Raw genomic sequence first — 281,460 nt, forward strand, 5'->3', positions numbered from 1 at the left:
TTCCCCCCTTTTTTTGGGATATTTTGGCAGGCCAATAACGTGTCGGAATAAGGGGAACCAATCTCCTCTGACAATAGGACCTTGAAAAGGTAAAAAATATTCTCAAGATTTCGTATTATCTTATTGACTTTCTTCGTAAAATTATTATGGTACATAATACGTACCAAATATAATTTTTTTTGAATATAGTATTATTTTAATACCAAATATAGTTCATTTCACATTTGGTATAAATAAAATACCTGAATTTATGTCGGGTCGTAAATTTGGTACATATATCATACCGTTCCCTAAAATCTGGTACGGAATGGTACAACTGAAGTACCAACCTAAGTTTTTAGTATCATATGTTAACTTCTTTGTTACATATCTAAAGTATGGTACATATATAGTACCAATATCTATATTGGTACACATACAGTATATTCTTTTTTTTACCAGTTAATCAATGGTACTTGTTACGTCCAAATGTAGTATATTTTGTCTTTCATAAATCGATACATTTCCATTTATGAATACATTTTCATCTTCAAGTTAATACTCTTTGAATTTCGACTTTAATTTCAATGAAGAACCAAACTTCAAATACATTTTCAATCAGTTGAAAATTGGGAGTATTGGGGTTCTCTATAAGTTGGTACTCCCTTATCTCCATCTCCCCTTATCTTTCTCTCTGATTTTGTTCTGGTTTCTTTCTCTCTCCTGTTGAAGCAACAGAGGAACGCTTGCCTTCGAAGGAATTTCGTGGAAATATTTCCCTCCAACTTTTCGCGAAAATCTTTCCTGCAATTTGGCGAAATTTTCCCACCATGATTTCCCCCCTCAAATTTCAGCACATCCCGTTCCCCGTTACGGTGCAAAAGTACCATTCCAGCTCATTTTGGACACTTCTCCTTTAAATTTTAAGCAGTTTATATTTTTATAATGGTACTTGTGTCCATTTTGGACGCAAGCCATTATGGGCTGAGAAACCCTCATATATAGGATACAATAGTTAGGGTTTGACTGAACCCTAGAATATTCCGGAAATACTAATGGGGGTATAATGGGCATTCATATTATATTTCATAACACTCCCCTTGGATGTCCATTATACAAAAATAAAATTTCTCTCTTAAAATAAAATATTGCCTAATACGCGAACGATGCTGCCTCATTAAAAACCTTACCAGGAAAACCCAGTGGGAAAAAACCATGGTTAAGGGAAAAAGAGTGCAGCGCGCATCTACTCCCCCTCATGATTACATAACTTGAGATCTTTGATACGACGCAATCCAATCTGGTAAACTAATTTCTTGAAAGTAGCAGTTGGAAGCGCCTTGGTAAATAGGTCTGCCAAATTTTCACTTGAACGAATCTGCAGAACCTGTACATCACCATTCTTTGATGTATCCATCCTTGAGCTGTGCAATGCATGCTGCATTATCTTCATACATAACTGTTGGAGCTTCTTTCCCTGTGGATATGCCACAATCTTCTCGTATATGTTGAATTACAGACCTTAACCATACACATTCACGACTAGCTTCGTGGATAGCTAAAATTTCTGCATGGTTAGAAGAAGTAGCTGCAATAGTTTGCTTCATGGAACGCCAAGAAATATTCTGTATTTTCAAACGTTCACTTGTATGCACTAGGTGAGTATTTATATCACCAGACTTTTGACAATAATACCTGAAATAAATATATTTTATTGTACATAATATTACAAAATGTATCCTTAAATATTGGACAAATATAAACCTTCTTCTGGAGGTTATAAGTAGTAGTAATCATCAATGTTGATCAAAATTTCTCTAGTCATACTTTCATGATAATACATGATAAATAATAATATCACTGTCCAACTAAGGGTATAATGTAATTTATGGTTCTTCTGGACCATAAAATAAACTCAATGTAAGGACATTACATACTCTTATCTTAAAATTTTGAATCAACTCATATTTGTACAAGAATTCTTCCGTAAATAAACTAATATGTATATTTCATAATTCTCAAGTACTCAAACTACTGGTTGAAACGACAGTTCAAAAACACTCTTCAAGAGTTTAGATAATATTTGATCAATGTTATGACATTCATATGTAAAACTTAAAGGGCTAGATGTGTAAGAACATCATGTATAAGTTTTTCAGGAACTCTTCTTATTGCATGATTCATAACATGCTATTAAATCAATATTATATATATATATACTTCTTTCGCAACTATTCGCCCATTGGAGTAAGAAACTCCTCTTATAATATTCATAAAGTTGCAAATCCGTCTTACTATTCTTTGGATGCATATTCATATATGACATCATAATAATTTTGAAACATATATAACTTGATAAATGAAAATCAATCATGATAAAACACAAAACAAACTAAATGTATGATGAATGATGCATTTACATATTAACTACACATGTATACGAATAAGACTCAAAATGCAAAACACTGTACAGTGTGGATATTTTAAATCCATATCTTGTTGGACTTCAGGTCCATGAGCTCATTTGATCATTATAATGATGTCTACATCGAAATAGACATAAATTTACAATCCCCTATTCAATCCATTATTTCTCGCATATGCATTATATTTCGGTTCCATCATATACCGGTATCATCAAAATTCTTCAACATATACTTCGCATGCTATTCATCAATGATATCTGAATAATGATTCAATAGGTACCATTCATCTTTTCTCACGGGCCATCTATTATAGTTCAGATATCGATACCACTTCAAGGGTATTTCATACACTATATATTAGTGTTTTCTTTATTTTCAATAATATCATCAACTGCATTATCTTGCCCTTTTCATATAAATAAATATATATATCTCATCATTATGTTGGAACCGTATATATAATCTACACTTCGGGTGTAGAGATTTAAATAAATATTGGCAAGATATATATTTCTCAACACTTACTATATTAACATCGAGCCCTATGACTATCATACACATTTATGCCTTTGAACATGTAACAATTTAACACAATCAAGTCATAGATATTTATGTCCAAACATACTTCGAGGACATAAAGGTGGCATGTACACTTACTCATATGGGGATCAATTTATTATCTTTCAATTTTGCCAACTTATTCTTGCTCGTCTCCCCCTAAGTTGGGAAAATGTTTTCAATATGTTATGGGGCATAAATAATACACTTTTCAACGTGTATTTTGATAAATATTACATACTTTTGTTCTCTTCTGGAGATCAACATTGATTATGGGGAGTAGATATAATATGCAGTTGTTTTCTTTATATTTTCTCTTTTCGTGTTGATGTATGATTGCCCCGATCAAGAGATTTATGATGCTTATTTATGATACTTAAATCAATCACAAAATACTTGTAAACTTATTGGTGATCTTCAAGTCACCTACTATCATTCTGGTGAACTTCAGGTCAGTTACTATCATGGTGAACTTCAAATCACCTATCATTATACAAATTTTCAAAATCATTAATATCTCTTGTATTTATTTTCTCAATCGATTCATTTTAACTATTCGATTGAAATACAACTCAACCTCATCATTTTGTCCTGCCTTTGGATATATACAACATATGAGGGAGTGTCAGCACATAAAATTTTATTTGATAAGAATTTTCAAATTCTCATAACGGGTGTTCTTAAACCCGGATGGCCTGAATTGTCACATCATGTGCATATAATATCATATAAAATATTTCATTCGATAACTGCTGGTTATCTTCTCAAAGTGATCACTGTAATTATAGAATACTATAATTTGAACATATTGTGATGTGATATAACGGCACAAACTGGTGTCTCAATTATAACGGCAAGACAATCTAAACAAAACTTATGGAAGATAGCTTGTACTCTTCAAGAGTATCCATTACAACTTTGGTACATATCACAAAAGTATACATCTTCATAATGTAGTATATTACTCATGCTCATAGAGCGAGTCAATAAGACATGATCAAGTATTTGTACCAAGTTTAACATATTGCATTATAATCCTGATCATATACTACTAAATTTATTATGTTGAGAGCTATTTCCCACTAATCCTTGCATGTATTCATGTATAAATTTGGTATGGAGAGCGCTACAATGTTTACTAGACTATATATTTTCATACACCATGTATATCTACAATTTATTCCTTTTTGATGGGTGCTAATAAATCTCAACAAGATGCTTTGGTGTAATGGGTCAAACATTTGTTCCTTTTCCTCTGCAACCAACCAAAAATATAAAATTTGTATTTTCTCATCATTAACTTTCACATGCTTTTCATCATTTACAATCTCACTTCTGGTGTGTATATGTGTATTTTGAAATTACATTCGTACTCATTTATTCACCCATGATTATACTATATTTTACTTTCACATCCTCGATCATGACTGTTGACATTATCTTCACTATCTGTAGTCATACAATTTCTCATTCACTTCTGGGAATGGTTTATCTAATTGAACGTGATCATAGTACTTTTCTTCAGGATTTCATTATTTGTCTCATCCACCAAAAAGATAATATATAACTATTTAAAAACACTCTTAAATCTCTCTAAAAAATATCGTGTCTGCAGGACCACGCTAGTTTCATGAAAGAAATGTAGGATATCTTGACAACAAGATTTATAAACTATAATAGTTTTCTGGGTCATATTTTCTTTAGGGAAGAGCAAGACCACATATTTAAGTTCTTCAATATTATCTAGTAAATTCTATTATAAATTCTACTTGTTTTAGTAGACCAATACCTTTTTTCTCCATAGCGGTAACATAAATTGGTCAAGTATCATTTTTATCTTGTTTGTTGACATCTTTGTCCCACTTCTGGTGGGGATATGAGTTATTTAGAGAACGATCTCGGCCTCAAACTCGACCATATTCGTATCCACGCCCACGTCCATGACCACGTCCTCAACCACTTTTGTTGTGTGGTATTTTCTTTCCCATTATGGGATGTCACATTCGCTTAAGGGAATGTAGCAGGACCAGTTGGACGTGAACACAAGGACACAAGATATAAGTTCAAAATATTTCTTAATATCTTTTCACTGTATTGTGTCTGCAGGACAACTTATTTTAGTGAAAGTTAGAATAGGGTTTTCTCTATCATTTTTTTTGCATCAATGATTTTCTCCCCACATAATTTCAACTGTGAAAAAATTATGAACATAGCCGAGTTCTATTCATTTACAGACTTAAAGTCTTGTAGTCTTAAAAGTAACCAATCATAACAATTTTTGGGTAATATCACAGTTTTCTGGTGGTCATACATTTCCTTTAGATTACTCCAAAGGACTTGTGGATCTTTTACGACCAAATACTAAATACTAAGACCCTAATGGAGGTGATGACGAAGAAAAATCATAGCCTTTGCCTTGTTTTGACTTCCAGATTTATTTACTTCTTTTGATTGTATAACCAAATTATTTTGCACCTAGGTGAATTTCGATATCTAACACTCAAGACAAATAATTCTTTCCAATAATATCAAGAGCCGCAAATTCAAATTTTGTAAGATTCGACATAATTCACACTACAATTGAATATTGTAAATTAGGACTCAGATAATAAACATATTCATATCAAATTGTAATTCAATATCGTAGTTCAAGAAATATAACAATATGTTTTAATCGCACGAACAAAGGAAATCAAGTCCAATATTAAACAAAGTGACGAGACCCTCGTATGAGAAATCAAGTCTATCATACATAATGATTATCTACGGAATAACATCCTGTTTATCCCACAAAAGTAATCTGAAAGTCTAAAAATAAATTTAATGCTAAAGAATTTCCAATGATAAATTGGTACGAATTTCTATTTACAAAATTCAGACTTGGGGACATTAATCTCAATTTGTATAATGAAAGAGACTAATGAATTGACAACAATACAAAAAAAAAATGCGAATATCATTACGGCAGTATAAGTTTTTTTGACAATTGCAGTAGTATAAGTTTTCGACAATTGCGGCAAACGGATTATCGGTCCAATCGATTAACTCCAAACAAAAAAAAATACATTATACAAAAGTAATCACATTGCCGCATATACCCTATAACAATATCAAATTTTCAGTAATAAGATTAGTGGGTATAATAACATTTACCTCAACGATGGATGCCTTCCTTTCTTTCTGATCTGCTCAGTCGGTTAGGGTTGGTGCTGATAACGTGTTATGAATAAACAGGAGAGATAATAGAGAGAATAGGGTTGTATCTATTATTCCATATAATACTGGGTATATATAGGATACAATAGTTAGGGTTTGACTGAACCCTAGAATATTCCGGAAATACTAATGGGGGTATAATGGGCATCTATATTATATTTCATAACAGTAGATTATTTTATTCTTTTTCATGCATCATATTATTAGATTTTGATTTTTATTACATATTTTTTTTTTAAAACAATATTAGTAAAAAATTTAAATTCAATCTTTATCATTCTCATCCATCACTTGAGTAGCGATACCCACTTAATACTCGTTTTATGTGTCTCGGCTAATATCTCTTATCAACTGTGATTCTTTTCATAATTGTGTAATAATATTCTTTTTAGTGTGTTATCAGTGATATAAATTAAGTTTTCAATAAATGTAAATATATGACTTGCATGTGATATTAGTTGTCAAAAGGGTTGATGGTAACCATATATATTTGTCAAGATTATATTTTTCTAATACAGGCAAAAAATCTATCAAATATGTCTTAATATTTTGATTTTATAGGCTTTGAAGTTTTGGAAATATGTATAATATACTTAATTACACTAATTAGAAAATAACAAATCATACTACGTACAGTCGTACAATACAAATATTTATATATATAAAAAAGGAAAATTTGATATTGACAGTCCCAACTATGGTCACTTCACTTTTAAAGGTCCCAACTTTTGATTATTCTAGAGTGGTCTCAACTTTAAGGTGTGTTTTCCCAGAATGGTCATTTAGTTTATTAAACTGTTAATTAAGTAGATTTAAGCATATCATACTATTCTATTTACTTCATTTAATTAAAAAATATGGTTATTGCACGAGAGATATGAGTCTTAATTAAGTTATTTAGCACTTAATTTTAACTAAGGGACCATTTTTGGAAAGGACTCTCTATAGTTGGGACCACTATGAGATAATCAAAAGTTGAGACCTTTTAAAGTAAATCGGCCATAGTTGGGACTGATAATATCAATTTTTCCTATAAAAAAACATACTTCCTCCGTTTCATAATCATGTTTCAGTATCTTTTTTTCATGTTGCCAATGCACATTTTATATCATTTTTATCTCTAGTTAATAGTTATACATTAGTGAAATTATAAATTGACTAATACACGGTGTAATATTTGTAATTAGTGATAATTTGTAAGATCCTATGGTGCTAAATTTGACTATTGTACAGTAAATATTAACATATACCATAATAGACTATAAAAATGTACGGGTCGAGATCGTAAGTCTTTTATTTGGCTCGATAACAATACATTTTATTTGGAATGACATTTAAGGTATTTATTGGACCATGGAATAAAAATGAGATATCTTAATCAGTAATAGTGAATAGTATAATATTACTCTTGAATAACAACGGAGAAATCTAATTAACCTTATATAATGACATTATAAATCGTGTATCAAAATCTTGAACTATATATAGTACATTATCATAAAGATTAATTTTAATACTTAGTGCTTTGTAGTTATTAGTTAAGTACTCCCTCCAAAATGGAGAGGCGAATGATTCTCATTTGTCAAAAGAGAGTCGAATGTATTGTTTGCTTAATTTGAAGGAAATATATATTTTAATACTCCTCTAATATTTTATACCTCATATGTTTTAGAAGGTGAACTTGAAAACTGCACAAATATCATATACGGAGTAAGTTTCATCTCTAAAATAGAAATTGCTGGCAAAATAAAATATGTGATATTTTAATTATTCTTATTTTAAGTTTAACTTATTTATATTAAAAGAGAGGTCAATCAATGAGTGATATTTATCATCACCACATTGATTTTCTCTCTTTTAGTATAATAATATATAGATAGATTGAATTGTTGTTTTGTAAATATGTATGCTTTATTTTATTTACAAATGATCATATTTGATGCTCTATTTTATTCCCGAATGATCATATTTGGACGCTCTATATTATTTTCGACGTATTTGATTTTTTTAATTTTTTTGACAGGAAAGAACAATATCATTAATAATCAGTCATATGGCATCTACAATGATAAAATAGATATGCATACCACAGATTCAAAGAAAATACATAACTGTTACAATCAAAACAATTACTATTTTGCATCCTAGGGTACATCTCGTACTCCACCGCTTGTAGCTTGACGCGAGCAGCGATTTTCGATGATTTCACATCTTTCCCAGTAGAGCCCTCCGCAATCTGCGCACGAATTGTTCTGAATGACGAGTTTATGATAAACCCTAAACCTTTATGAATCCAAATCTTCTTCCCAATTATTGAAACCGTAAAAAAAATCTTATCCATGAATGAGAATCAAGAACCTAGAAACTATAGGAAAAACCCAAATAAATTGGGAACAACCCAAGAATAAATTGGGAACAAATTAACGAAAAAGAAACCAAAACAAGACAAAACATGAAGAGAAAACAATGAAAAGCAAGAAAAAAAGGGTAGGAAATATTCTAATCACAAATTCTTATTTATAAGTGGTGTAGAATATTTATTGTACACCGGAGTAAAAGTTGACTCAAAATGCATAAAATGTACTGTTCCGGTGTTGTAAAGATGGAAACAATGGGCTTCGAATGAAGGCCCTTTCGTATGTGTTGAAGATCTTGCTTGCTTGAATGAGTCGAGTCCGAATTCACCTGCACAAGAGCAAAGTCACTAGCCTCGGGGGTGTTTCCGAGGAAAGCCCCTCCGATGCCTAAGTAAGAACGATGCTCGGATTCTAGAGAGAAGTTCTCTAGAAGAGTAGTCTTAAGGCGATAAATTGGACGTACCTTGAGGTGTGAGCCTTGGTGGCCTATTTATAGTGTTTGCATAATAAATGCCCATAGGTCATTTATTGCTATTGGGCCTTGGGCCTTAATGGATGGCTGAATAGCCATAGTGGTAAGGTTTGATGCTGTTGTTTAGAGCCATTGGGCTTTGGACTTAGTGGCCCAATTGAATATCAATTGGGAGCCCAAACAACATGCCCCCCAGACCCGGTCCATTTAGAATTAAATGGGTGGGTTTCCAGTTGTCAGAAGTCCAAAAGTTCCCTCTTTTTTTTTGAAAAGGGATGATTTGCATTGATGACAAGTGTTGGGACTTGTATTGTGTCGTGGAGATCGTGGGTTTGAAAAGAAGTTGATGCGCCTCTTTTTTTCTATAAATACTGGGCGCTTAGCTCTCTTCAAACTTTTACTTTCTCTCTCTTTCAAACACATTTCCTCTCTTTTTCTGGCGATCGCAGTTTTCGAGTTTCTTCAGATCTACGGAATTCGGTTAGTTCTGGACTTCGGGAACTTGTGTCGTTCGCTTTGTCGGCGAATTCCGCTTCGGAAAAAGGTAACTTGTTTCTGAATTTTCCTTACTTTTTCGCTCTTTCCTCTACTCCTCAATCTAAACCCTAGACCGAGAATTCGCGACCATGGCAAAGAATAAAGGAAAAAGTAAGTTCGTCGTTGGTTCTTCTAGTGAGAGGGAGGATGTGCCCTCGGGAAGGGTACAGAAGAATTCAAGGGGTGGACCCTCGGAGAGGCCGGTGGAGAAACGTTCGACTGGTTGGGATGCTTCCAAAGATGGTGCTGTTGGCGGGCCTGGTGTGTATGAACGTGCTACTTCTGGTAAGAAAGCTGGTTCTTCGGGTGTACGCCGTCCTTACCCTGAGTTTCTAGTTCATTGGACTGAAGCTGATCCGAAGGGCAAGTATGCCCCGATCTTGCATGAGACCACCAAGATCGATGGTCCGTTGGAGAAATCGGTCAGTGGTGACTGGTTGGTGGAGGCGAAGCTGGGGAACTACCATCGGAGGGCCGAGGAGCTATACGGAATCCAGCACGCCTTGGGGTACTGATGTGAGCTTCCCGATTAGGAGCGTCCTCGGGTGACTCATCCGCCGAGGGGGTTCATCTCTGTGTACACTCATCACTTGGAGAACGGTCTCCGTTTTCCCTTGGATCCATTCATTTCCGAGCTCCTGGTGTCGTACAACATCAGTTTGGCCCAACTTACACCCAAATCTATGAGGCACATCATCGGATTTAGATGGGTGTGCGACTTCGTTAACTTTCCCTGCTCTGTCGCCGTTTTTCGGGATCTCCACGATCTGTCTTTCAACCATGCTTCCAAGGGTGATGGGTGTTAGGTTATGATTCATATGACAGTTCATAAATCATGCGGAAAAACCATAAAGCCAGGAAACATATTATTTACACATAATCATTTAGCATAGTTTAGATGCATACTCTTTGTTGCGTGCCTTCCCTAGCTGCGCCCGAACCGAACAAGAACAAGTCTTTAGGACTCCAAGTGTCGTCCCTCCGTAGATAGTCCACAGCACGTCCGGATCCGCCTTAAGATTGACCAACTAGAATCGCCCTTAAGGTTCTAATATTTTCGGTTAGGTAGGCAAGAATATTGGCTGATTTTTCTGCTTAAAAATCTTAGTTTTGAATACTTAAAACTTGTGTATAAATAATGACCCCTAGGCCTTTATTTATAGAGTTATGGAAAAGGAATCGTAATCCTTGTAGGATACGAATTAATTGAAATTAGAATCCTACATGAATTCTATTTAATTAATTTATCCAATTAGGAATAGAAATTTAATCATACACTGACTCTTGTAGATTTAGGAATCACGCATGAGCACAAACTCACACACACACGGCAGCCACAAGGGCTGCCCATGCGCGTGCGAGCAGCAGCCCACGCAGCGCGGCCCACGCATCCGTGGCCTTGGCGCGCGCTGGGCCTGCCTTGCGGTAGGCCTGGGCGCTGCCTTGGCTGGGCTTGTGGCGCGCGTGCTTGCTGGGCGATGGCCCGGCTTCGTGCTGGGCCTTCGTCCGGCAGGCCTCGTCCGATGCTAATTCGTACGATACGCTTCCGATTAAATTTCCAGTTCCGGAATTTATTTCCGATACGAACAATATTTAATATTTCCGATTCCGGAATTAATTTCCGTTTCGAACAAATATTTAATATTTCCGTTTCCGGAATTATTTTCCGATTCCGGTAATATTTCCGATTCTGACAATATTTCCGTTTCCGGCAATATTTCCGATTCTGGTAATATTTCCATTTCCAATAATATTTTCCGATACGTACCATGTTTCCGTTTCCGGCAACATCTACGACTTGGATAATATTCATATTTCCGATACGATCCATATTTCCGTTTCCGGCAATATCATCGTTTCCGGAGTATTCATTTCTTGCCTGTGACGATCTTAGCTCCCACTGAAACCAAGATCCGTCGGTTCCGAATATTCATAGATGGAGTATTTAATGCCTTTAAATACTTGATCCGTTTACGTACTATTTGTGTGACCCTACGGGTTCAGTCAAGAGTAAGCTGTGGATTAATATCATTAATTCCACTTGAACTGAAGCGGCCTCTAGCTAGGCATTCAGCTCACTTGATCTCACTGAATTATTAACTTGTTAATTAATACTGAACCGCATTTATTAGACTTAACATAGAATGCATACTTGGACCAAGGGCATTATTTCCTTCAGTCTCCCACTTGTCCTTAGGGACAAGTGTGCATTTCCTAATTCCTTTGTCGCTCGATGCTTGCTCTTGAACATAAGGTAAGAGTTGTCATCCTTATTATGTCCAGAGGTGTTCCTCGGTTTCAGAGTTCAACTGATCAAATAAACAGATAATCATAGCCTATGATTCATCCGAGCACGGCCATGCATTTCACAGTTTCTAGCTCTCCGAGTGGCCTTGTACAACTTTTAAGCATCTCTTCCCGATTTATGGGAGGACAATCCCAATCTTGCGATCTTGAGATTAGACTTCGTTTGATAGGTGATTACCTGAGCGTTGCCTTTATAGCCTCCTTTTACGGTGCGACGGTTGGTCAACGTCAAAGCAACCAGTTCTCAAACAAGTAATCTCAAATCACTCAGGTATTGAGGATTTAGTGTCTAATAATTTAATGAAATTTACTTATGACAGACTTTCATCTCTTACAGTAAAGTTTCATAGGTCTTGTCCGATACTAGTCTTCCCAAAGTAAGTATCTATGCAAATGATTATGACATTGCCATGTCCACATAGTTCAAGAAACAGAACTACTAGTCATCTTGCATTCTAATCGTCTAACGTTTTCTATGCGTCCAATTTTATAGAAAACTCCGATTAGGGACCATTTTCAACCTTTGACATTCAAGTTCACTTGATAGACATTTCTTAGTCACAGGACTGGTCCTGACAGTCTATCTTGAATATATCGTCAAGTTGAAGGGACTCATCATTTAATAAACCACAAATTAAATGGAAAAATGAATTCCTTTCATTTATTGTGAATGATTAACCAATAATGTTTTACAAAGATTTAAACTCTAAAACTTTAAAACATTAAACAGAGACATCAAAGCCATTCTCCAATATGCTTGATTCCCATAGCTGCAGTGTGCGAGTTGTGCTTCGCTTGCGGCAGAGGTTTAGTTAATGGATCTGATATGTTGTCATCAGTTCCAATTTTGCTTATCTCGACTTCTTTTCTTTCAACGAACTCTCGTAGAAGGTGAAATCTACGAAGTACATGCTTGACTCTCTGGTGGTGTCTAGGCTCTTTTGCCTGTGCAATAGCTCCGTTATTATCACAATACAGGGCTATTGGTCCTTTAATGGAGGAGACTACACCAAGTTCTCCTATGAACTTCCTTAGCCATATAGCTTCCTTTGCTGCTTCATGTGCAGCAATGTACTCCGCTTCAGTTGTAGAATCCGCAATGGTGCTTTGCTTAGCACTTTTCCAGCTTACTGCTCCTCCGTTGAGGCAGAAGACAAACCCAGACTGTGATCTGAAATCATCTTTGTCGGTTTGGAAACTTGCGTCCGTATAGCCTTTAACAATTAATTCATCATCTCCACCATAGACCAGGAAGTCATCTTTGTGCCTTTTCAGGTACTTCAGAATATTCTTGGCAGCAGTCCAATGCGCCTCTCCTGGGTCTGACTGGTATCTGCTCGTAGCACTGAGTGCGTACGCAACATCCGGGCGTGTACATATCATAGCATACATTATTGAACCAATCAATGATGCATATGGAATCCCATTCATTCGTCTACGCTCATCAAGTGTTTTTGGGCACTGAGTCTTGCTTAGAGTCATTCCATGAGACATGGGTAGGTAGCCTCGCTTGGAGTCCGCCATCTTGAACCTATCAAGCACCTTATTGATATAAGTGCTTTGACTAAGTCCAATCATCTTTTTAGATCTATCTCTGTAAATCTTGATGCCCAATATGTACTGTGCTTCTCCTAGATCCTTCATCGAAAAACATTTCCCAAGCCAAATCTTGACAGAGTTCAACATAGGAATGTCATTTCCGATAAGCAATATGTCGTCGACATATAATACTAGGAAAGCAATTTTGCTCCCACTGACCTTCTTGTATACACAAGATTCGTCCGCGTTCTTGATGAAACCAAAGTCACTGACTGCTTCATCAAAACGTATATTCCAGCTCCTGGATGCCTGCTTCAATCCGTAGATTGACTTCTTTAGCTTGCATACCTTTTTAGCATTCTTTGGATCCTCAAAACCTTCAGGCTGTGTCATAAACACAGTTTCTGTTAAAACGCCGTTTAAGAAAGCAGTTTTGACATCCATCTGCCATATTTCGTAATCGTAATATGCAGCGATTGCTAACATTATTCGAATAGACTTTAGCATTGCAACTGGTGAAAAGGTTTCATCGTAATCCACACCGTGGACTTGCCTGTAACCTTTTGCAACCAATCTAGCTTTGAAAACTTCAAGTTTCCCATCCTTGTCCTTTTTCAGTTTGAAAACCCATTTGCTTCCAATGGCTTGGTAGCCATCTGGCAAATCGACCAAATCCCATACTTGGTTTTCAGACATGGAGTCTAATTCAGATTGCATGGCTTCTTGCCATTGCTTGGAGCTAGGGCTCGTCATAGCTTGCTTGTAAGTCGCAGGTTCATCACTTTCAAGTAATAGAACGTCATAGCTCTCGTTCGTCAAAATACCTAAGTACCTTTCCGGTTGAGATCTATATCTTTGCGATCTACGCGGAGTAACATTTCTAGATTGACCATGATTCTCACCAGATTCTTCTAAAGATCTCTGAGTTTCATCCTGAATGTCATCTTGAGCATTCTCTAGAGTTTGTTGTTCGACTCGAATTTCTTCGAGGTCTACTTTTCTCCCACTTGTCATTTTGGAAATGTGATCCTTCTCCAAAAAGACACCATCTCGAGCAACAAACACTTTGTTCTCAGATGTATTGTAGAAGTAATACCCCTTTGTTTCCTTTGGATAGCCCACAAGGATACATTTGTCAGATTGTGGATGAAGTTTGTCTGAAATTAATCGTTTGACTTATACTTCACATCCCCAAATCTTAAGAAAAGACACATTTGGAGGCTTTCCAAACCATAATTCGTATGGAGTCTTTTCGACAGCTTTAGACGGAGCTCTATTTATAGTGAGTGCAGCTGTATTTAGTGCATGTCCCCAAAATTCTAATGGAAGTTCGGCCTGACCCATCATTGACCTGACCATGTCTAGCAAGGTTCTGTTCCTCCGTTCTGACACACCGTTCCATTGTGGTGTTCCAGGAGGAGTCAATTCTGATAGAATTCCACATTCTTTCAGATGGTCATCAAATTCATAGCTCAGATATTCACCGCCTCTATCAGACCGCAGTGCCTTGATCTTCTTGCCTAATTGATTCTCTACTTCACTCTGAAATTCCTTGAATTTGTCAAAGGATTCAGACTTATGCTTCATTAGGTAGACATAACCATACCTACTGAAGTCATCAGTGAAAGTGATAAAGTAGCTGAAACCACCTCTAGCATTTGTACTCATTGGTCCACATACATCTGTATGGATTAAACCCAATAGTTCATTTGCTCTTTCTCCAACTTTAGAGAAAGGTTGCTTTGTCATTTTGCCAAGTAAACATGATTCGCATTTACCATAATCCTCTAAGTCAAATGGTTCTAGAATTCCTTCCCTTTGAAGTCTTTCTAAGCGTTTCAAGTTTATATGGCCTAATCGACAATGCCACAGATAGGTGAGATCTGAATCATCCTTTTTGGCCTTTTTTTATGTTATATACTTGTTTGTCGTGATCTAATAAATAAAGTCCATTGACTAATCTAGCAGATCCATAAAACATCTCTTTAAAATAAAACGAACAACTATTGTCTTTTATTATAAAGGAAAATCCCTTAGCATCTAAGCAAGAAACTGAAATGATGTTTTTAGTAAGACTTGGAACATGGAAACATTCTTCCAGTTCCAAAACTAGCCCGGAGGGCAACGACAAATAGTAAGTTCCTACAGCTAATGCAGCAATCCGTGCTCCATTTCCCACTCGTAGGTCGACTTCACCCTTGCTTAACTTTCTACTTCTTCTTAGTCCCTGTGGATTGGAACATAAGTGTGAGCCACAACCTGTATCTAATACCCAAGAAGTTGAATTAGCAAGTATACAGTCTATAACGAAAATACCTGAAGATGGAACGACTGTTCCGTTCTTCTGATCTTCCTTTAGCTTCAAGCAATCTCTCTTCCAATGCCCCTTCTTCTTGCAGTAGAAGCATTCGGATTCAGAAGTGGGTTGACTGACCTTTCTCTTTGCAGATTTGGCGCCAGTTTGCTTAGTTGGGCTGGCCTTGTTGCCACCTTTCTTAGCATTCCTCTTCTTTCCAGATTTCTTGAACTTGCCCCCACGCACCATAAGCACATCCTGCTTATCACTTTTGAGCGTCTTTTCAGCGGTCTTCAGCATACCGTGAAGCTCAGTGAGCGTTTTGTCCAGACTATTCATACTGTAGTTCAGTTTGAACTGATCATACCCGCTATGAAGAGAATGGAGGATGGTGTCTATAGCCATTTCCTGAGAAAATTGCTGATCCAGCCGACTCATATTCTCAATGAGTCCAATCATTTTGAGAACATGTGGACTTACGGGCTCGCCTTTCTTAAGCTTGGTCTCAAGAATTTGCCTATGAGTCTCGAATCTTTCGACTCGAGCCAGATCTTGGAACATGTTCTTCAACTCACTGATGATTGTGAAAGCATCTGAGTTGATGAACGTTTTCTGCAGATCCGCACTCATGGTGGCAAGCATTAGACATTTCACATCCTTGTTGGCATCAATCCAACGATTGAGGGCAGCCTGAGTGACCCCGTCGCCTGGAGCTTCGGGCATCGCCTCATCTAGGACATACTCCTTTTCTTCCTGCATAAGAACTATTTGCAAGTTCCTTTGCCAGTCAAGGAAGTTTTTCCCGTTCAACTTCTCCTTTTCGAGAATTGATCGAATGTTGAATGAATTGTTGTTTGCCATATTAAAAACTACAATTGAAAAGAATAAACAAATAAATAACCATTCACAGTTTCTCTTAATAAACTTAAATTCTAGCATACATGCATAATTCAATGTTTATTAAGCATTTTATTCAAATTATGTGTTCCGGCAGGTGTGAATAAAATGATTCCAAGATCCTAAAATCATTGAAGAACTAAGCACAGTTTGTCGACTTAATCCTAGAACATCTTAGGTAAGCAAAAGCCTTTTGCTAATAGTCTAGAAACTATTCTTGGTTGATAGGTACGTCTAAGAACTTATTAGGTAAACCTATCGAATTTGCCACGACATAAAAGGACTCCTTACTTATATCGTTGAGTTTCACCAAAACTAACATGTACTCACAATTATTTGTGTACCTTGCCCCTTTAGGACCAATAAGTAACACCTCGCTGAGCGAAAACTATTACTAGATTGATGTAAAGGATATCCAAGCAAGTGTATATTTTGGCATGGCACCTTTTAACTCAATTTTTAAGTTTGGAACTTAAGGCTCTTACTATGTTGGTTAGATTTTAAGTGAACTAAAATCCTTAATCATGCAACATAATCAAGCTTTTGATCTCATGCATTTTAAGACATATTTAAAGCAATAAATAACTTAAAACATGCATAAGATATTTGTGATCTAGTATGGCCCGACTTCATCTTGAAGCTTTGACTTCAAAGTCCGTCTTGAAAATCTCCGTGGGAGGCACCATTTTCTTCAAATAGGATAAGCTATAACTAATTACAACTATTTGATGGTTCGCAGACCATATTTGAATTGAAAAATAACTTTGGTACTTTAGACCAATTACATTCAAATTAATGGTACGCAGACCATATTTTCTATCCTATTTGGGCCATACTAGTCACTTCATAACCTGCAAAACAGTACATATACAATATATACCATTCACCCATTCATTATCATGAATGGCCCACATAGCTGGTTAGTAAAACACATTATGCATCACGTAAACATTTGCAGCAATTAATCAAGGGCACCAATAATCTACCAATTATTCAGTCCTTATTAATTCTAATCAAGTTGTTTTAACCTTAAGGATTTGTAGACCTAATCAAGAGTTTATGACTAAAAAGCGCTCCCACTTAAACCAATAAATTCATATGCTTTACCAATTTTAAACATAAAAATGTATTTCTAGTCCAACTGGAAACATACAAATTTAATTAAAATTTAAAGCTCATATAAATTTATAATTGAATCCAAAATTTAATTTAATTTCAGTCGTATTTAAATTAATTCATGATTTTAATTTTAGTAAAATAATTAGAATAAATAACATTTATTATAATTATAATATTCAAAATTAAAATCCAAGAAAATAATTCAAATTATTAATTTTAAAATTAATTAAAATTACGTGAACTGAAATTTTCAAATTAAACATTCAAAACGATCTAATCGTAACGCAAACACCCTACGCGTTGCACGCCCATGGACCGTACGCACACAGCCATTGCTGGCCATGTGCGCGCAGCCCATGCGCTCGTCGCATAGCTGCTGCTTCCCTATCGCAAGCCTCCGCACGCATTGGTGCTCGCTGCGCGCGCCAACGCTCATCGCACGCGAGCTATCGCTCGCAGTGCGCGCGCGCGACATCGCTCGCTGGGCGCGCGACATCGCTCGCTGGGCGCGCGAGCCATCGCTCGCTGGGCGCGCGACATCGCTCGCTGGGCGCGCGACATCGCTCGCTGTGCGCGCGAGCCATCGCTCGCTGGGCGCGCGACATCGCTCGCTGGGCGCGCGACATCGCGCGCTGTGCGCGCGAGTAATGCTGGGCGCAGCGCTCGTGGCACGCGAGCTTGCGCTCGCTGCGCGCGAGGCTGCACGCTCTTGTGCGAGGCAGCGCGCGTTGTGGCGCAGCTCGCTTGCTGCCCACACGCGACTGCCTTGGCTCGCCCTTCGCCCATGCCCATTCGTTCATTGCTCGTGGCACACGACACAAGGCAGGGCTGCTGCCTTGTGCTCGTGCACTACGCCCTTGCTCATTGCATTCGTGCCGCACGGGCGACGAGCTCCCTTGCTCGTCGTCGCATGCCCGCATTATACAACACCCCTTAAGGGTAACACGAAGCGTCCATTGCTTCGTGCGTGCAAGTTATATGAACGAATCGCATAAAAAATTTAAAATTTATATTTAAAATTAATGACAAATTAATAAATATTATTAATTTCATAATTTTAGGGCGAAAAAATCGAAAATTTATTATCCAATTGATTTCCGATTGTTATGGATTCAAGTCTAGGTCATAGAAATTTAAAATTTATCGTAAATTTACAATTTTTATGGTGGTTTTTAATCATAGGTTTCTAATTAAATTACAATTAATTATGAAAATCAAATTAATTCTAAATTATTCTTATTTTCAACAAATTAATCATAATTACAAATTAGATTGCATAATTAACAAGACTAGGCATTCAAACTTGTTAAACATATGCAGTAGGTCAATCAAAAATTCAAGATTTATCAACAAGAATCGCAAATATTTAATTTAACATCTTAAATTTACGAAATTTTGCATTCGAAAAACTAAAACCTTCGAAAAGTCATAGTTAGGCTTCGAATTTGAGAATTCTGGGTTCGGCAGAAAATTACTATTTTTTGTCAAAATTTTAGAATGCCTTTTACATGCGGAATTGACACAAAAATCACTCAATTCGGATGAGTAACGAAGAAACTGCCGAAAAACTGCGTACGTATAATTAAATAAACGCAATTTGCAATTAATTAACAATTACGAAAATTAATCACCCCTTTTAATTCTTGCAAATTTGTAATATTTAACCATGTTCATGCAATTTAGATTATGAAAATAATAAGGGGCTCGTGATACCACTGTTAGGTTATGATTCATATGACAGTTCATAAATCATGCGGAAAAACCATAAAGCCAGGAAACATATTATTTACACATAATCATTTAGCATAGTTTAGATGCATACTCTTTGTTGCGTGCCTTCCCTAGCTGCGCCCGAACCGAACAAGAACAAGTCTTTAGGACTCCAAGTGTCGTCCCTCCGTAGATAGTCCACAGCACGTCCGGATCCGCCTTAAGATTGACCAACTAGAATCGCCCTTAAGGTTCTAATATTTTCGGTTAGGTAGGCAAGAATATTGGCTGATTTTTCTGCTTAAAAATCTTAGTTTTGAATACTTAAAACTTGTGTATAAATAATGACCCCTAGGCCTTTATTTATAGAGTTATGGAAAAGGAATCGTAATCCTTGTAGGATACGAATTAATTGAAATTAGAATCCTACATGAATTCTATTTAATTAATTTATCCAATTAGGAATAGAAATTTAATCATACACTGACTCTTGTAGATTTAGGAATCACGCATGAGCACAAACTCACACACACACGGCAGCCACAAGGGCTGCCCATGCGCGTGCGAGCAGCAGCCCACGCAGCGCGGCCCACGCATCCGTGGCCTTGGCGCGCGCTGGGCCTGCCTTGCGGTAGGCCTGGGCGCTGCCTTGGCTGGGCTTGTGGCGCGCGTGCTTGCTGGGCGATGGCCCGGCTTCGTGCTGGGCCTTCGTCCGGCAGGCCTCGTCCGATGCTAATTCGTACGATACGCTTCCGATTAAATTTCCAGTTCCGGAATTTATTTCCGATACGAACAATATTTAATATTTCCGATTCCGGAATTAATTTCCGTTTCGGACAAATATTTAATATTTCCGTTTCCGGAATTATTTTCCGATTCCGGTAATATTTCCGATTCTGACAATATTTCCGTTTCCGGCAATATTTCCGATTCTGGTAATATTTCCATTTCCAATAATATTTTCCGATACGTACCATGTTTCCGTTTCCGGCAACATCTACGACTTGGATAATATTCATATTTCCGATACGATCCATATTTCCGTTTCCGGCAATATCATCGTTTCCGGAGTATTCATTTCTTGCCTGTGACGATCTTAGCTCCCACTGAAACCAAGATCCGTCGGTTCCGAATATTCATAGATGGAGTATTTAATGCCTTTAAATACTTGATCCGTTTACGTACTATTTGTGTGACCCTACGGGTTCAGTCAAGAGTAAGCTGTGGATTAATATCATTAATTCCACTTGAACTGAAGCGGCCTCTAGCTAGGCATTCAGCTCACTTGATCTCACTGAATTATTAACTTGTTAATTAATACTGAACCGCATTTATTAGACTTAACATAGAATGCATACTTGGACCAAGGGCATTATTTCCTTCAATGGGTATGGTTGGTGGACCATCATCAACAAAAAGTCCCGAAGGAGAGGGGAGCCGAACTATATTACGGCATACCCTTACCTTAGTTCTGACCATAATTGGAAGACGGAGTGGTTGCTTGTTCGCGTGCCGACGGATCCGAAGCACCCCAATTTTTATCGCCCTCCAAAGTGGTTTGTGACTCCTGATCCTGATATGTGGGGCGTGGCTGCTCCGGATCGGAACCATCACCACTACGTGGATCTCCTCCAGTGGTTCTTGGCTCGGGAGGATAATTATAAACTGCCGTCTAGCTGGCTCCCGAACCTCAACTACATCTTGCGGGAGGACATTCTTGCTGTCGCCGGTCTCAGCAGGATTTTTGACAGGGGTAGGTGTCTTTCGGCTGGGACCGTGTTTCAGTGAGTTTGTCCTCCTCTTTCTTCCCTTGTTTTACTGACTCGTTTTTGTGCTTTGTTTTTGCAGAGTACGGCTTTAGCTGCCTTGATCCTGCGATTTTGGGCATCTCTTTGGATCTGAAGACTATTCACGACTCGGCTCCTGATTACAAGTTCGGGAAAGAGAATCCTCGTAATCCTCGCTTGAAGGATTACGTGTTGTCTCCTTCGGGTGTTGCCCGGATATCCGAAGTTCGAGCTGATCCGTGGGATTCTGCCTCCTCTCCCGAAGTTGTTCCAGTGAAGGTCGTGCTTCCTGTTTTGAGGACAACTTCAGATCCGGTGAGTGTTTCTATAGGCTCGGTTTTTGTTTGTCTTTTCTTTCTCTTTGGTTGGCCGTCGGCTAACGTCTTGGTCCTAGACCATCTTTCTAGGGTCCTGGCACTACAAGAAAGCGCTTGATTACCGACCAAAATTACCGACCGCCACAAAAGTGGTTGGTAAAACTAAATTTATCGACCAAATTAAAAGCAGTCGGTAAATTACCGACCGATGATGAAGCGGTCGTTATTTTATAAATTTATCGACTGCTTTTTTAGCAGTCGACAAATTAGCGACTGCTTTTCCATGAGTTCCGACTAACTAATAGTCAGTAAAAATCCGATTAGTTCAAAAAAATATTTAAAATTTTACCAACCGCTTGTTTAATTATTCCGGCCGGTTTAGCGGTCGTTAAAATTATAAAAAAAAATTATAGCAACTACGACCAACTGAACTCCTCATTGTACATTGTAGAAAGAAAAAAGGAACAGAGCTTAGAATTGGGGAAAAGTCGACCACCGAATTGGGTGAAGCCAACAATCCTGACCGACGCCGCCAGCCCCAACCCCATCCCCACCGCCGCCAGCCCCAACCCACCGCCGCTGTCACTCTTCCTCGCGAGTCATCGGCCACCGATTTGGGCGAAGCCAACAGCCCTCGCCGAAGCCGCCAGCCCCACCCCCACGCCCACCGCCGCCAGCCCTACCCCACCGCAGCTGTCACTCTTTCTCGCGAGTCGTCGCACACCCAATTAACCAGGTAATCTTTGTTCCTTTTGATTTATTGATTTTGGTTCAATGTGTTCAAACCCTAACTTTTTAGAATCTGGTCTATTTGTAGATTTATGGCTTTGGGTAATTTGTATAATTTGATTATTTGTAAAAAGCTTAGAATGAAGATAGATAGGTAGAGTAGAATGTTAGAATGAACTTGTTTTGGTGAAAGAAGTTGTACAAGTTTGATTTTGCTTAATGTCATACAAGTTTGATGATTGTGTATAACTGCATGATTTTGCATAACCAAGGGTTAGTTTACTGTTAAAAAAGCTTTAATTCCTTAACTATTATCCCGCCAGTCTCTTGCTTGGAACATTGTTTTAGCTCAATATCTTCTTTCTTTAGGGGTTTTGGCTGCATGGTTGTGTGATCCAATACTTCCAAGTTAATTATTTGACATCGAGGCCAACTACATATACGGATATACCACTCCTTCCATTTCAAGTCACAAGAGTGAGTAAAACTATATACATACAAGTATTAATATATGGTTCATTAGTTGTTAAGTTGACAATCTAACACGGAACATACTCCTTATTTAACTTTACTGGTATGATAAAATAATTAACCTGTGTTATCTGTTAAAGCCCTAAACAATTTGAAAGTATGTTAATAAAACAATCCCAAACAATAACAATCATCCAAAAACATTCTCAAGTAAGTAAAAACACCTACGCTACGATTCGTTTAAACAAAGAAAAATGATTTTCCATGCAAAACATCTAAGAGAAAATAATTATGTCAAACAAGTATTCCAGCTGGTTTCAATCAAATAATACAATAAAGAATGAAGTTGGTATTTTATCGATATGGATATTTTTCAACTCCTTTCTTTTGAATTTCCTACAAGAACTTACATCAATGCCCCGGGCTAGAGATAGAGAGATCTATCTAGTATCAACACATACACTATAACGCTTTAGAATGAACTTGTTTTGGTGAAAGAAGTTGTTTATAATTTCATTCTTTGTGTGCTTAATTGATGTATGCTTGTAGATCCTGGAGTTGTTGGTCTTAATTTGTCATGATATAATGATTTAATTTTCCAAACCCTAATTTTGTTGTTTATATCAAATGTAGTTGTTTGTTGTTTGTTATTAGATGTCATATCGAGGAGAAAATTCAACCATCCGCAATCGTTTAGGTGCACGTGGTGGTCGTGAAGGTGGCCTTGGAGGTGGCCATGGAAGTGGCCATGGAGGTGGTCGTGGAGGTGGCCTTGGAGCTGGTTCACGGGTCACCCAACACACACATGATACCTTTGATGATGATGAAACTCAAGGTCCAGACTCTCAAGAGTTGGTTCCTGATTCACAAGAATATGAAGAATCTGAGAATACTGGAGTGATTTGGATGGCACCGGGTGAACTTTGGTAAGACTTAGAGTTACATTTAAATTATTTTATCTCATGTAAGGAATTTGTAAACTAACATTACTTGTGTTTTTTCCTATTTCCCTATCTAAGGTTTGATCATAGTTCCATTTCCCGGGATATTACTAACGTCATCCAGCAATATTTCAAGAGTCCTTGGACGTGTTACACCCAAGTTGACAAGGATACAAAAGAGCATTGGTTCACCTTGTTCAAGGTTTATTCATTTTTATATCATTTAATGTATCACTTTTAATTTATCAACTTGTTATAATTGTAACATAACAAAAGATCCTTTCTTTTATTTTCTTTTGTGTAGAGAACCTATAAATGGTTGCCTGAGTTTGATTACCTTGCTGTGCATGATTACCATGCAAATGCATTCAAACGAGTCAGGGACATGCATTACCAGGTCACAAAAAGAATGAGTGGGAGGAAGCCAGTTTGGATGCCTGATGAAGTGCATGCAGAAATGATGAAGTTTGTGGATGTTGATGATGAATTCAAGAAAAGATCTGAGCGGGCCAAGAAAAATAGGAGAGGGGGTTCATTGACCAACAAGGTCGAACCCTCACATTTCCAAGGTTCCATTTCAACAACTGAGGCTGCAAAGAAGATGGTAACTTAATGATTTAACTTAAATTAATTTACATTGTTACTACTTTAAATACTTACACATTACTTATATATTTAGGCAAAGGAAAATGGAGGTAAAATGCCTACAGCCGGTGAATTGTACTTGAAGACGCACACGAAGGAGGTGCCGGGTAAAGGGAAAGTCCTTTGTAGTAGCAAAGCAAAGCAAATCAAGGTAACTTACTATATTGTTATTTAATTCTTTTAAGTAAACTATTTAAACATTTGTAGCTTAAATAGATTGGAATATGTCGTAGAAAGTTAATAAAACTATGGGATTGGGCGAGAAAATCTATGGGATTGGGCGAGAAAGTTAATAAAGTTGGGCGAGAAAATGCCATTTTAGGCAAAATATGACCTATGGAATTGTGTTTTTCTTGACGATTTATTGATTTTATGGCTCATTTGGAATTGTGCTCTGGCTTTTTAATTTGTTGATTTATTGTGTTTTTTCTTGATGATTTATTGATTTTATGGAATTGTGTTTTTTCTTGATGATTTATTGATTTTATGATTTCTGTTTGGTATTCTAATTAAGTTTGGGTACTATTGTCTATCGTCTTTGTTGTGGTCTTGCGGATATGAAATTTATGCTTCAAATTGATAGCGACAAAGATCGATGATGTATTGGTGTGTGGATGAGAATGTCTTACAGATCTAGTTACAGTACCGATTCTTTGATCAATAGATCTGTAAGCTGCTACTAATCAATTCTAAGATCAACATATTTAGTTTCTTATAACTTAGGATACATGTTCTAAATTAGAGATTAATTTCATCTAGTTCAGCAATGTTTGACTTAAAATTCAAGATTTGAGATGATAAATATGTTACTCTCTCCAACACTAAACATGGCAGAACTAAATATGTTACTTACTATATTGATAAATATGTCATTTTCGAAATTTTCTTTTGGTTTAAAATATCATTGTTCTGCTGTTCCATGGCAGAACTTTGAAAACCTTTTCCTAGCTACTGTTATTACTATGATTAATGCAATTACAGTGTTCTTCTCGGAACATTTATCTTCCAATAAGAGTTACATAGGGTATACACTGGTCATTTTATTATATGTCCTCCTTAATACATGTATGGATGTGCACAACTCTCTTTTGTTACTTGCTGAATGAGGATTTTTCATCTATTGCTATCTTTAACATTAAGTTGGGTTAATATATTTCAATTTTTGTAGGAAGCATACGAAAAGAATGTTGCTGAATGCCGTGAAAAAGGCATTAATAAAGATCCCAATCAAATCTACTTTGAGACAGTAGGTGGGAGAAAAAAGGGAAAAGTTCCTGGTCTAGGGAGTGGAGCAGCTCTATATTATGAACCATCTACTAGAAGGGGTGGTAGTTCTTCTAGCTCATACACTCCATCTATGTATTCTCAACTCTCAGCCCGTTTAGAAGAAACTCAACAACAGCTGTCTCAAAAATCCATTGAGTTTGAAACAACAAAAGCTGAGATGATAAAAGCTATGGATGATGAGAGACTCCAGAGGCAAAGGGAGAGAGAAGAAGAGCGAAAGGAGAGAGAACAAGAGCGACTAGAGCGTCAGAGGGACGTCGCCGAGTTGAAAAGGACAATGGAGTCCTATGAGAGGATGTTCAGTCAGTGTTCTGGTTTTCCTTTCTCGCAGTCGCAGGACCCTCGAGATCCCAGTGGCGGCGGGAAACCTTTGTGCTAGGTAGTTAGTATTTATTTATGAGTTTGAACTAATTGTGCTAGGTACTTAGTATTTATGTATGTATGAGTTTGAACTAATTGTGCTAGGTACTTAGTATTTATGTATGTATGAGTTTGAACGGATTGCAACATGTTTAACAGGTTTGAACTAATTGCAATATGTTTAACAGGTTGGAACATCAACATGAGTTTTGTTGGTTGAGTTTGAACAGGGTTGTCATACGATTGTACAGGTCATAAGACAATTGTTCCTGCATACTATTTGCATACTAATTCAACGACCACTACAGACAGGTTAACGACCGCAAATAAGTTTGGGGAAATAAAAAAATCCAAATTAACGACCGAAATAACAGTCGTTAATTTTACGACGGACAAAGCCGTCGTTAATTTTACGACTGTTAAGTCGGTCGTTAATCTGGCGACTGTTTAAGCAGACGTTAATTTAACGGCAGCTAAAACGGTCGGTAAATCAGCGACAGATATAACAGTCGTAAAATTAACGGCTGCTTAAACAGTCGCCAAATTAACGACTGCTATGTCAGTCGATAATTTAACGACTACTGGAGCGATCGTTAATTTAACGACTGCTAAACAGACGTTAAAGCAGACGCTAAAATTTTGCGACCGTTTACCAGTCGAAGTTCTTCCAATTACCGACCAAGTGAAAGCTGACCGATGTTTGGCGACCGTTGGCCGTCGCCAAAACATTTAGCGACCGTTTTTCGTGTTTTAACGACCACTTTAGGCGGTCGAAAATTAGGTTATTTCTTGCTGTGTGGGACTGACGATGTGCCGCGTGCCGTTCCTTCGGTTTCATCTCCGGCTCGGATAGATATCTCTTTATCTAGGAACCGGGTACTTCACCTTTTTTTCTTTATTTCCTCTTTTGTCTTCCTCTAAATTTATTGACCCTTGGTCTCCCTTTTTAGGATCAAAGGAAAAGGAAGGGTAGCACTCTTCTGAGGTCTTCCGCGCATCCGAAGAAGGCGAAGGTTTCTCAGTTTTCGGAGAAGGTATTTTCTCTGACTTGGGGGTTTTCTTGTAGTCCGTCTTTCCTTTTTCGAAGCTGATCTTTGAACGCTTGTTTTGTAGGAAACGGTTTCGGAAGACATGCCTCCTCCCAAGAATCTTCTTCACTTCATGCCCTTGCCAGGGCAGAAGTTAAAGAGTGTGGTGGTTGCGGAACCGCCGCCCGTGGATCAACCGTTGGCCGAGGAAGATACCATCCCCTCTCCGCTGAAGCCGTCTACTGCTTTAGGGATCGAGATCCAGGATATCACCAAGGTGATGGAGGCGATTGAAGCCGACTTTGTTCCTGGCTCGGATGTCCCTATCGTGGCCGAGGAGAAGAAGGAATCTGCTGACGTTTCTCTCGAAAGATAGAGAAGTCCAGATAAGGAGATGGTGGATCTCACAGGCCCCAATGTTGAGGTTCCCGAGGCTGAGAAGGATGTTCCTTCTGCTGAGGAGGAGCAGCCCGAACAGGGTCTGACGAGGAAGAGGCGCCACTCGACTTTGGGTTCTACTTCGACCTCGGCCCTGGATAGATTGATCCATGCTGACCCTTGCTCGGATGTTCCGCTGAAACGGATCCCCGAGGAAGTAAGGGAGGCGATGGCTCGATATGCTAGGGCTCCGGTTTTGGGAGAGAATCCCATGGCTCACGTGGGATCTTTGGTGGGTCCCGAAGCTGCTCGGGAGAATCTTCTTCGGGCCAACCCGCAGTGGAGGGTTCCTGGAGCTGAAGAGAGGAACCCGGCTATGATGGCCCAGTACTACCTGAATGAGGCAAGTGTTGGATTTTCTCTTTGAGTTGTGTTTTTGTTTTATGTTTTTCCTACTTTTGCTCTTCTTTCCTTCGCTCCCAGGATGTTTTCTGGTCCTCGTTCGCTTCCGAGTGCAGCTCGGTTGAGGAGAGACAACTGAGGAGATATCAGGAGGCTTATGCTTGTGATATTCCTATCTTGGACCAGAAGGCTGGGCAGCTCTTCTCCGAGCTTGTGGAAGTCAAGCAGCTGTACCTTCAGTACAGTCGTGAGGCTAGAGCTTCTGCTGAGCAGATCGGGGCCGAAGTTGGAAAGCTCACCTTCCAAGTCGAAGAGGATGCTGAAAAAATAGCTTCCTTCGACAAGGAGAGGAAAGATATGGCCGCCAAGTTTGCGAGCGAACTTGAAGAAAAAGACAGACTTCTCAAGGAGATGACGTCTAAATTTGAGGCGGCCGATAAGCAGAGCCAGGATGCGGAGGCGAGGCTTCATCAGTTTGTCAAGCATCGGGAGATGATTCAGAACCAAGCTGACAAGGTGCCTGTTCTCCAGCTGAAGATCCGAGAGAAGGATGCGGCCATTCGGAAGTTGGAGCAAGAGCGAGTTGACCTCTACACTGCTGATCAGTGTAGAGAGCAGTATTGGAATGGCATCCTGGGTGCTCGGCGCATGTTTGCGAAACATATGCCTCATTTCCCTTGGAATGAGAAAGTTCCTCTCTGGATGCGGGCCCAGGATCACTTGGTGGAGTGCCAGGCTGATCGAGACGAAGCTGAAGCTGAACGCCAAGCTGCTCTCGCAGAGGCTCGGGCCCAGAAGGCGAATTCCGAAGGTGACACTACTGCTGGGGGTTCTTCGAAGGATGCTCCCCTAGGGGCTGCTCCTGAGACTCCCAAGAGTTAGGGATTCGGGCAGTCGTCTTCTTCAGAGTCGGTCGGTTCCAGTTGAGGACTTCCGAATGTGTGCTTGCCTTTCCCCCTTTTGCCTCGGCGCTGCGTTGTACTTGTTTCTTTTTGCTTTTTAGTACTTCGGTAGGCCGGTATTATCTGTTGATGGCTGCCGATTTTAACTGTTTCATTTTCTTTTCAATTTTTGAGGGTCCTCGGGTGTGTCCCGAGTTGGTTTGATGTATTTGTACTTCCCCCGAATATTGAATAAAAAATGAATGTTCGTTACTTGGCTGTCTCTTTTCATTTTTTTTTGTGCTTTCCGAAGTTTTAAGTCTGCCTTTGAACTTGTAACTCTCGAGCTTTTCTTTGTGGACTTGCTGAGGGATCCTTTGACCTGTAGATCTACTAAGAGACTCTTCAGTTTTGCGAGTTCTTCAAATCCGTAGATCTGCTAAGAGACTCTTTAATTTTGCGAGTTCTTCAAATCCGTAGATCTGCTAAGAGACTCTTTAATTTTGCGAGTTCTTCAAATCCGTAGATCTGCTAAGAGACTCTTTAATTTTGCGAGTTTTTCAAATCCGTAGATCTGCTAAGAGACTCTTTAATTTGCGAGTTCTTCAAATCCGTAGATCTGCTAAGAGACTCTTTAATTTCCAGACTCTTCAAATCCGTCGATCTGCTCAGAGGTCTGAATTGTTCTTCCGATCTCTTGTGGTTCGGAAACCTGGGCAAGAGATCGCTAGTCTGCCTCTTAGTTATGACTTTGGCGATCCGTGGATCTGAGCCGAAGTTTTATAACTTGATTCGAGCGACTGTTTGTTGTGAACAAGGTTTATCTGGGTATCGCGAATCCGAGGATTCTGGACGATTCCCCGAAGTGTATGATTTGGTCATTTCTTGCATTTTATCAAGGAATGGGCAAAGTCAACCTGCTTTTAGTCTCGGATTGATCAGATCCGAGGCTGCATGTATATATAAAGGGACAATGAATTTGAAATATAGAGATAGGTTTAATGAAACACATGGTGCCAAACGGCTTTCCTCTTCTCATTAAACAACTTACTTGGTTTACAGACAGAGATCATACAAAATATTTCTTGAGAACATCGGTATTCCAATGGTTCTTCAAGATTGTTCCATCTAACTGTTTCAGCATAAACGTACCTGGCCTTTTTTCGGAATGGATGATGTATGGTCCTTCCCAGGTGGCTGAGAGTTTGCCATGGATCCGTCCTTTCTGAACCGAGGCGGCGTTTCTGAGTACTAGATCACCGACTTTTAGGGGTCTGGCGTTGACTCTTCGATTGTAATGCTTGTTGACCCTCTGCAAATAAGCTGCGTTGATTGTCCTCGCATCGTTCCGGGCTTCGTCTAGTAGGTCGAGAGCTTCAGACAGAAGTTGGTTGTTGCTTTCTCCTTGGAGTCCATCATACCTGTTGTATGCCTGGATCCTCAAGCTTTCTGTTCCGATTTCCACAGGGATGACAGCTTCGGATCCATATACAAGGTGGAACGGTGTTTGCCCGGTAGCTTCTTTCTCGGTGGTCCGAAGGGACCATAGCGTTCCGGGTAGCTCTTCTAACCACTTGTTTTTGTCATCCTCGACTCTTTTCTTGAGTGCGTTGAGGATGAGTTTGTTAGCAGCTTCGGCTTTCCCGTTGCTTTGTGGGTGGCAAACTGCCGAGTAAGCTAGGTGTATGCCGAACTGTTTGCACCACTTTTGTAGCGGGGTGTTGTCGAACTGTTTCCCGTGGTCGAAGACCATCAGTCTTGGTATGCCGAACCTTGTGATGATGTTCTGCCATATGAACTTGCGGACCTGAGGTTCGGTGATGGAGGAGACAGCTTCAGCTTCGATCCATTTGCTAAAATAGTCGACTCCTACAATCAACCACTTCTTCTGGTTCGTAGCTGAGGGGAAGGGACCAATGATGTCTAACCCCCACTGTGCGAATGGTAAGGGATACAGTGTTGATTGTAAGGTTTTAGCTGGTTGATGGATAGCTGGTGCGAACTTTTGGCATTTCTCGCATTTCCTTGCCATCTGCTTTGCCTCGGAAACCATAGTGGGCCACCAGTATCCGGCCCGAAGGGCTTTGTGTGCCAATGTCCTGCCTCCGATGTGGTTTCCGCATATCCCGAGGTGGATTTCTCTTAGGATATAGTCAGCGTCTGTTGGACCCACACATTTTAGCAGCGGAGCGGAGAATGATTTCCTCATGAGCTCTCCTTCGGCGTTGATGATGAACCACTTGTTGAATCTTTTCAGCTTTCTCGCCTGTAGCTTATCTTCGGGAAGTTCTCCCCTTTCTTTGTATGCAATTACTGCGTCCATCCAGCTAGGTTCGGTACGTAAACTGCATACTGTGGGGAGTAGCAAATCAATGCTTCTCTCTTGGTGAACTTCCACGTGGATCGACCTGTTTAGGTCGATGAGTGTTGAGCTAGCGAGTTTTGACAGTGCGTCTGCTTGCGTGTTTTGTCCTCGGGGGATGAGAATGACTTCAAAGGATCTTAACTTTGACGTTAAGGATTTAATTTTTGCTAAGTAAGCTGTCATGCTGGGCCACTTGGCCTCATACTCCCCTCGGATCTGGTTGGCTACAAGCTGGGAATCATTTTTGAGGCAAACATGCCCGGCCTCCAGGGATAAGCAAAGCTCTATCCCTGCGATTGCGGCCTCATATTCGGCCTCGTTGTTAGTTGCTTTGAATCCGAACTTCAATGCATACTCTATGCTTTTCCCCGTTGGGGGGATTAGTACAACTCCTGCTCCTGAGCCGTTTACTGTGGAAGATCCGTCAGTGAAGACCTCCCAAGTGCTTTTCGTATCATCCAGCATTTCCTGGTATGAGCACTCGGCCAAGAAATCTGCCAACGCCTGTGCTTTGATGGCGGTCCTCGGCTGATATTTGATGTCGAACTCTGATAGGTCGAAGGCCCAGGCAGCCAATCTTCCTGACCTCTCTATTTTGTCGAGTACTTTCTCGAGTGGTTGGTCGGTTAGTACTGTGATCTGGTGGGAGTCGAAGTATGGCCTCAGTTTTCGTGCAGCTACCACCACTGCATATGCAACTTTCTCGATGAGCGGGTACCGAGTTTCGGCCCCTGTGAGTGTTCGGCTGGTGAAGTAGATTGGCTGTTGCTTCTTCTCTTCTTCCCGAAGAAGCACTGCGCTGACGGTTCCAGGGCTGACTGCGACATATAGGTACAGCGTTTCTCCCTCCTTTGGTCTGGCTAGTGTCGGCAGTTGAACTAGGTGGGCTCTGAGTTGCTGAAAAGCCTCTTTTTGCTCCTGCTCCCATATCAGTTCGGGATCCACCTTCCTCGGGACCCCCTTTTTCTTGACTGGTTCTGCTTCTCCCCCGGGGAGGCTCTTTGGTTTTAGTGCTTTGAAGAAAGGGGCTCCCTTGTCCGAGGCTTTTGATATGAACCTTGTTAGTGCGGCTAACCTGCCGGTTAGCCTCTGCACGTCTCTCTTGGTCCTCGGCTCGGGTAAATCCAACGCTGCTTGGACTTTGTCCGGGTTCGCATCGATTCCTCTTTCGCTCACCATGAATCCGAGGAACTTCCCTGACTTCACCCCGAAGACACATTTTTTTGGGTTCAGCTTCATGCTGTATTTCCTCAGATTTCCGAAGGTCTCTGCCAAGTCTTTGACATGGTCTTCCTCCTTAATGCTTTTTACGATGGAGTCATCCACATAGACCTCGACGTTCCTCCCTTTCTGGTCGGCGAAGACGTGATCAACTAGCCTCTGGTAGGTAGCGCCGGCATTTTTCAAGCCGAAGGGCATCATTTTGTAGTTGAACACTCCTGCGCTCGTGATGAATGCTGTCTTTGCCCTGTCGTCGGGGTGCATGAACACTTGATGGTAGCCTGAAAAGGCATCCATGAAGCTGAGCAGTGCATGGCCGCTGGTGGAGTCAACCAATTGATCTATCCTTGGCAGGGGATAGCAGTCTTTGGGGCAGGCTCGGTTCAGATCTGTGAAATCCACGCACATTCGCCAAGAGCCGTTCGCTTTCTTGACCATCACCACGTTGGCCAACCATTTTGGGTACATGCATGGCTCGATGAATCCGGCTTCCTGCAACTTTTTCACCTCTTCGGCGATGGCTCTGTTTTTCTCCGAGGAGTAATTCCTCTTCTTTTGTTTGATTGGCCGAGCTTCAGCGTTGACGTCCAGCTTGTGACAAATCAGCTTCGGATTTATCCCTAGCATATCTGCTGCTGACCATGCAAAAATGTCTTTGTGATCCCTGAGCAGTTGGATCAAATCGATTCGGAGACCCGAGCTTAGGCCCTTGCCTATTCGGACGCTCCTGTCTGAACCTTCTTCGAGGAAGATATCCTCCATTTCCTGATCTGGTTCGGGAGATAGGGTTTCGGGGCGGGCATCGACCTCTGCGGGAGATAAGCTGCTCGTGCCTGCTTTTCTCCTTTTTGCCTCGCTCTCCTCTCCTGGAGCATCTTTCTCCGCCTCCGAACCGTCTCCTAATTTAGGCTTTCGGACGGCGGTGTGGCAGGTTCTTCTTGCAACCTCTTGATCACCTCTAATTCGTTCGGCGAATCCTGCGTCCGAGACGTATATCATCAGCTGATGGTATGTGGAGGGGACTGCCTGCATCTTGTGAATCATGGTTCTTCCCATGATTACGTTGTATACGGAGTCGTAGTCCATCACCAAAAATTCGTCCCGAAGGGTTTTTGCTGCTTGGCCTTCGCCCACTGTGACTGGCAGGGTGATCTTTCCTCGAGGGATAGCTGCGGATCCGTTGAATCCGATCAGGGGGTAACTGACTTTCGTCAATGCTTCCTCTGACTCTTCGAGGATCAGTTGCACGAAGCAGTTTCTGAAGATGATGTTGACGGCACTTCCTCCGTCGACCAACACTCGGTGTACGTTGTGGTTATTGAGGTCCATGGAAATGACTAGAGGATCGTCATGTTTGTACTGGACTCCGAAGCAATCATCGGCAGTGAAGGTCATGTTCGGGGGGTGTGGTTGGTTGTCTCCCACTGCGCTGAAGTTGACTCGATGGGTGAGAGCTCTTAGGTGTTTCTTGCTGGCCTGGCCAGACTTCTGTCCCCCGAACACCACTAGGATGTCATTCTTCTTGTGCCCTGTTGCTTCGTAGACCCTTTTCTGGGGTTGCTCGTGTTGTTTGCCACTTGCGGCCTTTTCTTTTTCCTCCCTTCGGTCTAACAAGTATTGTTTCAGGTAACCTCGGCGAACGAGGTCCTCAATGTTGTCTTTCAGCGAGTTGCATTCTTCGGTGTGGTGACCGAAGTCATCATGAAACTCGCACCATTTGTTCTTGTTTCTCCGAGCTGGGTTGGACTTGAGCTTCCCAAGTAGTTTCCACTTTTCATCATTTCTGTTGAGGCTAAAGATTTCTTTTCGGGGCAGAGTCAGTGGAGTGTAGTTAGTGTATTTGGGTTGAAGTTCACCCCTTCTCCCGTCTTTCTTCGGGCTCATCTCTCTAACTCCTACTTTCTCCTTCCCTTTCCTTGAGCCGCCCTCGGGCTTGCTCTGGGCATTTTTTGTGTCTCTCGGATCCGACGATCCTTTCAACCTTGCAGCGGCTTTGTTGAACTCTTCGGTTCTGATGAACGCATCAGCCAATTGGAGCACGTCGGCTATTTTGGAGGGGTTTTTCATCGAGAGCTTGTCACGGAATTTCCCTTCCTGGAGCGCGTGCTTCAAGGCGAAGATGGCCACGTCTGGCTGCAAGTTTGGTATGTTTGTTGATTCCTTCATGAATCTGGCCATGAACTCTCTTAGACTTTCGTCTCTTTCTTGTTGGATTGAGGTCAGTTCTGCTGTGGTTCGCTCGGGGCGATTGTTGCTCACGAACTGTGTGCAGAATCTCTTTTTCAGCTTCTTCCAGCTTTTGATCGATCCCTTCGGCAGCGATCTAAACCACTCTCCCGCCACTCCGGTTAGCGTGGTTGGGAAATATTTACACCAACATGCTTCGGAGTAGGGGCTCAAGAACATTTGCTGTTCGTAGGAGATGACATGATCCCTCGGATCTGTGATTCCGCTATATGTCAGGTGTGCTGGCAGTCTCACCTTCGGTATTTCTTCCATGATCAGCTCGTCCGAGAAAGGGGATGGCAGTCATGATTCTTTTCCCGAGTCTAGCCCTGATGCCTTCGTTCGCCGAGGTTCTGTGATTAGAACGTTCGGTCGTACGATGGGGGCTAGGGGTTCGATCATGCCTCCTGTCTCTTCTTCTTTCTCGGCTACTGACCTCGGGTCGTTCGCCAGATCTGCTTGATTCGCCTACCCCGAGTCTCGTATGGATCGAGGGTCTTAACCTTGAGTAGACCGAGGGCCTCAACCTGCTGAGCACCGAGCTTCGGATCCGAGAGTTATGAGTAGTCGATTCGCTTTGGAGAGCTGTTGGAGTAGGCGATGGTCTTGCAAACCAATCTGGTTGTTGTTGTGCCCTTTTTTGGGTGTCCCACGTGCTTTCCATCCATCTCGACGTCAGGTGTGTTCCTGTCAAGGGAAGGAGCTCTCGTTCGGGTCTGCACACTTCTACACTGGGCGGCTCGTTCAGCCTTCGCCTGGTCCTCCTCTCTTCTCTGCGGTCTTTTGCCAATCCTTGCTGCTTCTCATTGAAGAGGAAGTTTTGCATGATGGTCATGGCCGCAGTGAGCTCTTCCCTAGTTGGAATCGGAGGTCCTGCGTTTGTGGCGGTCGTAGCTCTGCTTGGCTGTGACCTCGCCACCGATTGAGGGTGCTCCTCTTCGTCAGATTCCGAATCTGACCGCACTATCATATCGTCATCATTGTTTTTGATAACATCATTAACCATTTTGCAGAAAGAGGTGGTTAATGTCTTTCAAAGGCTTTGAAGTGTTCTTCCCCACAGACGGCGCCAAATTGTTCCGGTGTTGTAAAGATGGAAACAATGGGCTTCGAATGAAGGCCCTTTCGTATGTGTTGAAGATCTTGCTTTCTTGAATGAGTCGAGTCCGAATTCACCTGCACAAGAGCAAAGTCACTAGCCTCGGGGGTGTTTCCGAGGAAAGCCCCTCCGATGCCTAAGTAAGAACGATGCTCGGATTCTAGAGAGAAGTTCTCTAGAAGAGTAGTCTTAAGGCGATAAATTGGACGTACCTTGAGATGTGAGCCTTGGTGGCCTATTTATAGTGTTTGCATAATAAATGCCCATAGGTCATTTATTGCTATTGGGCCTTGGGCCTTAATGGATGGCTGAATAGCCATAGTGGTAAGGTTTGATGCTGTTGTTTAGAGCCATTGGGCTTTGGACTTAGTGGCCCAATTGAATATCAATTGGGAGCCCAAACATGTACATTTATATATGTAAAAGTTATCTATTTTTTAATGATGATTTTTTTCATTTGAATAAAAATTATTTCTTCAAAATCACTAATAATGTACAAATGAATCATTTAATCCTTTAAAATGTTTATCTATCAATTTTTATTTTTATAATATAAAAGGTACAAAAAACTACATAAAAGTTATCTTGGTGTACAGTAGATTTATTATACACTTTGTGCGCGCAAGACCTTTTGTAGTCTAATTTCCGAAGAAATTAGACTGATTCCGGCCTAAACGACCAAAAAAACTAAAACCCTAAAAGATGAGAGAGAAGAGAGAAAAATGAGTCCCGCTCGCAATCTGGTCGATGTTGCTTATTAGTTGTTAACTGATTCGAATTCGGAAAGTGTTGCTTATTAGTTGTTAACTAAGGATTGATAGGTACGGTTATCTATACTATATATTAAAAGGCGTCTATAAGAAAGTATACGTGACACGTGGCGATCTGCTTATGGGTCGTTCGATCTATGTAATCTTCATATACATATAAAAAAATGTCAAACATGGCTTGCGTAAGGTTTGAACCCTTGACCATGAGTTCAAACAATAAAACTTTTACCACTAAGCTATTACATGTTTCATGTAATCATTGTAAAAAAAAATTATATAAGTAAATGTGAAGGTTATTAAGGTAGTAATTCGGGGCGCCCGGGCCCAAAAACTAGTTTTGTATCAAATGAAGTGATAACGCATACTTGTTCTGATTTTTTTTTCCGGATGATCGATTAATGCTTATGACTAATTGTTAACCGATTCCAACTTGATAGATATTTCAAAATAGTACTTTCCCCGTTTCAAAAAAAATTGCAAAACTTTGACTAACACGTTTTGGCAAGATACAACTTTGACCATGATTATCTCTAATTATCTTTTTCTAAAAAATCTTAAAATTTAATATTATGAGATTATATAATGAAATCAATTCAATGTCATTTTACTTGATAATATTTGATTAATAAATCCTAACACTTATAAAATCTTGAACTTCTATTCCTATTCACCCAATAATGTAATTACCTAAATATCCTCAATTTCCTTTTATGTGTTTTTTTGTCTTATTCTTATCAACAGTGTACGTAATGTCTATTTTCACCCTTCATTTTGTATTTGTTTTTTTCTCTGAAATGCCCCCTTTCATTTTCGACCTAAGCACGTTCCTAATGTTCCACGTGGAATGTTACAATAACAATTCGGGAGAGCTTAATGTTGCATGTGGAATGTTAAGATATCAATGACACCTTTTGTAAACGTATTTATAATCGCATATATCAATTACGAGTAAATCGAGCTTTAGCTTTGTTTTCCTAGCGTTCGCCATTAATTTGTAAATGTCCTTTTACGAAAAAATTCAACAAAATAAATTTTATATTTCCTTGGGGGATCGTGCACGCTAGCGCACGGTCCAACAACGAGTAATAATTTGATTAAGAAAAGAACGATAAATCCCTAGTTAGTAAAAATATATAGTCAAAGTTGGTACGTGTATGAATAGTGGTAGAACTCAAAGTGTTTCCATTTTTTTTGAAAACGGATGAAGTATCGATTAGGGTTCTGTATGAAATGAAATGATAACATAATCTATATACTCTACTAAAACACAGGGCGCTCAGTCTGGAGCTGACAAGTGTCTATGTGTACAAAAACTAACTTTTTTTATATATTTACATTATTAGATACGTTAGAATATAGTTAACAATCTAATATAGAATATTCAGATAATATTTAAACATAATCTACAATAGAATATTAAGATCTGATTGTTTCAAATATAGAATAAGATTAAATTACCAATATATTGTTATTCTTAAACATTCATATACTATGTTAAATATTCTATCTCTTATTTACCAAACATAAAATTATTCTATCTCTGCTATTTTTCCTAAAACTAAAATTCAGATTACTTTATATGTTACTCGATTAAATAAAAAAATGAATAATTATTACGAAATAACAAACATACGGAGTACTCTATTTGCTAGGACATGCGACTGTATCAATTATTTTGAAACAAATGAAGTATGTTTATTTATTTACAAGGACCAACATATTATCTAACCCAATTTACATTTTTGTTAAATCAATATATACTTTTAATTAAATCAGACATACTTCATATTCCTACTTCCGCTCCCGAATGATCTTTACGTTAACTATTTGCACCATAATTAAATGTTATATACTATGTAATATTATATCTCTTATTTACCAAAAATAAAATTAAAAAATCTATATATATTATATTAAAAGAGAGAAAATTAATGTGGTGATGACAAATGCAACTCATTGAATGACCTCTCTTATAGATATATAATAAATTAAAATAAAATACTTGATTCTATAATTATTTTGTTAACATTTACCTCAAAAACATATTTGATTCTCTTTTCTTGAAAATAAAAAAAGATTTCATTTTATACATAGGGAATATAGTTTTAAATTATATATATTTTCTATATTTGTTATAAAAAAAACCAATATAAGATTATCTTTTTTATAAAAAATTAATCCATTATACGGAGTACGTTGTATATTTTTATAAAAATTCAAGAGTAGTCTACTATTTGTATTTCGTACTTGCATAATTCGAACAAAAATAAATTAGAAAATCATTTAAATACGAATAAGAGTTTATAAAGAAATTACATTAGTACTATATAATATTTTAACAGCTAAATGCGATAATTATAAAAAGTTATTGATCGTACTATTTATACGTAGTATATTTAGCAGCTAAATGAGATAACCATTATTGATTATACTATTTTGTACGTAGTATATTTAGCAACTAAAATAGATAATTATCACCGCCATTGATAGTTATATTTTACTGCTTTAAAAAAATTATGTAACTTCTTTAAACATGAGCAAAATTTATGTAATCTAATCTAATTTATCTACGTAATTCCTGAATATTTTAGATGCAACTATTTGAATTTTACACTATACCTCTACTTTTTCTGTTTTTGGTGATTATTAATAATTTATGATGAACATAGTCAAGTACTACTCCGTTGTATTTTGTTGGATTTGTCTAAATACTTATATAATACTACCATTTTTTTAAATAATTTTTACTAATTGATAATTTAAGATATGAATATCTGACAATGCTGCTCCGATTTACCTCTTTTATAAAATTGTTAACTAATATAAAATAATTTACCTAAAATTATTTTTGATAAAATAATTAATATACTTTGTATATATTTTACCTAAAATCTTCCAATTACTTGTGGTAATAATCGATTATAATACGAATTACTTATTTACCCATGTCAATAAATTTCTTAATTTAAATATATACTCCGTACTATACTAAAAGAGAGGCACTCAATTTTTTTAATTCAAAAATAAATTAGAAATCTTATTTTTCATTGCCTGAAAATATTTTAGCAAAAAATAATCCTCAATTTCTCCATTAAATATTTTAAATCACAATTAAAATAATAAAATATGTGAAGCGGGTTCAATGAACATTTGTATGTCTTCACCCTGTTTAGACGGAAATATATAAGTAGTGATTCGACGAGTGAAGGACATTAATTTATAGAGATAAATTTATTTCCTCTGGTGATGTGGTGGGTTTGGTTTTGGTTTTGAGTTTTAGCAAACATAATTTCTCTCTTTTATATATACTCCACAAAGTACAATCAATTATTTATTTATCTATTTATTATTTTGACCACATGCAATTGCACAGAAAAAAGTTTAAATATCGGTTAAGGTTTTTATGGGTCGGGTTGAACAGGTAAAACTGGGTTACGTCAGGTTTAAGTTTATATCGGTTAAGGTTTTTATTGGTTTATTCATACAATGTGGGTAAATCAATAGCGACATGAAATGGGTGGAGGATTGTACTTCGGTTCCAAATTATAAAATCACAATTTTCAATACATTTATAAATCATAATATTTAGGTCTTAATTAGGGGGGGCAAAGGAAATAACTAACTTCTAAAAGTGTTAAGAATTAAGATCGGTAGCAAGGTTAAACGGGTTATGGGTTATAAAGGATTCGAATTAAACGGGTTATGAGTTTTAAACTATTCGGATTAAGCGAGTTACGAGTTAAAACAATTTGGGTTGTAAACGGGTTTTCCTCGGGTTCAAACGGTTTGATTGAAACAGATTGAGTCATTAACAATTGAATTTTTGATCCATTCGGCTTGGGTTAAAATGAGTCGGTTGCTGCGGAACGGTTTGTTACCAGGTTTAGTATCTTAATTGGGTTAATATTTTCCGGTCGGTTTAGGTTGAATATAATCGGGTTCGGTTTTGGGTTCCAGCTCGCGGGTTATTAATGGTTCGAATTTATAAACGATTGGACCAACCCAACGGGTTCAACGGTTCAGGTAGAAAATTAACATTTCTCATAGTATATGATGATGACTGAGTTTTATACCTAACATGAAATTATGGGTGATGCATGAAAAGGAATAAAAGAAAAGGAATAAAACAATCTACGTATTTTTCTACGTTTCTTTTCAAAATTAATTTACCTTTGCACTTAAAGTTCAAATATGTACACAGGTACTATACTAGTTGATTGTTTATTTCGCAGACCCACTCTGTTTTTTTGGTCTTTGAATGATCATATTGATGTTTATGAGTAAATTGTTATACTCATGTTCTAAATTAGGTTTTACATTTCCATCTGTCCCACATTAGGTTTAGACTTATATATTTGGAAAGACCTCACAATTATAAAAGAAAAAAAACAAAAAAAACCCAACCAAAATAACAAAAAATAACCCATAAATTCAGAAAAAAACGAGAATTCCTCGTCGTTGCCACTGTTCTTCGTTATCATTATCCCAAAACCCCTTACCTCGCCAACTACCACCAACCGGAATTTTGATCCCCACTTCGTTAAGAAAATCCTTGATGTCATTGCTTCTTCTTATCCCTTCTCAATATTGATGTTGTTTCACTGCTAGAGTTAAACCAAATCCAATTAGAAAGTAAAAACCCAACAATCAAATTCAATAGTTGAACCAAATTCAAGTTGGAAAGAGGAGGCCGATGGAGGGAGCTGAGGGGAAATCGACATAGACAAAAAGAGGAGGAACAGCAGGCGGTGCTGGGGAAGGAGAAGCCTTTGGCATAATTCTTAAATGATTTTTTTGTTGTTGTTGAAATGAGTAGAAATAAAGTGAACTAAAGATAGCCTAAAGTTTAACGAAATGGTGAAGTAATATGGGAAGTTAATGAATATAATTGTTTTCTCTTACCGTTACAGGGACTTATAAAAGTAAACATCTAACAATGAAAAACATTTTGAAGATGAGCTAACTTTCATTTTACGAGTTTACTAATAATTTATTGGCCTAGTGGTTATGATTGAGGATATGTGTCGTCAGGTTAAGTTCGAATTTCTTCTCCCCCCATTTATTATTTATATTACCCTTGTAGCCAAAAAAAATAAAATAAAATTACATTATGAGTTGGGCCTATCAATATTAACCTTGTGTTTGCTTAAGTTTTTGTGAAATGGGTTGAGCTAGCTAACAAACATCTCGGTTTATTTAAATTAATTAAAGTAAGAAGATTGTGAAACAAGACTTTAATTAAATAGGGACGAGAATTTTGCAAATGAGACATTTAAATAGGGTTTTGGATCCTCTAGAGTTCTAAAATAACTCTATAAGGTAGAGTTTGAGCATATCAATCATTAAATGAAAAATCAATGGTTGATATATTATCTTTCCAAAATTCCCTCTATTTTTTCTCATCAATATGAGCCATTGATTTTAAAATGTATGGTTTAGATACAACTCTACTTTGTAGAGTTTTATTAAAACTCTAGAGGATCCGGACTCTTTAAATAGGGACTGAGAGAGTACTATTATCATTAGCATTATGGGCGGCAACAATTAATTTTCAACCCGAACAGTTAAACTTGTTGGGTTGGCCCGATCGTTTCGAACTCGAACCATACAATCCGAAGGGGTAGGGGAACCCCAAACCCGATTTGATCCTATTATATTTAACCCGAACCCGAATCGACCCAAAACTACTAACCCGATTAAGATCTGAAATCCCGATAACAAACCGTTCCACAACAACCTGATTCGTTTCAAACTGAATCTAACAGGTATGAAACTCGTTAATGTCCCAACCCATTTTAATCTAAATCGTTTCAACCTGAGGAAAATCCGTTTAATCCTAACCTTGTACAACCCGAACTGTTTCAACCGTAACCAGTTTAATCCGAACAATTTTCAACCCTAAACCGTTTAATTCGAACCGTTTACAACCCGTAACACGTCTAATCCCGCTACTGATCTTAAACTCTTAACATTTATAAAAGTTAGTTATTTTCCGTGCCCCTAATTAAGGCCTCATTATTATAACTTATAAACGTATTGGAAATTATGATATTAGTAATAACCTGATAATGTGATTTTATAATTTGGAACCGAATTGACCTGACCCGAAATAATGAAGTACCACCTACCCATTTCATCCCGCTACCCATTAATCCATATTGTATGAAATTTGAAACTAACCCGATAAGAGACGAAAGGATAATAACCCGAACTGATATGAATCTAAACCCGATGTAGCCCGGCTAAACCTGTTCAACCCAACCCATTTCGTATTGTTATCCGATGAACCCGATCCAATATGATCCAAACATGTTACAATCCGGTAAACTTGTTTACAACTCAATGTGTTCTAACCCAACCTGATTGTAATCTGGGCTGACATGAACCCAATCCGATATGAACATGTGCTTAATCAATCTGAATCGGACTGACTCGTTAATTTTTGAACTCAACCCGGTCTAACTTGTTAGAAAAATGAATTCATTTCAACTCGAACCGATGATCCCGACCCAAACCCGATCCATTTGTCCGAATTGACACCCCTCCGTCCATAGATAGGATAATTTGTGGGCCGGATTGATTAAGCTAAAATCTGATAAGCCATCCAACCAAATGGGTTACATGGAAAGTTCCAAATAGTTTAACCAAATTAAAGTTTATTATAGACATCTAATTGGCTGGGCTTTATGTTGTACGGAAAGTTTACTTTTTTTTAGCACAAAGCCTTTGACATAGAACAGTTGTTGGGCTTTGGTCAATGTTGTGTTTGCTCTAAAACCTAAATTATAGGAGTACGACAAGAAAATGATTTTAGCAAGTCATCATGGTGTGTGGCTAAACCAATTCAATAAATTGTGTATATTAACCACATAAACTATTGTGGATCGTTTTTAAACTCTTGTTGGGAGACTCACCCACCATAAGCGAGGTATGCGACACGGATCGGATCCTGATGTAGTCGAAGTTAAGCTCCGATTAACCGAGTGTGCTATGCGTAACAAAAAAAAGAGTTGTGAGAAGAGTACAAACGGCTTGTTAGTTAATTTAAACAACTAAAAATTACATAAATAAAACATAGGGAGTACTTTAAGTTAAATTCAAGGACAAAACTTGGGTAATTGGAAAAAAAAAGAGTTAAGTTCTAGGTCAATAAGTGATATCGAAGTTCAATGAAGCTAATCCGTAGAATAAGTTTACAGAAGTTAAGTTCATAAAGGAACTTACCCGCCTTGTTGCTAAATAACATGACACTTGTAATTAAATATTATATATAGGTAATTCGGGTTAAGTACCACATTATCTTTTCTATATGAGTTTTTACATTTTACAATTTTAACAAGATTATCTTTCTTATAATTTACCATTGGGGCAAAATATGGATAAGTTGTCCGGCTAGGTTTTCGAGATAATTAGATAGTGAAAGTGAACTATATATTTGTACTCCGTATTACGGAGTACTAAATAAAATAGAAATGTAACATTGTAACCTACTACACATAACAAAAAACCGAACCAACCAAAACAAAAATCAGCGACAACCACAAAAGAAAAGGGTCGACTCAACATTTTAAAGCTAGTAATATTTGTGTAACCGAAAATGATAAAGGTCGCAACATGCGACCTTTAAGCCGTGTCACAATGATGACATGGCATGCTTATGTGTCATGATTTAAATTGGAAACTAAAATATTTAACTTATATAATCTATTATATATGTTTCAAAAAAAGGTAGGAAAATCTTAATATTCTGATTTGTTTCCTTCTTTACATCGATTACCTAATTTATATATTTTTATAGTAAAAATATTGCATTGATAGTAAAATATTTATGATGACGCATAGCATACGTGGCGCTTATATGTACCAATTAAACTGCGACATGTAAGATTGCGACAACTAAATGTTGTCGCAACTTGCGACCTTTATCATCACCCTTGTGTAACTGCGAAATTGAAATAAATTTTGTCTTGATATTCCAAATTCTACACCATGAAAGAAAATCACTCGAGGGGAGAAGAAGGGAAGAACAAAGTAATTAGCTAAGTTTAGCTATGTACATACAAATCACATGAACAAAAGACATACTTTAATAGTTAAGTTAGAATTTGAGATAGTTAATTATATGAAATATTATGTATAGGAACTTAACAGGTCTATATTCATTTCAATCTGGTCTGACATGATCTCAATCCGATATAAACTTGTGTTTAATTAATCTGAATCGACCTGACTCGTTAATTTTCTAACTCAACGGATTTATACTTAATGGAGTACTCCATATCTCCATATAAATAGTGCCACTAGTCAGTAATATATAATACGTGTGTGAAAATGCGGATGGGAGAAATACCAGCACGTAGCCCACTACAATCTACGTACAGAGTTACACTGTTACGGTATTAAAGTGATGCATATAGTATACTTAGCGTGAAATTTATATTGCATGCATATATTGCGCCGAAGTTGATGCGTAATGGTCAACTTGGTTGTTCCACGATTGAAAATAGTGGCTCGGAGTTGGATTTAATTGACCATTCTACTTTGGAGTATCCACTTTTACATATGGACTAGTGGACTACCAATGAGTATTAAGATCATGTACATTAATTGACTTTTCAAAAGAACTCTTGGCAGGGGCGGAATTAGAGGAGGCTGGCGGGGGCCATGCCTCCCCCTTATGATATGTTCAAGTATAAAATATGCACTATATAAGCACTTGACTGTTGGAGTTTGTTCCTCCAAAAAAGGAATGCTTCAAAAGAATGAAAACCCAATTGTCCCACATTGATAAAAAACCCACATACTACCTTCTTTATATATTGCACTACCCTTTAATCATTTGTTTAAGAGTGCTTGAGAGTGGCATGGGTGGTCACAACACACACACGCGCGCGCGCGCCGGGCCGGGCTCGGGCGAGGGCCGTGGGCCTTGGGCCTTGGGCCTTGGGCCTTGGTACTTGGGTTTTGTGGACCGGGTTATTCTTTTTGGTCAAGGACAGTTTGATTAAGTCAGGAGACTTAATCAACCCACTAACTCTGGAAACTGCTCCATTAACCCCACTAGCCGTTTTATGACTGTTGGAGTTCCCCATTACTCCGGTAACTGCTCCACTAGCCGTTTATGGCTGTTACAGTTTCCCAAAAACTCTCTATAAATTCATCATCTCTTTCCACAGAAAACACACAGAAAGTTTAGTTCTTCTCCTCTTCTCCGAAATAAAAACACAAAACCTCCATTGTTCTGGGCATTGCTTAAGGGTGTTCTCAATCTAGCTCTTCGTCGTACACCGAAGGATTGGAGTCGTGTATCCCTGGGGGTCGGTTGCTACGAGTCCGCGTGTACTTAGCGGGGCAAATTCGACTTTAGGGCAGTGATTGGTGTCACGCCACGACATTGTTACAGATAAGCTTGTTCTAATTATTGTTCTTATTAGTCATAGTTCCTACAATCTAAAGTCGAATTTTTATTTTCCTTTCGTGAATTATGGCTGGTAATATTCCTACTGCTGTACCCCTTTCCTCATCCATGCTTTCCCATGCTTTCATTCCTGATATGTCGAAAATGCAACATTTTGATGGGAAAAACTATAGGATGTGGTCTGATAAAATGGAATTTTTCTTGGGACAAATTGGGGTAGATTATACTCTCCTTATTGATGTAGCCCCTGTTGATTCTATTAGGGATTTCGATAAGGATAATAAGACCTGTCGTGGTATGTTGTTGCATTATATGACTACTTCCCTTTACATGATTCATAGTAAGTCAAAGAATGCAAAGGATATTTGGGATGCTTTGAAATCTAAGTATGGTACTGATGATTTTGGGACTAAGAAGTATGCTTGTTCTCGTTGGTTAAATTTTCGTATGACTGATGATAAGCCTGTTTTAGATCAAGTACATGAGTATGAGAATCTATGTGCTGATATTATTGCTGAAGGAATGAAGTTTTGTGATCAGTTTCAAGCCAATTGTCTTCTTGAAAAACTACCTCCTTCCTGGCAGAATTATGTTCACTCCATGAAGCATAAACAGAAGGATTTCACCCTCCAAGAGTTGGTTTCTGGGATCAAGATAGAAGAGTAGAATCGCATCCAAACCAAAGGGAAATCTCAGGATCATTCCTCTTCTACTGCTAACCTTGTTGAATCTAAAAATGCAGGTTATAATAAAGGTTCGAAAGGCAAAGGTTCTAATCAACTTCATGGGACCAGACAAGCCAACAACAACTTCAAGGGAAATAGGCAATTCAAGGGAAACTGCTTCACTTGTGGTAAGTTCGGGCATATTGCAAAAGATTGCAGACAAAGGCATGGACCAAACAACAAAGCAAAGGAGAATAAAGCTCAAGCCAATCTTGTTGAGGATGAAATCATTGCTGCTGTGGTGTCGGAAGTAAACTTGGTGAGCAACGTAACAGAATGGGTGCTTGATACCGGTGCAACTCGTCATATTTGTTCTAGCAAGGAGATGTTCAAGGAGTACGAAAAAGTTTCTGAAGGAGAATGTGTCTTCATGGGCAACTCAAGCACTGTGAGTGTTCTTGGCAAAGGAAAGGTTTTTCTGAAATTAACTTCCGGAAAAACCATTGCTTTGCAAAATGTCTTACATGTACCTGATATTCGCAGAAACCTCATTTCTGGTGCATTATTGAACAAAGCTGGCATCAAATTAACTTTTGAATCTGATAAACTTGTACTCACCAGAAATGGGGATTTTGTGGGAAAGGGATTTTGTAATGGGGGTTTGTTTGTGCTTGATGTTGTTTCTGATAATAAAACTCCTACTGCTTCTGTTTATATTGCTGAGTCTGTTTCTTTATGGCATTCTAGACTAGGTCATGTGAATGTTGCATCTGTTAAACGACTTAAACAACTTAGTTTAATTCCTGACTTTAGCAATACTTCTTTCGATAAGTGTGAAGTATGTGTGGAGGCTAAACACCCTAAGAAAGCGTTTAACAAAAGTGTATCTCGTACTTCTTCTTTACTTGAGTTAGTTCATAGTGACTTAGGTGACTTTAAGAATTCAATGAGTAGAGGAGGTAAGCATTACTATATTACTTTTGTTGATGATTTTTCCCGATTTACTAAGGTTTATTTGTTGAGTACTAAAGATGAGGCTGAAGAAAAGTTTCTTATCTATAAGGCTGAAGTTGAAAACCAATTAAACCTTAAGATTAAAAGGCTGAGATCAGATAGAGGTGGAGAGTATGATAGCAATCCCCTTAAGAAATTTTGTGAAACTAATGGTATTATTCATGAGACTACAGCTCCTTATACCCCCGAACAAAATGGAATAGCTGAGCGGAAAAATAGAACCCTTAAGGATATGATGAATGCTATGCTTATTAGTTCGGGTATGCCTACTAACATGTGGGGTGAGGCCATTCTTTCTGCTTGCTATGTGCTTAATCGTGTTCCCCATAAAAAACTAGATAAAACCCCTTTTGAGCTATGGAGAGGTTTTAAACCAAACCTGAGTTACCTTAAAGTGTGGGGGTGTCTAGGAAAAATAGGACTTCCTGATTTCCAAAGGAGTAAGATTGGGCCTAAGACTGTTGATGGGATTTTTATTGGTTATGCTTCTAACAGTGCTGCATATAGACTCATTCTTAAGGATGCATCTGGTTTTGGTCCAATTCGTGAGTCAAGGGATGTTGAATTTTTTGAGCATATTTTTCCTATGAAATTGAATGTGCAAGCAAGTTTACCTGTTCCATCTCCATCTTCTTCTGTTGTGCATCATGACATTGCATCATCTAATGTAGAACCCAGAAGGAGTAAGAGAGCTAGAACTGAGTCTAGTTTTGGTCCTGATTTCATAACTGCATTTCTTATTGAAAATGAGTTTCTGAATGAGCATGAGATAGATGCATTTATTTTAGAAGAAAATCCTAGGACCTATGGGGAGGCTATGAGGTCTGTTGACTCTAGTTTCTGGTTAGAGGCCATAAATAGTGAGATAGAGTCTATCATGAGTAACAATACTTGGGTTTTGACTGAACTTCCTAGGGGTTGTAAAGCTTTAGGAAGTAAGTGGATTTTTACAAAGAAAGAGGATACTAATGGAAATTTGATCAAGTTTAAAGCTAGATTAGTAGTTGGTGGTCATCATCAAAAGAAAGGTCTAGATTTCTTTGATACCTATTCTCCTGTGACAAAGGTTGCTACCATTAGAGCTTTAATTGCACTTGCATCTATTCATGATCTTATTGTGCATCAAATGGATGTGAAAACTGCTTTTTTGAATGGTGATTTGAAAGAGGAGATTTACATGAAGCAACCAGAGGGATGTATTGCTCCTGGACAGGAAAACAAGGTATGTAAACTCATTAGATCGTTATACGGTCTAAAACAAGCACCTAAGCAATGGTATGACAAGTTTCATCAAACTATTATTTCTGATGGTTTTTGTGTTAATGATTCTGATGCTTGTGTGTATTCTAAACTTGACAAGTTTGGTTGTGTGATCATATGTCTATATGTGGATGATATGTTAATTTTTGGAACCAATATAGATGTTGTTAATGCAACTAAGGCCTTCTTAAATTCTTGTTTTGAAATGAAGGATTTGGGAGAGGCGGATGTTATTCTTGGCATAAAAATTATTAGAACTTCATATGGGCTGTCTTTAAACCAATCTCATTATGTTGAGAAAATTTTAAAGAAATTTAATCAATTTGATTGTACACCTGCGAAAACCCCATATGATTCTAATATTACTTTGAAGAAAAATAAAGGTGATAGTGTGTCTCAGGAACAATATGCCAAGATCATTGGAAGTGTGATGTTTTTAATGAATTATACTAGACCAGATATTGCATATGTTGTTAGTAGATTGAGTAGGTATACTCATAGTCCTAATCGTGATCATTGGAATGCTTTAATAAGACTATTGAGGTACTTGAAAGGCACTATCAATTGGGGTTTGCACTATCATAGGACACCATGTGTTTTAGAAGGATATTGCGATGCTAATTGGGTGTCAGATAATGATGAGATTCATTCTACTAGTGGCTATGTTTTCACTCTTGCTAGTGGTGCTATTTCATGGAAATCATCTAAACAAACTTGTATTGCTAAATCTACAATGGAATCTGAGTTTATTGCTTTAGAATTGGCAGGTCAAGAAGCCGAGTGGCTAAGGAGCCTGCTAGCTGACATACCATTGTGGGGGAAGCCAACTCCATCAGTGTCCATGCATTGTGACTCACAAGCTGCAATTGGGGTAGCGAACAATCAATCCTATAATGGAAAAAGGAGGCACATTCGCGTGAGGCATGCAATTGTTAGAGATCTGATCAGAAATAATGTGATATCACTTGAGTATGTAAAGTCGGAGAGGAATATTGCAGATCCTCTCACCAAAGGCCTTTGTAAGAAAATGGTGCATGAGTCAGCACAAGGAATGGGTTTAAAGCCTATTGAGGAGTGAATTGTGATGGATACCCATCTTGGAGAAATCTAAGTTCAATGGGTCAAACTAAGTCACAAAAGAACTCGCGTTTTGTATACTACTGCCATTCCTATTAATAAAGTGATGTAGTATTTTGTCTTACTGTCAAATGAGTAAGGATGAGCCAAAGCTCTTAATAAGTTCATAGCCTATTGAGGTGGTTTATGACAGTATAAACCTGATGAACTTACCTATGTGAATGTGGGGGCTACGCCCAACCCCCTATGAGGTCCCTTGGCTTAGGACCTCTAGAGCGTTCATGAAATACCAGGAACTTGTGGGGCACTGACTATTAAAGTTCGCGAGAACACTACTTGTTTTGAGAAAAGTTTGGTGCGCTGTTGTGTTACTACAATCCCCATGCAGGGTTCAAGGATAAATCCACCTTATATGGCTGTATGACATACTAGTATGCACTAGGTATCAATTCAAGTCCACAAGACATTGATACTTGCAAAACTAAGTATCCCTTGCCCAGAACATCTTTCATTACCAAAGCCGTCCTTCTTTTGAATCATGTGGGGGAATGTTGGAGTTTGTTCCTCCAAAAAAGGAATGCTTCAAAAGAATGAAAACCCAATTGTCCCACATTGATAAAAAACCCACATACTACCTTCTTTATATATTGCACTACCCTTTAATCATTTGTTTAAGAGTGCTTGAGAGTGGCATGGGTGGTCACAACACACACACGCGCGCGCGCGCGCCGGGCCGGGCTCGGGCGAGGGCCGTGGGCCTTGGGCCTTGGGCCTTGGGCCTTGGCGAATGCGGTTCGCGGGCGTGGGGTGGGTTTTGTGGACCGGGTTATTCTTTTTGGTCAAGGACAGTTTGATTAAGTCAGGAGACTTAATCAACCCACTAACTCTGGAAACTGCTCCATTAACCCCACTAGCCGTTTTATGACTGTTGGAGTTCCCCATTACTCCGGTAACTGCTCCACTAGCCGTTTATGGCTGTTACAGTTTCCCAAAAACTCTCTATAAATTCATCATCTCTTTCCACATAAAACACACAGAAAGTTTAGTTCTTCTCCTCTTCTCCGAAATAAAAACACAAAACCTCCATTGTTCTGGGCATTGCTTAAGGGTGTTCTCAATCTAGCTCTTCGTCGTACACCGAAGGATTGGAGTCGTGTATCCCTGGGGGTCGGTTGCTACGAGTCCGCGTGTACTTAGCGGGGCAAATTCGACTTTAGGGCAGTGATTGGTGTCACGCCACGACATTGTTACAGATAAGCTTGTTCTAATTATTGTTCTTATTAGTCATAGTTTCTACATTGACTAGTATAGCTCAAGTGGTTGTTTTCCTTTAAAATTGGAGGTGTAATGAGGTACAAGGTTCAATTCTTAGTTCCCTTCAATTTTATACTTAGTTTTCTTATTTTATTTTTGTTTTTCAATGTTATAAAAATTATATGTTAAAATTTGTACCCCTATGTATAATTTCTGGTTCCGCCACTGAATCTTGGAGGGCTCTCCACTCTGGTACTCTCTCTCTAGTCTCTACCACTATCTCTGTACAAGACACTATCAATAATTCATTCTTAAAAACATCAAACAGTGGTTGGTTCCTCAAGTGAGCTCTTCAATCTCTCTTTTACCAATTGGTGGTCCATAATTAATTGTCATTTTAACCAAATTTAACACTTTTTAAAGTTACTCCCCACTTTTTAACAAGAATCAAATTTTGGAGGTGTCTTGGGCAAGATCAGTTACCGTGAAGTAGCTCTACATGAAAAGTTACTCAAGAGCCCCTCAAGAACTCATCAAGAACCTCAATGTTGGCCAGAAGATAATTATTATTAGAGTTAGAGTTACTTGGAGAGCCATTCCAAGCAGTGGCGGAACCAGAAATTGAAGTTTGGGGGGGCCAAAGGTTAACGTACGATCGAATATATTATCTTTGTCTAAAAAATAATACGAATGAAAAAATTTATTGCACATAATATTTCAAAGGTTGAAGTAATATTCCTTCGATTTTCTTTAATTTTATTCAAAGCAGTAGAAAATAAATTAAGGATATTGATATTTTTACTGATAAGAGAATAGAGATAGAAATTAACAGATTTATAAAATATCATAGAGTCCCACAATATAGAGAAACACAAAAATTGTTCTAAATACATTAAACACATTGTACATTTAAGTATAACATATTTGTGAATTTTAGATACGAGGTATTGAATATATGAACTTCTACCCAATAAATTTAACTAAGATGTACGTATATTTTCTAAAAAAGCTGTAATACGGTTGTATAAGTAAGGTAATAGCACTATTATAACCCCTCAAATATAAAAAGTACAAGTGAAAAAGAAAAAAAAAATGAAAAAAAAGGCTGCTAGCAGGCTTCGAACCCAAGAGCATTGGATAATTCCCATCACATTCAAACCAGCTACGCTACTTATAACATGTGGTCTATAACTGCAAATTTTATATTTATCCTAAATCATAGGGGGGCCATGGCCCCCGCCAGCCCCCCCTTAGTTCCCCTCCTGATTCCAAGAGCCCGAATGTACATGCCGTAATGATTAAGATCGAGGGTCTGTACACAATAGGTGTCCGGTTTGAATTTCTTCCCCTAATTATAATTTGTTATTGCTCTTGTAATTATTCACCTTAACACTGAGATTAGGGTTAATGTGTATCCATCACAACTACTTCTATAACTTTTTTTGAGTGAAAATCTTTATTTTACATTTTTTTACGGATCCATATTTATTTTTGGAAATAAAGGTGAATAGCATTAATGGAGTATTAGTTCTTGTCATGAAAATATGGAGAATTTAGTTACTCATGGCCTCATGTGTGATGCTTATGAAGAGGAAATAAAATATGTGGACCACTTAAAAAAAATTGTAAGATGTACAGAGCAGCTGTTTAGCTTCATTTTGTATGAAATTTGCCGCGCTTTATTCAGCTTTACGGTAGCAATGGTTGATGGAGCAAGCTTCGAAAGTTGATATTCTACCTGTTTCTAAAATATTTTCACATTTTACTTTTTCACAGTCTATAAGATGCGACTTAAACCATAAATATCTCAAACACTTCACGTGTAAAAATTATAAAAAGTATGTTGATATTCTAAAAATATATAGGTATATATATTGAAACAAAACCCCACATGCATGCCTATATTATTTTTATAGACAAATGAGAATTTATGGTCAAATTTCAAAGTTTGACCAAATTGCAATGAGACAATCTTTTAGCAAAGACTATGGGATCCTCCGAGTGTAACACCCTTGTTGTGGAAACCTAGGTAGCTACAACTCCCCTATTATCATGGATAACAAAGCCTAGGGTTGTATGTAGAAAACAAACTTTTTTTAGCACCATCGAAATTCAGTTCATGGAAATCGAGGAGGGCAAGACCACAACACTTTTTTACAGATTTAATGTTTTTGTTTTTTCTGGGAATTCAAAGATTGGTCGCGAAAAAAGATGGTTACTAATAGGCATATTATATAATTTAATGTAATAGAGATACTCAGTGTACTACCAGTCTACCACGAAGTGTTACTGTACAGTAACACTTCGTGGTAAACTGGTAGTACACTGAGTATCTCTATTACATGTGTAGCTAATTAGCTATCATGGTTGTTTCAAACCAAACTAGGAGTTTTTCATTTATATGACAAGGTCACAAGGTAGATTAAGTTACTGTCAGTGAACTTATATGAGTGTATTATAAAGTAAGATTTGTATTGTTTTAAAAAAAAAATGTAGTTACTCGTAAATCACTCATGTTGGTTTTTTTGTTCGCCTCACTTGTAATCTTGTCACTATATACAATTAAAGAAAAAAAAAAAATCACTTTTGGCACCTCGAAGAGTTGAGGTTTGACATAATTTCATTTTGGTGCCCGAAGCCTTTTTTTGAACTCTGATGCCCTATCGTTTAGAAATCCCATTTCGGCGCCCTACGTAACTGCGCTATACAAATATTCACATGTCTAAATTTCTTGATATATGAAAAATAACATACGGAGTACCATATAAATAGGGGTAAAAATAATGAACTTACTTATTATGTGAAGAAAAAAGTTGCAGAAAAATAATAAGCTTACTCAATATATATTTGAGGAAAATGTTGAATATAATAAGTTTATTAAAATTGTAATGGAATTTTCTCACTTTACCAATATAACTCATGTGTAGTTTTCTTAAAATATAAATTTTGATAATAAGCAACATCATAAACAAAGGGAACGATAACGGAATTACAAAACCAAAGGCATCAAAGTGAGTAAAAAATATATCTTAGGCACTACAATGGAATAATGGAATTACGAAATAACATGTATGGCGCCAAAATGAAGAAATCAATAAACCTTGGGACACCAAAATGAAATTACTGAAATCACACGACATCAAAGTGGAATTATGTCAAACCTCAGAGCAAGTGTAAATGTTTTGGGAAAAGGAAGATTACGTGGCAGTCAAATTGATTGTTAAACGAACTATGTCATGTCGGATTAGTGTTCGAGTTGGCGGTAAATGGGTTGAAAAATCCTTGGCCCAAACCTAACCCATTTATTAAATGTGTGGAAATCACTTGACCAAATCCCGAAGTATAAACTAAAATTGATATATCTTATAAATTAAACTTTGGGGAAAAAATTATCACACAATTTAACTTTTTAAAACTGAAGCAAATTAAAAGGCGGACAAGTAAAAACAAATTGTACCGCCAAATTGGCAAGTTAGGCGGAAAAATAAAAACATTGTACATACCTCCATGTTAGCTAGTAAGACGGGAAGACACATTATGCTGTAGTAAATTTCAAAATATTTTACTTTGATTATTTTAATATATAGGTTATGTTTGTCGGGTTCCGGTTCACGCTCAACCCATTTATATAAATGGATTTACTCATCTCGATTTCGGGTTAAAAATCTAATCACTTAATTTCGTGCGGGGTTCATGTCTATCCAATTCATTAAAAGAGTTAAAAAGTTCTTGATCTAAACCCCCTTATTTCGTGCAGTGTCCGTGTCAGCTTTTATCAGTCCTCTAAGTCAATTATCATTAACCATTAGCAAGAGAAAAACAAGAAAGGCATTATTACATGAGATAAGAATATGAGATGGTAGATCACCGTCAGCACAATTTGGCAAATTGGTACACTCTAATGTCTATAGCTAGCTCTTTCTTAGATCAACCACTCCATGTGCATGCTCTACCTGTTTGGTCAAATACCCCCAATTTCGTAAAATTGTACGTACTGCAGCAGCTAAGAAACTTGCATTATTGGGGCCAATCCCCCCCAACATTATTTATTATTATTTTCATAAATTAAGATCTTCTTCATACCAATCACAACTCATCATCATATTCATGTGAACCAATTATATTAGTTAATTATTAAATGCCAACTTTTTATATTATTATTCATTATAAAGTGTTAACATAATTAAACACCTAAGAATTACTCTTTACTAGTTTCATTAACCACTTTCCCCGTCTCTTTCTCCTTATATATGTCCCCTTGTTTTAACAACTTATAATTCTTAGTAGTATGTCATTTCCTTTGTTTTTGCTTCTTTGCTGTCATTTTCTTTGTTTTAGTCTAACCATCGATCTTAACCACTAAAGCAAGACAATATTAGTGATAAATTAACAAACGTGTACATGCTTAGCATAACTGATTTGTACTCGATACAATTTTTGTATAAGTGATTATATCATGACTAAAACTGCATGACTTGATTTATTAGATTATGTAAATAATTGTGATTTTATTATGTAAATATTCAGGTGTATATTACTTAGGATATTTACCTTATTTTTTACATTGATAATTATCCTGTGTATGAAATATACAAAATAAGGTAAATATCCTAAGAAATATACCCAAAAATATTAACAGAATAAAATCATGATCATTTACATATTCTAAAATCCAACCTAGAAAAAAGATGAGTACGTGATAGTTGTATGGGTCACTTATTGATTACTTTAGCATACTTACTTACGGATTATGAACTTGAATATGACTCGGCTTAAATAAACCCGAAATCAATAAAATGACTCATCACCCGAATGACCTATTTTTACTTAACCCAATTCTATCTAAAAGACCTGATTTTCACTTATTAACTTATTCCGAATATTTGACTATATCAACTAATTAATCCATCCAAATCCCAAATTTTAAGGGATTTATAAAATTTGGGATTGCATTTATTTATCCAAGATTTTTCTGATTGGTTGGTTGCTGAGGAGTTAGTAATTTCAATCACATTTTCTCTCCCCTCCATCAGTCCATCCTCTTCAGTCTTCACTCACAGCCACCAGTTGACAATATTCATTGAAATCTCAATTACTGTGCTGTAGTCTTTTGTTCTTTCCCCACAGTTGATTGTTTGATTATTGTGCCCTGTATTTAAGTACAATAATAATATCAGCTTCCCATACCAAGTACATTTTTCCTATGAGCAAATCTCATCATCTATAACCCCAACCCCAAAAGTTCTGGGTACCCAGAACTTCTTTTTCCGAGAATTTTTCTGGGTCATCATTCAATTTTCGAATCCAGATTTGATTAAAAATCATGAAAAATGGGAAATTTGGGTGTTTTTTCTTGCTGTTTCTGGGTTGTTTTCGTTCTGCATTTGCAAATCAAAACAACGATAGAATAACATGGTTGCCAGGGCAACCAGATAATGTGGAATTTGCACAATATTCTGGTTATGTTACAGTAGATAAATCAGCTGGTAAAGCATTGTTTTACTGGTTAACCGAGTCACCTTCAAATCCTGAGTCAAAACCATTGCTATTATGGCTTAACGGTGGCCCTGGTTGTTCTTCTATTGCTTATGGTTCTGCTGAAGAAATCGGTCCTTTTCATATCCGAAATGATGGCAAAAGTCTTTACTTAAATCCATATTCTTGGAATAAGGGTAAATTTTCACCACAATTTTTGGTTAATAATAACTTAATATATTATAATGTTGTTTATTCATATGTTTAGTGAATGATTTGATTTCGTTATTGAAACTGTTGGTGCAGAGGCAAATCTGCTTTTCCTCGAGTCTCCAGTTGGTGTTGGGTTCTCATACTCAAACAGATCATCTGATTTGTACACTCTTGGTGATAGTAGAACAGGTAATCTTTCGATATTGTTGCGAATTTCGAGTTAAAACAAAACATATATTTTCGAAAACTGTGTGAAAAGTCTTTATTGACACGACTAGTATAACTGATTTTAAGCGTACTTGAATAAAAACTGAAAACTGACAGTGATACCGAACAATTAAATTCTGTTTAAGGTGGGTTTTTGGAAATCTAGTAACTTTTCTGCCTATACTTGACTATAGAGGTACCATCTGAAGAATGTACTTACATACTTCGTATTTTGATTTAGTAGTTTTATAGATTGTATAGATTATGATTAATTTTTTCCTGGTAACAATTTGCAGCTAAAGATGCCTATAAATTTCTTGTTAGATGGTTCAATAGGTTCCCCCAGTACAAGCACAGAGAGTTCTACATTGCTGGGGAGAGTTATGCAGGTGCTAATCTTCAATCTGATCCATAATTATGCTAATCAATCACTGATAAATAAACTTTCTGATCATTTTCTTGAACTTTTGTTTAGGACATTATGTTCCTCAATTGTCCCAACTTATTTACAGAAGAAACAAAGGAATTGCAGAACCAGAAATAAACTTCAAGGGATTTATGGTACATTATGCACTCTTCTATTCTTTAAGCTTTGTTTTTCTGGTAGAAATTTGAATCAAATTTTTTGTTACAAGAATATAGTACTTCATCTGTTTCAAAATAGTTAGGTCATGTTTGGACATTGTTATGTGTGACAGGTGGGAAATGCAGTTACAGATGATCATTATGATTACATAGGTACATTTGAGTATTGGTGGACCCATGGATTGATATCAGATTCAACATACAAGAGACTTAAGACATCTTGTTCTGGTTCATCTCAGCATCCTTCGATTACATGCAATACAGCTTTAGCAGATGCTGATTCTGAGTTTGGAAACATTGATCCATACAGTATATATACGCGTCCTTGCAACTCAACTGCATCACTTAAGCGCAGTCTAAGGGGTCATTATGTAAGTGAAAAATCATGCATTTTCAATAATGCATTTTATGTTTTTAATCGAAAATTAGAGTGATTTGGATTGCTGTTTGATTAATGCTTATGATTGTAGTGAATGTCATACCATGTTTTTTTGGTAATATCAAAATCAAGAAAACAAAGTTATGCAAGGCCATAGAATTTCTGGTTGTAAGGTCCCATTGGCTTCCTTAATACAATAGCATGCTTTCCAGCTGGTTAACTGAAGAAGTTTCTATTTGTTGGCTGTATGTTGTTTTTCAAGCCTTTACAACACCAGACTTGTATGACTTTTATCATTTGGGTTCTTTGAATCTCCTTTTTTTTTATCCCTTTAATTTCTGTCTCCCACTTTACCTTAGACAAGTTGTGCACATGTAGGCATCAAACGGGTTGTTCAGATCGGGTTTAGTTTGGGCCCATTTGGTTGGGTTTTATTGAGTTCAGTTTCATCTTTATTCAAGTTGAGTAGATTCAAGTCAATTTATGTAATTCTATGGTCAAATTGGCTTGGGTCCAAATCTAGTCAAGTGATTTTGAGTACTCCGATGTAGTGTTAGGTAGTTGAGTACGTGTCAATTTTGCCAGGTCTAGACTAATCAAGGATTATTGTCAGTCAAATACTGGAAAAAATTCCTGTGATTTGAGCTCCTTGTCATTGTCAATGTTGTACTTATGGGATTTTTGACACTGCAGAGTGCAGATTTACCTAAAAGTACAGCAATGTCAATTCAGAATGTTTTTTTTTTGTCTATAAACTTCCAATTACAGGGTTTTCTGTACTGAATGTTGGTTTCTTTGATCAGCCATGGATGGTGAGAGGATACGATCCGTGCACAGAGAGGTACTCAAACGAGTACTTCAATCGCCCTGAAGTTCAACTCGCTATGCATGCTAATACGACTAAACTGTCTTATCCATGGAGCACCTGCAGGTAAAAGCTCAAAATTTTCGTGTTAATATTCTGATCCTACGTACTTCTGCTTATTATATGCAGCATTTTTAATCAACGCTTCATCTTTTACAGTGACATAGTTGGAACATACTGGTCTGATTCTCCAGAGTCTATGCTTCCAATTTATCGAGAACTTATAGCAGCTGGCTTGAGAATATGGGTCTTCAGGTATTCTTTTCTTCTGCAATCTTGTTCTCTTTCTGTATTCAAGCCTTAAGGGTGCGTTCTATTCACCTGATTTTCACTTATTTTTCCTGAACTTATCTGAACTTATCAAAACTTATAAACTGTATTTGGTCAACCCTTATTTTTCCTGAATTTATCTGAACTTATATTTCCTAAAATAAGTGGAAATAAGGTGAACAGAAAACTTGCTTAATTGGTTCATCTTACTTCTGTTATCATTTCTTTGCTTTCCTTCCATATTCTCCAATCTGTTTCACAGTTTTTCTTTTCTTTTTCACTGATCCTGTATACTCATGTATGATCAAATTCACTGATCCTGTATGTACTGATATGTGCAGCGGCGACACTGATTCTGTAGTGCCTGTAACAGCAACTCGATATTCCATCGATGCACTGAGACTCCCTACTGTGGCCAATTGGTACCCTTGGTATGACAATGGAAGGGTAAGTTTGTCTTTTTCATATGATAGCCAATTTATCTATCTGGTCCATTGAGGTCCACCATAGGCGTACAGTGTGACGCAATGACATAGACAGAATTCGATTTCAGGTCTTGTTGACGCCCGTTTGTGTTTTTGACAGGTTGGTGGATGGAGCCAAGTATACAAAGGTCTAACACTTGTAACAATTAAAGGAGCAGGACATGAAGTACCACTTCATAAACCTAGACAAGCTTTTATTCTTTTAAACCATTTCTTGAAAAACAGATCAATGCCACCCCAAAGCCTCTAAATTTCTTATTTTTATACACAAAATTATTTATTAATATTATTATAGGATTTGCTTATTTATTGGGGCACTTGAAAAGAGAAGCAATAAATCAGCAGAAAGTTCACCAGGGATGAGTAGTTTTCCCTGGAGTGCCCCCCCCTATTCTTGCTTGATAGCAGGATTTTAGGTCATAGTTTTACATTTTTAGTTTTGAGATCAATTCTTATTGATTATTTCTTTGAAGAAAATGTATCATAATATTTTTTTTTGGCATTAGTGACTAATATTTGTATGAAAAATCTCATTCATATTTATATGAAAATGTCCTTGTTTAATTTTTTAGTTTGAGCAATAAAAATCTTTGCTTCGATTTGTCCTAGCTTTGGCACTAACGTACATGGATTAGTGGATGCCAACAGCAGCTTGATTAGTTGAAGTTTTTAGTGTGGTCCTTAAAAAACATGTGATAGAATCCCATATAAGAGCAACATTAGCGCCAAGTCTTAAGACTTGAATTTTGCTGACATGTCATATGACTCAGCTAGTCTTAAGATTAGATATATCAGTATGTAGCATTGAAGTGGGTTAAGGCTTTGTTCTGTTCGGCTTATTTTGACTTATTTCAGACAAAATAAGCTCAAACAAATCAGTTAAGTTCAGATAAGTTTAGATAATATAAGTTCAACAAAAATAAGTTTTTTCAGACATTTTCACACACAAATAAGTTTATTTCAGACAAAATAAGTTTTTTTCACATAAAATAAGTTCAGATAAGTTCGGTTTTTTCCAGGTAAAATAAATTGTAAAGTTCAAATAATATAAGTTCAGTCAAAATAAGTTCAATAGAACGAATCCTAAACTTAACAAAATCTTAAATCGAGTCTTGAAAAACTAAGACTCATCTTAAAACTCAATGTGTGAGGTAAATAAAAAAATAAAAGATGTTATATTATTTGAGATGTTTTAAATGAATTTGAGGGATGAAGAGCTAAATCTGGATGATTATGAAGAAGTCTTAACAAAATTTAATTAATTAAATATTAGTAAAAAACTGACATGACATATGAGAAAAATCTTAATATAAGAGTATAAGACCCTCTTAATATTACTCTAAATCAGTATTTAATGATGAAGTATTTCATAAGAATAAAGTCACATGGTATGTGAAATCAAAATTCTCCTTGAGTCCTTCACTACTTGTACAAGAACAAATCTAAAACATTAAAGCAACTTTTACTTGAAAACACTCAATTGCAAATATACTCAAGAACCACTGTGAAACCATGTGATTTATGTAGCTACTACATCCGTTTCAAAAAAATCTTTACAGTTATTATTTGCACGGACTACAATGCAATATTTAACTACTAATATATCCAATTGCGTATGTAAAAAAATTATAAAAATTTGATATTCTGAAAATATATATCCCGAGCGAAAATGATAAAGGTCGCAACATGCGACCTTTAATCCGTGTCACAATGATGACATGGCATGCGTATGTGTCATGATTTAAATTGAAAATTAAAATATTTAAACTTATATTATCTATTATACATTTATAAAAAAAGGTAGGAAAATCTTAATATTCTAATTTGTTTCCTTATTCATATCGACTACCTTATTTACATATTTTCATAGTAGAAATATTGCATTGATAGTAAAAATATTATAATGACTGTATCCTACGTGGCGCCTATATGTACCAATTAAACCGCGACACGTAAGATTGCGGCAACTAAACGTTGTCGCAACTTGCGACCTTTATAATCGTCCTATCCGGAGACCAATATAACAAGATCTTACATGTAACGTTTTGATGTATATAATGGTGAGAATTTACGGTCAAAGTTTTTATACTTTGGACACATTTTCCAAAGCGTAAAGAACTTTCTGAAACGGAGGTAGTACATAGTATGAGATATGTAACCATGAAAATTATCTTTCAGTTGAATGGAAGGCTATGGAAGTTAACATTATAAGGAATAGCTATTTTGATATTAAAGTTTGTTTTATACATAAATTTGAGATTGTTCTTGAGTATCCATCATATTTTGTGAATTTAACAATTTTCATTATTTAATACAAAAGGTCTTGCGCGCACAAGGTGTACAATAAATTTATTGTACACCAAGATAACTTTTATGCAGTTTTTTGTAACTTTAACCTATTTTTCTGTAACTTTTATATTATATAATTAAAAAGTTGATAGATAAACATTTTAAAGGGTTAAATGATTAATTTATACATTATTAGTGATTTTGAAGAAATTTTTTTTATTCAAATGAAAAAATTTATCACTAAAAAATAGATAACTTTTACATATATAAATATAACTTTTAAGCATTTTGAGTCAACTTTTACTCCGGTGTACAATATTTATTATACACCCATTATAAATAAGAATTTGTGTATTTAATATACCGACACCTCATGCATGGCGACTCAAAAACTCTACCAAACAGTAGAGACTAATTCAAAAAAAACTCACTGCACTCGTGAAGTGCAGAATTTATTGAAAATAACAACTTAACATAAAATTAAAGCAATTGAAGCAAAGTGTTTTAAAAAATGAATAAGAAAATTCCACATTTTCAATAAACTCGAACATTTAATTTCTCACACTTTTACATTGGTAGTAAAATTTCACCAATTTTCAATGTCGGATTTTAGATAAAAGTGAAAACATTATGAATAAACGTACTCCGTAATTTACATTTTTTAAATAAAAAATAAAAAGAATCTCAATCTCATTAATTAGTCATTAAATCGTGTGCATAATACAAACGTAAAGAACCAAAAGTACGGATGGATTATAATTTATGGATTAGTTAAAAAAAAATCATGCACAAGTAGCTAGAATTTCTAATCAAAGATATGTTAATTCACTCATAGCGGTGGATTAATAATTCGTGACCAAATCATATCTTAAATAAATTAATCCTTACTTATTAAGCCTAATTCCGTACTAATTTCAAGGTGGCCATTTAAAAAAAAAATACAAATACTTCGTCCGTACCAAGATAATTATACCACTTTAATCTGGCACTTAATTTCATAAGTCAACTTAAGATCGAGCAGTTTAATATCCACCTAAAATACCTAAAATTTTACTTCCTCCGTCCCTAAATAATTGCACCGGTTTAACCGGTGCGAAATTTAAAATAATTGAATTGATTTATTAATTCAATGGATGATACTCCCTCCGTTTCTTTTTGTTTGTTACGTTTGGACTTTTGCACGTTTATTAACGTATAATAAAGATTTTTTTTCTTTTTTATTAAAAAAATCAACCAAAGTAAAACCTCAATCCACTAATAATTATACCAACCAATAAGATTGTTTTATTTATCAATTGAACCAATAATGGAAAAGCACAAAGATTGCTAACTTAACATACTTAGGAAATTGCAAAGATATTTAATGAGTTGAAAAAATTGGACCAATTAAAATTAAAAGATGGCACAAAAAATGATAGTATAATAAGTTTATAAAAGGAAAGATTCTCCCACGTAACAAACATTGTGAAACACCCTAAAAAGAATACGTAACAAACAAAAAGAAACGGAGGGAGTAGTTGACAGTGGGGTATTTTTTTAATATAGTTAGTGAGAAATGTGTAAGGGGTAGTAGGGGTGTGAATTTTTAAACGAGTTTATGTAGAAAGTAAGGGTGTAGGTGGGTTAGTAGGTAAGTGTGAGAAATAATATAATATTGGTAAAAAAAAATTCTATTTATAAAAGTGATGCGAGTATTAAGGGACGATTCGAAAAGAAAAGCGGTGCGAGTATTAAGGGACGGAGGGAATATATCAATAATAATATACTATGAATATATTGCCATACATAAAATGTAACGCACACATCGTGTACATTTAAATCTAATTATATACGAAGTATTAGTTAATTTTCAAGTAGTTTGATATTACCCTAAGATATCTGAAAAGCTCTTACTCTTCCAAGTACTCTTATTAATATTTCAATCGTTGTCATCCATGTTTTTTTTAACTACGAAGCACGAATTGCGTACATTTAGTCAATGTAGAATTGTAGAGTGATAAAATAATGGAAGGTTGCTTATTCAAGTTTGACACTTGCAATTTGCAAATATGAAACCAATCATGAAGGCTTTGGTCAAGAATAGATTTAACAATTGCCAAAAAAAAAAAGAAAAAAAAAGAAAAAAAAAGAAGAGAATAGATTTAACAGTGGGCCCAGTCACTTATCTAATCCCGAGTCCAAACAGAAGTTCTTCATTGCTATTAAATCATTAATTGTGTAATGATATTGTATTTTAATAAATTAATGAAAAAACATGTAAGAAAATGGAGGGAGAGACAAAATTAAATAGGGGATCCACAAAATGGGGCGTTTCATAGGGATGAATGATGTTTAGTTGTTATATCTTCTACTTCAAGCATCCTTCTTGGCTCTTGCTGTTATTGTGTTACTATGCACGTCAAGTTTTAAGTACTCGTTGAAGTACACCGAGTAGATAGATAAAGACTTAACATTTAACTTTCTTTGACTTTTAAGGTCATAGGATCAAACACTGGTAAATGCAGCTCGGGAATAATGATGACACTAGGTTGGTTAGATAGGTTCACCCACTAGCCTCGTGCCCATCGTTTTTAGGCTTAGTAGGTTATGTACGTTAATCAAATTGCGGCATAGAGCACATCTTTGGATCGTATCATATTCGAGTATATCATCTGTTGAAACCCAATAATGTTACAACGCGATTTATGAGTTGTCCCACGTTGGAGAAATCAAGAGGGGAGAACGTATTAACTTATACGTTTGGATAGTGACTCCCACTATTAGTGGCGTATCCAGGATTTTTTAGGTGCTGTGTCACCATCGATCACAAATTCACAATGCACAATATATATTAAAAAAAGTAAAAGTAAAGTTCGTCCCGAAAGTAATAAATATTCATATTGCAATCAAATACCTACAAAATTATTACAATTATTATGTACGTGTTTCATGTTGGTGGTGGAATAAATAACTCAATTTTAGGTGTTTAAATAACCGGTCTGTTAGGTTTTAAATTAAACTTTAAAGATGCGGGGTGCCTTATTAAAAAACTTAATAAACCAAATATTTTAGGAGACGGGTCTATGAGGTTTAATAAACAATTTGGTAGCTACTTATGGTCTCTAATGTGCGGTGCAGTTTTTATTATTTGTATTACCTAAGAGACCAGTTCTCGGTCGGTCTCTTAGATCTCTGGCTTACTTTTTTTTCTTCAAAATTTTGCTGGGTCACGTGACCCACCAGAACCTATGTAGTTTCGTCACTGCCAATTATTACCAAATACTTTTAATTTAGAATATTTAAAAGAATGAACTTATATACTTGATCACAACTTATCTAAACTGAATTTACACCTAGTTGACGCGAGGACATCCATGATCAATCCAAAAGTCTAATCTTCTGTACACATTTTCTTCTTTGTACTCCGTATAATTTATAAAACGTCCGGTTTCGTCATAAATCGAAGTACAAGATTGCCTTCTTTTCATGAGTTTGTCCCATCACAATTTGTACTCTTATATTCATTGAAATTAAACCCAATTCTTTTGAGCAATCACTGGGGAAAAAAAAATATAGAAATGATAATAAATTTGGTCAATTACATAAATACCCCAAGTGGTCATTAAACTATGTAAACCGTCCAAATTAATTAGTTTATGGTTCCCATTAATCAAGACACAAACTATAAATATAAGATCACAACACATAACTTGCATGTGAAGAAGGCTTATTTGCCTTTATATGACAATCACTCTCTTAATCATTTAACTTATGCCTAAACCCTCATTTAAGATCCAAAAATAAACACAACCAAAATGGTAATTACTAGAGCACAATGTAAGTGCTCTATACTCCTCCACGTCTCAATTTTTATGATCTTGATATTTTCCGGGGAGACGATAGGAGCACGTAGTCACGTGAACCACCATAGGAGCCGCCGAGAAAGAGATAAGGTCACCGGGCTACCGGGTCTACCGGTAGGCAAGGTGAACTTCAATCAATATTCAGGCTACGTAACGGTGGACACAAGGACAAGTAGGTCCCTTTTTTATTGGCTAATTGAGTCACCACCACCATTAAGTAGTACTAAACCCAATTTGAAACCACTTGTATTGTGGCTTAATGGTGGGCCTGGTTGCTCATCTGTGGCTTATGGGGCTTCAGAAGAGGTGGGCCCATTTAGGGTCCAGCCTGATGGGAAGACACTTGCTTTGAGCCCATATGCTTGGAACAAAGGTATGTATTATTAACTGTATGAGCATATATGTTTTGTCATTTTGTTTGTTTGTTTGTTTGGTCAATTCTTTTGTAATTTTTATTGTCTTTTTGCTCTTTAAACGTGAAATTGGATGTTTGTTGATCATTTAGCTATTCACTAATTTGAGTGGTTGGGTAGGGTTTTGTTGTTTCACACAAATGGGCACTTCTTTGTCTATTTGTATAATTGTGTGGAAATGAGAATGTTGCAAGTTGAGTTTTTTAGGATATAGAATGTGCCTTGAATCAATATGTCCCCTATGAATGATTTGACACGGGAGTCTTGCAGTATTTAGTATGTTTTTGTTTAGAAGTTCCGTATAAATTTCCTATGTCACTAATATGTCAGAATTCTGTAATTTGTTTTCCTCGAGATAAACAAAACTTCTGCTGTTTTCATGCAGATGCAACTATCATAATGTTGAAGCATATTTGTTTTTATTTTTGGTGCGAATGAGTCACAAGGGCAATATAAATTACAAATGGGGACAAGGGGATTTGAACCTGAGACCTATTGTACACAGACCCTCAGTCTTAACCAAGACATCATTGGGATGTTGAAGCACGTTTGTGTTTCTTTATTAATCTCTTTTACATATGTTGTAATGTTTGATAATGTAGATCCATGGTTAGGAAAGAAAGAAAGAATCCGTGATAGCGAAGTGCAATAATTGTACTTAGATGAACAAAATCAAGCAATTAAGTTATGAATTGAAGAAGTCGTTTATAATTCAAGTCAAGATTTTAGATATTTCAAGTGAACGGAATTGTAGTGATAATAACTCGCTAACAACTTTGAAACAATTATTGTGTTGTATTCTTACACTTCCAATAAGTCAATGGGAGCGGCGAGGTGACATGTTGTGATGATGTGAGCAACAACGCCATTTCGTTAAAAATATGTACTATTTCTTTAAAAAATAGTGTCATTTCATTAAACAAAAAGAGTACAATTTTGTTAAAAAAATGTACCATTTCATTGTATATTTTTGTTGTTATATTTTTAAAAAAACATGATAACATTGAATTTTTACTACCTCTAAGTCAATGTGATAGACCAAGTCTTGTCATATCATCACATATACTCAATTTTGAGTAGATATAGTGACACATAGATAATCAGTGAGTCAAAATTTGTGTTTTCAACAATGACTTTGTAAAAAGTTAGTGTACTTTTAATTTAAATCAAGTTTAACTACACCAATGCTAAATGAAGGATTTTTTTTTTTCCATTCTACTTTTCTTGTAGAGGCCAATTTGCTATTCCTTGACTCACCAGCGGGAGTTGGATTCTCTTATTCAAATTCTTCAATTGATCTACAACAAATTGGTGATAAGAGAACAGGTACAAACAACACGACCAATCTTAAATATTGTAGTTAGTTACTAAAGTAGTTTCTCACATGTTCAGCTCGAGATACTTACGCATTCTTAACAAGATGGTTCAAAAGGTTTCCCGAGTATAAACACAGACCATTCTACATCGCTGGAGAAAGTTATGCAGGCCATTACATTCCCGAAATCTCTTTAATCTTAACGCGCCTAAACAAAGGAGTAAAGAATCCCATCATCAACTTCAAAGGCTTCTTGGTAAGTAATTAATTAATTAAATTAATCGCGGTTTTATACATACACATTACACACACGAACATATGATTATAATTGTTTTTACAACAAAAAAATGCAGTTAGGGAATCCAGTGATCGATAATTACCTAGACAATAAAGGATCATTTGAGTATTGGTTCAATCATGGGTTGATCTCAGATGGAACATACAAGAAATTGAATGAATTCTGCTTAGATGACTCAATACTTTTCCCAATGGGTGAATGTAATGGCGCACTTTTCAAGGCATACTTGGAGTTTGGAGATATCAATCCCTATGATATTTATGGCCCTGTTTGCTCTGATCTCGACAACATCCACCATAACTTCAACAATTTCCCTCTTGTAAGTTTTATTTATTTATTTATTATTCCATCTACACTTTTCAATATTTTCATTTTAACAAATTGTACATTGATAGAGAAATGAAGCAACTACTTCATAATAGTAATACCAACGTGATAAACTGATAATAATGTTAGCCTACTCCCAAGATACTTGAGCTCGGCTTGGTCAAAACTCGATCATAGGAATGCGTTAAACTTATCTGATCTGATCTGGTCTGGTCTGAATTTTCTAATTTCCTATATCTCGTCTAAGCTAATCTTGTTTGGTTTGATTTTCCCAATCTTGCTGGTTTAAGTTTTCTAGTATGATATGTCATGAATGTTTTTGTACGAGTGTTTTTTACTTTTTTGGTCTAATCTTTTCTTATTTGGTTTAGTATTATCCTATCCGATTTTAATAAAAATAAATAATATGATAAAAAGAATAAGGTGAACATTACATAGCCTAAGACAATTACTTTTTTATGTATACTACCTACCTCTTGAGAAATTGACAAATATTTTGGACAAAACCATGCAGCCATACAAATACAAGGGGAATGATGATGATTGTGTAGTCGCATACACAACAAAGTATATGAACAGACCAGATGTACAAAAAGCTCTTCATGCTAACATCACTGGTTCTATTCCTCTTCCTTGGGCAGCTTGCAGGTTTGCATACTACAACTAATTAATTCATAGTAATTTTGAATTTTATGTACAACTTTGTTCTTTTCACCTTTTAAAGAAAATGAGACATCAGGATAAAATTACGGAGAAACAAACTCAATTAAGCGTCAATAAGTTCATACAAATAAATTTTAAGGTGAAAGGAAGGAAACCTAGTTAACACTGACATTTATTGCAACTAGTATCATTACATGGTACTAGCAATACCAATCAGGTCTTGGCTGAATGACTAAAACTGAAGGCCTGTGTACGATATGATTCATGTTCGAATCCCCCATCCCCTTTTGTAATTTGTGTTCAATTCTTATGTAAGATTACATTGACATTGGAATTTATGTAGATGGTTTCTTTCATGACAATTAGATGGTAGTTTTTATACATTGAATCTTGGTGCAAGTGCATATATTTTTCCATGAAAATGAATTTAGGTGTTCTGATTTTCTTCATATACAGTGAAATTGTTCGAGGCAGTTGGACCGACTCTCCGAAATCTATGCTTCCTATCTTCAAGGAACTCATAGCTGCTGGTGTTCAGATTTGGGTATTCAGGTGATCTGTTATTTTTACACATGACCACATTGGTTTCAGTTAGTTTTGTTATAATCAGTTCAGGTCTCTTGTCAAACTTATTACACTACTCTAATCAATAAATATTTAGTCATTTAAAATTCTGGTTAATTTTGGTTGGACTTAAAATTGGAGCATGTAGTTCCTGGTACAGTTTAGGTTAGGATCAGGTACGGATCAGTTTTACCGTATCAGAATATCAGAATTCACCCTTCATATTACCAGAATGCAGTTCACTGATTCTTAAAATCTCTCCTTACAGTGGGGATACAGACGCGATTTTACCACTAACTTCAACAAGATACTCCATCAATGCCCTTAATCTCAGTACAATTACAGAATGGTATTCCTGGTATGACAGTGAAAAGGTCAGTCACAACAATTTCAAGTTTTCAAATTTCTTAATAAACAGCAATAAAATGTGCATGTTATTATTTCTGTTAGTGTTAATCTAAGTTTCTGATATGTTTTGTTTTTGTTTCTTTCTCTTTGGTGGAGAAATAGGTTGGTGGATGGAGCCAAGTATATGATGGACTAACCTATGTAACAGTCAGGGGTGCAGGACATGAGGTTCCGCTGACTCGCCCTCGACTTGCATTGCTTCTTTTTCAACAATTCTTAAGGAATCAACCCATGCCCCAGATAACACTTACAGATTAAACTTCATTGCACCACAAAATTTGCAAAAAATCTTTAAATTAAATTACTGCATGATAGAAATCATTCATCATTTTTATTATATTTGAGCATTGTATGATCTTAATAGGTAAAGAAACCAAGTCATTTGTGAAGAAATGAATCAGGTCTTCATATATATCCTGTTACTGTCAAAAAAAAAGAATATTTGTTCCTCAAATAATAATACAACTTATGATATTGTTCTTTGTACAACAAAAAGTTACTGTAAATTAATCTCATTTGCTAAAGTAAAGTCTGGGAGTATAAACTATAAAGTTGAATCATGATGGCTATATCTCATCATTAAAGAGTATATATAGTTAATCAAAAGTACTCAAAATCAATGTAGGTAGAATCATTAGAAGTACTCTGATTACTATCACTTCCAGTAGAAGTCTCAGTAACCTTCTTCTCCTTTTCTTTCTCCTTCTCCATACAAGGGGGAGTAGTTTCCTTATTAGCAAACCTCGAAAAATCAACAGGTTCAGGTATATGAGGAGGTGCAGCACATCTAACAAGAGCCCAATTCACTCCTTCAAAAAAAGGGTGTTGCTTAATCTCAGTAGCACCTCTTTTATAAGCAATCCTCTTCATAGGCTCCTTAATCAAAAGTCCCCGAATAAGGTCCCGGGCCACCATACTCACATTCGGGTTATCCGGAAACCTTAAGGGCTGCCCTACAACGTTGAAGAGGGTGGCCCGGTTTCCTTGCCCTTTGAAAGGGGTTGTACCATGTAAAAGCTCATACAGGAAAATGCCAAAAGTCCACCAGTCCACAGCACTACCATGACCTTCTCCGCGGATGATTTCAGGGGCGAGGTACTCGTGTGTGCCAACAAATGACATTGATCGGACATTTGTTGGCTCTGCCATTAGTTCAGGGAGGGACCCGTTTACAAATAATCCGAAGTCTGATTTTGATTTTCTGTTCTTTTTACTGGGGAGTATGCGGGGGAAGAAGCTTGAGGGTTGCATGCATCCCTGAACTGCTAATTCCTCGTCTAGGATACCAGCACTACCAGTAGAAGTACCATTTGGGGTAGTGGCTGAGGAGGATTTGACTAAGGTTGGGTTGACTGAACATCGAAGGGAAAGGTCAAAGTCTGAGAGCATTATGTGACCTTCTTCTCTTACTAGCACATTCTCTGGTTTTAGGTCTCTGTATACTATCCCAAGCATGTGTAGGTATTCCAGTGCTAATAGTATTTCTGATGCATAAAACCTGCATTTTTCAACATGATATGTTTCCATAACTTTCGCAATTTAAGTCTAGGATGTATGTATGTGATAAAATGAAAGGAAATTTGGTGAAACACTATCTTTAAGTTTGGTGGTTTTGTGAATTGCTCACTTTGTCCCTTATTGTTTGCCCCATGAAGCAAATGTGTTTTTAGTAAGAAATGGGTGAGTGGAATTGAGAAGAGACAAAAATGGTGGGCCAAATGTATTTTTATGTGAGAGTAAACTTTTGGTCCCATGAACATTAGTAAATGAACAATCTTTTAGGGACGGATATAAATAGCAAATGTGACAAACAAATAGGGACAGAGGGAGTACTACCTTATAAGTTTGGTTTGTTTGATTAACACCATCTTTTGACTTTTATTGTTAATGTTTTCCGTCTTTGAACCCCACTACAACGATTATTTAATATGGCAAACTAACAGAGATATTTAAAAGAATAGAAGAAACGAAGAAGAACATAACGGTAAACGTCAAACCAACCGAACTTATAAGGTAGTTAAATTTAAAAAAGGTATTTAAAAGATACAAAATCACAAACCCACCAAACTTAAAGGTATTGTTTCATAAAATTTCCTAAATGAAATTGAGCGAGAAATTAACACAACAATTTCATATAACAAAATGTTTCAAAAACATATATTAGATGATAACTGATAAGAAGGGAAAGTGTAACTGACCTGGCAGCTTCCTCAGTGAAAAACTTGTTAGGCTGCTTCTGTCTAAGGGTATGAAGATTACCACCACTGCAAAACTCCATAACCAAGCAGTAAAACTTATCAGTCTCAAAATGTGTGTACAAAGTTGGCAAGAAAGGATGATCAAGCAAACCAAGAATCTCCCTCTCAGTTTGAGCCCTAAGCAACTTGTTCCTACTAGCAAGTGAAGCCTTATCCATAACTTTCATAGCAAAATGAGTAAAAGTCCCTCTTAAATCAACAAGATAAACACTACCAATATCTCCATAACCAAGCCTCTTAAGAAGTCTAAAATGGCTAAGTCCTAAAGGAGACTCTTTTGCATTCGCCGCGTTTATAGCCTCCCATCTCACATCTCCTCCTGTATGAGGCTTAAAGGGTGCTGAACTTGTACTCTCTATGCTGTCACTTCTGTTTTGCTGGTAATAATGGTGGTGGTGGTTGTTATTACTGTTATTATGGTTATTATTGTTGTTGTTGATGTTCATCCCTTCTCCCCGTTTGTGAGTTGTAATATCATGATTGGAGACCTGCCTAGGGGAGGGATATGGGCGTTGTTGGTTACTACCCATCGGGCTATTTGACCCGGACTTCCATATTGGTTCAAGCTGCTGTTGTTTTCTGTGGTCAGGTGGTTTGTTCTGAGCAGGAATTGTGGTTTTAGGCATTGGTTCACCAGGTGAACTATGGCCCGAATCCATGCTGGTTTTGGATCCCCATTCTGGACTTATCCTTTTTGATTCATATGAATCATCTTCTGATGATGGATAGCTCATCTGTAATTACATTCACAAAATTAATTTTACATGAAAATTTCCTTCTGAATTCTGATGATGATCTTATAAGATCTGTTTGTCTATTTTCTGTTGGTTGGTTTTCAATGAACAAGAAATAGAAAATAAAATCTAATAGCAAAGATGAAAACTTTAACAAATGTAAATATTTCCTTGGAAAATTCTCTACCTAATGTTAATCTCCTGTTATCAAATTATAAAAACCATACATTATACAGATAAATCATTGTTGTAACAAATCGGTTAAAATTAGAAAGTTGTTATGCATTATTCGAGATTTGACAGGTATATGTAACAGATATGATGAACTAATTTTGGAACTTGTAATAAGCTACAATGACGTACATAAATAGACTTGTACCAAAAAAATACCATAAGACTATTTTGGTAATGGTAAATTAAAGAGCCTAACCTCAGAAATATCAGCCTTTTCCACAGGCTTAAACGACGTTAATGGCGCGACACAACAACGCTGGTTGAATTCCTGGTTAGGTTTTTGTGGAAACCACATTAATAGCAGTGTTTGCAATATGATTACCAAAGAATAAACCCAAATCGATCAACAAAGTTCTAAGACAATTTTATTTGCTAATCTTTATTTTTTTTGGTAATAAAATGTAACATTTGGCAATCAAATTGACCTATAGTTTTGAATAAATTGATGTGAGATCATAATCTCTAAATGAATTAGGACGTGAGTAGCCAGAGAGAAGGGAAATTGTGCTGTGCACGTAGATTGCATCAAAACGGCCAAATATCTACTTTTGACCAAATCTTTTTTTTTTTCCTTTTGTTTTTTTTTTTTTTGGTGTACCTTTTGACCAAATCTTTTTCCTTTTCCTTTTGTTATTATAACTAACTCTATGTTATATTGTGGGTTTGACACGAGTCCAAATATATACTGAAAATCTTTATAGTTGAGATTCTAAATTTTTATGAATTACAAAGTCACAAATCACAATAGCCAACCATAAGATGGGTAATAATAAGATGAAAGACAATTATACATGCGAAGGAACAAATAATGTGTTTTAGTCAATTAATCGTTATTAAAAAGTCTAACTTTGAGCCGATAACCTAAGGATTGCAACCAAAATACTTGTTCTTAGGATAAAATACCACAAATCTACAAAATCTTATTTTCTTCTTATTTCCTTAAAAAATGATTGCATGTTTGCATACTTACTAAAATTTTACTTAACATAAATTTCCTTTTCAATTGTCGTTGGATTTCATGTCAATTTGATGAAAATGACTTGATTTTGCACGCTCTAAACCACATAAGAGAAGCCACAATATAACTGAGAAAAATTTACGTAATATAAATTTCCAACCTACACCAATTCTAGCGTACATTCAAATATAGCATATAATTTAAAGCCTTAAAGGCACAATCATATTTGTGTTGCATGTCAACACATAATGCACATTTACATTGACTGTACTATTTGACATGTATGTTTAAGTCAAATGTTATGTTACTAGCCACCCCGAACCCAAAAAATTGTTCATGGTTAAATAATATATTTGGCAAACACGATCGAGTGCCCAGTCTAGCCTAGCATAGTAGCATACACTACAATAAAATTAAAAAAACAAAAACAAAATTAAAGGTAAGAAAAACGTACCAATTACACAATCCAAAAGCACAACCCAAATCTCACAAAGTCATCATATAATTATAAACCGAATAACTAACATCAACCCATCTATAATAGACGCAAAACATTTAAATAATAAAAAACAAACAAACAATATATTAAAAAAATTGGTTTCGATGAAATTTTCTAGTTTATTTGGAAGAAATTTAGAAGAAAAGGAGAGAAAGAGGAAAATAAGAAAAAGAAAAAATTGAGAAAAGAAAAGAATGAAAAGAGAGAGGGAAAAGGACGTGGTGGGAGGAAAATAGGGAGTGGGGGAGAATGAAACAGTCTCTACTCCCATAATTAAAACCACCATTGGATTCCCGTTTAAAGCTCCCAAATCGTGGTTATAGGAATTTTTATTAATTTTTAGATTTTGTGGGATTTTTACCTCTATTTTTAAATTCATTCATTTTGATTATGACTTTATGAGCATATTATTAGGCATGAAATTGGAAATGGAATTGTATATTGTTAGTAATTACTCATTATAATTATTTTGTTACTTGCCGAGAGATTTTTGAAATGATACTTGAATTGCAGTTTTTAGTTATTCAACTTGGTGTAGAAAGACAAATTTGTCATATGTTGGGAGATTGATCGTTCAGTAAATTGTAGGGTAGATATGTAAAAGATTAGGGTTGCTTCTTAGGTGTTCTTCGATCACAAACTTACCTGTGTAAGATGTCGCCTTGTTGAGTATAGAAATCACATGATTGAGTGTCATTTCTCCTTCTCAATTTTTCTTAAAAGACATTGATCATTGGTGTATATGTCGATGTCAAAAAAGTTAACTCCGCGCTTTAATTTTAGTTAAGATTACACTTAGATAATAAGTGATCTTCCTTGATTAATTTTAATTGTTTTTTTTTTTTGGGGGGCAACATATTACTTGACTTAAAAAAATAAAAAAAATTTGATCCTCTATTTAGAGCAACTCCAATGGTGAGCTACAAGAGGTTGTGGCTAACTTTGCCACATCAAATTTCTAACTAGAATTGATTAAAACTACAAATTATCACATTGGTGGGCTATAATTTTTAATTTAAATTATTTATTTATTTGAACTATATTTTTTTTGAGCTACGTAGCCCAAAATAGCTACAAGGTTTTAACAGCGGCTTATGTCATTGTTGTACCAATGGTGGGCTACCTGCTCACATGCTCATTTTTTTTGTGAGCAGGTCCATTTTGTAACCGTTGGAGTTGCTCTTATTGGTGGACAAATTGGTGATTTTAAGGATAGAACAAACAGAACAATATACTGTGAAGAATGTGCAAGATTTGTTTCTACTAGAATAAAATACCATTCAAGTTAAAGTAACCCAAAATTTGATAGATTTACCAATGAGTTTCAACTTACATTTGATCCAATTTTTTGCAAGAAATTAGTCTAGCGCCAGAGCTTGAAAGATCATCTTTCTTTTGGTCGATAATGTAGCAATACAGTATCTCTATATTTTGACGTTAGCATCATACTCTGTTACGGTAATAACTTAAGTATGTACTTGTGTAAATTGCAAGCATTACATGATTGCGGTCTCCTTTAGAAAAAAGGATTTCATGACGAATAGTGAGCAAGAGTGCGAAGAAAGTTGTGTTTCGATAAATAACATAAATGTCTGAAACAAAGCACATTTTTTCTTTCATGCAAGCATTTAGCCTGCATAAAATGAAATGAAGAAAATCTAATCTAGAAATCCCTAAAAAACTGAGCTTCCATTTGGTGGAACGAATCTAGCACTCATTTTTAGTGTTATATAATTTCAGACACAAATGAGTGAGAGTACATACAGAGGTACATAGTTCTTTCTACCTCTCTTTGAGTTCCTGTTCGAACTGTAACAGCTTTTCACGCAATGGTTGCAAGAATGACTTCAAATCCTGGGTAATACTGTATTTTTCTTTGTGTGGCATATCACTGCCTCCATTTATATTAACAGTAACCTGCAAGCATATATGACGTTGAAGTGACGTCAGAAAATGCCAATAAATCCATCTGAAATGCTCAATGGAGAATACAAACATTCTAATGCAGAAACAGCCAGTAGAAAAGGAAAAAGAAACCCGCCTTACAGGAGAGCCAGAAGACACCTGATGCTTTATCAATTTCATGGTTCCTAAAGCGGAGAGGTTGTGTTGAAGAAGACAGGAGAATGGAAAAAAAAAAAGAGAGATATATGCAGAAGCAAAGCACAAAGGATTTGTGGTGTATTCTTTACCAATAACAACTGAAGTCATTTAGAGTTTCAGACAGCATTCAAAGACAAAATCCACTTGAACAGAATCGGTTCGATACTTCCTATTTGAATTCGTTTGAATAATCTTGTCATGGAAATATTAAGGAACTTTTTTCAGATAACATGGAATGGAAATCACCCAAGGAAGGTGCAATCCTCTTATTGCCTTCTATTACCCCAATCCCAGTGAAGAATTAGTGAACCAGTGGCCATCTATGTAGCATAGCGTACTTACGCTTCAAATGAGTATACAAGAAGATTGAAGGACAGCTCCAAGATAACATCATTGTCATGCAAGAAAAAGGTCAGTATAAGAAGATATCAACGCTTACTTTCATTGAAAGGGAAAAGGTTTTAAAAAGCAAAAGAAATGGAATACTAGTCTAAAATTGATGGCGGATTGCATTTGCAATCCCGCCAGGCAAAGTCTTAAGAAATTCTTAAAGGATAAGGGGAGCAACAGCAACTTCAACTGGTGTAGAAGAGCGCTCCAAGAGATTGCTACATCAAAAATCATACATCTGCAACTTTTTAGGTATTAACTGAAATCTAACGATCCCATATTAAAGTATTTTTTTGAAGTATCTTGGTGATAGGTGATAGTCCCGGACTACAATATGAATTTCACAACCAATTAGGTAGCAAGTTCTTAGAATAGAAGAACCCTGGTACGTTAGGCATTTAGGCCCCAGAATTCTATCCAACTTTCCTTAAAATGACCCTCATCGGTTCCATACTTCCCGGGCCCTACTTCCATCAGACCCCATCCACCAAAACAAATCAAAACTTTACATCACAAGATGCTCAGTTCAATCATATGTCTTAGCTCTACCCCGGGATTTAGTAAAACTATCATCATATTATGACAACAGAGCCCAAAAGAACCACCAATTACATCACATAAACAGGCAACTTTCAGGATCTGGTAAAGATAGTAAAATACAATTTTGAAGAACTTCAACCACAGATTAATAATACTGACGTACCTCCAAGTCATCTAGTTCACCATATGAAAACTCTGCGATTTCCAGATACCCCTTTACCTTCTTATTCTCTCCACCAACCAACCATTCACCTGCAAAAAGTTGTCATGTGATAATCTAACCAAAGAATAAGCCAATTGCCTAACAGGTATACAGTACATGTAAATAATAAATACCAACCTTTGACATCAATGGTTAACTCGTAAGTATAGCAAACACGTTTCTTGTTACGAACAGTCACCAAATAGGCCTGCACAATATATTTTAGACCAAACATCAAGTTCGTGTTGCCAACAAAAGTATCCACATAAATTATACTTCGTATTAACCACATCATAACCCATCTGCATATGGCCTTGTTCCCAAACTTTATACTAAAAAAGTTGAAACATGATGATATCCTATGCTTCCTGATTCCTGTCTGCCTTTAGTCACTTACGCTAAGGTAGAAATGAAAAGAACACCAGTCACATGATACTAGAAGAAGGGCACTTGGAGAATCAGCTTGTAAAACTGATTTCACTTAGGACTTTAAAGAAGTAACGGAGACAGTCAGACAGTACTAATTACACAATTGAGTAAAGGAATCAAATTTTCAACAATAACTTTGATTTAACATTTGAGGAAACAGGTGTAATCTTTGTATCTAAAAAAATAAAATCCAAATCCATACACATGGGTAGTTGAAGACAATCATATGATTCATATCTAAAGTAATGCATTCTGTTCAAGGATCCATTAATGAAGAAAGTGAAGCAGTTAAAGAACAACTAATTTCACAAGTACTTGAATCTCACAGCTGCAAAAGGCCCTTTATAAGAGAGTTCCCCATATTGGTCATATTGGTATGGAATTTCAAATTCAAGTTTTACACCGACTTTGAAGTTGACCCGAATCTTGAAACAGGTGTCATATTCGCGTTCAAAGCCATGTTTATTCTGGACCCAAATTTTACTCCAAAATTGACAAAAATAAAAATCAAAAATAGAAGTTACAATTTACAATCAGATGCAGTCCCACTAGTCCCCTACTTCCATCTTCATTTATATCATATTGTTAAGTATGAAGTCCAATAATACATTTATTTTTAGAAACGTGTATTTAACAATAATATCAAAAGTAATTTATGTCCTGAACCCAAGAGTTATTACCAATAATAAGTCCAGAGTTTGAGAGTAAGAAGCCCTCTAAGGCTCTAAGATCAAATATATTTTGAAGACATTAACACGTGAAAATAACAATAGACTCATCTTCAACAGGCTCTGGATTTTGTTCTAATTAACTAAATCAATAGTAATGAAGAAAGGTTATATGAGAGTAAGCAAGACTCACATCGCCTGAACATTTTGATACTTCAGCTAATTCTGCTTTGCCATTAGTAAACTCCAGAGAGCCAACGGATCCGAGCAACTCCTGCATTTGGACATAGGGAGGAGCAGTGAGCAACTAAAATGCTACTACTAAACCCATACAACTGGATGTCAATTGTCAAAGTCAAACCAACGGTCACCATAATCATTTAGGTATCATACTGAGAGCCAAGAGCAGAAAAAAAAATTCCTAGAAAAGGGACGAAGGGTATATAAAAAGCTTTACTAGCCAAATAGCCAACCTAACACCCCACCACTTAACAAGAAAATAAAAGAGAGGAAATTAGAAGAAAGGGAAGAGAGCAGAAAACATAATAAGATGCAAGGAAATTGCTCTCCCATCTTTACATGGAAAGAGTACACATTTGACACATGAGAATGAACTTAATTATTCCTTTCGCGAAAGAGATACGTAACTAACGTAACAAAAGAAATGTATTAAGCCAATATACATGTATTATTTTCTATTATTAAATGAACTACATGATGTTTGGTTGGGTTTTTATAATAGGGTGCAGACTGATACTAGGTGCTTCAAATTTCCACTCAAATCTCGTCTTATTTTATATCCGTGCCTGTTGTTATACTGCCTAATACCTGGTTTGTTATGGTGATTTCATACTAGCAGACAAAGTCGTAATTCACTACCTCATATTTGTCAAACTAGTTCAAAAGTGCATTAACATCATATGTACCATGTGTCAGTTCACATGTTCCAAACCGTGTTTCATGAGGGCTAATACCCCCGCCCTCAATTCAAGTTCTCAACTTCCTAATTCATAAAGCACATTCCTAACTTGAAACAAACATCTTTTTTTGGTTCTACTACAAGGAGTTCTCACCGCCTTCGGCGAGTGGACTAATCTCCCGCGGGTGTTTGCATGGGTACCTCGATGAGCAGCATCCCTCCCAATTGAGTTTTTTCCATTCCCAAGGCTTGAACCCGAGACCTTGGTTAAGGAGCAAGAGGCCTTTAACTACTCATGCCAACCTCAATTGGTTACTTGAAACAAACATCTAACAGTATGCAGTTCTTGAACCGGGAATTCACTCAATTCTAACTTGGTGAATCAAAAGTATAAAGACACTCACTGTAAAAACACCCGAGTACTCAAAGGAGGTGGAGCTAAACATACAATTTTATCAAAGCCATTATATAAAATTTTGTCTACAACCCAAAAGAAATTTCATCTAAATTCATGCTAAACACAAGTGTCAACTAAACATGCTTGCATATTGTTCACACAATGGATATAAGAGAGGGGAAAGCGGAAGAGACAATGTAGACTTGGACTAAGTTCTTTTTTCTTATCAGCATCGAACCACATACCCACCCATAAACAATAAATGCAAAAACTTAATAATGTGAATGGCGAGACCAAACCTTAATCCTTTCAGTTGCCCATCTGTTAAGGTTCTTCTCCTCCCATGTTCCAGCCTAAAACAAGGACAGGAAACCGGAGTTAGCAAAATTCAACCAACTCAAAGTAACTATGATGCTAATGCAGTGAAAAACGACAACAAATATAACAAAATTGAAAGATTCTGACAGAAAATCTTTGTCTATCTATGATAGGGTTCTGTATGAAGCATGAATGAGCAAGGCCAACAATTTGAACTATCTCACCAGAAAGACCAACAAGACTACATTTTTATACAAAAGCAACATCAAATTAACATCCCTTGAGAAGCCATAATCTTTAGATACCCCTCAACAACTCGACTATTTGTGGAGTACCTCCAAGCTTAGTTTAAAAAAACGCGCCTAGGCGCAAGGCTCACCTAGGCTCAGCCTTCGGCGCCTTGAGCTCTACAGACTCACTGATGTCAACCAAGCGCGCGCTTTCGTGCGCCTTAGGTAAGGCGTAAGGCATAGCGCCTTGTGCGCCTTCAGTCTTCAGGCGCAACAGGATGACGTGGATCTTTTATTAACTTTTTTTTCCTTTTTTAATGAAATAAAGACACCCCATGTGACCTGCCAACGATCCTATCTCTACAATCTAAGCCTTTTGGGTAGTGGCAGTAGCATAATATGAGTTAATTTTCAAATTTCGAGCTTGTAATTGCCATATAAGGTTCTAATTCTGCACTCCATCGACGGGATCACGCGATGCTTATGAAGCGGCAAGAAAATATGGCACTCCGATAGTATTATGTTGTTTTGATTATAAATTGTGTCAATTTTGTTCTATATCGAATTTTAAGGTTTATTAGAAAATTATGTGCGCCTAGTATCCAAAAGGAGCGCGTCTGAGCCTTGCGCCTAGGCTCCATGACCCTTGTGCGCCTTAATGCGCCTTGAGCCTTTTTAAACTAAGCCTCCAAGTGTACATCCATAACAATTTGTCATTCAAGAGGTGTTTAGCACCCATCACAAACATACAAGGGCATAATTAACTCAACAAAAAAGTCGATGTATAACATAAAAACCAGAAAGTTCAAGCCAAGCAAATCATTGAGCATGCATCACCACTTGCTGCATTTGTAGCATATCAATCATAAATCGTGAAAAATTAAAAAGCATACACACTCCGTTTCACAATACATTCGATTTTTGAGGTCAAAATCCACAAATTTTGTTAGTCACTGATATATACTAATAAATAAAATAACATTATCGCATGATATCTTGATAGACTTATTGTGTATATAATCATCGTATAAAACTATCAACCTTTTGCAATAAACTTTGTATATTAATACACGAACGATAAAAGAGATTGATGGTCAAAGTGTTACCGTATTCCAAACGGAACCAAGCGTAGGGGCATGAGACGTCTGGTTGGACACATCCTGAGCGGAAAGCATCTTTGGAACAGGCAAAGGCACCGCCTCCGACGTGGACTCCCTGACCCAATAAGTGTAGGAAGATGTTTGCTTCTCCGACACGGCTTCTCCTTCCATTACTGCGCTCTCTGGACAAATTGAAAACCCTAATTTGAAAATCAGAGGAATGCAGATCGGATTTGGGGAATCGAAACCGCAGATCTGAGGGAGGATGAGAGAGAAAATGAAGGGATGTTGTTAAGGAGGGGTTGGAGGAAGTTCGGGAAGGTTCAGGGATATTGGGGGCGAAGAAGACTAGAAGAGGAGAGGGTGTGTGCGGTAGTGACGTAGTATTCTCTGGAACCTTCTCACTCCTGTTTGTTTGGGGAAGATGACAGTCAAGGTCAACTCAACCAGATCTTCCTTTTTCCTTTGTTGACAATTCAATGTATATCCTTCCTCCGTTCCGGAATTATTGCACCATGTTGACTTTTACACTATTCCCGTTGTGTCTTTGACCATCTTTTGTAAAATATACGTAAAACAAATGTAATCGTGTAAGAGCTTATTAGATTAGTATCGATATATACTTTCTAAATATAATTTTTTTATAATTTTTACTTATACATAATTCGAGAGATAACGAGTCAAAGTCATGCATTGGGAAGTGTGAAGTCAACATGGTGCAATAATTCCGGAACGGAGGAAGTATTATTTTTTTTGGCAAATTTATTAAAAATGACCTTTAATAACCCAAATTTTGCGAGAAAAGACCTTATATAATTTTTTTTTGTCAAAAAACACCTTGATGTAAATTTTTTTCTGAGAAAGGACCTTATATAAAAAAAATTGTGAAATCACACATTAATATAATTTCTTTTTGCGAAAGACAATCAAAAGTAAATTTCCGGCATTGACTGAGCTTTTCTGGGCATTGACTTACACGTGAGAGCACGTGTGGCTTTATTTTGCTCACACCCAATTTTCCTCCAAAATTCTAAGCTTTAAAACCTAAAGTTGAAAAAAAAACCCGAAATAAAATCAAGTTTGAAAATTCAAGAGTCGGGAAAATCAGTGTCTTTAGCCAACGTAAGCCACAAGTGTTGCTCACGTGCAAGTTAATGGCCGGAAAAGCTCAGTCAATGCCGGAAACTTTCCTTAGGTCCTTTCTCGCAAAAAAAATTAGTTTAAGGTGTGTTTTCACAAAAAAAATTATATAAGGTCCTTTCTCGCAAAATTTGAGTTATAAAAGGTCCTTTTTGGCAAATTTGCCTTTTTTTGGCAAATTTATAAAACTTAAAAAAAAAAGAAAAAAAAATTGTGTAACACAATTCTCTTTTTTTTTTTTTGTTTTTTTTTTTTTGTTTTTTTTTTGTTTTTTTTTTTATAAATATAATTATAGAGAATTATCAAAGTATTATCGCCCGTGTAAAAACGTAACGGCTTATTCAGAATTTTGCAAGTACGACAAGTTGTCCAATTTAACAAACCCAAGTCACTTAGCAAATCAAAATAAATACAAGCTCTCTAATCCCGATCTCAATGATGCGTCATCTTCAAACCTGTAGATGGGTGCGCAACACTAGCTTATTGATCCTTAGAGACTGCTCACCAAAAATGGGTCATCACAAGATCAATCAGGCATAGCCATGATCAACACACACAAACAAAGCACGTAATCAGCAAAGCTGAGTACTACATACTAAATCAATGCATAAACATTCATAGCATGATACTAATAAAGCATAAGTAAGGACGACCCAAACATATTAACTTGAAAACCACATTTGACCAAACTAGACCTTTGTATCATTAATATGATTTTAATTGAAATAGTCAATGGACCGAGTTGTCTACTAGAAGCCTTCACTAAGGAAGACGAGGTACGGGCGCGACTCCGTTACCCCAATGACATGCGATATCAAGGAACTTTTGAATTAAATAGAATCGGTGATCAATCTGGCCCAGAAAAAGCCATAGGCGACCCATGACCCCAACTCCTGATTGTCCGTCACTTCAGACGTGCAAAGTCTAAAGCTATTGCTACTCAGTTTCACTTTACATGATTTACCAATTAATACTTTATTATCACTCATCAATCACATAAATCATACAATCAACAAGTATTCACAACTGTTTTTATCTTAAAATTAAATAAGTGATCACAAAGCTGTCAATCAAGAATTTATTCCAATCAACTTACAAAACAAGGTCCTCGTCCCTCATAAAGTAGTGAAATACTAAAGGGGAACAACGATCAATTGATCTAAACCAATATATATGAAATTATATAAAGTTCTCAACTGACATGCTTGCATCAATCATCCATGCTAACATGTTAAAATTCTCATAATAAACTCTGTGTTCAATTACATGTTCATCCAACGACATTAAACATGTAAATTTCAACACAACCAAGTTCGTGGACATATTCAATCCTGGTCTCAGTAATAGCACACATTCACAAACACACAGGTATCTACGTACCTTGTGTAAACAAACTGATAGGCCACTTTAACACTTTCAAAAGCCGACTACAGAGAATTTTCCGCCAAACGAGGGAGGGAGCAAGGCTGCCGGCAGGCAAGGCACGGCGACAGCAGGAAATGTGGTCGCGGGCTGGGCAAGACGACTAGCGGGTACATCCGGCGGTGGTGGCGCGACTAGTGGTGTAGCTTGCGAAAGAAGAAAGCAAAGAAGAGGGAACCAAGAAGAACGCTGGCCGGAGGCAGCAGCGATGGCGTGCGCACGGGTGGTCGGTGGCGCGACGCGAGATGGTGGCGTGACCGACGGTGGCCGGAGGAGGGAGGAACTGACCAGACGGCGGAGGAAGCCAGCGTCGGCGGTCGGGTGATGGTTGGCCGACGGAGGTGGCGGCGCAACAAGGAGGAGATTTAGTTACTGTTTCACGTGAAAGGAAGGAAGAGCGGGTTTGGGAGTTTTTGAGAGTTTTTGTTTCTTATTCTGTTTCACGTGAAGAGCAAGGAGCTGGTTGAGATTTCACGTGAAGTTGAAACATGGGTATGGAATTATGGGTTTATTTATTTTCGGCTTTGCCAATTTGGGCTAGGATTAGAATTGAGATTTAGAGTTTGAATCCAAAACCGATTATGATTGTTTTCCAAATTCAAACGTGTTTTCGTGTTTTCAATTCAATTCAAAATAAAATTCTAAAATTATTTTTGATTGCATAAATCGTTAAAATATTTAGAAATGTAATAAAATAAATATACGTTAATTAGATATTTATTTCTAAAATTCGTAAATTCTATTTAAATATAATTAACTATACGTTAAAATATATTAATAAAATTTATATTTTGTATTCTAAATTTTGTGAGAAAAAACCTTATAATTTTTTTTTTTGTGAAATCACACGTTAATGTATGTGGCTCACGTATATGTCAATGGCCGAAAAAGCTCAGTCAATGCCGAAAACTTCTATGTGTTTGTCTTTCGTAAAAAATATATTTACATTAATATATATATATATATATATATATATATATATATATATATATATATATATATATATATATAAGGTCCTTTCTCGATAAATTGGATTATAAAAAGTCCTTTTTGGCAAATTTGTCATGTTTTTTACAAAGAGTATTAAAAAAACGATTACAACCTAAACTAGGAAACTAAAACAAAGCGAATACAACATACAAACCATATTAGCTATGAGTCTATGACTTGGTCTTTAACAACCTGCATATGTCACCATCAGAGAAATAACAAAAGTGAGCGAGAATGGTGAAGTACCTTGCATCGGAAATGAATAAGGAGCCTAGCGGTGAAACCAATAGACCACGATTGTTTTAGTTAATGTATAGTTCACCTGAGTTTGTAAGGAGTATTCGTATAAGCCTCTATATATATATGGTTCATCCGGACTAATATTTTTTTTTTCGGAAAAGAACTTCCATAAAAAGTATGTAAGATCAAATCAAATTAGATTAGTAAAAGTAAAAGTAAGTCCATATCGGATAAGAGAGTAGATTAGGATACTTATTATTATGGGTGATGTAGGAATTCAAAACATCATAATGGAATAAACCCCATGTAGTTTGGTGAGCATATACACGGTGAAGCGTTATATTTAGATGGTGTTTGGTTCAAATTTGGAATCACATACGAGGTTAAATATTAAATTTGTGCGTTTAGAATGAGTTACACGGCACACCCACAGAGTACTTACATACCAATATTTAGATTTTTTTTTTCTCAGTCTCCTTTTCCTCCTTCCTCGGTGAAAAATTGTTGCTTCTCCAACACTCCAACAAAACGTTGTTTTTCTCCAAGAAAAGCAATTCATGCTTCTTTTAACTAGTGTTTCTTAAACGTGTGCGTGCAAGGTAGTAATTTTTTGGATAAAAAAAATGCAGTGCAATCATAAAAGCCAAATTTATTTGGCCGATCGAATAGGAACAATCATTACCATCTTAAATTCTTAATATTAGGACTACATGCCTTTATGAAATACGGAGTATAGCACAACCAACCAATCTTAGGTTTATAAGAAAAGAAAAAAACAAACAACAAATCCAAACTCTCTAACCCAAACCCGAACCTGAACCCAAACCTAAACCCTCATTCCCAATCTTCTACATGCGTCGCTTCCTCCTTCCCAAACTCCATATTCTCAAAGTATTTGGTAAATCCACTCACTACTTCCCCACCGCTGCCGCAATGACAAGACCCTGATTTCCAGCGGATGAGAATACCGTGTTGAGCAACAACGACAACGACATGACGCGAATCACATCCTCCGACGTCGACTTTTTCTCTTGAGCTTTCCCCCCTAATTTTACTTCTAATTGTCGCCCCTATTCCTAAAAAATTTAATTAATTTTGGATTTGTTTGGAGTCCGTCTACCAAATTAATATGAGTTTGAGAGTAATATTCAACAAATGGCTCATTTCATATTTGACTTAGCCGAGAAAAGTAATAAAAAATTCGTATTAGCTTAGAGATGTTTTACATAGACTCTTCACTTGTATATTCAACCCTTTAACTCCGATTTATTGTTTTCATCGTTTGTTGCATTTTTTTCCCTTGGTATTTGTCACTGCTATGCTCTTGCCCGCATGACTAAGGTTTTTTTTGTGTTTGTTGTTGATTATTGGATTATTTTTTAGGTCCCCCCCCCCCCCCCCCCGGTTTCTTGATAACATCTATATGTCATTGACAAAATGAATGGACAATCTATATTTTTGTGAAATTGGTGATATTATTATTCATTTGAAAATTATAACATTTGAGTAAACGGAATCAGGTATGCCATTAATAAACGTATTGATGATGCATTTGTATTCTCTATAACTTACTATTGGGAGAGAGGGAGGGTAGACAAAATTAGGAGACTAAACAAAAGTGGCAAGAGAAGTGTCTAAACAAATGGCTTAATTGTAATTGGAGTGTTTAAGGGCAAATATGTCAATACACTATTCCTAAGAGAATTTTAATTTTTTTAAAGAAGGATTTAAGGGGTAAGGTAGTCAAGTCACTATTCGAAAGAGGAACTTCTTGCTTTTTGGTTTAGGATTACCATCAAGATTCACATTTTAACCTTTAATTGTTAACTTTGTCCAAAAAAGATCATGATATGAAACTTTAAAGGGCGAATAGGTTATAGTGTCTAATTGATGATAATTACATTATGTAAATATAGTTATGTGTTCTTTTTTTATGTCGGGGGATGCTAAACGCAGCCTAATTTTACTTGACGTAATTATTTTTACTTGCATTTTTTCATTCTAAAATAAAACCCTAACCTCATTTTTATTATTTTCTTAACCTTTTTGACACTCCTCCGTATTTATTTAAGAGATACACTTGGTCAGGCACGGTTATTAAGAAAAATAATTGAATGAAATAAAGTAATAAAACAAGTGGGGTTGAGTAGATATTTTAATAAGTAAAATAAGTGGGGACCATGTCATTTTAGGGGATGGAGAGTGGGGGTGGGGTGTAAATAGATTATTTAATTAGATGGTGGGGTTGCTAAGTTACCAAAAATAGCAAGTGTATCTCTTAAATAAATACGGCCGGAAAAGACAAGTGTATCTCTTAAAAAAATACGGAGGGAGTATTATTTTTATTTTTTGACAGAGATTTTTTGATATGTTCAAATAATTTTTTTAATGTCACGTGTATATAATCAAATTAGAATATACTCCGTATTATTTATTTTTTGTTGCAATGTACGAATTTTTTTGACTTGGATGCCATTGGAATTGAGGTAATTTTCGTTTTTTATTGAGCATTTTTCACACAATTTGTATGAAATATACACTTCTATTTTTTTGCAGATTGAACAAAATATAATTAACTATTTAGTACATGTTGAACAAAATATAATTAATCATTTCGTACAGAATGAACATAACAACACTAAGTATCATGTACAAATTAAGTAACATCATTGCTTCATGTAAATTTGCATGAAAAATAAGTAGATGTAATAATGTGTTTAAAGAAATTTATTATATTGCTATAACCATAATGTATTTTTTTTAAGTTACTATTCACCAGCAAAACTAACCTTTGATGATTGTAAATACTCAGTATAAAGGGAAACCTATCACTTGATAAATTTTCATTGTTGTTTGTAACTTGTAACCTAGGTACGTTGCACGGAAACGTAAAATGGAAACGGATACAGGGAAACGGAGAAACGAGAAATTCTCAAATATTAGGAAACGGGGAAACGGTTAAAAATATATATTTTTAATATTTTTTCTTTTTTTTAGCATCAAACTTGACCAACTTAAAATTCTCACTAATTTCTTCTTTCTTAAACAAAAAAAAAAAAATTTAATCTAAAATAAGCTAAAAAGATATCCGTAAAATAGAAATGTGAAAGTATCTTAGGACGCATATTTTAAAGAAAAATTGAATTTTTTTTTTCAAAAAAATCAGAGTCACAGTCTCACAGACTCACCAGTCACCGTGATTTAATAAAAATCAGTCACATATTCACCATCACTGACCATCGTTAAAAACTTGAAAAAATCAGATTTAAATGTTAAAAATAAAAAAGTTAATTTGTCCATCCAAACCCTTCCACCTGTTACAAGAAGGTCCACACCCTCTTTCTTTTTGTACTTTCTTCTTCCTTCTTTCATTTTCTTATTTTTACAGAGAACTAACCATTTTCATGGTTTCTGCACCTCCCCTTTTCTTTTTCAACTACATTTGCAACAAGAGGAAAACAAACAACCTTGCATATTTAGAGTTTTTAATAAGGGAAACGTCTTTTATTCTTCGAAAAGACGTTTCTTGTGCGTTTCTTGGGGCTTCAGAAGTGCGAAACGTTTCTACAGAAAGGGAAACGTTTTTTACTCGTTTCGAAACGCGTTTCGAAACGTTTCTGAAACGGATGTATCTCGAAAAATGGCGTTTCCGTGCATCATAGCTTGTAACTAGTGAAAAATACAAGATGACTGTGTCGTGTAATCTCCTGTGCACTTGTCTAGATAGGCCCAACCCACTAGTTACTTGTCGCACCAGACCAACTTTAAAAAAAGGGTGGCCCCTTACGTGCCTAAACCTTTTTCAATTCAAGTTAGTTTGTTTTCTCGTGCCGGTTGTGTCGTACTTTTTCTTGAAAATTACGGGCCAAGCACGACCCACAACTTTGTCCCCGTGCCGTACGATTTTTTTTTTATGCGAGAAAGTCTATGTCAAAAGTGGCTTGTATCCAAAATGGACGCAAATGACTCTTATTGATACTCATTAGTTTGGAATTAATGTGGCATTGGTCTACCATTAAACTAGACCTGATCAAACGGCGGGTCGGGCCGGGTTCGGGCATAAAAAATCAGCCCGCTATGCAGGGCCGGGCCGGGCCAAGGTTCGGGCCAAAATTTCATGCCCAAACCCGCTATTTTCGGGTCGGGCCAAATTTATAACTAAAAAGTGTATTTTTGTGTTTCCCAAACCTAGGGATGTCAGTGGGGCGGGTTTTATAGGAGACCCGCCCCGCATCCGCCCCAAGTAGGCGGGGATGGGGGGAGGTTTGGTGGGTGATAGGGCGGGGATGGGTACAAAAGTTGTACCCGCCATGGGTGATGGGGCGGGTGTGGATTTTATGTTGGACCCGCCCCATCCCCGCCCCGCCCCACCCCATCCCCGCCCGCCCCATTTCATATGCGCCAATCCGACTCGGGTATTGTCCTTTTACCTCGGTTAGTGAACAAATTGATGTGACTTGCGTGGATTGAGATTGATTACTTCAAACTTAATTAAAGACAATTATGATGTATTAGAAGATAATTTTTTTTGGATTTGTTTGTGCTGGAGTACTTATTTTCCATTATATTTGCTATATTCAATTATCAGGTATTTTTTTGATATTCTTTTTCATTATAAAAAAAACTAGGCGGGTATGGGGCGGGGATGGGGCGGGGATGAGACGGGGATGGATACCCAGGCGGGTGCTGGGGCGGGGATGGATTTTAGGTTGTACCCGGTGGGGCGGGGATGAGGATGGATTTTGTACCCGCCATGGGTGATGGGGCGGGGATGGGGATGACATTTATTGATGGGGATGGGGATGGAGGCACCAACATCCGCATCCGCCCCGCCCCATTGACATCCCTACCCAAACCCGCCTAAAAAAATAAAATTTCCGGGCCGGGGTCGGGCTCGGAAACCGGGCCTGAAAATTCTGCTCAAACCCGGAAAAATTTCGGGCGGGCCGGGCCGGGTCGGGCCGACGGGCCGGGTTTGTCTTGATCAGGTCTACATTAAACTACTAAGTTATACCAATACGAGTCACTTGCGTGATTTGTATGTCAATATTATTTGGCTTTTATTGGTACTAAAAAATTAATTATATTAGATGACTTATGCCCAATTTGTTCACAAACCATTTAACGTTCATTTTTTTTTTTCCCACGTTGTAGGTCTTTGCCTTGTGCTGGCCCGGTCCAACGCCAATGTTATTGATTTGAACCCAATTAAAAATGGAGTGAAAAGAACGCCAACTCGGTGAACTGCATATGGTGATCGAATTCCTGGCAACACACACTATAAACTCTCAATTCGTCCGGCAATCCTCTCTATCTGTTCGAGTGTTGCAGCAAAAGAGAAGTATTCCTCAAATATGCCGCTAAAGCCAGAACCTTGCAGAAATTTTCTGCGTGGACAGTAAGCTACAATTTCTTTCTCCTCTACCTTTCCTTTTTTTTTCTTTGTTTTGAATAATTATTTTCTGCGCTGAAGTTTGAACTTCAATGGTAATGCTAAAACTTCTGCTTATTTCTTCAATACCCTTTAATTTATCGGGTGTATGCTATTGTGGGTGTCCTTTGATTTCATTATTTTGTGTAATTTTCGTGTTTTTGCAATTGGGTTTTCGTGGGATTGGTATTTGGGAAATTTTTGTTCTCAATTTGACATTTAAGTAAGAAGAAAATTACTTATTATTCAGTTAACTGTGAAATTTTGTGTTATATACATCATTGTTAGTGTTAATTTGGTAGAGAATTCGTTGATATATGGAAGAATTTGGAGAAAACTAAGAACAGCACTGTAGCAAAGTTACTTTCTAGAAACAGAATGTAATTTCTGCTAAGATGACGAGTTTTACTGAATAGTTCAGCAGTTCCAAAGAATGAATTGGCTTATGATTGATCCCAATGTGATTTTTTACGAGTTTGGTGGAAAAAAACGAAAGGAAAGAATATAAGGAACTTTCCGATTTATGGTTTTAGTGATTGTACAAGAATTCGTAGGAAAAGTAGTGATAGGGAAGAATTTACATAAGAATTCTGATTACGTAAAGTCGTAAAGTTCCTTCATTGTCACTAAGTTCCCCACAATTAGTTGGTCGGAAAAAAATCCTTTCAGTTCCTGGTAACTCATCCAAACAAATGAAATGCTATTTCTTCCCCCTTCTCATCCCTTTACCCCTTCATCTCATTTTAATTAAAAGTTAATAGAGGTCGATGCATAACCATAATGAGATGAATAAGCAAAGAGAAATGCAGTGGTACTTTTGTTATTTTCTTTTTCCATTCCCTTTTTATTATTTTGTGGGGATGTGGGGTAACAAGAAGTTGTTGAATTGCTACTTTTTGCCGGTATTTGTGGGTTAAGTTTGTAAGATCTAGCAAACATCAACAATGACTAAATCCTTCGTTTTTAATGATCCCGTTAAACACCTTTCTGGCTTTCTCCAAAATAATTGTAAATGTTATTAGTGTTATCTTTATTCAATGTTTTACCTGATCACCAACTTCTTCTCATTACTTGACTTTTCAGTGCTATGAACAAGTCTGCTAGCAGTTTAAGTTATTAACTGCAATTTCCAAAGCATTAAGTGTTTTGTTTGGGGATTGAGAGAATAAATTGAAGATTTCAGTTGTTTGGCCCATATCATGTTACTTTTTTAATGTGACAGTTCATTACTTTTTAGTTATTTATTTACCAAGTATGGACCCCATCATTTTCATTTGATTTGGTAAATAGTTTTACACTCCTCCTTTTACACAATTAGGGTCCTTGGGAGAATAGGCTTGCTTGTTAGAAGTTAGGAAGACTTGGGCTTCCTTGGATTGGGGTTAGACGAATTAAGTTGTGATGGTGTGAGGAGGAGGGAGGACTGGGAGAATTAGTACCCTTATTTTGTGAACTTATTACCTTTTTTGATTGATATGGATGAGCACCATGGATTGATAAATGCTGCAAAGTTTAAGATAGGCTTCCCTTGCAAACCATAAGTTAATATTTGTGAACCCTTAATTTTAGATTAGAGGTCAGACTGGTTCCTCTTGTAGTTCTCTTGATATCCCTTACTCTTATTTGATCCAAGTCTACTTTGTAGAAAAGGAAAGGGTGGTTCATTGAATTTCCTTATTGCCTTATTTTTCCACCATTATTTCTGCATTGGAAAGACTATGAGGCGTCTATATGTGGCATGTTATTACAATAATTTTGCGAATTTGGGATTGAAGTACTGAGAATAAGGAGCTCGTATGAAAGATCTCTGCAAATTCATAGATAAGTCTATGCATGCAACATTAGCGTAACAAAAGGATTTCGTATTTTATTTTCTGCTGCTTGGAGATTAGCTGGCTAATTTTTGGTTTTTTGATAATGACAATGTTCATATTTCTTTCAGTTGCCGTTTTGGTGATAAATGTAACTTTCCGCACGTCACTCAGCAGCAGCCAAAGCCCAATGCTTTTGGCTTTGGCTCGCAGACTGCCACACAATCCCAACAGCAGAAGCCCAATCCTTTTGGTTTTGGTGTCCAGAACTCGACCAGTGGAGCTCCTAATTCTGGAGGATTTGGGCAATCTAATTCACAAAAGGTTCTTGTCCCTACTTATCTGAATTTCTGTGTTCGCTTATTGTGTGCTTGTCTTCTGCATGTACAGTTGGTCTGAACTTGTTGTGATTTCTATTTAGTTTATTTTAATTTTTTTTTTAAATTTTTAAAATAGAGTTTCTGGCTACTCCGTACCATTTATGAAGAGCTTCAAGTTTTTGTTTGCTGATTTTAATTCATATGAATTCACAGCCTTTTGAGAATAAATGGGTCCGCCCAGAGAAGCCCCAGAATCAGTCTCAGGCTGCTAGTCACAAGTGAGCTTCAAGTTTTTTTTCTTTCTCTTTATGTCCTTTACTGTAAAGTTAGAGGGACAACTTTCTAGTTTGTTAGCTCTAGAATTTTGTCTTTGCTTATGATGTGGGAATGTGATATGTCGATAGCTGCACAGATCCTGATTCTTGCAAACGCCAAATCGCGGACGATTTTCAGCATGAGAGTCCACTTTGGAAGCTAACTTGTTATGGACATAATAAACAGTAAGTCTTTCTTGGTAACTATAGTCGGTGGATTTTGTTTACCAGGTTTGTTTTTCTTAGCCTGTGGTTTTGTTTGTCGAGAAGGCAGGAATTGCTCTTATTTAATTATTTTCATTACTATGAGAACAACGTAAGTGGTTGAGTTCTCCAGTTCACCATGATTCTATTGAACCAATAAATAAATTTTTTATGTAGTTATTAGGAAAGATTGTTTTAAGCCTGTCACATAAATTTCTTATTGTATGGTTCCTTAATCCTTATGCTACATGTATGACTGTATTGACATATATCTGCTGATAGATTTTGTATTAGAGCAAGAAGGGCTACCAAGAGGGTTTTCTGAGTGATTAAGGAAATTAAAATTTTAAAATTTGACCTTCCTCGGATCCTACTGTGCAATCTATTGTGTAAAGTGTCACCCGCTTCTTTAGAGGGTTCAGTGAAGGAAGAGCATGTCGTTTATACAATACAAAGACTTCGAAAGAATGATCTTATAGAAGCTGTTCTTGCCTAATTACACTTGTGAGATCATATTGGATTTGGTGTTCAAATGCTGTTGAATTTCCACCCTCTTACAAAAGGTTTATCTTATTTCAAAAATATATTCATGTTCATGGGATAACTTACGCCTCTAGACATTTTTAAACTGAACCAAGGTTTCCTGCTAAATATGTTGACCCCGTGGATCCTTGGTTATTCTTCTTCTGTTCAATGAATGGATGGAAACAAAAATCAAGCTTGGTATGAGTACATGTGAATGAAAGTTAACGCCTTAACGGCAAGGAAAATCTTTTCAGTATCCAGCTTCTATTAGTAACACAATCAAACTGCCAAACTGGTGGTTTGAGATAGTGAGATTTATATAACCTCACATGCAAATTGTAGACAAGTGGTTCCTGCCTTCCTGGTGAACCCTAGAATAAACTGTTGACTGTCTGAATACTTCCCAAACTATGTACGGAGTATTACTTACTCTGTCTTGAAAAGATGACGATTTTTTTTTTAATTTTGTCAGTATATCCTTCCAAATTATAGTTAAAATTACCTCAGAATATAGCTGCAACTGCACTGTAATTTTGCATAGCAAGATATAAATGAGAGCGAAACCGTACAAACATGTCCCTTTTTTTTCACTCCCTAAATGATTTTAATGTGTTGGGGGAAACGGGAGTATATCGGAAGGTGATATTCCTCTCAAAGAAAAATAGGTGATTACTATCCATTGATATCTTTCTATCTGTGTTAATAATTTTGGAACATTTGGTTGCTCTGAAACTTTTTCGTACCAGTATTCCAAGGAAAGGAGTTCTGAAAATGTTTCTCTTGCAGTTTGCCATGTGATATTTCCGGTGATATTAGCTATGAAGAATTGCGGGCAGTTGCATATGATGATGCAAAACGTGGCACTAGTTTGCCGTCAATTGTAAGCCTTTTACCTTCACTGCTAAAAGAACAAATGTTGCACTAGTTTGCTGTTATTTGAAATTATTGTCCCAAGGGTCTTAGATGATCACCATTTATCACATACTTGTTGCATATTCTAAAATTTCCCTTCCTAAATCCTAGTGCTTGCAAGATACATACAATACTCGTGACGAACTTTTCCTTGTTTATGTTGATTAACAAAATAATTTACACGTGACATAGCTGTATACAGTAGTTTGTCTAAAGTCTGATTAAGTTTTGAATTTTGATCTACTGAGATGAAAACTGTATCTATTGATGCTGATGGGAGTGTACAAATCTTTTTAAGTAAGATTATAGTAGCCTTTTTAATATATTTGATTATCTGCATTGTCAGAAATATAATATTTTTTGGAAAAATTTATATTATTGGTCCCAACTGTGGCCGATTTACTTTAAAGGTTCAACTTTTGATTATCTTAGAGCGGTCCCAACTCCCAACTATAGCGAGTCCTTTCCAAAAATTGTCCCTTAGTTAAAATTAAGTGGTATAACTTAATTAGGACTCATAACTCTCATGCAATAATCATATTTTTTAATTAAATGAAGTTAATGGAATAGTATGATATGCTTAAATCAACTTATTTAACAGTTTAATTAAGCTAAAGGACCATTTTGGGAAAACACACTCAAAGTTGGGACCGCTCTAGGATAATCGAAAGTTAAGACCTTTTAAAGTGAAGTGACCATATTCGGGATTGTCAGTATCAATTTTTCCTTTTTTTAACAGAGAAATTTTTTGGTAGCCTTTTGTGGTAACTCTTTGTTTCATGATCTTTTTCCTGCCAAAGTAGGTCTTCTTTTGGGTCAAAATCTTACTGATTCTCATTGGTTTGGTTCTGTGTATGAGTCTTCAATATTTAGCTGCATGGAAACTCTTTGTTTCTTGGCCTTTTTTATTGAGTTAGTTTGTGATGCATTTGTTCTGTCAGCCAAGGACTGTTGTTTAAGTCTAGAATTAGTAGCTTCATTGTTTCCTTCTGAGATTCAGACATCTGGGTTCTGGCCTTCTGGGTGACATTCTGTACTTTGAGTTTGTTCAGATTTTTTACTACGACCATGGTTAAACTCTTTTTTTGCAGGTTGAAAGAGAGAGGGGTTTAGTGAATTCTAAGAAGATTGAATTTCAAAACTTGCTTAATAATCCTTACACAAAGCACACAGTTCCTGCTCAGTCCAACCAAAGTCCATTTCCTGCAGCGGTTGCCAGCTCACCATCACCGACACCTCAAAATAACGGCTTCTCTTCATTTGCAGCTTCAAATCAACAGAATCCACCACCTAACCTGTCATTTGGTGTAAGGCAAGTGTCTTATTTTTTTATTTTATTGCTAAAATTTAAGGGATGGTTTAAAATTTTGATGGCTTCAACCAGTAGAACACTACTTCCTCCACTTTTTTTTTGTTAGTTGCAACCAAGTGAACTTTTGCACTATTCACATACTCCCTTATGACCATCTTAGGTGATTTATAGGCCAGTTAAAACAGTCTTGTTGGATCTTATTAGATCCATCTGATTGTATATTTTCAAATATCTAGTTTTTATAACTTCTATTTGTGAATAATTAAAGATATTTATGGTCTAAGTAGTGCGTTGACAAGCGTGAAAGTCAAATGGTTGCAACTAAAAAAGAATGGAGGAAGTATATCACTATCTTAGGCTTGGGCATGTAGTTCCAGGTAGTTGTGTGAAGTATGTACATTAAGCTCATTCGTACCAGGACAATGAATATAAACAGTAACCTAAGAGAGGCTTAAAAGAACATGTTTATGCCAAACAAAGTGTTACCCTTTAAACTAGTAGTAGTACCATCTAATATGTGAATTTTGGAGCGTAAGATGAAAATTTCTCTCTACAAAGTTTCTAAACTTCTACTATCTGCTAACAATTAACCTGATTTGGTCGACCATTCACTTATTGCAGGCCTTCTACTCCATCAAATAGTAGTGGTTTTGGGCAATTCCAAGGTCCTGGTCAATTTACGACAAATACTGTTCCTTCAGGTTCGCAAGTGCACCTTTGAACTCTCAATGCATCTAGCATGTACTATCCTCTGTTTTTTTGCCGTTTTATATACTTCGTATTTAAGTACTACTGTACTAGACTCCTACATGAGATGATGAGAATGGATACTTGGACACTTCAAGAGAAAACATGCACATATTTCTGATATACTTCGTATGTGCATGTCCAAGGACTGTACATGTATATTGGATAATTTAGCATACAAGTACCATACATGGTATCCTTTCATCAGTAGTGTCTCCTCCATACATCTCATCTCGCAACATGGAGATAAATTATTTAACTAGGTTCTCCAATCTGTAGGTCCCTTTAGCACTCCAGTTCCTGCACAAACAGGGGGAAATCTGCCTGCTTCCAACAATAGTGGCTTTGGCAATAGTGGCTTCGGCAATAATGGATTGAAAAGTGGTATTCCTCCATACATCTCCGTATCTTGCAACATGGAGATGAATTGTTTAACTAACTTCTACCGTCTCTAGGTTCCTTTGGCACTCAAGTTCCTGCACAAACAGGGGGAAATTTTGCGCCAAACATAGGTGGCTTCGGTAACAGTGCCATGAGTGGTCAAGGTAGTCTATTCCCTGCACAAACTGGGGGGAATACCTTCACTCCAAATTCATTAGGCTTTGGCAATGTTGGGATGACTAGTCAAGTCCCAGTGCAAATAGGTGGAACACCATTTACTTCTAACGTAGGAGGCTTTGGTAATAGCGGCATGAGTAGTCAAGGCAGCCAACCACCTTCAACTTCACTTGGTGGTGCTAATGGTGGTCAACAAACGATGTAAGTTTATGGGTTAAAAGTTAAAACATCAATTATTGGCATTTTTACATATCACAAATAATACACTTAAATTAATATGTTTTCTGTTATTGAGTGATGAAGTCTATGTAATTTGCTTTCTCTTCCAACCTGTTCTGATAGAACAGGACCCTGTATCTGCAGTTCCGGACCCTCCTTTATGTTTAAGCCTTAGATTTTGTGTTATATGCCAATGGCCGTATTGGCACTGCTTTGTTACTGATCCTCTTGTTTGCAGAGGCAGCAATCCTCAAGAGATATCAGCTACAGATACAGGCATTTGGTTGAAAGAGGAGTGGAAACTTGGAGAGGTAAAACCTGATATCACCATTTGTTTTGATCCTTGAACTGAAAATCTTATATTATAGTAGCAGTTGTAGTTTTATTCATGTAAGCTGGCAAAAGTATCCTTATGCTTGTCAAGTGGATCAAGTGGGATATGAAGTTGTAAATTTGTTGACGCTATTACAAGAAAATTCCCAATGCACTGTTTTGATTCTTGTGAGAAGCATCTGTTATTTTTGGATATTGTTCGTAGGATCATAGGAAAGATGGATGCCCTCTGTCTGGAATTAATAGTTATGTACTCTGTATATAGGATGATGGAAAAAGTTATTGTTTTTCCGATAATAGTAATAGTGCATGATTGGATTCCTTACATTCAACTTGCTAAAAATTAAGTGACAGTGGAGAGGATATATTAATAACTCAATTATTTTAATGGGTTAGTAGGTAAAATCATATCAGATTGTTAATCATGGGAGGTTGGGACAATATAGCAACTATTTCGGGAGAGTATCTTGCTGAAAAGTGTTATTAACCTTGAACGTTGCCTCTCTGTATCTTGCAATATTATGAATTATTTGGTTTCAGATTCTTAAGCACAGGATCCTTTTATCATGTATAACCAACCCTTTTAACTTCCTTCTCTACAGATTCCAGAGCAACCACCTCCGGCAGCTTATGTTAAATAGAGTATTTCATGTCTTAGAGTGGTATTCGGACCCAACTTTGCCAGTACCAGAGAGGAGACTTGCCAATGATCGTTGCTGTCTAAAGCAAAAGCTGTTATGATGTTGAGTTCAGTTCATAGACTGTATTCTTTTGTTTATCTGAATGTAGTCGTGAACATTTTGTTTTCCACATGGATTGGTAGATTAGTGTCTTAACACACACATAGGGAGTACATGTGAATAGATTTTAGGGAACTGACATCAACTTATATGAGGATTCGGCCTTTTGTATGGTCGGTGATAGTATCATATTACAATGTTAATGTAGATTGATAGAACTGAGTGCTTTCCTCTTTTGGTTTCTCATAGACTTGTGGGTTTTTCCCAGGAAGTTAAACTTGTTAATTGTTATCCCCTCTTCTCTTTTGGCTCTTTGTTTAAAGATGGTTGCAAAAGTTAATCTTATATACACTTGTATATTAGCTAGCAGGCTTCTCACTTGTACTTGGCTTGTCTTCAGTAACAGTTTTGGTTTTGGACTATTTGTGTCCGGATCGTATTTGATTGTGAGGCATTCGGTTCTATTTACCTCGGTTTTGGATTATTTATATTCGGATCATATTTTGGTGGCAAGATAAATTCAGTTAAGCTTCAACCATTAAAGTAATGACAGCAATTGAAGAGCAAGATCAAGCGATTTTTGTATTAAAAGAATCAGAGAAACAACTTGAATGATATTGATATGAATATAGAAAATATATTGAACAAGTCAAGATCACATAATTGCATTAACAGTCAGTGTCACAAGGAAACCAAATATAGCTCCTGCTATAACTTCAACCTCAGTGTGACCAATTGATTCTTTCAGAGGTTTATAAGAAGTAGTTCTCTGTATTTCTTTCTCTTTCTCAGCTGTACTGTTCTGCAGCCTAGTTCCAAGTAATTGAGTGGCGGTTGTCTGCTCTTTTGAGTTTCCCACGGATAACTTTTCTGATTCAGAATCTATGTTATTGTCACGGTCTTTAGTTACAGACTTCATCTGGTCCTCTAGCAGTAGCTTGTTAAGCGTTCTTGCATGAATACCAACTTCTCTTCTTACTCCCTGATGACAAAAATATACAGTATCAAATTAGAAAAAGTGGTCATCGACTCTAAGCTGTTTATAATATAAGTACATACTTCGTATGAAATAACCCAGAAATATTAAACAGCAAGGAAATGTACATCATTTGCTGGTAACTACTCCTTATATGATAATCAGCCAAGTATTATACACACACCATCAGTTATCCCTGTCTACAGCAAGGTATCCATAGCAAAGAAAGATTACAGGAATGGTAGAATACCTGTGCATCATACATAATAAGGCCTGCGTAAACAACACTCATTCCAAATATTGAATCAGAAAAGCCCCTGTATTTGAAAAATAAGAATAAAACATGTCAACAATCACAAAACAAGTAACAAAGCAATTGCAAAACAAGAGATTTTATAAAAGTCAACCTCTCAAGTGCCAGAGATGTTGCAGCAGCTACAACTGCCTGTCAATTGGAAAAACAGAAGACCTAAGAAATGCAAAAACATCAGCTTACAAATATATGAATTCCAGTTGAAGACTTCAAGTGTAAATATACAGACATGCTACTGCTAGAACACAAGGATATTATTTTAAAATAAACCTTACATTTTTCTCAGATGCATGAATAAAAATGCCACAACAATGCAAGGTTTATACAGCAAACACTTTCACTTGCTTAGTAAATCTAAGCATTCCAAAAGAAATGTTTGTGAACTTGTATGAGGTCTTACAATTCAACATTAAACACCGACATAGGCAACATTATCATCTTGACAAAAACCTGGTATGCTAATTTTAATGTTTTATAGAGCAGATGATTTGACACAAGAGAGTAAACATTGCATAACAATAGTTCATTTGTATGTCTATTATTTTTCAAACTTGATAATTTCAGAAAGAAAACATTAAAATTCTTGTCAGTTAAAGCGTGTGCTCACAGAGGAATGAGTAGAAGGAAATCCACCAGCTTGAACAACAGCTCTTATATCAAAACTTTTGCCATAAAACAAAACTGATGTAAATGGCTTTGCTAATTGCCCAACTGCTGCTGATACTCCTGCTGCAATCAAAACCTACCCAATAAACAACCTTAACAATTAGCATTAACAACTTTCAATTCAATTTATACTCCAAATGGAAATACATACAAAAAATCGAAACCCGTTACCTTGTTTTGGGTAATTGTAACAATTTCATCAAATCCAATGTGAAGTTGACAAGTAAATTTAGAGAGAGAAGAAGAAGAGTTCAGAGGAAAATGAAAGTGACACGGATTATGTTTTTTCTTGTTTAATTTGAAAAAAGAAATGGGTGTTCTTGGATTTGAGGTATTGGGGAGAGAGCAGCAATTTACTGCCATTGTTGAACACACAAAATCCTACCAAGTATAAAATTTCACCCAGAAATGGTTATCATAGCTGCGTTGCTTGTGAGTTTATGATTACATGTGGGCTTTCTAGCCTTTGTTAGCAACGAGTGGTGCATACTGGTGCGTTAAAAGGAAACCTAAACTTTTATTAATCAATTAAGATGTATTTGAACTTATTAGAACGGATTAAATCTAATTCATACTTCGTATATAAGACTTGATCAAATATAATTAGAATTTTGATAGGACTTGATTTATAACTTATTTGAACTTATTAGACTTTTTGATCTTACATAATTTTTTTAAGGCGAACGTACCAATAATAAAAAATGCTACAAATCTACTACCCCTCCCTACTGTGCAGAATGCCAGAATGACTACACTACCCCTCCTCTTCTTCCACTTTTCTCTCATTCCTTAGAGCATGAAGCATTGGTGAGTTTGTGGATACTCACAAGTCACAACACTATCTCTCATCTTTGTGAGTAAGCTCACCATTGTAGATGGCGACTCTTATCTTGCCCATGGGATGGAGCTCTAGTGACTGCCGAGTCACTGACATCCTCGGCCCACGAGCCATGTTCTAATGGAAAAGCAAGCAGAATTTCTTGTGATCCAAGTAGAAAGTGACACTTGTCACCTACTTTTGGCTTTTTTGCCATTTGAGAGTGGTGAGTAACCTCACTATTATAGAACAATAAAAGAGGTGAGTCATGGTTGTTGGCAACCTCACCATTGCACATGCTCTTATACACCCACCTTCGGCCACCTCACCAGCGACCACCCTACCACAAGTCAGATTTCGACCACCAGGGCAAAATCCGGTCCACCAAATGCAAATCATGATGTTACTAAGACTAAATTCGATTAAACATGACTCGATCCGAAATCGACCTGTACTAAAATGGAAAAATAAATTGACATGATCCGACCGAACACCAACCGACTTGAACCCGGGTGACAAAGTGACCCGACCCAATCCATACCCAACCCGAGTACACGTTTTGATAGTTGTAGCTGAAGTACCTTTTAACTTATGTCTCACTAAGTTAATTTTGTGTTTAAAATCACCCATATTTACTGTGAAAAATGACTATGCTACCCCTCACCAGTGACCACCCCACCACCGACCACCCCACCGGTCAAATTTCGGCCACCACATGCAAAAAATGATGTCATTTAAGACTAATTTTTGTTATTGAAACTAATTTACCAAATACCATGATACATCCTAAAATATTTGTGGTACCACCCAGAGTTTCTGATGTTTCTATAGTACGTCCGATAATTTCTGGTGGTACCAATTTTTATTTTTATTTTCTCGTACCACTATGTTATGTTACCTCTCCGAATTTGAAACATGTTGTATGAATTTATCTATACACTATTAAATTCCATTTGTATTAGAAATTTTGAAGATTCATAACAAACAATTGAAACAGAAGGATGATTAGTATATAAAAAAACTAAAAAACCATATTTATTACCGAATTTAAGATAATTAGACATAAGTCCATGCAATACACTTTTGTTTCATGTCACCTTGTCTCTCTTTGGATGAATGAATAAACTTTAGTAAAGATCTCAATTATCATACTTAATTAAATACAAAATTTATTTAAATTATTAAAACTCTTAATTAAAGTATATTATATCTTCCATTTTTATTGAAACCTCTAAAAATATAATATATTTATTTAAATAGAACTAGTGATCCTCACTCATGAACCATGGACTCTTATTAGGCCTTTGAATGTTCCTAAGAGCCTTCCAAACAGCACTGTTGCACTTGATACCAGACCCAAATGTTAATTGCCAAACCCTATCACCTCTTTTCATCTTTTGATTAGCTTCCAAATAAGCTAACTCATACCAAACACTACTACTAGAAGTGTTACCAAATCTCTCCAATGTTTTCCTTGATGCTTCCATGTATTCCTCTGTTAGCTCCAAGTTCTTCTCGAATTCATCGAGAACTTTCTTGCTCGTGGCAATGATGCAGAAATGATCGAATGCTTGTTTGAAGTTCGGAATGTAAGGCCTATTTGTTGAGTTTTTGTTAAGGAGCAAAGTTGTGAAGAATTGAATTTGTTCAGTGAATGGCAAGACTAATGGACCAAGTGTAGTGATGTTAGCTTTAACAGCATGTCCTCCAACTTCTAAGACATGTTTGCTTACTGAGATGTTTAGGTTTCCTTGTGCATCCTCTTTTAGGTATATGCTCTTGAAGCTCTTATCATCCATGCCTTTATGGGTGCGAACCACCTAAACAACAAACATTTCAAGGAGAAAAAGGAACAAATTCACCCGAGTCACAATTATTGTTACATTAAAGATCTAAGTATCTAACCAACGCGTGCTTAAAATATAGAAAAACATTCACAATATATAACCATCTAAAAGATGTTCATATAAAGCATGTACTACTATGAAAGAGTATTTTTAAGTGTTTCAGATGGACGTCAAACTTCTTAGGGGACGTTGGGTTCGCAAACTGATATGGAGTTGGAATCAGGAATGATATCAAGGTGATATATGGATTTGGAACTTGATTCTTAATACCATGTGTTTGGTTCAATTTGGGGATGCGTAATTTTGCTTTTATTTGATACTTGAAGTAAAGGTATGAGCCATACCCATCTCTCCCCTAGGTTTCTAAACCCCATACCTCGGGGTTTGAGGTATGGATTTGAAACTCTTAAAATTTTCAAACAAACACATGGTATTGTAATCACTAAAATAAAACACATTTTTACAGATTAAAAACACATGTTTACATACAAAAACACATTCGCTATAAAAGCACATATTATTAAGTATCACATAATCACTAAAATAAAAAGAACTTTTCTGGAAAAAAATGTATGTGATTTTAAACTATAAAAATGTGTTTTAAAATTGTATAATTATGTTTTTTAAATTGAAAAAATGTGTTTTAAACTCGGTTGCATGTAGAGCTACATACAATCGGGTGCATCTTCTGTTCATGTTGAAAGACTAAAGTCCTTGTATTTTGTTAGAGTGAAAAATGTACCTGTTTCAACTCATACTTGGCCTTCCAACGATCAAGACGACGATTAGAGAGCAGCATAGCAGCACCTCCCATCCTACGGAAGCAATTTGGAAGCACCATGTCTAAGTCTTTTCCTGTATACCAAGAATGGCTAACAATCTCAGTGCTAACCACGAGTGCATATGATCCAGGATATACATTCAAGAGGTCTTGAGCCAAATCAATGGCCACGGTTCCAGCTGCGCAACCCATACCACCAAGATTGAAGCTTTGAACACTGTGTTTAAGCTTATAATGGTTAATAACCATAGCAGAAAGAGATGGTGTTGTGTTAAGTGTAGCACAGTTGACAATCAAGATTGATATGTCTTTTGCCTTTATTTTTGTACATGCTAAGAGATCATCAACAGCTCCGAAAATGACGGTTGCTGCTTCTTCTCTTGAGTCCTTGAGTGATCTCTTGAATCCAGGTTCAAATATTGTTTTAGGTAAACATGTCTCATCTCCAATGCCAGAATATTTCAGGGCTTTTTCTTGAAACCCTAATGTTTTTTCATCAAAATTACCTGATTTTCTAGCCAAGTTGATGAAATCTTCCTTTGAAACCTGCCATCAAAGTTACATTAAGTTTCATGATTAGTATATGATTCTCAAACATCATAGCATGAAAAAAAAAGAATAACTAACTACTGAATGTTTGTGCTATTTACCTTGAGCTCGTTTGGTGGTGAATAACAAGCGAAATCGATTAAGTATGTAGGTCTTGGAAGAAGGAACCTATAGATGAACACAATCAAGTATACAAGTCCTATGAATAAAATGGGGCTTGAAAAATCATAGCCAAGTTCATAGTCATCCCATATGAGCTTTCCTAAATGGGCACCGATAATTAAGGCTAAAATAGGCGCGATTACAATGTATAAGCCATGGCTTAAGTATTGGTAACCAAGCTTTACATATTTAAGATTGACAGAGTTGAGAAAACTGGGCAAACCTCGTTGAACCCTGATTGAAAAATTAAGGGACCCTGTATTCACAATATCTGTGGAGAAATTCTCCATATTACTTGACATGCTAAGCTTTACCCTAGTTAATCAGGAAAAGTTAACGAAACTCGACTACGTATTATGTATGTATGTATGTAAGTTGATGAGCTATGAGAGTATGGGTGGTTAGAAAGACTAATTGTAATACAGCATAAATTAACTTACATGTTAAACAAGAAATGAATGACATAATTGGGTGAATTAGGTTGAAACATTTAAATATTGAAACAAATGACGTTTAGAAAACAGTAACAAAAAGGAGAAAGGAAGTTGATAACAAACAAAAGGGGCTTATATGCATGCAAGCGCATGAGAAGCAGGTTTTTGTACCCATATTTTAGAGCTCTGAACGTGTACAACTTCCTCTTCTTTGGATCTCATTGTAATTTCCATTTACTATAGACTAAAACAAAATCAACAAGTGCAAAAATTCCTTTACAAATAATTTTATTCACTGCTGCTCTACAAAATTCAGTATAAACAAACTGGTTTCTACAACTGCTGCTGATATTAACTTTCCCCAGAAAAAATCAGTTAATCTTAGGCTTTGCTCGCTTTGGTTTTAGAACCAACCAAAGGATAAAGAAGACGACCAAGAAAGCTGGAATGGTTGTCATGTCAAACACCACCTCTACATTCCGATCTCTTGTGCAGTGAATTGGATGAAGGAGCGCTATAGTAGAATTCACTTTTTCCGCAAAACTACAAGAATCAAAGTAAATTTTAGAAACCATTCTTACCAAGACAGACAAAGAAGAAACGAACATCATTATGAAGTGAACTGGGAAAGAATTTTGCACCATAAACTTAATCATATTCAGGAAAACATGGGATCAAAGACCTTTGTATCTAGTTGCCATGATCAGAATTCATCAAGAAAATAGAAGATTAGTGCATTATACCCAACACAAGCAGCCATTGAGAGAAGTCACAAGAATCTTACTAATTATCTAGCAAGCATAGCAGGGCAGTAATGGGGCAATGTTACTGTATTAAGTTTGCTAATCATGCCTCATTAGTTAAGCTAAAATATCTGGCCACTGAGCTCATAAAATATACAAAGTTGGTTCCAAGTTCAATAAAGATTACAATAAGAATGACTGGTGGTACACTGGTACTACCAATACATAACGAAAGACATATTTAGGGTCCATTATCATGCAGAGATACAGTTCTAAGCAACCTAAATGTTTTACTCGATTTATTTCACAAACAGCACATCATGTAACTACTATTGTCCAACAGATCAGTGAAAGAATCCACTATAAACATGAAGAAAGGAAGCACATTGATAAAATCTGCATATACATAAATTTTCCAGGTATAAAACATGCAGATCGCTTCAGATATGAGAAAGGATGCACAAGTAGGTTTTATTTTATAAATTATTGAAACTTGCTTAGGCAGGGATCTCATAGGATAAGTTATGAAGGATATTTGACAAAATTTTTCAATGACCTTTAGGATAAAGGGTGATTTTAATGAGATTCATGCATCATATACAAGTCTTTGTGTCAAAATTGAGCACGAGCTTAGAAAATAGAAACAAATTCAAGGTCTATTAGAAGTAACAGCGCCAAGATAGTACATCTTAATGTATGCACCCTAGATATGTATTAACATTATGTCCTACTCCACTTCCAATAATCAATTTTTCTGCTTTGCCTTACCCCCGTGATGCATCATCCAGGTTGTACAGAAGCCTTAACGCATCGACGTAACGCAACTCTCCAGTAACAGTAGCAATCTGCAAGAATATTTGGTCAGCAGAAGCTTAAATTTTAAAGGACTACGTTAAGGATTGATGAATATGAGAGAAGCTTCAGTGACTCACTCTTTTCCACAAGCCAACAGCAAAATTGTACTTGTTCACTAGCTCACGTTCCTGGGAATGAAAAAGCTTGAACGATTTTTGAGCTGGTTTCAGTCAAGTTCACACCAAGATAGACTATCCATCAGGTCAAATATAGACCTTAAACCACAAAGTACAGATACCAACAGTTGGCAAGTCAATCAAAGAGTTGCATTAACAAGTCTCTGTCTTGTTTATCAAACCAAGAGGTAAACAAGATGGATTGTATCACATAAGTACACAACATTTAACATTTGGCATGCTCCCAATTTTACAGTATACAAACACAAGCTCATAATAATGCAACTACATAATTTCATTAAAAACCCACACAACCCCAAAGCTCATATACGATCATAAAAAGCAAGAATAAGCAGTTTTTGGCTATTGGCATACTAATGATCATAATTAAGATAGTTTCAGAATTTCTACATAATCATTGCTCAGAGTAAGCACAAATGAACTATAGGAACTTGCAAACACTGGATTGGATCAATAGAATATTCAACAAGTCGCAATCATACTACTTAGCTCAAGCCACATGTTCTCTTCAACTTATTACAAATATTAATAACAAATTCAGTAAAAAAGTTTGATAAGTTTTACTATGTAAAAAAAGTAAATAAAAGTTATATTCAATAAATATCAATAACTTCATATAACATTAATAATAGTGACTTGGAATCAGTTTTATTCAGTAACAATCAGTTTGTAAAAATCAGTTTCAACAAGTCCAAAACAGCTATAATCAGTAAAGGTAGTTTTAGTTCATTGAAAAACAGATGAAGGGAACAAGGCTTAAGTGGTAGGCTGCATACAAAGAACAGAATCTCCACTTCAGGTTTTTCCCGAATGGCGAGCTAATTTGTAATCCCAGTTGATGCTTTAAAATAGACAACTAAGAAATCCAGTAACTGGAATCCTACCACTGGTGAGTTGACTATTGTCAATGTCTATTCACCTTAAGGTGGGAAATTCATAATTAGTTCATTAGCTGGTACAACTTCAATAATATTTTCACTTCATAATTAGCTGGTACAACTTCAATAATATTTTCACTTCATAATTAGTTCATTAGTTGACTATTGTCAATGTCTATCGATTCAGCTCAATGGCAACATCCGTCTAAAATAGTTTCACTTCACGTAAAATCACTGGTCAGCAAAATAGACAACCTAAAATGGACCACAGAAAGAGTGACATGGGAAAAAACATCTGGTCTTCTGCGTAAATGGACATCATTAGCATAAAGCAGTGACTGCTGCAATAAGTTTGAGTACGACTTGATAAACCTAAACACCTGCTTTTTTGGTGTGTCCTGAATACCTGATACCAAATTCATAGGTTTTTCTCATTCATAGCAGAAAAAAATAGTGGACGATTAATTGACAGAAGAAGACAAGGATACTTGTCTGCTCCAAAGCCAGACGGTGAATAGCTGAATTCACAAGCTGGATAGATTCTTCAAGACTTGTGATAATATAGCTCCTGGCTATGGTATCAGAGTGAAATTGAGAGATTCTCCAGCCTTGAGAAGTGATTGAAAGAGGGTTGCAGCCCATGGACCATAACCAATCCTATGCACAAGAGATACAACTTAAGAAAAGTGCAGAACAATGCATTTAATATACCAAAACCTACAGAGATTTAACATGCTACCCATAATGTATCATCAAGAGAACAAGAACTCAAAATGTGACTTCATAGCGTAAGGCCAATTAGCTGGACCAGAACACATCTCTATCAGTTACAACTCTTGTTTTGAAGGCTTATCTTGTTGCTTCAAAGTCAATAGAGTACACATAATAGGTCAAGTGCTGGTTGTTCATATATACACATAAAGGTATATACATGTATATGTTCTACTCACTTTCCGTTCCGATCCCTGTTTTTTTTGTTCTACTCACTTCTACTTAATTCTATGGCAAACCCACTTTACCATCTTACCCCGGAATATTTACACCTTTCCACTCATTTTCTCTTACATTATCTACCTTTTTACCCCATCTCTCGTACTTTATCCACCTTTCTTTAGGGTTATTAACTTCCGTTATCCTAAATATATGGTTAAATTATAGCAAACATTTAAATTATTCAAATGAAACATCAAATATGGTGAAAATAACAGCCAGCAACACCGTGGTAAAAGTAGCCTCCAGCATACCTCGGTAGCAGTTTCATGGGCATGACTGTAGGCGAGATGATGAGGAAGCAAACCAGCCAGATGTTCAGAAGCAGCAGCAATCGCAGCTTTAATGGGCCTCCTGAGACAATGAGCACAAAGAAGGTAGAAAGTGACTTAATAGAATAAGCAGAAGTAGGTATATGTATATATTTCTAGAGTATTAACTAAGATGAGTTGTATACTTGTATCTCATTGACACATTAAAATTGGGGTGGGAGCAGAGTGAGTAGTAGCAAATTTCCACAAGAAGCTAATGCTTGCAAAAAGGAATTCTCAATGCTCCTTCAAACTATTGATGCTCTACAATCCGCTTGCATTAAGAAACCTGGTATTTTTACAGCTTTGACCACATACCATAATGGGTATAATTATGTATTCCTAAGATCAGCGAACAAAGGCAAACTTCACAAATCCATAAAAAAAAAGGGGCATTGCAACTTTCAAATCTGGCTTAATGGAGGGACATATCTTCTTATACTATAACCACCGACACTGAAAATATATCATTAGTAAGAGCCTTTCAGCTTTTGTTCAAAGTTCCTCAACCTTCTAACAAGAAATCCACTACCCAAATTTTCACTAGAAAGGCTTCCAAAACAAATCCTACCAATCTTTTGCATTGTCACACATCCTTAGTATCATCATCACCAGCTCCAATGACAAAAACCAAAATAAAGATAAATAAATGAGATCTATGTTACTCAAGACTCAGGGAACTCATGCCATACATGGGTATATTTGTCTCTGAGTCACCAGCTACTCTATAAATAGCTTTTATGATTTTGGTCTAAGAACCATAGAACAAGACCAACTAAGAAGCCTACACGACATGTAGAATATTTTTGCAGCAATATACAAACTTACCTAATCAATAATTCTACCAATTCTGAGCTTCGAGAAAGATCATTGTCATTACCCCATTGCCTCAAAGAGGCTCCCGCAAGAAGCAGGATAAGGGGGGGGCGGGGGGGTTCAGACGTAAATTGAAGGATGAAAACCAAGATATAATCCCCAATCCCTTCATCCCCTGCCTCACAAGAAAGGATAATGCCTCCTATTTTCTTGCTTTAAAATGTTCTTGAGAGGACGTCAAACGAAATAACATTGACAAACAAAAGCTCATTCCAAACTTCCGAAGTCACTTTAGATTAAAAGTTCTTATTTAAAAAGTCTGGATAGATCAACCAATATCGGACATAGAGCCATAGAGGTCATAGACACAGCATAACTAAACTTCAACCGTCTACAAGCCTCGGATAAGAGTCATAAGACAAAGTAATCGAAAAAATGTGGAAAAGGAGGGCTGGAGGTAGGGAGCATATTCGATAAGGGAACCAAAGAGAGTTTCACACAAAATATTGAAACACACTTTCAAATATTTGGTATTTAGCGGAAAAAACCACCTCAATCATTAACAAGCCACCTACAAGTACTTCACTTAGTAAGATCACCACATGGCAAAATGTCAGCAAAATAAAATAATTTGACAAATATGCCCCTAGATTAGATGTACTTTTGCCACAGTGAACAACTTCAAGTTACATCATATTTGACCGGGTGAAATAAACTTAGGAAAACAAAACAGTATCTTAAATGAAAAAGAGCATGTCAATTTGGTCAGCTTCCACTGACAAAAACAGAAGAACAACAACCAAGCCTTAGTCCCAAAATGATTAGGGTCGGCCGGTCGGCTAACATAAACCGTTATAAGGAACCGTATGCGGAACATAAAGTAAGAGAAATAAAAGAAATATAAAAGGTTATGTTAAAGAGAGTAGACCCGAGGCACGAAAAAGAGGGAACACGAAACAAGATAGGTCGGTTTGAAGAAAAGGCAAAAATGTGTTATGAAAAAGAAAAAAAAAAAGAAGGGAAGGAAAACGAGAGAAGTTTGCAAAGAAAATAGAAAAAAGAGAAAGAGATGGAAAAGAAGTCATGTTGAGTTGTCTGCATGTTTTAGGATAAAAACTGATCAAACAAGATCATCTTTTAGGAGAAACTTTAATGTGGGGACATTAATAGGTGGTTTGGTCAAATGAACTTTTCAACATGGTGGTTTCTCAAAATCACGAACAGACCAGACACATGTGTGCATTCAGCTTGAACCATCACAATAGATCTTCTGGAATATGTATTGTCCCTACCTGGTCGATTATTCCTCTGGAACTTTGCATTCACACCCTTTTTTTATTGGCACTGTAGCATGTAGTGCTCCACTCCAGCAAATTCAAGTGGTTCAAAGTATTCAAACATGCCCAGTTGAACCAGTTCACGTTGTAATAAACCTTAGAGGCTTAGAACTAAAAGGAATATGGTAAGGGTGGTCAACTTGATATTAAACCAGTTCATTTACCCCTAAAGACTCTGTTGGCATAGCCTCCCTTCAATCTGTGACTAGCGTCCCTAGGCCCTAGCATCAAGGTCACTACAATTTCATGTTGCTGAATCAAAAGTCCAAAAGCAGAACAACCATATTCGTGTTGTATCTCAGGCTCATCATGGCTAGACCAACTTGCTTGTTAGGTCATAGACCCATGATTTTCTACACTTGTACAAAGCTAGCTTAGGTATACATCACATATAACAATCTTCATGATGATGTTCAACCTAGGTTCCTTACAATTGTCAAGGAAAATAACTATTTTAAGGACAGTAAAGAAAATTTGAAAGCACACCTGAGATCCTTACCTTAAATCCCAAAGTATTGAATGTCCGTTGCATTGGAAATGGCTTTCCCATGAAGGGGTTTCCGACTGAACAACAATGATCATATCAGAAAGTGCTTTTGCCTGATAATATTTGTCAACCAGCAGGGGATCACCATTAATAAACCAGAAAATCGGGACCTCTAATGTCAACCTGCTATTCGCATGCATTCCTGCATCAGCGAAATATGTTTTTAAATTGGATGACTAATAAAAAATGATTTAAAATGGAAAAAGAAAATTGGCACAGCTGACAACCATTCATCAAAGCACTTGTATAATCCAAAGCTATATCTCAAGGAGTCAATAACTACTATACAGCGAATGAGGCCCTTATGAATGTGGTGCTCCACTAATGGCTACGAGCCAACGAGCATAACTGAAAGCAGAGGATGCTTCACTATAGAAACATATTACAGTCCCAAATAGTCTGAGATATGGGTAGCAGCCGTAGCACCTATCTCGAGACAGCATGCTTGACTGATAATTCTATGTAATAGCCCAACTCTAGTGTAAGAACATCAAATCACCTTTTAGTGCATTTTGATCGTTGATCCTCTGCAATTGATGTTGAAGAATAGAGGAATCAAGATAGTTGGAGACAGTTTTTCTATAGGTTCCGTTGACAAATAACATTGGCACGGCAGCTGCTCGTCGAGCCACAGAAAAAGCCATAGCCATAGCAGGATCGTCTGAAAGGGGCAACCTATAGGCAGCATAAACACATTAGTCTATTATGAAATGCCAGCTCAGATAGCGAGACAATGAACTATCATGAGTTCCTGACATTGTGACTGAATTGTGAAAATCAGACAGACTGACTGGTTCAGCTGGAAGAACAGAACAATCACTCCTTGCTTAGGAAATGAAAGGTTAAATGATTGTTACGAGCAACAGTTATACGCAACTTGTTCTAAACTTTTACACATGCAAAGTTTAAATGAAAGATGCAGTTTACCAGAACATTTTCAAGTAACTAATTACTCCATCTAGAAAACTGTCAATTTCCAATAGCTTTTACTCTGTATTTATATTGGACCCACTATATTCAAATATTTCATTGACAGAGCAACTGTAAAGGTAGGAAAGTAAGGGTATTAACGAGTTAACAATACAGGTCATATTCAACTCCAAGAGAAAGGTAATAACTTTATTGTTTCATTTCAGCAAATATGCACACATCTAACAATATGTGCTATTGTCTTCTAAAGAATAAAAGAATGAGCATAACCCTTGTTTAGTATATAAGCGTCCCTTTAACACAAATAATCATTCATCATTATCATTACCCCATTTCCTCAAAGAGGCTCCCGCAAGAAGCGGGGTAAGGGGGGGTCGGGTGTAAGCAACCTTACCCCTGCAAAAGAGAGGTTGTTTCCAATTGACCCAAAAGCGATAACGGGACAACAACGGGATTTAAGAACCATTTTGATTTAAGGAAGCAAAGAGGATTTAAGAGCCATTTTGATTTAGTCCATTACATCCCCACAGCCAAAAGAACAAATGAATCTTTGGCTCCATCGGAAATATACATCTTCCTGAATGTATATTTAAAGAAAATAGATAACCGAATTCTCATATTTACGGGGACTTAAATTGCTATTCAAGAGCAAACAAGGCTTTAACCTTGAACTATGGAGAACTAAGAGGTAAACTGGCAGTTCAAAGCAAGGCTCCTCAAACTATGTGACACTTTGTTACTTTGACTCATCAATTAGCCTTACGTATCTGAGTGAGAGTCTCCACACTACAAAAAGGGCATGGAATCCTAACCCGAGCCAAAACTTCAAACCATACACTTGAATCAATGTAGAGAAAAATGTACCAAGATAAGGAAGGAGGGAAAGTTAGGGACATGTCCTCACAAATGGGATTGAATTCAAATTTTTGCCAAAAGCCAAAAGTCAACCTGAAATATGCATACTTTTATAGTACAGAGTAGTACGTATTTTTGGGTGAAAAGTTCATGCTAAGAATCTTATAAAATCATACTGTCCGAGTAACATAGGGTCAACCACATATTTGTTTCCTTTGATATGAGAAGCGAGGGCACAAGAACCAATTTGTAAATTGTTTTACTTGAGGAATGGTGAAAATACTTCACTACTAAGGTTTAAAAACAAAACAAAAAAAACAATGCCAAGAATTTCAGACAAAAAGTTACACATCATTGCCAACAAGTTCATGGCCAAAACGGTTGGTCAAAGGGATAAATCACACCCAACATAAAAAATACAGTACAAAGTACAATAATTTACAGGGAAAAACAGCCCAATTCCCCCGGCTTTGCAATCCGCTAGAAGATCTATACTTACACTTTCAAATGACCCATGACATAGATAGGAGAAAGTTTTGTGCAAGACCGTCTTATACTCATAAGATCATAACTATTAACACAAAACCTATAACTTAGGATGGCTATTTGACAAATAAGATTTAGCTTTCTAATTTAAAGTATAATAACTATCTAATACGAAGCACTACGTATATGCTTTAACACAAATAATGTGGATATAAATTTTCTTTTGGTTGTAGTCAGGATCAGCCTTAATTGGTAACACCCCCCAGTCCCCCACCCCCCAACCATGATCCAAAAGATGAATTTCGTACCGTGGTACGTGGAACATGGTACATCAACACCTTTTCACTGGCTACATAATACTAGGTAGCGAATTATGCTTCAGTACCCGTTCCACATAAAATAGTGTACCGTGTTTCAGGTGACAACCCTCTTTCACCTAGCAGGAATCATCCACATGTACACACGCCAGTGAACCTAAATTAGAGCTGTATGTAATCTTCTATAGGAGGTGACAACAAAAAATAGAGAAAGACATCCCCTAAAAAAGGGAAAGAAGTAAATGCTTAAGGGAATTAACCCGGTGAGTCTCAGGCTAAAGAAAACATCTTTTATTATCTAGTCTCCTGGGACTCCTGCTATTTCGTTGACCTAATGACCTTCAGATCAGGCAATCACGAAAAAGTGCTATACTGTACAACTAAAGGAAATAAACATGTATTTCGGGGCATCCCAAAAGAATATATTGACAACGTAATGGAGGGAGTAGCAAAGACACTTACATATGCTGGCTGAACATCACCTTCTGAGAAGGTAATAACAAAGACGATAGCCCATCCATTATAGCCTTTAGATCCACAGGCAAATTCTTAATATTCTTCAATTTCTGCAACAGCAGTGATCACATTATTTTTTTTGGGTTTTGGGATGGCCCAAAAACTATATGGAAAATGGAGCTCTGCATAGTGTATACTGATGAAGTTGAGAATGGAAACAAAATGCATAATGAAGTTAAATAAAAAAATTAAACAAATAGAGATACGCAAAGACCTTCCTAGCAAATACTACTCTTTTAAAAGTTTAGGGCACCTATATTCTTCTACATCGAGATTTTACAATCAATTTCTCTCGTGTATACTGGTAAAGTTTATCAAAAAACTGTGGAAGCTCTTTCTGATACAAATAAAAAATAAAATTTATACAGTATGACTAATTATTCTGAGAAACCAACGAAGTTCTATCTCAAAAAAGCAGGCACCTTATATTTTAAGGTGGATAGAGTATTATCAAGGACATGAAATTAAAGAGGTAATGCAACAGTTAATAACAAACAAAACTCAGGAGGTCAGAAATTAATATACATGCACACGTACACATACGAGGGGAGGGGGAACAAAAGACAGACATCAGATAGAGGGAAAGGAATAGTGGGGGCTGGCAGAAAAGGGTGAGAATATAATACATCTTGAGTGATGAAAAATAACTGATAAGATATCTGCTCATAGAAATGGAAACGTCCGTCAGCCACAGAAGGGGCAATGATATGCCTCATCGATCCCCATAAGTTGGAACCTAAGTGTGCTAGAAAGGTATCACGCGCGACAGTGTAATTTTTGAATTCCTGCAATAAAAGCACTATTATGTTTGAGTACACGATTCCTTTGTAAGCAATGAAATTCTTGTCTTAACAAACAACTTTACATGTTACATGCCTTTACGGTTTGGTGCAGGTTATTTTTATTAATAAGACCAGTTCAGGAAAATACCACATCGACATCACTGAATAGATTCCAATTCTCCATTCTCTTTAGAGCATCTATCGCCTTCCTCTTGCGACTTTCATCATCTTCTTCACCTTCCATAGTCTGGAGCTCATTCGTAAGTTCCTCCATTCTCTCGTCAAGTTCTGCAGTACCAGTTTCAAAATTGTAATACATCAATAAATTTTTCTCAGGAATTTCAGTTGTTGTTATACCCACAAAATTCTTTTTCCCAGGCAGAAAAGAGCCAGCAAGTCGACATAAACAAAGAATAAACAGGAGTTTCAACAGCTAAGACAGTTACCTTCACAGAGGGCAAGCTTAACTCTCCTTCCTTTGCAATGTTTAAAAGAAAACAGCTCATAGATATCAATTTCTGCTAGAAGAATGTCAATAGCTTCATGTTCCCTCTGCAATAATTCAGAAATATTCATTGAGAAGGTTGACAGTAAATCTAAGTAAGTGATAATTTTCTACCAAGCAATGAACTACAATGTTCCGACTCCCCAACCTATAAACCAACAAGCAAAAGAACATAAGTTGGTTCCCTGGAAAGTGGAAACCATTGCGTGGTAGTTCATTTAGGACAAGTTTCAGTAAGGCCGTAAAGGGTCACATTACCATAGATTGTAAATGGACTTCACATCCTCCAGACTATCAGAGGATACCTTTAAAAATATCAAACCATCTAAACAGGATGATGGAAAGATAAATAAGACATTCCTACAATGGACTAAAGAGCTTATCGCTTATGCCTATTGCCAGTAAAATTTAACTCTGTTTCACCTAAGTAACTGGATTTTCCATTAAATCTTTTTTCAGGGGGGGGGGGGGGGGGGGGGGGGGTGAACGGACTAACAGGATTATTCCACTGCACAGGAAAATAATCTCAGATAGCATCCAATTGGTAAGGCAACGGGTTGAAGTTTGCAGTCATCTGTCAAGACCAAATTGTGCAGGTAACACTAGACGAGTAGATGCACATTAGAATTGTAATCAGACATTCGGACAGGGTGAGCAACATCATGCTCTGATTGCCTCTTGCAGTCAAGCCATACTTACGTCCCCAAACACAGCAAATCTTTCTTGAATTGCCTCTTGCAGACGATCTTCAGCTTCCTCTTCCGAAATTTCTGAAAGCACAAATTTCAAAACAATGTTGAAATAACGCTACTCAAAGAAGCATATGAACATGTAACAGACCAAATACTCTGCACTTCCGATTTGCCTGCTTAAACATCAAAATGACTAAAGAATATCAATTGGAGTGCGTGGACAGGAAGTTGTGGATAGGCAATGTAACAGTCCAAATAGTCAGCACTTCCATTCACTGTGTTTCTAAACTAATACTTCACTTCTTTCAATAGGAATATTTTTTTTTTATCAAAAACTTTGGAAAAATTTAATGTCCTCAGAAAGAAACTCAAAACAAATTACAGGTCAGCTCAATTCCTTTGTAGCTTCCCTATAAAATAATTTGGGAAATCAAGCTGGATAAGAACACCATAAAAAAATATACCATTTCTTTCCAAGCTACCACACCACAGAATTGCCATCATTACATTTCGCAGAAGAACCTTCTTCTCTTTTTCCCAACCAAACCACACAAATCAATTAGGTAACCACTCCTAATATTAAAAGAGCACACCCAAGTTTCTAAACCCGATACTCCCTCCACTCTTTATTACTTTCATGCTTTAGGCTTTTGCAAAAAAAAGTAAGGGTTGTTAAAGTTGGATTTGTTTCTCTCTCGTACTAATAATAATCCTAAGATTCCTAAATCAATGCAATGAACTATTTCCAACCTCCCTTGTCTACTAGCTTCTCTCTGGCAAATAGGTGTGAGGAGGTTGGAATAGGCAGGGCTTTCATTGGGACTCTAATGAGAGGGAGAGCAAAGCTTTTTCCTTCTGAGTAAATGCACCCCGAAACATCAATTACTTAGCAACAAGTGAAAAACACTAAGATAACAAGTAAGAAAATTAGAAGGAGTTTATAGTTCTTACAAGGTGCAAGACCAAAGATTGAAAACAAGCATAGGATAGCTAAAATGGCAAGAGATAGACCACCATATCCTAGGCTGATAAATAACCACTATTCACGCTACAGTGAAAGTGTATCTACAAGTTAAAATCCCCATAAGCCAAACGATCAGACTTTCTAGCAAAATAAGGGAATCACCTACAGAGATCATATGTAAAACCTACAACTGAAAATGCAATGATGATCTCATCCAAGTCATAACAAACATGGTAAAAACATGAAAACAAAGTAATCATACTACTTGTCTACTTGACGTCCAAAATAAAAGGCAAGGGAGGAGAAGCAAAAGTTGGTGGCAGGACCTGCAACGGCACCAATTGTTTTTGTTACGTTCGGCAAACTTTCCTCTGTTCGAACACCTTGCCCTCCGACAGCGGGACCCCAAGTAAAAGGGCCAGCACTAAGATCAATAAATGCCCACCTGAAAAGATCATGTTATTTCAGTTCAGCAAAAGTTCAATTGATTATCCTGTGAAAATAAAAAGTGGGTGAGCTTTGAACCTGTCTTTCCCTATCCATGTATCAGTTAGACATTCTGCATGAAGGTTGCCGAGGTCCCCAGATTTAATCTCTTTCTGGAACGCAAGCTTTAGATCTCCGCTTTTCCCATTCAGTACCTCCAGACCAAGAATAATAAGAAGAAAATCAATATATCATCTACGACTTTTAGAGGCCAACATCATTTCTTTTCATGATATCTTTAGAAACTAAACAAAGAACTACCTGCGAAACTTTGCTCTCAATAATGTAATCTACATCCTTTCCTTGATATAGATTTTCAATACTATCTAGAGCTTCTGAACATCTATTGGACCACTCAACCTGCAAAGAAAAACAAACACAACCCCAGCCAGAATAACATTAAAAATTGCCATTAGACTCATCGCATCTTACTCCTAAGTCTCCTAACCTTCCTCATTTAACCCTTCTCCCATCAGGTATGCATCCAAACACGATAAGTTAACTACCGTAAAGTTGATCATATTTGATTTTCCAGCAGTTCAGTGCATGTGTCAAATAAACCTACAATTATCTACACGTGCATAAAAGTGCCTTTGACAAACCCACCCATATCACTGGCCACGCCTATCCCAAGATTCCCAACAATCATGACATGTGCACACAATGCACACACATATGGTTACATGAACTTGCATCCAGACATGCAACCCAGCAATACTATTTCAAATAACCAAGTGGAGTTAAAGAACAAGTTTAGTGAGGCTCAGCACAAAAAGTCTGAACATTTTCCACTACATGAACAATAATTTTCCAATAAACCTTAAACCTAAACATTGCTTTATTTCTATCATTTCACATAGATTTGTCTTTCTTTTTCTTTCCTTACAAGGGGGACTGGACATGTATGGAAAATCTGGTTTTAGAAGAAAAGCAGAAGATAAAGCACTAAATTCGCTATAATATTACTGCAAACATGACATATATAGGAATAAGAGATGAATGAAAATGGATATGTAATTTTTATTTATTTATCAAATATTGCCTATTAACTGAAAGAAAATGCAAATAGAAATATGGAAAATATGCCAAACAATTAAAACACAAACCGTATCAGTTTCTTCAGTTATTGTCCATGCAAACTTAGCCATTGGATGCTTTTCATATAGAGGTCTCTGAATCTTCTCAATAGCTGAAAAAATTGACCCAAAAAGATATCATTATTAACATAAAACTGAGTAAGGTAATGGTCTTGTCAGCACTTACTAACACATAAAATTGTGAGAGGAAGTTCGAATACCAAGAGTACTCTCAGGAACTGTTCTTGATTCACTTAATATAGCTTGCAAGCTCTTATTCTGCACCAATCACACCATCATATTATAAACAATATTTGCACCCGGAAGATATAGATCAACAACACTAAAGTAGTTGCACCTCATTTACAGCAACAAAAACCAGAAAGGTTGTCTTGCAACAAGAGGTCACCAAAAGGAAATAAGAATGACATGGTTTTCCCCAAAACATTTTACCAAGATGGGTCATGAAAAAGGCTAAAACAATAGTTCAAAACTATACTTGTCCAATTAAAAAAAAAACAATTCATAAAGAGAGAACAAAGCACCTGTCTTAGAAAGTCTATCTCTGACTCAGACAATCCTCTCCTGCAATCCAATTACGAGCCCAGTTAAAATGAAAGGAAACATATTGACATAGCCATGGGACCAAGCTCCCAGCTTTAGGTGAAATGGCAGTCATGGTACTGATCTTTCAGATTTTTAGATGTAACGACAAACCTGTAGCCATATTTAGTTATGTTAGTATTATGCTTCGGGTTCAAAACGAAAATGTTATACGCATTTCCAAGTTGCAAATACTCAACGAGGCTATCAAAAATCCCTTCCATCATATCCAAGTCCACTTGCCACAAAGAATCTTTACTTTCCCTGTGGGAGAAGAACATAAAATAGATAAAATAAAGGAGTTTCCATTAGAAGCAAGTATGATAAAATAAAATAAATAGACAAATACATAAATAAAAAAATAAAAAAATTGAGAGACAAAACAAATGATGGCTTTGTTTTAGGCAGACAGAAATTATTGTACTCTAAGGCCTTGAGTTCATATTCTTTAGAATTTCAGCAAACAAGTTTCAAACAAGCGGTATAACTTTGGATTACAATTATCGAAAATCAAATGTTTCATCTAAACTGTCATTTGCTTCTTGTTTGCAACTCCCCAGGCCCCAAATTAAAGAAATGTTGTGACAAACTTTTAATTTCTTTTTTGAGCTAGTAAAACTATATCCTCAAATATGCCTCTTAATAGAATTAACGTTTGGCGTACATGTTTATAAAAAACACACAAGTGTAAAGGGAAAAGTTTTCTAGTTCAAGGGACTTTAGTACCATTGTAAAAAATGAAGGAGAACATTATTTTCTGAGAGGGGTATGAATTAGTTGAAACTAATTGCCTCTTGAATCAAGGTACAAACTTGCATACTATGATACTAGTAGTTCAGTTTCAAGTAAAAACTAATTTAGAGGCTGCATTTGACTCGTAGAAACTAATTTACTGTTGGCTCTGTTATAAAGAGAAAAACTGAACCAGATTGCAAACTGCATTCTTGTTGTCCTCCATTCAGTCCTCTACTTAATTATTTGAATTCAAATCTTCCACTAACTAGTTTGATTTGGCTTGATCTAGGCCGGCTCAACTAGAGAAAACCAAACAACTTATAACTGTACTTTTTCCTTCCCCTTTTCATGATTCCATTTTGACCTAAGAAACGTGGGTAAACTTACAACCGAGACTAAAAAGTAACTATTATCTTGACTTGGATATGGAAAAGCAAAACCCACTTTCAGCATCATAGGTCTACAACGTGTCAGCGTCCAGACTTGAATATGAGGCCAACTTTGACACGCATTTATGTGTATACCCCAAACTTTTACTCCCTCCGTTCCATTATGATGTTCCAATTTAGAATTTTGACACTATTCACAATTGAAAATAATCTTATAAATTACTTCCAATGCATAAGAAAAAACATATTCATGTAGTATCTTGTTTGATTCGTCTCAACGAGTACTTTAATAATATCAAAATTTTATAATTTTTGCTAATGTACAATTAGAGATATAAATGATACAAAATGCGCGTTGGAAAACGTGAGTACAAATTGAAACATCATTATGGAACGGAGGGAGTATGACATATCGAGGCAGTCATATTGTAGATTCTGTTGCTAAAATCAGCTGTCAAAGCTATTCCTCAATCCAAACATTACTGCGTTGAAAATTGACTTATAGGAAAAATTCAGACTTGCATTTATGTTCTTAAGAATGTTTTGAACCTATTAACTTTTTCAGAAAATAGGTTAGGAGTTGGAAAGAACATTTTAAGGAATAATTTCAATTTTTGAAAAAAGACTAGACATAAAAATAAAAATAAAATGCCTCACTATTGAAAATGCATATGCAGAGTCAAAAAGCTCCGACATCTCTATCCTTGATTTTACGGATTACGCCTTCAACTAATAGATATAGGGTTTACCCACCAAAATAGATATAGGGTTTACCCACCAAAATAGATATAGGGTTTACCCACCAAAATCTAGATATGATTCAATTGCAACACCTCTAATGGTAGGTAAACCATCATGCCTATTCATGCAATACTTCATCAGCCAGCCACATCCATCTTTTCCTCCCTGGGTCAGACACATAACCCTTGTACAGTTGTACACAGTCCAATCATATCATGTCAAAGGGGGGTAAACCGAGCATCATACTTGTTAATAAATGTCAGTAGTCATCAGCAAGAAAAAGGATAAAATTGAATAACAAATGAAATTGACCCCAGTTGCATTGCCTAAGAACAGAACCAGGAGGCATCTCTTGTGACTTGTGAAAAACTTAAGTAGTCCCGTCCATCTCCCAGAAAGAAAGTCAAACTCAAAAAGTAGGTACTAACCAAATATTTAGTAATCATGAAAAGTTATGGAGCTCAGCAGGGGGGTAAATTGTTAAACAGCCATGCTAACGTTCAGCATTCAAGTTTCCTGTTCCAGTTCTCAGATATTTGCATTCATGAATTCCTCCCGATTCTCATCCTTGTTTAAGTACAAAGTTGGGATGGGTGATAAGGTCAAATTTGTTGTGATTGAGGATTTCACAAGATATTTTTTTATTTAGATGTAAAACATAATAGACTAAAATTTCCAATGATCCTCCTTAGAGACTCCATGACTCCATGTCCTCTAGTGACGTTCATTTTCTCCAATCTAAAAAAATTGTTCTTTGTCTAACCAAAACCAACATTCATAAGCTATAAGCAAGCTCCGTATCTAGTAACTGTAAGAATGTGTACAACTATGAATGTATAAGCAGTTTGATGAAAGACATCTAGTGTCCTCTAGAGAGCGTAGACGTACATCACGGCACATAGGTATGAGCTTTTGGTCTACCTAGTATTCTACTGTCTAATCCCTGAAGCAATTTCTATCCATCTTGCAAAAAGCAAGCAGTTAATGCAAACAGAGAGACCAAAAGTCACTTGTACAAATTGGCTTTTTTCACACCAAATAAAACATGCCCTTGAGAAAACTTGATACTCCATCAGAATATTTAAACTCCATCTTTTTGAAGCATAGTCCTCACAGATGAAAATCACTATGTAGAGAATGGAAGTGCAATTAGAACTAGGATATAACACAACATACCAAGACCCTGAAACATCATCCTTACGGGCCAGAACAGCAATGGCACGCTCCAAAACAGAAGTAACCTTTTCATTCATTTGTATACCATGAACAGAGAAACTGCATAATTAAATTCCAAGTTTTAGTATCATGTATCAGAGTGCAATAAATAAATTACAGACTGATTAAAATCACCATGAAAACATAGTTTGGACTTTGGAGAAAACATTACTTGTAATTTACATGACTCAGTGTAGGAAAGTGATGACTCCCTTTATCAACATTGACGGTGTAGAATGGGTTCAACACTTCTTCAATCTGTGGGACCCGTGTATGTTCAAATATGTGATCAATTTTTGTGAACCATCGCTCAAGTTCTTCAGGTTGCAGTGAAAATGCTGAAATTAAGGGATACCAATATTTATAAAAGACCTAATAACAATTGTCTCAAACATAATTAACTCAAATAGAAAATAGCTACCTTGGTTTCCACTTCCTTCAAAACCAACAAAAATGAAATTCACGGGAACTGGAAAATGCAAAGAATCAACTTCGTGAAGCTTCAAATAATTGGCAACATTCCCTGCCACAAAGTTTAGATCAAGCACCACTTGTCCATCAGCTAAGAAAATCCACCAGAAAATAATAAAAACACCCCCTGGGCCTCACTCATTTGAGAAAGGAGGCTAGGGACAAATATAACAAACAGTCCAGATCAAAGGGATACTAAGCACAGAGGTGTGCAGGGTGCTACAAGCCTAAGGGCTAATTACCACAGTTAATTCTTCACAGGGGAAAAAATCTAGCAAACTGTAATATTTTTAAACAAGCCGCTACCTTTTTAACAGTTTTTTATTGTGAAATCAGTTACCACTGTTTCATGTGTGAAGCATGTAACGGTGCTACTACGAAGAAGTTCTGGGAGCTACGAAGGAAGCCTCAAGCTCAAATCATTTATGGGTTGAGAACAGGAATTAGACTTACTTGAATGGTTTCTCTGGAAATATGTGCCATTTTGAATTGAGACAATGATCTTTTTTTCTAAATTAACTGTCAAATCAAAAAAATCTCAAGATGGAGAAATATTTAGCATTTACTTCCTATGCACTGTTCTTCGCAACATCTAGAACTAGAGAACAGCCATAGCATTCACAGCATCAATATAAACGATAAAGGTTCTTCTTTCCCTCTCCCTTAAAACAATATATCGAGTTGTGCCCCCATCCCTCTTTCCATCCCATCGGGTGAGTTGAAGATTAGTCTATCAGCAAGCATAGTGGAAGCACTAAAGTTAGTATACGAATAGATGCGCTCAGACTTACATTTACACCAAAAATTCTTTTTAGATAGCAAACAGAAATTTGATTAGAATACCTGATATTTAACAATCATTAACAAATATTTCGACAATTGTCAAGCATATTGTAAGGAACTGATATTTTTGAGCAAAAAATTAACGGCAGAAAATATACTAATTTGCTTGATAGAACACAAAATAGGATACAAAGGGAGTGACTTGAGGCCACCAATCTCCTGGTAGTGACTTGAGCTCACCAATCTCCAAAGCCTAAGCTTACCAAATTCTCTGCATCCTCCTCTAAACCTACCGTGCCCTTATTTATAGCATCTCTACTCTAGCTACCTAATTTTCCTTCTTCCTAAGAATACTAGCATTAATATTACTTGCACTACCTATTAGACCTCTACTATTTAGTTCATTACATTATTGGCCCCCAAGAGTTCCACCTTGTCCTCAAGGTGGGTAGTAATTAGCATTGAATGTCCGGCTCGACAGTAACAGTGACATATTGAAAACAACTAAGTGATGAAAAAGTAACTGCTAAATTGGGTTTTGTGGAAAAAACAACAAAGAATTGGGAGTCGGTGGTTTGGAGAAGTTGGGGAAGAGAATGGGTTTAAAAACGATTGGGATGGGATTTAAGTGGGTTGGCCCATATACGTGTTCTTCACTAACTAGTGGAAACATGAGGTTAGAACACTTAGAAGAGGTATTGACACTAAAAACTGGGTTGGGTTGATTAGAAATATGAACAATACAAAAGGTGGGATTAGAAAAGGTGGGATTAGAATATTGGGTTTCAAAAATGGGTTATGTCTCATTAGTTATAGAGAGATTGTTTGGAAAGGGATGGCGGCCAGCCCCTGGCTTCCCCTTCCTTTCCCCTTCCTTTCGCAAGGGCCTTGCCCCTTGCTTCATTACATAATTGCCCTTACTAAGAGCATCTTCTCTAATTGTCTTCCTCTCCGAGGCAACGACTAAACAAATTGAAGCTTCTCCCATACACCTCCATTTCTAGAACTTTCTGAGAGTTGTCTTCGACACCCCACCAAGAAGAACACCACCAAGCTTACCTCCGGCGAAAAAATCAAAACCACCATTTCCAGCACCAACTTTGTTGAATCCTCCTCGCTTCACATTGAGGTTGTAAAATCCACTCATTCCTCCACCAACAAAACCACCTCGACCATCGCTGAAAAACCACCGGAAAAGCCACCCAAAAAGCCATCCGGATTTCCACCAACCCTCAGCGGTAAAGAGTTGATTCCACCTTTGGACCCGTCTCCGTTGCAACCACCAACAACCAAGTTGGAACCACTACTAAGTCCCAGGGGCGGTTGGGCGAGGGGCGGAACAGGGCCCCTAAATTTAAATTTTAGATATAGTGTAATTAGTTTACTAAATATACACAAAAACAAAATTGGAGTGGTGGTTAAAGTGCATTGATATTAAACCAATGATCTTGGGTTCGAGTCCCCTAACACGTAAATTGTTTTTTGATTTTAAACATTTATACTTTGACTCTTTGTTTTCCTTTTTGTTTTCCGGTTTTTTCGAATGGAAACCAATGTACACATGGAAACTACAATTAAAAACAAATTGCATAGGGCCCCTTAATCATGGCGTGAACATAGCCCCGGCACTGCTAAGTCCACCGCTACACCCGAACACTTCACCTGTCCCACCACCAGAACCACAGAGGCGCCGCGCCGCCACCTCGCTCAGATAGTCCTCTAAGTGGCGGACCACCATCAAAACTATCAAGACTCATTTCTCAACCTTTTACCCACGATAATGACGAAATCATCACCAGCATCTGCACCATATTCGTCGGCAAAACCTCCCTCGTAAACTCAAAAAAAAAATTGTACCTACTATTCTCCACCTCTTTTTTCTTTCTAGGAACTATCTTCAAAACATCCACCAACGTGGAGATGGTGGTGTGAACTTTCGCGCTTTGCTCCTCTTTTGATATGGAGATGTCCACGGCATTCGAAAGGTGTATGAACTTCTATATTTTCATATTTGTTCTCACCACCTCCTTTTCTTCAACCACTTGATCTATATCGTCTTGGTTTTCTGGCGAGAATCTTACTTCCTCCAAATTGGTCATTACACGGCGTTAGTACTTGACACGAAGGTGCATCACCTGCCCCATCAATTCTCCTAAGTCATTTTGCGGCAGTCACCGTCTGATTCGAACCACTGTTGTGCGTCGCTGTCAAGCCCTAGTATGGTAGTCTTTAGCTTCTCTTCCTCGTGAAAAAATTCAAAGAAATCCTCCATTTGAAAGATCCACTACACAGAAATTTTTCCATCAAACTCGTGAATTTGAATCTCTTGTCGGGTACTCCTTTCTTCTTCAAGATCTGACATTCCTCAATCTCTTTTCCGTGTAATGTAGGTGAACTCCTCTCTGGTCTAGATTTGCATTCTATGTGTTGCACGTTCTCCGACGACCTCTATTTTGTGATTTTTTTTTAATTTTGTTTGAAAATAAGAAAATCAAACCAGTAATCCCAGAATTGTACTGCATACCAATTGTAAGGAAATGATATGTTTAAGCAGAAACAACGGCAGAAAAATACTAATTTTCTTGATAGATGAATGAACACAAAATGGGATACAAAGGTAGTAATTTGAAGCCACCAATCTTTGGGTTGAACCCATAAATGCTCCCACTTTCAAAACAGATTTCAACATGAAAACAAGCATATCTGAACAACACATGGTACAAACTCTCAAACCCTCCTATTTGAAGAAGTTACATAGGCCACTATCTCCATAGTTAATCCACATATTCTAATTATATCACTCTAAACCCATAATTGTTCCTACTTTCAAAACAGTTAGACGTGAACAGATCTAAAAATTAAAAGATAGGAGAAACCGCTAAAAATAAATTACAATTGGTTTCCAAATTGATGCATACTGCCTCCCCCCTCCTCTTCCTCTCTCAGATGCATCCCACAAGAGCACTCCTCATTCGCAAAAGCCTAATCTTATCTTCAGGGTTCATTTTCTTTATCACTAACTAGAAAGGCATATCATTTGTCCAACTTTAACTTGGCACTTTCTATCGGATGTTCTCTTCACCGTTGGTCAACCCCAACAAATACATAGTGGTGATGCCAAGGTACTGTCACAAACACACCCTTCAGTTGGTGATAATTACACCCTATGAATGTCGTACTGCCACAATCCCAACACACATTATTTATCAAATCCCATATTTTAAACCACATAAATCAATCCCTTACTACACCTCTTAGGGGCACACTCTTGGTCTCTTTTGCACCTACTTGCCCACGTACATTGTATATATCATCCATCTATGATAATATATAATCCTACCTTAGTTATGTATTTCCTCCCTTCAAGGGAAAATTTCTCGAATAGATGGGTGATTAAAGAAGAAACGTCAATACAGGAAGATAAGTTGTCTATAAACATAAATAATTAAAATACTACCTCCATATTTAATTAAAAGATACACTTTCTGGCACGTAGTTTTAGGAGAGTGGGTTGAATTTATTTAAAATAAGATGGAAGTGGGATAGTGGGTGAATTATTTATTGTAGTAAAATGATGATGTGAGTAAGTGTTGGGACCACAAGAAGGAGAGAAATATTAATATAATTGGAAGTGGAGACCATGACATGTCAAAAAAAGGAAAGTATATTTTTTAATTAAATATGGCCGATTATAGAAAGTGTATCTTTTAATTAAACACGAAAGGAGTAGCACATTGGTCACACCTTAGCTCAGTGTAACATAACTTCAGAGAAAGTAGCTCAAAGGGGAATCAAGGAAAACCGCTCCATCCCAGAGTTGCATAACTAGTGGTCGTACTTCTAAAAATCTACTTTTCCTTTCCAGCTAGATTAGATATGTGAAATAATTTTGGAATTAAGAAGAGAAAATAGGGATAGAGATAAATGATTGCAATATTGATGCAATTATGTGACTGGAAACTTCCAAAGAATTAACAACCAAAATACAATTTCCCCAATTCTGGTGAAGTGTATCGAAAGAAAGAGAAAATTACAATTTTTGATACATTTCACCTTACTCCTTGCTTTATTATATTCCCCTATTCCAGTGGCAGCATTCCCCAATTTCCCCATACTATCTTCTCTTCCAAGACAAGTACCAACTCTTCAGCTAATTTATGATTTACCCTTTGCTTCTCTTCCAAGACAAGTACTAGCATTATTTCTAACGAACTCTTTGACGACACTTCCCCCTTGGGGATCTTGCATGTGAGTTGAATGGGTGGCTTGGGATGGTGATGCATGACACCAGCCAAAAAACCCCCAAGAATTAACAACCATGTTGTTAAAGATTGTATAGTTGGCTGCAAATGCCAAAAAAAAGGGGGGAAGCAAGCAAGCTCATTGGATCAACATGACCACAAACAATTTGTTGCAGAAGACATTAGCCTTGATTATTCAAAGTGCAATGCTTCAAGAAAGCTTCCAAAAACATGTATTATCCTTGAATTTAAGGATGAACGTAGAATGGTTGAAAAAAGTATTATCAAGTCCTCAAAAGTCAAACCATGTAACCAAAGTAAAAGGATAAATAAAGCAAAGATAAGAATTGACTACCTGCCTTGGAGTAGTTCAAGGCCCCACTCTTTCCGAGATTGGAAGATTCCAATTCATCAACATCTGAACATTAATGGAAACTGTCATGCCAAAGAATCAAAGAGAAATTCTCAATAATTAAAACTTAGTATCCTAAAGAAAACAAAAAATTGATTTATGGAGACTTACCACCATGTATGACAGACTCAGTCCAGAATCTGCTCTTCTCTTTAAGATTAAACAAAGAAAAGACAGAAGACATCCCACTTTTACGATGTGCAGGAGATCCATGCGACCCAGGAGCAAAAACCTGACACAAAATTTTCCAAACTATCATGGAGAATACTAGTGACATTGTGATAGTGAGGAACTTAAAGTCGAAGCATAATGCTTGTTTGAGCAAGAAGGTAAGATAATGGGCTAATCGGCCCATTAACGTTGACTTACATCACTATTTTTTAATCATATCAGTATACATTATTTCAAAAGGCAACTATGGAACCATGAAAATATATTTAAAGAAGTACTTCCTCCGTCTTTTATTACTCGCAACGTTTGTTAGTTTCACGCATGCCGATGCACAACTTTGATCATTTATATCTTAAATTCTCTTTATGCAAAAATTATAAAAAGTTGATATTTTGAAAATACACATTGAGACGAATCTAACAAGATCCCACATGACTATGTTTTATCTTATATAAAAAACACTACGAATAGTCAAAGTAGATTATATGAATAGTGGCAAAAGTCCAAACGTTGCGAGTATTAAAAGACGGAGGAAGTATATGATAACCATTCAAATCATGTAAGTTACCGGAACCAACCCCTGACATAAAGAAGAACCAACCCTTCAAAACCCACCCCTTTATTGTGTTAACAATACCAAACCCATCCTATACACCCAATGTTTGTTTAGCTACAAGGGGATCTCCTCCAGCAAACTAACATCTTATGTGAAGATATGGTAGAGGGAGCATAACAGTTAATTAGGGTTCCTTCTCTTTAGACTTTGAGCGGCACCAAATAGGTCATGACCGTTATATCCTTGCACTTGACTAACTTCCCTCAGTAGAACCGACATGCAAGGTCCAAAGATTAGAACTTCAGAAATGTGTGAATCGGTGAACAGACATTTGCTTTGTGAGATCCTGTTGCTTATAAGCTTGTCTTGCCACAATAGGATTTCTACAGATTGTTGCTTCTTCCTACATAATTTTGTGAGTAAAGAATAGATAAAGCAGAAAATTGTAGGTCAGCAGTCACTTCTGCACAATAGCCAGGTTTAGATTCCATGTGTTCTGCGTGTAATACTTGTTCAGATATGACTTCTGTTAGACTCTCACATGCAACCCCGTGACAAAAATATGAATTGGTGGTACCAACATCAACGATGGAATACCAACTACTCAGCATTCTTTTAGGCTCTGCTCTCTCAACTTCTTATCATCTTTTTCAGGAAGGTTCAGTTTTCGCAGACAAGAAAATCCAAGTTCAAATCACATCTACGATATGTTCATGATATTCAAGTTCAGTGCCAATAAGTTCTAACAAGTTAAGTTCATAACTAATAAGTTCAGATAAATGAAATTCAGGTGAAGATAACACATTCTTAGTAAGTAGAGCTTTCTCAAGGAATTACATAGAAATAAAGAGATCAGATAACTAAAGAATTAATGATACTAGAGTTTCTTTTCTCCTTTTCAAGATTGAATCACCTAACTCAAATTTCTTCTATGCCTATAATATTCCCGGAATCTACTGCCACACATTCAAGAGAAGTCAATTCCAAATTAAGTTGTCACATTGCTAGTTCAACATACATTACGAAAATCCCTCAAAAAAAAAAAAAAAAACTTGCACTACGAACAAGACTATCGATTCCAGACAGAGACGGAGAATTCTTAAACTGTCATTCACAATAGATATGCCCAACAAGAAAAACAGCAAGCACACACCAGGGTCATACAAGAATGTCATCATTAACTAATAACGTTCTGCAATAACACCAAAAAAAACCTCTGCCTTGGTCACCATTTCGGCATGGTCTACCCGAAAAAAAGCAGTGATGCACAGATTACACAAACTCCAACCACCCTACTCTAAACAATTATGATTTCCGACCTAACCAAACTCCTCTAAAACCCCATCAAACACACAAATCAAAGGAATCATGTAATCAAAGTAATCACCACCATTTCTAATGCTCTCCTTATCATCAGATGAAATCAACAAGCGGAAATCACATTGATCGAAGTAGATTGAATTAGAAAATGCTAAATTGAGGAACAAGAATAATAGATTACCAGCAAAAGAGCGAAAATGAAGATGGAAAGGCGAGAGAGCTTCGGAAAGTGAAGTTGCTGCGGCACAATCGATCCACCGGCCGCCATTTTTGTGGAACACGAAAAGCTTTACCAAGTCTATGGAGTATTAATCGCAGGACAGATGATGAAAAGGGAAGAGAGAGAGAATTGCAATGGCGGAAATCGAGGGGGGAATTTCTTGAGTTGGAACTTGGAAGTATGGAGAGTGTGATTTGCGTTGGTGTCGTCAAATGGGTATGGCGAGGGTGTGATTCAAGCCGAGCTCGAACTTGAGATGGGTGGATCGAGCTTGACTAATGTAAGTGATTGTCGTATACTCGTATCATCATGGTACATTGGTACTAGATTAGGTTTCGTATACGTACGGATACTTAAAAATTATTACTTGACCATCTTCTTTATAAAATACTTTATTGAATATGTATCCCTTAAAGTTAGGGGATTTTTATTCATCGCCCCATTCCGTTAAAATCGCGAGCGATTTCCGTCAATATTGCACAAAGATAAGTTAATTCCCAAAATACGTTACTTTTTTTGTTAATTCCCACCATACCGTCCACGTCAGCAAGGGAGAGAGAAAACTAATTTTTTTTTTCCGGTTCAACACTAAACCGCTATCTGAGATAGCGGTTTGATTTAGAACTAAACCGCTATCTCAGAATGCGGTTTATACTACTTAGCCGCATTCTGAGATAGCGGTTTAGTTCAAAACCAAACCGCTATCTCAGATAGCGGTTCATAATGCCCCCTGCTCCAAACTTGCAGTTTCCAGTGTTCAGCCTGAAAATGGGCTGAGATCTTCTGCCAAATAGTCCAACTCCAACAACCTGTAAACAAATCCAAGATCTCCAACAACGTCTATAATCCAACTCCAACGTTTGTAATCCAACTCCAATAACCTCCACAAATCATACCAACCAACCAAACCATAACACTTATGCAACAAAATAGAAGAGTGCAAACAAAAAATTTCCAAAAGTTCAATCGTTCCAATAATGACACATGAGTTTCTAAAAGTTCTAAAAGTTCCAATACTAGCAAAAAGAACAAAAGATTACACAAAATTTCTAATGTAGCTCAAATCTAAGTTCTACGTTGTTTCTTTGAATGCTCGGACGATGAAAATGAGGACTCATCCTCCTCGGCAATTGGCTCGGGACGTTGACTAGGAGAGCAACCCTTTTGTCGTCGGTAAGTGAGAAGCTGCAAAGGAGGAGATGAAATAACTTGTGATGCTGGCGGAGATGCAGGAGGAGTAAGAGGTGGAGGGCGTGGAGAAGGTGGTGGTGGAGGGCGTGGAGAAGGTGGTGGTGGAGGGTGTGGAGAAGTAAGTGCTAGAGGGCGTAGAGGAGGAGTAAGTGGTGGAGGGCGTGCACGTGGTGGTCGAAAACCACGCCCTCGAGAAACATGTGAGGTGGAGGTGTCGGGTGTACACTGAGACGAGGCTAAATCATATTGTTGGAGGATATGTTCTTGCCCCACTCTTGATAAGGTCTCAATGCAAGAGGAACTCAAATTGCGTAACGTATCAAGAGTGAGAGGAAGGGCCAAACTGGGAGGTAACTCTAACGCAGAATCCACAGCTCGAGTGCATCTTGAGGCAAGATCAGCCAATGCATGTGACTACAAAAAAGAATGTGAAACAATAATTAGAATTCAACATTAGTTATGAATATAAACATTATACATGAAAATGGAACAAGGATTAATTTACCAAAATAATATCAGAGGAAGACGGCTGATAATGAGTGGTGGGGGGTGATCGTGTAACAGGAGTAATGAGGAGTCTCGTGATGCTACAATACCAATCCATATACTCCTTCATCCTCTCACGATGACCGGCAAAAGGAGTGCCTTGAACAATCCGACTCTCACGATCACGCCACTCCTCCACATATTTGCGATGCATCTCTTCAAACTTCTTGTTTTTATGCCGTCGATCCACATTATGAAGATCAACACTCGTGTCACACGCAACGGGAACTGACTGTTCCAATCCAAACTGACGCATCACTCGATTTGGGTAGTGGTACTCAACAATGTCAAAGCAAATCAACGGTACAACTGAGCGCCATATATCTCTATCACATCTACAAATCTCGGGTAGTAAACCAAGTACCGTCTCTGAATATGGCTGCCAAGTCATCTACAATAAGTAAAAAGTGAGTATTTAGGCAATTTTAGGTGAAATTAAGCAATTTTAGGCTATTTTGGACAATTCTAGGTGAATTTAAGCCTTTAGGTGTGATTTTAAGCTATTATAGACTATGTTAGGTGAACTTAGGCGTGTTTAGGTGTATTTAGGCTATTTTTGGTGGATTTAGGCTAATTAAGGTGAATTGAAGCTATTTAAGGCGATTTTAGGCCATTTTAGGCGAACTTAAGCCTTTTTAGGCAATCTTTGGTGAATTTAAGCTATTATATGCCATTTTAGGTGAATTTAAGCTATTTTAGCCTATTTTAGGTGAATCCAAGCTATTCTAGACTATGTTAGGTGAATTTAAGCTAGTTTAGGCCTTTTTATGCTATGTTTGGTGGATTTAGGCTAATTAAGGTGAATTGAAGCTATTTTATGCGATTTTAGCCTTTTTAGTCAATTTTTGGTGAATTAAGGGAATTTTTAGACAATTTTTGGTGAATGTAGGCTATTTAAGACAAAAATAACACAAATTTACCTAAATTAACCTAAATTAACATAACTTTATCTAAGTAGAATCGAGGGAGCTCAAATTGACGTTCGTTGACTTAATTGACCTAAGTTGACCTAAGTTGACCTAACTAGTTGAATTAACCACAATTTAGACCAAAGTTGACCAATGTTGACTTAAATTGACCGAAGTTGACCTAACTAGTTGAATTTAGGCAATTTTAGTTGAATTTAGGTCATTAGTTGAATTTAGGTCATTTTATGGTTTTTTAGTTGAATTAATCACAATTTAGACCAAAGTTTACCAAAGTTGACTTAAATTGACCAAAGTTGACCTAACTAATTGAATTTAGGCTATTTTAGTTGAATTTAGGTCAATTTATGCTATTTTAGTTGAATTTAGGTCATTTTATGCTTTTAACTTGAATTAATCACAATTTAGACCAAAGTTGACTTAAATTGACAATTTAGACCAAAGTTGACTTAAATTGACAATTTAGACCAAAGTTGAACTAGTTGACTTTAATGCACCTACATTGACAAAAATTGACCAAAGTTGACCTAACTTGAAACAAAAGAAGCATTTGAGTAATTAGTAAGGTGAGATATTAAATACCTGTGTCTCCTTTTGATGGTCAAGTGCATCCCTAAAGAAAGAGAGTCCACTAGCTGTATGGCCACATGAAAAGTGAACCCTAAGCCAACTAACAAAACAAGTAAAGTAAAGTGTTAGTAAAGTAAAGTGTTAACAAATTACTTGATTTATCGAAGTAGTAATGAGTAGTTAAACAAATAAGTTACCTGCATGCTAAGGGGTCCACTCCACGCTGATGCTGAGTACCAAGAATAGATGGATCGTCGACCTCAATAGGATGCTCTGGGTCAGGAGGTGGAGCATCGCGAACTCTCGAAATCCTCGGACGACCAATGTGAATATGCTCCCATGACCATAACTGCAGAAGTATAAGTGGACCACCAATGTCACGGGATCGTCTACGAGCGGCTCGACACATCTGTCGATACAAATAAGCAAGGGTCGCACTCCCCCAGCTGTATGTCCCAGCTCTACGCAAGTCGCGTATCAATGGCAAGTAGACGAGCTGCACGGCATCACCGCTCTTATCAGCAAACAAAATGGACCCCATAAGTGCAAGAATATATGCTCGGCTAAACCTCTCATAAACAATATCAGCAGCGTCATCAGGGGGGCCCTGACTGAAGTGTCGCCTCAACCAAGTCATCCTCAATGATGAACCCTGGAGAACAGGTTTTCCATCATCACCAGGCTCTGGTCGTATCCCTAACAACTCCTCGACTAAAGCTGACCACACCCCAGTACCATCCCCTGTGACAGGAGCCCCATGAACTCTGAGCCCCAACAAAACAGCGACATCCTGCAGAGTAATAGTAGCCTCACCAACAGCCAAATGAAAAGTGTGCGTCTCCTGTCTCCATCTCTCAATCAATGCTGTGATCAAAGACCTATCTAAGGCTAATCCACCACCAACCAATCTATGTACACCATAGAACCCTGCTAATCTAACAAACTCCAAGACTCGATCATGTATCACCCACTCTCCTAAACCAAGCACGTGCTCCCGACACGTCAAAAGCCTGTCCATACCCCCTCCCCAAACATCCTCACTCCTATGCTCCGCCTGCAACGTCAAAACCGAAGTATCACGTGGGCCGGGATGGATCGTCGGCTCCATGAGACCTGAAAAAGAAGTTTATTAGAAATCGTAAAATCACACGTCAAAAGAAATATATGCACAAAAATTAAACTTAGAATCACACATCAAGAGAAATATAAACTGAGTTTATTACCCCGATGATCCAACACCACCCCTAGCTGCACAAGTTTTCTTATTATGCCCTTGACGTCGACAAATGCTACATGATTTTACATTGACACTGCGTCGAGCACTCGAATCCATCTCATTAGGGTATCGAGACGACTTTGGGCGTCCCACACCACGCCGTTTACTAGCATCAGCAACTATTCTCACCCCAGTATAATGAGGCCAATAGGGAACATCAGGAAGTGGATGAAAGCTCTTCAAGTATGTTTGCCTATACTCGACAGTGGTAAAGAAAGGATCAACGAAAGCAGCATAAGATAAGCTGCGAGAACGACAAACCGCAAGCACATGGGAGCATGGCAACTTGTAGATGTGGGCTCACTACGTATTTTGTGGGCTCACTCTCCAACACCTTAAATGAATGATTTTTAGCTATGGAATAACCTTTGACTATGTCTTTCAATTGCGCCGAAGAATCAAACTCTTGCCCAATAGCAAATTCACCATCGAAAGAGTGGTTGTTGGACCAAGTCCTCCAAGAATCAAGCAAAATCGGATCCAACTCTGCAACATTGTTGAAAATTTGAGATGGAGCGCTTTCTCTTATAGCTTTGTCATTAGCATCTTGTGTATCTTCATCTTCATCAACATCACTATCCACCCCAACCTCTTCATCTCCAAAAAAATCAACACATATTTGATCTAGAGAATCGAAAAGTATCATAGATGGATCACCATTTGTAGCTTCTACATGTGGTGTTTGAGTTGGAGAAGTGAGCTCTAAAATGTGTTCACTAGCATATTGTTCATCCGTAAGCATTCTTGTGAATGAACCCGTTAACCCACTTTGATTTGTCAAGGGCAAGTAGGGAAATGGACTCGCCCATGAATCCATTTCATGAAAGGATTCCAAGTGGGATTGAGTTTCAGGTTGCTTTGGAAGTTGCTCGATGAACAATTGCATTGTGGTTGATTGTGTTTGAGACATAGCAATCAACATTGCTTTTAAAGAATTGTCATCATCCAACGGAATGGCTTCATATGAACCGGACATCATTGGATACCTCATTAGTAGCTTCAACTCCACATATCTCGAGTCACATCTCATAAGATCATAAACCTTACTCAAAACCTCATCATAACTCATTTGACAATTGACAAACCCAAATTTTCGCTCTCCTCCTTTATATGTAACATCACCGCTACTTTGCAAAATTTCCCCTCCCCAATGACAATAAATAGGATAGTCTGGCAACTCCATATTCTAAACAAAAAATAATATGATTAATAATATGAAATCCCTAATTTGGGCCATCATAATCTGATTTCAATTCAATTGAACTTGAAAAATTGAAGACTAAAATTCCAAATTGAAAAACTCAAGAGCTTAAAACGAATCAAAGATCAGAAATAATTCAAAAAAATAAAAATCACAGCATAATCACTTTAAAATAATATAATTCATAACATCGCTATCTCAAATAGCGGTTAGATATACGTTAACAATAAAAAAAATTACAATTAATTCAGGGTAATCATATCATAAACTCATCAATCAAACATAAGCATGATCTTCCTAATAACATCATCAAACAAACCTAAACATAGCAACGATTATTACTGAATTAATAATTAGCTTCAAATATATTAATTCAAAAAAAAATTAGGGCTTACCTGATTTCGAACCACCGACGACCGGTGGTGGGTGAGAAAGAAGCTCGACGGCTTTGGTGGCTGATGAGGAGGCTCGACGGCTAGTGGTGGTGAGGAAGAGGTCCGACAGCCGGCAAGGGCTGAGGAACAATTTCGAAACGGAGGAACGATGGAGAAGGGTGAGAAAGAGACTCGAGAATCCGTTGTGGGTGAGGAGGCTCGACGCGACGGCCGGAGGTAGGGCGAGGAATGAGGTCGGCTAACGGCGAGCCGGCCGGTGGAGAGAGAAACAGGGACGACGGCGGGTTAACCGCAGGACGACGGAGACAGAGAGAGAGACGCAGAACAAAGCGGGGTTTTTTTTGTGCTTTTGATTTTTTGAATTTGCTTCCTGGAGGTAAGTGATAAGTGGTAAACCGCTATCTGAGATGGCGGTTCATTAAACAGGAACCGCTATCTGAGATGGCAGTTCATTAAACAGGAACCGCTATCTCAGATAGCGGTTAACCCCCATAAACCGCTGTCTCAGATAGCGGTTTTGCGCTGCTTATTTAAAAAAAAAAAGACCGGTTCACTATGCTGACGTGGACGGTATGGTGGGAATTAACAAAAAAAGTAACGTATTTTGGGAATTAACTTATCTTTGTGCATTATTGACGGAAATCGCTCTAAAATCGCCCCAATTATTTGTGTGAAAGTACATGTTTGCCCTTTAAATTCATTTCACCCCCTCTCCCTTTTTCACCACCCATCTCTTCCCTTCACCCACCCACCTCTGTATTTCACCATCAACACCACCACTTCGCACACCTACCACCCACCACCAACGCCAAAGTTCCGTCCATCACCGCACACACATCACCGCTCCCTTTCCGGTCCAAAAATCGTCACACCACCACCGCCACCAACTTAATTTTCTAAAATAAATAAAAATTTAATTATCATATTATATTCTAACTTTGCGCATAATAACTAACATAATTTCTAAAATATATAAATTCTAAAATAAATAAATTCTAAAATAACTACATAATTTCTAGAAATTTAAAATCACTAACATAATTTTCTAAGATAAATAAAAATAAAATTAACAAATTCTAATATTAATTTTGCGCATAATAACTAACATAATTTCTAAAATATATAAATTCTAAAATAAATAAATTCTAAAATAACTACATAATTTCTAGAAATTTCTAAAATTACTAACTTAATTTTTTTAAAAAATAAAAATGAAATTAACAAATTATAAAATTAATTCGAATAAACTTTACATTAAAAATTTAAAAAAAAAAAATTAAATAAATTTGAATTTCAGATTTACTTCTCGCGCACGGACTTTGCATGAATGACATGGGAGTGACGCACAGACTTTGCATGGACGACATGGAAGTGGCGCACGGAATTTGCATGGGTTCCGTGTACATGGCGCAAATTCTGTGCGCCAGTTCCATGTCATCCATGCACAGATTTTGCGCCACTTCCATGTGCACGGTGCAAAATCTGTGCGCCACTCCCATGTGCACGGTGCAAAATCTGTGCGCCAGAAATAAAAAAAATAATAATAAAAAACACCATTTTTACCTCCTCCATTGAAGCTACGAGCCAAAATTTTGGGACAACTTCCACGACCATAACTACCGCCGCAGCACCCACATGAATTATGAAGAAACTAACGTTGCCAACAACTTATTCCGACGAGATTACAAGTTAAGATACCATAATGAGTTAAAGGGGGGGGGGGGGGAATATCTCGCCGGTATTTCATTTTTCCGGCCAAATTCTGGTAACCAGCCTGGTGGGGACACTACAAGAATTTGTATCTTTAACGACAACCTAATTACGATCGGTCAAAAATCCCGTCGCAAAAGGCTTTTGCGACGGGGCTAACAACCAAACAAAATAAGACGGGAACAACCGTCGCAAATGTCTTTTACGACGGATTAACGACGGGATTTTCTATTAACGACGGCCCCCTTTTATGGCGGGTTCGCGACAGGAAACCCCGTCGTTAATCAACGATTATTGGCCTTTCGCGACGGGATTTCCCGTCGTTAATGGTACAATTTCTTGTAGTGGGAGGGGGGGTTGAGAGAGAGGTGAGGGAAAGGTGAGGTGAGGTGAGAATGGTAAAAAAAAATGAAAGGGAGGGGTAAGTTTTTATAAGGGTAATTTTGTACTTTCGCTATGAATAGTAGGGCGATTTTAGCGTGGACGGACGTCGAATAGCGATACACTAAAGTTAATGCGTAACTAATATATCTTGAGCGTACTTTTTTTAAAAAAATTATCTAATATGAAAATTATCCCTATTATGTATTATGTATTTTATAGGTTGAATATGATAATTTGACCATAATATTTGATATGTTTAATATGTTAATTAGATCAAAATATTGAGTAAATATATTTTTTACAATTGATATGTCGATTTGAATGAAATATTACCAAAACTCTCTAATATTGTAATATTCTATAATCTGGTTCCCCCCCCTCCCTAAAAATAACAGTTTATACAAAAGGAGAGAAAATAAAATAATAAATAAAGTAGTTTTTTTTTTAGGAAAGGGTTTTTTGGCCGGAAAATTTTACACCATGAAATGACATGAGTCATTCCTTATGTCTGTTTTAGTATAATGTAATAGATGAAATGAGAGAAAAGGAGAACAGAACTACTCGTATTGAACATCAAGAGAGAGATGAAGAACAGTGATGGTGATGGGGTCGTATTCACAGCCGAATGGGAAAAAAATTGGCATGCAATTTCATCCTTATAGGTAGAATTGAAAACATATTTTAAAATTTTAAAATTTCTAAAAGCATGATTGAATTAACACAGGGGCGACACTTGTCTCCGAAAATGAAACATCCATGGCTAGAGACTTAGAATGATCAATGGTAATTATTATTCTTTATGCAATAGAAGAGAGAGAATTCATCGTGGAGTGGGGTAAAAGTAAGAGAGATAAAATGATGACCAAAATAAGTTGAAAAATCATTGGAAGTCTTTGGACAGATCATAAGGTTTAGTCCTGAGTGAGTTGGAAGAGTGAGAAATGAGTGTTTATTTGACGAACACAAATATTTTAGTCATCAATTACTATACTCTAGGAGTATAAGACATGAACGTTGGTGGTAATATAATTAGGGTTGACAATGTTTCGAAGGTATATTGGATGGAGCTTAATTAATCCGCCTCCCACCGCCAGTGGTCCATTCGACCCATCCATCATTCGTGGATGAGTTGGGTGGATAGCGTGCTAAATTGGTAAAATAAAACTCACCGTCGAACTTATTTATTTTAGTAAATATAAACTATTATTCGCAAAGATAGTGGATAACATATTACAATTTTGATACATTCACATTATCAAATAGGTTAGAGTTGTAATACATACATATTCATTATTCAAAAAGACATTTAAAAGTTTCATCCGACTTTAAGTAAAAGAGTAAGTTTTTTTCTTTTTGCAAATATATCGGGCATTGGATGCCTAATGAACCAAATACGAAGTAGTCATTAAAAGTTGTATGGAGTATTAATTTCATCTATATTACATTAACTTATCTATATAATTAAAGCAAACTGGTGGGTCATGAGAGATGAGAATTGAAAACCCCCAATACTCCTCTCTCAGTTATGCCACTTCAAACGTCACGTCATACCCTCTCAAAAGGAAATCAATCAATACATATCTTCAATCACGCACCAATCAAGCACGACAAAAAAGGAGAAAAGAATAAAAAGCAAATTGCATAAAAAATATTAATTTAATAACTAAGTTAATCAAATTTTCGTATCTTAAAAATTATAATCTAACTTAAATAAAGTCAAAATTTCTGAAATAAGCCTAAAAAATCAGCGGCAGGAAAGAAATAATATAGTTTCCAATATAAACATTAAAAAATACTATATCGTACGTATATGGCGGACTATAAATAATAAAAAGAATAAGATGTGCGAAATGAGACACAATAGGGAAGATATAATATAGTTTCAATCTCTGTTATACATACGATCTCCAACAAAATTACAAAAAAAAAAAAACTAAAACCCTAATAAATAGAACTTGAAATAAGTAACTTATTTAGTGGAATTTGTAAAAGTATATAAGTAAAGTTATCTCGTGCATTAGCACGAACACATACTAGTTTATGATTAAATCTCAATGTTAAGATTGGCAACACATGGTATGCCGCCACATGTCTCTATTAGTTTAAAAGTCATGTAACGCCATGACACTGGCACATTTTTTTATCCCAAGGTTAGTGGTAATTCAACATTAAGCTTCATTTTCTTCCCCACCCCCCTTAAAATCTCCAGTCGGATATTACCGTCTTTCTAGTAAGATTGAGAGACTAGCAAGATCTCTCGATCTAGTCGCTCAATCTTACTTTCAAATCTTGAGTTTTTATCAAAGTTTTTCTTTGGTGGTCCTTTGTCGTCATCTTGGCAGGCAAGAATGGAATAGCAACTATGTATATTTTTAATTAATAAAATACATTTAAATAAATACTTAAATGCAATTTTAATTTATAAAAACTATAAAATTCATTATAAGTATAATTAAAATTATTTATAATTACTTAAAAATACGGGGTATTACTCTAGAGGGCAAATTAGTTAATTTACTGTTCCTAAGATAAATCAACATTTTTTTCAAGTGTAATTGTCATTCAGCTATTGTTAAGGAAATGTTAGGAAGGCTTTCTTGTTTTCTAAAGGGTTATGATTATTAGCCTTAGGCTAGGTATTCAGCTTTGGGGATTTGAGTTTGTTATGTGAGGTTGTAGAGTTATCTTTTATCGCTCGACTAATCATTTACCATTATATAGTCTATTCACCAAATTTTCTTGGAACTGGGGCTGAGTAGTTGAGGTGAGAATGTAGTTTCTTTGTAATCTTCAATTTCATTTCCTTAGCTCGGAGTCGGAGTTGTTGTATTTCACCTGAAAGGGTGGGTCATCCGAAAGGGTGAAGTAGGTAGTCCGCCTAGTTTTATTTCCTTATCAAAAAAAGTTCCTCTATTGTTGCTTCAATATTTTTTTCATTTCCTTTTCCTTTATCACATAGAAAAATATGACCAATTTTAAAAATAAAGAGAGAATATGCACATTTCGCAAACTAAGGAACTACTTATATTCAATTATATGCAAATACATGGTACATGGATCATCATATAATTTAGCATGATTAGAGAATGGCTGATCACTAATGTTATCATGTTCAAATCAAATGTTTAGTACCAAAGGTTGATCGTCATATATATACTTTACGACTCATCGAGGTTGTTCGGTTCTGTTGCTATACACAATTGAAGGTGGATGCTTTCAAATAGACCGCAGACTTTCACATAGATTTGACGTGGGTTGTTTGTTTTTTTTTTTTGGTGCGAATGAGCCACAAGGGCAATACAAATTACAAATGGGGGCGGGGGGATTCGAACCTGAGACCTATTGTACACAAGCCCTCAGTCTTAACCACTAGGCCAAGACATCATTGGTGACGTGGGTTGTTTGTGGATAGTGAAGTTCCAGTGTTGTTGGCTAGAGTTATACAAATGTCAACAATAGGTAGTTGTGACTTGTGGACAATCATTTTTAAGTTTAAAACATCATTAATATCGCGATTAGTATAAATTAACAATATGTACAAGCTGAGCTACCATGAGATTATTATTATTTTTCAGATTGCCACATCAAATTTTCAGTAATACATGGTTAGCAAAGAACATCCCCTAAATTTTTCCTTTCATAAATGTAGAGAAAATTTGTTTTCCTTTATGAAAGAATATATTTCTTGGAACATTGTAAAGTACTCATTCTTTTAATTTACCATCAAATGATTAATATAATACAAATTTATAAATTATATTTGAAATTTAAAGACATAAAAATTATTTTAAATACATAAAAGAAAAATCCTACATACTCTCTTCGTTCTTTTCTTTTCTGTTTTTGTTAATTCATTTTCCATTGTCGTCCGTTTTTCTTTTATGTTCTTCTCAGTTTGCTTTATTCTATTTTAGACATATACCCTTTACTTGTTTGCTCATACTAACCGCTGTAATGAAACATTTTTCACACACTTTCTCTTATTTTGTTCATTTTTTCCCTACACCTACCCACATTTTCACACTGTCTCTCCCACTCTTACTTTATCCTACGTCCACTTACTTTTTTCAAAATTTTATTTTCTTTTTTGAGGGAAATAAAGAGCATATAATTTATTAAATTATATCGAGTTCCACCCAAAGTTTGTAGTATTTGGGAGAACTAGCTCATTCAAATACACCTCGAAATGACTTCGGTTACCCATCTTGCAACAGACTGAGCTACCATATTACCCGCTCCATGAACACATATAAATAGATTAAAAGCATTGCTAATTCTGTGGATATCATCATAAAAGAAAATAATTGGGCGTTGCTCCCTCTTGTCTCTCTTGAATGACTCTAGCTAAAAGAACGACGATAGTATATTCAAATAAAAAAATAAGAAAAATACAAAGACTAAAAGATATAATTTATTCTCCAGCAAGTTTACGTACTAATCTTCTTTTAAACTAACTAGATTTTAGCCCGTGCGATGCACGGTTTCTATTGAATTGTTACGTTAAAATAAAACTCCTATATATATATCAACTGCTATATTTTATATATTAGATTAGATTGGTTTTTTTTTTATTATTGAATTTCATTTTAGATTTTTTATTATTATTACAGTGTTTGATTTTGGATGAAATTGTATATAAGAAATATTAATAATTAATTAATAAAAATATCTATGTGGCACCTAATTATTTATCTACTTGGCATTTGAATTTTTAATTCAAAACTAATTTTGAAGTCTTATTTTTTCATTGGCCGAAACCATTAGATTTCCTATGTGGTGCTCTAATATTGGATTAATGTTTGATTTTGGATTGAATTTTATTTTAGATTAGTGTTTGATTTTGATGAATTTTATTTTAGATTTATTTTTTAATTATTAGAGCGTTTGATTTTGGATGGAATTTTTTTTTTTTGAGGGAATTGTATATTTTAGTAATTTTTAATTAATTTAAATATCTACGTGGCATCTAATTAACTATCTATGTGGCAATCGATTTTTTTAATTCAAAAATAAATTAGAAATCATATTTTTCATTGGCCGAAACCATTAGTAATCCTAGGTGGCGCTCTAATAGTTCAGCAAATATGACTCCTTTATATATATATATATATATTAGATTAGATTAAATTGGTATTTTTTTTTTGGATTGAATTTCATTTTAGATTTTTTTAAAAAAATTATTATAGTGTTTGATTTTGGATGAAATTATATATAAGAAATATTAATAATTATTTAATAAAAATATTTACGTGGCACCTAATTATTTATCTGCGTGGCATTCGAATTTTTAATTCAAAAATAATTTTGAAGTCTTATTTTTTATTGGCTGAAACCATTAGATTTCCTACGTGGCGCTCTAATGTTGGATTAATGTTAGATTTTGGATTGAATTTTATTTTAGATTAGTGTTTGATTTTGGATGAATTTTATTTTAGATTTATTTTTTAATTATTAGAGCGTTTGATTTTGAATGGAATTGTATATATTAGTAATTAATTAATTAATTTCAATATATACGGGGCACCTAATTAATTATCTACGTGGCACTCGATTTTTTTAATTCAAAAATAAATTAGAAATCTTATTTTTCATTGGCCGAAACCATTAGTAATCCTAGGTGGCGCTCTAATATTTCAGCAAATATGCCTCCTTTATATATGTATATTAGATTGGAATTTATTAAAATACTATAGAAAAGATGAAAAGGTGAAATAAGTCATCAAAATATTATTAATAAGTAGTTATGTGACAATACATGTTGCTTTTCCCTATTAACGAATACAAATCATAATGAGAATTGTGCCACCAAATAATAATTTGTAGCATAAAACAATATATAAACTTAATGTGAAAATCGAAAACTTAGGTATAGCTTAAGTATTTTTATCCGCACAAACCTTCTAGTGAATTTATTAGAGTATTACCAACTTAAAAAGTCGATCTAATACGAAAATAACATATGTACATTGCTTTTAGTTTATAATTTGTGATGTAATCAATACCTAGTATTTAAAGAGGAGATAATAATTTGTGATGTAATCAATACTTAGTATTTAAAGAGGAAGACCATGGTTTATTAGATGACATGTGTCATCCTCTCTTTTCTCCATTAATTTTTTTTTTCAATTTTTACTTTTGTTGTTTGTTTCACAAATTATTTTACAGCTTTAACACCCCAATTCATCTTCCTCATTCAAAATCAATTCACCATTTAATTCATCTAACTTTTCCCACCCCATCTCCCTCATTAATACTCGATATTAAGCCACCATCTAATTTGTATATTTTTTCAATTTTAAATTTACTGAAATCACAATCCCTCAACAAAATTAGCACTTTAAAAGACCGCTTAACAACCACTATATAGTTACCGTTCATTGAACGGGCTCATAAGCTAGTTCCTCTTAAAAGTTGTGTCAAAAAAGAAAAGCAATGCATGAAAACATATAAAAAAAATTGTATGTAATTTAATAAAGATAATCATAAATATATAATCTTTCCATTGATTGTCATCTTAATACCAACTATCAACTTTATGTACGTAGTAAATACTTTTTTGAAAAGTGTTCGTAAATACGAGTATATGCTACCTTAAAGGGAGAGAAACATTGAACATGGTTCTTCAAAATAGAGCACAATAATTGATTAGCAACATAAAAAGATCCAAATTAATAAAATGGGAGAGTATAAATTTTACTAATCCACAATGTTAATCTCAAAATTGATATAACAGTATAAATATATCTTTGATCCATGCTATTAGTTAATTAATTGACTAATACTCATAGGATGAACAAATGAATTGGGAGGGTTAAAAATAATATTTGATACTATTTCATTTACAATTTCGGTTGGATGAAATCCATCCATGAATTCATACGACTTCCTATTTTGGCAAGGTGTCGACAATGGCTCACATAAGAAATCACTTCTTAATTTGCAACAAGCATGTTTCGTATCAGAGCCTGCAAAATCATCCACAATCAAATGTTTAATATGACATATGGTTTTAGAAGGGGCCGAAATAGGAAGCGGAAATTTCATTCATGTATACATATTTCAAATTCGAAGACATGCTGATAATGTAATCTATACTATATATTAAAAGGCGTTTAAAAGAAAGTTTATGTGACACGTTGCGCTCTTCTTATGGATGATTTGCTCAATGTAATCTTCATACACATTAAAAAAAATATCAAACATGGTTTGCATAGGGTTTGAACCCTTGACCTTGAGTTTAAAGATTAAAGTCTTTACCACTAAGCTATTACATGTGTTCATGTATCAATGCAAAAAGAAAATATAAGTAAATGTGAATGTCTTTAATGTAGTAACCCGGGGCATCGCCCGGGCCCAAAAACTAGTTAAACTTTAATAATCGACAATCATGCATTAATCAACCAGGCCACATGACAATGTACCTGATGGAGGTGAAGTTGAGGCTTGCATGGAATACAAATTAATGAACGTGAAATTGGCCATATGAAGCTTTGCATTGAAAGAATCCACTAAAGAAACAAGCATTGTATTAAATGCTTCTACTGCTTGGTTGACTTCATTAACACATTTGGTTGAATTAAATCTAATGAATGCAGCTGGAGTGCAACCTATTTGAGGTAATCCAAACACCGTAATCTTTCTCGCACCAGAATCATATAATGCCTACCACACCCAAAAAGAAAAGATAGTAAATACCGAACACTTAAACTAATTATTGATGATGAATTTCATAGGATAAGTAAATATATACAATGTTGATCAAGAATTAATAAAAGCAAAATAAAAATACCTATCTTGCATGATTATCATATAATTAATGAATAAAAAAGTATATCAATCCACACATAAGTATAGTATTGTTTCTTAATAAAAATAATGAATAGTATACATAAACCCACGTCAAGCATTCATATGAATGTGCTGCCATTAATTACAAAATACGTACAGAGAAAAATAAACTTTACTAAAAATAAATCGGCAAAATTAAGGAACATCCATATTATTATCTTGTTATTAAAATGGCCAAAGCTAATGTCAATATTTAACACATATACACTATTTGATGTTTAACCTAAACAAATTTGGATAACTTCTACAAAACTTTACCAATTACAAACTAAATTAAATGATATTTACTATGCTACTTTTGTATATATCATTGAAAAAATAACATGATCGAAGAGGGAAGAGAGACGAGAAATAATAAGCAAATACCTGTAATTGAAGTTTGTACCGAGCAATAAGTTGTCTTGCATATTGGTTAGTGGCAAATTGGTTACCAGTAGGATAGTTTTTTGTCATGAAATACTTATCAATGTAGTCATTGCTACCAATGTTAATAGTGTACAAACACTTGTTTAAATAGTTAGTGACAGGACCACCAACCATCGATTTAAGCTTTGAGATTGTTGTATTGAAATTTTTTAATTGTTGATCCATCCCAACTCGATCACCCTGAAAGGGAGGACAACAAGGAATAATTAATTCTTGTAGAAAATAAAAGCTTATGTAATTAAAAATATTTTTGGTGATTCAAAAAGACTTTTCCTATTTTACATCATGAATTTATGCAATACTTTATCTTAGAGATGTAGATGTAACAATGCGATTTTTACTTATCTAGACCTTTTTAATCGAGGAGCGCGCTTTTGGTAGGAAAAGAAAATAAAGGAACTGACTCATATATGCTCATGTTTGGTTTGGAAAATGGTACACTACACCTCCTTGTTTTTTTTGTTATTTATTTATTTATTTATTTATTTATTTATTTATATAGTAAGTATGATCTCTTACTTTTAAATTAGGGGAGCAAGAGGGAGGTAACTTAGTTTTAAGAAAAATATGGATCAATTAGAGAGGTAAATTAAAAGGGTGGTAGGAGAATGTAAAAAAAAAGTTGATAAAGTAGGAATGAGAAATGTTTAAATAGTTTGAGTAAGGGGGTTAAAGTTCTGAATTGTGTTAAAAGTTGAATAAAATATACAAAGTGACTTACATAACGAACTAAAGAACCTCAAAAGTCGAAAGTAGTTATATAAAAAATAGATGGATCATATTATTTGATAAAAAAAATCACTTTTCTTTTCTCCTAAAGTAGGAGGGATTCTAGAGGAAAGATAAATTTGAAACTGCCAATTAAAAGTTACTTTTTTTCTCTCACTTTTTCCATTAACGAAATATTAGAAATAAATTTATTTCCTTTCCTCGTTCTTCCTTCTTCTTATTTACTATTTTACATAAACAAAACGTTAGAGTGTTTTTATCCACTATTTTTAAATTTTAAATAATATACACTTAAAATTTTTTGATTTTGTTAGGCAGAATTCGTAGTCCTCGTTATTTTAAATTTCATTACAACCTTATTTGTTTCCATTAAATACTTCGTACAAGAATTTTTTTTTTTTGTAACATGCTTTTTCTTTTGAACTATTTTTATAATATAAGTTGAGAGGGAGAATGCTTAAATTTGTGTGTATATCTTAGTTATAAATTTTCGATTTCCTTTTATTACGGGCGTGTTCGGCGGTAGCTTTTGAGGTAGCGGGTAGCGTTTTGACCGAGTCAAGACGCTACTTGTAAAATTTGTAAGTGTTTGGCGAGGTAGCGATTTAGGTAGCGGTTAGCGGTAGAGGTAGCGGTTGAGTAGCTTTTATCAAACGTTAAAATTAGTAGCGTTTAAGGTAGCGGGTAGCGTTTGACAAATTTATAATAAAGTTTTAAATAATATTTCACCTTTTATTTTATTTTATAATATCAACCGCTACTTTTACCGAACACTCATATCAGTTACCCGCTACCTTTGACAGCTAACCGTTACCCGCTACTATTGACCGCTACCCGCTACTCCAACCGTTACCCGCTACTGAACCGCTACCCGCTACCGCTACTTTTGCCGAACAGGGCCTACATACAAACCCAAAAACATGCAAGATATTAATCGAATTTATAATAGTACCCATCGTGATCCAGTTTTGGGGAGAATTCCAGCAGCACCAGATGCAAAATTGACGCCCCTCAATATATCTTTATCCATTTGAGTACTATATGGGTTTATATATCTCTGAAATCCCAAAAGTTGAGCTGTAAAATAAACAAGTTATATTCAATCATCACTCTTTGATGCATTTGTCATTTTGTTGTAACTGTTAATTGTTATTATGCACCTAGCTAATGAAATACTTCGATATTTAGCTTATACTCTCAGTCACTTCCCTCATTCATATACTTGTTAATGTACGTAACATTAACGGGGATAGTATATGCATTTCACACGGGGCATCAAAAAGTCAACCTCATGTGTTTCCTTACAAAATAGAGATGTTATAAAATATAACTTATTACTAGTTAATCTTGTGTAAAAACTATTTTATGGTTATCGTGCTCAAACTTCGACAAATTATCTTTTATATTATTATTTTATTTGTAAAATTACATTACTAAAAAATATGGTATGCGTTAACGGTTTAGGTCATTGTCTAGAAAATATTGAAAAATTAAATACATTTTCATGCATGCATGTGACATGTGAAATTAATTTGATTAATTCCTTTTTATCATGAATCGTTAGCTCTTTATTTATCATATTTTATGTATTTTTTTGGACTCCTTATCCCATTTTTAACTACTACTTTCTCATTAACGTATTATTTTTAATATCTCAATAGCTCTCATGATATCATCACATAAAGTATTCATATTAAAATAATATTTATCTCTTATAATACTCATGTAAAACTTTAAGTGTCCAAATTAATGTGCCATGGATCATGTGGAATAATTTCTAAATTAAATAAGTATGAGTATAATAAAAAAAAAATAAAAAAAAAAATACGGAGTATCTATCCTAGTATCCATGCACTCAATTCATAATCAAATGGATAAGGGCAAATTCATGTTATCCGTACTACAATTATTCGGGGGAAATTTTACGTATTGGATCCGTACCAACACAATGACCTTGCAGCATAAACCATTATCTGACATTATATAAACCAATTAGTCTCATTTATTTTTATTTTTATATTTAAAACATCATTTTTTGATTGCCATGTATCTCCTCCTTGCTTTTTTATTTTTCCTTTTCTTATTTGCATATCTAAATATGAATCATTTTTGTATATAATTATTTTCTTCATAGTCAAACTCTAGATCATCCTCTCCAAATCAACTCCAACACATGTGTTGCCAACAATATTTAAAAAAATACTTTTAAAATAAAAAAATCGTGCATGGTACGGTTTAAAACTAGTTTTGTTAGCAACCGTAAATTCAATTCGATAGATCTATATATAGAAGACCCGTCCTTTGCATTTTACGTTACCTATATAATCGCTACTACCACCAACACACAAAATAATAACATGTCTTAGAAATTAAAATTCATAATCCTTATTTTGCATTACATTTCATCCTTTTATCTCCGAGTAAAATTAAATTTTAAATTTATTGAGAAACAAAAGAATTTAAATAAATATATAATTTGCTACAAAACAATTTTCAGCAAAAAACACAATGACTACACGAGCATTTATTTATGTACAATAAAATAACAAACAAAAATGGAAAATAAACATTACATTTAAGGTGATCTATACTGGACGTTCATTGTAGGTCCAAATGAAGTGTAGCTTTTTTTTTCTTATGTGTAACGCAAAAACTAAAAAATCAGTTTAAATGTTTATAGATTTTTTTAATTGTTACTTGTTGATGAATCTATCTTTAGTTGCAATAAGTATTTTATGTCATAATATATAGTACTGTATTTTGCGACCTTTCTTTCATTTTTGGCCCCATTATACAATATAAATAGATTTGAGGTAAAACTTAAGGTAAACATAAAGTGTACTTACAAATAAAATCTTCTATGGTACGACCATTAGTAAACCTTCCTGTAGGAATTTGACCAGGAAAGTCAACACCATAAGGTAAATAATTTGATTTATCCGTTGTATTGAGGATATTATTGTTGCCAACATCTGATAACGAATCTCCAAATATAAAAAAGCATGGAACTTTTGATTCACCATTAACTAATGTTGAGTCAATTGTAAAAAGAATGAAAAAGTATAATGTAATTCTCCACATTTTTTGATGATATTAAGACTTTAATTTAAAATGATTCAATAAAAGATCCATGTACCAATGATATTTATAGCACAAAACTAAGATCTAACTTAAGAAAAATAAAGTCAAAATCCAACAATGTAACAATCATTATACACCTTATCTAAGTTGTAATTTTTTTTACGTCGACAAAGTTGGCAATTTGTCTTACTATAAATTGCTTATGGAAAACTAGCTTTATTTTCTACTAAAATAGGAAATAAAACAACCAAGATAAATTAATAAAGTAGCACCCTGTCAAATAATAATAATAATAATAATAATAATAATAATTAAAAATTAAAAAAAAAAAAGCAAAGACAAAGTTATTATGAAAAAAATAAATCATTGTAATTATTTGAAGCTTAACTTTTAAAATTCCCTTAAATCTTTTGTGCTCTCCAAGTTTTTTCTCTCTATTTGAGAGACCTTTTTTTCAAAACGTTTTTTAAGTTAAACACTAGGAGAAAAAAATCGTAAAACACATGACCATTCTCACATTGAAAAATCTTTTACCTCTCCTTCAAATCGAGTTTTGACTTGATTCGTAAAATTTAAGAAATATGAGAATTCTTGGGATTTGAACTTCAGAAAATGTAAAATTATCGAGAAGTAACAAATAATATCTATGGCTAATTTTGCTCAAAATAAGAGATGTCCATAAGTAAACATGAACTATAAAAAAAAAACAGAAACAATATTATTCAAAGACTTATATAGAGAAAGTTTGATATATTTTGTAAAGGACAAGATGGGCATGAATAATGATCAACCCAGCCCTTTATTACAAGAGATGTACTCCCTCCATCCGAGATTAATTTTGATGTTTATCAAGGCATAAAGTTTTAAGAGATAATTTGTTGTTTGGTTATTATTAAATACGAAGTATTATTGAAAAAGTAGATGTTAAAGGAGATAGTGATGTATTATTTGGTTATAAAGTACGTAAATGTGATAGAAGATCGTTGAGTATTTTTTTAATTGAATATGAGAGAATGTGAAACCTAACCTTTTGATACTGGGGAAATAAAGGTATTAAAATAATCGTGTGATTTTTCCCAAAATAAAAGCATAGAAACTAATATGGGACAAATAAAAAAGGAAAGTGTAAAAACTACTAACGGATTACTATCGGTCACAGATTAGTTTTTACACTTTTTATTTTCAGACGTCAAATAGTAGTTTTAACACTTAAATGTTGGAAAAACCCCACAATTATTTTAATATATGTCTCTTTATTATGTTACTCGGAAATTCTTATTTACAGGTGGTGTACAATAAATATTGTTAAAGTAGAGTAAAATTAAACTTAAAATACTTAATAGTTACCCTTATATATGTAAAAGTTATCTATTTTTTAGTGATACAATTTTTCATTTTAATAAAAATCATTTCCTTAAAAATAATAATAATGAATAAAATTAATCATTTAACTCTGTAAAAGGTTTATCTATCAATTTTTTTTATATAATATAAAAGTTAATTAAAACGTATTAAAAGTAACAAAAAATTAGGTAAAATTTAAAAAATTAGATAAACGTTTTTGGTGTACAATAAATTTATTGTACACCTTATGCGTGCAAGAACTTTTGTATGTTACTTGGTTTTAGTTCCTGTTTCATCCCGTGAGCGTTTTCCTTTTTATTGGTTGCGTTTTGATGGGGGAGTACCGTTAGGTACCTACTCCTGGAAGTAATATTTAGTAATTGATCTAGTAGCTTGATCAAACAAACCCCAAGTATCATGTCATTATTTCGTGTTGGATATAGCTCCAATATTGGGTTGGCCCGTTGGATTGATTTAACTCGGTTATATTTAGGGCTGTCAAAAAGTAAACTACCCGAGAATCCGACAGAATCCGACATCGGAAATTTCTCATTATTTTCTTTCTTTTTGTTCATTCAGCTATGATTGGGCTTTGACCCGATACGATATCAAAATCTGGAGGGGTGTCTCTACCCAGTCAAACCTTTCTAAGAACCTCACTAACAGCAAACCAGACTCTCATACCATCACTTAGCATGGGATACCAACTAGAACTAGGATTGCCCCTATACTATAATTTCGCGTTAGATACCATATAAGATAAGGTATGAAGTCACTAAAGGGATGGTTTTTTGAAAGGTAACCAACGTTTTTTCCTTAAGAGTAGATGCCATTTGTGTATCCGAGAAGTAGAGGCTCTTGAAACCGATCTGAACCAATCCACCATTGATCCGAAATTCGATTTGACCCGTGAATGAAATACCCGAACCCGATACGCTAACAACCCGAGGAGACCCGTAACCCGATTAGTATCCAACTAGTTTTAACCGAACCGAACCCGCATCCGACCCGAATAGCAATGCGAAATCCGATTTTACCCAATAACAACTACAATCTACCCGACCTGATAAAACCCGATATCCGGTTTAACCTGCACTGTTGTTGACCCGATCCGAATGAACCCGAAGCCGACTTTCAATCGAATTTTGGACGTAAAACTTTTTGTCAATGTGTCTTTAAGTGTAAAGATTAGTTTTGGACGGAGGGAGTAGAATTCTAAAAATCATTATTTGGCATGAAATATTAGAATAATAAAGTGATTTGAATTTGATAGTGAACTCGAGAGTTACTCAATCCATAAAACATAAGAATACAAGCCAACCCGATCTTAGTTCGAACTGCAAACCGCAAACTCAATCCATAATTGACCCCGATCTGAGGTACGCCGATCCGACTTGACCCAAACCCGAGACTCACGATCCAAACTTGACCCGAACCCAAGACTTTATCCGGTCCAGACATGACTTGTTCCCGCAGTAAACCGGTTAAAATAGTAACCGAATCCAACATACATCTGAACCCGATACTTATCCGATCCGTACATCACACGTACCCGCAGCAAACCGGTCAAATAGCAACCGTATCCGACATACACTCGAGCCAACCTAGACCTGAACCAAATTAAACCGATACAAAACCGTTTTAAACTCGGACTGAATATGAGATTTAACCGAACCAAAAGTACTCGAATCGAAACCGACTAGAAACCGAAACAATATATTACCCGACTTCATCCGAACCCGAAGTTATCCGAAGCGATCCGAATTGACCGGATAAACATTGACCCGATATTTTCCGACTTTGTCAAGACCCCAACCATTTATAACAGATCCAAAACCGATCCCGATGACCAGATTTAACACCCCTAGTTATATTTACTCTTGATTGAGGTTCTCAATTCAACCTTTCCCCCCAACAGCCGCAAATGACAATCGAGACTACACAATTAAAACAAGTTCCATCTTTCTGCAACACTTACGAAGGAAAGTAACATATGGTTGTAGACCGTGTACTCTCTCATCTCAAATTAGTATTCACACTTACTATGACACATAATTTTAGGAAATAAGCGATTATTTAATAATCAAATACTATGTTATTGAAAAAGTAGAGGGAAAAGTGATAATAGGTATTATTTTATTAAAAAGTTAAAATAATAATGGGGTATTTCTTGTAATCGAATATAAGAGAGTGTGAGACTCTAACCTTCTGAAACTGAAAGAGAGAAGTATTGAAATAATTGTAAGGTCGGTCTTTCTCAAAATAGAAATGTAAAAACGAATTTAGAACAGATAAAAATAGAACGTGTAAAAACTAATTTAGAACGGAGGGAGTACTATTTACATCAAGGGGGCTAAGAATTTTCTGAAAACTTTTCCTATAAATAGAAGCAGTCTGTTGGGAGTAAAATGCCACAACATTGTTTCTACCGCGTCATACAAGGAAAAACCCGATTCCAATCAGCTACAAAGCCTAGAGTCCGATTTCTGACAAGCTACTCTTGGCTTCTTGATTTATAGGCTTGACAGTCCAGTTGCTTTCAGTGGATTGAGGATCCATCTTCATTATATTCAAAACTTTGGTGTGATAGTTAATCAGTGACCTTCTGTGACCAATGCTAACATAAGTTACATCAGCAGCTTCTATCAAACGGTATAGATGATCCTGTGTACAAATCACAGCATTAAACTTCAAATTAGCAACATGTAAGTACATAAATCAAGTCTTAAACATGATCATTGATAGAACATTATGCTTAGATCATCAGATTCATAGACTATATTTTCCAAAAATTTGCACATTCAGATAATAACTTGATGCATGAATACCTCATTATCCTCATCTAAAGCGCTGGTAGATTCATCGAGCAGGATCAAATATGGTTTAGCAAGCAGAAGACGTGCAAAAGCAAGGCGTTGTTGCTCACCCAAGGAAAGAATACTTGACCATTCATAAGTTGAATCAAGACCAAACCTAGGGAATAAATACCCAAGCCGAACATCCTCCAATACTTTTATTAGATCCTCCGTAGTAGGCTTAGGTGACCTTGTTAAAGAACCGGCTGACCCCTCAGGAGACAGCAAGAAAGGTGGGCAACCTGTAACAGCATCATCAACAATTTTAAACACTAAGAAAAGCAGACAGCACATTGTAGTATAACCAAGGTGCTCAAACATTTTTCTTCAACAGATCAACCTCAATGAAAGAATGAAACTTTGAACAGGAAATGCAATCAAATTATTATGAGTAATAGGAACAAACATATGATCAGAACTTGCTACTTTTCTGATCAATACGAGATTCTGTTTCCTTCTTTTTAGGAGAGGGGGAGGGGGAGGGGGTGTGGACAGTATTTTTGAGTTATAAGTGCTAACCAGTTTGATCAGCCAAATCCAAAGACGGGTTTTCAGCCCACATTGGATAAAGCAACTGCTGACGCAGAGAGCCCAACACCATATAAGGCTTCTGGGGAAGGAAAAATATACCCCTAGAGCTTCTATTCTTAAATGGTTTACTTTCTTCATCATTTTCTTCAGTAGAGATAGGTTGGAGATCATCATCTGATTCTTTCACATAAAATGTGATTTTTCCGCTTCCAGAAGTCCAAAGACCAGCCATAGCTCTTAACAAGGAAGTCTTACCACTTCCACTGGGCCCATTTATCTGTAAACAAAAGCATGAGCCTACAATTTAGCATATTTCTAAGTGACCACTTACAATTACCACAAGAATCAAGGTAATGCCAAATTAGTTTCTTACCAATAGGTTATCCTTTTCGTATATTGACAATGTTAAATCCATGAGAATTGTGGACTTTTCCGGAGTCACCAGAGTCAAATGCTCCAAATCGACCAACTTTTTACTACTTCCTTCTGTCAATGATCCATTTGAATCCAATGTCGGATTTGTTGGAGTTGTCACATTTTCATAGACAACATACACATTACTTGAAGAATCAGTGAGGTTTTCCGAGCTGTTGTTATCAAGAAGATCATCAAATTCTCCTGCACAAGTCAACACGCAACATACAACCACCGCACATGTAAGCTAATCTCCACTTGTAAAGCAGCTAACTCATTATATCCAGAGCAGAAAGAACTTTCGAAATGGCTTGAGGAATTAATGTTTCACTGGATCAAACACTTTATAACAGAATAATCAGCACTCAAAGACTGTATCTGCTGTTTGAGCCCTCCACATATGATATCAATGTTCTACAAGTTTGAAACTTACAAGACTGTAATACAAACAGCATGAAGAAAAAAATAGTTTAAACAGACTCTACAATGTTTATTTCAGTTGTTTGAACATACAATGTTGTTGTCAGACTGTACTTATCCTTTTCCCAAAAAAAGGGCAGTCAGGTATAGGGCTGCATAGGCACTGCCCTCCCCAACTCTACCATAGTCAAAAGATGGTCTTGTTGGTGTTGTTGTAAAGAATAAATTCAAGGATCACCAAGTTATTAACTTTTCCAGAGATGAAAATGTCAAAAGAAATAAGAGAAGTAAGCTGATAACCATAGCATAGATACAGTAAGTCAGTAATGACAGTATCCTAAATGTCTCTAACAAGGCTCCAACATAATCCACACACGGTATGACAGTACGGGTGTCAAATGTACAGAGCTATTTTTTCAAAGCAATAACGAGGCTCTTTAAGCCCTAATTCTACAACTGTGAAGATGCTACTTCAGTTAATCCCTTCCTCAAACTGAATGTGAATTATTGGTCGTAAAAAGCATCTTGTTGTGGATAGAGTCTCAGAATAAGGGGTAAAGAATATTGGTCAACTAGCATGCAAGTGTGCACACAAAATATAACTAGTTAGCTCAGAGTACTTTTGGTAGTTTCTATGTGAAGCAATAATGCATCCATGAACACTTGAATAGAATGTACATTCTATAATTCCATGTTGACCATCTGAACAGCTGCAGAATCTTCACTGCAGAACTCTCCAGAGCCTCTTATACTGACATCCACCACAACAGACATATTGCACATTCTCTCACAAATTCCAGTTAGCAGAAGTTTTAATAAAGGCTGAAGACAATATTAGATACAGAGACTCAAACAATGAGGCAACAGAAATCACAAGGACTAACGAAGGACTCTTGCCAATTCATGAATCAAAATAGTTAAGGAACAATATTTTATGTACTAGACCCGACTTCTAAAGATAGGAAATTATATATAAAATAGATATTTTAAATGATCTTTAGGAAGAATGATTCAGAAGATGTATCTTCATAAATATCTTTTTATTGGGGTTTACTGCACAAATAAAGTACTTAATAGGAACAGTCTATGGGAAACTAGGAAAATGTAATTTGAGTACTTCAGAATGAACTAAGTAAGAGTATATTATATTTTATATTCCGAATTTTTGATACTCCTATAGATAGAGGTAGGTAGAAAATTGGAGAAAATGATTTAGTTCCAATTGGACGCCAAGAAGAAAGCAATTTGAGAGTGGTGTTAGCCCCAGGTGAGCTCTCTCGTGTGTGATTTGAAAAGGATACACATATGTCTCCCCTGAATGGCAGAGGGTTTTAAACCTTAAATGGTATAAGTTACACTTTGGAATAAACGTGGGCATCCACAGAGATTCTTTTTCAAGGTAGCCAGGAAAAGAGGGGACAAAACAGTCGGCCTCTAACCACTCAAATTTCTCCATCTTAAATTGTTTCCCCTATCTGAAGCAAATCCCATATTGTAGGATAAGAACTTCTCACGCACATATTAACAGTTATGAGTACGTATTTAAAGCTGCTCCACCCCACTTACAAGTTACAACAGCAGTGAAATATGGATGGCACAATGTCGAAATCTAAGGAAAATCAATATCCATTCCCATGGTAATGCTAGTTCACTCAATATTATCTTTTGTTCTTTATAAATTTCCATTACCATCAATTACCTTTGGGAAGTGGTATTAGGTGGGAATGCAAATTTATGAAGAAAAACAAGTTTGTGACAAAATTTCATTACCATGGACATCATTGTGTAATTTTCTTGCCAAACAACACTAAGATTTATTCCCATGCCCACCATTTATTACCGGCTAGTCGGCTACCAAACGAGACGTCAAGGAATTGGAAAATTGTTTTCAACTATAATTGCCTCCGCTCTTTGAGCACTAATTACCAGTTTTGTGCACATATGTGCTTGATGGAGGCTCTAAACAGTAAACGCGTCTTGGTGATTGGATCACGGATCCATGAGTTGCACCTTTTAATCTCCCCATCCCCCAAAGAAGACAACCATATATGCACAAACTCAAAATATGGAGAAGCAAAAGTTAGCAGCATGTGTTTACGTACAAAAAAAAAAGGCATCTCAGTCATAAGGCTATGTGCAAGCAATTTAAGCAACTGCAAAGATACAAAAGGAAAAAAATGATACCTAGACGGTCAATCACAGCAGAGAAGGCACTGATGGCTTGAAATTGGTAAATTATGAGGGAAACATCTCCAAGGATGTGGTTAAAAGCTGATACAGACTGATTAATGACACCAAATTCAATCTTTCCTGAAAAATACATGGGAGCGATAACTGCTACAGGAAGAATTTGAATAAGATATCGGTAGCCATTGGTGAAGAACTCCAGGTTTCTAGAAGATATCAACAAACGCTGCAAACCAGCACAGCCAATAAAAAAAATCATGAGATTAAATGATAACAGAAGTTTTTTTCATAGTATATTTTCATATAGCATTCTTATCATACACAAGACATTTTAAAACAATCAAAATAATTTTCAAGTGCCCAAATTAATGGATAAAGACAAGCTCATTTATATGGCTTATGAGACAGATATTCTTCATCTTGAAACACATCAAAATTTCAGCAGCAGTGTCCCACAGTGATAACATGGATATCTGGAACTCCAGATAGGTTAGACTGTTCCTTTGACAATATAGGAGAAGTAACACGGCAAGAAGACCACATGACAGAACTTCCCAGTGTATCTTGCCAAACGGAGTGCTCTAATAACGTAGGGCCGAGGGCCTCTACATGTAGAACCACAACACTTTGACCCTGTTCAGTTCACCTGATTTTTACTGAACTGAAAAAAATTTTACTTCATAAAACTGACTTTTATTGGTTACAACTTATTTTTACTTATTGAAACTGTTTTCTTTTACTCATTACAACTTTTTTTACGAGATAACTGGTTTTTCCTGATTAAAACTTATTTTTACCAACTAAAACTTATTTTTACTGAATATTTGGGGGAACTGAACAGGGCCTTAGTAAACATAAATGAAGAATGATGGACAAGTTGCAACTTAGGGGCATGAGTTGGTTAGAAATACATGTAATTCCATTCTAGGTCTTCATAAAAAAATAAATGGATATTGTCTCATATTTGAGAGACTCACATAATAATTCTGAGGTCAAATTTGGTCCTTGTTTTGGCATAAGGTAAGTTAAATGCATTAGTAACTTAAGTTATGGGGTCACTAAAAACCGGGGTGGGGAAAAAGCTTTACTTTGCATCTATGTTACGTCGACACTTTGGTTGACAGAGGGTGTCAGTGCCGGATCCTCCTACACTTCGCCACGACATGACACTGAAATATACAGTGGCTTTGTGTGAAATTTATTACATCTGGAGTGTCGGATCCTTCGATCCCTTGTCGGACACGACACCCTAATAAGAGTCTGAGCAACATAGCTTTGCATCAATGTCCAGGCGAGAAAGTTAAGTAAATAAAAAACTCATCAGTGCAGCATGACAAAACTCCAAAAGAGGAAAACGGAACTCCTATTCTAGACAAACCAAAAAAGAAAGTATCAACCATTTGAGAATGTATTAAATTTTTATGCACTCTAGCATACTACCTTGCAAATTAGAAGTAAAGGTCAATCTGTAGTTCTGTACATATTTTCTAAATGCGTTTGTATATGTTATGTACCAAACAAATTAGTGGCATGACATATCTGATAACAGCTTGAGCACGATTTCACTACACTGTGAATCGCAAGAAGTAGACCCCTCTTAACAGCTAGCTTTGACACATCTTATTTTTGGGGAGCAAATGAGTTGACCAAACTCACCAAAGTAAGGACACCGGGAAAAAACACAAAAGAAAGGGCTTCTAGGCAGCGCATCCACTCAATCTATCAGACAACAATATTTGAACTCCCTACATATTGACTATGCAAGAAATATACCTTTTCAGTGTCTTTATCAAGAAAAAAGATCTAGACGCTACAAGGAAGCCACATTCTTAGTGAGGTGTTTACTTGCTGTTATAGTTTAGCATTGAAGAACAGACAACGAGTAGAAATTCCATCAGAAAAGACATTGCACACAAAGACCAGAAGCACATATGATAAGAGTAAGAACCCATACAGTTAAATTTTGAAAAGCGCTGCTGAACCTTTGGACTAGCATTTGCAATTCTTTTTCCTCACCACTGTAGAAAGCAATTGATTCTGCATTTTCCCTGACACGAACAAGTCCATAACGAAAGTCAGCTTCCTTTTTCTCTTGCAAAAAGTTCAAAGTCACCAGCCCCTGAAATTAGACATATTGGATCAATAAACAATCAGAGTGAGAACCAAGCATCAAAGCAGCAAAAAGACAATTATTGAGACAACTACATTACCTTTCCGAGAAAAATACTAATCGCTGTTCCACCAATAGAGTATACTAGAAGCACAATAAATAGTGGAGGATAGATGCCAAATAGAATGTTACTGAATGAAATCAAATCAATTGCAGCATTAAACAGAGTCAAAGAGAAGCCGAGTGCTGTTCCTGTGAATGTACTCAGATCATCAACAATCCGTTGATCTGGATTGTCAATTGTAGACTGGGACTGAATTTTGTAAAAGCTCTGGTTTTGCAAATAACGCTTCATGTAATAGGTTGTCATCCAAGATCTCCATCTCAAAGAAAGGGTTTCTTTTGCAAAATCTCTCAATACAAAAACCTGCAAAAATGGAATCATAAAATTATGAACACAACGAGCAGGTGGTGAAATTACTCATCACAAACAAACACTAAACCCCACCAACAGGCACAAATCGTAGTTTATCTACTCTTAGCTCATTATCAACTGGAACAAAAAGCAACAAGGATTACAAATTGAGCCACCAACAATCAGAATAACTTCACTTCTCCACTCAATATGCATGATATAATACTCTTTGCTGCACCTTAGATGTAAAGGACTGTTATTTACAAGCTCACCAAGAAGTTGAGAGTATTAATACACTCTTAATTTCCACATAAATATGCACATCACCTCCATCCATATGATGCTTAAGAATCCTCTTCAACATTAGAAGTCGGAAATTTGCTTGTGTAAATAAATTACCAAATGCTTTCCGGGACCCTAAATTTGTCCCGCTATTGTGCCCCATCCTTTATTAAGGGGTCAGTACTTTATAGCTATACCCTAAAATATCAAACGGGTATTGGTAAAACAACCAGTATAATCTATAAACAAGAAAAGACTTGCTAGACAGTACCTAAAAAAGTTGAGCGATGTGCTCACCGGAATACCACCAGCAAACGCACCAAGGTAATATAATAGCTGCTTCGTGAATTGGTCTTGATCTTTGTCTGGGGAATGAAACATCAACAGGTACATTAACAAAATATTCAATAGAACAATAACCTAACAATTACTGAAATTTAAGGCCAAAAAAATCAAAAAGAAAAACAAAGAAGATTTGCTGAACGTACAAGCATGTTGGATTTTAAAATTGATAACTTCTCATCCTATCATATTTGAAATTAGCAGCCACGGTTGAACTTCTAGCGAGGCATCAAATCACCCAAACTAGATGACCACTGCATACTCTAGATGAGGAAATAAAACTTGCACATATAGAGAGATAATGCAAGATGTGTACAACTCTTTCTGTGGTTCATTGAAGAGTTTGACTATATCAGAGCAGGCATATAAGGCTTCCTCAGTAAGTAAGAGAGACAGAGAACGAAGAATAACTTTCAGAATGAATCACTTAGTGGATTACTATAAGAGTTAATTGTACTCCCAAAAACTAAAATAAAAATAGAACTCTAAAGCGTGCTGGCCTCCAGTTCGGCAGACAGCAAGGCCAGTGTTCGATCATTAATGGACTCAACTGGCAGGCCAGAAATGGAGGCATTCCAGCAAAAAAGAAGAAAGTGACCATGTTCAACTTCAAAGCATCATACGGGATAGGGTGACAACCTCCTTAGTTGATACTAGACAAAACACGCCTTAACATGGGTATCTATTCTAAAGCTTCATCATTCCGTGAATCAACGGTGTTCAATAAGGGCCTATTCTCTCAAAGTGACAAGACCTTATAAAGTGCACTGTGCTCAAAATATTTGAAGGTTTTGGCCATGTCATACATTTCTGCTAAACCAGACAGAAACCATTAGCATGTCTAGTTGTCAATAGTGGACTTAGTGGTAGTATACGGAGTTAGTTCGTTTCCTGTGTCCTAGTAAATAGATGCATGAAAGTTTTGTCAAATTGGAGAACTTAAGTTTTCAATGTCCTTCATTTCCTCGTATAAATAACTCAACGCATTAATGCTATCCTCATCTTGACAGTGCTGATTTGGATTGTCATGATCTATCAGAGATTACTTAAATACTCATAAACATTCTAGATCTTCCATTATTTTACTTGCCGAACCACCATTGCAACAGCGCACTTAATACACAATCATTAATGGGGTAAACTGGCGATGGTAATGAACTGATATATGAAAATTTGAAAGGGCAGTCTCAAGTAAATTAATGCCTGCCCATCCCCAAATATCTCATTTCTTTCATAAATTTCTGTCGTCATCCTTTACCACTTTAGACATTGTTGAGAGACAATAGAAAATTTACAAGGAATACATGTTTGAAGATGGAGACCGGGAGTCTGGAATTCCTCTCTCCGGTGATTAAAGATGGAAAAACCACTGCACAACTTGGGAAGCCCCTCCTATCGCTTCGGCAGACAGAGGGGGGTGCCTTCCTCCCCTCACTTAAATTTGGGATAATGCCTGTGAGCTTCGAGCAGACTAGCAAGACTTAGGATAAGAAGCAGGCATAGACTTGTGACTTTACATTACAAAATTACAAACAACAAATCACCAGTTACCAAACAGGCATAGAGTGCATTCCAATGGGGTATTCATCACATGTACTAGCTCACTCCAACCAATGTGGCAACCAGACATAAATTCTCCCTTTAAATTCTTCAACACCAAGAGTGTTTCATCTTAACCAGACTTCGAATAGTCCAATATACATGAACACATTTATACTCATTATCCTCAACATCAGCACATACATATTATGGAGTATCTAACACTTATTAGCTATAATCGCATAAACAACAAAATTTCACCAATCCACAATTTGTTGACTATAATATTTTCCACAAAATGAGGGGAATTGGAAAAAAAAAGGGTACTCACTAGCAAGGGCATTGTAGAAATCACGGCCAAGGTAACTGAAAGCGACACTAATACCAGTAGTTGCCAAAGTCAAAGCAAAAACACTAGCCAATTGCAACCTAGCTTGAACTTTATCCTCTGATGACCAATATGGTTTTGCCACTTTCCAAAATCTCCTCAATAGTGTACCAATCTCAGGCAACTCTCTCTGAAATTTTATCAAAAAGACACCATTTTTCATAAATAATCTCAAAACCCCACCAAATTTAAACAAAACCCCATCAAAATTAGTTAAAAAGAAACCCAAAATAAAAAGAGATAGAGAAAAGGGGGGAACTTACAGTATCAGTAACTGGTGAATTCGACGAAGAAGAGCAGTTGATGGTGGAATTCCCTTTCTGGGGTTTCAATTTAAGGAAATGGGTACATGAAAATCGAAAAGAATTGGAAGATTTGATTGAATTTGAAGGATGGGTAGATGATGATGATGGAGTTTTTCTCCTGTGGAGCGGCATTGAAGGTAAACTGTAGAGCTTGGCAAGAGTGGAAGGAAATGAAGTGATTGGAATATGAAGAGGCAGCATAATTTATTTGGTGGGGAATTGGTACAGGTGCAGTTAGCAGCAGCCAGCAGATGCAGGTACAGGTGCAAATACAGGAGAGAGAATGAGATTTCTGAAGAGGTGGCCAATTTACGAGTACAAACTGGAGTGGGAACTCAGACTGTGCTACCGGCTACGTGCCTACGTGTGTGGCTGTTGCTTACACACACTAAACGTCTACGGAGTATTTGCATAATTAAATCCGATTATAGAAGTGAGCGTTTTTGAGTTGATCTCCTTAACAAATAACGTAAAACATATTTATAAAAATAATTGAAAATTTTCCCTCTAAGGCTATATAATATTAAAAAATGGGCTTTTGGATGAACCGTGTGAAGGTGTAGTCATAAGGTCGGAGGAAGGCTTAGAGAAAGGTTCGATGGCGGAGAACGTAAAATATAATGATTCTTTTCTTTCTACATACAACTCCTGCATCGAATGAAATAAAAAGTGCTTTAATCAATAAAGCCACACGTTATTTCCCACTCTTTTCTCTTTCTCCAGGATTTTTGCAATGTCCTTTTCTATTCGTATTCTAATACTTCATATGGCAAGATAACAAAAGATATGATCGTCATGTCTAAACATCTTCTTCCTTTTTTCAGCTTCGCCATTAATTTAGGGTTCGCGATGATGAAAATTGTTGCTTTCAAATACTCATATTCGAAGGAAGTTCCCTAACTGGTAAGTTTGGAGGTTCATAGTACTCCAACTTTGGTATATATGGCTTCAAAAGTGAGAAGCGTCCAAGTCACTAGAAAAGTGGCTCTTGGTTTGAGAGCCAGGAATCCCCATTGTCTATGACTTCGGGTCATTTGGGTAGCTCATTAGGCAAGTTAAGTGTACTCCGTATTAGTTACTTTCTAATTATCAAGTATATATGTACGAGCATGTAAAGCTAAGTTAGTAATTGTTTGGTACTTAAATGCCAAGGTTGTAATAGTGTACTAGTATAAAGATTACTAAAATATGTCACATAAGGCTAGAGAAGGAAAGTTTTCGGTAGTCTGCTATGTTGTGTTTATTTGTTTAAAAAATAATAATAAATAAGTGTCTCATATTTTTTTATTTTTTTTATAAACAAATTAATTCATTGATAAAAAGTCATACGACATCTACAACATAAAGATTTAAATCTAAAAAATACATAAATCATTAATTATTCATATACTTACCTTTGAACATTCAAATTTAATCCCTAATTTAACTTATTCAATTATTCAATCATCCTCCAACAAGACGTGAGTGGTACTTTTATCTTATAAATAATGAATTATTCATTCTTATCTCCTCCCATTCTGATTTCTTATTTGATTTTATTAATGATAAACCCAAAATTGTGCAAATTAATGCAATTTTTTTGTCAATCAAATTTCAAATTTGAAACACCATCTTTTTTCTTGGTAATTTTGGGACGCCCCTTCAATTACAATTATTACTATGGATGTTGTGCCGTTTATGATCATGAATGGAGCTGTCAAAAATTGATCTGATCCGAAAACCGACCCGAACCCGACCCGAAAATACTGGATCCTGAACAAGATTTTGTGACACGTGACCCGATTTTATCCGAACCCGAGCAACCCGAAAAGGAATGGGTCAAAACCCGACCGAACCCGTTTTGGACCCGACCGATTGAAAATCATTATATTTATAGTAATAAATGAGATTATGAGAAAATTTAAGCATAATAGACACGTTGTTTTTACTATTGGTGTGTGTAATATGATTTTAATTTGAATTATACGCCATTTTATGGTTAAATTTGACTAAATATAAACTTTCGTAGGAAAATTTGTTAATTTGTGCCAATGTTTTGTATATTTATCACCTAAATTAATGAAAATATAATGCGCGTTTTAAAATCTCTCAACCCGTTGGGTCGACCCGAACCCGAAAGTTCTGGGTCTTGAACAAGCATTTGTAAACCCGAACCCGAAAGTGACCGACCCAATTCAACCCGAACCCGAAAGTAATTTTTTACAACCAGACCCGATCGACCCGTTTGACAGGTTTAATCATGAACCATCAAGATCACGTAGTACTTCAGTGTCCATAACCCTCGTCAATCATCATCCATAACCCTAAGAAACTACATTTAGCATTTTATATAGCACAGCCTTAAATATTGTATTCCGAAAAGAGCATAATAGGAATATAGGTGAAAATATGTAAATTTGTTACTTTCGTTTCATAATGTTATTGAGACTTTCATTAGCAACATGCCAAACAGGCCCTTTCCGAGAATTTAACCTGGTTTTCTTTCATTGTCCAAAAAAAAAAAAAAATGGGTGTGCTCTTAGCGAAAACGGTATCAATATGAAGGGTGATGATAAAGGTCGCAAAGTTGTCGCACGTTGGAATCTAATTGGTACATATAAGCGTCACGTAGGTTTGCGCCATCACAGTATTTTTACTATCAATTCAATATTTTTACTATGAAAATATGTAAATAAGGTAATTGATATAAAGAAGGAAACAAATTAGAATATTAAGATTTTCCTACATTTTTTTTGAAATATATATAATAGGTTATATAAGTTAAATATTTTAGTTTCCAATTTAAATCACGACACATAAGCATGACATGTCATCATTGTGACACCGCTTAAAGGTCGCATGTTGCGACCTTTATCATTTTCGCAGTATGAATCAAGAAAAGAGGAAGAAACGAAGATAAGAAAACAGACAGCAGATAGAATTAGTCATTCAGAAGATAAATTCAGCGAATGAGAGATCAAATTATGCAGCCTAGATTTCCATAAAGATGTTTATAACGTCACTGAAATATGAAACCTGCACTGCTTTCCCCTCCAATAATCAATATAACATAAGTAATTGACAGCCTACCCTTAACTTGTATTACATATCGAACAATCTGGATTTCAATATTCTGTTTTATCTCAGATCAATTTTCTACTTGAAAACCACCAAAGCCTCAGGTGACAAACATCAAAACCAAAAATAGAGTTGGCACCTCACCTCACCAGATCAAATTCTCTGTAATCAGAACATTGTCAGAAACAGAATGATGACACTGACTAAACATGATCGAATTCCCCGAAGATGAAACACTTGATCTGACCCTGACTCATACGGCACAATCATCACAGGAAATCTGCAAGTATCTCTAGATGGATCTGATTTAGTTATAGCTCCTAAACCTTCAAACTTACATGCTTCTTCATCTTGATCATTTATCTGGTAATAACTATTGTAAGCATAAGATATATTCCCTCGAGCATCCAAATCGCCACAAGAGCTTCCGTATCCAAGGCTAGTACAATCGGCCCGTGCACAAGCATAACTTACACTAGGAGCAAGTCTCGAGTCATCAAGCTTTATAGATGGTTTGAGAACACACCATTGCCTTTCTTCATATGTTAGACCTTTTGCTTTAACTAATGTTCCTAAATTTGTAGTACCAAGGTTGAATTGGTACTTGGGTTGCCCGTCAAAAGTAAATATACCCCAATGCCGTTCAAAACTACCCGGTTGAATGCTCTTTTGATCTTCATCTATCAAGCTAAACAAGTATGCATCGATGGGTCCGGGCCTCATTGGTGTTCCTTTGCCATTTGCAGTGCGGGTCATGAAACCTTGGTTGAATCTTTGAGCATATTTGACATTAGCATTGATGTCTCCATCGGTTGGCCAACCTATTTCCCCGACTATTATAGGCATGTTGGCAAACCCATTCTTTTGCAAAGCCCAAACAAGGGTGTCATAGTTTGCATCAAACATGTTGAAATAGCTAGTACCACCATCGGTAAGTGGGGTTGCATTACCATCGAAAAAGGCATACTCTACCGGGAAGTTGGCATCAGTGTAGAGACTTATGAAAGGATAAATGTTGACTGTGAATGGTGCACCGTTGTCACTTAAGAATTTGACAATTTGAGTCATATAACCGTGTATGTCATCTCGAAAATCACCACCAGAGGGCATGGTGCTAGGACTTGCATACACATCGGCGTTGCTGGGAACTGTAACTTTCACTCGGTTACTAAGGCGTGCCTTTACTAAGGCATTCTGAATGTTTTGAAGGGCAGGAAAGGTTGTTTTTAGGAAACTTCCATTGTAAGTTGCTAAGAAAGGCTCATTGCCAACCGCAACATACCTGCATTTATTGAACATAGAAGTAAATCAGATTGACTGATAGAGACTAAGCTAAATAAGCCTCATGCATAACCCCGTCATCCTCATTCTAGCATTTTGCTTAAGCTACTTAAGACTCTACATACAAAAGCAATAAGAAGTTCTCCTGATATGACAATATTTTAATATTTTATTAACTGATTACTTGATTCCGAAAACTGAACTTTTGATTCAGGAGGGGAAAAAAGCATACCAGAAAATCAGAAATCACAGTTTATACTTTACAGAAGCTTGGTTGACAAAAATAATAATAATAAACTAACCTAACTCCTAGCACTGAAAGAGTGAAAGCAAATGACATAAGCTTGAAGGATGTACAAAACAAAGCCTTGAAACAAAAAGTTCTAGTTCAATCCTACTTAGTCATGCGGCCTACGCATATTCATTCAGCTAATATGTTATATCTACTGCAAAGCATCGTCTAACTGATGGAACAGATCTCCAGAATTTTATTAGGCATTCTTCTCCACAGGTCACTCCAGAATTTATTTGCAAATAGAAGATATGTCAAGAATTTAATGGTCCAAAACATATAATTGAAAGGAGCAGATTATTTGAGATCAAAATGACTTCACTCAAAAAAAAAAAAAAAAAGTTACAAAAAATTGACTCCTGGTATTATTTGTTGAAATTGGACAACATATACTAAAACTTCAACTAGGACTTGTGAGAATAACAGCTGAATGGCTACTGATAGATCCCGTTGCTATGCAGTGTAAGTTTCTTTAGAACAAAGCTAGTTTAAAACTCTAGCTGTGATGTCAGGGGTGACCATCAACCAAGAAGCCGATGCAGCGTAATGGAATTCTAAATAAAGATAACTGTGTTATTTGCGATGTCAGCTTGGAAAGATACATTTTTTCTTCTCACCCAACAAAAGAAAAAACCTTCTTTCTTTTTTGAAAAGCTGGATTAAGTTGGGTTCAGTTGCGTTTCCGGTTTATGCAGACGGGTCTATTTAGGTATCTAACAGCAGAGTAAAGAATGTGTTACACTCCGTAACACATTTGGGATGATGATGAGAAATCCTAAAGTTTATTGGTATAGCTCTGGAGTCTGGACACTAGGGTTCAATGGTCAAAGATAAGATTATACAGCTATAATTTGTGTTCGACCAGAAGAGAATGGAATTTCACTGAAACTAGACAAAACATAACAAATTTAAGCAACAATTCAATCTAAATGTAGTGACAGGATTGGCATGAAATTCTTCACAACTAGTCAACTATGGGTGATTACACATTGTATAACTATAATCCAGCAACACATGCTGCTACAACAACACATAACAGCTTTTGTGATCATCATAATGAACATTGCACATTTGGACAACATTATACAATTAAAGCAAATATTAACCATGACAAGCAACACCACAGTGCAAAAAGGAATCAGTGTATCAGTCACATAGAAAACTCATTTACACTAGAATGAGACGGACAAAAGTGTAGAACTAGTTTGAGCAGATAAAACTAGGCACTCCCGGAGAAGAAAAAATTACATTAAAACAGGAAAATAGACATGTTTTTCATTCAGTAAGCACTGTGCACAATTTCATCTGCAATTGAATGTCTGCCCAATTGTTTCAGATGCACTTAAATTATCCTTATGGTAAGGTTTTCCTGGTTTGGATATTCTCAAATAAGGCATGTCAAAGTAAGTTCGAGTAAGGGGATCATTCATTATCATTATCATTACCCCATTGCCTCAAAGAGGCTCCCGCAAGAGGCGGGTAAGGGGAGGTCGGGTGTACGCAACCTTACCCCTGCAATTGCAGAGAGGTTGTTTCCAATTGACCCAAAAGCGATAACGGGACGACAACGGGAAGATCATCTTCTACTTCATGGAAAGGAAGCGAACATTTTAAGAGCCATTTTGATTTTTGAGAGCCATTTTGATTTAGTCCATTACATCCCACAACCAAAAGAACAAATGAATTTGGCTCCATCGGAAATGGACGTTTGGTAAGGGGAAGTTTGGTAAAAAGAACGAGGCATTTAGACTAACAAATAAGCAATTAGCTTCTTTTATCAAGCCAAATAGGACTAATACTAACCAGAAATCTACAACCATATTCCTACTGAAATGCTAATTACCAAGAGTACATAGTACTTTCTCCAAACAAACATATGGAAACAAACTACTCCTTGTTACTCAGACTCTTCATTTCACTTCAAGTACTCATATCGGATCCTAGACACTCCGACATGGTATGAACACTTTGACCTTTCATTTAGTATGGCCAAAATCATGAAAATATTCACAAAATAAGACCCAAGTTGTACATTTGGACACATACCCGTGTCAAACACAAGCACTCAAGTCTGAATAAACATAGGAAACAAGACAACATATGAATCAAAATGATAGAAGAGGAAGAGAAACCAAACCTAATATTGACTTTGTTTTTGTTGACATGCTCAGTGACATTCTCTGACACCCATCTGTCAGCAGCCTTACTGCTAGAAGCAAGAGTTGAAAGCATGTCATTAGGAATACCAACCATAACTTCAATCCCAGTATTACCAAGTGCATGAAGTGTGGTATAATCTGCATCAAAAAGCTTCACTTTTTGAATCCCATTTTCTCTCAACAATCTCACCACTATATCTGGTGATAAAGGGTGTGAACACTGTGTGCCCCAGTTTGCACCTATTCCATTCACTTTCATTACCATTGAAATCAACCAAAACATCCCAAATATAACTGAAAAACTCCCAACTCTTTGCCTAAAATCTGCCATTTTTTACCTTTAATTCACAAACTTATACACCAAATTGGAAATAAATAAAAACACCCACTTACTTAAAACCCAGAAAAGTAAAGATCTGGGGATGAAAGTAAGGTTTTTTTGGGGTTACTTTTGTTCAAGAACCCTAAACTTAAGATGGGTAGCTCAAAAAAATCCTTGAAAACTCAAAATGGAGGATACCCATTTGATATTTTGGCAAGTTTTTGGGGAATACAAGTTGAATAAAGAGTGGAGAAGAGGAAAAGATAAGAAGTTGAGCTAAAAAGCAGCTTAGAAAGACTGAAATTGTTGAATGAACAGAGAAAGCAAATGCTTAGATAGTTAGATGGGAAAAAGTAAGTGGCCTTTCATTAAATAGATATACATGAATAAGAGAGAGATAAATGGTGAACAAAAACAGGTTAAGAGAGCTTAACAAGTTAAACTCAAACAGAATTGTCTGGACACTCTGGATTCTGGAATGCAGTAGACACTAGACAGTAGATGAGTAGAGTAATAGAGTATAGAGAAAATGAATGAATGAATGAAAGATGTTACAGAAGGAATTAATAGACATGCACTTTTTTGTTTGTTCTTCTGTTTTGGTATAGAGAGTTACCACGACAATAAATCAATAATGTAAGGACTTTATCTAGAGTAGACGAGATAAAGTCCTTTTTCTTAAGTATCATCCAACGAGACTTTATTGGCTAAGCTATTGGTAATTTGGTGTCGAATATGAAAAATAATCAAGGTGATTAATGGTGTGAAGGAAAAAGAGGCATCTTTTAGCAGAAATTTGTTGGCACAAAGAGTGAGAGAGACAATTTGACGAATAAGGATGACTCCCCCCATTTGTCTTTTTGGGTTTTAGAGGGAATCTTTTCTTATTTTTCAAGTTTTTCACTTTTTTGCGGTTAATTTTCTTGTTCCAACCTAAATGAAAATGGTGATGTAAACAGAGAAGTTACGGGCTAAAAAGTTGTGCTTTGTGGGACTACTCTACTCGCATGCCACTCGTGAGGGTTGGTCAATACGGAGTACTTGGGTAACTTACCTGCCCGTTGCACGTTTAGCTAATAATTGGGAGGAGATTGAAACATATCTACTCGTAACTCGTCCCGAATCTGAATTAGTTCTAAAGGTGAATTGGATGGTAACACCAAAAAAAAAAGTTGGAAAATTATTAGATTCACCGTATATTTAAGAGTTATTATATTTGGTCTTTCATATGGGAAACATGTGAGAACGTGAACGATAAAACCGGGTGCACCTTAGATGTGATAACAAAGTTTTGAGATATTATAAAATCGATAACAAATCTATGGGTGGTCACACTTATTTACGTTTGTGCATCGGAACTAAGCTTAATCACTCCGCACCGCAGTAGTAAATAATTGTTCTTTTTTTAGCTTCAAAGTAAAACCTCTATCTTGAATAACGTTTTTACCTAAAATAATTGTGGTTTAATTTTACGATAAGGAAATAATCATAAAGACAGAGAGAGATCATTGAATAAACTAATTTGTTATGTATGCTAGGAGTAGCATTTTTTTTAGAGAGGATTCAGAGAGACCGATTAGTTTCCATTACCTGACCTCTTAGTTCAAGTTAAAATTAACATTTATTTTTTCACCCACTATCTTTTTTTTTTTTGACATACATGACACATTGCTATCTTAGTTGTTTTCCCCCTAAAAATATGAATGTCTAACCAACCCTACGTGAATAAGTTTGTTAGTTTGATTCTGATATACAAGCGTAAATAAGTTTTTGAAGGATCACAAATATTTTATTCTTTAGCAGCTCAATATTGCATGGGATTTAGAGTAAGAATGTACTATTTGTTAGTGCAATCATTACATATAACTAGCTATAAGTATAACAATATATCCTTTTGAGGGAAGGTTTCCCTTATCATCTCCGCTCTCAAAGTAACTAGCCTGTTAATCTGGGCGGATTGATCTGTACAGGATTCCGGTCTGGTAGGGCACATCATCTTACTTTTTTTTTTTTTTTCTTTGGAGTTGAAATAGCTACCCATCTTTTGTAGGTGGGTGCACATCATCTTACTTTTAAAAGAAATAAAAAGTATAACAATATCTAATTCATTACATATTTTATTAGTTTTCCAATAATTACATCATATTGACTTTTGATACTAATCACATATCTATATTTGACGAACTTTATATAAATACAAGCATGTACGAGAAAATATAGTAACAGTAGTTTCATCTTAATATATAATTTTATTGTAATTAACTTTTTTATAATTTTTACCTAAACATAATTATTGATAAATGTGAAAACAAATATATAGTAGACCTATTAGAAAGAAGAGGAAGAACCAATTTGAGCACCTAACTATTGTACTTACAATGTTACATCACTGGTTGTTTCCGAATACAGTACCACACAAATTGTGTCATGGCAGTTAGGCTTGGGTGAACGTAATTACGTAAGGGTTGGATACTTGGATGATGTGATCCTAGCTAGAGTCCGAGGGTCAATTTTTAATTTTACATTTGTGGAAGTGTTCATTTATTTTTCTGATCTTAACTCTATTATAGATGACCTTTTAGTTTATTTGACATTCAAGTATTAAAGTGTTAGCAATATCATAGTCTATCAACTTGCTAAACTAGTTCTTTTAAGATTAAACAGATTTGATACATTCACTCTTTTTAGGATATCTTGCCATTTTACTTATGGACAAGAACCTCATCGATTACTTGGACAATATGTAACTAGGGATGTCAATGAGCTGATACGCTCGCGAACAGCTCGTGAACAAGCTTGGTCAAAGATCGGTCAAAGATCGGTCAAAGCTCGTTCATTGGTAAATAAACGAGCTTGAACAAAAAATCTAAGCTCGTTTAACAAATGATACTAGCTCGAACAACCTAGTGTTCGGCTCGTTTAGGCTCGCTAACAACTCGTTCATGTTCGTTTCCAAGCTCGTTGGTGTTCGTTTATAAGTTCGTTTCCAAGCTCGTTCAAGCTCGTTTATATTAAATTTTTAAAAGAATATATTTATAGTAAATATAATAAAATATTAACATACCATATATTAATGATATTATTCATATAATCATGCTAAAATTAAGGGTAAGAAATCAACTATATACTAGTATACTACCGAAACCTTACGTAGTATATGTTTACTATTCTTAATTTCTTATTTCTTCAATCAAGGATATATTGATATTCTTAAAGGTAAAAATCTTTTAGTTTATGTTTTTATGTTTTATAATTTTTTAAATAACATTTTATTAAAATGATCGTTTAAATTCAATCTTGCTTGTTTTTATTAAGGCTCGTTTGTTAAAGACTCGTTTATTAAGGCTCTTTTGCTAATAGCTCGGCTCGACTCGAGCTTGCAAGCTACTCGTGAGCTAAGCTCGAACAACAAAAAACTTAAATGAGCCAAGCTCGGTTAAACTCGGCTCGAGCTCGAGCTCAAAAATTTCTTATCAAGCCTAACTCGAACAACCAAATACTCGGCTCGGCTCGTTGACATCCCTATATGTAACAAACTAGCTCGTCTTTCTCCTCGGGATAAAAGAGTGAAGTATCCCCTTAACAAATATGGGGTATGTAATAAACTAAACCTCGTCGATTATGGATCAACTTTCCAAAAATCATGAACCTAATAATTAAAATACAGAGTGTCAGAGTAGCATTTTACAACCAATAAAGTCTTAGTCTCGTGTACGGTAGGTAACAAATTTGAATCCTCCTTCCAATTTGTAATTTGTCATGATCCTGTGAATCATTCGGATCCAAATAAACATTTGGTAAACGGTTGGTAAAACCCTCAATGGCAGCTACAAGAATACCATTACACATAGTTTTTGGCAAAAGGCAAAAAGGACGCTAGGGTTCTTCTTCTTTTCCTTTTCTGTCACTGAAATTTGTACAGAGTATTATACTCTCAACTCTCAAGTACTCCGTATGTACAAAAATGAGATGTTGTCAAGTTGGAAATTATACTCAACCTCTATTCTCACGCAACAAACAACCTGTTCATTTTATAAAAATCGTTTATCTAGTTGTCATCACTCATCTGTTGCATTTTGGTGCTCTTCAAAAGCTTTACAATTCAATATGGCTGTATACAAAAACAAAAACAAAAACAAAAACAAAAACAAAAATAAAAAACTTAATATATATAATCCTAACAAAAACTTAATATATATACTCCGTACAAAAGTTTATTTTAGCTAATAAATTTACATAACAAATATTTCGTTCGTCCAGAATCAAATCACGTTAAGAATAAGTCCTGAACTAATGATGTGACCATTACATCCGGATAAAGGGTGTATACGGTATACCTCTCTATTAGTCAATTACAACGGATATCTGCTAATTTAGCTAATACAAAAATCAGGAATGTCTAAGAATGTACTTCGTATATATCAATTGAATCACTGCTTTTCTGGCTCCTTTTACTAGTTGGCAAGGAGTGCCTTTGATTTCTATGTACAGACTAAGCAACACAATTATGTACAAAAAAATCATATGATACACAAGTCACCGAAAGGCGGAGAGCCTAGATCAGCTCCACTTCGACTCCAAGTCTCTAATCAACATGCTGTGCAGAACCCAGTTGTATACTGAGGATGGGTTTCAATATGGCTAATATTAGACTCGCAATAATCATGTTGAGAGTGAAACTAGACCTGTCGAAAGAAACAGGATCACTTCTTTCGAATGCTCAGCAGACTGATAAAAGCTATCACTCGGCTCACAAAACCATATAAAATGAGGATTAATATGCAATCTCTCCAAGCATGAAGATTATATCCCAGTCTTTGAAGAACACCACAGCGATTTATTAGCCATACTCCGTAATACCTGTAAAGAAAGGGAACCTTTCAGTTCATAAATCTAACAGCTGATAGCAAATTTTACCCCATTTCAAGCAGAGACATCAGTTGTCATCTTCCAAACAAAATTTGTCCAATTGTTGAATTTCAACTGGTTAGGAACAACACCACCCATTTTTATTTTGGTGAGGGAAACCTATGCGCACACAGGCCTCAGTCTTAACCATTAAGCCAAAACATTATTCGTTAGGAACATCATTTTATTAGTGTTTTCAAGAGCATTTAAACTGAAAGCATCTTCCCGATGACAGAAATATAAGCTAATCAAAATAACATTTTCCTTTTAAGATCTGATATACAAGTAGGTCTGTAGGTGGCGGTGAAGTAAACTAAGTAAATTTTAGATGCTAATTAGGTACATATTTTATGCATCAGAAACTACTGGGGGCAAATACATTATTGTTGCAGGTCCTATTTGCATCTTTTCCTTCAAAGAAATTGATCGATCTAAAATATGGGCCAAATTCGGGTACTAATGTGGACGTGGTCTTTTTTCCTTCATTACAAAATAAATGCAGCACATATTTAACATACCTCCTCGCGTTTGCAATCACTAGTGCTTCCATAGCCCACTTAGGGTAGCATATATTAGCTATGCCTTTTAATCCCTCATTTCTCAGTGACTGACTGGCAATTAGGGTTAAGCAAACAGGGAATAACACTGAAAACTGCAAAAGGAAATCCAAATTTAGCAGGAAGCCAAAGGACAACCATACGTGTCACAGATAACCAGGAATATGAAAAACTTGTCAATGACCAAGTAACTTACCAGTTGGGCAGGACCAGGGTTCAGGAATATGGCAAAAGCATAACCCATTCCCGTCACACAATAGACGAGACAGATCAGAACAATATAATTGTCGAGGAAGGTAGACCTTGGATTCGTGAAGAAGTAAAACATAGATAGAAACACAACAGGCTTGATCACTGTGTTAAAATGGTCCACAGTATCCTTTGCAAGGAAATGTGCTAGGCTGCTGATACCAGAAGCACTCTCTCTCAAGTACTGTAACTTGTCCATAGAAAAGGTTCTTAGTGCAGCAATTTGACATAAGAGAGCTGAAATAAGGAAGAACTAGTCAGGATAAGACATAAATGCAACTATGAGGGTAAAACTCAAAGCAAAGCTTTATTTTATTTTGAAGGAGGGTAAAACTCAAAGCTAGGGGCTAACAATGAAGAAAAACTGGGGAAAAAATGTCGATCTAACACCATTCAGATCACAAAATATCCTTTTTACCTAAGTAACCTAACGCGTCATATAATGTTGATAGGGTGCAATGCAAGTGATGGAAGAGAGGAAGAGTAAGTAACAAATAATCTGGTGGCAGCTTTGAAATTATGCATTGTCTATTATGATGTATTTGCTTTCAATTATCCCCAAGGCCTCAACCTAAGAGAAGGTTGCAATGATGTGTGATTCAAAAATATGTCAAGGGTTTCTTTTAAACTTACATATAGCAATGATAGTATATGTATATCCAGTTGCCCCAAAGTCTGTGTCACTGATTTTGGTAATAACACCTAGGCATGCACCGGCGAGTAATAGTATAAGATAATCGGTTGCCTGTAACTTGGCTTCTCTCAATCGCTGCTTGGTTATTCTGAAGAAGAAAAAAAACAAATATCTTAATAAATCATAAATGGGTGAAAAAATTGTTAGCTAATCATGAAACTAAATTAGGCAGAGGCAACGAAGTTCACTGCTAAAATAGGTATCCTTGCATTATTGAAATAAACAATATACAGCATAAAAATATCATAAAACGCTAAAATAAAGCAACGCAAATTGGGAAATAAGCACAAGCAACTTGAATCAATTTGATAACTAATGATTTCTTCATTAAGAAGCAGATAAAGAATAAGAATTAATCTGAGTTCAAACATAAACAAATCTTAGGGCATTTAGTACTATGGGGAAAAAGGAATTAGAGGTATTTTACTGAATTGATAAGGACAGATCAGGATTATGAGCGTCTAAATTACAACAGCTGGACACATATCCAATGACTTTCGAAATTACTAGCGGCGGGATTGATCTTTTCTAGGCACTAAATACAAATTTTCTTCTGGGCCACTGGCAACAATAGCCTAGTCAAACAGAAAGAAGACTAGCACCTATACATCTAAATGATCTAGAATTTCAAAATGATTTAAACAATTTCCAAATTAGTCAAGTCTTACTCCTGGAACTCTGGACAAAAGTCTGCTGAGCATGCAGCTAAAAATTGAACAGTTTCAGACAAGAAGATCATGCTGAAATGACACTATTTTATCGATCAATAATAAAAGATAATATGCTAAAGATCAAGTTGTGAAGAAGCAGATAGGATGCTTCATAGAAGATCAATTCACCTGCCAAGGAAGTACTTGTATTGACGGATTACACCAGGGGTTCTCCGATTAGCCAAGTCCTTTTGCTTGAAGAAATAGTGGTGAATATGGTCACGTCGCTGCTCAACATTGCACCTTACGTCCTGCCAAATTTCTGAGGTAAAAGATTGGATCTCACCACCAGAACCACTAGATTCAATTCCGCTTCCCTGATGGTTTCCCAGTTCAGCAGCTCTGGATTGCATATCCTCCGGTACCGAATACCCATTTTGAAGCAACCATCTTAGAGGAAGGTCTTTATAGTTGATCCTGGAACTTTGGCTTGGCTCCACCATTCCCTCCAGAATATCTATATAGTAGTCCGGAGGGTTCACTCGTTCTGGAACATTAATTCCAAGCCCTCCAAAGTACTCCTCTACTTTTCTTACTGATCCATGGTAAACCATGAGACCACCTTTTGCAAGAAGTATCAAATCATCAAACATCTTGAACAGTGCATAGCTGGAAAAAATGTGAATGCAACAGGTCAAGGCGTATATCAGCTCCACTAGTTACATGCAGATTATCAATATCACATATTACAAGGGCACAACATATGAAAAGTAATTTTCGTCATCTTTAGTATAGTAAATGTGTTTTAGCTAAGAATATGAGGCAATCTATTGGCATTTTAGATTTCAGTTCGAAGGACAAACAACATAATTTAGGAAATGATACATGAAATTGCAAATTCTGAGCTAGTAGGCAAGATTTAGCATCATGGTCCTCTTCAATGACTCGCTACCCCTTATATGCATGCCAATTTTAATAATGCTCGTCTTCATATTAAAAACACCCATATTTGGTGATTCTCTGATACTTCTTAAATTTTTGAATAGTATGTAACTCATGACATTCAAACAGTATAAAAACTTGGATCTTTCCAAGATATGCTCTTTCTATCAGGAGAGCTTACCTGGGTTGATGAACTACCATGCAAATGTTAACTCCTGCTAGAGCTTCATGTTTTAGTGCTTTTAGGAGCAATCGTGATGATGAACTATCCAAACCAGAGGTTGGTTCATCCAAAAACAAAAGGGAAGGTTCAATGACCATCTCCAGGCCAACATTTACTCGTTTTCTCTGGCCTCCAGAGATTCCTCGTTTCTCCACAGTTCCAACCAGGGAATCTCGCACCTCCTGTAGCCCCAAGTTCATTAGAACTCTTTCGACAATTAGAACTCTATCTGCTCTGGATAACTTAGTGGGCAGTCTTCAACCAAGAAAAAATAATCATCAATGCAAAGAATAGTACCAACAATAGTTGCACTGAACAAGAATTACAAATTGAAAGTGGTATAAACTAGAGTAGAACATGGGAACCAGGGTCCCAACTTTTCACACAAGAAACAACTTTATCACACAAAAATTGATGTTCACCATAACTTTTTATTAAACTTGAAGATCTAGCTTAACTGCCAGACTGATTCCTCCACACAAAAACAGAAATTACCCTTTTTTATTAAAAAACAGAAAAACTGACGGTATAAACTGACATTTTATTCTCCATCAGTAAAAAAAAAAAGAGAATTATGCCATGATTGTACGGCCTTTGGAGCTTGCCCCTCTTTCTCACCAAAGAAAAATAAAATAACACGATTGTGTGGCAAGTTCAAGAAGGATAATAATCACAAGAAAGCCTACAAAAAGTCCAATTCTCTGTCTGGTCTTATTGAAATTGGAAGTTAGCATCTTTATTAAAGGTAAAAGGAATTTCATTTGTAAAGTTGCTTCAGATAATACCAACAGTTAAACCCCATTGATCAGTAGCAGATCTGAACTCCGATGAGGCTCTCTACCCTACTGTCCACGTCAAACAACAATAAACAACAAAGCCTTATTCCTAAAAGAATAGGGTCTGGCAAAGATACAACAACAACAACAACAACAACAACAAAGCCTTAGTCCCAAAATGATTTGGGGTCGGCTAACATGAATCGTCGTAGGAGATCGTCATTGTCACCAATCAAACCAGAAAGGAGCAGGAAGTAAAAAGAAAAAAGCAAGGAAGAAAAGGTGGAATTAATGAAAGTAAGATAAGAGAAAATGTATATATATATTATAGAAGAAGTATTGTAAGAGATAATAAAAAATAAGTAAAGTTTAAAATAAATGAATAAGTAAAATAAGTACATTTCAAAATAGCATGTAAAAATGTAAAAAAAAATTCAAAAGAAGTTTAAAATAAAATAAAAATAAAAATAAAAATAAAAAATAAATTAAAAAATAGAAAGAAACAGAAACATGAAAGTTGTATAAGTCAAATGAAGTCATCAATATATATTCTCTCCCTCCACTCTGTCCTATCCAACGCCATATTTTCCTCAATCTCAAAAAAGTGCATATCGTGCTCAATCACCTTCCTCCAAGTTTTCTTAGGTCTTCCCCTACCCCTTGCAATTCTATCATTTTGCCACCCTTCTATCCTCCTAAGGGTGAGTTTATCCCCGGACTCACCTCCAATCTCCAGACTCTGCCACATCATTTTTCCACTAACTTTTTCATTATCCAGATTCACACAAAACTCACTCTATTTTTACACATTATCCCCAGACTCACCTCAGACTCACCTAACTCCTAAAACAATATTTTATGTATATTTTTTTTTAGGTACATTTTCTAAATAATATTGAAATTATGTTTTTTATATACAAACAAAGTAATTTATAATTCGAGAAAAAAATGAAAAAATAAAATAGAAAATGTTAATTTCGAAATTGACATATATTCTGTATTAATTAGAAACAATAATACAACATATTAAATTAAAATGATCTAGAACATAAATTTAAAGGCAAATGAAACACAATAATACATAAACCATCAATAATTTAGTTAGCCGCTCCTCCAAAACGTGACCAAATGTGTTCCATCAAGTCATGTTGAAGTTGATGACATTGAGTACGATTACGAATTCGGATATGATTTGCAAAGTATTGTTCCCGGTTTGCATAATAGTTTCGAAGGAGACCATGTTGAAGTACATGACTTTCTGTTTGATTCACAGCTACAGTGTATTGGACATCTCTTGGTGGATTCATGTCTTCATTATCATCTCTTTCATCATCAACGATCATATTATGCAATATGTTGGAAAATATTTGCAGTAGCTCACAAAATATAGCCGTTGTGCATGAGTGGAAAATATAACCGTTTAAAGTTGCAGAAAAAATGAATTAAAAATATAATTAACTTTTTTTTTGGGTGAAATAAAATAAATTAAGTTTGATGATGTGGCATGATTTGATTGGAGGGAGAAAAAAGTGGAGTCTTAAGTGAGTCTTGAGTGAATCTTGGATTTTCAAACTCACTTCAAGACTCGAGGTAGTCTTTTACCACATTATCCCAAGACTTAGGATTAAGACTCATCTTGAGACTCATCTTAAGACTAGGGATAAACACACCCTAACCGGGGCATCACTTGATCTTCTGCTTACATGTCCAAACCATCTTAAACGATTTTCCATCATCTTAAACTCAATCGGTGCAACCCCTACTTTCTTCCTAATAATCTCATTCCTCAAACGATCATTTCTTGTATGCCCACACATCCAACGTAACATGCGCATCTCCGCCACATTCATATTGTGCACGTGACAATGTTTCACTGCCTAGCATTCCGTGTCGTATAACAAAGCCGGTCGAATTGCCGTGCGATAAAATTTTCCCTTCAATCTTTGGGGCATGCCTGAATCACATAGGAACCCTGTGGCACCTTTCCACTTCAACCAACCTGCTTTGATTCTATGGGCCACATCGCCATCCAATTCTCCATCCTTTTGGATAATAGATCCTAAACAACGGAACATTTCAGAACCTTGGACAATTTTCCCATCTAAGGTAATCCCCCCTGTCTCTCTATCTTGGACTCCACTAAACTTACACTCCATATATTCCGTCTTGTTTCTACTCAGCCTAAAACCCCGAGAATTCCAAAGTTTGTCTCCATACTCCAACTTACTTTCCACTCCTTTTTTTGTTTCATCAATCAACACAATATCATCTGCAAACATCATGCACCAGGGTATACCATCTTGGATTGACCTCGTCAATTCGTCCATGACTATAGCAAAAAGAAACGGGCTAAGTGCAGAACCTTGATGCACTCCAATCGTAATGGGGAATTCTTCGGTCTTACCAACACTAGTTCTCACACTCGTGCTAACTCCCTCATACATGTCCTTGATGATATCAATATACTTTCTCGGAATTCCTTTCCTACTTAATGCCCACCAAAGAATTTCCCTTGGTACCTTATCATACGTCTTCTCCAAATCAATGAAAACCATATGTAAATCCTTCTTCTTATCCCGATAATTCTCCATTAGTTGCCTTATAAGATGAATGGCCTCCATAGTCGATCTCTCACGCATAAATCCAAACTGGTTCTCCGGAATTTTCACAGTTCTCCTCAGTCTTTGCTCAATAGTCCGCTCCCAAGTTTCATAGTATTACTCATTAGTTTGATTCCTCGATAGTTGGCACAATCCTGGACATCACCCTTATTCTTGTACAAGGGGATGATAGTACTTTTCCTCCACTCTACTGGCATCCTATGATAGGGTCTGGCAAAGATCCAAGAACCTATTTCCTGTGATTGTCCACTATTCCCCACCATTCGCTTCTATCTAGTGCTACACGCTCTTGCAAACCCACTTTCTTCATTTCATTTTTAACTCCCTTCATCCAAGTCAAATTTTGGCCTCCCTAGACTTCTTTAAGTCCCCATTATCCCAACCTCCACCTTTCTTACCGGTGAATTGGCTGACATCGCACATGCCAAACCAATGTAGTCAATTCTCCTTGATCTTATCCTCAATATCCGCAACTCCAACTTTACCTTAGGATGGCAAGGGACTGGTATTGGCAAGGGATGCGAAGAACAGTGACCAATTATGTCAAACACTGTGAGATTTGCCAGCAATACAAGCATTCTCAACAAACCCCGGCAGGACTACTTCAACCACTTCCTATTCCTATGAGAATCTAGGAAGACATCTCAATGGATTTCGTAGAAGGGTTGCCAATGTCCAAGGGAGTCAATTCCGTGTTAGTGGTGGTTGATCGGCTATCCAAGTACGCTCACTTCTTGGCTCTCAAACACCCTTACAACGCGATGAAAGTAGCTGAGATCTTTGTAAGGAAATTGTCAGACTTCATGGATTTCCGGCCACCATTGTGTCTGATAGAGATCGAATCTTCATGAGCACCTTTTGGAGGGAGTTGTTCCGTGTGCATGGCACTGGGCTCAAGAAAAGCACCGCTTATCACCCTCAAACAGACGGCCAGAGTAGGTGGTAAACAAGTGTATGGAAACCTATTTGAGATGTTTGGCAGGAAGTCAACCTAAGACATGGGCAGAATGGTTGCCTTGGGCCGAATTTTCGTACAATACCTCCACTCACACATCCTCTAAGATGTCTCCGTTCAAAGTAGTCTATGGGAGGGATCCACCGCACTTGCTTAGGGTGGGAAAGGGACAGACACAAGTGGATAGCTTAGAAGAATGGCTTCAAGAAAGGGACTTGATGATAGCTGAATTGCAGATGAATTTGATTAAGGCACAGCAACGGATGAAGATGAATGCAGACCGTAAGAGAAGGGAAGAATCGTTTGAAGTAGGGGACTTTGTGTACCTCAAGCTCCAACCTTATCGCCAGAAATCTTTGGCCCGCAGACCCTTTGAGAAACTGGCACTCCGTTTCTATGGACCCTTTAGTGTGATACAGAAAGTGGGAAGTGTAGCCTATAAACTGCAATTACCAGAGACTTGCAAAATTCACCCTGTGTTTCATGTGTCCCAGTTGAAGAGAGCAGTAGGTGAGACTGAAGTTGCTGCAACCATACTTGCACAAATCACCCCTGACCTCGAGTTAGTGGCAACCATACCTGCACAAATCACCCCTGACCTCGAGTTAGTGGCTGAACCAGAAGAGGTGTTGGATACGGTAGCAAGGTTGTGGGCAAGAACAGGGTGCAAGAAGTTTTGATCAAGTGGAAGCACTTGCCTTCATTCGAGGCCACCTGGGAGAGGGCTACCACAATCATGGAGGAGTTTCCTACCTTCCACCTTGAGGACAAGGTGGTGCTTCAAGGGGAGGAGGATGCAACAAGCCCAGTGGGCAGGCACAGCCCAACAACAGCAGATGGTATAGCAGCTGCACACAACGGTCACATAAGGCCACGTGGCATTCTCACTTACAGCATGCGTAAGAAGAAGACAAACTAGAGCAGAATATCCTCCTAGGGATTTGCGTATAAAAAGGGGGGGAATATTGGGTGTAGGTTATCTGATTTGTGTATTGCGCAGTTATTGCATTTTGGGAGAGAAGTGAGCTCTCGAACTCTCACCAAGTTATCATCCTTTCTATAATAATATAAAAAGAAGCCCACCTTCCTCTAAAAGCAAGCTGTATTGATTATTGTTGGTGTATGCTGTGTGTGTGTTCTGTGATTTCAGGTGAATCAGACATTGGTGTGTCACAAACTTTCCTCTGAATATCTATATTCAAAGTATTATATCCCTAAAGCTTAAGGCTTTGTTTGGTTGAGGGGATTTGGGAGGAAAATAAAAGAAGTGGTTTTTATTATATTCCCATGTTTGGTTTGATAAATGACATGAGATCTGATAGGAAAGGAAGGAAAGTGAGAGAAAGTCCTTTACAAAAAATTTACTTCCCGTAAACCTAACACTGGATAAGAAAATCTCTTCCCTTTTCCCTTCGTTTCCTTTCTTCTCCCTTCTCTTCCCTTATTTTCTCTTCCTTTCCTTTACTAATATTGAACCGAATAAAGCCTAAAGGTGTTCCAACACATCCATCTTTAACATATGCATCTCTGATACACACGTCCTCTCAACATCCTCTTTCCTACATGCCAAACATTCCAACCCGTATATTAACGTTGGTCTGATTAACGTGCTAGAGAATTTTCCTTTAACCCTTAGAGGCACGCTACAATCTCACAATAACCTAGTCATTGTTGTCAGTATGATCCACCCGGCCTTAATTCTAGGAGTTACGTTTTGGTCAATGTCAGGAATACAAGTTATACTCGTGTTAGGTTTTCTGTAGACCTTATCTTATTAGAGTTCCATTGTAGTTGGAAAGCATGTTAGTTGTTTCCTATTGGTGTTAGGAAAATATTCAGTTGTTGTTTCCTATCAATCTCCTAGGTAGAGATGTTTCATTTTTATTGTAAATCTGTCTTTTATGGTAGTTTATATTAGTTTAGGAAGCTATTTATTTCTTTCCTAACAGAGTTTATTCAGCAGCCAAACTCTATGGCAAGTAGGTTTTGCTTAAACACAAGTCTGTGACATATATAAGTTGTAAACACGTTTCCGCTATTTACAGCAGTCAATTGACAATTCCTAAAGTTCTTCATGGTATCAGAGCCAATGGTAATTCGACTCTGTTAATTATTATTTTTTTGTTTTCTTCCCCTACACCCATAACCCTAGGTTATTCAGCGCGCCTCTCCATCCTGCCGCCCTGTGCAGTCCTGCACCAAGGCGTTAATTCTGGTGGTTCATTCTGGAAGGCAGCAGCTACTGGTGGTTTGTTCTGTTCTTGGTCACAGAGGTCAGTGTTTTCTGTTTTGTGATCGGTTAATATTATGGGTGACGGTAACGGGAAGAACGGTAAGAAGGTGCAACTTATTCATGATGCATCTTCTATCTATTATCTACATCCTTCTGAAGGGCCTAGTAATTCACTCACCAAATATATGTTAAAGAATGAGAACTTTGATATTTGGGAAAAGGCTATTATTAATGCTTCGGAAGGACGTAATAAATTTGGTTTTGTCAATGGTGAATTTGAGAAACCTACTGATGAGACTAGTGCTGAGTTTAGTGCATGGAAATCGAATAATTCTACAATATGTTCCTGGATGTTTAACTCTATTGACGAGTCTATACAACCTAGTGTTGCTGGCCATAAGATTGCTCGGGAGATGTGGTTGGATTTAAAAGAACGTTACTCAAATAACAATGGGCCTCGTTTAAACCAACTCAAGGCTCAATATCACCTGCTGCGCCAAACCACTATGAGTGTTGTTTCGTACTATAATAGATTCAAGGCGTTGTGGGATGAATTGTATGGTTCTGAAGATTTAACTTGTGGTTGTACATGTGCTGCGGCGGCTAAATTGCGTGCTCGTGTTGAACGAGACAAAACACATGACTTTGTTTTGGGCCTTGATGATGAACAGTATAGTAATATTCGGACTCAAATCTTGAGTATGGATCCTTTTCCGACACTTAATAAGGCATTCTCTCTAGCAACACAGGAAGAACGTCATCGTAGTATTATTCGCAATAGAGATGATAAAACTGAGGCTGTCAGTTACTCCTGCCACAAATAATTTATCTTCACAGGTTACTACCACTACCAACTCGGCCCCTCCAACGTGCTCTTTATGTGGACGCTTTGGACATGATTATGATCGGTGTTATCAACGAGTTGGCTTTCCTCCTAAGAGTGGTCGTGGTGGTCGCGGTGGCCGTGGAAGCCGTAGTCGAGGGGGAGCCTCTGGAGGCCGAGGACAGCAGACACAAGTATCAGCCAATGCTGCCCGTGTCCCACACCAGCAACCAACCAATGATGCAGCAACTTCCAGCACCTCACGCCCAGCCAACAATGATTCTGCACCTACGGGTTTTACCACCGAGCAAATGCAGCGTATTATAACGCTTCTTGAATCTTCTTCGGCTTCTGAAAAATTGTTTGGTAAGGAAATTAATCTTGATTGTTTATGGCTTCTTGACAGTGGCGCCTCGCATCATATGACAGGAATGTTGGACAGTTTATATGATTGTTCGGCTGTGCCACCTTGTCCTGTAAGTTTACCAGATGGTGTGCAAACTACAGCGGTATCAAAAGGAAGTGTTCGTTTAAGTTCCGGATTGGTGCTTCGGAATGTACTTTATGTTCCTAATTTAAAGTGCAATTTAATTGCTGTTGGCCAGCTTATCCTTGACTCACATTGTTTTGTGACATTCACTGATCGTTTGTGTATTGTACAGGACCGCACGTCGAGGAAGACGATTAGCCTAGGTGAATTTCGGAATGGGGTGTATGTTTTTCTGCCGGTGACTCAGCAAGCATTGTCTAATTCTACAACCGTGGAGACCATATCTCTTCTGCATCAACGGCTCGGACATCCCTCAAGTCAGCATCTTTCTTATGTTTCCAGTAAAAGTAGTAATAGCAAAATAAAGAAGTATTTAGACTCCTGTGATGTATGCTTTCGAGCAAAACAAACTCGTACGGTGTTTCCTTTAAGTGAAAATACAACAGATAGTTTGTTTGGTTTAATTCATTGTGATTTATGGGGACCGTATACAAAGTCTTCATCTTCAGGGGCTCACTATTTTTTGACAATTGTTGATGATCATTCTCGAGGTGTTTGGATTTATTTAATTAAGGAGAAAAGTGAGGTTCCTCCATGTTTGATGAATTTCTGTGCCATGGTGAAAACACAGTTTGATAAAACTGTAAAAGTAATTCGATCGGACAATGGTACAGAATTTACCAAGGATTCACTTCTGCATTTTTATCATGAAAATGGCATTTTATATCAGACATCTTGTGTAGGTACCCCTCAGCAAAATGGTCGGGTTGAACGAAAACACCGTAATATTTTGGAGGTTGCAAGAGCATTAATGTTTCAGGCTTCTCTTCCTATTCGTTTTTGGGCTGAGTGTGTTCAGGCAGCGGTACATGTAATTAACAGAACACCCACAAAACTACTTGAAGGGAAGTGCCCGTATGAGATCTTATTTGGGTCTTCTCCCAATTTGGAGCTACTTCGAGTAGTTGGATGTTTGTGTTATGCTCACAACAAGCCTAGGAAGAAAGATAAGTTTGGTCCCCGTAGTCGTAAATGTGTTTTCTTGGGTTACCCGTTTGGTAAAAAGGGGTGGAAGGTTATGGATTTGGAAATAAAAGAGATTTTTGTATCCCGTGATGTCCGGTTTTTGGAGGATTCATTTCCTTTTGCTAATGTACCCAGAAAGGATCTTAATGCATCAGATAATTTGTTGTATGCAGACCTAGATTTTGCATCGTACCCCTCCTCAGAAGCTACTGTACCTCCCACAACCATTCCAACATCCCCCAATTCCACCGATAGGGGGAGTGTTGCACCACCTGAAGAAGCTACTGCTCCACCTATGCGTGTCTATACACGTCGCCCAAGGAAACCTTCACAGAAGCACGCGGAAGACACTTCTGTCAGGTCTCAGTCACTGTCACCACCTGCTAGCCCATCATGTCGTTTAATGAATGAGGATGGAGCTGTGCTTGCTACTGCACCCAGCTCTCCAGTAGAAAATGTCACATCTTCTGTTCGTGAGCCTGAAAATGTCACGGTTCCGAATGATCAACCTCGTGTACGGCGTCCTCCAAATTGGTTATCGGATTATATTTGTCACTCGGCACATACTACACACCTCATCTCCACTTCACCGGAGTCATCACCTTCCTCAGGTACGCGGTTTCCCATAGCTAATTATGTCACTTATAATAATTTCAATAATGGTCATAGAAAATTTGTTGGTGCTGTTAGTACTGATAATGAGCCCAGGCTCTTCAAAGATGCAGTAAAACAAGTTCGTTGGCGCAAGGCTATGAGAGAGGAAATAGATGCTCTTGAAAATAATGACACATGGGAAATTACAGATCCTCCTCCCGGAAAGAAGGCAATTGGATGTCAGTGGGTGTACAGAATTAAACGTAAGTCTGATGGCGCGTTTGAACGTGATAAGGCACGTTTGGTAGTTCTTGGAAATCATCAACAAGAAGGTGAAGATTATTTTGATACATTCGCTCCGGTTGCAAAGATGGTCAGTGTCACATTTCTTGCGGTTGCTGTAGCTAAGAATTGGGAGGTTCATCAATTAGATGTGAACAATGCATTTTTACATGGTGATTTACAAGAGGAAGTTTATATGCGTCTACCTCCTGGTTTTTTTGGGTCTACTCCTGGTAAGGTGTGTCGTTTGAAAAAGTCCTTGTATGGCTTACGTCAGTCTCCCAGAAACTGGTTTGCCAAACTTACCTCTTCCTTGCGGCAATTTGGATTTAAACAATCTCATGCTGATCATACTTTGTTTACTTATCGAAAAGGAGATGATATTTTGTCATTGTTGGTGTATGTGGATGATATATTGGTTGCAGGTAACAATTTGAAACTATGCACATCCTTTAAGAAGTACCTTGATGATTGTTTTCGGTTAAAAGATTTGGGTCCACTGAAATACTTTCTCGGTATCGAATGTGCTCGGTCTTCGGAAGGAATGTATATCAATCAACGCCAATATGCCTTGGATATACTCCAAGAATCTGGTCTACTTGGCGCAAAACCAGTTGAGTCTCCCATGCCACAAAATCATCAATTAGCATTGTCTACCAGTAAACTTCTTGAGGATCCTGCTCGATACAGACGTTTGGTGGGGCGTCTAATTTACTTGACTATTACTCGTCCAGATGTGTCATATGCAGTACATATTCTGTCTCAATTTATGCATTCACCAAGACAAGACCATTATGATGCTGCCATACGAGTGTTACGGTACCTTAAAGGACATCCGGGTCAAGGATTATTGCTTCGGGCAGACTGTGATCTTCAGTTGTATGCATATTGTGACTCCGATTGGGCTGGCTGTCCAATTTCCCGGCGCTCGGTTAGTGGTTATTTTGTGATGCTGGGAAACTCACCTATTTCGTGGAAGACTAAGAAGCAAAATACGGTCTCTCGTTCGTCAGCCGAGGCTGAGTACCGTGCTATGGCTCATGCTTGCGCGGAGGTGAAATGGCTTAAAGTGTTTCTTGCTTCTCTTGGTGTGCGACATAGGCAACCAGTGCGTCTGTTTTGTGACAATCAAGCAGCTATTTACATTGCGGCAAACCCAGTATTTCATGAACGGTCTAAGCATATAGACATTGACTGTCACTTCGTACGAGAGTTACTGATGCAGGGGGTCATTTCAACAGCTCATGTACGAACCAAGTTTCAGTTGGCAGATTTGTTTACTAAGGCGCTTGGTGTTCCGGCCTTCACATTTTTACTCTCCAAGTTGGGCGTACGTGACCTTTACGCTCCCACTTGAGGGGGAGTATTGTAAATCTGTCTTTTATGGTAGTTTATATTAGTTTAGAAAGCTATTTATTTCTTTCCTAACAGAGTTTATTCAGCAGCCAAACTCTATGGCAAGTAGGTTTTGCTTAAACACAAGTCTGTGACATATATAAGTTGTAAACACGTTTCCGCTATTTACAGCAGTCAATTGACAATTCCTAAAGTTCTTCAATTTTTCTAGCACTAGCATAAATATTGACCTGGTGTGCAACTTCATCCAGGTTTTTCCTCAAAATTTATCAGTCAATATCTTTGTTTTCCAGTAAAATTGTCCCCACATATTATTTTTTCTACCATGAAGTTGGTTACTTGAGAAGGTTGAAAATTTTGGAGTTATAGGTGGAAAAATATTTTACAAATAACATTTCTAATGTGGTGTTACCTTCCAAAGATCAAACAACAGAAACTGAATCTCGGTTTTTGGAGAAAACTACATGTATTCTGTAAGAAGAACCAGGTCTTTCAGCAATCTAAGTAAAGAGCTTAAGGAAATTTGAGCTTAAGGAAATTTTGTTACCATTTATTTCCTTTTTAGCTGGAAGTAATAGGGTTTAGACTTTAGTGTTTAGACTCTGTTAAGACGAAATATGCATAAACATAACTGATTAAAAATGGATTAAATAACTTAGCGGAAACAAAGATTAGCACCATGGTATTGACTTGTAGTCTTTGAGTGGACAAAATCCAACATACCTGCACCACGCACTGAATCGAAGGTTCTCCTCCACTGTCAAGTTTCCATGTACGATATCATCTTGTGGTACAAAACCAATGATCTTCTTGTAGGAATGAATTGACTCAGGCTTGCCGTTTATAAGAACTAAACCACTTTTTGTGCAACCAGTTTCTTTTCCTGCTAAAGCAGACATAAATGTTGTTTTCCCAGCACCTGACGGACCCATGACGGCAGTTATACGTCCAGGTATAATTTTTCCTGTAAGACACTTTAAAAGACATCTTTTTTGTCCTTTCAATGACAGAGTTAGATCTTTAAAACCAATCTCGATTGAAGGCCTTTTCTTGATTTCATCCCCGGTAGCCAATGAGACCACTCCAGAAAAAGTCAGATTCTCATACTGCCTCTCTTGAGATTTTTCTTTCTCAATTTGAGCATATGCATACTTGAAAATCTGACTGTCTGTACGGATGTGTTTTTCCTTGAGAACTTTTTCCTTTGAATTTTTACCTTCAACCTCAAGAACCAGTCTACCAGGATTATGAGATCCACCTTCAGGTATATGCAAGTTTGCTGGATTTATTGATCCCTCTGAACCCATGGATGATGGCTGTGAATCACTTGAACTACCTGCATTATTAGTTGACAGTGGAAAAGTTTCTTCTTGGACGTCAAGGTCATGCAAAATCTGGAAATTTTCTGGATTTCCTTTTGAAAATCTTCTTGATAGAGAAGCATGTAACTTGCCTGCATGCTCCTTGGCAGCATCTTTTGCAATTTTCCACCTTGCTACTGCACGTTCCTTCTGTTGCACACTTCTAGCGGCTCTTTCTCTGTTTCTGGCACGTCTTCGCTCTCGAATGGAAAGAATTTGGTCAGAGAAGTTGTAGATGATGAGAAGAAGAGCAACCAAAGCAATCTGCATCAGCAATTGGAATGTGTCAGTTATCATCATTAGTTCTTTAAATGTAATAGAGTAGAGTAGTAGACACTGAAGAAGAAGAAAAAATATGAACATGCAGGGATGTATACAATATTAGTAAATTGCTAAAAACTACAGACAGAACTTGCTTGGTATATGAAATGGAAATTGACTTACTATGAGCATAATTCCATAAGTGTGGATGTTCTGTTCCGATGCATTTACCTTGCATGAGATCAACTTGGAGCATCCTGCAATTAAAGGACAAAGATTTCTCTATAGCTTGAAGGTATAGTATAATTTCCAAAGTGGAATGACTAGGGATATGCATGAGAAACTTACGCGTTTCTGATGTAGAACCTGTCATGCAGTAATGCCTGAAATTTCATGAAAGAGGATTAACATACTAAACATGTGTCTACTACTAGGGAACACAAATATTTTGCAAGTTGTGGCATTAAAATTACTAGTCAGAAGACCCCTTTTGAGCATCGAAGAGTACCCGCTATCACATGGCCTTTTTTCAGTGGTTGTGGGACAGTATGATCCAGCAGGGCAGAAAACCTGTAAACTTCTACCTACATCAGCCCATATGTTCGCTCCACCACAAGTATGGTTCCGTCCAGGGGGAAGTTGATAATTGTATCTGTGAAAACCCATCACAAACTGTTAATACAAGGGCTGCAAAAAGGACAAAGAAAGGAAACTATAAGACAGAGGAGGAGGGAAGGAGAGAGAAACAAACAAGAACTTTCTTACGGTTCACATAAACCATTTGTTCGATTAAATGTTGCCAGCGGACAGTATGAACCCAAAGGGCAAGCTGCAAGGTTGAAAAGCACAAATCAGGGAGAAAAGTGAAAAATAACAACTAACTTGATGATAAATCCAAACATATTCAAACTTTCGGAGATAAAAGGAGTGATGGGAAGGGTACTCTAATCCACAAATTATTTTCTCAATCACATAAGTGAACTAGTGTCATGAACTCATGACTGATGTAAAGCAAAGGAAACAGATGTTAGCAAGACAAATCAGTGTGAACAAAGGTGCACCACATTCTTGTGAAGGGATAAAAATGACGAGGAAGGATAGAGTAACAATATATCATGGTTTTAATTACGGAGTACATTTAGATCCTGTAATTAGGCTCTTTTTTTATTGATATGAAGGAAGCATGGACAACAAAATTACGCTGACCATGATTATCAAAATCTTCGTCTAATGGGACACTAGGTAAATACAGTATATAAGAAAAACCAATATATAGCACTGTAAGTTCTAGACTTGTAAGCAACGAAGACGTCAAGCCAGTATGAAGAGGAGCACAACTAGGTGCTTTCAATAAATGAGTGTCTAAGAGTTAGCAATAGATCTTAAGGTATGTTCATGCTATTATGTGGCTTTCCTATCAGAATTATATTGTATGGTTGATAAAAGTAGCAAAGAGAAGGATTGGAAACATATATGTAGGATAACTAGGTAATAGTCCAAAATTAATGCAGGAAAACAATATTGATGAAGTTGAGACACCTACGCATCATGCAGGTAAGACCTTGTGGACAAAAGAAACCATCACAGCAACTTCTACAGTCAGAAGTTCTTGCAGGTATCTCCTGATCAGTATTCTCCAGGTCTAGTCGTTGAACAGAACCAGTACTGCAAGCCCATCCAGGCTCGCATCCAGCAACCCAAGAAGTCAAATTACAGTTCTTGTTAGCTTGAAGGCCTATTCCATTAAAAAAGCTACCTAAGTAAACCCTTATCTCTGCTTCGGTGCACAAGCGGGATGCAGCATCTGTAAAACCAATATATAACTTCTGATTATAACTCTGGAAGCAGACTAGTAAGATAATTTCTACATAAGGCAAGAGATTAACAGGTAGTATCGTTGTACTACAGATGCTACCCATTACAAATCACTTCCGTCACCAGCACAACATTCTACAAGCATTTTGCAATCTACCACAAGTACATGAGAAGAGGAATAGTGTTGTGTGCCAAGGCAACCGAAGTTCAACGAGCAACCAACAACTACATGTCCTCTTTGGGATTTTTTTTTTTTTAAGATATGAGAACTAATGTAAATACCTCAATATCAACATGGACATCATTTTTCAGTGAACAACATTAATAAAGGTCAAGTAGTCAACATGAATACAATTGTAAGGGGTGTGTATATTGTATTCTTGAATGGGATACACAAACTATGAATTCTGATAGAGAATCTGAAATTTTAAGCCACAATTTCAGTATTTTACTATGTCAATAAGTTGTCTTTGACAAAGTACACTTCTAGTCTTCCAATGAATGAGCAAATGATAAATTAAGTAAAAGAAATTCCCCATTTCTAGCATATAAATTCTGAGGTATGCATGCTTCTTAGAAGTACTAAAAATAAGAACTCATGTATGTATCTAGAAAGTAGTTCAGCTTATGAAATGGTCAAACTCAACCAAGTTTATCTCTTTACATAAGTAACTCACTACATAAAAAACTTCAAAAAGTATCAGTGAATATATTTATTTCTATTTATGTAGGTTTAGTCGGCTTATCTGTTACACTTCCATTCATTTCATCAAAGGAAAGTTTTTGTTGTAATGCCTAATCCTTTAAATATTATACCAGTCAACCTTGTACATTTATCTCATCCACTTCTCCGACTAAAATAGATTGGACAAGCGATTCATTGATATGCATCAAAGTTCTTAAGTTTACCTTCAGTTTTTGTCACGCATGTAGTCAAGAAGTCCCAATTTGAGTAATTAAAAGCTCTGTTCCAGTCAGCCTTCCTGAAACATGATAGTACATAAAATTACAAAAAAAAAACAATAAGAAAATGGTTATGGAAAATGTTGTATGAACCATCAGAAGGTTTAGATACTTTTGGTCCGTTAGGGCATTTCTCCTTACCATATTAATAAGTTTTAACAAATAAAAAGTACGGAGTAACAGAAAGAAAGGAAGAGGATTAGATACTTTTATTAAGCCCAAGGTTTAACTTACAATCTAATACTCCTTCCATGTCAAAATGAAAACCATTTTAGCCAAATCCTGCTGCATAAACCCTAATTCCGCAAAATACATTTGTCTATGTAGTAGTGTCTCATTAAGGTCATTTCAAGCCTGTAAATGCAATCATCAAATTTCATTGTTCTTTGTTATTTTATTTAGTTTTGATCTATTTAAGTAACCCATCCCCCCTTGAAAGAGCGTTCTGTTCTCTATGATGGGAATGGTTGTATCTACTTGTATCCTCTTTTTTGTGTTTCTAGGATTGACTATCTAGAAAACATGTCATACGAGTACTTTTTTCTGGTTCATTGCTATACCACTTGTTTGAATCCAAAAGATGCTTCGTCATCGATGACAAATGATGTCAGGATTGTGCCAAAATGTGAACACTGCGTGGTAAAGCCTTTAGAAGAGTAGGAGTTGGTGAACATTGATAATGTACATTAAAGATACTTTCAAAATTATCTTGATGTTATATGCTAAAATAGAGTTTCATGGAATAAAAGATAAATAATGGTTTGATACAATTTATGCGGAGTAGAGTAACTCATACCTTAATTTTTATTTTTTAGGTTAGGTATGATGTCTCCGTTGCATAGTGATGTTCCAGTTCAAAATTTTGACATTATTCATAATTAAAGAGATCTCCTAAATTATTTCCAATATACTTCCTCAGTTCTTTAGTTGACAAGTGTTTTTTTTTTGGGATATTTTTTTTTAGTTGACATGTTTCTCTTTTTAGAATGTTTTGTAAGATGCAATTCTAATTCTACATTTTCCCACATTACTTTTGCTGGAAGTGAGTACTTTAGGTAGCTAGGTACAAGTTATGGGCATTATTGTCCTTCGATCAATGTCACCTTATTTACAACTCACATAGGCGTGACATTTATACACAAGAAGAACGAAACATGGTAATCAGCCCTTTAAAACACAATATCTACTTTAGAAAAAATAAATAATAACCCTTTCTGAAAATATTTAAGAGAAACACATTGAGTAATAAAAAAGTAGTTAAAAAAAAATAATAAAGAAAGTAATGGTAATGAGCTTGTGTGCATCTGTGTACTTTTGCAATGGATTCGCATGAAAAGTTCATTAAAATGTCATTCCATCTCCAGATGTTTTTCCAACAAAAAGTTCATTAAAGTTCATTGAATATTTGAAGAAAGAGTGGCATTATCAGGAATCCTAAAATTGACACAATTTATTTTCCAACATTATCAGGGATCCTAAAATTGACACAATTTATTTTACAACAAAATACTCCTATAGCATCTCCGTCATTCATTACCGCCTACCAAACAAACCATCAAATTTCTGAAATATACCTCGAATTAATTGTATCTATGGAAAAATGGAACACATTAATTGCCAACTAACCCCCAGCAAGTTGTTGACTTATATCTTAAAACACAGAATGACAGAAAACAAAACGAACAAAAATTGAAGTACGAAGTAACATAAATAGAAAAAGCGAGGGTTTAACTCTTACTCATCAACAATGCAGAAGCTAGCACGGCGTTGCATCTCTGACGCCAGCCTATCACTTACATTCCCAACGCCACTCCTCAACACCGCACTACCACCGTCTAACTGATGTCGCACCGCATCATCACCATTAACATCACTCCTTCCACCTTGACCTTGAGCTTGTACCGCCGCCAGTAAAACCAAACTCACCACCACAGCCAGCAGCATCGCCGCCGCCGAACATTTTGCAGCTACGACACTCATAATAACTTCGAATAATTCAATTAATACAGCTCAAACCTCCAATTTAATTTGAAATTTGAAGGTGAATCTGAAATAATGGAAGAAGATAAGGAATTGAGGAGAGAGAAAATGGTGATGGCTAACAGGAATCATCATCATTGATTTGATTTGTATTATAAAATATGAAATGTTGACCACTTGAAACTCAAGTTGCACGTAATTTACAGGGTCAAGTCAAGTGTGATTATGGAGACCATTAATTTTAATAATATTCCATTTAGTTTCGTGACTTCTTCCACATACACGGAACTCGATAGTGGAAGAAAACATTGTTCAACCATCTATTTAACCCTATATTACTCAAAATCGCTCTATTAATTTACTCATATACCCTCCTTTATTTACCCACTTGTTCATTATTTTCCCTCTTACCTTCCCACCTCTATCCACCACTGACGGTCAGCACCACCGCTACCACCGCCGCCACCACGTTGCTGGCGAAAAAATGCGTAGTAACGTTTACATGGCCGAGTCTACCAGTTGAACGTCGAATTTGTTTTTATGTTCAGAAAAATTTTCATAAACTTATGCATTTTTAGCTTGTACCATGGTACAGTACAAGCTTATGAATTTTAAGTCTGTACCATGGTACATACTTATGAGTTTTTAGCTTCGGGCAAGGTATAGACTTATGCAGTTTAAGCTCGTACCATGGACGAAGCTTAAAATTCATAAGTCTACACCATGGTGTGAGCTTAATATGCATAAGTCTATATTATTTAAGGTTTTGATTGAATTTGATTTAATTTACTTGAAAAAAAAATATAAACTTATGAATTTTTAGCTCCGACCATGGTATAGACTTATGCAGTTTAAGCTCGTACCCTGGCGTAGACTTATGAATTTTAAGCTCCGTCCATGGTACGAGCTTAAACTGCATAAGTCTATAACATGGTCGAAGCTAAAAACTCATAACCCTATACCATGGTACAAACTTAAATTTCATAAGCATGTAGCAAGGTACAAGCTAAAACTGCATAAGTATCTGAAATTTTTCCGCACAAGAAAAAAAATAACTTGTGAATTTGACGTTCCACCGGTAGACTTGGCCATGTAAAAATTACTACGCATTTTGTCGGCGGCGACGTGGTGGCGGCGGCGGTGGTGGACGGGGGTGCTGGCCGGCGGGTGGGAAGGTAAGAGGGTAAAGTGGGGCGGCTTTTAACGCTCCACGACATCTATGTATTGCATATTTACATTATACTAAAACAGACACAACACATGTTATTTCCGTCAAAAAACAATTCCTACAAAAAATATATACTTAAAATGTAACTGTTATGTATAACTGCACAAATTCTTATTTATGAGTGATGTACCATAAATATTGTACATCGGAGTAAAGGTTGACTCAAAATGTTTAAAAGTTACTTTTATATATATAAAATTTGTCTAATGTATTTTTTAGTTATAAACTAGTATAGGACCCGTGCGATGCACGGTTTACAAATTTTAACTTTAAGTGCGAAGTTAAATTAGTTTACAAAAAAAAGAAGTGGATTTTTCATTCTCATTTACACCCGTCACCCATAATTTCATGTTAGGTATAAAAATCAATTAACATCCTATACTATCTCATTTTTTTTATCGTGTTACCCATACCCATTTGGTTACATGCCTCATTAGTCTTTATTAGAGATGGACAGTGAGTCGGGTCTGACCTAGTCCATCCTGACACAACCCATAGTGGGTTACGTGGGTCGGACTCCCTTATGACCCATGACACAATGTGTCATGGGTCGAGTTTTTTCAACACAACCCATTTCGACCGACCCCATCGAACTCGACACAACCCACCACGGCACACCCGGCCCATCCAACCCAACGCCCGAACCCAACCCACCCAATACACGAACTCAATCCACCGAACCATTTCTAATTTAAACTATTTTGTATGTTTAAAATGCTAAAAAAATCTAATTTTATTGTTTAAATATACATTAACCACATTTAAGTGAGTATGTGAATAACATATAGTAATTCATTTAAATTCATATAAAATTTGTAACTTTTTAACGCTTAAAAAATCGTCTAAATCCACCTAACCCACATCAGTTCCTAAAACTCGTCTAAACCCACCAGACCCATCTAATACATCTGACCCATCGGAGTCACATTTGGCCTAAACCTGTCGTAACCCACCAAACCCATCGGACCCACTCGACACGCACAACCCACCACGGCCCATATAACCCACGACCCATCATGTACTTTGTCCATTTTTTCCGACACAACTCACGACTCAACCCACCCTGATTTAACTACGGAGGTTTCTGTGTTAATTATCCCCGCCCCATGACCCACAAAACTCACTCATGAGACATCCAACACGCCACGTTGGCCATCTTTAGTTATTATCCCACTACAAATGCATCTTATCCGAAATTTCTTTTACCTTACATAGTAACTTTAAAATTTAAATATGAATCTATATAAAATGTGCAGTATGTCTACTCAATTTTGAGAATGTTGAACTTATTTTGTTAACTATAAAAATTATGGAAATATTCGGAACAAATGATTATAACTTAATTATATTACATATGTGTTTTCTTCACCCTTGAAAAAAAGTTATATGTTCAGATATTATGTCTTTTTCTTTTATTGTGTTACCCGTATCATTTTGTTGTTGCCCACCTCATTTTGTTACTTGCTCTATTTCAAGTTTACTCTTTTGAAATCAGTTATGATCAAATCCAATAAGGTTCATTAGGTCTATTAGATTTAATCAATTCCAAATCCAATAAGTTTAGATAAATTTAAATTCATTTTAAATAAGATGAAAAGAATGCACCCTACCTCCATTTTTCTTTATTCCATTTGTTTTTTATGTGATCAAAACAAAATTTAAAAAATTGGTTGTACTTTGTGGATTGTATTTATGAAGAAAGAAACTATATTTGCTAAAACTCAAAACTAAACCACCACGTCATCATGGAGAATATTATTTTATCTGTATAAATGTTCATCACTTATCAAACCACTACTTATTCACGTCTAAACAATGCGGGGATAGATGAATGTCCAATAAATCTGTTCCACCGATTTTTTATTATTTTAATTATGATTTAACATATTTATATGGAGATATTGTAGATAATAACGTCATGCAATTGAGATTAATATTTCTCATAAAGTCATAATATCTTAGATATCAGTTACTTTATTTGGATATATTGTTCGTATTTTATTGATATGTTTCCATTGTATACTTCGTAAAAGGTTAATAATAAAAATTAAAACAACCATTAACAAATTATAACTAACATATTATTGTTATATTGTCAAATCGGTTGTTGAGTATTCCACGATTTTGGTCAATATGAATAACATAGTAGCGCTCAAAAGAACAAAGAGTAGTATATGCTAAAATGCTTTCATTCCTTGATAGACAAAAATTGTTTTCATTCCTTGATTATATTATATTGGGAAGGTAAACTAATTTTAATTTATCGCAAACTTGCATTAAAATTTAATTGTTTTTCTTTAGTAGTACATTTTATCAAATATAAAAATAATTTAAGTTTAAGCTTCATATCTTGTGTACTTTTACATAAATTATTCCCTCTAAGAAATTACTATGCAATACGGAGTATGTAATCCCCCGTAATTTTATACATTTGATTTATATATTTTAACGTATATTTAATATATTTAAATAAGAATTTATGAATTTCGGAAATAAATATATAATTAACGTATATTTATTTATTACTTTTTAATATTTTCAACGATTTACGAAATCGAAAATGATTTTAGAATTTTAAGTTGAAAAGAATTTGAATTACGAAAATTGATTGAATTTATAAAACGATCTTATTCGGTTTTGGATTCGAATCCTAAAACTAAATTCCTAATTCTAGCCCAATTGACAAAGCCCAAACAATAAAGCCCAAAACTTCTCTCATCCCTTCTCTACCTCTAATGCACGTGAAACAAAAAAAAAATTGAACAAAGCAAAACCCTCCCACAACTTCACGTGAAAAAGAAAGGAAACAAATCTCCCAAACCCTGCTTCACCATACACGTGAACTCCCAAGCTCTATTCAGTCGTCGGCCGTCGTCACCGTAGACCCCTGCACCCCTTGCTTCACCACCGTCGACGTGCTCCTCTCCCCTTTGCCGGTACTCTCTCCTCCTTCCTCTTCTATTTCGTTTTCTCTTTCTTTAGTTTTATCCTCCCCTTAATCGCAGGTTCTGTTTTCTTGAACCACCAGCCAGCCGCCGCGTGCGCAGCCGCGACCCCAGGCCAACCACCACCTGCATCTTCGTCGCAGCCCTGCTCAGCCGACACCCTCTTCGATCTCTCTCCTCCTTCGCGTAGAAACCATCTCCTCCCCTGCTTGTTTCTTGCGCAAGCCAGCCGGCCGCCGCCACCGTCAACCATAGCATTGCCGTTGCCGTGCCGCCGCGCCACAGCACCACCTCCGGCCAACCACCCTCCCTTCCTTCTCTCTTTTGGTTAATTCCTTACCCTTTTATTTCATTAATGTAATATTTATGTTCTAATGATTTAATTAAGGTTTTCATAATTTAAATTATTAGTTCTGATAATTTAATTTAGAATTCAGATTATATGTTGATATTACAAACTAATTAATTTTCAGATTTTTGTTAATTATGTGTAAGTTAGAGTTTTAATTATGTTTATTAATTTAATTCATGTTTTCTTGGATTAGATTTATAGTTTTATGGTTTAATTATAATTTTCAGATTTTATATGTTTTATATAATTAAGTTGATAATTTTCAGATTATATAATTTGATTAAAATAGGAGTTTTAATTATTAAAGCATGGATTTTTAATGGTTTTAATAGTTTTGAAATCATGGTAGGATGATTATAAATTATTAAAGTTATCTTTTTTATGATTTCAAAGTTTTGGGAATAGTTTGAAATTAGTTATATTGCTGAAAATTTAAAGTATGGTGTTTGCAAAGAGTTTTCAACGAATTTCAATCACTAATTCAATAATTGTTATGCTAGGAAATCAAATATTCAAGTTTTGTTATTGGAGAAAAGTTCTAAATATGTTTAGGATGTAGTTAGAATGTGTTATTATAGCTGTGAGCGATTAGAAGTTGATTGGGAATCCTTGTTGGTTGTTTAGGCGGAGAATTCTCTGTAGGCGACGTTTGAATTATTAAAGTGGTCTTGCAGTTTGTTTACACAAGGTACGTACATACCTGTGTGCTTGGAATGTATGCTAATTGTTGAAACCATGTTGAATTATTGATGAACTTGGTTATGTTGATGTTGTTGATGAACTTAGTCAGGTTGAAATTGCATGTTTGATACTGTTGGATGAACATATTAAACCTTTATTGCATTTTGAGGATTATAACATGTTAGTATGGAAGATTGATGCAAACATGTTTGATTGGGAACACTAGATTATTTACTATATAATTCAGATCAGTTAATTGTTGTTCCCTTTTTAGCTTTTCACTACTTTATGAGGGCGGAGGACCTTATTTAGTAAGTTGAAACCTTATACCCATATTCAGGGGTTGATCAGTATTAAAGAAAAGATTAGAGTTAATTGGAATGAGTCTTGTTTGATGCCTTTGTGGTCACTTACTCAATTCCAAGATAAAAACAGTTATAAATAAATGTGAGTTGCATGCCTTATGTGATTGTTGAGTCATAACAGGGTGTCAATTTGTAAATCATGTAAAGTGAAACTGAGTAGCAATAGCTTTAGACTGTGCACGTCTAAAGTGACGGACAAACAGGAGTTGGGGTTCATGGTGGTAGCCCATGGCCTTTCATTCGGACCGGATTGATCACCGCGTCCTATTTTCAGTCAAACGTTCCTCGATATCGCAGGTCACTGAGGTTACGGAGTCGCGCCCGTACCTCGTCTAGCTAGAAAACTCGGTCCATTGCCTATTTCAATTAAAATAATATTATTGTTATAAAAGTCTAGTCCAGTCTAGCCTAGTCTAGTTAAGTATGGTCTTCAGATTATCATGCTTTGTCTGCCCTTATTTATGTTCATTAGTGTCATGTTAGGATTGATCGTTTAATAGTATCATGTTAGGATTATTATTGTTTTAGTATGTAGTACTCAGCTTTGCTGATTACGTGCTTTGTTTGTGTGTGTTGATCATGGCTATGCCTTATTGATCCTGTGATGACCCATCTTTGGTGAGCAGTCTCTAAGGATCAATAAGCGTTGCCCATCTACAGGTTTGAAGATGATGCATCATTGGGATCGGGATTAGAGAGCTTGTAGTTATATTTGTTTAATTAAGTGATTTAATTTGTTAATTTGGACTTGAAATTTGTCGTACTATTCGTGATTCCTTATTTTCGTTAATTGGTTTTTGAACTTAATATGTAATCGATTATTTATAAACCTAAAAGTTAGTTTTATGTTTTCCGCTGCAAAATTCTGAATAAGCCGTTACGTTTTCACACGGGCGATAATACTTCGATAATTCTCTATAGTTATATTTATAAAAGGGTTATTTTAGAAGACGGGAATTGTTGGGGTGTTACAGAGTACATATTATTAGTAACAATAATATGATGCTTGTTTATAATTCTTATTTTAAAAATATGTATAGATATTCAGTTCCATATTATGAAGACGTGAGAAATATAATTGTATATGGATTAAATAAGTATGTATATATGTTAGTAATGTTGTCAATGATATTATTGTGTATTAAGATATTGCATAAAATTGTATTCCATAATAAAATATTCATGATATATTATATAAGGAAAATATGCATGATAAGATACAATTTTATTAGGTAGTACTCCATATAACTAAGATATTAGCTGTCAATTTCCTACGTACGTAAAACATTGAATTTTTTTTAAATTACTTTTCCATATTGATAAGTCCTTGTTACCATGAAATATAATGCATTCAATCTAGTATGACAATAATTTATCTATTAATTAATTTATGTGTAATATAATTTTCTATATTATAAAATGAGCAAATAAAAGAGAAAGGTATACTTGTCAGCACCATGTAGTCAGATTTTTAGTTTGAGGAAAATAACATACTTATTTATTTATACATAATTATATGAACTTTAAGAATGGAATCGTGATAATTTACATTTATATGTAAATTTTTAAGATATTCAATATCAAAACAATATTTACAATTTATAACAACCAACAATATATTTCAGGTGCATATTTTTCCTTAAATACGACAAATAAATTTATAATTATTCACAATATTTGCAATGTTGATATTTTGTTATAATCTATTTCATAAACCGTACTTTGAAAACATACTTCGTAATATGATATTGAACTATAAGCTAAAACATATTTCGTAATATGATAATGAACAAATAAATATTCCGTGTAGAAAATATTTTTAGAATATATATTATCAACAAAATCTTTAGGATTTGTAATCAAAATAAATAATACACTTCCTTACATAAAATATTCTAATTCCCTCAAAAAAAGTTAATTAATTTTTTTTAATTAAAAAGAGAGGCGAATCAATGAGTGACACTTGTCATCACCACATTGATTTCCTCTCTTTTAGTATATTATATAGATATTTTCAAAAAAACAATTACTTAATTGAAATATTTCAGCTCCAAAAACAACTAGGGTCCGAAGAAGACGGAAAAGGAAAAAACGTCCCTTGCATAGGGTTCCTCGTCTTCGCCGGCAGCCGTTCCTGTCCCTGTGTAGGGTGTTACTGGTTTGTACCCGTGTGGTAGCGTTGAGTGGTATTTTTTGGTTTTGTTCTTGTGTGTGGTGGTGTCGAAGGAGATCTGTAGACTGCAATGGCCGAGGAATTAATCCATAACTGGGACAAGTTACGATTGACGGAGGAGGAGGAGGTGGTGATCGGTGGTGATTTTGAGGACGAAGACGATGAAGATTCCAAAACCCAGATTTCCCTAATCTTAATGGGGAAGGTGCTAACAAATAAACCCTTCAATGTAGAAGCTATGAAGCGAATTTTAACTGGGTTATGGAGGGCGAAGGAAAATATCATAATTCGCATGGTGGAGTCGAACCTGTTTGTGTTTCAATTTTTTTGCGAAAATGATAAGGAGCGTGTAATGGAGGGTAGCCCTTGGTTCTTTGGAAAGAAGTTGGTCGTTTTGAAGGAAATTAAGGGGGATGAACAACCTTCGGAAGTGGTGTTTACCAATACTCCATTTTGGGTACAACTTGAGGATGTCCCGTTCAATAGACGCAATATGTCTGTGGCGTACGAAGTAGGTGAGTACATGGGTGGCTTCTTGAAGTACGATGACTCCGACCCGCTGGGATGGGAAGCTGAAATGCGAATCAAAGTAATGCTAGAAATTGACAAGCCCTTACGTAGAGGAGTAAATTATCTACTGGACGTACGACTTCGAAATGGGTAGGTGTGAAGTATGAAAGGCTTGAAGACTTTTGTTTCTTCTGTGGTAAACTTGATCATGTGGAGAAAGAATGTCAACGCCCTGTGAAGAACATAAGTGATGATGATATGGTATACCAATACGGGCCGTACCTACGCGGTTCACCAAAGAAAAGAAGTAGAGTTTCAGCGTCTGAGAGGGAGAAGGAGAAACAATTTCTTAGTAAACTCCGAGGGAAGAAGATTACAAGAAGACCGAGCTATGATGACCCGCTTGCGGTGAAACTAGGTCCTCCTAGTGCTGCACGTAAGCTTCTGTTTGGTACTCCAAAATCAACTTTTAAGAAAGTGGTTTCGAGTGATAGAGGGCCACTCTTGATGGAGGTTTCAACGAAGGACGAGGAGGCAGTACTGGTAGAAAGGAAGTCAATTGATAGTCACCCGTCTCCTATTCTGAAGGGAGCATGTTCTAGTATATTAGCAATCGAGCATGATGAAAATGTAAGGCCGGCATCGAAGGCAGGATTGACAGAAAGTTTGGGGGTGAACGTGGAGGAGGCAAGTAGGATGAAATCATGGAAATCTACGTCTGAATGTCTACAAGTATGTGCTAGTAATATGGAGGGAAGAACGACAAAGGAGGTACTACTATGTACGGTGATTGAGCCGAAGAACATGACAACAGTTGGCTCAAAAGTCAACTCTCTTGTAAGTGATGCTTGTCTTCGCTTAAATGAGGATGCTCATGTTAATGAGCCTATAAATAAGAATATTGCAAAGGGTGGAAAAAGGTGGAGAAGAAATACTAAGAGGGACTTAATATCTCAATCTGTGCATGATGCTGCTATTGGTGATAAAATTGGGGATAAGAGGAATTTTTCTCATGCAAATGTTAACAACAGTGACAATGACTCGATGATGGTTGAATGTGATAAAAGACAAAAATATGAATTTTGTTCATTTTCCGGAGACGGCTTATCTCAAGTAGAGGGTGTTGGTTTAGACCAAGCCCTCGAAAAACAATGAAAATCTTAAGTTGGAACTGCCATGGGCTTGGCAACCCACGGACAGTTAATGCTCTCCGGGATTGGTGTTGGAGAGAGCGGCTAAATATTGTCTTTCTTATGGAGACGATGATAGATGCAGGTAGATTGGAAAAGATTCGTAATATATGTGGTTTTGTTAACGGGGTGTGTTTGAGTAGTGCTGGCCTGTCTGGTGGTATGGGCTTCTGGTGGCGGGATATAAACGTTGTTACAGGTTCGTATTCAACCCACCATTTTATTGCAGACATTCTTGATAATGAAAATTCGCCGGTTTGGAGAGCTGTTGGTATATATGGGTGGCCAGAAGCAGAAAATAAGCATTTGACATGGTCTTTAATGGAGAGAATAAAATCGAGTAGTTCTCTACCGTGTGTGATGTTTGGTGATTTCAATGAAATTGTTAGTCAGAATGAAAAAGATGGGGGGTCTGTTAGGTGTGAGAGGGTGATGGATGCATTTAGGGGGGCTATAGATGAATGTGGCTTACGTGACTTGGGTTACAAGGGGAGTATTTTCACATGGAAAAGAGGCACTAATTTGAATACTTTTGTTCGGGAGAGACTGGACCGATTCATGGCTGATGTGGGATGGTGTTCGGCTTTCCCAGTGTATAGTGTACGTCATTTCCCGATGTATAGATCCGACCATGCTCCTATAATTCTGTCTGCAAGCAATTATTATGAAAGGGGGCGTACAAAAAAGTTGTTTCGGTTTGAGGCGTTATGGCTTTCGAAGCCGGAATGTGGTGAGGTTGTAGCAAGTGCATGGGTGAGTGGTGCGAGAGAAATAGTATCCCAACGCATCTCTAGAGTAGCGGAGAGTCTGTCGGCGTGGGCGGTGGCTAGTTTTGGTAGTATAAAAAAGAAAATCAAGGCAACTAAGGAGAAACTAAGAGTGGCACAATCCCAATTCCCTGACGCTGCTATGTTGGGGTTGTGTCAATCCCTATCTTCAGAGCTAGATGACTTGCATCAACAAGAGGAGTCGTATTGGCATGCTCGAGCCCGGGTGAATGAACTTCGTGATGGCGATAAAAATACGTCGTATTTTCATCAAAAAGCGAGTCAAAGGAAGCTTAGAAATACAATCACAGGGCTATTGGATGATAATGACATTTGGCGGTCTAGCAAGGTTGATTTGGAGGAAATTGTATCTTCGTACTTTAGTGGACTCTTTGCTTCAGAACATCCCTATGGTTTTGATGAAGCTCTGGCAGGTATAAGAAATGTAGTATCCGAGGAGATGAATTTGTGTCTAGAGATTGAGCCGACGGATGAAGAAATTAAAAATGCTTTATTTCAAATGCATCCTAACAAAGCTCCGGGACCGGATGGTATGCATGCTCTATTTTTCCAGAAGTTTTGGCATATTGTCGGTAGCGATATTATTATGTTTGTTAAGCAATGGTGGCGCGGCCAATTGAATTTAAATGATGCTAATAAAACTTGTGTGGTCTTGATTCCGAAATGTGAGAACCCAAAATGCATTACGGAGTTTAGACCTATAAGTTGTTGCAATGTTTTGTATAAGATAATCTCAAAAACTCTGGCAAATAAGTTGAAACCGTTATTAGGAGATATTATTTCGGTTAACCAGAGTGCTTTTGTTCCAAAAAGGTTGATTACCGATAATGCATTGGTAGCGTTTGAGATTTTTCATGCTATGAAGAGAGGTGGAGAAGGTCGCGATGGTTCTGTTGCATTAAAACTTGATATGAAGAAGGCGTACGATAGAGTAGAGTGGACTTTTCTGGAGAAGGTTATGTACAAAATGGGTTTCTGTGATAATTGGGTACGAAGAATATTGGATTGTCTTTCTAGTGTCTCGTTTGCTTTCAAAATTAATGGACAGATATCTGGGTCCGTTATTCCGACTAGAGGACTTCGTCAAGGTGATCCCATTTCTCCCTATTTGTTTCTCATTGTTGCTGATGCTTTTTCTTCTTTGATTGCAAAGGCGGCTCGTGAAAAATTAATTCATGGGGCTAAAATCTGTAACAATGCGCCTAGGGTGTCACATTTATTCTTTGCGGATGACAGTATTCTATTTGCAAAAGCGTCTGTTGGGGAATGCTCCGTTATAGCTGATATTATTAGTAAATATGAGCGAGCATCTGGACAAAGTGTCAATCTTGATAAAACGGATGTTGTTTTTAGCAAATGTGTTGATGTTAATCGGCGACAAGAAATTGTGTCAATTCTAGGGGTAAGAGAGGTGGCAAGACATGAGAAATACTTGGGGTTACGATAATTGGGAAATCAAAAAAAGCAATCTTTGCTATTCTGAAGGAGAGGATATGGAAGAAGCTACAGGGGTGGAAAGAAAAGTTGCTATCTAGGCCCGGGAAGGAGACTTTGATAAAAGCAGTAGCACAAGCCATTCCGACGTACATGATGAGTATTTTTAAAATACCGGATGGTTTAATAGATGAAATTCATGCTATGCTTGCTCGTTTCTGGTGGGGTTCGAATGATAACTCAAGAAAAATGCATTGGCACTCTTGGGATCATATGTGCAAGCCTAAAGCCATGGGGGGAATGGGGTTTAGAGATCTGAAGGTTTTTAACCAAGCCTTGCTCGCAAAACAGGTTTGGCGTCTCCATGTTGAGTCATCCTCCTTACTACATTCCGTACTAAAGGCTCGATACTTTAAGCATCACGATGTGATCGAGGCTTACCGGGGGTATGATCCAAGCTACTCATGGCGGAGTTTGTGGGGTGCAAAATCATTATTACTTGAAGGCCTTAGGTGGAGAGTTGGTAACGGCACAAATATAAATGTATGGTGTAACAATTGGCTGCCAGACTCGAATATTGCTCCTGCTCCAAAAATTGGGTCTACTATTATATATGATTTGCAAGTAGCAGAGTGTATCAACCATGAATGTGGGGAATGGGATACAAGCATCTTAAGAGCTAATTTTAGTGAGGAGGACTGTAAGGCAATTACCAACATTCCTCTTTCTATTTTTATGCCTAATGATAAATTGTTTTGGTGGCCTACAAAAGATGGAGTATATACGGTTAAGTCGGGCTACTGGTTGGGAATGTTAGGGAGAGCTCAGGTTGGTAGTGATGAAGAGAGTGATATGTGGAAGTTAGTATGGAACCTCGGCGGCCCTCCAAAGTTATCACATTTTGTGTGGCAAGCTTGTAAAGGTAGTATGGCGGTAAGAGGAGAGTTGTTTCGGCGTCACATTTCACTCGACGATTTGTGTTCTTGCTGTGGTCTTGAAGTAGAGACGATAAATCATGTGTTATTTGAATGTGAGGTGGCGAAACACATATGGGATGGTAGCAACTTCGCAAGTTTGATCATGAAGGAAATAATGCCCTTGGTCCAAGTATGCATTCTATGTTAAGTCTAATAAATGCGGTTCAGTATTAATTAACAAGTTAATAATTCAGTGAGATCAAGTGAACTGAATGCCTAGCTAGAGGCCGCTTCAGTTCAAGTGGAATTAATGATATTAATCCACAGCTTACTCTTGACTGAACCCGTAGGGTCACACAAATAGTACGTAAACGGATCAAGTATTTAATGGCATTAGATACTCCATCTATGGATATTCGGAATCGACGGATCTTGGTTTCAGTGGGAGCTGAGATCGTCACAGGCAAGAAATGAATACTCCGGAAACGATGATATTGCCGGAAACGGAAACATGGTACGTATCGGAAAATATTATCGGAAATGGAAATATTGCCAGAATCGGAAATATTGCCGGAAACGGAAATATTGTCAGAATCGGAAATATTATCGGAATCGGAAAATAATTCCGGAAACGGAAATATTAAATATTTGTTCGAAACGGAAATTGATTCCGGAATCGGAAATATTAAATATTGTTCGTATCGGAAATGAATTCCGGAACCGGGAATTTAATCGGAAGCGTATCGTACGAATTAGCATCGGACGAGGCCTGCCGGACGAAGGCCCAGCACGAAGTCGGGCCATCGCCCAGCAAGCCAAACGCGCGCCCAGCCAAGGCAGCGCCCAGGCCCACCGCAAGGCAGGCCCAGTGCGCGCCAAGGCCATGGCCTCGCTGCGTGGGCTGCTGCTCGCACGCACACGCATGGGCGGCCCTCGTGGCTGCCGTGTGTGTGTGAGTTTGTGTTCATGCATGATTCCTAAAACTATTAGAGTTAGTATATGATTAAATTCCTATTCCTAAAAGGATAAATTAATTAATTAGAGTTCTTGTAGGATTCTAAGTTTAATTAATTCGTGTCCTACTAGGATTCCAATTCCCTTTCCATAACTCTATAAATACGTGCCTAGGGTCACATATTTTCAGAGATTAATTCAAGTATTCAAAGTGAGTTTTGAGAGAAAAATACAGCCATATTTCTTACCTAAGAGTGCCGAAAATTCTAGTACCTTAAGGGCGACTCTAGTTGGTCAATCTTAAGGCGGATCCGGACGTGCTGTGGACTATCTACGGAGGGACGACACTTGGAGTCCTAAAGACTTGTTCTTGTTCGGTTCGGGCGCAGCTAGGGAAGGCACGCAACAAAGAGTATGCATCTAAATTATGCTATATGATTATGTGCAAATAATATGTATTCCTGGCTTAATGGTTGTTTCCGCATGATTTATGTATTGTCATATGTATCATAACCTAACAGTGGTATCACGAGCCTCTTATTATTTTCATAATCTAAATTGCATGAACATGGTTAAATATTACAAATTTGCAAGAATAAAAAGGGGTGATTAATTTTCGTAATTGTTAATTAATTGCAAATTGCGTTTATTTAATTATACGTACGCAGTTTTTCGGCAGTTTCTTCGTTACTCATCCAAATCGAGTGATTTTTGTGTCAATTCCGCATGTAAAAGGCATTCTAAAATTTTGACAAAAGTAGTATTTTTCTGCCGAACCCAGAATTCTCAAATTCGAAGCCTAACTATGACTTTTCGAAGGTTTTAGTTTTTCGAATGCAAAATTTCGTAAATTTAAGATGTTAAATTAAATATTTGCGATTCTTGTTGATAAATCTTGAATTTTTGATTGACCTACTGTATATGTTTAACAAGTTTGAATGCCTAGCCTTGTTAATTATGCAATCTAATTTGTAATTATGATTAATTTGTTGAAAATTAGAATAATTTAGAATTAATTTGATTTTCATAATTAATTATAATTTAATTAGAAACCTATGATTAAAAACCACCATAAAAATTGTAAATTTATGATAAATTTTAAATTTTTATGACCTAGACTTGAATCCATAACAATCGGAAATCAATTGAATAATAAATTTTCGATTTTTCGCCCTAAAATTATGAAATTAATATTATTTATTAATTTGTCATTAATTTTAAATATAAATTTTAAATTTTTATGCGATTCGTTCATATAACTTGCACGCACAAAGCAATGGACGCTTCGTGTTACCCTTAAGGGGTGTTGTATAGTGCGGGCATGCGACGACGAGCAAGGGAGCTCGTCGCCCGTGCGGCACCAATGCAATGAGCAAGGCATGGTGCACGAGCACAAGGCAGCAGCCCTGCCTTGTGTCGTGGGCCACGAGCTATGAACAAATGGGCATGGGCGAAAGGCAAGCCAAGGCAGTCGCGTGTGGGCAGCAAGCGAGCTGCGCCACAACGCGCACTGCCTCGCGCAAGAGCGCGCAGCCTCGCGCGCAGCGAGCGCAAGCTCGCGTGCCACGAGCGCTGCGCCCAGCGTTGATCGCGCGGAATTGCTCGCGCACAGCGAGCAATGGGTAGAGCGCACAGCGAGCGATGGCTCGCGTGCGTCGAGCGCTGGCGCGCGCGCAGCGAGCACCACAGCGTGTGATGGCTTGCGATGGAAGATGCAGCAGCTATGCGACGAGCGCATGGGCTGCGCGCACATGGCCAGCAATGGCTGTGTGCGTGCGGCCCATGGGCGTGCGATGCGTAGGGTGTTTGCGTTGCGATTAGATCGTTTTGAATGTTTAATTTGAAATTTTCCGTTTACGTAATTTTAATTAATTTTAAAATTAATAATTTAAATTATTTTCTTGGATTTTAATTTTGAATATTGTAATTATAATAAATTTTATTTATTCTAATTATTTTACTAAAATTAAAATCATGAATTAATTTAAATACGACTGAAATTAAATTAAACTTTTTGGATTCAATTATAAATTTATATGAGCTTTAAATTTTAATTAAATTTGTATGTTTCCGGTTAGACTAGAAATACATTTTTATGTTTAAAATTAGTAAAGCATATGAATTTATTGGTTTAAGTGGGAGCCCTTTTAGTCATAAACTCTTGATTAGGTCTACAAATCCTTAAGGTTAAAACAACTTGATTAGAATTAATAAGGACTAAATAATTGGTAGATTATTGGTGCCCTTGATTAATTGCTGCAAATGTTTACGTGATGCATAATGTGTTTTACTAACCAGCTATGTGGACCATTCATGATAATGAATGGGTGAATGGTATATATTGTATATGTACTGTTTTGCAGGTTATGAAGTGACTAGTATGGCCCAAATAGGATAGAAAATATGGTCTGCGTACCATTAATTTGAATGTAATTGGTCTAAAGTACCAAAGTTATTTTTCAATTCAAATATGGTCTGCGTACCATCAAATAGTTGTAATTAGTTTTAATTATAGCTTATCCTATTTGAAGAAAATGGTGCCTCCCACGGAGATTTTCAAGACGGACTTTGAAGTCAAAGCTTCAAGATGAAGTTGGGCCATACTAGATCACATTTATCTTATGCATGTTTTAAGTTATTTATTGCTTTTAAATATGTCTTAAGATGCATGAGATCAAAAGCTTGATTATGTTGCATGATTAAGGATTTTAGTTCACTTAAAATCTAACCAACATAGTAAGAGCCTTAAGTTCCAAACTTAAAAATTGAGTTAAAAGGTGCCATGCCAAAATATACACTTGCTTGGATATCCTTTACATCAATCTAGTAATAGTTTTCGCTCAGCGAGGTGTTACTTATTGGTCCTAAAGGGGCAAGGTACACAAACAATTGTGAGTACATGTTAGTTTTGGTGAAACTCAACGATATAAGTAAGGAGTCCTTTTATGTCGTGGCAAAATCGATAGGTTTACCTAATAAGTTCTTAGACGTACCTATCAACCAAGAATAGTTTCTAGACTATTAGCAAAAGGCTTTTGCTTACCTAAGATGTTCTAGGATTAAGTCGACAAACTGTGCTTAGTTCTTCAATGATTTTAGGATCTTGGAATCATTTTATTCACACCTGCCGGAACACATAACTTGAATAAAATGCTTAATAAACATTGAATTATGCATGTATGCTAGAATTTAAGTTTATTAAGAGAAACTGTGAATGGTTATTTATTTGTTTATTCTTTTCAATTGTAGTTTTTAATATGGCAAACAACAATTCATTCAACATTCGATCAATTCTCGAAAAGGAGAAGTTGAACGGGAAAAACTTCCTAGACTGGCAAAGGAACTTGCAAATAGTTCTTATGCAGGAAGAAAAGGAGTATGTCCTAGATGAGGCGATGCCCGAAGCTGTAGGCGACGGGGTCACTCAGGCAGCCCTCAATCGTTGGATTGATGCCAACAAGGATGTGAAATGTCTAATGCTCGCCACCATGAGTGCGGATCTGCAGAAAACGTTCATCAACTCAGATGCTTTCACAATCATCAGTGAGTTGAAGAACATGTTCCAAGATCTGGCTCGAGTCGAAAGATTCGAGACTCACAGGCAAATTCTTGAGACCAAGCTTAAGAAAGGCGAGCCCGTAAGTCCACATGTTCTCAAAATGATTGGACTCATTGAGAATATGAGTCGGCTGGATCAGCAATTTTCTCAGGAAATGGCTATAGACACCATCCTCCATTCTCTTCATAGCGGGTATGATCAGTTCAAACTGAACTACAGTATGAATAGTCTGGACAAAACGCTCACTGAGCTTCACGGTATGCTGAAGACCGCTGAAAAGACGCTCAAAAGTGATAAGCAGGATGTGCTTATGGTGCGTGGGGGCAAGTTCAAGAAATCTGGAAAGAAGAGGAATGCTAAGAAAGGTGGAAACAAGGCCAGCCCAACTAAGCAAACTGGCGCCAAATCTGTAAAGAGGAAGGTCAGTCAACCCACTTCTGAATCTGAATGCTTCGACTGCAAGAAGAAGGGGCATTGGAAGAGAGATTGCTTGAAGCTAAAGGAAGATCAGAAGAACGGAACAGTCGTTCCATCTTCTGGTATTTTCGTTATAGACTGTATACTTGCTAATTCAACTTCTTGGGTATTAGATACAGGTTGTGGCTCACACTTATGTTCCAATCCACAGGGACTAAGAAGAAGTAGAAAGTTAAGCAAGGGTGAAGTCGACCTACGAGTGGGAAATGGAGCACGAATTGCTGCATTAAGCTGTAGGAACTTACTTTTTGTCGTTGCCCTCCGGGCTAGTTTTGGAACTGGAAGATTGTTTCCATGTTCCAAGTCTTACTAAAAACATCATTTCAGTTTCTTGCCTAGATGCTAAGGGATTTTCCTTTTTAATAAAAGACAATAGTTGTTCGTTTTATTTTAAAGAGATGTTTTATGGATCTGCTAGATTAGTCAATGGACTTTATTTATTAGATCACGACAAACAAGTATATAACATAAATACCAAAAAGGACAAAAAGGATGATTCAGATCTCACCTATCTGTGGCATTGTCGATTAGGCCATATAAACTTGAAACGCTTAGAAAGACTTCAAAAGGAAGGAATTCTAGAACCATTTGACTTAGAGGATTATGGTAAATGCGAATCATGTTTACTTGGCAAAATGACAAAGCAACCTTTCTCTAAAGTTGGAGAAAGAGCAAATGAACTATTGGGTTTAATCCATACAGATGTATGTGGACCAATGAGTACAAATGCTAGAGGTGGTTTCAGCAACTTTATCACTTTCACTGATGACTTCAGTAGGTATGGTTATGTCTACCTAATGAAGCATAAGTCTGAATCCTTTGACAAATTCAAGGAATTTCAGAGTGAAGTAGAGAATCAATTAGGCAAGAAGATAAAGGCACTGCGGTCTGATAGAGGCGGTGAATATCTGAGCTATGAATTTGATGACCATCTGAAAGAATGTGGAATTCTATCAGAATTGACTCCTCCTGGAACACCACAATGGAACGGTGTGTCGGAACGGAGGAACAGAACCTTGCTAGACATGGTCAGGTCAATGATGGGTCAGACCGAACTTCCATTAGAATTTTGGGGACATGCACTAAATACAGCTGCACTCACTATAAATAGAGCTCCGTCTAAAGCTGTCGAAAAGACTCCATACGAATTATGGTTTGGAAAGCCTCCAAATGTGTCTTTTCTTAAGATTTGGGGATGTGATGTATACGTCAAACGATTAATTTCAGACAAACTTCATCCAAAATCTGACAAATGTATCCTTGTGGGCTATCCAAAGGAAACAAAGGGGTATTACTTCTACAATACATCTGAGAACAAGGTATTTGTTGCTCGAGATGGTGTCTTTTTGGAGAAAGATCACATTTCCAAAATGACAAGTGGGAGAAAAGTAGACCTCGAAGAAATTCGAGTCGAACAACAAACTCTAGAGAATGCTCAAGATGACATTCAGGATGAAACTCAGAGATCTTTAGAAGAATCTGGTGAGAATCATGGTCAATCTAGAAATGTTACCCCGCGTAGATCGCAAAGATATAGATCTCAACCGGAAAGGTACTTAGGCATTTTGACGAACGAGAGCTATGACGTTCTATTTCTTGAAAGTGATGAACCTGCGACTTACAAACAAGCTATGACGAGACCTAGCTCCAAGCAGTGGCAAGAAGCCATGCAATCTGAATTGGACTCCATGTCTGAAAACCAAGTATGGGATTTGGTCGATTTGCCAGATGGCTATCAAGCCATTGGAAGCAAATGGGTTTTCAAACTGAAAAAGGACAAGGATGGGAAACTTGAAGTTTTTAAAGATAGATTGGTTGCAAAAGGTTACAGGCAAGTCCACGGTGTGGATTACGATGAAACTTTCTCACCAGTTGCAATGCTAAAGTCTATTCGGATAATGTTAGCAATCGCTGCATATTACGATTACGAAATATGGCAGATGGATGTCAAAACTGCTTTCTTAAACGGCGTTTTAACAGAAACTGTGTTTATGACACAGCCTGAAGGTTTTGAGGATCCAAAGAATGCTAAAAAGGTATGCAAGCTAAAGAAATCAATCTACGGATTGAAGCAGGCATCCAGGAGCTGGAATATACGTTTTGATGAAGCAGTCAGTGACTTTGGTTTTATCAAGAACGCGGACGAATCTTGTGTATACAAGAAGGTCAGTGGGAGCAAATTTGCTTTCCTAGTATTATATGTCGACGACATATTACTTATCGGAAATGACATTCCTATGTTGAACTCTGTCAAGATTTGGCTTGGGAAATGTTTTTCGATGAAGGATCTAGGAGAAGCACAGTACATATTGGGCATCAAGATTTACAGAGATAGATCTAAAAGGATGATTGGACTTAGTCAAAGCACTTATATCAATAAGGTGCTTGATAGGTTCAAGATGGCGGACTCCAAGCGAGGCTACGTACCCATGTCTCATGGAATGACTCTAAGCAAGACTCAGTGCCCAAAAACACTTGATGAGCGTAGACGAATGAATGGGATTCCATATGCATCATTGATTGGTTCAATAATGTATGCTATGATATGTACACGCCCGGATGTTGCGTACGCACTCAGTGCTACGAGCAGATACCAGTCAGACCCAGGAGAGGCGCATTGGACTGCTGCCAAGAACATTCTGAAGTACCTAAAAAGGCACAAAGATGACTTCCTGGTCTATGGTGGAGATGATGAATTAATTGTTAAAGGCTATACGGACGCAAGTTTCCAAACCGACAAAGATGATTTCAGATCACAGTCTGGGTTTGTCTTCTGCCTCAACGGAGGAGCAGTAAGCTGGAAAAGTGCTAAGCAAAGCACCATTGCGGATTCTACAACTGAAGCGGAGTACATTGCTGCACATGAAGCAGCAAAGGAAGCTATATGGCTAAGGAAGTTCATAAGTGAACTTGGTGTAGTCCCCTCCATTAAAGGACCAATAGCCCTGTATTGTGACAATAACGGAGCTATTGCACAGGCAAAAGAGCCTAGACACCACCAGAGAGTCAAGCATGTACTTCGTAGATTTCACCTTCTACGAGAGTTCGTTGAAAGAAAAGAAGTCGAGATAAGCAAGATTGGAACTGATGACAACATATCAGATCCATTAACTAAACCTCTGCCGCAGGCGAAGCACAACTCGCACACTGCAGCTATGGGAATCAAGCATATTGGAGAATGGCTTTGATGTCTCTGTTTAATGTTTTAAAGTTTTAGAGTTTAAATCTTTGTAAAACATTATTGGTTAATCATTCACAATAAATGAAAAGAATTCATTTTTCCATTTAATTTGTGGTTTATTAAATGATGAGTCCCTTCAATTTGACGATATATTCAAGATAGACTGTCAGGACCAGTCCTGTGACTAAGAAATGTCTATCAAGTGAACTTGAATGTCAAAGGTTGAAAATGGTCCCTAGTCGGAGTTTTCTATAAAATTGGACGCATAGAAAATGTTAGACGATTAGAATGCAAGATGACTAGTAGTTCAGTTTCTTGAACTATGTGGACATGGCAATGTCATAATCATTTGCATAGATACTTACTTTGGGAAGACTAGTATCGGACAAGACCTATGAAACTTTACTGTAAGAGATGAAAATCTGTCATAAGTAAATTTCATTAAATTATTAGACACTAAATCCTCAATACCTGAGTGATTTGAGATTACTTGTTTGAGAACTGGTTGCTTTGACGTTGACCAACCGTCGCACCGTAAAAGGAGGCTATAAAGGCAACGCTCAGGTAATCACCTATCAAACGAAGTCTAATCTCAAGATCGCAAGATTGGGATTGTCCTCCCATAAATCGGGATGAGATGCTTAAAAGTTGTACAAGGCCACTCGGAGAGCTAGAAACTGTGAAATGCATGGCCGTGCTCGGATGAATCATAGGCTATGATTATCTGTTTATTTGATCAGTTGAACTCTGAAACCGAGGAACACCTCTGGACATAATAAGGATGACAACTCTTACCTTATGTTCAAGAGCAAGCATCGAGCGACAAAGGAATTAGGAAATGCACACTTGTCCCTAAGGACAAGTGGGAGACTGAAGGAAATAATGCCCTTGGTCCAAGTATGCATTCTATGTTAAGTCTAATAAATGCGGTTCAATATTAATTAACAAGTTAATAATTCAGTGAGATTAAGTGAGCTGAATGCCTAGCTAGAGGCCGCTTCAGTTCAAGTGGAATTAATGATATTAATCCACAGCTTACTCTTGACTGAACCCGTAGGGTCACACAAATAGTACGTAAACGGATCAAGTATTTAATGGCATTAGATACTCCATCTATGGATATTCGGAATCGATGGATTTTGGTTTCAGTGGGAGCTGAGATCGTCACAGGCAAGAAATGAATACTCCGGAAACGATGATATTGCCGGAAACGGAAACATGGTACGTATCGGAAAATATTATCGGAAATGGAAATATTGCCAGAATCGGAAATATTGCCGGAAACGGAAATATTGTCAGAATCGGAAATATTATCGGAATCGGAAAATAATTCCGGAAACAGAAATATTAAATATTTGTTCGAAACGGAAATTGATTCCGGAATCGGAAATATTAAATATTGTTCGTATCGGAAATGAATTCCGGAACCGGGAATTTAATCGGAAGCGTATCGTACGAATTAGCATCGGACGAGGCCTGCCGGACGAAGGCCCAGCACGAAGTCGGGCCATCGCCCAGCAAGCCAAACGCGCGCCCAGCCAAGGCAGCGCCCTGGCCCACCGCAAGGCAGCGCCCAGGCCCACCGCAAGGCAGGCCCAGCGCGCGCCAAGGCCATGGCCTCGCTGCGTGGGCTGCTGCTCGCACGCACACGCATGGGCGGCCCTCGTGGCTGCCGTGTGTGTGTGAGTTTGTGTTCATGCATGATTCCTAAAACTATTAGAGTTAGTATATGATTAAATTCCTATTCCTAAAAGGATAAATTAATTAATTAGAGTTCTTGTAGGATTCTAAGTTTAATTAATTCGTGTCCTACTAGGATTCCAATTCCCTTTCCATAACTCTATAAATACGTGCCTAGGGTCACATATTTTCAGAGATTAATTCAAGTATTCAAAGTGAGTTTTGAGAGAAAAATACAGCCATATTTCTTACCTAAGAGTGCCGAAAATTCTAGTACCTTAAGGGCGACTCTAGTTGGTCAATCTTAAGGCGGATCCGGACGTGCTGTGGACTATCTACGGAGGGACGACACTTGGAGTCCTAAAGACTTGTTCTTGTTCGGTTCGGGCGCAGCTAGGGAAGGCACGCAACAAAGAGTATGCATCTAAATTATGCTATATGATTATGTGCAAATAATATGTATTCCTGGCTTAATGGTTGTTTCCGCATGATTTATGTATTGTCATATGTATCATAACCTAACAGATCAATGGGTGCCCTTCAGTTTCGTTCCCCCGTAGGCTGAGGTGGATTGCGAGCAAAGTAAGCATAGATGAGGTACGATGCATTTTAACAATGGCGTGGGGCATTTGGTTCTGTCGTAACAAATTTGTGCATGACCAAACCAAGGTGGATGCTCCCTCTACTATAGCAGGATTTTTGAAATTGGTGGATGACTATCGCGCATACTCGGGTAAGGTGTTTGCCCCTATTACTACTACTCAATATGCTTGTTTATCATCATCCTCATGGGTCCCCCCTCCTAGTGGAATTGTGAAAGTTAATATTGATGCGCACATAATGGAAGGAGAATATGTTGGTTTGGGCGTAGTTATAAGGGACATGGCTGGTGTTGTTCTTGTTGCTGCAACAAGGAGGATTAAGGTGGGTTGGAATGCATGCACTAGTGAGGCAGCTGTTGCACGTTATGGTATGCAGGTAGCTAGGAGATGTGGGTACAATAGCATATGGCTCGAGAGTGACGCGCTCAATGTGGTAAAAGCAATCGATCGACCGACAATAGGTTATTCGCCTTTGTTTCTCATTTATGATGATATTAACATGTTATCTAAGTCGTTTAATGTTTTCGTAATCTCTCATGTTAAGAGGGCAGGGAATACGGTAGCTCATCTCGTGGCAAGATGTGATACAAAAGATAGTTCTGAATTAGTTTGTATGGAAACTATTCCCCAAAGTATCCTATCTTTGGCGGTTTTGGATTTGCAATAATATCTCGGCCTAACTTTCTCCCTCAAAAAAAAATATAGATATTTTCATTTTAATTAAAAAAATCTTCAAAATCACTAATAATGTATAAAATTAATCATTTAACCCTTTAAAATGTTTATTTATCAACCTTTTTTTTATAATATAAAAGTTATAAAAAACTAGGCAAAAGTTACAAAAAACTACATAAAAGTTATCTTGATGTACAATAAATTTATTATACACTTTATGCGCGTAAGACCTTTATGTATAAAAAATATTGTTCAAACATTGTTCAAACATCTATCTTTATTTATTTTTATTTTTTTCTCTCTCTTTTGTATAACTGTTATGTACTTCCTCCGTCTTTTAATACTCGCAACGTTCTTTAGTTCCACGCATGCCAATGCATAACTTTGCAAAAATTATAAAAAGTTGATATTTTGAAAATACACATTGAGACGAATCTAACAAGATCCCACATGACTATGTTTTATCTTATATAAAAAACACTAAGAATAGTCAAAGTAGATTATATGAATAGTGGCAAAAGTCCAAACGTTGCGAGTATTAAAAGACGGAGGAAGTATAAGATTATAGAATATTACAATATTAGATGGTTTTGGTAAAGTCAAATCGACATATCAATTATTGAAAATATATTTACTTAATATTTTGGTCAAATTAAGACATTAAGCATATCAAGTATTTTGGTCAAATTATCATATTAAACATATAAAATACTCCGACACGTAGTAGGGAGAAAATTTCATATTAGATGATTAAATGAGTACGTTCAAGATTTATAATTACGCATTAGCTTTAAATATTGTAGGTAGATACATACTCCCCCGTCTCTTTTTATTCTTTACGTTTTGTATTTTGCACGCGTTTTAACGACCAATTAATGTGCATAGAAGCAAACGAAAGATTACTTACCATTTTCCCAAATCAAACCGATTAGGCGATTATCTTTTTTTTTTTTTTTTTCTGACAAAGATTAGGCGATTATCACTTCATGCTTACAATATCAATTATCATACACATTAGTAATTTACCAAGTCCATCAATGACCAACATTACATATTTTAATTTTAGTTTTATATTATGTATGTATGTATCTGAAATTAATAAATTAAAGTTTATTTAGCTTTATTTGCTCACAGTCATAAACCTAATATAAAAATATCCTTCATCGTACTGGTCCAAAAGCTGATAAACAACCATTACGTAATCGCTCGTTTTTTGAACGGGCTCATAAGCTAGTATAATTAAATATTAGTACTAGTAAATCAAAATTTACTATATAAATTGATTGTTTTCTGTTACATTTTTCTATTATTGAAATGTTAATCCTAATGATATTATTTTTATGATTTTTATGTTATTATTTATAATAATACTATTACGGAATAATAAAAGTTTTAAATTCTATTGTTATTATTAATATTTTTTTTCTAGTCCAGTTCCAATAAATTCAATTTAGTTTAGTTCAACTAAATTCCAATAAGCTAAATTCATTTTAGTATAGTTTAGTTCAACTAATTCCAATAAATTAAGTTCAATTTAGTTCAGATATTTTCAGTTCAAAAGAGTATGGCCTTGGCCTTGATCTCTTCATTAGATTTGGTCTAATTTTTTTAGTTTGTGGTCTGATCTGAATATTTTATGTGAGTTTTTTTTTTTTAAAAAAAAAAAACTTTTTTAGTCTGGTGTGATCTAATATGATTTTTTTTATTTTTTTGGCCTGTTAAGGGGAAGAGAAGTAGAGAACAAAGTCTACCAAGACCAAAATACTTCATTTATTTCATAAAAATTACAGTACAAAACTTTTAGTTTTATCACTATTCATACACCAAGTTTGACCATATATTTTACTAATTTATTAAAAAGCAAATGTTATCAAGTAAAATATTGTTGAGTTGATTTCATTAAGGAGTATATACTTTCATAATATACGGAGTATTATATATTAAAAAAAATACTTTTATACTCCTTTTGTCCCTTAATACTCAACCTGTTTTGACTTTTTGCACTATTCACATAATTCACTTTGACCCTATTTTATTTTAAGTATATGAAAACAAATGTTAGTATATAATGTGTTGTTGGCTTCATCTTAATATATATTTTCAAAAATTAAAATTTTTATAATTTTTATAATATGTAGTTAAAGAAATTGGTGGTCAAAGTTGTGCATTGACAAGCGTGTCCGGTCAAAACAGGTCGAGTATTAAGGGACGGAGGGAGTAATATTTTTTTTTTAATTTTAGAAAAAGATGATTAGAGATAATTATGACTAAAATGATATTATTATAAAATGTGTAAATTAAAATATTGCATTTTTTAAAAAAAAAAACCCGAAACGGAGGCAGTAACAAAACCGGGAGTACTCTACAATCTATACCTAGTATTTGAAAAGGAACACCATAGATTATTAGAAGCCATGTGACATCTCATGATTAGACGCCATGTGACATCTCTCCTTTCATCCATCATTTTTTTTTTTCAAATTTTTATTGTTTTTATGATTTACAACTTCTAATGCCTCTTCCACTCCATTTTCCTTATTCAACATCAAATTATTATTAGTCTAATGCACTCATTAGTCTCTTCCACTCCACCCCTTTATCATTCAATATTTATTCAACATATAATTTTTATATTTTTCCAAACTTCAAATTACATCTCTATTTAATTCATATATTACCAAAAATCATAAGTAATCACTAATGACATCTGAACAACCACTAATCAACCGTCCGTTTTATAAACGGGCTAGTTTGAGAACAAAAAAATGAAAGGATAATTCGAATTTCCAGGAACGAGTTCAGGCGGTTCACTTCACAAGTTCAGTGTACACACCCTTGACGAAAGCAAATGGCAAGTATGACGGCGTCTATCTGTCCATCAACAACTATCCATCCTCTGCGCAATTCAATTGTATGAACTAATTTCACCCCAATTTTCCATTTTTTTGGAATGTTTTATTTCGAGCTATTCTTCTTTAATTTTTATTAAATTATTATGCAGCAATTAGCTTAAATGGGTGTTCTCATTTTCACCAAGATAATTACTGAATCTTTGTTGAATAGTTTATATTGAAATATAACTCAAAAGGGTTTTCGATAGATTTTGCATTTCTTAAATAAATTTCATACTTGCAAACTTCTAAAAAATGAATAAAATTCACAAATGTAGGAATAATTTTGTATTTTTTGTTCAAATTTTGTGTGATTCCGAAGCATAAATGCATTTCAACTACTTTGATGAGAACAAATTACCACCTAATCAATCTAATGCTACCATGTCAAATTTCAATTTCAACCCCATTATTTGGATTGTGATTTTATTATGTGTGGAAAGCATTTGGTAATATCCTACTGATCTTATGTGGTTTCTGGGTTCTCTTTGTGTGGGGATTCTTGAATTCACGTTGTGATACCGGTCTTTTAATTATATCAAAGCATTCAAACTTTAAGCTTCAATTCTATGGAATGCATTTGCGTATTAGGTTTATTACTGACACCCAAACAATGTGAATCTATGTAATATCTGCACAAACCTTACATTGTTTGTAGTATTGTACTGCGAAGAATGTTTTAAAGTAATCTATAATCTAGTTAATGATCTTTCTCTTGTGTCTGTTGTTTTATAGTTCAATGTTGCTTCCTGCAATACTGCTCCAGGAAGACGGTGTCTAACATTTTGTTCTTTACAACAAGAATCGAGCAAAAGGTGGATTTTACTTCTCGTTTTGCTTATACATTTTGAATTCGGATCACTGTGAAAGAGCTATATACAACCTGTTACATTGCAGAATTTTTTGATATTCACATTTTGCTGGTTAGGCTCTTAAGCTCTTTAGTCTTTATCATCACTCACATAAGATATGTTAGGGGTGATTAAACATGAACGCCTGAATAATGTTGGAAATTTTCTGTTTAGCTAAGTTGAAGTATCTGAAGTCCTTCATGTGTTTCACTTTTAGATTGTCAAGTGTTCACCAACTAAAAGGAAGAGATCAAATTAATATTTTGAAGCCAATCTCTGCTGTTGGTTCAGGTGATGTACTATTTCAGTCTAATTCGATGCTAATTTTACTAATGTTTAACTCACATAAAGATTTCAATGTGCTATAGGCATGGAGGCATCAATGACGGATTCAAAAGGGACTATACTAACATTTAAAGGGGTTGAAGTAACTGTTGAATCAGAAGATGCAGAGAAGATTAAAGTGAGACGTGTGCATTAGATTGTTTTTTCGTGTTTACAATGTTGAAGATTGCAATATTTGTGAATTTCAATTGACATTTTTGCGCCTTCCTCTTTACGGGAATCTCATTAAAATATTGATCTAATGCAGCATATAGCTATTCTATTTCAGCACTTTTGTGTTATCCTGTCTATCAGCAAATCAGTCTCTCTTAAATTGTTCTCTAACTCTGAACGTGATTGCAAAGCTTTACATACTGAAGTTCCTTTGTAGGCATGTGATTTTGATCTCTACCTACCTGTTATTTTTAGTTGAGAGTGGACTTGACTGGAGAAGATACACAGAAGGCTTTTGATGTGGTCTTGTTACATTTAGGTCGCTCAGCCCCGCCAATTCCTGGATTTCGCCGCGAAAAAGGAGGTAAAAAGTGATTAGGAATTTTTGCTTCTAAATGATTTGTTTGGTCTAATTTCAAGCTCAAGGATTGATGGTATGTCTGTTGCTGTGAATTAAGGCATACACCAAAATACAGAAAACATATTTTGTAGATTCATCATCTAAATGATCTTGCAGAGCCAGAATGTTGGTTATCAGATATTCGTAATTGGGCCCATTGTACAGATAAATTTGTAGGACGTGAAAAGTTTTCGGTCATTTAGACAAATAAGTCTTCACTCTTGACGTTTCTCATGTTATTTTGCATGATAAGGAAAAATCCATAACTTTTCAATACCATAATGCCTTTTACTCTTTTAGACTTTTTAGGTCTTCGACCTTAAATGAATACTGGTTGATAATTTTGTGTGAAGCTTAAGAAAGAGGGGGCCAGTGAAACCATTAAGTTAAACGGTACTTGTTTGAGGGAGATAAATCACAGATGCAGCTAATGTGTTTAAGCCTCTATAGGATACGAGATTTATCATACTCAGAAAGATTTTGGTATCTTGGTATATCAGGTTGTATATTACTTTCAGATTTCTGACTTCTTAAGTCTCTAGGCGGTATTAAAAAGGCACATGTTCCCTGATTATGTATGAGTACGACTGTACGAGTGTATGACTGCATATACTCTAGTTGAAATCTAGTCAATGAATTGGGAGCATAATTTTGTCCGAATATGACTGCAACTGTTGCGTTCTGAAGGATGTATCTTCTGGTTGATGCTTAACCATTCTTGATTTTGGAATTGTGCATAATTTCCCGCATCTTTCAATGTGAAAGTAAGCTAAGCATCTGATTTCTTTTATCGATTACCTTTTCTGATTACATGTCTCAGGTTAGTCAGCAGATTTAATAACTTGTCAACTGAAGAATTCTGAGTTCTGACTTTGTTTCCTTTTGCTTCTACATGGGCAAAATCCAGGAAAAACAGCGAAGGTAATAACTTGATTTTGTATCTTATAGGCCCCAGTTTTCTACACTGAAAAGAATTTTCTCTTGGTTCTTCTAAGATCTAAGGTTTATTTTCACATAATGTAATGCCATTCCATACTCATTTCTGTTCAAATATCTACTAATTGCATATATAGAGTATACTCCGTTCTTTTGAAATTTATTTTCATTCAATTGAGTTGAACAACCCAAAATCTCAACTGTTATGCTTAAGTTAGATTTTCCTTCTATGGTGCTGGTGATAGTCTGAACTAAATCAAGGGAAGACAGAGAGAAGGATTTTATGAGAACATAGGGAGAGTAGCATCGAAGGATAGAGTTGGAGAAATGTTTTTAGTTTTCCTTGGTTTTACTTTACATGATTGATGGAAATCTAGATGGAGGTTGTGGTTTTAATAAGTATGACAATTTGAATAGGAACATATGAATTTCAATGATTAATGATTTGCCAGAATCACCACATAAGAGTCGGGGAAATTCTTACAATAATTTTGTAAAGAAAGATAAAGAAGCTCAATCAAATTAGTGAATTACTCTATCGTGATGGCTTTATTATTGTTTACCAATCCCTTGATGCTTGATCTATTAGTTACTGATCTACAAAATTGTGCAGGTTCCCAAGAGCTTGCTTCTGGATATAATTGGCAAAAACCGTGTTACAAATTTTGTTATTCAGGAAATAGTCACTTCAGCGGTGGCAGGTTATGTGGAAGAGGCAAGTAGCTCAAACCGAGTTTATGCAACTTTTTTGATGTGTCAGCTTTGGCTTATATATGCTCTTCATACAGGAGAAAATTACTGTGAAAGATGATAAGATCAAGACAACTCAGACCGAAGATGAACTTAAACAATCTTTCTTGCCTGGAAATGCATTTGGTTTCAATGTTGAAATAGAGCTTGTAAATGAACAACCTGACACTGACACTGACACTGAGACTGAGACTGAGACACCCAGCGAAGCTGAAACGTAGCAGCTCTTTTACTCAGAAACAGTCATATTCTAGCAACTCTTTTCTACCGGGAAAGTCGGGCTTCAACATCTAAGCATGTCACATTTTACGTAGAGTGGTGCCAAAAGGTTATACTTTGGTCCAAATTCATGGCCACAAAGTTCTATGATGCAACTGATGTTTTGTTCGGTATTTCAAGAAAGACAGATAGATTTGTATGATTAAGCAGCCAGAACAATATGAGAACTATCATCGCATTCTCCAACCATTTAAACAGGGAAGAATAATGGAGTACAAAGCAGTTCTCTGAGAACTTGATAAAATCAGTAAACATGTATATTGTACACTGATAGAGTGTGCAGATTGATTAGATGTATCTGCAACTTCTAAACTTAGCAACAGCTTCAAACAAACCGCCTTTGGTCCATTAGGTATTCTGAATTTTGCAACAGCTTGAAAGTCATACGAAGTATTAGTTATTTTATTTCTCAAACAAATACACCCAGTATCAGTCATTAGAGTTGATTATGAATTGACCCTGCCAGATCCAAAATTAGCACGGGTTTAGGTAATCCAAATCAGTGTTTTTAGGCAAAAATTCCATACATGTCTTGAAAATTTCGCTTTACACGAAAAAACTTAACCAGAATTTTCAAGTTTTGGCATGATTTTTTTGGTAATATACCAACCCTGTTCTTATGATTTTTTTTTTGTGCTGAATTGAACTGAATTTAGGCTCCGTTTGGTTGGGTGTAAAACATTTTCTGTGTAAAATGATTTTCATGGAAAACAATTTAAAATGGAAAACACAATTCCAAAATTAGTTTTCCGTTGGTTTGTTCCATGTAAGAAAAATGATGAAACGAAAGGATAATGGAAGGGAAAGTAAGCTGGTAGTGATAGGAGTGTACAAGAGAGATAAGAAAAATGAAGGATAAATGCAGATTAGAGGGGGATAGAGATAACGATAAAAATCTCCCTTTTCCGTCTAATTTAATACCTAGGGAGGGGAGGGATAGGAATTTAAGATGAAATGACGCATATACTCTAAATGGAAAGAAAAAAAAAGAGTTAGGGGACATTTCTTCACCTTAACAAATTAAGTTTCAGGTCCAACAAGTTCAGATAAGTTACAAACATGTCTTATCAGGTTAACAAGGTCTAATAAATTTTGATCATGTCCAAATAGACCTAATAAGTTCAATAAGTTCCAATCAGCTCTAATAAGTTTCAATAGTAAATAATATTATTATGATTATTAGTCCGACTACATCAAACTCGGACTGAACCGATCCAAAACCCGTTAATGATCCGATACAGTTCAAGGCAAACCTGTTTTAACCCAAAGAGAACTTGTTTCATTCGAACAGCTTGAAGTCATAACCCATTTAACCTGAACTTTTTCAACTTGTAACTCGTTTAACTCGAACCTTTTACAACCCGTAACGCGTTTAACTCGGACCATATACATCCTGTAACATGTTTAACCCGATTTAATTACAACCCATGACCTATGAAATCGAGCATAAAGATCACGACCCGACCTTATCCGTTAATTTTCAAACCAAATATGACCCGACTTGGTAGCCAAATAAACCAATTTTAACCCGAATTCGACCCAAACCCAATCCGTTGATCAGAATCATATTATTGGTAAAGTAATAATAATCATATTATTACTGTTTATAATGTTGGTCAAATAAAACTAATATGAATACTAATCACAGTGTTTTGTAAACCATAAGTAAATAATTAGAGGTAACATGTGGGTTAATGGAACAATAAATAATTTATGTCCATTCATTTACAACTTAAAATAATGGTTTTACAATTAGTTATCGTAAATATTAATTAGATAAGTAGTTTAAAAATCATCCTATAAGTTAAAATCATGTCGAATAAGTTTTAATTAGGTTTAATAAAGTCATATTAGTTCCAATTTGATAACTTGATTGTCACTGATTGTGATGAACAAAAAGCTCAAAGCTTGTGCATGGAATTCAGAACTTGAATGCAGAAAATAGAGAAGAGAAAGAAATGAAGGCTCAATGATATTGTATTAGGTTGCTTGCCTACAAAACAACTTGCACACACTTATATAGTGCGGCACACCAATACAAAAGAAGAGAGCAAACCCTACTCCCTTGGGACAGCTCATGGCTAGTACCCATACATGTGCAGAAAAGGACAAAAATAAGTCACATGAATTAAAAACTAAGACTGAGCTTAATTACTTAGCTTAATTACTCTAATTACTCCAAGAGAGCTTATCCTTTATTACTCCCCCTCAAGTTGTGAGTGGTAGCTCCCAACTTGTCCAAGAGATACTGATGTTGCTTTACAGTGAGAACCTTAGTCAGAACATCTGCAATCTGTTCAGTAGATGGGACTTGCTCTGTGACAATGCTGCCATTCTGTACTTTGTCTCTGATGAAGTGACAGTCAACTTCCAGATGCTTTGTTCTCTCATGTAGAACAGGATTAGCAGCTATAGCAAGAGCTGCTTGGTTGTCACACTTTAGCACTGCAGGTGGTAGATTGGTCAGACCTAGGTCCTTCAATAAGTGTGTCAGCCAAGTTACTTCACAAGAGGTCAAGGCCATAGTCCTGTATTCAGCTTCTGCTGATGATCTAGCCACAACTGACTGTTTCTTTGCTTTCCAAGAAACAGGAGATTTCCCCAGGAAGATGCAATAACCTGAGGTTGATCTTCTTGACATTGGACATCCAGCCCAATCACTGTCACAATAAGCTGTTAGAGTGGCTGCAGAGGTGGAAGCAAGTAGTATGCCTTGATTGACAGTGCCAGCAATGTATCTTAGGAGTCTTTTGGCAGCTTGCATATGAACTGAAGTAGGTTGATGCATGAATTGGCTCAAGAGTTGTACAGTGAAGGAGATGTCAGGCCTAGTGATAGTCAAGTAAATCAGCCTACTCAACAACCTCTGATAAGGAGTAGGGGAAGGAAGCAACTCTCCCTTGTCTGTGGTAAGTTTCAGGTTTGATTCCATGGGCAGCAAAACAGGTTTGACATCCACCATGTGATGTTCTTTAAGCAAATCCAAGGCATATTTTCTTTGAGACACAAAGAAACTAGAGGAGGATCTGAACACTTCAAGACCCAAAAATAGGTCAATTCTCCAAGATCTTTCATATGAAATGACTTTGACAACATTTCTTTGAGAGTTGCAATTTCTGTCAGGTTTGTGCCACATATCAACAGATCATCAACATAGATCAGTATCAAGGTAATATCTTGGATGTTTGACTTTGTGAACAGACTGTAGTCTGACTTGGACTGGTTATAACCAAACCTCATCAGTGTTTCTGAAAGTTTGGCAAACCATTGTCTTGGGGCTTGTTTCAGGCCATACAAAGATTTTTTCAGCTTGCACACAACTTTCTGAGATACATCACATTCATCAGTGACATTCAGTTTGATTCTACTCCCAATTCCAGTATAACCTTGAGGCAGTTTCATATACACATCCTCATACAAGTCTCCATGTAGGAAAGCATTACTGACATCCATTTGAAACACATACCAATCTTGCATTGCTGCTACTGCCAAGATGGTTCTTACAGTTGTCATTTTTGCCACAGGTGCAAATGTTTCAGCATAGTCCTGACCATACTTTTGTTTGCACCCCAAAGCCACTAATCTTGATTTGTTCTTGTCCAGTTTTCCATCAGGGTGGAACTTGGTTTTGAACAACCATTTACACCCAATGGCCTGCTTCCCTGGAGGCAAGATACATATATTCCAGGTATCATTGAGTTCCAGTGCATCCAACTCTCTATTCATGGCATTGACCCACTTTGATTGAGTGACAGCTTGTTTGAAGAATATTGGGTCACTGATGTTGCTTAGAGTCACCAGGAAGCAATAGAATGTATTATGGATCTCACACTCAGCCAAATTAGCTATGTGTTGAGTATTTGAGTTATTCTTCATCACATAGTCTTTTGACCACACTGGTGCTGAGTGAAATCTGGATGATCTTCTTGGAGCCACATCTTCAACATGTGAAGCATTGGGTTCTTCTGACTGTTCTTCTTCAGATTCAGGTTCAGTGATTTCATGGATTTGGGTAGGTGAATCAGTTTCAGGAATGTTGCTGTTGTTTTCAACAGGTTCATCATCACTGTCATTGCAGAACATGTCAAACAAATCAGATGATGGAAAAAGGTTTGTGTTTGGATGGGTTTGAGGTAGAGGTTTCATGTAGGAGTTTTCAGCATTTGAGTGGAAGTGGAAGATATGTTCTTTAAATTTCACATGCCTTGTCACCATAACTTGCCTTGTAACTAGGTTCAACAATCTGTAACCTTTTTGAGATGATGGGTAACCCAACATGACACAAGGCACTCCCCTTGCCTTGAACTTATCAGTAGTGATCTCTGGGTTTGGAGCAAAGGCCAAGCATCCAAACACTCTCAAGTATTCATACTCTGGTTTTTTGTTGTGAAGAACTTCAAATGGAGTCTTGTTTTCAAGTATCTTAACAGGAAGTCTGTTAATTATATGAGTTGATGTCATCACACAATCACCCCAAAAATGTAAAGGCAATGAGGCTTGGAATCTCAATGCTCTTCCCATTTCCAGCACATGTCTATGCTTTCTTTCCACTCTTGCATTCTGTTGAGGTGTTCTCACACATGATGTTTGATGAAGAATTCCATTTTCAGAGAAAAACTTCTGGCACTCTTCATCATCAAATTCCAGGGCATTATCAGTTCTCAAGTGTTTGATGGATTTACTGAAATGGTTTTTTACATAGTTCTGAAACATCACAAGGGTATCCAGGGACTGAGATTTGTATTGCAGCAAGTATATCCATGTCATTCTTGAATGATCATCAACAATTGTCATGAAATACCTGAATTTGTTCCTTGTTTCCACTCTGTAGGGACCCCAAATGTCCATGTGCACCAATTCAAATATCTCATCAGCACGAGAAGAACTCAGACTGAAAGGCACTTTTGAAAACTTTGCCATGGGACAGGTGATACACACTGCATCATTCTTTGCTGTCAGATAGGGCTTCACACACTCCAAGTGTTCAAGTTTTGAGAGAGAGGAATGACCAAGTCTATTATGCCACAGTGTGTATTCTTCAGCAGCTTTGTTTGCAGCAAAGCCAAAATGAGTGTTCTCATTTTGTTTCTCAACATCATTTTTCTCCAGGTAGTAAAGTCCATTTCTTGCCTTTCCCACACCTAGAGTCTTCTTTGTTTTGCTGTCAGCTATTACACAGTGTGTTGGATAGAATAACACTTCACAGTTGCTTTCTTTGATCAGCTTTTGCACAGAAAGCAAGTTATGTTGAAATTTTGGGACACACAGCACATTTTTCAGAACAATGTTTGTTCCAATGGTTGCTTTTCCCATGTGGGATATCATTGCTGTTTCTCCTGTTGGCAGATTGATTTTGGGACCACTCTTTGCAGCAATTGGCTCAGTCAGATAATGGAGATGAGGAGTCATATGGTCTGAAGCACCAGAGTCAACTATCCATGCATCACTCAGTTCTGCAGCATGATAGCAAGAGATCACACCAGAGAAATGAATATCCAACTCATCATCAGTATCAGTGTGCCTGGAAGTTGATTTAGACACCAGGTTAGGCAATAACTTGGCCAGTTGGTCCAACTACTGTGGTGTGAACAATACACCTGTTTCAGACTTTGTTTCAGTACTCTGAGCAGTTGCTGCAACTCTGGTAGAGTTGTTTTTTCCCACATTCCACTTTGAATAGGATGATGATGCTCCACTTTCTCGATTTCCAGGTTTTACAGCAACCTTTCCATGTCTAGAGTGCCACTTTGGATATCCAATGATAGTCCAACATTTTTCAGTCAAATGACCCTTCACACCACATGCCTTGCAAACAATATCTACTCTATCTGATTGGGTTTTGGTAAACATAGCAGACATTTCTGTCTCAGGTTTGATGAATTTCAAAACCTCTCTTTGGGATTCTTCCTGTTGCAACACTGCACAGGCACTTTCAACGGTGGGAAGGGGAGTCATCATCAAGATTTGACTCCTTTGAGGTCCATATTTGTCATTTAGGCCATTCAAGAACTGAAATAACCTGGATTCCTCTTTCTGTTGGTCAACAACTTCCAACAATTTTCTGATATCATCAGTTATGTTGGCACTACGACAGAAAATGCTTTTAATAGCGCTTAATAATGCTTTTAACAGCGCTTCTTGAAGCGCTGTTGATGGCTCCGCTATTAAAAGTAAAAGGTACCTTTAATAGCGCTTTTCAAAAGCGCTTTCATATGTAAGATTAGGATAATTCAAATGTTTCTTTCATAGCACATTATAAGCGCTATTAAAGAAACACTATTAAAATTTGGCGCCCTTTTTAAATTATTTTCTATAGTGGATGTATATGAAACGCTATCAAAGGTTTATATATATATATATATATATATATATATATATATATATATATATATATATATATATATATATAATATATACCTGAAAAATATATTAATTTTTTTTTCCATAAATAACACCATATATTGAAGAATAGTAAATAGTTCAAAATTAATTTCCAAACCTCAATTAAAAGAATTTTTGCAATTGTCACCCTAATAAAACCAATTACATAGATCTAAACTAAAACTCTAAACATAAAACTACGTAAAATACATTAATCAGTAGAGGCTTAGGTTTGTTGGTTCCTTCAACAAAACCTAGCAATTATACAATTGTTGAACAACATGGGGCACCCGTTCGGTTCTTACTTCTCCAATCTGCTCTTTGTCATAACTTGGAAACTGACAATCTGAAAAGTACTGCAAAACAATGGGGTATAAGAATTCATACATAAGGAAAAAAACGAGAAAGAATTAGTATTACCATAAACATTAAGTGCTATACATTAAGTGAATTTGTGAGTTCTTTGCACTAACGATGGATGAAAGTCCCAACATACGTTCACAGCAGAAGCGAGTCCATAACCGAACAAAGAGTGCATGATAGAAGTAAAATATGTAAATTTTATTCATCTAAAAGCTCATGGTATGCAGATATCGCCCAGGGATAGCATAAGCTGACCATAACAACTCAGGAAAAAAAATTAACAATGCTAGAAAGGAGGGTTATACCATGTTTATCCATTTATGCTTAGAGGCAGAAGTTCTGATGTAAGAAATGGACTTATTTGACCTTAAACTTAACAATATTTGCAGTGCTTTGGTATTTGCGTAATGTACAGAAAATAATTTTGATAAAGTAGAATCCTTGCTTCTTTCACTTTCTGTGAAGTATCAGCTTTACGATACAATATTTATAATGAACTTCTTAAGATAAGAGCAAAGCAACACTACTGAATTAATGGAGTTATAGAATAAGATGCTAAAATTGGGCTTTGCACCTAATGGGTTGACTTGCAAGTACGTGCTTCAGGGACTAGTATTTAATATTGTTATTAAGGACAAGGGTAGTTTTCAATTCTACAATCAGTTACAATAGATAAAATGATGATGATTGTGGTTGCTTGATTTTAACAATGCTAGCCTAGTGTACCACCCTGAACCTAGATCTGCTAACTAAATACAGAATGCCGATATGCAGAACTGGGCAGAATGCAAAATATGGGGCACCAATCTACAGATATGCAGAAAATGAATGGAAAATACAACTGAGTTCAGCTATTAAGGCTAGTTATCATAATCTTTGCAAGTGTCTGAAAAATACACCGCAAAACTAAGTTCAGATTTGCAAAAACAAAAAAGTTCAGCAAAAAAGACTTACAACTTCGGGAATTTGAAGTCGCTTGTGTGAGATTATCTCCTTCATGAATCTCATCACATAATATCCACAATCTATGTAATATTCTTGGCAAGGACACTACAAAAAAAAAACCCAAAGGTCGGTAAACATACATTTTAAGATTAAACTAATAAAATAATATATAAAATGCTTACTAGTATTTTTAGCCATTTTGTGTTCATTTTCAACCTTGTGGCAAGCTCCGTTTCACTTATTCCAATTAACTTGAAATTTGAGCCCCTTATTCCTTGCTCGAACACCTTTACTCATTCTAATGGCTCCACAACCTTTTTCTTCTTTTCCTTTCTTTGGGAGGGAAACAAATTCAGTGTTATGCTGCTGTGACGAAGTCATTGATCTGAGAAAAAACAAGTGAAACTTTAATGTAAGTACAAAAGAAAGGTTAGGTTATCAAAATAAAAAAAGTATTGCAGCCTGCTGGAGTCAATAGGTTTTCAAATTTGTGTTCTTTCCCTCTGTTTAGACCAAATTTTAAGGGAGCGATATAGACCAAATTTAGAAAGAGCTGATACAGAATTTAAGATATGATTAAAGGTCAAAAGGTAAATGATTTGTCAAGAAACGAACTTAACTCAAGCACTATTATACCTTAATCAAGCTAAATTCAGGAGCTTAACTCGAAAATTGTCAAGAAGAAGGTTGCTGATAAAATAGTCACTGGTGAAAATGGAGGTAAAGATAGTAATAAGTTGGAGGATAGGGTTATTGAGCCAATGGGTGTAAACTCAGAAACTGCTGGTCAGCAAGACGCATCACCTGCAGGTGTCACTAGTGTCAAATTTTTTACTAGAAAGAAAGTAGCAAAGAAGTTGTCCGAAACTGATGTTGTTGTGAAAGAATTGGACAAAGAATTTGGTGTCAAAAGCGATAAGAATCCGAACTCTACTGAAGATAAACCGGAGGTGAAACCAGATACAACGGGTGTTAACGTGGTGCAGGATGCTCCTGTAAAAAGACTAGTCAAAAGGAAAATCATCAAGACGGTACCGAAAAAGAAGGGCGTTGGTGGAGTAGTAGCCAATAGTGAGAACAAGACTGTTATGCAGAGCCAGGATGGAAACATGAACAATTGTGGAGAGTTAAGTGATAACGTAGGTGATGCTAAGGTAGATGAAGACAAGGCAAGTGTTGGTGGAAACTTAGTTAAATGTGCTCCTAAAACAACCCCTGGAGTAGAAGGTTCTCAGAAGCATGATGATACGGTGTTATCTAGTAAAGTTGAGAAGAGTACTTACAAAGTTAAAGGAAAGGAAAAAGAGATTTTTGATGAGAATAGAGATTCTGACATTAAAAATGCTCCTATGAAGGATATTCAAGCTGATAGCAAGGGTACATCAAAGGGAAAGGCAAAGGAGAAGAAGAGGAAGGAAAAGGATTAAAAAAATGAACCAAGAAGCAAATCAAGCAAATATACGGAATATGACTGGTAAACAAAACAAACTTGATAGTGAAAAAACAACATATGTATTCAATACTTCAATGTATTCATTTCTGACTTGGTAACTAGAAAATATATTTTTCAACATAATACCAAATTTTAGCATAAATAACGAAGTTTAACTTGTTCCAAATGCAATTAAGGTCGTGTACCTATGTTACTGATATACTTACAAGCTTGAAACCCCAAGTTTTGAGGTCTTGACAGTAGCTACCTGCTTGTAAGAATGCTAGCCACCGTTTCAGAGTAACACAGGTAATAGTATATATGTATGATAGTAGTTCACTCAATGAACAAATAACGGTGATAAATCACAACATATCAATTCATACTGTATCAGTAGTCAGAATGTGCAGGATAATTAGCAAGACCAGCAGATCAGTATTCACAGCATATCAACATTCATAGCAACATATCAGTAGATTAGTATTCGAAGCAGCATATCAGTAGATCGGTATTCAAATTAAAGCATCATATTAGTAGACCAGTATGCACAGAAAGTAATCAATTAGCAGCAGATTAGTAGATCAATATTCAGAGCAGGCAAGAGTAGCAGGTCAGATGAGTATCCACTATTGATTCATAGTCACATACAGAAACAGAACCGCAAAAAGCAAGTTTAGAACTTTATGGTCCCGCCCCGTCAACTTCATTACAGTAAGACAAGAAAAGAATCGAAACTCACACTTAAGAGAACAATATATTATACAGGTCATGGCATCAATCTCATCAACAACCAACCAAAAGTCCCCGATCGACTCTAATTACATGATGAACAAATTTTCTGAAATTGAATTCTAAGCTCTTTCCTAAAGGAGAATTGTGCATCAAGAGTCGTCAAAGGAGAATTGAGACTAGTATGATAAAGTGATAAACATCCTAAAAAATACGGAGTATCTCAGTTCCAGTTGGTATAAGATTTTCGTAAAAATGAAATAGTGAGCTACTGCAGTTTCCTAGAACTCCAGAAAACAAAAAAACAAATTATTACTCCATCAGCAAACCTCATTAACTTGACACAAGTGCTTTGTCATCAATCTAAAAATGAGTTTTTCTTCCATTAATATAGGCTATTGTGCACTAATCTCATAATAATTCAGCAAAAAAGTAATACTCTAGTGCAATTCTGAAATCAAATAATTCAACAACCCATTATCAAAATAAAGAATTAGAACCTAATTACAATCTAAATACTCACTGCCTACGTATTTTAATTCAGAGGAACAAAAACCTAAAACCCATAATTAAACAAATCCTAATTGAATCTAAACCCTCTTCCCCACAAAACCAATTCAAGAAATTTAATTAAAAATAATCCCACACTAGAACGCAAATTTAAAAAAACAGACATAAATCAACAGAATTCCGCAAATCTTATGGATGGATTACCTTGAAATTCGATTTGGCCGTGAGAAGAACCGCCTGGCAAAGGAAACGCCGCCCCCTGAAGAAAATCACAACCACCGTACATCGCCGTCGTGTGAAGAACTTTGTTAGGCTAGTTTCACCGTCTATTGAGAGTATTGAAGATTGAGGTTTGAGGTTTGAGGTTTGAGGTTTGCAGAGTGAAGAAATCGAAGGACGGAAGAAAGTCAGTCGGTTTTCCTCTTAATTTTAATAGGGGTTTTTTTTCCTAAAATTTTAATAGGGGTTTTTTAAGAAGCCCTATAATAAAGTGTTAATACGATAGCGCACATAATTTAAGCACTATGATAAGTGCCCGTATGACAGCGTTTTTTTAATAAGCGCTATAAAATATTATTTTTTATACTTTTGATAGCGGAATAGGCAAAAGCGCTATTAAAATAACGCTATTAAATGACATTTTTGTAGTAGTGTGGTAACAGCAGGTAGCATATTCATGGAGTCTAGTTCTTCCCACAAGACACTCAAAGCAGTGTAGTAATCATTGATTGAACTAGCATTTTGTTTGGTATTGTAGATATCTTTGTTTATTCTATATTTTCTAGACCCATGAGTCAAAGCAAACCTAACTTCAAGTTGATTCCAGATTTCTTTAGCAGAGGTAATGTAAAGAATGGATTTTTTTATGGAGGAAGAAACATTATTATGTATCCAAGCAATCACCATATTGTTGCATATATCCCATAGTTCAGATTTTACCTCATCTTCAGTGTCTTGCACTGTTGTACCAGTCACAAACCCCATCTTTCTTTTAGATGACAGGTTGATTTCCATGCTTCTTCTCCATTCTCTATAATCACCAGCTCCTTGTAGTTTATCAATGCGTATGGAACTTGCATTATCAGAAGGATGGAGGAACAAAGGGTTCTGTATGTCAGCAAATGTCAGCTTTGACGACATTACTGATTTGGAGAGAAAGATACAAACTTTCTTAGGAAAGGAGAAAGCTTTGCCAGAGGAGAAAGAAGAAGAGATTCACAGAGGATTCAGAGAGAGAAGAGAAAAGAGAAAGGAAGAAGAACAGAAGAGTGAGGCAGAAGGATTTCAGATTCAAAGATCAAAGCTTTGGATTTTAATGAAGCAACGTTCTATTCCATATACACAGGCTTGGCTCTGATACCATGATAACTTGATTGTCACTGATTGTGATGAACAAAAAGCTCAAAGCTTGTGCATGGAATTCAGAACTTGAATGCAGAAAATAGAGAAGAGAAAGAAATGAAGGCTCAATGATATTGTATTAGGTTGCTTGCCTACAAAACAACTTGCACACACTTATATAGTGCGGCACACCAATACAAAAGAAGAGAGCAAACCCTACTCCCTTGGGACAGCTCATGGCTAGTACCCATACATGTGCAGAAAAGGACAAAAATAAGTCACATGAATTAAAAACTAAGACTGAGCTTAATTACTTAGCTTAATTACTCTAATTACTCCAAGAGAGCTTATCCTTTATTACAATTGGACCCTGTTTAGTTCACCTTATTTCTCCTTATCGGATCTGAACTTATATTTTTTGATCTGATCTGATTTGATTTTTTATAATTTAGATTTATATAACAAAAACTACAATTATTAATATAAATGATTTACATGTAAAATAAATTTTATTCAAATTTATAATAACGTTATAATTACAAATTAGTTATTTGACTTTAGTCATTATTTAACTATTTCATATTTTAGATAGACTTGGACATGGTCTTGATAGATCGGTTCTAATTTGGACATGATCTGGACATACCGGTTTTGATATAGACATAATGGTTTTGACTTGGACATTATTTGGACACACCGTCTGATCTGGACGTATGGGTTCTGATATGGACATGATCTGTACAAATTGGTTCTGAGCTGGACATGAGTTGTAAATATCAGTTCTGATCCGGACATGATCTGCACATATCGGTTCTAATCTGAACATAATGGTTCTGATCTGAACATGATATGCACATATTGATCATACTGGTTCTGATCATACCAGTTCTGATCTGGACATATCAATTCAGATCTGGACATGATCCATACAGATTAGTTCTAATCTGGACATGAGCTGTATAATTCAGTTTTGATCTGGACATGATCTACACATACCGGTTCTGATCAAGACATAATGGTTTTGATCTGAACATGAAAGTTCTAACCTGGACATGATGATTTTGATCAAGACATTATTTGCATATACCGATCATACCAGTTTTGATCTAGACATGATCTATACTAATCAGTTCTGATCTGGACATATTGGTTCTGTTTTGAACATGATATGCACTGATCGGTTCTAATATGGATATGATCTCTATAGATTGGTTCTGATCTAAACATGATCTGTATAGATCTAGACATGATTTGTACATATTTGTTTTGATATGGATATATCGGTTCAGATCTGAACATGATATGTACCGATCAGTTCTGATCTGCACATGTCTGTTCTGATCTAGACATGATCTGTATAGATTGGTTATGACCTGGACATGATTTGATCATATAGCTAGGTTCTAATCTGGACATAGCGATACTCTAGACATGATCTAAGTAGATCAGTTCTGATCTTGGCATGATCTGGACATATTGGTTCTGATCTGTACATGATGTACAGATTGGTTCTGATCTGATCTAATCATACCGGTTTTGATATGGAAAGGTCGTTTCAGATCTAGACAACAACATTTTTATTAGTAAATCAATAATAGTAATAATAACAATGATAATAATAATAATAATAATAATAATAATAATAATAATAATTATAATAAAATAATAATAATAATTATAATAATAATAATGATAATGATAATGATAATGATAATAATAATAATAATAATAATAATAATAATAATAATAATAATAATAATAATAATAATAATAATAATAATAATAAAGGAGAAGTTCTCCAAGACTCAAGATATCAGGGCGCGAGCTAGTACTCATATCTTCACTAGGATTAATTTTGCTATTGCTAAAAGAGTGGGGGCTTAGTATCTCGACTTCCCACTAACTTTTTGTAATGCTTTGAGTTCGTTTCATATATATTCTACGATAACAATAATAATAATAATAATAATAATAATAATAAATAATAATAATAATAATAATCTGATTCGAACTTATTTTTTCTGATCTAATCTGAACTTATTTTTTCTGGTCTTATCTGATTTGATCTGATTGTATATGAAATAAGTAATAAAATCTTGAAATAAAGTGAATTAAACACATCCTTAGTTACAATAAATTTAGAATTTATCCGGCAAAAAGAACACACCTTGAATAAGGATATTTTTATTCCATTGTGTTTATCCTACTCTTATCCCCAACTTATACCAAGCAGGGGATTTTACATATTTTTATTTTTGTCACACTAACTAATTTTTTATCTTCATCCCTCTCAAGTCTTAGCCTTATATTTTATTAGTCATTACACCCCTATCCCTATACAAAGATGGCATTGAGTCAAAAAGCACGATCCTACACGGGGCATGGAAAAGCACATCCAGACACGAGAATAAAGTCGTGGTCTGGGTTCGAGCCACATTTTTTGAGAAAAATGGGACAAGACAACTTTATTGAGTGAAATTAGACTTAGGCACAAAGCATACCTAACCTCAGAAAAAGTACGACAAGGCACAACACGACACAATAAGTTAAGTTGAAATTAGAATTAGGCACCAAAGACACGCCTAACCTCACACGAGGGCATGCAGGCTTGATCAGATACGGCCCTATACGAAACATGTGAGCTTGGCGTAGACCGAGCCTGTTCAGACCCAAGGCACATGGACTCAACATAAAACACAACCCATCATGGACCACAAACACGGGGTTACTTTGTTGATAGGTTGGGAATTTAGGCCGGCCTAGTTACTTTGAAGTAGGAGACTAGCCAGTTAGCCTTTGGTAAGACCGACAGATCGACCCTGGCCCGAAATTCCGGATACAACTTACTATTTTTTTTAGAAATGCACCCTTTCACAACTGTAGCTCCGTTGCATCGCCACCTCCCTCCACACAACTTCAAGGATCAAGAAACTCCTAGCCTTGTTTTAACGGTGGTTTTATGGTGATTCTCCAAATGATTTTAGCTGAATTAAATGGAATTGAATGAAACTAAACTGAGCTAAACTGAAATAAAATTACATCTCCCTTAAAAAAAAAAAAACAGTCCAAACTCCAATGGAATAAGGCCTCACAAATTCTTATTCACAAGTGGTGTACAATAAATATTGTACACCGAAGTAAAAGTTAGCTCAAAATGCTTAAAAATTACACTTATATATGTAAAAGTTATATTTTTCTTTTAATGATAAATTTTTCATTTTAATAAAAAAATATTTCTTCAAAATCACTAATAATGTATAAGATTATTCATTTAACCTTTTAAAATGTTTATTGATCAACTTTTATTTTTATAATAATAAAGTTAATCAAAACAAAATTAAAGTTACAAAGTTAGATAAAAATTATCTTAGTGTACAATAACATTTATTGTACACCAAGTTTGTACAAGACCTTTTGATAAGGCCTTAAAAAGTAACTTATTTTTATATAGGTAGAAAATTGGACATGCAAAATTTGTCTAAACATCTTACTCCGCACACCTTATTCTTTTCGGGTTGTTTTTATGCATTAGGAGTGCCCCTCGTGAAGAGGGTTTTCGAGTGCTTTCCTTTTCTTCTTACCTTGTAAAAAAAAAAAAAAAAAAAAAAAATCTCACACCGTACACCTAAAACTTAACTTTCTTAATTAACAGAGTGAATAGCAAACTTAATTGGACGATGATATAGGTCGCAAGTTGCGACAACAAAATGTTGTCGCAATCTTACGTGTCGGCATTTCATTGGTACAAATAAGCACCATGTAGGCTACACGTCATCAATTTGTTTTTACTATCAATTCAATATTTTTACTATGAAAATATATAAATAAGGCAGTCGATACAAAGAAGGAAACAAATATTTATTATATTCATAGTAAATATATATTTCCTTTTATCTTATAAATTACAAATTAAAAAAATTAAAATTAAATCTAATAATATATTTTTGTGCAATTTAAAAAATACATCAATTTATAATAAAATACGAAGTAATATATTTTATGTAAATACGGAGTAGCAAGGAACTAAAACTACTGACTCTATCAAGAAATATTTCCCTTCGTTTTGTTTTGATAGTCTGTAGTTTTTCGTTTGTTTTGGGTTCCTTTGACTTGTGTTTTCTTTTACTTAGGGGTCTGCCCCTCGATCTTCTTTCACCCAAAAAAATAAATAAATTATTTTATGTAAATAAATATTTATAATTATACATTACTTTAAAATATTGTTTTAATTTTAATGATTAGGTTAGTTTTAATTAGGTTTACACGCAGTTCATCGGCCTACAGGCGCACAGTCATGCGTCATCATCTCATTAGATTAGTAATTTCGGAGAGGAAGAACAACACTTCAAGTGCCGTATAAACCCAATAAACAAATAAAGACGAAATTCTTTTCCTAATTTTTTATTTTCTAATGTACTGTATTTTTTATTTTCTAAGTATAAATTAGTAAATTTATTTTTTTATTTTAATTTCCTATATCATATAAATAATTAAAAGTATTTTTTTTCTAATATCCTATACAAATTAGAATTATTTTTCTGAAATAAAAAATTATATTATTCAATTTGTAAATTAGAATATTAAGATTTTCCTACTTTTTTTATGACATGTATAATAGGTTATATAATCTAAATATTTTAGTTTCCAAATACATTTATGATACATAGACGTGCCATGTCACCACTGTGACACGGCTTAAAGATCGCATGTTGCGACCTTTATCATTTCCGACCTTAATTTTCTTTGTACGAAACCAGATATAATTTGCACGTGGGTGGCATAATGAAAATTGCGGAAAATGAACTAGTCCGTACTGGATTTAACATTCCAACTAGTGTGTGGCCCGGGCGATGCCCCGGTTGCTACATTGAGTAGTTAAAATTTTAGATTTTTCTTGAACTCAATATTTGACCAAAGTACTTGTATTGCGCTGAGTGAAAAACATGTATTAATTTCGTCAACTACACAGACACACTATGTCATTTATCATGCCAATTAAGTAATTTTTCAATTAGATCATCATATAATTTTTATACTTTTTTTTTCTCGTGGAACTAAGTGCGTCAAATTACTTAACACCAATTTTTAGATATATATGCAGCTATACAGGGCACTCCTATAGTTGATGCTTATGAGACTTATGACATAATATGTTTTCTTCATGGTTGTCATAACGCTTTAATTATTATCATTTTTCTAAAATAGTCCATAGAAATTAAAAAGTCACGTAAAAAATTAGTTGTTTAAGACTTCATTTAACATTTATTTATAAATTAATGTAAAGATATAAACCAAAATTGGTAGTTGGTTAAGATGGTAAGGAGAGCTATCATCCACACTTGAGGTCTGGTGTTCGAACCTCATTGTGTTAATTTTTGGTTGTCCATGTCATGGCATGAGACATAACACTTGACAAGTGTATGATGTGGCATAATGAGGGGAGAGTATTACGTGACACATAGACGTTTTTCACAACGCCTTTTAATATATTAGTATAGATGTACCTACAAGTTTTTGCGGATCTTCCAACCGCTATTTCCGAACCTCAAAGTCAGGCATCTGGCATAGATGATTCCGTTCACGGGATATACTTTTCCACTTTTGTTTGTTTGCATTTCATTGATTAATGAAACAGAAAATGATAGGGAGATTGAGTGCAATAGAGAGCATCTGAAAGTGTTTCTTTTTAACTCAATTTTGTAAACGGGTTCTATTGCAGCAGAAAGAATGACAATTATGAGTACATTGTCCAGTTTAATACACCATAATCCACTTAATTCGAAGACACCCACTAGTTTATTCTGTTCTTCAATCAGGAAAAATCATACTTTTTCCATCAAATTCCCATTTTTACACAATACCCATCTCCCTTCTCAGGTAAAATTTCATAATTTTGATTTTAAATTTGGTGCTGTGATTTGGGAAATTCAATGTAATTTTTTTGTTTGAATGAGTTCTTTTATTAGGGTTGTTGTTGTTCTATTGTATCTAGTTTTTACTTAATTGCTTCTAGTGATATATTGCTTTGTGAAATTCATAATGTGGGGAATAAGGGATTGTTTGTTGATGTGGAAAGATGGCTATTATGAGATGTTAAAGTTTTGTGATACTTGTGGCCCTTGTGGGTATTCATGTTCCAAACAAAGTCTTAATCATTTTGGAGTTTGAAATGCATGTATTGTTTGTTGATGTTGAAAGATGGCTATTAAGTTTAGAATTTTTTATTGTAATTTTGAGATGTTGAAGTTTTGTGATATTGATGCTTCATCTTAAATTCAAGGTTACTATTGCCTTGATAATGGCATGAGGTAGAACAGAGTTGAGGGAAGGCATCAAGGAGGATCATGCATGGTGAATTGGTAGATGGGTAGACAAGGCTAGGATCAAATTTGACTGTGTAATATCTTCCTTGGATGTTACTGTGGAATTAGGACTAGGAGGTATTATCATCTAATAAAAAGATTATCTCATGGCTCTAAATTCTTTGGAAAATAGCTTATAATTTAGATTCTTATTGAGTTCTTTGAAAATGAAATTACAAAGAATTGTGGATATCTACCAGAATTGTGGTATGCTGATGGAATAATATCTCACATTACTTGAAGTCATGTATTATAAATTTAATAGATTTTTGTCTCAATTTAACGGAGAAGAATGCCTTAGCTTTATGGGTAGGTGGCGAGAATTTTATGTTAAGGTAGTAGCAAGGACAGAAATAAGCACTCCATCTTAGGTAAGTTGTCTATGTGGAATATTTTGTCTAGGATGTTTGAGATGTTTGACGAGTCTTGCATCTCATTGGAGCTTTTACCCAAAAAAATTTGGACCCAAAAGGAAAGAGGCATGTACAAATAATTGAAATTTATATCAGTTTCTTTTGTGTAAACAACGTTTTTCTAGACTAAGTACTTTCACGAGGATGTCTTTTTATATTTTTACTAACATGCACTAATAAAAAAGAACAGATTTATGGTCTGTCGCTGCCAAAAAAGAAAAAGAAAAAAGAGAATAGATGGGCCTTGTTGATAACACAGATTATTATTGTATTTTTAACAGGGTAGCATGCCTTTTGAAAACATATCTTTTCTTAGGCCATGAACTATACATGTTTTTACGTCTGATTACCTCTGTCATATATGGCTCTTTCCATCCTCAGGTAGGTATTCAGAAAGTGGCAAGGTCACCTGGTTTAACGTTAGAAAACATGAAATGGCCTTCACCTGATGATGAAATCCCTTTCTGGGAAAGTAGGATTACTACATCTGATGTGACTATAGAAGCTCCTCTTAGTGCAGACAACGATTCAAATCTTACGCATATAGTTCATGTTACGGCTGAAATGGCACCCATAGCTAAGGTGGGCGGTCTTGGAGATGTGGTAACTGGACTTGCTCGTGCATGTTTGTCACGTGGTCATACTGTGGATATTATGCTTCCTTTCTATGAATGTCTCCCAAAGCAGCAGATGACTGAATTGAACTTAATCTGCACATTTGATTCTTACCATGATGGAAACTGGGTTCCAACAAATGCATATCGTGCTGTAACTTCAGGTATCCCTGTAATTTTAATTGAGCCAACCAATCGATTCTTCAAAGGCCCGAGAATATATGGAGGTTCATATGATGAGCTTGAAGCATATTTGTTTTTCTGTCGTGCCTGTCTTGAGTACATGCAGGTTTGTCTAATGACCATTTGACTCATTGATTTGCAGATTTTAGTTCTTGAGTAAATTAGTTTGAGTTTGTTGTTAGTTATCTCTCTTGAGGATTCTTATATCATGTACAATCAGTGATAAGCTTCGGATTCAAATGCAGTGTATATACTGCAGGCCATAGTTGGCTAGTTGCCATCTGAATTCTGGAATCATTGTGCTGACCCAGACAAACTGTTTTGTCATGACAGGTGACTGGTACACAGCCAGATATTATTCATGTACATGAATGGCAGACAAGTGCACTATCTTTGCTTTACTGGGATATGTATCACCGCCTTTCACTTAAGGCAAGAACATAGATAATCTATTTTATGTTACTTTTTCTAAAAAACACTATTGACATTGTTACTTAATATTTTGTAATTGGCAAGGGGTTTTCTTTCAGTTGATCTCGTATATGTGTAATTTGTTGTGTTGCATTTTTCAGAAACCAAGAATAGTATTGACCATCCACAACATGGAGCATTATGGAGAGTGCCGGTATGCCATTTTATCCTTATGTAGTTATAGAAGTGAGTGCCGATTGTTTTTTGAGATGTCCCGAGCGTGTAATCACTTTGGCTATTCTTGGACAATTATTTCTTAGCATGTATCCTGTGATCTGTAAATTCTGTTTAGTTAACTCAATGGGATAAAGTTGTTTGACCTAATAGGTCAATGTAACCAAATTTGGATTTGCGCTTCCTTTGAAATCTAGAGCTAATTAATGCATCTCAGTGTGTCAGGGAAGTCATAATCAACCAAAGTGTTACCTTCTGACTGCATATGTGATCTTGCTTGGGAAAATGGCCAAAACTGTGATGTTAATTGTAGGGTGAAGTCCTTAGACTTTTGATACGATGAATGTAATTTGTAATTTTCAAGAATATGCTTATAAATTTACCGCCTGTTTTACAAGCACTGAATGAATTCACATATCTGTCAAATTTCATCTGAAAAACCAAGGCCTTGTTCTGTTCCCCATAAAAAAAACTTTTTTTTTCCCCAGAAAAATAAGTTCAATAATTTGAGAATGTTTAGGCTAGCTTAGATAAGTTCATATAAATGGCTACCAAGTTTATGTTACAACTGTTGATACTTTTAGAATGGTTAGAAGTTCTAAGCCTTAATTTGATAACCCGTGGTTTATGTTGTTAGTGACTAATGCTTACATTTTGTTGCTCGTAGCTTCATCAATATCTTTCTGAGGTTTTACCATGTTTATTTTTTAATCATTTTGGCAGAAAAGAACAATTTGGAAAGTCCGGTCTTGATAGTGATGTTTATGCAACTGCTGACAAGGTGAATTTTATGTTTATAACAGCTTAGATACCTGTTAAAAAGTATATCTTCTGTCATAAGAAGTGGAGGTAAACAAAAATGAGTTTTTTCTTTGTTGACTCATCAATTTTTTATTAATAATAGATGCATATTTAGGCTATGTTTATCACCTATATCAGGAATTCAGGATCTTCTTATCTCATATTAGATCATACTCAATAATAAGGTTAGGTGAGACCATATTACTAAAATCAGATTAGATTAGAAAATATCATATGAGATCAGACCTTGTTTCAAAATATGATTGTAAAATTAATAATAAGAAAATCAATAATATTAACAATAGTAAGATTGTAAAAATTATTAGTAATAATCTCCACTGTTGCTATTTTTTAATTTTAATTTTAAAAATTTATATGTGTTGTTATTAGTTGTAGCATAGCTTTGGTTATTTATAATTAATAACAGTAGCATTAGAAGTTGCAGTCATATTTTATTAGAACTCTCGATGCCATGTGTAAACAACAAGCATATTGCTACTTTGAAAAGGTGACTTCCTGATGGGGGCGACTTTCATTGATTACTTTGCCTCACGATTTATAGAGTACTGGTGACATAATAAAATTTGCATCATGTAGTTCTTTCACTATTTCTGAACTTGTGTGGAACCTCATGTTGTTTTGCTTCTTACAAATTGACACTCTTTCCTGTTTATGACTGCAGGCTGTGGACGACAGAACTATTGGACATAATCCAGAGAGGTTGAGTTTACTCAAAGGGGGTATTGTATACAGCAATGCAGTTGTGTAAGTAGCATATCTTGTGAAAGAAATATTTCCTTAACATTCTTTGTTATATTTCTAATTCTGGAGGTTTAAGAGTAGTAGTTTCTTCAAATTCAGTTATCGTCAGAAAGAAATTTTCATTGTGGCGGACTTGGTGGTTACAATTCTGTATTACCATTTCCGAGTTATAATAAGATATTTTTTCTTAAATAAAGAAAACAATTCATACCTATTGATGAGCTAGCAATTTGAAGCTGTAATGTTTGTTTTTGATATCAGAAGAGTGCTTTTATTATGAGAACTCTTGTTTGTACAAGATCTAAAGTTATAAACTGATAGACTTGCTTTTTATTATAATTATCGCGTCAAGGAGAAACACGAGGCCGGAAGTAATAGCATATTACTTGTTAGGAACTCTACATTATGGCCGCCTTTGCTCCCATCATTAGAATTTAAATCTGCATGGTTTGATGATGATTTTGTTAAATATTGGAATATTGCGGATACTAAGACTCAGATATATAATTGGAGTTCCACTTTTTTTCAAATAGTCAAATGGGCTAAAGTTGATTGGTTCTAGGCATATCTTGACACAAAATGATTTGTAGCTTGTGAGCTTGATGATGGTCTTGTCAACGAGGGATGTGCCAGAATAAAGATTATTGTTGGAAAAGTTTCTATGTATTCGTATTAAAAATTAGTAGCGGAGTAGTTTCCTTGCAAAATTTTCTTAGAGCTATTACCCTAATAAAGTACTTGATTTTTGCTCCCCCCCCCCTTTTGTTTTCAGCACAGTCTCACCATCCTATTTGAAGGAAACACTCAGCTCCGGTTGGCTTTCAAGCATTCTGATCAAATACCGTGACAAGTATGATTTCCGTCTTTCACCTCTCACTTTGACATATTTTTATTATCTATTTGTTGTACAGCTGTTTCATGTGTCTGTCAAGTGCTTGTCCATTGTGTTACCTTTTTACTTCCCGAATCTAACATGGATTAACGCACAATTCCAGAATGAAAAAGGATAATTAATTCTGTTTGTGTGACATATGGGTGTAAATTTTATTTGAATTGAATAGATTTAGATTCAGTTCAAATAGTATGGACTCGGGTTTTGAGATTAAATTAAGCTTGAATTTTCAAGAAACAAATCCGAGTAACGTTACTAAAACCCAATCTAAGTCATTTTAGCCAGGTTTAAACCTAATTAAATCCAATCGATGTCTATCTTCACTGAAGTATTATTTTTTCTTTGAACCAAGCTCATTTTTAGCCTTATAAAAAACACATGTTTATATTCCATGTTGAAAGAAAAAACCCACATGTGTATATTTGAAGTTGAGAAGCTCATGGCATGGATAATGTGGCATAAATATCGTCCTCATGTGTTGAAGCTGCTAAAGTTGAACTCCTTTTCAAATTAGCTCCTTTTTCATTGAGTATGTGAACTTACGTTGCTGCTGGATGGACTATTTCCTCAGATTCAGTGCTTAAAGAACCGTATTAATAAACTCGAATTGTTATGTGATACGAAATATTCAGGGCTAACTACACCCATCTATAAATGCAACCACATCTCTTTGTTTTTGCAAAATGGTTTTTTATGCTTTATTATAAGGTTGCTGTTTTGGGGCATTGTCCAGAATTCGGTGTGTTCTTCTTCTGTTTAGGCACAACCGCACAACATATCTGATTTGTTGGCCTTTTATTGATTGGGGATTTTGGTTCCCAGGGTCATCAACTCATTATTTATCGAGCGGCTTACAATTTTAACTTTCACTCCCATTAACCTACATACCCATAACCATGAGTTTTTTAGGCTTTCACCAGATTAATACTCTGTAATATGGAATCCAACCCTTTGTGTTAGATGAAAAAAATATGAAGCTCCACATTAAGATAGTCAGGTCCAACAGTTGATAGAAATCCGTATTTCTTACCTAATATCCAGCATAACGCTGATCAATGTGGACATTTTCTATTATGTTTGCTGCTTAAGGTTTAAGTAACAGTCGTTAGGGTGATCGTAACACATCATATATTTGTCGAGGATTATTTGTTTGGATTAATATGATCAATTAATTTCTTCAGCTTTTTCCTTTTGTTTGGGTAAAAGTCATAAAGAAAAAAAGACTTAAAAGACTACAGATTGAGGCAATTTTTTTTTATTGTAAAGTCTTGTTAATCAGTGTGGTTGTATTAATATTCCTGCTTTTGCTGATCAAACATTTTTGTAACTTCTTGCAAATGGTTGAACTCTTTGAAGCCTAAAAGAATTCCTGTTAATTTGGAATCTCACTGTTATCTGAATCTACTTGGTAACAATCTTCTCGTTGATGTGTGCTTTAAAATGTGAAAGTACACTCTCTAGGTGAACTGATAAGCAATTAATATGTTGCATTTTATTAAACTTGATGATGAATTTACAAATATTTGAAATATTCGAGTATGCTTTTGACTCCCCATTTTCTTATTAAATTATACTCCATTTGAACAACTAAAACTATGAACTGAAGAAACCCAAGTAACAAGAAGAATACCTAATTTGAAGACATGATGCAGAATTTTAATGGTATTGTGATTTATGAATTTCATGCACAATATCTCCAACTGGAAATAACAATATTCTAAGTATGTAGTATATATTTAATTTTAAACCCAACCCCTGGAATTTGATCAACATCACCTGTTAAGAAGTCAAATCTTCTATCTGTAAATGATCACATAGTTCATCGTTTCATGGTTCATTCTTCTGGTAATTAGTTAATAATTATTCATTATTACCTTTTAGAATGCTCATCAGCATATCCATAATTATCGATGTCGGCTTGAATCTCAATATTCTCATCCTCCTGCAGGTACAATGGTGTTTTAAATGGCATTGATACTGCCTTGTGGAACCCCGCCACTGATCCTTTCCTGCCGTCCAAGTTCGATGGTAAGTAGTAAAAACGGTCTTGATAGAATTTTCTCTTTTTTTCTATTCTTCTCTCTCCAGGGGGGTCGGTGAAGTTATTGCACAATCCTGGACTACTGCTCCCTTTCCCTCACAATTAGGTGGTTACCAGTTTTTGTTGAGTGGTGATTACTAATCATTGTGAGGAGAGGGTCAATTGTCCCAAGGGGATGATTAAGAACAACTTATCAAAGAGACTGTACAGGAAAACGAATCTGGTCCTTGAATTCTTCTTGTCGACTTTGGTTGAAGCAGACTCGTATTTCATTTGTTAAATTCAGTTAAAAAAAATTCCATTCTGTAAAAAGAAGAAACAGTTTAGAGACCTTATTATTATTTAAATAATGACACTTGTCATTTATTGACCTTTTTATATGTTTGAACTACTAAGTGGGCAGGGTGGTTTATACAGTATGAAAACTTGTATATACATTACTATCTTCATTTTCTTTCTGTATATGCCAAAATATGGAGAAATATGCCCCCTTTTCTTTGTTGATCTCGTTTTACTCTGCTGACCTCACTGATTTGCATGGTAAAATGAATTGGAGGCCTTTTCTCCTTATACTCTTCTTTTCTGGTGATTTATTTAATTTATTTGGCAGTGCAAAGTCTTGATGGAAAGACCATATGCAAAGAGTACGTCCAAAGAGGACTTGGGTTGCCCACAAAAGATGTTGGAGCTAGTACCCATGTCAAAGACAAGAAACCATTGGTTGTGTGCATCACACGATTAGTTGCTCAGAAAGGTCTTCATTTGATCCGCCATGCAATTAAACGTGTTGAAGAACTAGTAAGTCTTACTACCTCTCTTCAATTACAACTGTCCCTTAAACTCTTGGCTACCTCATAAAGTCATAAGTCATCTTTACGATATGAAATTTGACTGTAGTCTTCTTTTATTATCTTATAGGGTGGGCAGATGGTTGTATTGGGAAGAGCCTCAAATGGTCAAGTACAAAAGGAATTTGAAGGCCTTGCAACTTTGGTAATGACCACAATCACTTGAAAGTCATACTCGGGATACTATAGAAACTGAAAGTCATTGTGAAGTTCCAGAAAGTAAGACAAGCTTACTGCATAATCTATCAGTGGGACCAAGCTTACTTTCTGTGCACTTCCTGACTTCCCTTTTAAAGAATTTGTAGCTATGAAGTTGTAGTATGGAGTGCTTAGTATAAGGAGCTAACTAGTGTTATGTTTTCCGTTGCAGCATAACCAAGGTCCGAGCATTCGGATACTTTTGATTTACAGGTAATCTTACAGAGATGGTGAAATTTAATTGCGTTCTTGTTCGTAAGCAGAGAGGAGGGAAAAGGGCATTTAGATTCTGGGGGTCAATTATTCAAGGCAAGGACTAGATCAATAAAGATATTCTTTACAGTATAAATGGTGTGAACAGAGCCTCAAGAGTTGATGCATTTAGAAAATACCATTATAAAACTAAACAGAACATTGAAAATTCCACCAAAAGTGGTGATCAGGGCTAGCTATCCTCAATGGTGTGGAATGTTGGTCAATAGATTGAGTTCAAGCTCAGAGATGAGGATGATTTGTTGGATGTTCAATAATGTCTGGAGTGATAAGATTAAAATGAAGTAATAGGAAATAAGATGGGGTAACTTCTATCAACAGAAAGATAAGATCAAGAAATTCAGATCTAAATCACTGTTTAGTTGGGGGTAAGGCTACATACAGAAGGTTTTCTTGATCCTACCTCAGCGGTCGTTAATTGTTGTCGTGCTGGTATGGTCTAGTTACTGGTTTGTCCTATCTTTGCGCCGATGATTGGATTGCACCTTGTTTGTAGTCTTTGTACTATGTTTGAAAGCCTCCCAGTTCTTGGAAATTTGTCCCTCAGAAGATATCTGTTTGAGAAGTTAAGATACGATATGTATGAGCTGATATGTCATGTATCGATCGATATTTAAACCATAATTGTCCATTGATTCATTAGATATATTGGAGCCAATTATTATTTAAGGTAATTATGAAATTGATGAAGGATTACACCATGTCAAGATTAGGTTTCTCAAATGGAGGATTACACCTCTACGATGGGAGTTATACAGGGTTCTTGTTGTCATCTTCATAGACTAAGAAAATGGATCAAAGCTGATTGTTGTTTGAAAAATATTCAAAAAGCCAGGCCTCTGTAAAATATCTAAGGCTGTCCACCGATTATTATTGTATAATGATTTGTGATGATAAGGCTATATATATGCCCCATATCCTTATTCAACTGACATATTTGTTTTACCTTCATGTTTCTGTTCTGATGTGTTCCTTTCTTTTGGTGAGAGTGGCCTGTTGTATGCCAAAGAAGAAAGTCACCTGTCCTGTCGCAAAGCCTTTTTCTTACCCAAGGTGTAACAATTACATTTTCCATATATTGTTGTTGAATAAGAACTCTGCTCTCCTTTTCATGGAAGGGGGGACTGTCTTGTGAGAATTGTTCATGGCATCTTACTATCATAATTTGGGTCTGGTTATTTATGCAGCTGCAAATGATAATTCTTCATAAATTGTGCCTGTTGATACAACATTTAGTAGCTCACATATTTTTGGTTTGTCTTTTTTTGCAGTGAGGAGTTGTCACATATGCTCTACGCTGCTGCAGACATGGTCTTAGTTCCTTCCATTTACGAGCCTTGTGGCCTTGCTCAGATGATCGGTATGCGCTACGGAGCGGTAAGTTCCTATGCATATAAGTGTCTCTTTATATTGTCTGTTGATTGATATGTTTACAACTATTGATTTCCATACCTTGGCTTGCATGGGTCTAATGCTGAGTTGAGTTTTGAATTTCATTTGCTCCTAGACAGTTACTACGAAGCTGTAGCATCAGTCTCAACCTGGCATTCTATTTTTTCTCTATTATCCTAAAAATGGAGGGAAATCACTCTTTCTTTTCTTTTGTTCACCTCCGATTCAGGGGTGCAGGGCTCCTCAGTCGGAGATATTTTATTATGATACGAGTGATTATTTCCAGCTTTCTAAATTGGGTTTCTCTTGCATGATGCATGAAAGAAAGGAAATATGGCAAAATTGGAATAAAATATCAGAATTTTTTTGTGAATTGACTAAGGGAAAGAGCTATTGTGATGCTTGTTATTTGTTAATAATATCTCTAGGACTTGCGCGGGAAATATTTGTCCCTTCTAAGGCTCCCAATATTTCGTTTTAAATCTATACATACTTTTCATCGCTCGAGAAATTTTGGCTTCGAAGGAAAATGCCAAAGCTAGGGGGTCTCACCAACTTCTCGGTTGTTTACATCCTGAGTAAAGGGTGTGGATTTGCCTTCTACTGGCCTTTCTTGTTTTTTCCTTAACTAGTATTGCAATTGATCCAAACTAGTTGCTTTGCTTCTCACAAAATGTAAGAAGTCTGATGAGCCCCTAAAAGGGTTAAAATCATTCTTGACTGATGGTTTGTGTGGTGGCATAGTTGTGAATCATACGTGTGCATAGTGGTTATAAGATAGATGGAGAATATAGTGGATTTCATCTTCAAACAAATCTTTGAGTTCATTTTGGTTTTGGAGGGTATGAAATTGCTTCTTGGATGTTGTGCCTTTGGGTATATTTTCGGTGTTGTTAAAAGTAAGGATGATAGAGTCTTTGTAGGAAGCCTACCCGTTATGTTCTCTTATGGGAGGGCTCTCAGACTGGTATATGCTGATGTCGACCTGTACTTTTGTGTGATTATAATTTGTTGAACTTCTAGTCCTATAAACTACACTGACACTAGGTCTTAATAATCAAAACTCTTGGTCTTGCCCTTGGATAAAAATTCCAGGTTCCCATTGTGAGGAGGACGGGTGGTCTTGCAGATACAGTTTTTGATATGGACGATCAATCTAACCATGAGATTTCTAATGGGTAATATACATACTCATCTATCTTTAACAGTTTAATGATGTTGAACGTATCGTCTTTGGTTTGCTTTAATGTTTAAGTATTGTTCTAATTTAATGATGTTTGTTTTCTTTAACAAAAGCATAGGCTTCAATGACAATATGGCTATTAACCTTTTTTTTCCCCTCCCCCAAGGTTTGTGTTTGAAGGGATCGATGAAAAATCATTGAGTTCGGCTATGGATCGTGCATTGGCATTTTATTCAGACAGTAAGCTCATCACCTTTCTCACTTCTTGCATTTTCTTTTGGTTTAAGGACTCGGGTTTTATTTTCCTTTTCCTTTATGTCTGTCAAGTACTCGAGTTTACTTTGATCAGAGACTCGCCCTCATATTCATGCATGTTGCCTCTACTTGTTATGTTGTTGTGCAGAGCCAGATGAATGGCAAAAACTTGTACTGAAGATTATGCAAATTGATAATAGTTGGAATAACGCAGCTGCAAAATACGTATCTATCTACAACTCAGTGAGGGCGCATTGACGATATCAGTGACAGCTTTGCCTGAGTTTTCAGCCTTTTTTCCAGAAATAAACGACGATGATCGCTCTAGCCGGAGCGGGTGTTCCGACTTCAAAGAAGCTACTTTCTTCAACTAGTGTAGAACTGGAAATTAGATATGTGAATTCTTTGGAATTTGTTAGATGTAATATAATGAAAGTTGCCATGTTTTTTGTAGTAAAATATTTCTTCTTGTCCCTTCTCTCACAATCCACCTACAACAAGCCCATAACACTTGGGGCTTGCAAACCTTTGTTAACCTAATGTAAGGCAAATGACCTTCAGGTCGCCAAATATAGGGCCGTCTGAAAAATAATCCGATCCGGTTTTTAATTTGAAAATATTGACATGACCCAAATAATCCATGGGTCTCTTTTATTAGAAAAAAGAATATTTTAATTCTTTCTCATTTTTTATATGCAAACCTAAACAAAAGGATTTGCAATTATGGCATGATAATCTTAAAGCAATGGGATCTGTTAAGGAGAGGGATAAGATGAAAAATAGGGAATGGGAAGTCCGCCAACTTCTGGCTTGACAATTGGGTAGATCAAGACGACCTCCTTACCTTTATAGCAAAAAACCAAAAGGTGTATAGTCAGTAGATGGATAATTGATGGTTTCAGATTTTATTCTCCCTTCGAAACAATGAGACCTTTCAAGGTTAGCTCATTTGCTCTCGTTAGATGTTGTCCTCAAAATTAAGGCCTACCTATTCCAATTCACGACGTGGAGTATCTACTAGTATGGGGTCTAATCCCTGGAGCTTTTACTGTCAAGTCAGCTACTTGGTTCACCCATAATCTCCCAACAAATCAGCCTAAATGATCTTATGCATAGATCTGAAAATTAGATATATCACCTAAGATAAGAATCTTTTTATGGAATTTTTCCACAATAGCATCCCTATCAGAGATACCCTCTTTCGTTGACATATCTTTCCCCTTGACGTTTGCACACGTTGTGGCACCTACAGAACTATCTTTTTATTCATTGCCAATTTCAAAAATCTCTATGGAAACTTGCACCACTTATCAAGTGGTTAGACTTTTCCCCGTAACTCCCTGAAATAACTGACATCCTATTATCGCTTAGAAAATGTCCGACCAAACTAATTTATTTTTTTAATTTATTTTAAAAAAAATCCGGTCCTTATGTGAAGAACATAATGATAATAGAGAGTTTTTGAAAGCTTCATCGACTTTTCCATAGTGGCAATTAGACTGCAAGTTGATATCCATCAACTTCACGGAATCACGGTGTCCATTTCTCCATCAACACTCCCACCAACACTCCGAAGCCTCAATCATTCACCATCCTTGATCGTTGGTTTCCACCATCCTTGATCGTTGGTTTCCTCCACTCTGGAGCTTCAAACTCAATTTCGGAGTTTCAAGCAAATCCTCTTCGGCAGCAGTTGACATCATCATTCGAGACCTACAAGGTGGATGTATTTCAACTTGTACTTTCAACCTAGGCTCCACCCAAGCTTTTATGGCGGACGCACTGACCCTTCACAAAGGTATTCAAGAAGTTCTCAAGTTTATATAAAGCACCTTAAATATCATCACATCATTAATGGCATCAAGATCCCTCTTCAAGCCTTAGAACATTGGGAAATCAAACATGTCTACCTAGAAGTTAACAAGACATTGGATTGGATAATGAATGTAGGACATCTAGTGTATAATAATATGTATACGGATCCTCTCAATAGTCCATATTTGACTTCAAAACAATTACTTCGTAGTTTCACTCGTGTTGAGGGTCCCAAATTTTATCTTTCTTACCTTCTAAAAAAATTATGAGTTCCCTATACACAATTGAGTTTTTCTTTATACTAAAGTTAACCATTTATTCTGTTTGGAATTGGGAGGAACTTAAGTAGGTTTAGAGTGAATTATAATTAGGCATAGAGTAAGCCTAAAGAGAAAAGAGAGTAATACAAGATAAGTGTGAGAGCATCAATTTGGGGGAACTATTGATTCTAGGGCAGCTTAAGCAAAGGCACGAGTCTTAGCAAGTTGTATCGAGTGTTACCCTTTTAATGAAGAGTGTCAAAATTCATTGTGGTCGAGGTTTTTCAATTGTAGTTGATTCCTAGAAGCTTTCTCGTAATCTCTTGCGTACTTATGTTCTTTATAACTTTCAGTTTAAATTCCGCAAAATTAGTGCTATAAGTTTCCACTATAATTCATCCCTTTGTAGTCTTTCATCAGAATAACAACTAGTGTAATCACACTAAAATCAATTGATCTTATTTCGGTAACATCTTCGGACATTCAAAGCAATAACTTGATACATATAAAACGACTACGTGTTACGAGTGACGTTTTCCGTCTTATGATAATTTTATTTTTTAATAGGTAAGAGAAGGGACCCTACTAAACTAACACTTAACACAGGTTAACCAACCAAGCTACGCAGATTTTCGCTTGAGACACTCCCAAGCATTTTGCAGCTGATGGGGCTCGACCTTGTGACCTCCAAGCCACAAGGGTGAGGTCCCCACCAACTCCACCAACTTATGTTGGTTTCACGTCTTCTGATATGAGATTATTTCATATTATGGTTTGTTAAGTGTACATAAGTACGGAAGCACCGGGTAATTATGAAATCTCACCGCTTCTCTCTCTAATTTTTTCTCTGCCTTCTCTCTAACCCACCGCCTCAACCGCTTTCATTAAATCCCTTCCTCGCCGGCGATCGGGGTTTTCTCTTCGTTAGATCGCCATCGCCGGCGAGAGATTGTTGTTTATGTTTGTTTTTCTAGTTTAATTTAGTTTCGGTTTCTTTGTTTGGCCGATTGGTGCTCTCGAAGGTTTTCATACCTGGTTTCACCTCCTTTTCGCGGCGGCTGGTTGTTAGGTTGTTCGTTTGGGTCTTCAGTCAGTATCGTTCGGATAGGGGTCAGTTGGGCGTTTTTGGGAGTATTTTGCTGGGCTTAATCGGCTTTCGGTGCTCATCTGCCGCCGTCTTGGGTGGTGTGCGGGCTTTGCTGATTCGCCTCCGTGGCTACTCTTCTTCCTCTTTGCCGAGGTCCGATCTGCAAGGGGTTTCTCCGGCTGTTATGTCCGTTCTGATAGGTATGCGTCTCTTTCTTTATCTTCTGGTTAATAAATTTCCTTTTGAGGGCTCTGTTAGGTGTATGGGTTGGTTGGTGATTTGGGGTTGCTTGAGTTCAATTTGCCAAGTTAGTAGTTTTTCTACTGTGTTGTGTTGGCTTGGTTTGATCTGGATTAGTTTCTCATCTTGGGGGATTGTTGGTTTGTGGGTTTCGGCGAGTCAAGGGGTTGTGCTGGTTTACTGGGGTTTGCAGGAAGAAATTTCACGTTGCTCAAGGTGTTTGATCAAGGTGTTGGACCTCTCCTATGTGGGGGAGGGAAATCAGTGTTGTGCCATTCCTGGGGATGTTAGGTTTAGGTATTCCTTAGGAGGTTATTTGATGGAAGAGTTTGTCTCTGGTTTGGTTGAGAGGAGGGGATTTTCGTCTGCGTACGGGGTTGTTATTCCTGTTGTGTTCGTTGTTAGTTTATTGGTGATGACTTTGTTAGTCATCGCGGTTAATCGATCTATTGAAGGGGGCTCCCCAGCTTCGTTTAGGGTAAGCTGTAATCCCCTGTAATTTTATTATATTTTATTTATATATTTTAACGTATATTTAATATATTAAATGTAATTTACGAATTTTAGAAATGAATATGTAATTAAAATATAATTATGTTATTACATTTTGAATATTTTAATGATTTATGAAATCAAAATTGATTTTTGAATTTTACGTTAAAACGAATTCAGATTTTGAAATCACGTTCTATTGAAATTAGAAAGCAAATCCTAACCATTTCGGATTCAGCAACCTAAATTCTACTCCTAGCCCGATTGGGCAAAGCCTAAACCAACAAAACCCCAAAACCATACTCCCTTCTCTTTTCCTCATTCACGTAAAAAATAAACCAAACCCTCCTCTCTCTTCCCTCCATACTCACGTGAAACAAACAAACAAAAAAGAAAAGAGGAAACTCCTTCCTCCAATCTCACGCTCACCCTCAGCCGTCCCGCCTTCAGCACTGTCCGCCAGCCACCGCACCACCACGACAGCGACCCAACCGACCACCCTGCTGCGGTAACTCCTTCTTCTCCTTCAAGCTTCTCCTCCTTCCTCCTTTTCTTCTATTTCTTTTATTTTCGTTCTTATTCTCTTAGCCTTCCTCGTTTCGCGCAGCAACACCGCGACCAGGCCTGCCACGACCACCGCACGCAACCCGTGCTCAGCCCTTGCCGCGAGCCACCACTGTCCGCCGGCCAGCACTCCCCTCTCCCTCTTGAATTGGTTATTTCTTAAACCCTAAGTAACTAATTATTTTAATTAATTATAGTTGTTAATTTAAATTATGTTCTTGATATTAAATTTATAATTTTTATGGTTTGAACATGATTTTCAGATTTGATGTTGAGATTATAAACGAATTAATTTTAGTTTTGGTTGATTGAATTATAAATTATGGCTTATTTATGATTTATTAATTTGGATTATGTTTTCTTGAATTAAAGTTATGGTTTTGTAATTTAAGTTATAAATTTCAGATTATGCAAATTATATAATAAAGTTATTAATTTTTCAGATTATCAAATTACTTTGAAATATTAATTTTGATTGTTTAAAGTATGAAATTCAAGGTTTTTATGATTATAAATCATGGTAGGTTGAGTATGGATTATTAAGTTTGTTGTTTTGAGATACTAGGAACGTAGATTGACCTTGGTGAAGCTTTTAAATGAATTTATATTGCTGAAAATTTAAAGTACGATGTTTGCAAAAAGATTTCAACGAATTTCAATCACTAGTTCAATAATTATGATGCTAGGAAATCAAATGCTTAAGTTTTGATATTGGGGAAAGTTCTAAACATGTTTAGGATGCATTTAGAATGCTTTATTATGGTTGCCAATGATTAGAAATTGATTGGGATTACTTGTTGGTTGTTTTAGGCGGAGAATTCTCTTTAGGCGACTTTTGAAAGTGTTAAAGTGGCCTATCAGTTTGTTTACACAAGGTACGTACATACCTGTGTGCTTGGAATGTGTGCTAATTGTTGAAACCATGTTGAATTGTTGATGAACTTGGTTATGTTGATATCGTTGATGAATTTAGTCAGGTTGAATATTGCATGTTTAATAATGTTGGTTAGACATATTGAACCTGTTAGGTTATGATACATATGACATTACATAGATCATGCGGAAACAACCATTAACCCAGGACAACATATTATTTACACATAATCATATAGCATAATTTAGATGCATACTCTTTGTTGCGTGCCCTCCCTAGCTGCGCCCGAACCGAACAAGAACAAGTCTTTTAGGACTCCAAGTGTCGTCCCTCCGTAGATAGTCCACAGCACGTCCGGATCCGCCTTAAGATTGACCAACTAGAATCGCCCTTAAGGTACTAGAAAATTTCGGCACTTTTGTGAGCAAGATGTGTTTTAGTTTTCTCTCAAAAACTCACTTTTGAATACTTTGAAACTTGTGTATAAATTATGACCCCTAGGCCTTTATTTATAGAGTTATGGAAAAGGAATCGTAATCCTAGTAGGATACGAATTAATTGAAATTAGAATCCTACATGAATTCTATTTAATTAATTTATCCAATTAGGAATAGGAATTTAATCATACACTAACTCTTGTAGATTTAGGAATCACGCATGAGCACAAACTCACACATACACGGCAGCCACAAGGGCTGCCCATGCGCGTGCGAGCAGCAGCCCACGCAGCACGGCCCACGCATCCGTGGCCCTTGGCGCGCGCTGGGCTTGTGGCGTGCGTGCTTGCTGGGCGATGGCCCGGCTTCGTGCTGGGCCTTCGTCCGGCAGGCCTCGTCCGATGCTAATTCGTACGATACGCTTCCGATTAAATTTCCATTTCCGGTACGAACAATATTTAATATTTCCGATTCCGGAATTAATTTCCGTTTCGAACAAATATTTAATATTTCCGTTTCCGGAATTATTTTCCGATTCCGGTAATATTTCCGATTCTGACAATATTTCCGTTTCCGGCAATATTTCCGATTCTGGTAATATTTCCATTTCCAATAATATTTTCCGATACGTACCATGTTTCCGTTTCCGGCAACATCTACGACTTGGATAATATTCATATTTCCGATACGATCCATATTTCCGTTTCCGGCAATATCATCGTTTCCGGAGTATTCATTTCTTGCCTGTGACGATCTTAGCTCCCACTGAAACCAAGATCCGTCGGTTCCGAATATTCATAGATGGAGTATTTAATGCCATTAAATACTTGATCCGTTTACGTACTATTTGTGTGACCCTACGGGTTCAGTCAAGAGTAAGCTGTGGATTAATATCATTAATTCCACTTGAACTGAAGCGGCCTCTAGCTAGGCATTCAGCTCACTTGATCTCACTGAATTATTAACTTGTTAATTAATACTGAACCGCATTTATTAGACTTAACATAGAATGCATACTTGGACCAAGGGCATTATTTCCTTCAGTCTCCCACTTGTCCTTAGGGACAAGTGTGCATTTCCTAATTCCTTTGTCGCTCGATGCTTGCTCTTGAACATAAGGTAAGAGTTGTCATCCTTATTATGTCCAGAGGTGTTCCTCGGTTTCAGAGTTCAACTGATCAAATAAACAGATAATCATAGCCTATGATTCATCCGAGCACGGCCATGCATTTCACAGTTTCTAGCTCTCCGAGTGGCCTTGTACAACTTTTAAGCATCTCTTCCCGATTTATGGGAGGACAATCCCATTCTTGCGATCTTGAGATTAGACTTCGTTTGATAGGTGATTACCTGAGCGTTGCCTTTATAGCCTCCTTTTACGGTGCGACGGTTGGTCAACGTCAAAGCAACCAGTTCTCAAACAAGTAATCTCAAATCACTCAGGTATTGAGGATTTAGTGTCTAATAATTTAATGAAATTTACTTATGACAGACTTTCATCTCTTACAGTAAAGTTTCATAGGTCTTGTCCGATACTAGTCTTCCCAAAGTAAGTATCTATGCAAATGATTATGACATTGCCATGTCCACATAGTTCAAGAAACAGAACTACTAGTCATCTTGCATTCTAATCGTCTAACGTTTTCTATGCGTCCAATTTTATAGAAAACTCCGATTAGGGACCATTTTTAACCTTTGACATTCAAGTTCACTTGATAGACATTTCTTAGTCACAGGACTGGTCCTGACAGTCTATCTTGAATATATTGTCAAGTTGAAGGGACTCATCATTTAATAAACCACAAATTAAATGGAAAAAATGAATTCCTTTCATTTATTGTGAATGATTAACCAATAATGTTTTACAAAGATTTAAACTCTAAAACTTTAAAACATTAAACAGAGACATCAAAGCCATTCTCCAATATGCTTGATTCCCATAGCTGCAGTGTGCGAGTTGTGCTTCGCTTGCGGCAGAGGTTTAGTTAATGGATCTGATATGTTGTCATCAGTTCCAATTTTGCTTATCTCGACTTCTTTTCTTTCAACGAACTCTCGTAGAAGGTGAAATCTACGAAGTACATGCTTGACTCTCTGGTGGTGTCTAGGCTCTTTTGCCTGTGCAATAGCTCCGTTATTATCACAATACAGGGCTATTGGTCCTTTAATGGAGGGGACTACACCAAGTTCTCCTATGAACTTGCTTAGCCATATAGCTTCCTTTGCTGCTTCATGTGCAGCAATGTACTCCGCTTCAGTTGTAGAATCCGCAATGGTGCTTTGCTTAGCACTTTTCCAGCTTACTGCTCCTCCGTTGAGGCAGAAGACAAACCCAGACTGTGATCTGAAATCATCTTTGTCGGTTTGGAAACTTGCGTCCGTATAGCCTTTAACAATTAATTCATCATCTCCACCATAGACCAGGAAGTCATCTTTGTGCCTTTTCAGGTACTTCAGAATATTCTTGGCAGCAGTCCAATGCGCCTCTCCTGGGTCTGACTGGTATCTGCTTGTAGCACTGAGTGCGTACGCAACATCCGGGCGTGTACATATCATAGCATACATTATTGAACCAATCAATGATGCATATGGAATCCCATTCATTCGTCTACGCTCATCAAGTGTTTTTGGGCACTGAGTCTTGCTTAGAGTCATTCCATGAGACATGGGTAGGTAGCCTCGCTTGGAGTCCGCCATCTTGAACCTATCAAGCTCCTTATTGATATAAGTGCTTTGACTAAGTCCAATAATCTTTTTAGATCTATCTCTGTAAATCTTGATGCCCAATATGTACTGTGCTTCTCCTAGATCCTTCATCGAAAAACATTTCCCAAGCCAAATCTTGACAGAGTTCAACATAGGAATGTCATTTCCGATAAGCAATATGTCGTCGACATATAATACTAGGAAAGCAATTTTGCTCCCACTGACCTTCTTGTATACACAAGATTCGTCCGCGTTCTTGATGAAACCAAAGTCACTGACTGCTTCATCAAAACGTATATTCCAGCTCCTGGATGCCTGCTTCAATCCGTAGATTGACTTCTTTAGCTTGCATACCTTTTTAGCATTCTTTGGATCCTCAAAACCTTCAGGCTGTGTCATAAACACAGTTTCTGTTAAAACGCCGTTTAAGAAAGCAGTTTTGACATCCATCTGCCATATTTCGTAATCGTAATATGCAGCGATTGCTAACATTATTCGAATAGACTTTAGCATTGCAACTGGTGAAAAGGTTTCATCGTAATCCACACCGTGGACTTGCCTGTAACCTTTTGCAACCAATCTAGCTTTGAAAACTTCAAGTTTCCCATCCTTTTCCTTTTTCAGTTTGAAAACCCATTTGCTTCCAATGGCTTGGTAGCCATCTGGCAAATCGACCAAATCCCATACTTGGTTTTCAGACATGGAGTCTAATTCAGATTGCATGGCTTCTTGCCATTGCTTGGAGCTAGGGCTCGTTATAGCTTGCTTGTAAGTCGCAGGTTCATCACTTTCAAGTAATAGAACGTCATAGCTCTCGTTCGTCAAAATACCTAAGTACCTTTCCGGTTGAGATCTATATCTTTGCGATCTACGCGGGGTAACATTTCTAGATTGACCATGATTCTCACCAGATTCTTCTAAAGATCTCTGAGTTTCATCCTGAATGTCATCTTGAGCATTCTCTAGAGTTTGTTGTTCGACTCGAATTTCTTCGAGGTCTACTTTTCTCCCACTTGTCATTTTGGAAATGTGATCTTTCTCCAAAAAGACACCATCTCGAGCAACAAATACCTTGTTCTCAGATGTATTGTAGAAGTAATACCCCTTTGTTTCCTTTGGATAGCCCACAAGGATACATTTGTCAGATTTTGGATGAAGTTTGTCTGAAATTAATCGTTTGACGTATACATCACATCCCCAAATCTTAAGAAAAGACACATTTGGAGGCTTTCCAAACCATAATTCGTATGGAGTCTTTTCGACAGCTTTAGACGGAGCTCTATTTATAGTGAGTGCAGCTGTATTTAGTGCATGTCCCCAAAATTCTAATGGAAGTTCGGTCTGACCCATCATTGACCTGACCATGTCTAGCAAGGTTCTGTTCCTCCGTTCCGACACACCGTTCCATTGTGGTGTTCCAGGAGGAGTCAATTCTGATAGAATTCCACATTCTTTCAGATGGTCATCAAATTCATAGCTCAGATATTCACCGCCTCTATCAGACCGCAGTGCCTTTATCTTCTTGCCTAATTGATTCTCTACTTCACTCTGAAATTCCTTGAATTTGTCAAAGGATTCAGACTTATGCTTCATTAGGTAGACATAACCATACCTACTGAAGTCATCAGTGAAAGTGATAAAGTTGCTGAAACCACCTCTAGCATTTGTACTCATTGGTCCACATACATCTGTATGGATTAAACCCAATAGTTCATTTGCTCTTTCTCCAACTTTAGAGAAAGGTTGCTTTGTCATTTTGCCAAGTAAACATGATTCGCATTTACCATAATCCTCTAAGTCAAATGGTTCTAGAATTCCTTCCTTTTGAAGTCTTTCTAAGCGTTTCAAGTTTATATGGCCTAATCGACAATGCCACAGATAGGTGAGATCTGAATCATCCTTTTTGTCCTTTTTGGTATTTATGTTATATACTTGTTTGTCGTGATCTAATAAATAAAGTCCATTGACTAATCTAGCAGATCCATAAAACATCTCTTTAAAATAAAACGAACAACTATTGTCTTTTACTATAAAGGAAAATCCCTTAGCATCTAAGCAAGAAACTGAAATGATGTTTTTAGTAAGACTTGGAACATGGAAACATTCTTCCAGTTCCAAAACTAGCCCGGAGGGCAACGACAAATAGTAAGTTCCTACGGCTAATGCAGCAATCCGTGCTCCATTTCCCACTCGTAGGTCGACTTCACCCTTGCTTAACTTTCTACTTCTTCTTAGTCCCTGTGGATTGGAACATAAGTGTGAGCCACAACCTGTATCTAATACCCAAGAAGTTGAATTAGCAAGTATACAGTCTATAACGAAAATACCTGAAGATGGAACGACTGTTCCGTTCTTCTGATCTTCCTTTAGCTTCAAGCAATCTCTCTTCCAATGCCCCTTCTTCTTGCAGTAGAAGCATTCGGATTCAGAAGTGGGTTGACTGACCTTTCTCTTTGCAGATTTGGCGCCAGTTTGCTTAGTTGGGCTGGCCTTGTTGCCACCTTTCTTAGCATTCCTCTTCTTTCCAGATTTCTTGAACTTGCCCCCACGCACCATAAGCACATCCTGCTTATCACTTTTGAGCGTCTTTTCAGCGGTCTTCAGCATACCGTGAAGCTCAGTGAGCGTTTTGTCCAGACTATTCATACTGTAGTTCAGTTTGAACTGATCATACCCGCTATGAAGAGAATGGAGGATGGTGTCTATAGCCATTTCCTGAGAAAATTGCTGATCCAGCCGACTCATATTCTCAATGAGTCCAATCATTTTGAGAACATGTGGACTTACGGGCTCGCCTTTCTTAAGCTTGGTCTCAAGAATTTGCCTATGAGTCTCGAATCTTTCGACTCGAGCCAGATCTTGGAACATGTTCTTCAACTCACTGATGATTGTGAAAGCATCTGAGTTGATGAACGTTTTCTGCAGATCCGCACTCATGGTGGCGAGCATTAGACATTTCACATCCTTGTTGGCATCAATCCAACGATTGAGGGCTGCCTGAGTGACCCCGTCGCCTGGAGCTTCGGGCATCGCCTCATCTAGGACATACTCCTTTTCTTCCTGCATAAGAACTATTTGCAAGTTCCTTTGCCAGTCAAGGAAGTTTTTCCCGTTCAACTTCTCCTTTTCGAGAATTGATCGAATGTTGAATGAATTGTTGTTTGCCATATTAAAAACTACAATTGAAAAGAATAAACAAATAAATAACCATTCACAGTTTCTCTTAATAAACTTAAATTCTAGCATACATGCATAATTCAATGTTTATTAAGCATTTTATTCAAGTTATGTGTTCCGGCAGGTGTGAATAAAATGATTCCAAGATCCTAAAATCATTGAAGAACTAAGCACAGTTTGTCGACTTAATCCTAGAACATCTTAGGTAAGCAAAAGCCTTTTGCTAATAGTCTAGAAACTATTCTTGGTTGATAGGTACGTCTAAGAACTTATTAGGTAAACCTATCGAATTTGCCACGACATAAAAGGACTCCTTACTTATATCGTTGAGTTTCACCAAAACTAACATGTACTCACAATTATTTGTGTACCTTGCCCCTTAGGACCAATAAGTAACACCTCGCTGAGCGAAAACTATTACTAGATTGATGTAAAGGATATCCAAGCAAGTGTATATTTTGGCATGGCACCTTTTAACTCAATTTTTAAGTTTGGAACTTAAGGCTCTTACTATGTTGGTTAGATTTTAAGTGAACTAAAATCCTTAATCATGCAACATAATCAAGCTTTTGATCTCATGCATTTTAAGACATATTTAAAGCAATAAATAACTTAAAACATGCATAAGATATTTGTGATCTAGTATGGCCCGACTTCATCTTGAAGCTTTGACTTCAAAGTCCGTCTTGAAAATCTCCGTGGGAGGCACCATTTTCTTCAAATAGGATAAGCTATAACTAATTACAACTATTTGATGGTACGCAGACCATATTTGAATTGAAAAATAACTTTGGTGCTTTAGACCAATTACATTCAAATTAATGGTACGCAGACCATATTTTCTATCCTATTTGGGCCATACTAGTCACTTCATAACCTGCAAAACAGTACATATACAATATATACCATTCACCCATTCATTATCATGAATGGCCCACATAGCTGGTTAGTAAAACACATTATGCATCACGTAAATATTTGCAGCAATTAATCAAGGGCACCAATAATCTATCAATTATTCAGTCCTTATTAATTCTAATCGAGTTGTTTTAACCTTAAGGATTTGTAGACCTAATCAAGAGTTTATGACTAAAAAGCGCTCCCACTCAAACCAATAAATTCATATGCTTTACTAATTTTAAACATAAAATTGTATTTCTAGTCTGACCGGAAACATACAAATTTAATTAAAATTTAAAGCTCATATAAATTTATAATTGAATCCATAAATTTAATTTAATTTCAGTCGCATTTAAATTAATTCATGATTTTAATTTTAGTAAAATAATTAGAATAAATAACATTTATTATAATTATAATATTCAAAATTAAAATCCAAGAAATTAATTCAAATTATTAATTTTAAAATTAATTAAAATTACGTGAACTGAAATTTTCAAATTAAACATTCAAAACGATCTAATCGTAACGCAAACACCCTACGCGTTGCACGCCCATGGGTCGTACGCACACAGCCATTGCTGGCCATGTGCGCGCAGCCCATGCGCTCGTCGCATAGCTGCTGCTGTCCTATCGCAAGCCTCCGCACAGCGCCCCATCGCACGCGAGCTATCGCTCGCAGTGCGCGCGCGCGAGATCGCTCGCTGGGCGCGCTGGCGCGCTCGCTGTGCGCGCGAGCCATCGCTCGCTGGGGCGCGACATCGCTCGCTGGGCGAGCGACATCGCGCGCTGTGCGCGCGAGCCATCGCTCGCTGGGGCGCGACATCGCTCGCTGGGCGAGCGACATCGCGCGCTGTGCGCGCGAGTTGTGCTGGGCGCAGCGCTCGTGGCACGCGAGCTTGCGCTCGCTGCGCGCGAGGCTGCGCGCACTTGTGCGAGGCAGCGCGCGTTGTGGCGCAGCTCGCTTGCTGCCCACACGCGACTGCCTTGGCTCGCCCTTCGCCCATGCCCATTCGTTCATTGCTCGTGGCACACGACACAAGGCAGGGCTGCTGCCTTGTGCTCGTGCACTACGCCCTTGCTCATTGCATTCGTGCCGCACGGGCGACGAGCTCCCTTGCTCGTCGTCGCATGCCCGCATTATACAACACCCCTTAAGGGTAACACGAAGCGTCCATTGCTTCGTGCGTGCAAGTTATTTGAACGAATCGCATAAAAATTTAAAATTTATATTTAAAATTAATGACAAATTAATAAATATTATTAATTTCATAATTTTAGGGCGAAAAAATCGAAAATTTATTATCCAATTGATTTCCGATTGATATGGATTCAAGTCTAGGTCATAAAAATTTAAAATTTATCGTAAATTTACAATTTTTATGGTGGTTTTTAATCATAGGTTTCTAATTAAATTACAATTAATTATGAAAATCAAATTAATTCTAAATTATTCTAATTTTCAACAAATTAATCATAATTACAAATTAGATTGCATAATTAACAAGACTAGGCATTCAAACTTGTTAAACATATGCAGTAGGTCAATCAAAAATTCAAGATTTATCAACAAGAATCGCAAATATTTAATTTAACATCTTAAATTTACGAAATTTTGCATTCGAAAAACTAAAACCTTCGAAAAGTCATAGTTAGGCTTCGAATTTGAGAATTCTGGGTTCGGCAGAAAAATACTATTTTTGTCAAAATTTTAGAATGCCTTTTACATGCGGAATTGACACAAAAATCACTCGATTTGGATGAGTAACGAAGAAACTGCCGAAAAACTGCGTACGTATAATTAAATAAACGCAATTTGCAATTAATTAACAATTACGAAAATTAATCACCCCTTTTAATTCTTGCAAATTTGTAATATTTAACCATGTTTATGCAATTTAGATTATGAAAATAATAAGGGGCTCGTGATACCACTGTTAGGTTATGATACATATGACATTACATAGATCATGCGGAAACAACCATTAACCCAGGACAACATATTATTTACACATAATCATATAGCATAATTTAGATGCATACTCTTTGTTGCGTGCCCTCCCTAGCTGCGCCCGAACCGAACAAGAACAAGTCTTTTAGGACTCCAAGTGTCGTCCCTCCGTAGATAGTCCACAGCACGTCCGGATCCGCCTTAAGATTGACCAACTAGAATCGCCCTTAAGGTACTAGAAAATTTCGGCACTTTTGTGAGCAAGATGTGTTTTAGTTTTCTCTCAAAAACTCACTTTTGAATACTTTGAAACTTGTGTATAAATTATGACCCCTAGGCCTTTATTTATAGAGTTATGGAAAAGGAATCGTAATCCTAGTAGGATACGAATTAATTGAAATTAGAATCCTACATGAATTCTATTTAATTAATTTATCCAATTAGGAATAGGAATTTAATCATACACTAACTCTTGTAGATTTAGGAATCACGCATGAGCACAAACTCACACATACACGGCAGCCACAAGGGCTGCCCATGCGCGTGCGAGCAGCAGCCCACGCAGCACGGCCCACGCATCCGTGGCCCTTGGCGCGCGCTGGGCTTGTGGCGTGCGTGCTTGCTGGGCGATGGCCCGGCTTCGTGCTGGGCCTTCGTCCGGCAGGCCTCGTCCGATGCTAATTCGTACGATACGCTTCCGATTAAATTTCCATTTCCGGTACGAACAATATTTAATATTTCCGATTCCGGAATTAATTTCCGTTTCGAACAAATATTTAATATTTCCGTTTCCGGAATTATTTTCCGATTCCGGTAATATTTCCGATTCTGACAATATTTCCGTTTCCGGCAATATTTCCGATTCTGGTAATATTTCCATTTCCAATAATATTTTCCGATACGTACCATGTTTCCGTTTCCGGCAACATCTACGACTTGGATAATATTCATATTTCCGATACGATCCATATTTCCGTTTCCGGCAATATCATCGTTTCCGGAGTATTCATTTCTTGCCTGTGACGATCTTAGCTCCCACTGAAACCAAGATCCGTCGGTTCCGAATATTCATAGATGGAGTATTTAATGCCATTAAATACTTGATCCGTTTACGTACTATTTGTGTGACCCTACGGGTTCAGTCAAGAGTAAGCTGTGGATTAATATCATTAATTCCACTTGAACTGAAGCGGCCTCTAGCTAGGCATTCAGCTCACTTGATCTCACTGAATTATTAACTTGTTAATTAATACTGAACCGCATTTATTAGACTTAACATAGAATGCATACTTGGACCAAGGGCATTATTTCCTTCAGAACCTATATTGCATTTTGAGGATTATAGCATGTTAGTATGGATGGTTGATACAAACATGTTTGATTGGGAACACTAGATTACTTTGTATATAATTAAGATCAGTGGATTGTTGTTCCCTTTTAGCTTTTCACTACTTTATGAGGGTCGAGGACCTCATTTAGTAAGTTGAAACCTTATACCCATATACAGGGTTGATCAGTATTAAAGGAAGGATTGAAGTTAATTGGAATGAGTCTTGTTGGATGCCTTTGTGATCACTTACTTAATTCCAAGATAAAAACAGTTGTAAATAAATGTGGATTGTATGCCTTATGTGATTGTTGAGTCATAACAGGGTGTCAATTTGTAAATCATGTAAAGTGAAACTGAGTAGCAATAGCTTTAGACTGTGCACGTCTAAAGTGACGGACAAACATGAGTTGGGGTTCATGGTGGTAGCCCATGGCCTTTAATTCGGACCGAATTGATCACCGTGTCCTATTTTTATTCAAACGTTCCTCGATATCGCAGGTCACTGAGGTTACGGAGTCGCGCCCGTACCTCGTCTTCCTTAGTGAAGCATCTAGCTAGAAAACTCGGTCCATTGTCTATTTCAACTAAAATAATATTATTGTTATAAAAGTCCAGTCCAGTCTAGCCTAGTCTAGTCAAGTATGGTCGTCAAATTATCATGTTATGTCTGCCCTTGTTTATGTTCATTAGTATCATGTTAAGGTTGTTCGTTAATAGTATCATGTTAGGATTATTATTGTTTTAGTATGTAGTACTCAGCTTTGCTGATTACGTGCTTTGTTTGTGTGTGTTGATCATAGCTATGCCTTATTGATCCTGTGATGACCCAACTTTGGTGAGCAGTCTCTAAGGATCAATAAGCGTTGCCCATCTACGGGTTTGAAGATGATGCATCATTGGGATCGGGATTAGAGAGCTTGTAGTTATATTTGCTTTATTAAGTGATTTGGTTTGTTAACTTAAATTTGAAATTGTCGTACTATTCGTATTTCCTTATTTCAGTTAATTGGTTTTGAACCTAATATGTAATAAGATTATTTATGAACCTACAAGTTAGTTTTATGTTTTCCGCTGCAAAATTCTGAATAAGCCGTTACGTTTTCACACGGGCGATAATACTTTGATAATTCCCAATAGTTATGTTTAAAAAGGGGTATTTTAGAAAATGGGAATTGTCGGGGTGTTACAAAGTGGTATCAGAGCTAAAGGTTTTACTGACATTTCGTGTCTACCTTTTAAATTTTAGGCGCCTAACTAACTAATTAGTTACGTAAAAAGAATTTCGTTGAAGTAAACTACAACTAGTGAATAAATTGAAAGTTATTAGTTAGAAATGTTTGAATTTATTTTAAAATTAACTCTTGAATTACGCGCTTTGAAATACGTTCTTGTTTATGTGACTTAATGTATTTCGTTTCTTTTTTTTGAAATTTAAATTAATATTTTCGTAATTAAAAAAATAAATAAAAAAATACTGCTGCTACAGTACCGGAAAAAAAAATTATTATTTTCCTTATTATTATTTGTCGTCTAAATAACTATTCGTTTAATCAAATTAACTCTTATAAATCATTCTTGTTTTATTCTTTTATGCTTCAATGTTTGATATATTATGATTAGTTTGAGAGATGGGTAGCATAGGAAAGGGCATATAGAATAGAAGCATTGTGTCTGCATTATGTCAACATGATTGTACTTCTCTACCTGCTAACTGTTGTGTCTTTTCTATGGTTTGCGATTGATATATATTCTTACTTATTGTGTATTGGGGGATCATACGGTAAGTGAGAGTACTAATTACTAACATAGAAACTATGTTTAATTGTTATAGATCACTAATCATGTCTGGCATGGAAGAAAATATAATAGGGAGCAACTCTAACCCTATTGTTCTGAGCGATGATGAAAATGTGATGAATTATGAACCCGACAACAGTAGAATTCGTAGTCTAGAGCACATTCGTCGCGAAGTAATGAAAACAAGTGCATATGGTAGTGATGATGAGGCGATTCGTGAGTATGACCGTGCTGTGGGTAAAACAAAAATGGATATCTACAAAGCTTTTCTGAGGGTTGAATCTGATTCTGAGCATGAGTTTGAGCCTGAATTTGATTTTGAGTTTGAGCCTGAATTTGATTTTGAGTTTGAGCCTGAATTTGAGTTTGAATTCGAGCCTGAGCCTGAGCCCGAGTCTGAGCCAGAAGAAGATAATCATCAACTTCAAGGTCTACGAAGATCCTCAAGGCCAAGAAAGGAAGCTTATTATTTTGATATGGATGATGATGATGAACTTAAATATGAGTTATTCACCCTAGAAGGTTATAGCGAATCAAAGGACAAGTCTGATGATGTTTCCCTTTAGCTTTGCTTACATATTTATTTGTGTGTGAGAAAATGTTGGACAATTCGCCCAACCATAGTTTATGTTTATATCGTAGAACCTTTTTACTTTATTTTGAGAACAGGTGTGTGTTAATATTTAGGATTGTTATTGACATTCTTCTGAGGAATAAAAGTTAGATTATTGACTATCTAAAGGATCAAAGTTTATTACGGGCACACAAGGGGAATGTTTTCTTCTTTATTCTACCTTATTATTCGTGATGATTGAAGTTATTCCTTGTCTCTCAGTTGAATGTTTTGCATGATTGTTCATTTCGTGTGCATTTTGAATGTTGATGTGATATTGCATTGCTAGAGGATAATATAAGTAAAGTTTTGAACCTGAATTAGAGTATATTAATTTCAGGTCGCGCTCTAGGATGGCCAATAATAGTGACCTAGCTGTTGCTATTCGCCTCTTGGCGGAAAAACTAACCCAGGAAAGAACTGAGTGTCCCGATTCTGCAGGGGACATGTTTGAAAGGCTTGCGAAAGTTAAGCCACCATACTTTAAGGGGCAAGCAGACCCCACCTTCCTTGAAAACTGGATCAGGGAATTTGAGAAACTATTTGGGGCGGTAAACTGTCCTGAGCATATGAAAGTAGGCCAAGCTGTCCTCTACCTGAAAGATGAGGCCTCAATAATGGTGGTCAGAATTTCTGAATCATATTTCCATCTACCATCCCAAGTCCCATACTTAGTCAAGTTTGGAGTTCCATTATCAGAATGCATGTCTTTAAACTTTTCCTTGAGTTCTAGGTATGGAAATTTGTTAGGTAAGCAATTAATGATAGTAGCTGCTATGATATCCTTTCTCATTAAGATAGGTTGCCCATGAACTTTAGCATAATATTCACATCCAAACACAATTTTCTTCACGTAAATATCAGGGGTTTCTATATCAAGTTTCTCGAAGGATCCTATGTTGGTATACTTGGAAAGAAACATTTTATTCCTGAAATAAACAATTCAATGTCTCACTAACGATTTTCCAGCCAAAACATAAACAAGGTTCAATGATCAATAAGTTTGGTGGAATCAAACAATTCTTTATGCACATGTAAATGTAACACTTAAACAATTAGCACACGCACGTACATAACAATCAATTTCTAATGCTAGCGTTGACTAGCTACTAATGCACATATAATTCTATCTTATATGCCCTTCTTATACTACCCATCTCTCATAAACTAAATCATTGAAATAATTTAAATGACGAAGTAAAAGAACGATAATATAAGAAAATTATAACATAGAATAATAACATAAATAAAAATATAAAATAAATAAAGTAAAATGAATTAAGGAAATGCGTAGCGAATAAATTCGAAAATAAAGTTATTAATTCGAAAAAGATTTTATATTTCCTAACTAACGAATTCTAACTTTTAAACCAACTAAAAAAAAAAATTTGAACTTCTTTAAACAAAATGTGTACTCATTTTTTTTTTTTTGAATAGTAAATAATAAGAAAAAATAAAATGTCGATCGAAAGTATCACTTTAACTTGAATAATAATTTGATTTCGAATTTAAATAAGAAATATTATATACTTTCAAACAAGATAAAAGGAAATCGGCCCCCCAAAAAAAAGTACCAATTTTTTGAACACTATAATACGTAGAAGCTCGATTTTTAAGAAATTTATTTTAAATAACTAGATAGGTAGGCGCCTAAAAATTTATTAAAGTAAAACCTTAGCTTCTAGATACCACTTGTAACACCCCGACAATTCCCTCTTTTCTAAAATAACCTTTTAATATAAAACGTAGAGAATTATCAAGGCATTATCGCCCGTGTGAAAACGTATCGGCTTATTCAGAATTTTGCAGCGGAAAACATAAAACTAACTTTTAGGTTCATAAATAATCTATTACATATTAGGTCCAAACCAATTAACTGAATTAAAGAAATACGAATAGTACGACAAATTTCAAATCCAAGTTAACAAATTAAATCACTTAATTAAACGAATAGAACTACAAGCTCTCTAATCCCGATCCCAATGATGCATCATCTTCAAACCTGTAGATGGGCAACGCTTATTGATCCTTAGAGACTGCTCACCAAGGATGGGTCATCACAGGATCAATAAGGCATAGCCATGATCAACACACACAAACAAAGCACGTAATCAGCAAAGCTGAGTACTACATACTAAAACAACAACGATCCTAGCATGATACTATCAAACCAACAACCCTAACATGATACTAATAAATATAAGTAAGGACAGGCAAAACATAATAAATTGACGATTATACTTGACTAGACTAAGCTGGGCTTAATAACCATAATATTATTTTAGTTGAAATAGACAATGGACCGAGTTGACCATCCAGAAGTCTTCACTAAGGAAGACGAGGTACGGGCGCGACTCCGTAACCTCAGTGACCTGCGATATCGAGGAACGTTTAAATAAAAATAGGACACGGTGATCAATCCGGTCCCAGAAAAGGCCATGGGCTACCACCATGAACCCCAACTCCTGTTTGTCCGTCACTTCAGACGTGCACAGTCTAAAGCTATTGCTATTCAGTTTCACTTTACATGATTTACAAATTGAGATTCCGTTATGACTCAACCATTACATAAGACAGACAATTCACATTTGTTCACAACTGTTTTTATCTTGGAATTAAGTAAGTGATCATAAAAGCATCAATCAAGACTCATTCCAACTTAACAAACCTTTCCTTTAACCATGAGCAACCCTGTATATGGGCATAGAGTTTCAACTTACTAAACAAGGTCCTCCGCCCTTATAAAGTAGTGAATAGATAGAAAGGGAACAACAACCAATTGATCCAACCCAATCATATAGAATAATCTAGTGTTCCCAACCAACATGTTTGTATCAAACATCCATACTAACATGTTACAGTTCTTATAGTGCAAAATAAGTTCAATAAGTTTGTCCAACAGTATTAAACATGCACATTCCATATAACCAAGTTTGTCTATAATATCAACATCACCAAGTTCAACAATAATATCAACATGATTTCAACAATTAGCACACATTCCAAGCACGCAGGTATGTACGTACCTTGTGTAAACAAACTGATAGGCCACTTTAACGAATTCAAAAGTCGCCCACAAAGAATTCTCCGCCTAAAATAATCAAGAAACGTACCCAAATCAATTCCTAATAATTTACAGCAACACTAACGTACTCTAAACACATCCTAAACATATTTAGAACATTCTCCAATATCGAAACTTAACTAATTATCCTCCAAGCATAATAATTATTATATTAAGGATCCCAAATCTTAAACTCCAATAAACTTTCCTTTTAAATTTCCAGCAATCTAAAATAATTAAAAGCTTGCTCAAAATATATTCAACATCATAAAAAAAAAATAATAACTTTAATAATATATAATCGTTCTATTATGATTTAAAGCCATTAAAACCTCAAAAGTCACACTTTACTACTTAAAGGCACTAATTTAACCAATATAATAAAATCTGAAAATTAGTAACTTTATTATATAATTCGTATAATCTGAAATCTATAATCTAAATCATAAAACTATAACTTTAATTCAAGAAAACATAATTTGAATTAATAAAACATGATTAAACCCTAACTTATATTTTAATCAACCAAACTGAAAATAATTAGTTTATAATATCAACACCAAATCTGAAAATCATATTCAAACCATAAAGATTATAAATTTAATTCAAGAACATAATTTAAATTATTAAAACTTAATTAAATTCGTTAATTAACTTAGGTTTAGGGAACAACCGAAATCAAGGAGGAGAGGAGATGGCTGGGCGGCGGCTGATGGCTGGTTGACGAAGGTGGTGGTGCGCGGCGACGAGGAGGCTCGCGAACGACTGCAATGTTGCTTGCGAAAGGAGAACCGAGCAGCAAGCAAAGGGGGAAAAGAGAAGGGACGAACGAGAGAAGTGATGGCCGCAAGGGCAGCGACGACGGCCAGCTTCAGGCGGTGCAGGTGGTCGTCGCGGTGCGGCGTGGCAAGGTGGCAGCGGTTGACAGTGGTGGTGCTGTGCGGAAAACCAACATCATGGTTAAGGAGGAGCGAAAATGAACGAAACAAAGAAACAAAAGGGAAGAGAAGGAAGAAGAAGTTACCGGCGTCCGGCGAGGGAGGTTGCGCGCGACGGAGGAGGTGGCCGGCGGCGTGAGGGATAGCAGCAAGGAGGAGCGGCGGTGGCTGAAGCAGAGAGTCTTGTGCGTTTTCACGTGAATGGTGAAGCAAGGGTTTGAGAGTTTTCTTTTGTTTCTCTTTTTATTTTTGTTTCACGTGAAGTTGAATAGGAGAAAGGGTTATGGGTTTATTTGGGGTTATTTATTTTGGGCTTTGTTATTTGGGCTAGGATTATAATTGAGTTTATGTTTGAATTCGAAACCGATTATGATTGTTTTCTAAGTAAAAACGTATTTTCGTAATTCAAATTCTTTTCAACATAAAATTCTAAAATTATTTTTGATTTCATAAATCGTTAAAATGTTTAGAATGTAATCAAATAAAATAAATATACGTTAATTATATATTTATTTCTAAAATTTATAAATTCTATTTAAATATAATTAACTATACGTTAAAATATATTAATAAAATGTATAAAATTATGGGGGATTACAATCTACCCCTCTTAAAAGAAGTTTCGTCCCGAAACTTGACAAGAAATTTCCCACACTTTCCCCAAAAGCTTTTAACTTATTCTTACTAGAGAAGTATTTGTGCCACCTAAGTGCACTATTTTGCCAACTCAAAGCTGTTTGTGTTACTCATGAACACCTTTTCTTATGCGGAGAATCTATTTGCTTTGCATCAACTTGTAAAGGTTGCTAAAAATAAGCATAAAATGCATAAAAATACCATAAAAATAGGTAAAAAGCGCGAATTTCTATCGCATTCTACCCCCTTAAAGAAAACGAGTTACGCCCTCGTAACTCACCTCAGGGAATAGCTAACCCAAAATTCTCTTTCGACGAATTCTCTTTCGACGAATTCTCTTTCAAAATTCCCATTTCATTAAAACTACTAACTTTAGACTTTTCACAACAGATGACGAAACAAAAGAACAAGTCACCACGAATTAAATAATGCTTAACTTGCGCGGAGTTAATAGAAAAGTACCAGAATCTATTCGGCAGATCGTTCATCCTCATTCTGATTCATCATGTACAACTTTCCTGGAGCCTTATTCGGGTTGTTGTTATCATTTGCAGGCTTATTATAGTTCTCTTGATTGTTTTGTGCCCCTCCAGGCTTTGAATTTTGACCTCCAGACTGGTTAAACCTCACTTGGTTTCCAGCTTTATTACTATTTTGTTCCTTTCTGTGCTTGGTGAAGCACTCATATTCCCTATGTCCCCTTTTCTGACAATAGTTGCAGGTCACTAATTCTCCGTTGCAGTTCTTACCAGGGTGATTGCTACTGCACATCTTGCAATGATGCACTCTCTTAGATTGGTTCGAGTTGTTGTGGTGCCCCTGATTGCTTCTTCCCTGAAAATTTCCATTTCCACTCTCATTCCTATTCACGTTTCTATTCTTCTTGAAATTCCCTCGGTTTTTCCCAGCATCAAACTCTTTTCTTTTCTCCCCAACAACATTTTTCTTGTCCCTTCTAGACTGTAAACCATGAATATGGGCGGTTCTCCCATACGCATTCTCTAAAGGTATAAAGGTTTCTCCACCTAATTCCAACTGGATCTCATCGTTCAACCCTTGCTCAAACATCTGAGCCTTTGTCTCCTCTATGGCTACAATCTCAGGTGTAAACTTCGACAACGCTATAAATTTGCTATAATATTCAGCGATGGTCATACTCCCCATCCCAAGGTTTATGAATTCCTGCGCTTTTCGTTTTGTAATAAAAGGAGGATAAAACTTTTCCCTCAATGCAACAACAAATGAGTCCCAATTATATCTCTCGGCAGTACTTAGCCTAGTTTCATTCTCTCTCCACCACAGATCGGCTTCATCTTTTAGGTAAAGGACAGCTTGACCTACTCTCATACTCATAGGGCAACTCACAGCCTCAAACTGTTTCTCAAACTCCCTAATCCAATTTTCTAAGAAGGTAAGGTCTGATTGTCCCTTGAAGTATGGTGGTTTAACCCTAGCAAGTCTTTCAAACATTTCCCCTGCAGAATTGGGGCGCTCAGTTCTTTCCTGAGTCAGCTTTTCCGCCAAAAGGCGAATAGCCACGGCTAGATCATTGTTGTTGGCCATTCTAGAACGTGACCTGCAATTAGAATACTCTACTTTAGGTTTGAAACATCACCTATACGTTATCCCATACAATTTAATACTTGAATTGACCATACAGATCGCCTCAACCAACACTGTTCACATTAATACACGTCATTTACGAAGGCACGACAATCGTTTACGAAGGTGCAACGATCGTCCACAAGATGCAATAATCATTGAAAAATAATCATCCTCAATAATTCACGAAAGACATTCACACACTGCACATAAGGCATAACATTTTGAATCATATTGGTCATGAGGGTCTAGATTGGCCCTCACTTCCTTTATGTACTCAAATCATTTAATATTATTGTGGCAATTAAATTGATCCACAATTCACACTGAGTATGCAACCAATAGAAAAATTAATCCATGACGTGTTACCTAAAGGTTGGGGTAT

At 36.3% G+C, this 281,460-nt stretch overlaps 17 protein-coding genes and 1 long non-coding RNA gene across 26 annotated transcripts; 7 read left to right on the forward strand and 11 right to left on the reverse strand.

Annotated features, from left to right (window-relative positions):
* The first annotated feature begins 21,994 nt into the window (after positions 1 to 21,994).
* On the forward strand, positions 21,995 to 26,177 carry LOC130466163 (uncharacterized). Of its 2 annotated transcripts, none has more exons than XM_056834865.1 (6): positions 21,995 to 22,253; positions 23,351 to 23,643; positions 23,737 to 23,860; positions 23,963 to 24,262; positions 24,338 to 24,454; positions 25,472 to 26,177. In XM_056834865.1, exons 2-6 carry the CDS (start codon positions 23,372 to 23,374, stop codon positions 25,967 to 25,969), a joined length of 1,311 nt encoding a protein of 436 aa, XP_056690843.1. In that variant the 5' UTR covers positions 21,995 to 22,253; positions 23,351 to 23,371; the 3' UTR covers positions 25,970 to 26,177. The 2 variants fall into 2 exon arrangements, with proteins under 2 accessions (XP_056690843.1, XP_056690842.1); XM_056834864.1 differs by having other exon boundaries at positions 23,372 to 23,643.
* A 29,814-nt stretch (positions 26,178 to 55,991) lies between these two features.
* On the forward strand, positions 55,992 to 60,058 carry LOC110803236 (serine carboxypeptidase-like 27). Its single transcript, XM_022008733.2, has 9 exons — positions 55,992 to 56,680; positions 56,790 to 56,885; positions 57,200 to 57,292; positions 57,379 to 57,464; positions 57,602 to 57,859; positions 58,671 to 58,798; positions 58,892 to 58,987; positions 59,344 to 59,449; positions 59,588 to 60,058. Exons 1-9 carry the CDS (start codon positions 56,332 to 56,334, stop codon positions 59,735 to 59,737), a joined length of 1,362 nt encoding a protein of 453 aa, XP_021864425.1. The 5' UTR covers positions 55,992 to 56,331; the 3' UTR covers positions 59,738 to 60,058.
* Positions 60,059 to 65,492: 5,434 nt separating this feature from the next.
* LOC110803231 (serine carboxypeptidase-like 28) lies at positions 65,493 to 69,890 on the forward strand. The gene is made up of 8 exons (XM_022008730.2): positions 65,493 to 65,991; positions 67,262 to 67,357; positions 67,424 to 67,602; positions 67,700 to 67,963; positions 68,486 to 68,619; positions 69,091 to 69,186; positions 69,467 to 69,572; positions 69,709 to 69,890. The coding sequence occupies exons 1-8, from the start codon at positions 65,571 to 65,573 to the stop codon at positions 69,862 to 69,864; spliced, it is 1,452 nt and encodes a 483-aa protein (XP_021864422.2). The 5' UTR covers positions 65,493 to 65,570; the 3' UTR covers positions 69,865 to 69,890.
* A 128-nt stretch (positions 69,891 to 70,018) lies between these two features.
* Positions 70,019 to 74,529, reverse strand: LOC110803217 (serine/threonine-protein kinase RHS3). 3 transcript variants are annotated; one of them, XM_056841275.1, is made up of 4 exons: positions 74,245 to 74,529; positions 73,029 to 73,100; positions 71,805 to 72,598; positions 70,019 to 71,104 (listed from the first exon to the last, which is right to left on the reverse strand). In XM_056841275.1, exons 3-4 carry the CDS (start codon positions 72,596 to 72,598, stop codon positions 70,207 to 70,209), a joined length of 1,692 nt encoding a protein of 563 aa, XP_056697253.1. In that variant the 5' UTR covers positions 73,029 to 73,100; positions 74,245 to 74,529; the 3' UTR covers positions 70,019 to 70,206. The 3 variants fall into 3 exon arrangements, with proteins under 3 accessions (XP_056697253.1, XP_056697254.1, XP_021864404.2); XM_056841276.1 differs by lacking the exon at positions 73,029 to 73,100; XM_022008712.2 differs by lacking the exon at positions 74,245 to 74,529 and having other exon boundaries at positions 73,029 to 73,399.
* A 1,314-nt stretch (positions 74,530 to 75,843) lies between these two features.
* Positions 75,844 to 82,027, reverse strand: LOC110803213 (uncharacterized). Its single transcript, XM_022008704.2, has 6 exons — positions 81,592 to 82,027; positions 80,237 to 80,290; positions 78,815 to 78,895; positions 77,663 to 77,732; positions 77,486 to 77,574; positions 75,844 to 76,206 (listed from the first exon to the last, which is right to left on the reverse strand). The coding sequence occupies exons 1-6, from the start codon at positions 81,754 to 81,756 to the stop codon at positions 76,072 to 76,074; spliced, it is 594 nt and encodes a 197-aa protein (XP_021864396.1). The 5' UTR covers positions 81,757 to 82,027; the 3' UTR covers positions 75,844 to 76,071.
* Positions 82,028 to 90,579: 8,552 nt separating this feature from the next.
* On the forward strand, positions 90,580 to 99,094 carry LOC110803214 (zinc finger CCCH domain-containing protein 16). Of its 3 annotated transcripts, none has more exons than XM_022008708.2 (11): positions 90,580 to 90,775; positions 92,751 to 92,943; positions 93,153 to 93,217; positions 93,344 to 93,439; positions 94,769 to 94,862; positions 95,986 to 96,206; positions 96,828 to 96,907; positions 97,233 to 97,334; positions 97,409 to 97,712; positions 97,969 to 98,041; positions 98,666 to 99,094. In XM_022008708.2, the coding sequence occupies exons 1-11, from the start codon at positions 90,732 to 90,734 to the stop codon at positions 98,702 to 98,704; spliced, it is 1,311 nt and encodes a 436-aa protein (XP_021864400.1). In that variant the 5' UTR covers positions 90,580 to 90,731; the 3' UTR covers positions 98,705 to 99,094. The 3 variants fall into 3 exon arrangements, with proteins under 3 accessions (XP_021864400.1, XP_021864397.1, XP_021864401.1); XM_022008705.2 differs by having other exon boundaries at positions 90,581 to 90,775; positions 97,233 to 97,337; XM_022008709.2 differs by having other exon boundaries at positions 90,614 to 90,775; positions 93,352 to 93,439; positions 97,233 to 97,337.
* Positions 99,095 to 99,397: 303 nt separating this feature from the next.
* Positions 99,398 to 101,245, reverse strand: LOC110803200 (uncharacterized). Its single transcript, XM_022008689.2, has 5 exons — positions 100,930 to 101,245; positions 100,700 to 100,834; positions 100,187 to 100,224; positions 100,030 to 100,096; positions 99,398 to 99,785 (listed from the first exon to the last, which is right to left on the reverse strand). Exons 1-5 carry the CDS (start codon positions 101,119 to 101,121, stop codon positions 99,459 to 99,461), a joined length of 759 nt encoding a protein of 252 aa, XP_021864381.1. The 5' UTR covers positions 101,122 to 101,245; the 3' UTR covers positions 99,398 to 99,458.
* A 1,343-nt stretch (positions 101,246 to 102,588) lies between these two features.
* Positions 102,589 to 105,362, reverse strand: LOC110803216 (3-ketoacyl-CoA synthase 15). The gene is made up of 3 exons (XM_022008711.2): positions 104,854 to 105,362; positions 104,165 to 104,749; positions 102,589 to 103,395 (listed from the first exon to the last, which is right to left on the reverse strand). The coding sequence occupies exons 1-3, from the start codon at positions 105,214 to 105,216 to the stop codon at positions 102,838 to 102,840; spliced, it is 1,506 nt and encodes a 501-aa protein (XP_021864403.1). The 5' UTR covers positions 105,217 to 105,362; the 3' UTR covers positions 102,589 to 102,837.
* A 97-nt stretch (positions 105,363 to 105,459) lies between these two features.
* LOC110803234 (uncharacterized) lies at positions 105,460 to 131,696 on the reverse strand. 2 transcript variants are annotated; one of them, XM_022008732.2, is made up of 25 exons: positions 131,390 to 131,696; positions 129,273 to 129,393; positions 129,105 to 129,167; positions 123,676 to 123,777; positions 123,427 to 123,592; positions 123,216 to 123,314; positions 120,289 to 120,438; positions 120,117 to 120,156; positions 119,793 to 119,850; positions 119,602 to 119,684; positions 118,757 to 118,855; positions 118,535 to 118,650; positions 118,336 to 118,454; positions 117,053 to 117,123; positions 116,295 to 116,400; positions 115,997 to 116,136; positions 115,693 to 115,851; positions 115,013 to 115,116; positions 112,462 to 112,637; positions 111,915 to 112,104; positions 109,206 to 109,305; positions 108,450 to 108,618; positions 107,024 to 107,106; positions 106,860 to 106,936; positions 105,460 to 105,891 (listed from the first exon to the last, which is right to left on the reverse strand). In XM_022008732.2, the coding sequence occupies exons 1-25, from the start codon at positions 131,474 to 131,476 to the stop codon at positions 105,720 to 105,722; spliced, it is 2,850 nt and encodes a 949-aa protein (XP_021864424.1). In that variant the 5' UTR covers positions 131,477 to 131,696; the 3' UTR covers positions 105,460 to 105,719. The 2 variants fall into 2 exon arrangements, with proteins under 2 accessions (XP_021864424.1, XP_056697255.1); XM_056841277.1 differs by lacking the exon at positions 131,390 to 131,696 and having other exon boundaries at positions 129,105 to 129,184; positions 129,273 to 129,384.
* A 664-nt stretch (positions 131,697 to 132,360) lies between these two features.
* On the reverse strand, positions 132,361 to 136,074 carry LOC110774841 (serine/threonine-protein phosphatase 7 long form homolog). The gene is made up of 5 exons (XM_056841278.1): positions 135,885 to 136,074; positions 134,859 to 135,774; positions 134,674 to 134,761; positions 133,125 to 133,556; positions 132,361 to 133,033 (listed from the first exon to the last, which is right to left on the reverse strand). Exons 2-5 carry the CDS (start codon positions 135,767 to 135,769, stop codon positions 132,494 to 132,496), a joined length of 1,971 nt encoding a protein of 656 aa, XP_056697256.1. The 5' UTR covers positions 135,770 to 135,774; positions 135,885 to 136,074; the 3' UTR covers positions 132,361 to 132,493.
* A 10,142-nt stretch (positions 136,075 to 146,216) lies between these two features.
* On the reverse strand, positions 146,217 to 151,880 carry LOC110803199 (GDSL esterase/lipase At1g29660-like). The gene is made up of 5 exons (XM_056834866.1): positions 151,477 to 151,880; positions 149,583 to 149,707; positions 147,842 to 148,081; positions 147,049 to 147,289; positions 146,217 to 146,592 (listed from the first exon to the last, which is right to left on the reverse strand). The coding sequence occupies exons 1-5, from the start codon at positions 151,709 to 151,711 to the stop codon at positions 146,387 to 146,389; spliced, it is 1,047 nt and encodes a 348-aa protein (XP_056690844.1). The 5' UTR covers positions 151,712 to 151,880; the 3' UTR covers positions 146,217 to 146,386.
* A 3,473-nt stretch (positions 151,881 to 155,353) lies between these two features.
* On the reverse strand, positions 155,354 to 165,225 carry LOC110803198 (ABC transporter D family member 2, chloroplastic). The gene is made up of 10 exons (XM_022008686.2): positions 164,802 to 165,225; positions 164,482 to 164,668; positions 162,567 to 162,634; positions 161,673 to 161,999; positions 161,417 to 161,581; positions 159,460 to 159,688; positions 156,815 to 157,059; positions 156,430 to 156,718; positions 155,884 to 156,152; positions 155,354 to 155,719 (listed from the first exon to the last, which is right to left on the reverse strand). The coding sequence occupies exons 1-10, from the start codon at positions 165,042 to 165,044 to the stop codon at positions 155,528 to 155,530; spliced, it is 2,214 nt and encodes a 737-aa protein (XP_021864378.1). The 5' UTR covers positions 165,045 to 165,225; the 3' UTR covers positions 155,354 to 155,527.
* Positions 165,226 to 167,792: 2,567 nt separating this feature from the next.
* Positions 167,793 to 172,634, reverse strand: LOC110803202 (glucan endo-1,3-beta-glucosidase 6). Its single transcript, XM_022008692.2, has 2 exons — positions 171,611 to 172,634; positions 167,793 to 169,182 (listed from the first exon to the last, which is right to left on the reverse strand). Exons 1-2 carry the CDS (start codon positions 171,961 to 171,963, stop codon positions 168,069 to 168,071), a joined length of 1,467 nt encoding a protein of 488 aa, XP_021864384.1. The 5' UTR covers positions 171,964 to 172,634; the 3' UTR covers positions 167,793 to 168,068.
* A 3,516-nt stretch (positions 172,635 to 176,150) lies between these two features.
* On the reverse strand, positions 176,151 to 197,912 carry LOC110803226 (ABC transporter G family member 24). 2 transcript variants are annotated; one of them, XM_022008722.2, is made up of 15 exons: positions 197,472 to 197,911; positions 195,680 to 195,753; positions 194,499 to 194,759; positions 193,721 to 193,784; positions 193,464 to 193,607; positions 193,304 to 193,338; positions 193,139 to 193,212; positions 192,787 to 192,958; positions 192,057 to 192,669; positions 180,136 to 180,432; positions 179,202 to 179,681; positions 178,302 to 178,450; positions 177,616 to 177,905; positions 177,381 to 177,514; positions 176,151 to 176,814 (listed from the first exon to the last, which is right to left on the reverse strand). In XM_022008722.2, exons 1-15 carry the CDS (start codon positions 197,711 to 197,713, stop codon positions 176,658 to 176,660), a joined length of 3,186 nt encoding a protein of 1,061 aa, XP_021864414.1. In that variant the 5' UTR covers positions 197,714 to 197,911; the 3' UTR covers positions 176,151 to 176,657. The 2 variants fall into 2 exon arrangements, with proteins under 2 accessions (XP_021864414.1, XP_021864413.1); XM_022008721.2 differs by having other exon boundaries at positions 192,057 to 192,958; positions 197,472 to 197,912.
* A 9,206-nt stretch (positions 197,913 to 207,118) lies between these two features.
* Positions 207,119 to 221,416, forward strand: LOC130465637 (uncharacterized). The gene is made up of 3 exons (XM_056834473.1): positions 207,119 to 209,347; positions 209,431 to 210,312; positions 220,817 to 221,416. Exons 1-3 carry the CDS (start codon positions 207,119 to 207,121, stop codon positions 221,414 to 221,416), a joined length of 3,711 nt encoding a protein of 1,236 aa, XP_056690451.1.
* Positions 221,417 to 224,134: 2,718 nt separating this feature from the next.
* LOC110777889 (uncharacterized) lies at positions 224,135 to 228,413 on the forward strand. Its single transcript, XM_021982471.2, has 8 exons — positions 224,135 to 224,335; positions 225,051 to 225,130; positions 225,384 to 225,457; positions 225,535 to 225,629; positions 225,920 to 226,028; positions 226,972 to 226,985; positions 227,614 to 227,715; positions 227,789 to 228,413. Exons 1-8 carry the CDS (start codon positions 224,273 to 224,275, stop codon positions 227,969 to 227,971), a joined length of 720 nt encoding a protein of 239 aa, XP_021838163.1. The 5' UTR covers positions 224,135 to 224,272; the 3' UTR covers positions 227,972 to 228,413.
* Positions 228,414 to 245,236: 16,823 nt separating this feature from the next.
* On the forward strand, positions 245,237 to 257,063 carry LOC110777890 (uncharacterized). Its single transcript, XM_021982472.2, has 15 exons — positions 245,237 to 245,607; positions 246,887 to 247,408; positions 247,636 to 247,734; positions 247,875 to 247,927; positions 248,671 to 248,728; positions 249,431 to 249,513; positions 250,283 to 250,360; positions 252,351 to 252,430; positions 253,054 to 253,241; positions 253,362 to 253,436; positions 253,662 to 253,702; positions 255,034 to 255,139; positions 256,250 to 256,332; positions 256,504 to 256,577; positions 256,741 to 257,063. The coding sequence occupies exons 1-15, from the start codon at positions 245,458 to 245,460 to the stop codon at positions 256,848 to 256,850; spliced, it is 1,800 nt and encodes a 599-aa protein (XP_021838164.2). The 5' UTR covers positions 245,237 to 245,457; the 3' UTR covers positions 256,851 to 257,063.
* An 18,626-nt stretch (positions 257,064 to 275,689) lies between these two features.
* On the reverse strand, positions 275,690 to 279,340 carry LOC130466164 (uncharacterized). Of its 2 annotated transcripts, none has more exons than XR_008926178.1 (4): positions 278,924 to 279,340; positions 278,573 to 278,835; positions 277,862 to 277,926; positions 275,690 to 275,764 (listed from the first exon to the last, which is right to left on the reverse strand). It is a non-coding gene; the product is annotated as an uncharacterized lncRNA (long non-coding RNA). The 2 variants fall into 2 exon arrangements; XR_008926177.1 differs by lacking the exon at positions 275,690 to 275,764 and adding an exon at positions 276,639 to 276,871 and having other exon boundaries at positions 278,924 to 279,338.
* Between the last annotated feature and the right edge of the window lie 2,120 nt (positions 279,341 to 281,460).

Source organism: Spinacia oleracea, chromosome 1, assembly GCF_020520425.1.
Source record: "Spinacia oleracea cultivar Varoflay chromosome 1, BTI_SOV_V1, whole genome shotgun sequence".
NCBI lineage: Eukaryota > Viridiplantae > Streptophyta > Magnoliopsida > Caryophyllales > Amaranthaceae > Spinacia > Spinacia oleracea.

Coding starts and splice junctions, on each gene's coding strand:
- LOC130466163 (XM_056834865.1), top strand. CDS start 23,372: ATGTCATATCGAGGAGAAAATTCAACCATCCGCAATCGTTTAGGTGCA. Junction 23,644..23,736: donor ATGGCACCGGGTGAACTTTG/GTAAGACTTAGA, acceptor TCCCTATCTAAG/GTTTGATCATAGTTCCATTT. Junction 24,263..24,337: donor CTGAGGCTGCAAAGAAGATG/GTAACTTAATGA, acceptor TTATATATTTAG/GCAAAGGAAAATGGAGGTAA.
- LOC110803236 (XM_022008733.2), top strand. CDS start 56,332: ATGAAAAATGGGAAATTTGGGTGTTTTTTCTTGCTGTTTCTGGGTTGT. Junction 56,681..56,789: donor TCCATATTCTTGGAATAAGG/GTAAATTTTCAC, acceptor CTGTTGGTGCAG/AGGCAAATCTGCTTTTCCTC. Junction 59,450..59,587: donor CTTGGTATGACAATGGAAGG/GTAAGTTTGTCT, acceptor TGTTTTTGACAG/GTTGGTGGATGGAGCCAAGT.
- LOC110803231 (XM_022008730.2), top strand. CDS start 65,571: ATGGTAATTACTAGAGCACAATGTAAGTGCTCTATACTCCTCCACGTC. Junction 69,187..69,466: donor GTTCAGATTTGGGTATTCAG/GTGATCTGTTAT, acceptor CTCTCCTTACAG/TGGGGATACAGACGCGATTT. Junction 69,573..69,708: donor CCTGGTATGACAGTGAAAAG/GTCAGTCACAAC, acceptor GTGGAGAAATAG/GTTGGTGGATGGAGCCAAGT.
- LOC110803217 (XM_022008712.2), bottom strand. CDS start 73,127: ATGTGGTTTCCACAAAAACCTAACCAGGAATTCAACCAGCGTTGTTGT. Junction 72,599..73,028: donor AAAAGGCTGATATTTCTGAG/GTTAGGCTCTTT, acceptor ATGTAATTACAG/ATGAGCTATCCATCATCAGA. Junction 71,105..71,804: donor TTCACTGAGGAAGCTGCCAG/GTCAGTTACACT, acceptor TGAAAAATGCAG/GTTTTATGCATCAGAAATAC.
- LOC110803213 (XM_022008704.2), bottom strand. CDS start 81,756: ATGGAAGGAGAAGCCGTGTCGGAGAAGCAAACATCTTCCTACACTTAT. Junction 77,575..77,662: donor GTTAACCATTGATGTCAAAG/GTTGGTATTTAT, acceptor AACTTTTTGCAG/GTGAATGGTTGGTTGGTGGA. Junction 76,207..77,485: donor GTGAACTAGATGACTTGGAG/GTACGTCAGTAT, acceptor ATATGCTTGCAG/GTTACTGTTAATATAAATGG.
- LOC110803214 (XM_022008705.2), top strand. CDS start 90,732: ATGCCGCTAAAGCCAGAACCTTGCAGAAATTTTCTGCGTGGACA. Junction 94,863..95,985: donor GCACTAGTTTGCCGTCAATT/GTAAGCCTTTTA, acceptor CTTTTTTTGCAG/GTTGAAAGAGAGAGGGGTTT. Junction 96,207..96,827: donor AACCTGTCATTTGGTGTAAG/GCAAGTGTCTTA, acceptor CACTTATTGCAG/GCCTTCTACTCCATCAAATA.
- LOC110803200 (XM_022008689.2), bottom strand. CDS start 101,121: ATGGCAGTAAATTGCTGCTCTCTCCCCAATACCTCAAATCCAAGAACA. Junction 100,835..100,929: donor TTACAATTACCCAAAACAAG/GTAACGGGTTTC, acceptor TTTATTGGGTAG/GTTTTGATTGCAGCAGGAGT. Junction 100,225..100,699: donor TTCCTTCTACTCATTCCTCT/GTGAGCACACGC, acceptor TCCAATTGACAG/GCAGTTGTAGCTGCTGCAAC.
- LOC110803216 (XM_022008711.2), bottom strand. CDS start 105,216: ATGTCAAGTAATATGGAGAATTTCTCCACAGATATTGTGAATACAGGG. Junction 104,750..104,853: donor CACCACCAAACGAGCTCAAG/GTAAATAGCACA, acceptor CTTTGATGGCAG/GTTTCAAAGGAAGATTTCAT. Junction 103,396..104,164: donor CCAAGTATGAGTTGAAACAG/GTACATTTTTCA, acceptor TTTGTTGTTTAG/GTGGTTCGCACCCATAAAGG.
- LOC110803234 (XM_022008732.2), bottom strand. CDS start 131,476: ATGGCGGCCGGTGGATCGATTGTGCCGCAGCAACTTCACTTTCCGAAG. Junction 120,157..120,288: donor ATAACTAAATATGGCTACAG/GTTTGTCGTTAC, acceptor ATTGGATTGCAG/GAGAGGATTGTCTGAGTCAG. Junction 108,619..109,205: donor CCCATGAAACTGCTACCGAG/GTATGCTGGAGG, acceptor TCTTGTGCATAG/GATTGGTTATGGTCCATGGG.
- LOC110774841 (XM_056841278.1), bottom strand. CDS start 135,769: ATGGAGCCGACGATCCATCCCGGCCCACGTGATACTTCGGTTTTGACG. Junction 134,762..134,858: donor GTGGACCCCTTAGCATGCAG/GTAACTTATTTG, acceptor TTGTTTTGTTAG/TTGGCTTAGGGTTCACTTTT. Junction 133,557..134,673: donor ACCATCAAAAGGAGACACAG/GTATTTAATATC, acceptor TACTTATTGTAG/ATGACTTGGCAGCCATATTC.
- LOC110803199 (XM_056834866.1), bottom strand. CDS start 151,711: ATGTGGAGAATTACATTATACTTTTTCATTCTTTTTACAATTGACTCA. Junction 149,708..151,476: donor TACCATAGAAGATTTTATTT/GTAAGTACACTT, acceptor TTTATTTTACAG/CTCAACTTTTGGGATTTCAG. Junction 147,290..147,841: donor GGTACAAACTTCAATTACAG/GTATTTGCTTAT, acceptor TGGGTGTGGTAG/GCATTATATGATTCTGGTGC.
- LOC110803198 (XM_022008686.2), bottom strand. CDS start 165,044: ATGCTGCCTCTTCATATTCCAATCACTTCATTTCCTTCCACTCTTGCC. Junction 162,000..162,566: donor CGTTTGCTGGTGGTATTCCG/GTGAGCACATCG, acceptor CCATTTTTGCAG/GTTTTTGTATTGAGAGATTT. Junction 159,689..161,416: donor GCGCTTTTCAAAATTTAACT/GTATGGGTTCTT, acceptor GCTGGTTTGCAG/CGTTTGTTGATATCTTCTAG.
- LOC110803202 (XM_022008692.2), bottom strand. CDS start 171,963: ATGGCAGATTTTAGGCAAAGAGTTGGGAGTTTTTCAGTTATATTTGGG. Junction 169,183..171,610: donor AAAAACAAAGTCAATATTAG/GTTTGGTTTCTC, acceptor CAATAAATGCAG/GTATGTTGCGGTTGGCAATG.
- LOC110803226 (XM_022008721.2), bottom strand. CDS start 197,713: ATGAGTGTCGTAGCTGCAAAATGTTCGGCGGCGGCGATGCTGCTGGCT. Junction 193,339..193,463: donor AAAAGGCCATGTGATAGCGG/GTACTCTTCGAT, acceptor ATGAAATTTCAG/GCATTACTGCATGACAGGTT. Junction 176,815..177,380: donor GTGATTGCAAACGCGAGGAG/GTATGTTAAATA, acceptor CTTTCTTTACAG/GTATTACGGAGTATGGCTAA.
- LOC130465637 (XM_056834473.1), top strand. CDS start 207,119: ATGAAAATCTTAAGTTGGAACTGCCATGGGCTTGGCAACCCACGGACA. Junction 209,348..209,430: donor AAATTGTGTCAATTCTAGGG/GTAAGAGAGGTG, acceptor GCTATTCTGAAG/GAGAGGATATGGAAGAAGCT. Junction 210,313..220,816: donor CTTGTAAAGGTAGTATGGCG/GTAAGAGGAGAG, acceptor GACCAAACCAAG/GTGGATGCTCCCTCTACTAT.
- LOC110777889 (XM_021982471.2), top strand. CDS start 224,273: ATGGCAAGTATGACGGCGTCTATCTGTCCATCAACAACTATCCATCCT. Junction 225,630..225,919: donor AAGATGCAGAGAAGATTAAA/GTGAGACGTGTG, acceptor TGTTATTTTTAG/TTGAGAGTGGACTTGACTGG. Junction 227,716..227,788: donor TGGCAGGTTATGTGGAAGAG/GCAAGTAGCTCA, acceptor CTCTTCATACAG/GAGAAAATTACTGTGAAAGA.
- LOC110777890 (XM_021982472.2), top strand. CDS start 245,458: ATGACAATTATGAGTACATTGTCCAGTTTAATACACCATAATCCACTT. Junction 252,431..253,053: donor CCTGCCGTCCAAGTTCGATG/GTAAGTAGTAAA, acceptor TTTATTTGGCAG/TGCAAAGTCTTGATGGAAAG. Junction 253,437..253,661: donor TTGAAGGCCTTGCAACTTTG/GTAATGACCACA, acceptor TTTCCGTTGCAG/CATAACCAAGGTCCGAGCAT.